The following is a 237,571-nucleotide window of genomic DNA, read 5'->3' as shown; positions in this document are numbered from 1 at the left end:
TGGGAATGGGAAGGAGCAGGGCAGGAGGGGGCAGGAATTGGAAGGATGCGGGGGGTGCAGCTAGTGCCTCACTGGGTGATCTCAGCCGAGTCACTGCCCTGCTCTGTGCCTCAGTTTCTCCTGCAGAGATGATACTTTGCTCCCTCCCCAGGGTGTGAGGCTTAGCGCATGTCTGGGAAGTGCTTTCAGATCCCCATCTGTCAAGTTACTCGTGTTGTCCTCCCTCCCCCCACTTCCTCTTGACTCCCCCGTATGCTGTAACCAGGGCCGCAGCACCCACGGTTACCCCTCATTACCTTGTCCCTGGAGGGGTGTGCGGGGGCGTCACACTCAGCCCCAGGGGGGCGGTACCCCGGCGCTAGTGTTGGGATGCCCATGGGAGTAGCCGGGGAGCTGGGAAACCTCCCGCCCTTGAAGGGAAGGGCGGGCGGGGGGATGCAGAGCGGAACCAGGGCCCCTCACCCACAGAGCCCCTCACCCTGGGTTCAGGGCCCAGGTCCCCTCCCATTCGACTTTCCCTGCCTGACCCCCCCTAGGTCCCCTTCACCCTCAGCCAGTGCCCACCAGCGCAGGCTGCTCCCCGCCGCCTGGGGCACCCGCCCTCCGAAATAGCGGCTGCTTGCTCCGCACTGCCCAGGGGGTGGCGAGTAGACGCCAGCCATTGCCTGGAGACGCCGTGTCCAACAAGCCCCCGGTCTCCTGCCACCAGTGCCCCCGTCAGCCAGTCGCTGGCACCTGGACGCGTCTCCTGGGAATGGGGCTGGCGGTGGGGAAGCTCAGGTACTGCAGCCCGAGCTGCTCCCCAGCAGGAGGGTCACCCCCCATCCCAGCCTCTCCTCTCCCAGCAGGGGGTGCTGTGGGGGACAGGGCAGGAGTGCTGGCTGTGGGAGACCCCCCCAGCTCCCTCAATCCCAGCACGGGTGCTGTGGGGGACAGGGCAGGTGTGCTGGCTGTGGGGACCCCCAGCTCCCCCAGTCCCAGCAGAGGTGCTGTGGAGTAAAACTTGTTGCCATTGTATTCACTGGACACTTAGTGGAGGGCCCAAGATTCGCGTCTGGCAGCGTCCGGGCAGCTGAGGGTTCCAGAGCCCCTGGCCAGCGGTGGATCCTTGCCCACGTTGTGGGGCGGTAAGATCCCTTCCTGACCTCCGGGCTGTCTTCCCCAGCTCGCTGTTTGCCAGACGCCCGGGCTGGCTGAGCTCACCCCTCTGGGACCGTGCCCTGCAGAGCTACAGAGTGTGTAAGGAGCACCCTGCCCCACGGTTTGCATTTCGCCAAAAGCAGTCTGTCCACCCCCTTCTCCCGTCGCTGGAGAAGGACTTCCTAATGCCTCCAGGGCAGGCTGGGAATGATTCACCAGGCCACAGCTCAGCAAATTACTCCAGCCCTGCCCCACTTCCTAACTGCTACCGGTACAAGCTCCCACCCAGTTCTGTCAGCCAGGCCTGCAGGCCCGGCATCACGACCGGGGTCCATGGCCTGTGCGTCCCCTCAGGCCCAGCCCTGGCAATCCAGCATGTCTGTGTGGCAAGGGCATGCACACGGCCCCCTGAGCGCCCGTCCCTCATGCACTGTGCCCCGCACCGCACCTGCACGGGGTGAGCTGCTGGAATAAACGGGACCAGAGAGTCAAGAGCTTCACAAGACCCTGCTGCTGCAAAACAATGGACGGTGAAATGTGGACCAAGAACAGAGCTCTCAGCCCGCTCAGTCCCATGGCAACAGCCCCATCATCCTTCAACCTGTTATTAAACATACAGGGAAAGCAATGAACACAGTCCACGCCTGGGAAGTGTACTTCTTCCCTTTTCCTGTAGCTGGAGAGTGTTTGCAGGGAGCCCCCGTTTGACAGTCTCTTAGATACTGTTAACAATGGCAATAGCTGTCCTTTCCAGGGAAGAGCCGGCGTCGTGGTTCCTGACCCTCTGATCCCGTTTCCTCGAAGACAGAGCAAGTCAAACACATGCAAAAGGGGAGCGGAAAGTCCAGCCATGTCTCCACCTCTCGCTGCAGACTTCCTGCTGGAGATCCCTGGCCCACCACACACTCCAAACCTGTCCCACTGACACTTTCCTCCCGCAGACACAGATTAGATGGACTCGAAGCGTTCCACAGGAATGGGCTGGTGCCTCAACGCTTTTGACAGAGACCAGGCCAGCCCGGGCCAGTTTCTGGCCAACCCGGGCTCCCTGCTTCCTGGGCAGCTGCCCCCGCAAAGGCTGTTATAAAGGCTGTCCCCATTCTGTGCCCCTTTAGCATCTGGCCTGGCTGGGCGTTCCCAGTGCATGAGGCCTGGGCTGTGGGAACGCCACACGGCTTCGCTGTAAAGAGAGGTCATGTTAGGATAAAGATATTCAGGCCAGTCTGCAAAGGCCTGTACTTTAAGAATTTAGGTGTCTTCTTATCACTTGGCTAGTTCTAGAGGTATAAAAGGAAGAATCAAAATCACTGTCTGCTGGTGTAAGGGCCTTCTCTTACTGTGACAGTCTGAGGCCCTGTTCTCAGGCTAAGGCCTTTGGCTAAGCAGCAGAGGCAGCCATAAGCTGGGAAGCGACCGGTCACATCCTCACATTCCAACCTAGTCACATTGAAATCAGGTGCTATTGGGCTGTTAGGCACTATCAGGACAGGATTGTATTCCTATCACCTCCAGAGAAAGGGAAGTGCCTAGAAAATGTAAAAGGAAACTTAGTTTGATAGCATCCTGTCTGGCAAGAACTCACTTATCAATAGCTGGGATGTGAAATCCTCACTTCTGTATTGTTTTGTCATTATAGTTCCCACTTTGCTGTTGTTTGTCAGTATAATCTCTGTCTGGTTCTGTGATTGTTCCTGTCTGCTGTATAATTAATTTTGCTGGGTGTAAACTAATTAAGGTGGTGGGATATAATTGGTTACATAATCATGTTACAATATGTTAGGATTGGTTAGTTAAATTTCAGGAAAATGATTGGTTAAGGTATAGCTAAGCAGAACTCAAGTTTTACTATATAGTCTGTAGTCAATGAGGAAGTGAGTGGGAGTGGGTGAGAGGGAGATGGGAATGGGGGTAAGAAAATTGGAATCATGCTTTGCTAAAGGGGGAAATGGGAACAGGGAATGGGAGTAAGGAAGTTGGAATCATGTTTGGCTAAGGGTAGGAATGGGAACAGGGACACAGGTGTAAGGCTCTGTGGTGTCAGAGCTGGGAAGGAGGATACTAAGGAAGGAAACTGGAATCATGCTTGCTGGAAGTTCACCCCAATAAACATCGAATTGTTTGCACCTTTGGACTTTGGGTATTGTTGCTCTCCGTTCATGCGAGAAGGACCAGGGAAGTAAGTGGATGAAGGAATAAGCCCCCTAACAGGTCACAGCCCAGGGAAGGAAGCCAGGCAGCTCTTTGATCAGCTGGGGAAGGCGTGGCTCCTCTCTGGTGCAGCTCAGTGCCCAAATTCACCGCCACACGCACACGTGTACACGCAGGGGAGACATTCACACCTAGATCCAGACCAGTGCAGACACAGCTCAGCGAGCACGAGCACAGACAGGGAGACATTCTCGCACACACATTGACACGCTGAAGTTACATGCACGTGCTCTGTTGTGTGTCCACAGCTGTATCCATGGTGATCACCTCGATGAGTTAGCAGCAGTGTTCGAACCCAGCACTGCGGCCTGAACCTCTGCCACCTGCCTGCTGGCTGTGTGGGATGGTGTCAGGGCGTGCTATAAGAATTGCTTGCCACCCACGCAGCGCTTCCAAGCCGTAGATGGTCAAGCCCATCACAGAGGTGGGTGAGTGTCATTCTCTATGTTATATAGATGGGGAAACCGAGGTAAACTCGCCCACGATCCCCCAGCAGAGCCTTGGACTCCTGCTGCCCATCCTGGGTCCTAGCACTGCTTTCCACAGCTGTTGGGCAGGGGCCTGAAGGGCCCTGAATGTGTCTGTGGTTGTTTTCATGATTTTCTTTCCAATGGGTTTTCCTAAGATTTCAGGGGGGCTGGAGAGGCACCCCTGAAATAACCCACCAGCCGGGTTCCTCCCAGCAGTTCCATCATCCAAGAAGTGAAATACGAGAGTCCTGTTAGCTCAGGCCTGTAAGTGGCTGGCTGAGGTGTTAAGCTGCAAAACATATAAATTCAAATAGACACCAGTGCATGACCCTGGGTCTGTCCCTGGTGTGTGCAGTGTGAGGGTGTGTTATATCCCACCCAGCTGGAGGATAACAGTCGGCTACTGCCGCCAGCTGAAGGAGTCACGCTGTCCACTTGGACCTGGGTCCAAACGCTCCTGACGATTTAAGATTATCACACAGCAGAGCAGTCACACGTCTCATCAGCACGTCAGTGCGTGTGCGAGCAATTCGTCACGCTGGTGTGCGCTCTGAGCTGCATGTTGTGGTGTGCATAGGTCAGTGGTTCTCAAACTTTTGTACTGGTGACCCCTTTCACATAGCAAGTCTCTGAGTGTGACCCCCCCTTATAAATTAAAACCACTTTTTATATATTTAACACCATTATAAATGCTGGAGGCAAAGCAGGGTTTGAGGTGCAGGCTGAAAACTCGCGACCCCCCATGTAATAACCTCAGGGGTCCCGACCCCCAGTTGGAGAACCCCTGGCATAGGTGTACACAGTGGTGAGCTGCCAAAAGTTGAAGAACCGGTTCCTTCAGTCGCTCCGGGTCTTCGACGGCACTGAAGGACCCGCTGCCGAAATGCCGCCGAAGACCTGGAGCGCCGCTGGGTGAGTAAAAATTAAAAAGGGATTCTCAGGGGAGCCTCCCCAGCCGAGAGCTCAGGCAGGCCGGACAGGATGGTCCCGGGGGCCGGATGTGGCCCGCGGGCCGGAGTTTGCCCCCCCTTTAACCACCGGTTCTAAACCGGCTTCAAAATTTAACAACCGGTTCCCGCGAACCGGTGCAAACCAGCTCCAGTTCACCACTGGGTGTATGCGAGTGTGCGAATGTTGCTGCACATACCCACAGGCGGTGAGTTAGATGGGCCCAGGGTGCCCATGCTCCACCAATATTCAGGAACATGGGCCCAGCTCCACAAAAGTTTGGGCTTATATTTAATTAGAGCCGTCCTATCCATAGGATGGACCGGGACAACTGCCCTGGGCCCCATGCTTTGCGGGGCCCTGCGCTTCAGGGGGATGCGGGATCCAGGGGGATCTGGGAGGCTAGTGGGGGGCCTGGTGCCAGCAGCAGCGAGCAACACGGCCCCAGCCCACCCTGCTCCTCCCCACCTCTTCCCGCCCCTTTCCCTAAGGCCCCACCCCGCTTCTTTCTGGCTTCCACTTCCCTCCCCCGAGAGACACCAGGTGCTGGTGGGGCAGGGTGGAGCAGGGCAGCCTGGGTTGCTCACTGCTGCCGGTACCAGGCCCCCCGCTAACCCTCCAGGTCACCCTGGACCCCACGTCCCCCTGAAGTGTGGGGCCCCCCAAAGCACGGGGCCTGGGGCAGTTGCCCCAGTCTGTCCTACGGACAGGACGTCTCTGCTTGGACCCGTTCTGGGCACCACCAAAAATTATACAAACCTGGCACCCATGACCTCCCCGTGTGCATGGCAGAGTGACTGCAGAGCAGGCAGGGCGCTCTGCGGGTCCCTGCCAGTCGTTAGCGGGGGGGGTGTGCGCGTGCCTGAAGGGGGTGGGGCAGGCCTGAGAACGGAAGCAGGTATTCACGTTATTGCCCTACAAAGCTCTTGCTGTGGCAGGCTCAGGGCTTCCCTAAGCAGAGCGGGTACAAGGACACTGGGCCACTTCCCTGTGTAACGCGGAACACAACCCGTGAGCCTGAGCCGGCCCGGGGCGGCCTGGAGGAGGCAGGCTAGCTCTCAGCCACCTGTGCAGTTTACAGCTGTCACCTGAGCCTTGATTAACGCTTTTATGAGCGGTAATTATGTAGCCCCGTTGGCTGGGATGAAGGCCACTCTGCAATCAACTGAGCTTCCCACACACCTGGAGAACTATTAACCCCTGGAGAACTATTAACCCCTTCCCAGCCTGTCGGCACTGTAAATGCAGCAGGGAGAGCGAGAGCTCTGGGTGAAATGGGGATTCATGTGGGATGTGGTCTGAGCACCAGGCTGGCAGCCAGTGACTCACTGTGCCTCAGTTTCCTCCATTCTATGGGGTTAATGATCCCGCCTGCTGACTGCACATAGAAGAGTATGTGGGAGGGGGGAATTGATCAGTTAGTGGTTGTAAAGCACATCATCTAATGCGGCTGCTCCTTCTAACTTGGCAGGCGGCTTGAGGACTGGAGTAGCAATGAAGGATGAGAACAGGGCCGTCACACAGAGCGAACTGGACTGCTTGGGAAACTGAGCCCAGTCAAACAAAATGTGTTTTAATACGACAAGGACATACAACTAGGAGCCAGAAAAGCTGGATACACCCGCAGGCTGGGGACGGCCCTGGAAAGCAGGGACTCTGGAAAGGAGTTAGGGGTCAGAATGGACAAGCACCTTACCCTGAGCGCTCAGTGCCATGCTTGTGGTGCGACCCTTGGCTGGATAAATGGGGCAGTGGTGAGCCAGAGCAGGGAGGTGATTTTACCTCTGCGTCCAGCCTAGGTGAGACCACTCCTGGACACTGCATCCAGTTCTGGGTCCACATTTTAAAGAGGACAGTGAAAAATGGGTGGGTGTGGGTAAGAGCCACAGAACTGACCCAAGGGCTGGAGAGAAAGCCCAACAGCGAGCGATGTAAAGAGCTCAGGCTGATTAGCTTGTCAAAAAGCTGATCAAGAGGTGAGCTGATTACAGTGTCTAAGCACCTCACCGGGAGAAAACACCAGGCCTAAAGGGCTCTTTAAAACAAGAACCAACAGCTGGAGCTGGAGTCAGACACAGTCAAATTAGAAATTAGGCACAAACTTTTCACAGTCATGAACCTCTGGAGCAAACTCCTGAGGGACGTGGTGGATTCCCCGTCTCTAGAGCCATGCTGGCTGCCCTTCTGGAAGCTGCTTCAGCCAAACGCTGGTGATGAGTCTCACTGCAGGGTACCTGGCCTGGGCGATGCAGGTGTGGAGAGTAGATGAGCGAATGGTCCCAGCTGGAGGCTGGGTGGAGCCAGGCAGGTTAGAGACACTGAGCTGCAGCATCCATTGCTAAAGGCACCAGACCTGGGCACCCCTCACCACTGCAAAGCTGCAAGGGAGCAACTCTCCTGGCAGCACGTGGCGCAGCCCCGCAGTCACTGAATGGTGAATGCACGACAGGTTTGAAAAGTGGAACTACGCCCCCCCCCCCAAACACACACACACACTAGTGTGGCCAGGTGGCCAGTTTTGGACCACAAAGTCCAGTCAAAAAGGGAACCTGACCGTGTCCGGTCAATACTACTGACCGGACACCCAAAGTCCGGGTGCTGTGGGCGAGGGGGGTGGCAGGGACACACACAGCTGGGCTCATCCTCCCCAGCAGGGGGTGGCAGGGACATGGACACACACACAGGCTCGTCCCTTTCAGCAGGGGATGGTAGGGACACGTGTGAGTGTACACACACACACACTCTTTACCGGGAAGCCGGAGTCCTGTATACAACAGTTCCCCGGCATTCTCCAGTCACTGTACCTTTCACTAACAACCTGACAGGATTTTGGCCTCAGCCCGTGGCTTCCCCTAGCCCTCTCCTCTCGGTGGGGTGCACCAACACTGGGGATGTTATAGGAACGGGGACCTGTGACCTGGCTGAGGCCAGCCATTGTTACTCCTGAAGAAATGTCTCCCTCAATTGCCAGTTCAAATCCAGCCCTGGTTGGTAACGCCTGGGACTGTGTGAATGACCCTGTTTGCCCCAAGATGTCAGGGAGGAAATAGACTCATGCTCTCGAGCTAGGACGCCTGGATTCTGTTCCCAACTCTGCCACAGATTTGTCTAGGCAATTCCCTTGCCGCCTCTGTCTTAGTTTACTGTGTGTTACCGCACCGCCCGGGCGCCTAGACCCGGTTGTATCAGGCGCTGTACAAACATCTCACAAGGCCACAGCCCCTGCCCGAAGAGTTCACAATCTGCATTTACAGATGGAGCGAACGATGCAGTTCCTGCCTGCTGTGTTCTGGGCAAGACCCGATCAGATCAGTGGCTCCGGGGAGTCCTGGGGAGGCTGCACGGCCCAGGGCTCGGGGGCCTGGAACACAGGGTCTCAGGTGGATCCTGCTGTTCCTCCTCCCTCCCCGCCCCCCCGTCCATTTCGGAGCCCCAGGGAGGGGCCCAGGCTGTAGACTCTGTCCAGGGCCCTCAGCAGCCCAGGGTCGGGGGGGGGGGGGTTACAGCCCCCCATGAGGTAGGGAGGCCTGGGGGAGATCAAGGCCTTGTCTGCACGTCGTGCTCGTGGAACATAAACACATTTGAGCACGGTGGTTAATTCGGCACAAACCCCTGTGGAAGCTCAGACTTGGCTTGGTTTAGCTTAAACTGCACCCCAATCGACTTTAACCAGCCTGCTTCAACCCCCCCAAGAGTCCAGAGAGCCTCCTTCCCCTCCCAGTTCTGGGCCTCAGAGGGCAGCAGGAACGGGCAGTGCGCCCCCGTGGACGAGGTGCCAGCAGAGAGCACCCATCTGTCCAGCTCAGCAAGCGGGGCTCAGACTCTTGTGGGGGCCACAGCCCCACTGTCCAGCATCATCCCTGTGCCGGCGTGGGGTCCTGGCCCAGTCCCAGCCCTGGCTGCTGGGTGATGCAGACGGAGGTGGCCTAGGACAGGGTCTTTCAGAACAGACTATGGGTGACTGGGAGCAGCCCTGCAAGGAGCCAGCTGGGCGAGGGCACATCCCCTTCCAGCTCACAGGAAGCAGAGCCTGGCCATGCAATTAGGGCTCCGGGCTGGGAGTTCAAGGCAGATGCTCGGCTGAGGTTTTTCTCCGCACTCCATTTACTCAGCCGTGTGCAGTTCCTCGTGCGATTTTAGGGCTGCTGGGAAACAAGCTGCTAGTTTATCCACTGAAAGAGGAGGGGGAGATGCTGCAAAATGAAGCTCAAAGCCCCTGGGGCAGCCTGGGGGCATGGATGGAAAGAGCAGGACACAGCCCCGCACGGGCAGGCTGGTGTGCACACCACAAATAGCACAGGCTTGAGCTAACTGACTGGCTCTAGGCAGCCGCAATGCCCTGTGAGCTCAGTGCGGATGGGCGCTAAGCTGCTTCCAGCTGGTCACCCCAGTGGGGACCATGCCCTGCCCCCGGCCTCTATTTCCCCCGTTATGGGCTTGCATTGGGGTAGTGCCTGGAGCAGGCCCCACTGCGCCAGGTGCTGTACACACAATGAGGAGAGCTGCTGCCTGGGTCTAGCAGTCATGGAATCTTGCCCAACCGGCCTGCTGGGCTGAGAAAGCAGCAAGTACCATCTCCCCCTCCCCCATGCCTCCAGGGTACCATCTCCCACCTGCCTCCCATGCCCCCAGGAGGGGCAGTGCAGGGCCAGGCCCTGCCAGCCACAGCCCTGTCCCTCCCCAGAGGCACTCCAGCCATCTGCCTTTGGAGTGAGGCTAGGAGCAGCACGTCTGGTTCTTCCCCCCTACTGGCAGCCAAAGCCCCTGGGAGGGGGGGTCTGGAGCAGTGGGCCTGTCCCACCACTTAATGCTCCTCTGCCCTCCTGCACCCTGCACTTTGGCCAGCCCGGCATTAACCCAGGAGAGGGGACATGCTACCACAAGCATGCCCAGCCTCGTGAGATCCTGGCCCAGGGCTGGGGAACCTGTCACCCAGCGGCACAGAGACCAAGTCAGACAGCAGCTGCACAGCTGGGAGGGGCAGCCGCCACTGAAGGAGGCGGCCGTTTGGGAGAAGGCACATGAGCAGCACCCTGGGAAGTGGGTGGGGGAGAGGAGGCCAGGGACAGGCTGGCGCTGTGGGCCCAAGTGTTAAAGACAAAAACCACAAGCAGCCACCCCCAAATCCTGAGATTAAAGAGTTGTGATTTTTAGCCTGAGTAGCACTGTATGGGTTCCCCTTCTGGGGTCAGAGCCTTAAGGGTTTCACACCTCTCTGCAGCCACAAGAGCTGGAAACTTGCTTCAAACAAAATCAAAGCCAAAATGCCCATTAGTCACCTGAGTCCAGGAGCTGGGACTTTAAATCTCACAAGTGCTGGCTTTGCTGTGATGCTGAAGCCAGATCCCCTGTGCAGAGGCCAATCAGCAGAATTTCTAAGGGGTGAAAGAGGGGCAGGTCCTCGCCCCCAGTTGGAAATGCAGTTTGCAGGAGAGTTGCCAGTAGTGAGGCAGATCGGAATCCCCCGCACACAGCGCTGCTGTCCTTCAAAATGTTGTCTCTTTACTCAGGATGGTCCTCGTTTAAAAAAAAGTGTTATTTCACAGACAGATTGCACAACACGTGTTAAAAACGTACAGGTTTTCTATAGTGCCCCCTTCCCGCAGTGCATGGGGTGGATCCAATTCGTGCCGCCGCCCGGCAAGTCCTAGGGTTAGACATGTGCAAAGACATGGGATTTGCCCCTGCTGCCAGCAGGGGGTGATGTTACACAGTGACAGGGGAAGGAGAGTCTGTGCAAAGTGGCAGGAGGGAGATGCAAAGGAACAGGCCGACGTGCTGCACGACCTCAGCACCGGCCCTGCCCCGGCTCCCTTCCTTCGGAGCGTCCCAGGCGGAAAGTGCAAGTGGCGCAGTCCTGGTTCCAAGTGCGAGCACCCAGCTCAGTTGACCGTGCTGCTTCGGCACCTTCCCTCTGCGCTGCCAGCCTCGTCCGGCACCGCCCCAGCCAGCGGCAGCACCGAGACGTCATCTGCAGCAGAGAGAGAAGCAGCCGCAGGTTGGCCTTTGGGTTAACAGGTCCCCAGGCCCTGAGGTGCCCCCTCCAGGTGTGGGACATGGGCCAGAAAGGCACTAAGCAGCTGACTGACAAGACCCCAGTCTGCATCCCGTGGCCCTGCCCGCTAGTGTCCATCTTAACCCGGGGGGCCCCTGGGCTTCCACCAGGGAGCGGGGGTATGATTAACAGGAGGCCGTGTTTTCTCCTCCCCAGACACCCTCCCTGCAGAGAAGTATGAAGCACTCTGGGCCTGTGGCGGTCTAAGCTGTTACAGGAACTGTACCCTCATTCCCTGCTCATCCTCAGAGCAGCTGGGTGCACAAATCCTTTGGGCAGCTTTGAAAGGTCTCAGCCCACATCTGCCAGCCCCGCTGGAGAGCACCTAGGCAAGGCCAGCTACACACCAACTGAACCATCCAGCACTGAACACAGCCACCCGACGCCCAGCCCTGTGCTCTGACCACTAGCCCCCGCTGCCTCCCACCAGGTCTTGGCCAAGAGGCACCAGCTTCCCAGGAGCGAGGGCACGTCTACACTGAAAGCGCCATGCTGCTGCAGCGTGTTGACAAAGGGGCGGTAGCAGCTCTCCCATGGACAGCGCTGTCGACATGGGGGTCAGGTCGGTATAACTACCCCACTCGGGGCTGGGGGGTCTGTAGTGTAGACCAGACCTCAGAGAGCAGCAGGAGCTGCACAGCACCCCCAGTGTTCAGCGAAGGAGCTGCGGTGCCCCCCAAAATCACCTTACCGGTGCCCCGTAGTCATATTAGAGCCCCCAGCCTTCCAGGACATTGCAGATGCTTCCCCTCAGCAGAGCTGCCACCGAGTCAGTGGGGTGGGGGAGGTGCATGGGGTGGGGGGAGCATCTGCTAACAGGCCTGGCCCCCCAGCTCAGCTTAAGCCTCTTCATTTTACCCCCCAGTGGTTCGGTGTAAGTCACCATGTCAGAGGATCTTGCACACACAGCCCCACCCCAGGGTCAGCTGGGTCTCCTGGGGACAGGATGGGGGGTGAGCTCTAGGGCTGCTTGGAGAACGGCCAGTCACCCAGCACGATGCCTGCGAGAGAGAACCCCAGGGAAAGGGCAGGTGCAATAGCTAGAGATGGGGAGAGCGGGTTTTCTAGCTCATTTAAATGCTGGCATCTGGCTCCCCTCCAGTGCCTCCTGGTGGAAGTGGCTGGAACTGGAGCAGCTGTGAGCTTCCCCACAGCCAGCTTTGCTTCACCACCTGCTGGGACCAGGCTAGCGGAAAATGCCCCCCACAGCCGGCAGGATCTGAAGACAGACGCCCTCCCTCACAAACCAGCCCCTCCTGTGCAGAGATTTCACTGCAGGCCCCCGCTAGCCCCCCTCCTGGATACGGGACTCACGGAATCGGACCCGGATCGGCCAGATCATAATGCAGCACAGACACACAGTGGCGACCACAGCGATGCCCCCGGTGACTATCACCATCACCCAGTGGTAGAACTCAACGCAGCCGGCGCAGCAGAGCTGGGTGCTGAAGGCAAAGGGACAAGTGAGGCTCCAGCTGCCCCAGCCCGGCCCCCCCCGCCCCACGCACGCCCCGGAGAGGGGACAGAGCCGCTGAAGTCTGGGACGGCACAGAGCAGTCACGGCAGGTGGAAGGCAGGACGGCAAGTGCCCCAGTGGAGCAGGGAAGGGGCACGTGCTGGCTCTGGGAATGGCACAGTGCAGTGGCAAGGCACCGCCAGAGTGTACCGCATCCCCCCGCTGGTTGGCCTACGACGGCTGGCAGCCAGGGCAGCTACTCTTCAGCTCAAGCAGCAGGGGACTGTGCTGGGAGTTGGAAGGTCTCGGGTTCTCCCATGGGGTGAGGGGAAGGGCTGGTAGATACTCCGGACTGGGTGACTGGCTTGTTGCCTAGAGGGGAACAGAGGTGCCTGCCGCAGGGGTCTTCTCCAGCAGCCCCAGGCCAGCCATGACACTTACGGGCACGGATGCAAGTTCTGGATGGCCATCACCACCACCCCGTTGGCCACTTTGTCCGTGAAGCTCATGGCCCCGTAGACGAAGGCTCCGCTGTGCTGCAGGGAAAGCAACAGCATCAGCCTCATTCCACACCCACGTCTGCCTCCTCTGGCATCTCCCGCAGCTGCCCCGGCTCGGGCCCCCTGCAGACGTACACTGGGACCCCCTAGTCCTCTCTCACCCAGCTCAGGGCGGGCGCAGCTTGGCTCAGCCATGTACAGAATCAGGGAGCCGCGTGCCCTCTTGTGGGCAAACTCGTTCCTGCAGCAGAAGTTAATCCCCGTCTGGTACCAACGCCAGCATCCCGTTCTGAAGAGACCCACAGGCGCTCTAAAGCCACTTCCAACACCCAGGAAGGGCGACTGCCCCACAAGCCCAGCGAGCGCCCTGCCGGACCACGCTGTGCAGAAGGAAGGCAGCCCTGTTCAGTGACCCGCCAGGGCGCCTTTCCAAGCCTGGATTAGCCGTTCCCTGCAGGGCATGGCAAAGGGGTGGTGGTACCCAGCACTCTACCCCCAGGGGCACTAGCTGGGCAGCAGCTGTGCCCGGCCCATCACTTGCCCCCATAGGAACCTACCGTGTTGCTCCCAATGAGGTCAGCCGTCATGGAGAGGGATGTGACCAAGATGGTGGCCGAGCCAGCCCCGAGCAGCACAGCCACTCCATAAACCTCTGCTCCCAGCTGGATGTCCAGGGCCACCCAGGAGGCGAAGGCCAGGATAATGAGTAACCCCATGAAGTAGGTCAGCTGCTCGGAGGCGAAGGGCAGGGAGAGGGGGGGTGGGGGGAAAAACATTCATTAAACCCAGGACTCCACATAGGATCATGAGTAGGAAGGATGTAGAGACACTGGAAAGGATCCAGAGGCGAGCGACAAGGATGATCAAAGGGGTGGAAGGCAGCCTTAGAAGCAAAGGCTGAAGGGAGGGGGTATGTTAGTTTGGAAAAGAGGAAATTGAGGGGGAACATGGTAGCAGTCTTCAAATACTTTAAAGGCTGCCATAAGAAAGATGGAGAAATGTTCTCTCTTGCCACAGATGGCAGGACAAGAGGCAGTGGGTTCAAACAACGGCAGATTTAGAGTCTCTCTCAGTAAGAACAGTAGGACAGTGGACCAGACCTGCCTCAGGACGTTGTGGAAGCTCCGTCACTGGAGATTTTCGAGAGGAGGCTGGATAACCACCTGGCTTGGACGGTGTAGAGACAGCAAATCCTGCCTCTTGGCAGGGGTTACACCAGTTCAGGCCGCTACCAGCCTTTCCTGTGGACTCTGTCTCCTGAATCTCAGCTGGAAACGTCCAAGGTGGGGCCTGAGTCTATCAAATGAGGGACAAGCCCCCCACAGCCTCCCTGCCCTTTGCGCTCTCTGCCCATGGATTTGCTACACCAGAAGGAACAAAGGAAGCAGCCAGAGAACAGAAGATAGGCTCCTGCCCCAAGGAGTCTGGCCAGGAAGGCTGTTGAGAGCACGTGGTGAGAAAGACTTTGCCTGGCGTTTAGCCTAGTTTGGTAAGTGTGGCACCAGCTGCACTTTGGCTTTGTTTTCCTTGTAACCATTTCTGACTTTTCTGCCCCATGGCTTGTACTCACTGAAAATCTCACTGTAGTTAATAAACTGGGTGTGTTGATTTGTCTAACCGAGCGTGTCTGAACTGACGTGGCTGGGAAACTCCATTGGGGGGGAAGTTACGGGATATTGTTTCTGTTCATAAAATGGCAGGCTTTAGATAAGCTTGTATTGTCCAGGAGAAGGCTGGGCGGCACCAGACACGCATTGCTGGTGGGAAAGCTAGTGCTGGGAGCATGTTATGGTCACCCTGTGATATAACCCAGGCTGGGGAGAGCCAGGGCATGGCCAGCTGCAGCACACAGACATGACTGGGAGGGACTTGCATGCTGGAGTCTACAGCAGCAAAGCCATGTAAACGGTCCCCCAGCGTGGAGGGCAGGGGTGTCACAGTGACTCCGTCTGGATTGTACCCTGGGCACATCGCACCATGGAGGGTGGGGGTGTTCACCTCCTAGGGTCACTCCTGCCAATGGGCATCTCCCCGCAGGCCCAGATGTGTGCAGTTACAGTGGGACACTGCCCCCCATCCCCCCAAGCTACTCACATTTCGGCCGATCCACCTGTTGATGGGCTTCATGAGGAAGGAGGAGAGGAAGCCGCTGATGTACATCACCAGGGGGATGGTGGCGATGAATTTCTGGGGAGGAGAGAGACAGAGCAGAGTGCTTGGCTCACAGATGTCCCAAGGGTCTGTGTCCCCCCACCACTGCTGGGATCCCCTGCTCCATTTTGCCTTCCACCAGCCACACAGGGTGTTCCCCACTCATAACCCACTCCCCTCCAGCGACACAGGGACCCCCCCATGGGCGTCACAGGATTGTCCTGGTCGAGTTGGTGCCCGGTGTGAAGTGACCCCCAGTGTGGCACGCCCAGAGCTGGGCAGGACCTGCCCACTGGCACCCCCTGCTGCTCACTCACCTTGGGCAGCATCAGCGAGTTGGTCAGGTACATGGCGATGTAGGTCTGGGACAGGTTGATAATCAGCCGCGTGGCCATGTACAGCATCGCCACCTAGCGGGAGACACGCCAGCCAGTTACGCCAGCCACCCCCCTGCCCTCCAGCCCAGCTCAGAGTGCTCTGTGCTGGAAGGAACGGAGACCTCGAGGCTCATGGCCCTGGTCCTCCACCCGCCTGGGGAAGATATGGGACATCGCAGCCACAGGACGCAGAGCCAAAGTGCCCAGGGGGCTAGCACAGGCCAGTTCCGCAGGCCCGTGTAGAAAGCTTTGGGGCAGAAGACAGAGGTTCCTGTACCAAAGGGGAGGGGTCTCTCGTACCCCCAAGTGTCCCTCCCCCAATAATGAGCCCCTTTGAATCTAGAGTCATCACCTGCCTCGCTGGGGTGCCCAGAGGCCTGGCTGGCTGGGCATAGGGCCAGCTGGGCGCAGTGACATGTGGGTAGGTCTGAGCGTCCCAAGTGGGACGTCTCTCTGCCCTCGGGTCACCTGTGCTGCTCATGGAACCCCCCAGCACCCCTCCCCCTCGGCACCCACTCGGCAGTGCTCCTCTTGCCTTGGCCTGAGGGGGTGCTGTTGAGCCACCCAAAGCTTTGCTTCTCCCCAGCCCCAGCGGGCGACAGTCCAGGCCCAGCAATACGCCCAGGGTGCCACACAGCTGTGCAAAGCCCCAGAGAGTCGCAGTGGCAGCCAGCTGCTGGCCACACTCCCGCGCTCCCCGGCAGGTCCTGGAGGGGCGGGCAGCCCGTCACACCCAGGACAGGACGCTCCTGACCCAGCACCAGGTGCTGAGCTGCGGGGACAACGCAGGGGCCAGGGCTCAGTAGCCATTCGGGGGCTCCTGTGTCCCGGGGGGTGGGGTGTGGACACGGCAAAAGCCACCAGCACCACTGTCATGACTGGGGAGGCCAAGTCTGGAGACTGGCCTCCCCCCCAGCAGGGCACTGCCAAGGCAGGGGTCAGAGAGGGTGTACGGCTGGGGGCATCAGGCGCCTGTCCGCGCCGTACCTGTCCTGTGGATACCGAGATCCAGCTGCCAGGCCTGCCACCCAGCAATGCCCACATCTTGGGAGGCCCCCCACTCCCCACATACCTGTCCCCCTCATGGGACTGCCCTGCCCCAGCTCCCCTCACCGGGCACACCCTGTACCTGGTAGAAGGCAGGCTCCCGCAGCCAGTGGTTCCACAGCAGCAGTGGACGTGGGGGGCTTTTGTGCCCCTTCTTCAGCAGTGGCGTGTGCTCCTCGGGCTCGAGCAGCCTGGCCTGAGGGTTGCGCTGCTCTTTGGTGCCCAGGTGGAACAGGAGCGAGAACACAGCGCCCACTGCCACTACGATCAGGGACAGGTTCTGATGGGACAGGAAGGAGACTCAGTAAATCCTCAGGAAGCCAGGGAGACAGGGCGCCAGCCAGCCGTGCATGGGTTAATCCTCTCCAGCCCCTTCCGAGCGGATCGGGGGCACTTGCAGAGGGGAAGGCCAGTCTGATCCCAGTCTCTGCCGAGAGACCCACAACTGCCCCATAAGCCCTGCGCTGCCTCACGCCGTCTCCCAGCCTTCCCACCCCACATTTAACATCCAGAACATGTGGGGTACATGCAATTCACAAGGCTCCCCACCTCTCCCCGTCCATGCAGTGGAGAAGCAGGAAACGTCAATCTCAACCAACCCCCGACCCCCTGCAGGAGCCCAGGCCCCCCATCCCAGCTCTGCTGCTTGGGGCCCGGCTCCACCGCACTCACCCGGAAGACACGGATGTCAGACTCGCCCAGGTGCTCCATTGGCCCCGAGAGTCCGAGCTGGAAGTGCAGGAGCAGCCAGGCCAAGCCATACACGGTGATGTTGGCCGCGACGGTGAAGGCGTACCTGGGGGAGAGGACGCAGCGTGTCATGGGGCGCTCCCAGCCGGGGCACCCGGGTGCACGAGAGGGAGGGGAAAACACGGCATGTTGGTGCAGGACAAGATCTGAGCCGGTCACATCCCCCCTACATTGCACAGCCAGAGTCAGGCACATTCACAGCACAAACCCGCCCGGGTGTGTGTGTGTGGGGGGTGTGTGTGAAGAAAGAGAACTGGTGAGTGTGAACACACCCATGGGGGTGAATTTGCACAGACAAGCAATGCTGCCCCCTGCTGGAGGGAGCCAGACTGGCCGGGGCAGTTGGGATTATGCTGCAGGGAGAACAGAGTCCCCGGACAGCTGGAGACTCTTCTTCAGACCAGGTGGAGGCGCTCCCGGGACGTAGACCACAGTGGTGACACTGGGCAGGGCCTGCCGGGAGCTAGACCCCCCCCCAGGGTCCGTGTCCAGCAGCCGCGGTCCCAACCCCCCTTTAGAGCCCAGTCTCTCCTCTTCCCCACAGGACCTCCCAGCCCCGCCCCGGTGCCTGTGGTTTAACAGGTGACCCTGGGGGCTGTACGGGGCAGACGGTTTGACAGACGGCAGCTTCTCACAGAGGCAGTGAGACCTCCCGCAGCCCTAGCATGGCTCCACATCCTTCCTGTGGTGAGTTATCTGCCGAGTGCAGACAGTGCGGAGGGGACTTCTGCCCGCTGACGACAGATAACTGGGCCGTTTGCCACTCGCCTGCTGATAAGAGACGCTTCCTCACCTGCTGACTCAGCACCGCGCAGGCTGGAGGGGGCCCGTAATGCTCCATCTGCCAAGCCATGGGGCCGTTTCCTCCGCTCCAGGGCTTGCTGGGGGGCAGCCCTGGGCCCTGTTTACCCGCAGAGCTGGTCGCCAGTGGGTGACATGAGCGACTGACTCTTCTTGCTGAGTACAGCCAGGGGCAGCCTCCCACCCCTCCAGCTAGAATCACAGCCAGGACCCCAGACCCAACCATCCCCACGTTCCTGGGCAGCTCCGGTCCTTCACCAGCCCCTCTAGCCAGGCCGGGGGGTGACAGGTGCTTTGGTGTTTGCATCCGTCCCCCAGTCCTGCACATCCCCTCCTGCAGCTGCCAGCCCGGGGTGTGTGCGTGTGTTTACAACGTGCCCGGCGCTGCGGACGCCCTCTGGATACGGGTTTGTGCAGGCACTCAGGGGCTTATCTACGCCAAGGGGCTTGCTGGGAGCGGGGGCCATGGAGACAGCTGCAAGTGGCACGTAGCCTCCCCAGGCCCGGCCCCTCGCCTGGCAATGTCGGGAGGCTGCAGTGCAGGGCAAGGCCTGCCCAGCTCTCCTGGAGGCAGGTAATGCCAGGTAGCAGCTGGGCCCTCATGTTCCTGAGCCAGACAAGGAGAGGGCACCACTGCCTGGACACTGAACCAGGGAGGGAGGGAAGAAGTCATCTGTCTGCAGCTCCCAAACCTGGGGTATCACTGGCCACCCCTCCTGCCATGGAGCGGCTGGTGCCCTGTCACACCCTGAGCCCCAGGAGCTGCTGTGGGGCGGGCAGGAAGGGGGCAGAGCCCGAGTGCTCCCAAGACACCGGTTCTCATGCCCACTGAGATCTGATGCACCCCGGCTTGGAGCCAGGCAGCTTTCAGGGTGCTGGGGGAGTTCAGAGCTCGGGCAGCTCCGAGCATGGGTCGCTCTCTACAGGCCTGACCCAAAGCCGGGGGGCTGAGGAGAAGAGCCACAGCGAGGTGGGGCTCACAGCTGTTGGGGGCAGGGAGGCCGGCAGGACATTCGCAAGGGGGGAGCAATTTAAAGAATGATTGACAGGCTTGGGCTCAGGACCAGCCAGACCTGGGGACTGCTGGGCTTTAACAGACAAGCCCTGCAGGAGAAATTAACCCTCTCAGCCCCAGAGGGGACTGGGCACGAGCAGCAGCCATAGGGCTGAGAGGAAGCTGGGCCAGCCCCATAGGGGAGTCCGAAGGGGGCAGGGAGCGGTGTGCATGAAACGGCTTTCAGCCCAGTGGGGTCCAGCAGCTTGGCGGGGCCCCCCTGCACCCATCTACATGGGCGTGACCCTGCCCAGGTACTGGGAGCTGGGCAAGGCACGGAGTGATGGGCAGGAAGCCACACAGCCCGGCACCTCAGCATCCCATGGGCAGAATTAGCCGGCGTCTCCTCGGACGCAGCTGCACCTCCTCCCGCCGTGCTTGGTCCCCAGTGCTCCCAAGCGCCCTTCAGAGCCGGACACAGCCCTGGGTCTTACTCAGAAGAGGAGCGCATGGGCGGCTCTCACAGTCCCAGTGAGCAGCGTGATCCGGCCTCAGGCGGGGAGGGGTGCGCGTGCCAGGGGTGGGGGGTGTTCAGAGAGGTAGCAGCTGCCCTGCTCCCCACGTGGCCAGGCAGGTGCACAGTTCACACTGCAGCATGCAGGCGAGTGACCCCCAGCTGGGCCAGCTGCCTGCGGAGATCTTGGGTCCCAGCAGGCAGCTCTGCGAGGGAGGCTCCAGGACCCAAACCTCCGCCCTGGAAGCATCGGGTCCCAGCCTTCGCTGCACGGCTACCTCGGGGCAGGGGCGTGTGTGTGCACCATCTGCTCTGGCTGCTGCCAGGCAGGGGTGACGCTCAGTCACAGAGTTCAGACACGCTCCCCACTACGCTATTTGAGCGGTGCTGGTAACAGAGGGGGCAGTCGGAAAATCACCCACGCTAAGTGAGGATAACAGCCCACTACTGGCTCACAGCTGATGGTGCTGCTCCTTTAGCTGCAGGAGAAGCAGCCTGTGCTGTCGTCACCAAGTGCCCAATTCGAGGCCCGCCAGCACCCGTGGCTGCCTACAGGGCGTGCCACCCTCTCACCTGAACGCTGTGAGCTCCACTTTCTCGTGGTCGGTGGTCACCAGCTCGGGGATGAGCGACAGGTGGGAGATCTGGGTGGCTGCCCAGCCAAACTGGAAGAGGACTACGAAGGGGATGTAGTAGATGAGCGTGGCCCACTGGGGCGTGGCCTCCGTGCAGCCCAGACAGGGGTTGAATATGAAGGGGAAGGACAGCAGGACGCAGACAGTCCCTGGGGAGACAAGAGACAGGAGTTAGCGCTGGGCCCGGCTGGACGTGAGGCCAGGAGCAGGGGAGGGACACACACCAGTCCCGAGGTTCTTGGGCACCGCATGGCAGCTCAGAGCCCAAGGGGCACAGCAGATGTGGCCGCCTCTCACAGCGGGATCTATGCCATGGGCAGCGCGTCTGTGCAAGGCACTGGCCTGTAAAGCCAACTCCTCTCGTCTTTCTGCTCCTACTCCGTGGGTACTCTGAGCTGGCAGCCCTCTGCCGGGGCAGTCAGCAAGTCCCTCTCCCTGGGTACTCCCAAGCTTACTCTGGTGGGGCTCCTGTCTCCAGCCAGGCTGCCTCGGGGGTGCCCGCCCGGCCTTCTGCTAGAGCCAAGCTCCTAGCCAGATTACTGACACTTAGCAGCCGGGAGCAGCAGTCAGCACTGCCGGCCAGATCTGCACCGGGATGCTGTCCGGCCCAGAGACACCAGCAAGGTTCATTGTCAGCCCATTGTTATGCCATTCGTCCCTGCGGGGGGTGTCTGTGTGTGTGAAAGACATGAAGGCAGAGCCATGCCCAGCCCCAGAGTCTGTGTAGGACCCAGGAGACGTGGGGCTGGGCCCTGAGCTAGACACTGGACTGTGTTCCTTAGGGCGCAGGCACGGTGAGCCGCCGGTGCCAGAACAAGGGCCCCCTTTGCACAGATCTCGGCCGGAGACAACTGCTGGCTCACTTGCCATGACGACTGAGGAGCCAGCCCCATGGCCGGAGAGAGCTGGACTCTGCCCTTGGTGAGCTGGGCAGCCCTAGAGCAGCGTCCTGCCCTCGCAACGCTGCCTGGGCCAGTGAGGGCTCAGGGGGATTCTCCAAACCTAGGGGAGTTGGCAGAGCCAGGGGCAGGGGAAAAGGGTCCAGGAGAGCCTGTCTACAACCCAACGCAGCCCCGCCAGCCACCTGGCTCCAATCCAAGCAAGTGCCGGTACCCCAGCGCCATGGGTCACACCAGGGGGAACCGACGCGGCACCACTTGGGTCTAGTGAGGCGAGAACGGCGCTTAGCCCTGGCAGCTGCTCTCTGTGCACCTGAGCCCACGGATTGCTCAGGGCTTCGCCATTTCTAGCACCAGGCGACAGCTGAATGTTCTCCGCTGAACAGACCCACTGGCTGATTATTGCCCCTGCCCCCATAGGGCGCTGGCTGCAGCCCCTCCATGAGCCCGTTCACAGGCACTGCACTAGAGGGGATTTTGGAGAACGCCCCCCACCCTCTCAGGCAGGCTTGTGGCCTTTACTGGCCAGAGAAGCCCACAGAGTTTGGGGTCTGACCCCTCAGCATCTGGTGGTAGTTGAGGGCTGGTCTCCCCACCCAGCCCCCCATGCCCTGCCAACCCCCCACCTCTCTGCATGTCCCGGCCCATCCCCCCAGAGCAGGCTTTGCTACTGTCAAGAAGCCAGCGCTGGGAGGGACAAAGGCACACACGCCATCCCCAGGAGATGGCAAAAGGCGAGCAAGGGCTGGCCAGGAGAGACAGCCCAGCGTGGCTAACGGGCCACTTCCGTCAGCTGCTGGAGCAGGCGGACGCCTCCATCCCTTGGCTGGAGGAAAACGACCATGTCAAGAACAGGGAAGCCAGCAGGCAGCACAAGCCATGCCCTCGCACATTTGCTGGGGCCCAAGATCAGCACATCAAAGGTGCCGGCGGCTCAGCAGGCCTAGGAACCTCGCAGAACGTCTGCAAGCCGGCTCCCCCGCGTCCCAGCCCAGCGCCGGGCACCAGAGTCACTGTTCTGCCCAGCGGCTTTCTCCACACCGGGCAGTGGTTTCAGTTTCCTAAAGAGCTCAGCGGGGCCAGAAACCAATTCCAGGCAGAGTCAGAGCGAAACCAGAGACGCTCCCCGCAGCTCCCGTTCCCCACGCCAGCCTCTCAGTCAGCGAACGCATCAGAGCCAAAAGTGCTCCCAGCTTCAAGTCACCAGCATCGCGTCTGCTGGGCCACAGCCCTTCACGCGTGGCCTGCTGCCTAACACGCGTCCTGGAGCACGCAGAGCCGCCCCTGCCCTGCCATGGAAACCAGCCCAGGTTCTCGCAGCCAGAGACGCCAAAAGGGCCCCCGTTGTATGTTGGGGCTCCTGGTTGCTCACGGGCACCGCAGCTGGCATAAACTGGTCAGCAAACCGGCCGAGGAAACCCCAGCTCTCCCCGGCTCCTTCAGCTGTCAAATGGCCTCCTAACAAGATAGTGTTTTCTAACCTGTCTCCAGAGCTGTGCGGAGAAGGCGGAGATCTTCCCCTCTGGGGTGCGCCTGCGGAAGGGGTTCTCCCCGGGCGGTGGTAGCTGGAATTCTTCCGTCCACCCAGCGGTGACCACTTGGGGCTGAAGTCGTGACATCGCAGAGGACGGGAAACGTTTCCCATCCCTGAGCGGTGTGGTTAAGCCGACTTACCCTCACCGTGCAGACCAAGCCTCAGTCCATCTGCCTGCCCTCTCTGTGCAGGGGCTTATTGTACTGCCTAGAGGCCTTCCCCCCCGATAAGGGCCCTGTCGCACCAGGTGCTGCAGACCCTTGGCGCGAGTCACTGCCCTGCAAGCCCAACAATCTCAGGCCTTGTCTAAACAGGAAAGTGGCACCAGTTCAGGCTACCAGTGTGAAGCTGAACCCATTCAGGGCTTGTCCACATGAAAACTAATCCAGATTAAGGCAGGATAGGAACGGAAAGCAGATTAGCCATTCCTGATTAATGTCACGTGTAGACAAACCCTTAGACCTTGGTCTATACCTGAAATTTAGGTCAATCCAACTAAGACGCTCAGGGGTGTGAAAATTCCACCCGAGAGATGTAGTTAAACTGAACGAAGACCTGGTGTCGGCCTAGCTGCTGCCTCGAGGGGGCGGATCGACTACAGCATCGAACTCCCCTTCCGCCACTGTAGCACGTCTACACTACAGAGGCCGAGCTGCAGCGCCCAGCTGTGCTGCTGAAACACCGTAGAGTTGGCACACGCCGCGTCAGCATGGCGCATGCCCACCCCCAGCCCCGGGTGAGTGCTCGTCAGCTCAAGGGGAGCTTGTTTCACTTTAACATAATCCTGTTCCCAATCAACTCAGAGATATTTTCTTTCAGCCTCTTACACCAGAGCCAGGGCATCCACACTGGGGCTGGGGGCTTAATTTCCCCTTAAATTAAACCAGCTCAACTCTCACATACATGAGCCCCAAGACAAAGGGAATGCCCCCCCCCCCGCCTCTCCCCTACCCTCTGTAAAATGGGGAACTGAGGCTCAGCAAGGACAAAATGACGCAGGAAGTGGAGGGTAGAGCCTGGGAATCCACCCAAATCTCACGGGTTCCAGTTCAACGCTTCAACAACGAGCTCCTCTCTCCTCCCTGGCACCACCTAGTCCCCCATCACAACAGGGGGCACAGCTTCCCTGCAGAACCGACTCATTAACTGGAAGAGGAACCCACTTGCGGGGGCGGGGAGCAGGTGGCAGGAGTCACTCGTATTTTCCAATATTACGGCCCCATATTTAGTGCTGTGCTAGACCTGTTCTTCCATCGCTCCTTGCAGGCCTGGTCGGCTTTGAACAAGTTACCTGTTGCCAACAACAGGTTCAGCAGCAGCTTGACCAACAATGCAGCGGGCGCTATCCACAACCTCCTAACATGGTTGGGACACATTTTTCCCTGCAACCATCACTGCCAATGGGCAGATTTCCTAGCCTAAGCCTCTGTCCCCAATACATTTACTCATCTGTGATCAGCTCCAAGCTACGTGCCTCAGTTGTCTGTCCCGGAGCACAAAGAGATCAGTCTTTGTGGAGTTGGTAGGAAGTTGGCCTCATGACAGGACCCACAAGCTTTGAGTGGATTTTGACATGCCTTTCACGACAGCCCACATCAGACGCACTGATCTTGGGACATGATCAGCTCTGCACTAGCTTGAAAATGTCCCCTTATTCCAGCCTGGGGATCAAAAGCCTGAACTCAAAGACCAAGACCGGGGCCATACTCTGCCTTCGAGTTTGGACATCAATGGGGGTTCTGTCTGAATGCAGGACGTGCCCCCAGAGCTGGGGTAGAGCTGCAATGGCAAGAAAGGATTCAGACCCGCTGTGCTTTTCATCTGGGCCCTCTGCAGCTCAAGCCAGAAGCCCCAGGAAGCTCTGGTCCCCAACGTGTCCCCATGACAGGTTCACGTGAATAATGGCTTTGCACAAGATGAAAGAGGTTCCTGTCATCTTGAGATAAAAGAGCTCTCAGAAGATTTCATCAGACAGTCTGGGGCTGAGGGCTGTTTGCAACCCACAAGAGTTTCATTTAGAGATGGGCCCAAACCTAATGCTTGGGGGCAATTGAGATGACAGGCTTCAAGCCCCCAGTTCTGCTCCATGCTAGTAGCCAGATGCTACATATGGAGGGGCCCATGGATTAGCTGCAAGTGCTTAGCAGTGGTCAAATTCTCCGTTAACAATAGCCAGGGAGGTTTGGTTGCACCGTCACCTCCCCCTACCTCTTCCAGGGGCTGATCCAAAACCCACCAAGTCCATGGGAGTCCTCACACTGGGCTTTGGATCAGGCTGCAGAGCCTCAGGTATTCTGAGGGAGGCCAGTTTCCACACTGACCGGTTCTAGAGCCAGATTATCAGCGGTTGGATCATTGGAGGTGTGACAGCAACACCAACGCAGATCACAGGCCCCTTGGGTGGGGCGCTGCACAAGCACAAAGAAAGACAGTCCTGGCCCCAAAGAGCTCGCACGCGAAACAGACCAGACTAACAATGTATGGGAGGGGAAACTGAGGCAGCTAGAAGGGAAAGGACTTGCCCAAGGTCACCCAGCAGGTCAGTGGCATAGCCAGGGGCAAAATCTGCTCTTCCAAGTCTCAGTCTGGGGCACTAACCCTGGCCCACACTGCCCATTATGAATCCCAACTGCAGGGGGAAGACTGTGTCTCGGTTAGCTGGCAGCAGCCCTTATAGACTCATAGACATTAAGGTCAGCAGGGACCATTCTAATCATCTAGTCTGATCTCCTGCACAACGCAGGCCACAGAATCTCACCCACCCACTCCGCGATAAACCTCTCACCTATGTCTGAGCTATTGAAGTCCTCAAATCATGGTTTAAAGACTTCAAGGTGCAGAGAATCCTCCAGCAAGTGACCTGTGCCCCACACTATAGAGGAAGGCAAAAAAAACCCCAGGGCCTCTTCCAATCTGCCCTGAAGGAAAATTCCTTCCCAACCCCAAATATGGCTTGGAAGGGCATGTCCTCTGACGCTCCTCTTGGGATGCCAGTCCCACATCCGAGTCTGGGGAGGTGAGCCTGACAGCCTCCCAGAGAGCTGCCAGTAAAGACAACAGCGCGTCCAGTCCAGAGCAGGGACAGGCTCCGTCTGCATGGGCATCATTTGTGCCCACCTGCTCTAGCTCTGGCCTTTCAGAACAAAGGAGCCACCAGCAGGGAACACTATGACCCCCCAGTCCCAGATGCTCCTTGAGGGACACTTCTAGATGCCTGGAAGCTGGAGCTGTGACAGCATCCCAGGAGAGGTGCAAATGCTGTGGGGGGGGAAGGGGGGGCAGGGGAAAGGGGGGCAGGACTCCCCTTCCAGCAGCCTAGGAAACAAGGGCCCCCCACTCAAAGGGACCAGCCCCTGGCTATGCACTGCCCTCAGGGCACTCAGATCAGCGGGAGACCTGTGCATGAATGGAGGGCAGGATGTGCCCTAGGCAGCCAGCCAGGGAACTGGCGTGCAATGGCTGGTCACCATTCAAGGCTCTAGGGCCAAAGGCAGAGAGTGGCTGCTCGCCAAGCAGGTTATGGAGAGAAAGTGGTCACTGTGGACTCCTGGGCTCAGCCTACACGCTGTCCCGTTTCCCAGCTCTCCTGCTAGCTGGTGCTGTGGTGTGAACGGGGGAAGGGTGGCCCACCAGTGAGTGCATCAGCCTTGGCCTCCAGTAATTTGGGTTTGATTCTTTTCTCCGCCACGGGCTCACTGGGTAACTGGGCAAGTCACTACGGGTGCGTTTATACTGCATTGTAAACCAGGGCGTGTGGGACCCAGGCTTGTGGACTTGCTGTTTCCAAGCCCGTGCGTAAGAGTCCACACTGCATTGTCAACCTGGGTTTACCATTGTAGGACCCGGGTCTCACGGCTGTGATAACAAATGCACACTGCACAGATCTGCTGGCTCAGGTCTGCGGCTTGAGCTGCGTCCACACTACAAAATGACAGGGCTTGGACCTGATTCTCAGCACGACTCTGACCCCACCCCAGCAGGGTCCTAGGACCCAGATCCTGTGCGTTTGCTGACCCGAGTCAGAATGATTTGTGTCGATGGAAGTGGGGGCTTGGGCTCAAACCGGAGTCAGAGCCCAGCCTCAGTGTACAGTGTAGACGTATCTGCTTGGTGCCTCCTCTGTACAACGGGGTACCGGGGGAAAGATAGCGGTGCCTGGTTTCACAGTGGTGCTGTGGGTGTGAGGAGCTCAGATATGATGGCGATGAAAGTACAAGAGATGACACAAGGAGAAAGCAGCTTCCACCTGACAGCCCAGCCTGGCAAAGGGCCACGTGTCCTCTACACCCACTGAGCAGGGGACCCAGATCACAATCCCTGGCCCTCATGGGATCGGGGCCAGCCAAGTGCCAGCCGAACGTACAGAACAGAGTAGGCAACTTACGAACTAGACGGTGCAACCATGGCGTCTTAATTCCTCCACATCACGTGGCTCTTTGTAACCTTCTTCTAACAGCACAGGAGGAGTCTGGCTCCTGGAATCTATTTCTGGCTTTGCCATGAGCTCTTGAGTGAATCTCTTCCCCCCTGTGTGTCTAAAAAGTTCACCCACTAAAACGGGGAGAGGCCTTCGCTTAACCTGGGTGGCTGCAAAGGTCCCATGAGATGCTCAGGCTGGAGTCTGACTAGCATCCCAAGAGCAGCGTCAGGGGACATGCCCTTCCAAGCCAAGTCTCTGGGGCCCGCCTGACTACATCTCTGTTCATAAGTATCTACCTGTCTGTACCCTGCCACCCTGCAGCGATGAAGCTGGGAATCGAGGAGGAAGATGTGACCCAAGGGTTAACTCAGCGCTTCTCCCCAGCAGCTCCGGGGTTCTGCCTTCACAGCAGGAGAGGGGCTGGTCCATAACCATTACTGCCTTGTCATCAGAGGGGAGGGCCTGGGGTGTTCTCTCTCAGACGTACTAGGTGCCCATTTCTTCATCTTAACAACCACCCCAGGAGCCTGAATCACTGGAGTCTACCCTGTGCCCATTTGAGAAGGCTCCAAGGCAGTGCCTCCAGGAGTAGCAACAGCAGGGGTCAGTGGTAGACTATGCATTTAATCACATCCCCTCCAAGGCCTGCTCCACACTAGGAACTTGCATCAGTATGGCCAGGGCTCCCAGGAGTGTGAAAAATTCCCCGAGAACCACAGCTACATAGACTTGACCCCTGGTATAGACAGAGGAGATGGATTACCTATGCCGATGGGAGAACCCACCCCCTCGGCTTAGGTGGTGTCTATACTGAAGAGCTGCAGCTGTGCGGCTGTACTGTTTGAAGTGTGGACATACCCCAAGAGGAGAAGACACCTGGGCCACATGTAGCAGAAGGTTCAACCTGGCCTACATGGCACAGTTTTGTCAACAAAACAGTGGAGGTGCACACACTGAAATTCTCCTCCCGCTGATGTAACTCCCCTTCTATGCGGGCATAATAAAACCAGCGCAACGAAAGGCGTAGGGCTTATGTCAGTGTAGTTTGGGCGAAGGCTGTTGGCGGTCATTCTTGTCAATGTCACCGGTCCATTGGAGCCATGAAATTGACAAGAAAGCTGGCTCCTAGATCTCTCAAGCTGGGTTACCGCCTGGTCTCCGCTCCAAACTGGGCTGCCACCCAGGCTCCCAGCTTGGATTGCCACCCTGGGCTACCCCCTCCCCGCTGGAAGCCCTGCTCCTCCCCTGGGTTCCCAGCTCCCCACTCCCTGCTGGGGACACAGCTGCCGACTGGACTCTGGGTGTGGATCTCCCTGCCACAGGTGAAAAGCCCTGGGCGGCTGCCCCCCACTCCCAGCTGGGAGCACAGAGGCGAGAAACCCTGGGTGGCAGCTGGCTTCCAGTGCCGAGCTGCGAGCCCTGGCTCTCAGTCCCCCACACTGCCCCTCTTCAGTCTGTGGAAGCGCTCCTGGCTAAGGAAGCGCACCACCGACAGGAGGGTAGCGTGGACATCAGCCACCGGCGGCTGCAAGTCAACCTAACGTGGATTGACTTATCTTCGTAGTGCAGATGTAGCCTCTGATAAGAGCAGACTGTCACCCTGGTTGTCACAGGGGATTGAACCCATAGCCTCAGAGTTAAATGTGAGCCTGAGGACTCAGTGCCCTAGGTGGAAGCTATGGTAGACTCATGCCAGGTTCAGAGCAGTACACATCACACCAGGCATGGCCCGTCTGCATAGAGCCATTCGAACCAGGGAAGCCGCCCCAGCGGTATTTCCCAGCCCAGCACACCTGCGAAAGCTTATGCTCAAATGCATTGGTTAGTCTCTAAGGTGCCACAAGTCCTCCTTTTCTTTTTGCAAATACAGACTAACACGGCCGCTACCCTGATACCTATGGTGCACCATCATCGGCATGGCTCATAACTGTGCCAGCCCCAGGATACAGAGTCTGTGACAATTCAAACCAAGCTTGTACTGTTACTTATTCATACACAAACTCCAGCAGCTTTGATTAGCCCAGACATCATTAACCCAGGAACCCCAGTGGTCTCCCAGCAGGAGTTATTATCCCCCAGCCCCTCACGCAGACAGGCTCCCAACCCCTTTACGTGGCCACCTGTGCAAATGAGCCCTACTCCCAGGAGCAAAGCTCTGCAGGATCAGGCCCTCCATTGCCCCGAGCCATTTCAATGGCTAATCATGCTCTGTCCCAAGCTGACAGGGAGCTTTTCTGCGCTCTGCTTAACAGCTGCCACATTCCACCCCAGAAGTAGCTGCATGTCCCTGGTGGGAGAGCGATCCCTGCTGACAGGTTGTACCTGTCAGTTTCCAGGGTGCTTTGGAGTCCCCGTGCAATGATTTGGGGTCCTTAGCTAGGAGCGCTTCCACAGACTGAAGAGGGGCAGTGTGGGGGACTCAGAGCCAGGGCTTGCAGCTGCCACCCAGGGTTTCTCGCCTCTGTGCTCCCCGCTGGGAGTGGGGGGCAGCCGCCCAGGGCTCTTCACCTGTGGCAGGGAGATCCACACCCAGAGTCCAGTCGGCTGCTGTGTCCCCAGCAGGGAGTGGGGAGCTGGGAACCCGGGGAGGGGGACTCCTGCCATCATCTGCTCTGGCCTCCTGTATAGCCCAGGCATCTGCGGGGATGAGAGGCATCCTACAATTCCCTTGGGTCGGTTCCCCCCGCTGGCGGCTGGGAAGGGGCTTTAGGGTCAGTTTGCACCTGGAGTCCTTTCTCCAGAGAGGAGAGAGCTTCAGCCTCCCCAGCACAGCAGGGAGGGCCCTGGCCTCTGGGAGCTCTCCTGTACCCAAAGCCCTGGCAGGATGCTCAGAGGGGACGCCGGGGGGCCCGTACTGTGCAGGGCAGGGCTGGGCAGCAGAGCAGCGGCCAGGGAAGGGAGACAGCCGGGGAGTTGCTGTGATACGGGGGCGGCCAGTCCGGCCGGTGGGAGCAGCGCAGGGACAGTGGCGTTCAAACGCCTCGCCGGCTTCGCCTTCCTTCTCGCCTCTGCTCAGCCGCAGGCTCGCCTGGGGGGTCCCCCCCATCACCTGCAAAGCGGGTGGGGGGGCTCCCAAAATCGCTTTGAGATGGGGGGGGCCGCACAGCTCTTCTCCACCCCCCCCCCGGTGCAAGGGCTGCCTCGGAAGGGGGCTCCCAGACCCGTCCCCAGGGCGCAGGACCCCCCAGCCCGGCCGGGGCAGAGCCTTACCCACGAGGTGCCAGGATTTCCGCCGGCCGTAGCGCCCGCAGCCGGCCGAGCGGTCGGACTCGTAGCCCACCAGCGGCGTGCAGACCCCGTCGGCCACCTGGCCCACGAGCACCAGGGCCCCCGCGTGGGCGCTGCTGTAGCCCAGCACGGCGTGGAAATAGACCAGCAGGTAGGTGAACCACATGGAGGCGCACAGGTCGTTCAGGAAGTGCCCCAGGGAGTAGCTGAGCCGGGCCGGGCCGGAGAGCGGCGGCGGGGGCTCGGCCATGGCGGGGCTCCCGAGGCGGGGCGCGCAGCGGCTCCCCGCAGCCGCATCCAAGGGCGGGAGCGGGGCGGGAGCGGGGGGCCAGGGAGCCGGCTGGCGGCGGAGCGCCCGGCGCGGGGGTTTTACGGCCCGGCGCCCGCCCCGCTCCGCCGAGCCCCCCCCGCCTGCCAGCCGTGGAAACCGGGGCCAAGCGCCCGGGGCAGGGCTCTGCCGGCGGCCGGGGCCAATCGGGAGGGCGGCGGGGAGGGGCCGGGGCAGGCTCGCCCCGCCCCGCCCTGGGGCCGAGCCGAGCCGAGCCGAGCCGCGTGGATCGCTGGGGCTGCGGCCGGGAGCGGCGGCGGCGGGCTGCGGTTGCTTGCAGAGCGAGCGCCGCCTCGGGTCTCTCGGCCGCTGGCCCGCTCCGTGCCTCAGTTTCCCCACCTGTTAAAGGGGGGCAGCGACACTGAGCCGCTTGGGGAAGCGCTTTGAGGCGGAAAGAGCTGGGTGTTGTTAGCAGCGCGGCCCTGGCACCCGGCTCAGGAGCTCCCAGTGCTTTCCTGAGCCCCCTCCCCCGGCGCTCGGCGAGGGCGAGGTTACCCCTCTCACCAGGAGCCTGGCCTAGCTCGCTGCGCCGATTTGACAGGGGAAAGTAAAACCTGCAACTTGCTGGGTTGTTGTTGTTTTGCTCAACACCCCAAATTGCTCCATCAAAACAGAGAACAGCTGCTCCCTGCGCACCCCGCAAAGCCAGGCCCCTGACAGACCCTGGGGTCACAGCGGGGCGTCTGACAGGCCCTAGAGGAAGCAGAGCGAGGTTGCGGTGGGGCCCAGATTTAGTTGTGGTGTTTCGCCAGTGGAATGGTTGGTACGTTGTCGTGTCAGGCGTTACTCATCCCCCGGAGTCTGGGGTTGGGCCCAAAAATTGGCTGGATCCGGTGAGGTTTGGTAAGAGAACAACTGATGGTACAAATGCGGAAAGGAACTTGTGCGAGGAAGTGCTCAAAGCCAGCCAGTCAGCTAAGCAGCTGCCTTGCAATTAATCCATCGGTGAAGGAGTCTCTTACCGAAGAAGGGAGACTCTGGAGAGCTGAGGCAGAAGGGGAAGGAAATCACGGGGGCCTTTGAAAGCAAGTGGTCCCAGTTCTCAGGGAATCCAATGGGCACGGTGGGTGCTCACTCCTCTTACCCTTGCGACCCAAACGGGGCCCTGGGAGTTGGTTCCATTAGGAGGAGAAATTGATGATAGAGCCAGATAGAGCCAAAATTGAAGGAATTTTGTTTACTTACAAAGATTAGACATGAAGGCCTATTTCATAGGGGGAGGGAGAGCTCAGTGGTTTGAGCACTGGCCTGCTAAACCCAGGGTTATGAGTTCAATCCTTGAGAGGAGCTGGGCCAGAAATTGGGGGTTGGTCCTGCTTTAAGCAGGGCGTTGGGGTCCCTTCCAACCCTGAGATTCTACGATTCCCTGAACACAGGGCTCACCCAGCAGCAGAAGATGGACCGCAATTGCTCTTCCAAGCCAGGTTTCAGAGTAGCAGCTGTGTTAGTCTGTATCTTGTTCCTAAGCCAGTTTTTCCAGCTAGCACTGTGCTCCAAAACCTTCCTCTCAGGACCATGTTACCAGCGCTTCTGTTAATGTCTGCCTGTCTTCCCAGACTGTCTGTGCCCCTCAGACAAAAACAGTCCCACCCCGCAGAGCCCCAGCCTCTGCATCTGAAACCCCTCAGCCCACGTGTTCATCTTAGACGCACAGATTCTGAGGCCAGAAGAGCCCACTGTGATCATCTGGTCTGACCTCCTCCGTTGAGCTGCTACTCAGGCATGTCTGTGTGGTGGCTATTTTAGTTGCTCCTGCTGTTCTTACAATCATACAATATCAGGGCTGGAAGGAACCTCAGGAAGTCATCTAGTCCAACCCCCTGCTCAAAGCAGGACCAGTCCCCAATTTTTGCCCCCATCCCCTAAATGGCCCCCTCAAGGATTGAACTCACAACCCTGGGTTTAGCAGGCCAGTGTTCAAACCACTGAGCTCTCCCCCTCCCCCTCCTCCTGTCCCCTTATACATTGATCCTGAATTAAAGATGGTGGCTACGTACCACCCACAATAGTGATTTGCAAACTGGGCTGTAAATGTCAAACTCTAACTGCTCCCGTCTCTCAAGCACTTATGGAAGCCGTTAACCTAATTGAAATCAATGTGACTAGTCCATGAGTCAAGTTACTCAAGTGACTGATGTCTGATCCTGCAAACACATGGATAATTTTAGGCCCTACCACAGTACCACATGTGAGTGGGGGACTCTCGATGGGAGTGTGTTTGTGCAATGAAAAAAATATGGCACAACGGTTCTAATTAAATGAGTTTTGTTTTGCACTATGACTCGCTTGTTATTCATCCAGAGCCAGAGGTATACAACAGAGAGAAAGGGCACAATCAAAGAGACAAGGGGTTTGATCCTGCCCTAATTCTTGTACATCCATGCGAAGCGAGTGCTAAACACCGAAGCAGGAATCCCTACGCTCACCAGCACTTGACACCCACTGACTCTGGTATAAATTACACAAGGTGCAAGGCAGGCAAGAATCAAGCCAGATGTGTCTTTTCCAAGAGAGTTACAATCTAAGGGCCCAGTCCTGGAAACACTACCAGGCATATGGGCCCAGATTCTCAAAGGTATTTAGGCTCCTAATTCCCTTATGCACCTAACTACTGCTGAGGGCCTGGGCCATGTTTACCACAGTGAGTAACTGTACTGCGTTCAATGAGCCAGCTGATGGGAGTGAGCTCTACACACCGATGTTTGCAGGATCAGGCCCGAAATAAATACATCCAAGATTTAATTTCATTTAAAAAATGTTAAGGACAGTTTTCAACCACGGGTGCCTACAGATGGAAAGGGCCACATAAGAGCAAGGTATTATTTGTATTATTAAAATCAGGTACTTAAATCCATTGTTGGGCATCCAATGGCTTCTCTGTACTCGGGGTTTTGCACCAGTGCACACCCCTCGGGTAGATGCACCGGTGTCAAAAGTGAGACATCTAGGTGTGCAAATGCAGGCTTCACTTTTTAACATTTCCCTGCAGCAGCCGGGAACGTGCATGTCCTGGGATTGTTTGACTTAATTAGCCTTGGTCCAGCTGAGCCAAGTTACCTGATTCCAGAGGCACTGAGAGATTTCTGTGGATTTCACCATTCATTCAGTGTCATTCAGTTTTTAAGGAATGCGGCCAGCTCGGGTTCTTGCTGCTGCTCTGACCTTTGGATCCCCCTAACCCTTTCGGGGCATGGGGCAAATCTCCCTAGGCTGGGAAGACTTTTCTGCGCTAGCCCAAGGTCATGTGAAGCCCTGCCCAGCAGGTGCAGAAGAAAGGAACACGGTGTTCTGTCGGTTCCTCACAGGGGCTTTGGAGGTCCCACGCTCCATAGGATGACAGCCCCAACCCGCTCTAATTGTCTAACTCCCCCTCCCGCCAGTGACGATGTGACGCAGCAGGGAGAGGGGAGTGTTGACTTGGGAATGTGCCCTGGGGATGGGAGGAAGGTCAATGGATACTGGGATACGGGCGCGGAGGTGTACCCTGGCCACGGGCATCTTAAATGGGGTCCTGCCCACCCCCGTCAGGGTCAGGTAGGTGTTGGGCACCACCCGATCTGGGGCCACCACCTCAGGCTGGGCCAGCGTCACCTCCGCGCCCGTATCCCAGTATCCATTGACCTTCCTAGCACTCCTGGTCCCCGTCAATCCCCCTTCGTTTTACTGTTCCCCAGTCACTTACTGCAGGAAGCACCGTTCACAGGGTGCAGTACATCCCACTGCTAACACCAGTTGTCACGGAGTGTGAGGGAGTCCAGGCCCTGCACCCCTCTTCCTGGGATTCACTGAGACTCTCAGCCAGCCAGTAAAACAGAAGGTTTATTGGACAACAGGAACACAGTCCATAACAGAGGTTGTGGGTACAACCAGGACCCCTCAGTCAAGTCCTTCTGGGGGAGCAGGGAGCTTAGACCCTAGCCCTGGGGTTCCCTGTGTTCCTCCACCCAGCACCAAACTGAAACTAACCCCCCCCAGCAGGGTCCCTCCTGCAGCCCCTGTTCACATTCCTGGGCAGAGGTGTCACCTCCCACTCCCCTTCCTGGCTCAGGTGACAGGCTCTCAGGTCTCCCATCCCCAGGGCATATTCCCAGGTCAACACTCCCCTCTCCCTGCTGCATCACATCGTCACATCTCTCCCCCCTTCGAGACTGAACTGAACGGGGTCACTGTAACCAGTGACCTGGGGAAGTTCGGGGCCCCCTCTCCGGGACAGCGCATCCGCTATTAGGTTGGCACTTCCCTTCACGTGGACCACGTCCATGTCGTAATCCTGCAGGAGCAGGCTCCATCTCAGGAGCTTGGCGTTGGCTCCTTTCATCTGGTGCAGCCAGGTCAGGGGAGAGGGGTCGGTGTACACGGTGAAGTGTCGCCCGAAGAGATAGGGCTCTAGTTTCTTGAGGGCCCACACCATGGCCAGGCACTCCTTCTCGATGGCCGTCAAGTGTTGCTCCCGAGGTAGCAACTTCTTGCTCAGGTACACGATGGGGTGTCTCTCTCCCTTTTCATCCTCCTGCATTAACACCACCCCCAGTCCCGTGTCTGAGGCATCGGTGAACACCACAAAGGGCTTGTCAAAGTCTGGGTTTGCCAGAACTGGGCCACTGACCAGAGCCTCCTTCAGCGCCCGGAAAGCCTCCTGGCACTGCTCGGTCCAGACCACCTTGTCTGGCTTCCCCTTCTTGCATAGCTCAGTGATGGGGGTGGCTATGGCATTAAAGTGGGGCACAAATCTTCGGTAGTATCCTGCCATCCCAATAAAGGCGTGGACCTGCTTTTTGGTGTGGGGAGCGGGCCAGTCTCTGATCACCTCCACCTTGGCTGGTTCCGGCTTTAGGCGGCCGCTCCCCACCCGATGGCCCAGGTAAGATACTTCAGCCATCCCCACCTTGCCCTTCTCCGCTTTTACAGTCAGCCCAGCCCCCTGGAGTCGGTCCAGCACTTGTCTAACCTGGGACACGTGGTCCTCCCAGGTCTGGCTAAAGACACAGATGTCATCAATATACGCCACGGCAAAACTCTCCATCCCCCTCAGTAGCTGGTCCACCAGGCGCTGGAAGGTGGCCAGCGCTCCCTTGAGGCCAAAAGGCAGGGTCAGGAACTCATAGAGCCCCAGAGGGGTGATAAAGGCCGATTTCAGTCGGGCATCTGCATCCAGCGGCACTTGCCAGTAGCCCTTTGTAAGGTCCATGGTGGTAAGGTACCGAGCTCCTCCCAGCTTGTCTAGGAGCTCGTCATGCCTGGGCATGGGGTAGGCATCAGATACAGTGATGGCATTGAGCTTCCGATAGTCCACTCAGAACCGGACCGACCCGTCCTTTTTGGGGACCAGCACCACCGGCGAGGCCCAAGGACTGGCCAATGGCTGGATCACCCCCAAAGCCAGCATGTGCCGGACCTCTCTTTCCAGGTCCTGAGCAGTTTTCCCTGTGACTCGGAAGGGGGAGCATCTTATCGGCGGGTGCGACCCTGTCTGCACCCGGTGGACAGTCAGATTAGTGCGTCCAGGCTGGTTGGAAAACAGCTGTCGGTACGGATGCAGCACCTCCCTGACCTCAGCTTGCTGAGCAGGGGTTAGCTGATCCGAGAGGAGAATTGTTTCCAGGGGGGAACCAGCTCTGGTCCCAGGGAATAGATCTACTAAAGGGTCATCTCCCTGCTACTCCCACTGTCCACATACGGCTAACACCACATTCCTCCTGGCATAATATGGCTTCATCATATTCACATGGTACACCCGGCGGTGGTGCGCCCGGTTCGACAGCTCCACCACATAGTTTACCTCATTGAGCTGCTTGACAACCTTGAAAGGGCCCTCCCAGGCGGCCTGTAGTTTGTTCTTTCTCACTGGGATGAGACCCATCACCTGATCCCCGGTGGCGTAGGCACGGGCCCACGCCGTGCGGTCATACCAGACCTTCTGCTTCTTCTGGGCTCTGGCCAGATTCTCCCTGGCCAGGCCCATGAGTTCAGCCAGTCTCTCTCGGAAGATCAGGACATACTCCACCACTGTCTCTCCATCGGGAGTGGCCTTCCCCTCCCACTCGTCTCTCATCAGGTCCAGGGGGCCCCTCACCCTCCTGCCATATAACAGTTCGAAAGGCGAAAATCCGGTAGACTCCTGGGGCACCTCCCTGTACGCGAACAGCAGGTGAGGTAAGTACTTGTCCCAATCCTGCGGGTGCTGGTCCATAAAGGTTTTCAGCATCATCTTTAGCGTCCCATTGAACCTCTCCACCAGCCCATTGGACTGGGGGTGATAAGCTGAGGCCCAGTCGTGCTGGACCCCACATTTCCCCACAAGCACCGGAGCAGGGCCGACATGAAGTTGGATCCTTGGTCTGTCAAGACTTCCTTGGGGAACCCCACTCGGCTGAAAATGGTCAGGAGCGCATCGGCCACGGTGTCGGCTTCAATGGAAGCTAAGGGCACTGCCTCGGGGTAGCGGGTGGCAAAATCTACCACCACCAGAATGTATTTCTTCCCCGACCGGGTCGTCCTGCTGAGAGGCCCCACAATGTCCATGGCCACCTTCTGGAAAGGCTCCTCTATGATGGGCAAAGGTCTCAAAGGCGCTTTCCCCTTGTCCCGGGCCGTCCCCACCCTCTGACAGGGGTCACAGGATCGGCAATACTGCCGGACCGTGGTAAAGACCCCGGGCCAGTAAAAGTTCTGTAGCAACCTCTGCCGGGTGCGCCGGATTCCCTGGTGCCCTGCGAGGGGGATGTCATGGGCCAGGTACAGGAGCTTGCGCCGATACTTCTGGGGGACCACCAGCTGCCTCCTGATCCCACAGGACTCCACTTCCCTTGTGGGAGCCCATTCTCGGTACAGGAACCCCTTCTCCCACAGGAACCTCTCCTGGCAGCCTCTCCTCATGGTCCGTCCCACACTGAGGTCGGCCAGGTCCCTGAGCTTCCGCAAGGAGGGATCTTTCCTCAACTCGGCCTGGAACTCAGCGGCTGGGGAAGGGATGGGGCCCGGTTCCCTCTCATTGGTCTGAGGCCTCCGCCTCTCTGAGCCATGCCCCTCGGCGCTCCCTCCCCACCAGGGTAGGGTCCTGCGCCTCTGGTGTGATACCCTCCCCAAGGTCAGGGCGCAGTGCCCCTCGCCGGCTCTGGCTACGGGTCACAACCAGGGTGGTCTGGGGCTTGCTTGGCCAGTCCTCTAGGTCTCCCCCCATCAAAACTTCAGTGGGCAAAGGGTGGTGTACCCCCACATCCTTGGGACCCTCCTTGGCCCCCCATTTCAGGTGTACCCTTGCCACGGGCACCTTAAATGGGGTCCTGCCCACCCCCGTCAGGGTCAGGTAGGTGTTGGGCACCACCCGATCTGGGGCCACCACCTCGGGCCGGGCCAGCGTCACCTCCGCGCCCGTATCCCAGGATCCATTGACCTTCCTCCCATCCATCTCCAGGGGAACAAGGCACTCTCTCCGGAGGGACAGCCCCGCGCCCACCCTGTAAACTGAGCACCCTGAGTCCAGAGCCTCCAGCCCTCTGGCGGAGTTGGCCTGGGGTACTCTTCCCTCCTGAGCAGGTGGTAAGCTGGCAGCCCTCCTTGCCTGGGCCATCTTCCCCTCATCCATCTGGGTCCCTACCCAGTTAACTCTGGGTAGGTTGGGTTTACTCAGTCTGTCCCTGAGCCTGGGGCACTGGGTCCGTACGTGGCTTCTCTGGCCACAGCGATAGCAGCTCAGGTCACGTTGGTCCCCTCGAGCGGGTCGGAGGGGCCCGACGCCAGGGGTTCCCCTTGGGAGGGGGTTCTCCTATTTCCCCGCTGGGAGGTCCCATGGTGACTCTCTCTCTGTATCCGGGGGGGCCTGTTCTTTTGGGACTCCTCCCGGCTACCCCCTGACCGACTGTTCACAAACTCGTCGGCCAGCTGCCCTGCGTGCTGGGGGTTCTCGAGCTTTTTGTCCACCAGCCACAGCCTCAGGTCGGATGGGCACTGTTCATACAGTTGCTCAAGTACAATTAGGTCCAGCAGGTCCTCTTTAGCTTGGGCCCCAGCTGTCCACTTGCGGGCATATCCCTGCATCCGGTTGACCAGTTGTAGGTAGGTGACCTCAGGCGTTTTACGCTGACTCCGGAACCTTCTCCAGTACATCTCGGGGGTCAGCCCAAACTCACGGAGCAGGGCCTGTTTGAACAGTTCATAGTCCCCTGCCTCCGGCCCTGTCATCCGGCTGTACACCTCCACGGTTTTGGGGTCCAGTAAGGGGGTGAGAAACTGGAGCCTGTCTGCAGGGTCAACCCTGTGCATCTCGCAGGCATTCTCAGAGGCCGTCAGGAAGCTATCTATGTCCTCCCCCTCCTTCCGCTGGGCCAGGAAGCACTTATCAAAGCTCCTTGCAGTCTTGGGTCCCCCCTCACTCACTGCAGCCGGGGCCCCACTGCTCCTCAGCCTGGCCAGCTCCAGTTCAAGCTGCCTTTGTTTCTCCTTCTCCTCCTGCTCATGCCTACATTGCCTCTCCTTCTTCTGACGTTCCCTCTCCTTCTCCTGACATTCCCGCTCCTTCTCCTCCTGCTCATGTTGATGTCGTTTTTCATGATCCTCCAGCTCCCTCATTTTCATCTCCCTCTCCCATTCCAGCCGCATCCACTCCAGGGATGGGGAGCTCCGCCGGGAGGATCCCTGCTGGCTGCTGGGGTCAGGGTGTCCTTGGTATTCGCCGGGCTTCCCCCAACCCCTCCCCCAGGCCTAGGTAGGAAGGGTCTCGGGATGTCCTCGGCAGCAGTCTGACCCCTCCCAGCCCGGTCAGGCCCCAGGGCCCATGCTGCGTCCACTGGGCGGCTTCCCTCCGGGACAGGGATCAGGTCATCCAAGAGATCCCTCTCCTCCAACTGGGCAATCAGCTGTTCCTTGGTGGACCTCCCAATGCGAGCCCCCTCTGCCTGCACAGCTCCACCAGGTCGCTCTTAAGGGGTTTAGCGTACATCTCCCTGCTGGCCACTTGGAGGCCGGGCAGCTTTCTACGGTTTCCAGGGAAAACCCCTCGTGTGCCAGTCCTTCTTGAGGTCACCACGTCTTTGTCAGGGTTGAGCTGCAGACTCCTCCGCCACTGGGACCGCTCGCTGCAATCCCCCGGGGGACCCTGTTACTGCAAAAGTCCTTCTCTCTGGTCACACACTCCCAGGGGTTAACCACCCCCTGAAACCGTCTCTCTCTGAATCTTCAGCACGCCTGGTCCCCGTCAATCCCCCTTCGTTTTTCTGTTCCCCAGTCACTTACTGCAGGAAGCGCCGTTCACAGGGTGCAGTACATCCCACCGCTAACACCAGTTGTCACGGAGTGTGAGGGAGTCCAGGCCCTGCACCCCTCTTCCTGGGATTCACTGAGACTCTCAGCTAGCCAGTAAAACAGAAGGTTTATTGGACAACAGGAACACAGTCCAAAACAGAGGTTGTGGGTACACCCAGGACCCCTCAGTCAAGTCCTTCTGGGGGAGCAGGGAACCTAGACCCCAGCCCTGGGGTTCCCTGCGTTCCACCAACCAGCACCAAACTGAAACTAAACCTCCACAGCAGGCTCCCTCCTGCAACCTCTGTTCACATTCCTGGGCAGAGGTGTCACCTCCCCCTCCCCCTCCTGGCTCAGGTGACAGGCTCTCAGGTCTCCCATCCCCAGGGCATATTCCCAGGTCAACACTCCCCTCTCCCTGCTGCCTCACATCATCACACCTCCCCCTCCCAGATCCTGTTTACTCTTCACAGACATCCTGATATTAACATGGATGCTCTCTGTGCAGGTTTGTTTTTCATATTATTTCCCGTCTGAAAGACCAAGCTATGACCTGCCTTGCACGTAGACTAAAAACCGAGGCTCTGGCCTTTGGATCCCTCGAACCCTTTCAGGGCATGGGGCAAATCTCCCTAGGCTGGGAAGACTTTTCTGCGCTAGCCCAAGGTCATGTGAAGCCCTGCCCAGCAGGTGAAGAAAGGAACACGGTGTTCTGTCGGTTCCTCACAGGGGCTTTGGAGGTCCCTCGCTTTATAGGGTGACAGCCCCAACCCGCTCTAATTGTCTAAGGGTATGTCTACACTACGAAATTAGGTCGAATTTATAGAAGTCAGTTTTGTATGTAACCCTTCTGCCCGTCAGAGTTGGCAGCAACAAGGGCCGGGTTCAATATCTAGGGGATCCAATCCAATAGCACAATGCAAACCGGCTCGAGCCCCCACCCAGTGACCTGGGACAAATATATACCACCCCCGCTGGGCGCCTCCAAGAGGCAATACTTCCCCTCTCGCAAGCAGAGTCTGAGTGTAGCAAAAAGCCTTTTAATAACAGAGAGAAACCATGTGGCATTATGTTGGGGAAACACCACCCACAGGATTTGTAACACAACCCATGAGCAAAAAACCCACCCCAAGCAAATTGGAGCATGCCCTTTCCCTTTGGTTCTTGAGTCCAGCAACCCCAAATCACCCAAAGTCCCAAAAGTCCAATGACCCAAAAGTCTCTGTCCCTGGTCAGGGCAGCCCCAGAGTTCGAAAGTTTATCTGCAGAGCTTTACCTCCCAACCTGGGTGGAGATGGGGCGGGGGGGGGGAAGAGAGAGGTAAGGGGCACCTTACATGATCTGAAGCTGACTGCCCCACAGCTCCATAGGCCTTCGCTCCGCTCCGCCAGCCGCCCCACGAACTGCTTCGCTCAGCTCCGCTCTGTGGCCCACACGCAGCTCCCGCCGTCCCACAAACTGCTCCGCATCCCACCAGCTGCTCCCGCTGTCCTATGAACTGCTCCACCAGCCTGTCCACAAGGCACTCCAGCCGTCCCACAAACCGCTCCACAATATCTCTTCAGGCTCCCCCGCTACTTAACACAACGCTCAGTGATTTCAGCTCTTAGTCAGTTCAGCTCTATGGTGAATTCAGCTTATAGTAGGGGAGCCTCAGTGCTGGTGCACCATTATTCCAAAGTGAGCTCAGCAGCCTGTAACTAGATGTCTAATGAAATCAAAATTAGCTCCAATATTCCACAGTGGAGAGAGGAGGAAGTGCAATTAGCATGTAAGGCCCTCACCCAGAGGCCCATACCTCCAAGTGTTAATACTTGTCCCCAGCCTCTTTCAATTCACAGAGTTTTGGAACCCATGACCCTTGCCTAGCGAGTGCTACTTAGTTGATGGTGAGTCCCTCCATCATAACAAAAGGCCACGTACAGTTCCAAGCACAGTTCCCATAATCAGGGTAATAACAATTTATTCTTCCTGCCTCAATAACAGAGACGCTGGGGATCCCACAGCAGCCAAAGTGACCATTTGGGCAGCTATGGCCTCATTCTAGGCGGGGTGGGTGTGCCTATGCAAATGAGATTGGCCCTGAAGTTCTTTTCCACAACTTGCCACACCTCACCACCAGATGTCAGGGTGGAGCTCATCCTGGCACTGCTTACATCCTCCCCCCAGCCGAGACTTTGTCGTCCCGACAAATCACACTCCCTTTATACCAACTCATTGGTTTCCTCCAAAGGGCCTCAGGAAGCCCACTTTAACTTCCACAAGCCTGTGTGCTAAAGGTATTGGCTCCTCACTAGTCACCCCAGGTGCATCATAAGTTAACCGTTTTACTGATCTTATCACCCTGTCTCATCTATTGAGAATCTCTGTTGCCGAGGTAGGGGGAACATCCTCTTGAGTGACGGATGGAGAGGCTTCCCTGGAGGGTCCCTCAGCTACTGGCGTAGGCCCCTGCACTCCTAGTTCTAACGCTGGAGGGTCCAAGGTGCCCAGGACATCCTCTACCTGTCTGTCCCCATTGTCCAATAACCTGTGTGTGTCATCACACGGGGGTCTCATCAGCGGCACAGGGGTGTCAGAAATGGGCCTAAATAATTCCACCATGGGGTTTAGGGTGGAAGAGGGAAAACTCTCATTTGGTTCAGCTGATCGAGACTGAAGTCTTGTCTCCATCCCAGGATACACCAGGGTTGTGTCTTCCTCCTCAGACTCACTCTCAGATGTGCAGAAAAGGGGTAAGTTAGCTGCACGGGGCCCGCTGTCTGTGTTGGATGGCAGCTTTGGTCTAGCACCTCTGTTCTGCCCGGCTGCCCTGTCGTGGCCCATCTCATAAGGGGTGCTTACCAATTCCCCCACAGGGAGCAAAAGGTTTCTATGCACCGTCTTTATTTGCCCTGGACCGTCTTCAGGTTTGATCTTGTAGACCGGCAGATCTCCCAGCTTTTCCATCACCAGGTAAGGTATTGCCTTCCATCTGTCAGCTATCTTGGGTTTGCCAGCAATACCCAAATTTCGCAGCAGGACTCTGTCCCCCGGCTGGAGCTCCTGCGATCGCACTCTAGCATCATATCGATGTTTGTTGCGATCTGCATTCTTCCGAGCCGCAGCGGTAGCTAAATGATAAGCATCCCGCAGCTTTTCTCTTAGTCAGGATACATATTGCTGATGAGTTTCAGGATGACTATCTCCATCCTCTGATACACCAAAGCACAAGTCTATGGGTAATCTTGGTTCTCGCCCAAACATCAAGAGATATGGGGTGACTCCCGTAGCATCGTTCTTTGTGGCATTGTAGGCATGCACCAGAAATGCGACATGCTGGCTCCAGGTTGCCTTCTGCTCTGGTCGCAAAGTTCCCAACATATCTAATAGGGTTCGGTTGAACCTCTCTGGCTGAGGATCACCTTGGGGGTGATAAGGCGTTGTCCTAGACTTTTTAATTCCTGCTATCTTCAGCACCTCCTTCACAAGGTGACTCAAAATCCCGCCCCTGATCAGAGTGTATCCGAGCCGGGAATCCATAGACTGAGAAATATTTGTCCCACAATACTCGAGTGATGGTGGTGGCCCTCTGATCACGTGTGGGATATGCCTGTGCATACCGTGTAAAATGGTCAGTCACTACCTGATGGGGCTAAAACATTGTCGCGGGTGGTTCTAGGTACATATCGTCAGGCCCCCGTTCCCTCCCTCCCTCCGTGAAAGCAACAGCAGACAATCGTTTCATGCCTTTTTTCCTGAGTTACCTGTGCAGACGCCATACCATGGCAAGCATGGAGCTCAGCTCACCGTCACCGTATGTCTCCTGAGTGCTGGCAGGCACGGTACTGCATTGCTACACAGCAGCAGCAACCCATTGCCTTGTGGCAGCAGATAGTGCAATAGGCCTGAAAAACATCCTCATCATGTCCCAGGTGCTCCTGGGCGCCTCAGTAAGGTAGGTCAGGAGTGCCTGGGCAGATATGGGTGCAGGGACTAGAGTGATTCGACCAGGTCATTCTTTTTCATAGAGCATGTCCTCAAGGAATCAATTCTGAAGCACTTAGACGAGAGGAAAGTGATCAGGAACAGTCAGCACAGATTCACCAAGGGAAAGTCATGCCTGACTAATCTAATTGCCTTCTATGATGAGATAACTGGTTCTGTGGATGAATGGAAAGCAGTGGAAATGTTATTCCTCGACTTTAGCAAAGCTTTTGACACGGTCTCCCACAGTATTCTTGTCAGCAAGTTAAAGAAGTATGGGCTGGATGAATGCATTACAAGGTGGGTAGAAAGTTGGCTAGACTGTCAGACTCAACGGGTAGTGATCAATGGCTCCATGTCTAGTTGGCAGCCGGTATCTAGCAGAGTGCCCCAAGGGTCGGTCCTGGGGCCGGTTTTGTTCAATATCTTCATTAATGATCTGGAGGATGGTGTGGATTGCACCCTCAGCAAGTTTGCGGATGACACTAAACTGGGAGGAGTGGTAGATACGCTGGAGGGTAGGGATAGGATACAGAGGGACCTAAACAAATTAGAGGATTGGGCCAAAAGAAATCTGACGAGGTTCAACAAGGACAAGTGCAGAGTCCTGCACTTAGGACGGAAGAATCCAATGCACCTCTACAGACTAGGGACCGAATGGCTAGGCAGCAGTTCTGCAGAGAAGGACCTAGGGGTGACAGTGGACGAGAAGCTGGATATGAGTCAATAGTGTGCCCTTGTTGCCAAGAAGGCCAATGGCATTTTGGGATGTATAAGTAGGGGCATTGCCAGCAGATTGAGGGACGTGATCGTTCCCCTCTATTCGATATTGGTGAGGCCTCATCTGGAGTACTGTGTCCACTTTTGGGCCCCACACTGCAAGAGGGATGTGGAGAAATTGGAGAGAGTCCAGCGAAGGGCAACAAAAATGATTAGGGGACTGGAACACATGAGTGATGAGGAGAGGCTGAGGGAACTGGGATTGTTTAGTCTACGGAAGAGAAGAATGAGGGGGGATTTGATAGCTGCTTTTAACTACCTGAAAGGTGGATCCAAAGAGGATGGATCTAGACTATTCTCAATGATAGCAGATGACAGGACAAGGAGTAATGGTCTCAAGTTGCAGTGGGGGAGGTTTAGGTTGGATATTAGGAAAAACTTTTTCACTAGGAGAGTGGTGAAACACTGGAATGCGTTACCTAGGGAGATGGTGGAATCCCCTTCCTTAGAAGTTTTTAAGGTCAGGCTTGACAAAGCCCTGGTTGGGATGATTTAGTTGGGATTGGTCCTGCTCTGGGCAGGGGGTTGGACTAGATAGCCTCCAGAGATCCCTTCCAACTCTGTTATTCTATGATTCTATGATCCTATGATTTTATGATTCTTTAGTCCTGCAGGCAGTCCTATTGCACCATCTTCTGCCAAGCAGCCATGAGATGTGGATTGCTTGCAGTCCTTCTGCACCGTCTGCTGCTAGCCAAAGATGAAAAAGATAGATGGAGTGGATCAAAACAAGAAATAGACCAGACTTGTTTTGTATTCATTTGCTCCCCCTCCCTCCCTCTGTGAAGTCCTGCCTGAAATACCAGGGGGAGGGATAGCTCAGTGGGTTGAGCATTGGCCTGCTAAACCCAGGGGTTTGAGCTCAATCCTTGAGGGGGCCATTCGGTGTGACAGTTGTTTTTGTTTCTCCTTGATGTAAAGCCACCCCCTTTGTTGATTTTAATTCCCTGTAAGCCAACCCTGTACGCCATGTCATCAGTCGCCCCTCCCTCCATCAGGGCAATGGCAGACAATCGTTCCACGCCTTTTTTCCATACAGGCGCCATACTACGGCAAGCATGGAGCCCGCTCAGATCACTTCGGCAATTAGGAGCACATTAAACACCACACACATTATCCAGCAGTATATGCAGCACCAGAACCTGGCAAAGCGAAACTGGGCGAGTAGGCTACATCAGTGCGGTGACGAGACTGATGAGGACATGGACACAGACTTCTCTCAAAGCACGGGCCCTGGCAATGTGGGCATCATGGTGCTAATGGGGCAGGTTCATGTGGTGGAACGCTGATTCTGGGCTTGGGAAACAAGCACAGACTGGTGGGACCGCATAGTTTGCAGGTCTGGGACGATTCCCAGTGGCTGCGAAACTTTCGCATGCATAAGGGCACTTTCATGGAACTTTGTGACTTGCTTTCCCCTGCCCTGAAGCGCAAGAATACCAAGATGAGAGCAGCCCTCATAGTTGAGAAGCGAGTGGCAATAGGCCTATGGAAGCTTGCAACGCCAGACATCTACCGGTCAGTTGGGAATCAATTTGGAGTGGGCAAATCTACTGTGGGGGCTGCTGTGATGCAAGTAGCCCACGCAATCAAAGATCTGCTGATATCAAGGATAGTGACCCTGGGAAATGTGCAGGTCATAGTGGATGGCTTTGCTGCAATGGGATTCCCAAACTGTGGTGGGGCGATAGACGGAACGCATATCCCTATCTTGGCACCGGAGCACCAAGCTGGCAAGTACATAAACCGCAAGGGGTACTTTTCTATAGTGCTGTAAGGTGGATCACAAGAGACATTTCACCAACATCAACTTGGGATGGCCGGGAAAGGTGCATGACGCTCGCATCTTCAGGAACTCTGGTCTGTTTCAAAAGCTGCAGCAAGGGACTTTATTCCTAGACCAGAAAATAACCGTTGGGGATATTGAAATGCTGTAGCTCATGAAAGCTCATGCTCAAATAAATTGGTTAGTCTCTAAGGTGCCACAAGTACTCCTTTTCGAAATGACTATAGTTATCCTTGGGGACCCAGACTACCCCTTAATGCCCTGGCTCATGAAGCCGTACACAGGCAGCCTGGACAGTAGTCAGGAGCTGTTCAACTACAGGCTGAGCAAGTGCAGAATGGTGGTAGAATGTGCATTTGGACGTTTAAAAGCGCGCTGGCGCAGTTTACTGACTCGGTTAGACCTCAGTGAAACCAATATTCCCACTGTTATTACTGCTTGCTGTGCGCTCCACAATATCTGTGAGAGTAAGGGGGAGACGTTTATGGCGGGGTGGGAGGTTGAGGCAAATCGCCTGGCTGCTGGTTACGCGCAGCCAGACACCAGGGCAGTTAGAAGAGCACAGGAGGGTGTGGTGCACATCAGAGAAGCTTTGAAAACCAGTTTCATGACTGGCCAGGCTACGGTGTGAAAGTTCTTTTTGTTTCTCCTTGATGAAACCCCCCGCCCTTTGGTTCACTGTACTTCTCTGTAAGATAACCACCCTCCCCTCCTCCTTCGATGACCACTTGCAGAGGCAATAAAGTCATTGTTGCTTCACATTCATGCATTCTTTATTAATTCATCACACAAATAGGGGGATAACTACCAAGGTAGCCTGGGAGGGGTGGTGGAGGAGAGAAGCACCAGGAGGGGTGGTGGAGGAGGAAGGGACAAGGCCACACAGCACTTTAAAAGTTTAAAACTTTAAAACTTATTGAATGCCAGCCTTCTGTTGCTTGGGCAATCCTCTGGGGTGGAGTGGCTGGGTGTCCGGAGGCCCCCCCTCTGCGTTCTTGGGCGTCTGGGTGTGGAGGCTATGGAACTTGGGGAGGAGGGCGGTTGGTTACACAGGGGCTGTAGCAGCGGTCTGTGCTCCTGCTGCCTTTCCTGCAGCTCAACCATATGCTGGAGCGTATCAGTTTGATCCTTCAGCAGCCTCAGCATTGAATCCTGCCTCCTCTCATCATGCTGCTGCCACCTTTCAGCTTCAGCCCTCTCTTCAGCCCACCACTTACTCTCCTCAGCCCGCCACCTCTCCTCCCGGTCATTTTGTGCTTTCCTGCACTCTGACGTTGTCTGCCTTCACACATTCGTCTGTGCTCTGTCAGTGTGGGAGGACAGCATGAGCTCAGAGAATGTTTCATCGCGAGTGTGGTTTTTTTGCCTTCTAATCTTCGCTAGCCTCTGGGAAGGAGAAGGTCCTGTGATCCTTGAAACACATGCAGCTGGTGGAGAAAAAAAAAGGGACAGTGGTATTTAAAAAGACACATTTTATAGAACAATGGGTACACGCTTTCACGGTAAACCTTGCTGTTAACATTACATACATCGCACATGTGCTTTCATTCCAAGGTCGCATTTTGCCTCCCCCCACCACGTGGCTAGCCCCTCACCCCTCCCCGTGGCTAACAGCGGGGAACATTTCTGTTCAACCACAGGCAAACAGCCCAGCAGGAATGGGCACCTCTGAATGTCCCCTTAAGAAAAGCACCCTATTTCAACCAGGTGACCATGAATGATATCACTCTCCTGAGGATAACACAGAGAGATAAAGAACGGATGTTGTTTGAACGCCAGCAAACATATACTGCAATGCTTTGTTCTGCAATGATTCCTGAGTACGTGCTACTGGCCTGGTCTGGTAAAGTGTCCTACCATGGTGGACGGAATAAGGCTGCCCTCCCCAGAAACCTTTTGCAAAGGCTTTGGGAGTACATCCAGGAGAGCCGCAAATTCCAGGGCAAATTAATCATTAAACATGCTTGCTTTTAAACCATGTATAATATTTTAAAATGTACACTCACCAGAGGTCCCTTCTCCACCTCGGGGGTCCGGAAGGCAATCTTGGGTGGGTTTGGGAGGTACTGGCTCTGGGTCCAGGGTGAGAAACAGTTCCTGGCTTTCGGGAAAACTGGTTTCTCTGCTTTCTTGCTGTGAGCTATCTACAACTTCATCATCATCATCTTCCTCATCCCCAAAACCTGCTTCTGTGTTGCTTCCATCTCCATTGAAGGAGTCAAACAACACGGATGGGGTAGTGGTGGCTGAACCCCCTAAAATGGCATGCAGCTCATCATAGAAGCAGCATGTTTGGGGCTCTGACCCGGAGCGGCCATTTGCCTCTCTGGTTTTCTGGTAGGCTTGCCTCAGCTCCTTAAGTTTCATGCAGCACTGCTTTGGGTCCCTGTTATGGCCTCTGTCCTTCATGCCCTGGGAGATTTTGATAAATGTTTTGGCATTTTGAAACTGGAACGGAGTTCTGATAGCACAGATTCCTCTCCCCATACAGCGATCAGATCCCGTACCTCCCGTTCAGTCCATGATGGAGCTCTTTTGCGATTCTGGGACTCCATCATGGTCACCTCTGCTGATGAGCTCTGCGTGGTCACTTCTGCTGATGAGCTCTGCATGGTCACTTCTGCTGATGAGCTCTGTACTCACCTGCAGCTCGCCACGCTGGCCAAACAGAAAATTGAAATTCAAAAGTTCGCGGGACTTTTCCTGTCTACCTGGCCAGTGCATCTGAGTTGAGAGTGCTGTCCAGAGCGGTCACAATGGAGCACTCTGGGATAGCTCCTGGAGGCCAATACCGTCTAATTGCATCCACAATACCCCAAATTCGACCCAGCAAGACCGATTTCAGTGCTAATCCCCTTGTCGGGGGTGGAGTAAGGAAATCGATTTTAAGAGCCCTTTAAATCGAAAAAAAGGGCTTCGTCGTGTGGACGGGTGCAGGGTTAAATTGATTTAACACTGCTAAATTTGACCTCAACTCCTAGTGTAGACCAGGGCTAACTCCCCGTTCTGCCTGCTCACCGGGACCCTCCTCCTCCCAGATCCTGTTTACTTTGCACAGACATCCTGATATTACCATGGATGCTTTCTGTACAGGTTTGTTTTTCATGTTATTTCCTGTCCGAAAGACCATGCTATGACCTGCCTTGCACGTAGACTAAAAACCGAGGCTCTAACTGAGGCTATAGCATGTCCACACAGGCAAGAATAAACCATGTGTAACATCCTTTGGCTGCAGCTGTGTTCAGACATGGTTATTTTTGCAGTGCACACAGGATATCTCTGTCTCTCACACACAGAAACACACGCCTTTTACTGAAAGCTGCCTCCTTCACCTCTAACTTCAGCCCTGTCTACACCCCCCAAATCAACCACATCTGGGCACTTGGCTCAAACACAGCCCCCAGCTCAGTGAGAGCCTGGGCATAGGTGGCAGTGTAGACGGGAGGGCTAAAGCTCGGTTGTGCAGTCTGAAGGCAGCTTGTGGAACTCATTGCCACAGGAGGTTGTGTTGGCAAACAGCAGGGCTGAACTTTGAAAAGGAGGCCACTTGGAACTGCAGCTCTGTAAGCGCTGATACCGATGGGGTGCTCACCCTTTGTGCTTTGGGCCATAACTCAATCACCTGTATGATCAGACAGGAATGTCTCTCCCCTCATGTACAAGTATGGTGGGATGTGTTTTCAGGCACTCGTGGGCATGGGGGGGGTGGGGGCAGTTATCCTCCTTTTAACCATCTGCAGGGCCAGATTAACACAGGGGCTTTCGGGGGTGCAGCCCAGGGCCTCGGGCTAAGGGGGGCCCCACAAAAATAAATCCATAATTATATATAATTCAGTGGTCACCAACTCATTGATCACGATCGACTGGTCGATCCTGGAGCCTTTGCCAGTCAATTGTGATCTCCGGGCCGCTAACAGTCCAGCAGCGCAGTGGGCCTCAGGCAGACTGCCTGCTTGTTGTGGCCCCACGCCACTCCCAGAAGTGGCCTGCTGCTGGCACATCTCTGCGGCCCCTGTGGGGGAGGTGGCTCTGCACACTGCCCCTGCCCCTGCCCCCAGCACCATCCCTGCAGCTCCCATTGGCTGGGAATGGGCGCTGCAGGGGTGGTGCTTGCAGGCGTGGGCAGTGCACAGAGACACGCTGTCCTGCTTCCCCCCGGGGCATGCAGAGAGGTGCCAGCAGCCAGCAGCTTCCGGAAGCGGCGTGGGGCTATGGCTGGCAGTCAGGCAGCCTGCCTGAGTCCTGCTGCACCACTGGCTGGGAGCCACCTGTGGTAAGCGCCTCCCGGATGGAGCCTGCACCCCTCACCCTCTTGGGGTGGGGGAGGGATCGCTCAGTGGTTTGAGCACTGGCCTGCTGAAACCCAGTGTTGTGAGTTCAGTCCTTGAGGGGGCCATTTAGGGATCTGGGGCAAAAATTGGGGATTGGTCCTGCTTTGAGCAGGGGGTTGGACTAGATGACCTCCTGAGGTCCCTTCCAACCCTGAGATTCAATGATTCTCTCCTCATCCCAACACTGCCCCAGCCTGGAGCCCTCTCCTGCACCCAAACTCCCTCCCAGAAAGAAACTAATGTAACAGTGGTTCTAAGGTAAGAAGTAGGCTATTTTGAATTAACTTAACTATATTCTACATGTTTTAAGACTGAAATGTAACCACAGAATGGCTTTATGTTAATTAAAAGGCAAGTTTAGGATAGCATTAATAGCCCCGATGCCATAATCGTGATCATTTTGTTTTAAATTAGGAACAAGACTAGTATACAGGGGCCCCACAAAATCTAATAGCCCCGGGCCCACAGGAGAGTTAATCCAGCCCTGACCATCTGGTATTGGCCCCTGCAGGACATCCGACTGGATAGCATGTGACAGGATAGTGGCGAGTCTGTTTGTAAAGCGGACTGTCCCAGGAAAACAATGTGGGCTGAGAATGCTTTGCTAGCCTATTGAGCTGCCCACCTATCCACAGGGTTGATCAGCTGACACAACTGAGATGGAGGGCGGTCTTGAGATTAGAGCACAGGACTGTGAGTCAGGGCTCCTGAGCTCTGGCCTTGGCTCTGTCACTGATTCGCTGTGTGACTGTAAATAAGGCCTTTAACCACTCTTTGCCTCAGTTTCCCCATCCGCAAAATGGAACATAAGAATGGCATGGCAGGTCAGTCCATCTTGTTCAGTATCCTGTCTTCTGTCAGTGGCATGAGCCACCTGCTTCAGAGGGAGCGAACAGAATAGGGCAATTATCAAGTGAGCCATCCCCTGCTATCCAGTCCCAGCATCTGGCAGTCAGAGGCTTAGGGACATGCAGGGCATGGGGTTGCATCCCTGATCATCTTGGCTAATAGTCATTGACAGACCTGTCCTCCATGAACTTATCTAATTCTGTTTTAAACCCAGTTATACTTTTGGCCTTCACAACATCCCCTGGCAATGAGTTTCACAGATTGACTATGTGCTGTGTGAAGTACTTTCTTATGTTTGTTTTAAACCATCTCGCTATTACTGTTGTTTGGGGAACCTGTGATTCGTGTGTTATGTGAAGGAGTAAATAACATGTCATTATGCGTTTTCTCCACACTAGTCAGGGTTTATAGACCTCCAGCCGTCCTTTCTTAGTCATCGCTTTTCTAAGATGAACAGTCCCAGTCTTTCTAAGCTCCCCTCATCTGGAAATTGTTCCAAACCCCTAATGTTTTATGTTGCCCTTCTCTGTGCTTTCTCCAATTCTAACAGGTGTTTCGAAATGCGGTGACCAGAACTGCACGCAGTATTCACAATATGTACGTACCGTGGATTTATATAGTGTTGTTATGATATTTTCTGCCTTATTATCTGTCCCTTTCCTAATGGTTCCTAGAATTGCCTTTGCTTTTTTGACTGCTGCACATTGAGCAGTTGTTTTCAGAGAACTCTCCACAATGCCATGGTGGATTATCCAATGGGCCCATGAGGGAAAAACAGGGGCAGGGGGAAGGGGCAGAACAGGGGCAGGACCACAGGCAGAAGGGGCGGGGTGACCATTCTGGCGCCAGTCCCCACTTGCTCTGGCCCAGGGCCCCAGGAGACCTTAATCCACCTCTGCCACAATAGCGCCAAGATTTCTTCTTGACTGGTAACAGCTAATTTAGTCTCCATCTTTTTGTATATATCTTTGGGATCAGTGTTCCCTCAAATTTTTTACATTCATGTGCAGAATGAATTTTGTTATGTGCACCAGTATGGAGGTGATGTGTGGTGGGGGTGGGGCCAAGGGATTCGGGGTGTGGGAAGGGCTCAGACTGGGGTAGAGGGTTGGGATGCAGGGGGGTGAAGGCTCTGGCTGGGGGGTGCGGGCTCTGGGGTGAGGCTGGGGATGCGGGGTTCAGGGCATGGAAGGGGGCTTAGGACTGGGGCAGAGGGTTGGGTGTTCTGGGGTGGGACTGGGGCTGAGGGGTTTGGGGTGCAGGCTGCCCCAGGGCTGCAGCAGGGAGATAGGACTCCCCCCAGCCCTCTCTCCCCACAGCAGCTCGGGGCTGGGGGAGAGACGCCTCTCCTGGGCCGCAGCAGTTCCGGCGAGGCTGGGCTGGGCTGGGCTCGGGGAGGGGCTAGCTATCCCCGGCCACTGCAGCTCTGGTGAGGCTTACAGGGAACTTTGCTTGGGATCGTGTTTTCCATTGTTGCCCCCTTACTAACATTCAGTGGGGTGTTTTGGTTAGCTAGCTCCCAGTACTAAAAGGGGGAAGGGTCTATGGGAAACCAGGACCCTGAGACTGATAGACCCCAGGAACAATGGGGAGAGGCCAATGCTCCAGGGCAGGCTAATCAGGGAGTCAGGAGGCCAGGGGGGTCCCGTCCTCCGTGTGAGCTGGATTTGCCTGGGTCAGACAGAGTGGGGCCGAGCTAAGGAGAAAGCAGGGGCCCGAGCTGAGCTGGGGAGCAGAGCTGGGCCAGATGCAGAAGGACTAGAAAAGGAGCCCAGAGAGAGCAGACCCTGTCCTGGGAGCAGAGCTGCAGCAACCAGAGCCAGAGGGGCCAGAGCAGCAGCCCAGGGAGCTGGAGGCAGAGCAGCAGCAGCGGTGCAGAGACCGAGTGGTGGGGCTGGGGCTGGAGCAGTCCGGAGCCGGGTGTGGTGAGCAGCTGGGGAGAACAAGGGGGACCCTGGGCAGCGGGCCCAGCACAGGGAGACGCCTCAGCCAGGAGGCTCTGCAGGCCAGGCTTGGATCGTAACCCCGACAGGGCGGGGGCGACACTGGGAAGAAGGGTCCTACCACTTAGAGCCTGAGAGCGTGTGGCCACCACCAGAGCAAGTGTCCAACTCACAGCATCCCTGCAGCACAGCCAGGGCCGGAGAAGGAGGCCTGGGACTTACACGGAACAAACTGTGAACTGCCCTGACGTTCCAGAGACCCTGTTTGTGATGTTCCCTGCCACAGAGCAGGGTGATGTGTTTCCTTTAACCTTTCCCATGTTTCCTTATTCTTTTTAAAATTAATTGTTTTTTAAATAACTTGCATTTGCTTTAACTTGTATGTAATGGTCAGTGGGTCAGAGAAGTGCCCAGGGCAGAGAGAGTACCCCGGAGTGGGGACACCCTAGCCCCTGTCCTAGGTGACCGCAGCAGGGTTGGGGGTCGAGCCCCCCAGGAATCCTGGGCCCAGCCTTGTTGGGGTTACGAGGACTCTGCCAGAGAGGAGAGGGGAAGGGGAGTCCTCAAGGGCAGGGAGGCCACTGGGTAAAGGAAGCGGGAGCGAGGACTCAGATCCTTTCGCTAGCCCACTTCACGGGGGTAGTGCAGAAGCCAGGAAAGTTCCCCACAATAGTGGGACTATTCCCCACTTACACTTGCATTTATCAACATTGATTTTCAGCTGCCATTTTGTTGCCCAGTCACCCAGTCTTGTGAGATCCCTTTGTAGCTCTTCACAGTCTGCTCTGGACTTAACTGTCCTGAGTAATTTTGTATCGTCTGTAAATTTTGCCACCTGATTGTTTACCCCTTTTCATAGATCATTTATGAATATGTTGAACAGCACAGGTCCCAGTACAGATCCTTGGGGGACCCCGCTATTTGCTTCTCTCCACTGTGAAAACTGACCATTTATTCCTACTCTGGGTATCCTGTCTTTCAACCTGCTACTGATCCCTGAGAGGACCTTCCCTCTTATCCCATGACTGCTTAGTTTGCTTAAGAGCCTTTGGTGAGGGACCTTGCCAAAGACTTCCTGAAAGTTCAAGTCCACTATATCCACTGGATCACCCTTGTCCACATGGTTGTTGATCCCCTCAAAGAATTCTAATAGACTGGTGAGGCAGGATTTCCCTTTACAAAAGCCACATTGACTCTTCCCCAACCTATCATGTTCATCTGATAATTCTGTACTTTGCTCCAGTTTGCCTCGTACTGAAGTCAGACTTACCAGCCTGTAATTGCTGGGATCGCCTCTGGAGCCTTTTTAAACAATCGGCTTTACATTACAGTCACCTGGCACAGAGGCTGATTTAAGCAACAGGTTACATACCACAGTTAATAGTTTCATCATTTTGAATTTCTTCAGAACTCTTGGGTGATTCACACCTGGTCCTGGTGACTTATCGCCATTTAGTTTATCAATTTGTTCCAAAACCTCCTCTATTGACTCCTCAATCTGGGACAGTTCCTCAGATTTGTCACCTAAAAAAGAATGGCTCAGGTGTGGGAATCTCCATCTTCCTCTGCCGTGAAGACCGATGCAAAGAATTCCTTTAGCTTCTCCGCAACGGCCTTGTCTTCCTTCAGTGCAACTTTAGCATCTCCATCGTCCAGTGGCCCCACTGGTGATTTGGCAGCTTCCTGCTTTGCATGTACTTAAAAACATTTTTGCTGTTAATTTTTGTGTCTTTTGCTAGTTGTGCTTTACTTTTTGTTTTGTTTTGTTTTTGGCCTGCCTAATTATACCTGTAAGCAGAACCAGGATGAGCTCTACCCGGACATCTGGTGGCGAGTCGTGGTGGGTTGTGGAAAAGAACTTCAGGGCTGACCTCATTGGCACCCACCCCCCGCCTCGACGGTCACTTTGGCTGCTGTAGGAGCCCCAGTTTCTCTGTTACTGGGACAGGAATAAACTGTTATGAATCCTGTCAGTGGTGGTTCCCCAACATAACGCCACGTGGTTTCTCTCTGTTATTAAAAGGCTTTTTGCTACACTCAGACTCTGTGCTTGCGAGAGGGGAAGTACTGCCTCTTGGAGGCGCCCAGCGGGGGTGGTATAGATTTGTCCCAGGTCACTGGGTGGGGGCTCGAGCCGGTTTGCATTGTGTTATTGGAATGGATCCCCTAGATCCTGAACCCGGCCCTTGTTGCTGCCAACTCTGACGGGCAGAAGGGTTACAGACTTTTACACTTGACTTGCAGTATTTATGCTTCTTTCCATTTTCCTCAGTAGCACTGGGCTTCCAATTTTGAAAGGATGCCTTTTTGCCTCGAATTGCTTCTTTTACTCTATTGTTCAGCCTTGGTGACATTTTTTGGTCCTCTTATTGTTTTTTTTTTAATTTGGGGTATACATTTAGTTTGAGCCACTATTATGCTGTTTTTAATTAGATTCCATGCAGCTTGCAGACATTTCACTCTTGTGACTGTTCCTTTTAATATCCGTTTAACTTGCTTCTTCATTTTGGTGCTGGTTACGTTTTTGAAGTTAAATGCTCCTGTGATGGGTTTTCTCAGTACTTTCCCCCTTACAAGGGTGTTAAATTTAATTACATTATGGTCACTGTCTTATGCACCACTTAGGACTAAATCAAGAATCTCCCCAGGTGGGTTCTGGGACTAGCTGCTCCAAGAAGCGGTCATTAACGGTGTCTAGAAATTTATCTCTGCACCCTGTCCTGTGGTGACATGTACCCAGTCAGTTTGGGGATTGATGAAATCCCCCATTATTACTGGGCTTTCTGTTTCTGTAGCCTCTCTAATCTCCCTGAGCCTGTCCCAGTCACGCTCACCCTCCTCGTCAGGGGGTCGGTAATACATTCCTACTGCTCTACTTTTATTATTCACACATGGAATTTCTATCCACAGAGATTCTCTGGTACCGCCTGATTCCGTTACGATTTTCACTATCTTTGACTCTGTGCTTTCTTTCACATGCAGTGCCGCTCGCCCGCCAACACCGCGACTCGGTCATTCCTGTATATTTCGTCCCCAGGTATTACCGTGTCCCGATTATCATCCTTCCACCAATTTTCTGTGATGCCTCCTAAATCAGTAGCCTCATTTAATACCAGGTGCTCAACTTCAGCCATTTTAATGTTTAGACTTCTAGCGTTTGTGTATAAGCACTTATAACATTTGTCGCTATTTAGTTGGCTTCCTTCATGTGATGTAATCGAATGGGACTCTTTTTCATTTGACTGTTTCTCTGCGGTTCCTACATGCACTTTACCAACCTCTATCCCCTCCTCTCTGCTAGGATATAGAGAATCCCCTTTAATAAATCCTCCCCTAAGGGATGTCTCTGAACCGTTGCTCCTCCGCACCTCTCAGCTTTCTCCCTCCTCAATGAACTTTTGAATTTTCCATGCCAGCAATCTGGTTCTGTTTTGGCTTCGGTGGAGCCCATCCTTCCTGTACAGGCTCCTCTTTCCCCACATGGTTCCCCAGGTCCTAACAAACCTAAACCCTCCTCCCAGCACCATCGTCTCATCCCCGCGTTGGAGCCCTGGAGTTCTGTCTGTCTTACTGGCCCTGTGCTATTTCAGAGAATGCTCCCAGGGAGGCTCTTGACTCGAATCTCTGACCTAGCAGCCTAAATTTGGCCTCCAGGACCTCCCTCCTGCCTTTCCCTATGTCACTGGTACCTACATGTACCACGACTGCTGGCTCCTCCCCAGCACTGCCCAGACATCTGTCTAGATGGTTCGAAAGATTCACAACATTCGCACCCAGCCGGCAATTCACCGTGTGGTTCTCCCGGTCACCACAACCCAACTCTTTATACTTCTAATAACCAACCCCCCATTACTGTCTCCTGTCTCTTCCTAACAACAGGGTCCCCTCCCCTGGAGGGGTGTCCTCTGTGCGAGAAGATACCACGACGTCTTCTGGAAAGAGGGTCCCAACTACAGGACTCAGTTTCCATCTGTTCTCCTTCCCCGAGACTTTCACCCTTCCCAGTAGCACAGAAGCTGCCAGACTGGGGCTGGGCCTGCTCTGCTGTGTCCCGGAAAGCCTGGTCTGTGTCCCTTAGCTCCTCCAGTTCAGTCATTCTGGTCTCCAGAGCCCAGGAGCTGTTTGTGCTGAATACACACATACTCCACCTGCCTGTAAGGCAGGCAATCGTACATGCTGCATTCAGGCTTAATTAGCTCATATTTGTAAAGCTCTTTGAGCCTGTCAGGTGGAAAGTCCTTCAGACGTGCAACATATGGTAAAGCGCCCAACAGTGCGTGTATGCACCACTGCCTTGTGTTGTGTGGAATCAGAACTGCTCAGATGCATGTCATAGGCCCTATATCACTAACAGAGATTCTCCTTTAGCTCAAATGGCTGTGACTCCTAATCTGGGTTCTCTTGCCAGCTGCTATAGTGAAGCTCAAAATAGCCACACATTACCAGGTTTTTTTATATTAGTTTACCTGTGTTCTGCCAGGTAGACTTCTTGGAGGCTCTGCAGGGCAGCTGACTGAGCCACTGAGTCATTGAGCAAACAATTCCCATTACCACCAGGTCTTATGACTTTTGCAGAAACTCCCCCATGGTTACCAAAGAAGTTCGTCAAGCTCTTGCATCAGCCAGCTCAAAGTTTCCGTCGGTCATGTGAGGAAGGCTCTTGAATCAGTGAACCTAGAAGGAAGTGAAAACAAAACAGTGCTCTGACAAATATAGCTTCTAGGGAACAAAACTAAAGAGAAATTAGAGAGAAACTTCCCTTGGCCTGCAGAATGCAAAGCTGTTAATTTAAAGAACTTTATAAACAATTAACTAAGGCCATGTCTACCCTATGGGGTGTACAGTGGCATAACCCCATTGTGTAGAGTCTAGATGCAGCCCACAGTGAAGGAAGGGGTTTTTCTGATTTTGTAGGAACTCCACCTCCCCAGGTGATGGTAGCTGGATTGATGGACGCATTCCTCCATTGACCTAGCTGTATGTCAGCATAGCTACAGCGTTCGGGGTGGATTTTTCACACTCCTGAGTGACATAGGTGTGTCAGTCGACCTCAATTTTAACTGTAGCCAGGGCTATAACCTCTTTATTGCCTTGGGAAGTAGGTATTATTAAAATGATTTTATAGCAGGGTAAACTGAGGCATCCTGCCTGCCCAAGCCCTACAGATAACCTGCCTGTTCCCTGGAGCATGATGTTTGCTCACTGCCATCACAGCTGAAATGAGACTAGAGGTAATAAAATTATCCAGGCCTTTAATAAGTAAAATCCAGCCACAGGATTTCCTGGAGTGACTTCTTGTAGCAATCTCTTTTACCAAAGTGGCAGCTCTGGGACTAGAACCCAGGAGTCCTAATGCGCTGCTTCCTGCACTGATCACTAGGCGAAGCTCGCGCTCTAGATCATTTGCTCAGCTAATCTGGTGCCCAAGGGTAACTGTGAAAACAGGGTGAATTTGGCAATGCAGGCTAGAGAAATCAGCTCCCCATCTAAAGACTCAGGGTGTTATAAAGTCCGGCAGGAGTTCTTTCCTTGCTTCTGGGAACAAACCCACAAGGGCCGGTCTTACAGGGATGCTGGCGGGAAGCCCCCAGTTCCTGACTCGGTGGCACCTCTGGAATGAACAGCCAGCCGTGGGGCTGAGGTATGGAAAACCTCCCCCTCTGTCTGCATTGTTCCCTTGGGGGGCTGTAACCGACGTCAGCCAAAGGGGGGCTGCTGTGCATGAGTCTGGTCTGGCCTCTGGCGTTTTCTTTCTCTCCGGGCCAGGCTTTGTGATTCCCCGGGTAGCTAGTGGGTGTTGCTCCTTATCCACCTGTGGGTGGCAGCTCTTCGTATTGCTGGCCAGCAGCCTCTGATTTCTTAGCTCTCCAGCTGAGCTGGTTGCCTGGAGGAACCTGCTAAGAAGCCACGAGCCAGTGGCTCATTTTTCTTCCTACAGATACTAGGAGGGCTCGCCAGGATAGCTACGGAGGCAAAGTTTTTCTAGTGTAGACGATGCCTCAGACAATGCCATCCTTGGATGAGCCCCAGGAAAACAGAAGAGTTTCCAGGGGAGGCTCCAACATCCCATTGACATTTGATGGATGCTCGACTGCCAGGGTGCCTTGGGAAATCTCCCCTGAGTCTGAGGTAGGAAATGCCCCCAGCCAGTTACCCAAGAGAAGCCTCGTAAATTGCAAAGCTCCGGAAACAACATTTTGTCTCCTTTCTAGGGGTGACAGTGGACGAGAAGCTGGATATGAGTCAGCAGTGTGCCCTTGTTGCCAAGAAGGCCAATGGCATTTTGGGATGTATAAGTAGGGGCATAGCGAGCAGATCGAGGGATGTGATGGTCCCCCTCTATTCGACATTGGTGAGGCCTACCCCCCCCCCAGATGTTCTGGTTTAACTTGGATTTAAACTTGAAGAGTGGTCAGTTTGGATGAGCTATTACCAGCAGGAGAGTGAGTTTGTGTGTGTATGGGGGTGGGGGGGATGTGAGAAAACCTGGATTTGTGCAGGAAATTGCCCAACTTGATTGTCATGCACATTGTGTAAAGAGTTGTCACTTTGGATGGGCTATCACCAGCAGGAGAGTGAATTTGTGTGGGGGGGTGGAGGGTGAGAAAACCTGGATTTGTGCTGGAAATGGCCCACCTGATGATCACTTTAGATAAGCTATTACCAGCAGGACAGTGGGGTGGGAGGAGGTATTGTTTCATATTCTCTGTGTATATATAAAGCCTGCTGCAGTTTCCACGATATGCATCTGAGGAAGTGAGCTGTAGCTCACAAAAGCTTATGCTCTAATAAATTGGTTAGTCTCTAAGGTGCCACAAGTACTCCTTTTCTTTTTTTAAAAATGATTAGGGGTCTGGAACACATGACTTATGAGGAGAGGCTGAGGGAGCTGGGATTGTTTAGTCTGCAGAAGAGAAGAATGAGGGGGGATTTGATAGCTGCTTTCAACTACCTGAGAGATGGTTCCAGAGAGGATGGTTCTAGACTATTCTCAGTGGTGGAAGAGGACAGGACAAGGAGTAATGGTCTCAAGTTGCAGTGGGGGAGGTTTAGGTTGGATATTAGGAAAAACATTTTCACTAGGAGGATGGTGAAACACTGGAATGCGTTACCTAGGGAGGTGGTGGAATCTCCTTCCTTAGAAGTTTTTAAGGTCAGGCTTGTCAAAGCCCTGGCTGGGATGATTTAATTGGGGATTGGTCCTGCTTTGAGCAGGGGGTTGGACTAGATGACCTCCTGAGGTCCCTTCCAACCCTGATATTCTATGATTCTATGATTCTAGGGCAGAATCTACCCGACAGCTCAGCCTGCTCCGCAGACCCCCAGGGAAGGGACCATCGGCAGTGTGAAGCCCAGGGCCTGTGTGCATTAGGGACTTTGTGCAGGTGTGGCTACACCTGATAGCCCACCCCAGGAGAAGGCCCGCTGCGGACTATGCACCAGAGGCGTACACCCAATAGCGGATTAGCCAGTGGGCTGATGGGGCCCATGCCCAGGGCCAACTAGGAGGCCCCCAGAAACCCTGAGTGGCCCCTGACCCATCTCTGGCAGCAACTGCGGGATGGGGGAAGCCCCCCCAGTAACTCCCGACCCCATCCCCAGCAGATATCCCCAGGCGGCGGAAGCCCCAGCACCTGCCATCCATCCTCAGCAGAAGCCGGGGGGGCAGCAAAGGAAGCCCCTGTGCCCGACCCTGGTCCCCCGAGAAGCGCAGAGGGGTGGTGGGGGAAGCCCCAGCATCTGGACCCCTGCTGGGGCCCTGGGACTGAAGGAGCCCTCACTCCCCGCTGTGCCCCAGGGTGGCACAGGGACAGAGCTTCTCCAGTCTTGGGGCCACAGTGGGGTGGGCAGAAAGGAGCCAAAAGGGTTATGAGTCTGCCCTGGGGGGCCGAATAGGGGGGACCCTGGGTGGAACAGGGGCGGCACGCCCAGGGAAGGGGCAGAAAGGTTTGGGGCTGTGGGTGGGGCTACTTGCTCTGGCCTAGGGCCCCAGGAAACCTTAATCCACCGCTGCGTGCACCAGCCTAGCTGCAGCGATGCGGCTGAACCTGGACAAACCGGCTGGAAGAGACGGGCCCCCAAGTCAGTCCCACGTGAGGAGTTTAAAGCAGTTTCTGCACCTGCTTGTGAGCTGTTTGGGGCTGCGGGTCCATGCAGCACCTGGCACAGTGAGGTTCTGCTCCAAGGCTCAGGCTCCTAGGTGCTACTGCCCTATGTAGACTGGTACCCACCTCCTCCGGCCAGCTTGTGTGGGTGTTGCAGGCCCCTGTTCTACGAAGGGTTTTTCTCTCCCCTGATGTTGTGTGAAAAACCCAATCAAATAACAGGGGAGCAGGGGCAGCTGCAACAGGGACTGCAGCACCAGAGGGACCCTCAGCTGGGGCCACCTCACACACCTGCTGGCCCCACAGCTGTGGAATGGTGACACCCCCCTACACCCTCCTGTTGGGGGGGGCACTAGGACCAGGCAGTTCCCTCTTCCCCCGAAACATGTGGCCAACTCTGGAGAAGAAAAATTCCAGCGAGGGACAGCCAGAGAAACAGAGATCCTGGCACCAGGCAGATTTGACTCTTGCTATTCTCACCCCTGTACTGACTGGCTGGCTCCAACCCTTCCCGCCCAGTTTCACTCCCCCTGCCCAGTGTGCTCCTCGCCTGCCCCCCTCACCCCAACTGCCTCCCACTGCCCCACTCCCTCCCTTTGTCTCCCTGTCTAGTGAATCCCCCCTGGGACAGACACAGCAATTTCCTGCAAGATCGTTGGGAGATCTTGAATTTAGTTTAAATAGTTTTGGAGGCCAAGTTTATGTATTCTTGAGGGATTGCCTGTGACTTCTCTGGGGGAGATGTGACCAGTGTTCTGAGCATGGAATGATTGTTTGAAGCAATGTGCCAGACAAGAAGGAACTTTTGGGACAAACAAAGTTAAGTGGTTTTCCTAGGAAATACCTGGGGGGAGAGGAAGGGGGAGATATGCAAATTCCACCTCAGGACCCACTCTTTTGAAGGAGAGACCCAATACCTTCCCAGAGACTCTGAAGATCAGAGTCCCCAACGGTGTAAAGGAAAGGCTGACCTAGGCATGTGTGTTCTTGTTCAGAGCACAAGCTGCTATGAACTCATGATCACAGAAAACTCCATTAGTGGGGTCTGAAGGGCTGACTCCTAGCAGAGCCCTTGTTGGAGCTGGGGTGAACTCTGGGGGTTCTTTTATTGTTTCACCTTAGGAATAAATGTGTTTTCTTAGAAAGCTAGGTGGTAGCTTATCACTGTGGGCAGTTCCTTTGTTCCTAGCCTTTGAAGGGAGTAAGCAAAGTGCAGACACTGGCCGGGTTAGGCCGTCTGGCTTGCTGGGGAACTAGTGTAGGCAGGGGACTGTGCAGCCTGGAACAACCCTGGTCTGGAGGGAAGGAGAGAGAGATGCGAGTCTGCACCCAAGAGAAGTGATGGCTGAGAAGCCGGGAGCCTTGGGTGGGTGCCCATGAAGAGGAAATTCAGGTGCAGTTGGCTCCTAGCACTAACATGACATTTGATATCATCACTCTGCTCGTCAGTTACACCCCTCCCGCCTCCAGGGAGGGGGGGTCAGTCTGGTCTATTTCAACAGGAAGTGCTCCAGGACAGAGATTGTCTATAACTCTGTGCAGTGCCCTGCACAGTGGGGGTGTCATAAATATAAAGGGAAGGGTAACCACCTTTCTGTATACAGTGCTATAAAATCCCTCCTGGCCAAAGGCAAAACCCTTTCACCTGTAAAGGGTTAAGAAGCTAAGATAACCTCGCTGGCACCTGACCAAATGACCAATGAGGGGACGAGATACTTTCAAATCTGGAGGGGGGGAACAAACAGTTTGTCTGTGGATGCTTTTGCCGGGAACAGATCAGGAATGCAGTCTTACAACTCCTGTTAAATTAGTAAGTAATATAGCTAGAAATGCATTAGATTTCCTTTTGTTTAATGGCTGGTAAAATAAGCTATGCTGGATGGAATGTATATTCCTGTTTTTGTGTCTTTTTGTAACTTAAGGTTTTTGCCTAGAGGGATTCTCTGTGTTCTGAATCTGATTACCCTGTAAGGTATTTCCCATCCTGATTTTATAGAGCTGATTCTTTTACCTTTTCTTTAATTAAAATTCTTCTTTTAAGAACCTAATTGATTTTTCATTGTTCCTAAAATCCAAGGGTTTGGGTCTGTGTTCACCTGTACAAATTGGTGAGGATTCTTATCAAGCCTTCCCCAGGAAAGCAGGTGTAGGGCTTGGGGGGATATTTTAGGGGAAGACATCTCCAAGTGGTCTCTTTCCCTGTTCTTTGTTTAAAACGCTTGGTGGTGGCAGCATACTGTTCAAGGACAAGGCAAAGTTTGTACCTCGGGGAAGTTTTTAACCTAAGCTGGTAAGAATAAGCTTAGGGGGTCTTTCATGCATGTCCCCACATCTGTACCCTAGAGTTCAGAGTGGGGAAGGAACCTTGACATGGTGGCAGAGTGGTGGGATCATTTTGCACCAGAAGCACAGTAGGATTTTAAAAGGTTTTGTAAAAGGTGATTGCAATCACAGAGTCTTTCTCTCTGCCTGGGGGACAGAGCAGCAGGCATTACAAAAGGACTTTTCTGTAGGCTGAGAACAGCTATCAGAGAAAAAGATATCAGGTTACAGCACAGCAAAATTTTACAAGCCAGTTTTTGTTTTGTTTTGTTTTCTTTTCTTTTCTTTCTAACTCTCAGGCGTAAAGTTAGTTAAAAACAGAGAGGTTAAGATGACAGACTGCACTGTTCAACAGAAGCTGGAATTAGCCAGATTTGAGGCTGAGGAAAAACAAAGGGAACATGAAAGACGGGTAAAGCAATTTCAAGTTACACCTGAAATTTAGAGCCCTTAAGAGAGGACCTGGATTAAGTAATGTGGCTTATGTAAACCAGATGACAGATCTGTTAGATAAATGGGTCAAAGGAAGGGGTGTAACTAGCTTTGAAGGAATGTGTGATTTAATGACTCAGGAGCAATTCCTGAATATATCCAAGGAGGATATAAAACAGTGTTTATGGGATAAGAAAATGGACTCAGCAGAAAGTCTTGCTTCTTATGCTGATCAATACAAGCAGTCCCAGACTGCCAGAGAGGCGGGGCAAGCCGGAACAAAACAAGGAGAGAGGAACAACGCTGGTCGCAGTTGGAGCGGACACCAGAAGGGACACCCTCAGACCACACCCTACTACCAGGGGCAGCCCAAGGCCCCAACTACACCCCAAGGAACACTCCAGACACCTTATCATCCTGCCACACCATTCTCCAGCAACCTACCTCGGCCCAGTGACTTGTCAGCTGGACCATGTTTTAAACGTAACGAGCCGGGGCCTCGTTATATAAAGGCCAACTGCCCCAAGAACCCCAACAGATTACAGTTCATTGCACCGAAATCACACCAGAGGTCCTCAGGCCCAGATACCTCCCAAATACCTTTAGAGCGGGGGGAAACGGTGAGTGTGGGTGAGAAGAAGGTCATCACGTGGAGGGACACTGGAGCACAAGTGTCAGCAATCCATGCTTCTTTAGTGGACCTCAATTTAATCGACCCAGAGGTCCAAGTGACAATTCAACCCTTCAAGTCAAACTCTTTTGACTTGCCTACAGCCAAGTTGCCTGCCCAGTACAAGGGCTGGTCAGGAACGTGGACTTTTGCAGTCTATGATGATTATCCCATTCCCATGCTGTTGGGGGAAGACTTGGCCGATCATGTGAAGCTAGCCAAGAGGGTGGAAATGGTCACCCGCAGCCAGGATAAGCAAGCTGTTACACCTAGCTCTGTTCAGGAAACTTCTACCAGGACCCGGTCAGAGGTGATGGAACCAGACCCCATGCCAACATCTGCAACAGCACTAGTGGATCCAGTCCCAGAGACCTAGACAGAGCCAGTCTCAGAACCGGAACTGGCAGAACAACCAGCACCAGAACCGTTGCCAGCACTGAATCCAGTACTTGCAACCCCAACACCAGAGGGCCCCACTGAACCTGCACCGGCAGCAGCAGATAACCCTATACAAGAGGCTCAGCCGGAGCCTGAACCCCAACATAGTGCACCAGCGGAGAGCAGTTCACAGTCAACGGAAACAGTCCCATCACCTGCATCGCTTCCAGAGGGACCAAGCCCAGGTCCACAATCCAATGAGGAATTGATGTCTACAGCATCAAAGGAACAGTTCCAGATCGAACAGGAAGCAGATGAAAGCCTCCAGAGAGCTTGGACGGCGGCACGAAGCAACCCACCGCCTCTCAGCTCTTCTAATCGATCCAGGTTTGTTGTAGAAAGAGGACTTTTATACAAGAAAACTCTTTCTGGTGGACACCAGGAAGACTGGCATCCTCAGAGACAGTTGGTAGTTCCACCTAAGTACCAGGTAAAGCTATTAAGCTTAGCCCACGATCATCCAAATGGCCATTCTGGGATGAACAAAACCAAAGACCATTTGGGAAAGTTGTTCCATTGGGAGGGAATGGGCAAGGATGTTTCTACCTATGTCCGGTCTTTTGAGGTGTGCCAAAGAGTGGAGAAACCCCAAGACCAGGACAAAGCCCCTCTCCAGCCACTCCCCATCATTGAGGTTCAATTTCAGCAAGTAGCTGTGGATATTCTGAGTCCTTTTCTGAAAAAGACACCCAGAGGGAAGCAGGACATACTGACTTTCATGGATTTGGCTGCCCAATGGCCGGAAGCAGTAGCTCTAAGCAACACCAGGGCTAAAAGCGTGTGCCAGGCACTAACGGACATTTTTGCCAGGGTAGGTTGGCCCTCCGACATCCTCACAGATGCAGGAACTAATTTTCTGGCAGGAACTATGGAAAGCCTTTGGGAAGCTCATGAGGTGAACCACTTGGTTGCCACCCCTTATCATCATCAAACAAATGGCCTGGTGGAGAAGTTTAATGGAACTTTGGGGGCCATGATATATAAATTCATAAATGAGCACTCCAATGATTGGGACCTAGTGTTGCAGCAGTTGCTCTTTGCCTACAGAGCTGTACCACATCCCAGTTTAGGGTTTTCCCCATTTGAACTTGTATATGGCCGTGAGGTTAAGGGGCCATTACAGTTGGTGAAGCAGCAATGGGAGGGATTTACATCTTCTCCAGGAACTAACATTCTGGACTTTGTAACCGACCTACAAAACACCCTCTGAACCTCTCTAGCTCTTGCTAAAGAAAACCTACAGGATGCTCAAAAAGAGCAAAACGCCTGATATGATAAACATGCCAGAGAGCGTTCCTTCAAAGTAGGGGACCACGTCATGGTCTTAAAGGCGCTCCAGGCCCATAAAATAGAAGCGTCGTTGGAAGGGCCATTCACGGTCCAGGAGCGCCTGGGAGCTGTTAATTATCTCATAGCATTCTCCACCTCCAACCGAAAGCCTAAGGTGTACCATATTAATTCTTTAAAGCCCTTTTATTCCAGAGAATTAAAGGTTTGTCAGTTTACAGCCCAGGGAGGAGATGGCACTGAGTGGCCTGAAGGTGTCCACTACGAAGGGAAAAGTGCAGGTGGTGTGGAAGAGGTGAACCTCTCCATGACCCTTGGGTGCATACAGCAACAGCAGACCAAGGAGCTGTGCTTTACCTACTCGCCGACGTTCTCAGCCACCCCAGGACTGACTGAACGGGAATACCACGCCATTGACACAGGTAATGCTCACCCAGTTAGAGCCCAACCTTACCGAGTGTCTCCTCAAGCTAAAACTGCTATAGAACAGGACATTCAGGATATGCTACAGATGGGTGTAATCTGCCCTTCCCACAGTGCATGGGCATCTCCAATGGTTCTAGTTCGGGGAGATACGTTTTTGCGTGGACTACCGTAAGCTAAATGCTGTAACTTGCCCAGACAACTATCCTATGCCACACATAGGTGAACTATTGGAGAAACTGGGATGGGCCCAGTTCATCTCTACCTTGGACTTAACCAGGGAGTACTGGCAGGTACCACTAGATGAATCCGCCAAGGAAAGGTCAGCCTTCATCACCCACGTAGGGCTGTATGAATTTAATGTGCTCTCTTTCGGGCTGCAGAATGCACCCACCACCTTCCAAAGACTTGTAAATGGTCTCCTAGTGGGATTAGGAGAATATGCAGTCACCTACCTTGATGATGTGGCCATATTTTTGGATTCCTGGGCAGAACACGTTGAACACCTACAAAAAGTCTCCAAGTGCATAAGGGAGGCAGGACTAACTGTTAAGACTAAGAAGTGTCAAATAGGCCTAAACAGTGACTTACCTTGGACACAAGGTGGGTCAAGGAACTATCAACCCCCTACAGGCCAAAGTGGATGCTATCCAAAAGTGGCCTGTCCCAAAGTCAAAGAAACAGGTCCAATCCTTCTTAGGCTTGGCCGGATATTACAGGCGATTTGTACCGCAATACAGCCAAATCACCGCCCCACTGACAGACCTGACCAAAGAGAAACAGCCAAATGCAGTTCAGTGGACTGAAGACTGTCAGAAGGCCTTTAACCAGCTTAAAGCAACACTCATGTCTGACCTATGCTAAGGGCCCCAGAGTTTGACAAACCGTTCCTGGTAATCACAGATGCGTCTGAGCATGGTGTGGGAGCAGTCTTAATGCAGAAAGGACTGGATCAAGAGTTCCATCCTGTCGTGTTTCTCAGCAAGAAGCTGTCTGAGAGGGAAAGCCACTGGTCAAGTGAGCTGTAGCTCACGAAAGCTTATGCTCAAATAAATTGGTTGGTCTCTAAGGTGCCACAAGTACTCCTTTTCTTTTTGCGAATACAGACTAACACGGCTGCTATTATGAAAACTGGTCAATCAGTGAAAAGGAATGTTACGCAATTGTCTACGCTCTGGAAAAGCTACGCCCATATGTTTGGGGTTGGCGTTTCCACCTGCAAACCGACTATGCTGCGCTACAGTGGCTTCATACCGCCACGGGAAATAACAAAAAACTTATTCGGTGGAGTTTAGCTCTCCAAGATTTTGATTTCGACATCCAACACATCTCAGGAGCTTCTAACAAAGTGGCTGATGCACTCTCCCATGAAAGTTTCCCAGAATCAACTGGTTAAAATCGTCCTTGAGATGTGGAAAATATTGTTAGTCTTTATACGGTTAGTAGTATATTTAGAGGTGCATGTGTCTTATTAACTCTCTTTTCTCCTAGAGCTCTAGGAAAAAATAATAGCCAGTGGTTCACCCTATCTGTGATTTGGGGGGCGTGTCATAAATATAAAGGAAAAGGTAACCACCTTTCTGTATACAGTGCTATAATATCCCTCCTGGCCAGAGGCAAAACTCTTTCACCTGTAAAGTGTTAAGAAGCTAAGGTAACCTCGCTGGCACCTGACTCAAAATAACCAATAAGGGAACAATATACTTTCTGGAGTGGGGGGGAACAAAAGGTTTGTCTGTCTGTGTGATGCTTTTGCTGGGAACAGATCAGGAATGCAGCCTTACAACTCCTGTTAAGTTAGTAAGAAATCTAGCTAGAAATGTGTTAGATTTACTTTTCTTTAATGGCTGGTAAAATAAGCTGTGCTGGATGGAATGTATATTCCTGTTTTTGTGTCTTTTTGTAACTTAAGGTTTTTGCCTAGAGGGATTCTCTATGTTTTGAATCTGATTACCTTGTAAGGTAATTTACCATCCTGATTTTACAGAGGTGATTCTTTTACCTTTTCTTTAATTAAAATTCTTCTTTTAAGAACCTAATTGATTTTTCATTGTTCCTAAAATCCAAGCATTTGGGTCTGTGTTCACCTGTACAAATCGGTGAGGATTCTTATCAAGCCTTCCCCAGGAAAGGGGGTGTAGGGCTTGGGGGAATATTTTGGGGGAAGACGTCTCCAAGTGGTCTCTTTCCCTGTTCTTTGTATAAAATGCTTGGTGGTGGCAGCATACGGTTCAAGGACAAGGCAAAAAAAGTTTGTACCTCAGGGAAGTTTTTAACCTAAGCTGGTAAGAATAAGCTTAGGGGGTCTTTCATGCATGTCCCCACATCTGTACCCTAGAGTTCAGAGTGGGGAAGGAACCTTGACAGGGGCCCTGTTCTCTGCTGGCCCTCCAGTGCTCCTATAATAAAAATAACAGTGACAAGGGAGAGTGGCTGATAAATAGTTATACAGGGCGAACAACGAGACTGATTGTGCACAACGCTGTCTCAGTGAGCAAACAGAAACCTGAGAAATGTTTGTATTCTCTCATCTCTATCAGTCAGAGCATTCAGAGGTGCCCAGTGCAGGGCACTGACATCAGGCCAGAGGTATGATTTATAAGCTGACAATGTCCTTTTAAACATGGTTCTTGCCTGCTAGCCCCCAATCCTGCAAACCCTTGCCATGTCGGTAACTCTACACGTCAGCACTGCCGCTGCAGTCATCGAAACTCCTCCTGTGTGAAGCAGGCAGGTGTCTGCAGGATTGGGGCCCTCACGGTAGTGTTGCCAACTCTCTTGACTTCCTAGAGAATCTCCTGATACTTGGTGTGTTTTTCCTTAAAGCCTCAGCTCATAGAGTCGGCTGATTACCGAAAATCTCAGCGTTTGTTTGACTCGTGGGCATTGCTAGCTTTGAGGGTTGCAGAGAAAAGCCTGAAAACAAGAGCCCCAAAGGGTCAAAAACCAGCAGGCGAATTAAAAGAACCTAAAATTGAATAATCTCGAGATTTTTAAGCCAGACTCATGATTTTTGGAGGTTTGATTTGTGATTTTTGAACTTTGTGGTTGGTGACACAAAATGCTGTGGGAATGGGCCTTAGAAGCACCTTTGGACCAACAAGCGTGAGATTAGCTGAACTTGTAAAGTTCTTTGTCCTCCAGTGACTAGAGTGGACCATGGTATGTTCTAGGAGGGACTTAATAAAACGCAGGATTTCCAGATCGGAGGCCATTTGTGAGAGCTCTGTGTAAGCACATGGCCCTGGCCTCTCTCAGGTCACACACGACAACTCACCGGATACCACCTCTGCCAGTAGTAATGCACGTATAATTAGACAATTATATTCCCGACCCAGAATTGACAACATCACCACTTCCTATGGTAACACTGCTCACAGCCCCTGTTGGTCCACTGAGTCCTGTTACTGCCCCAGAGGGAAGAGACAATGGATATTAACTGATCCGACACTGGGATCTAAGCCAAAGAAATGAGAAAAAGCTTGAGGCTCATTGAGATTAGAGATAAAAAAGATGCATCCGTTCACCTGCCTAGAGCCAGGGCAGGAGTCTGCCCTGTGGTGCATCTTCTTAATGTTAGTTCAGTTAAGTCTCAGCTGATGAGGTCTCCTCTGCCTCCCTTGGGACATGACTGTTCTACAGCTTCATACATCTCATTGGCATGACATTTTTGCTGATCTTCAGCCTAAATTCTCGCCTTCCTTGTTCCCTCCTAGCGCTTGTGTAGCCTCCTATCATAGCCTGTAAATGCTGACCACTAGCCTCGGGTTCCCACCTGAAAAGTAAAGTAGAAATGACGCTTACCTACCCAATGGGGTTATGAGGGGAGTTAATTAGCTGCTGTTCATTAAGCATGTTGAAGTGGAAGCACTACATGAGTGATAGGTAGTATTTGAACCAGGTGACACTCATTTATATATTATAGAACAGGTAACAATGTCCACAGTTAATGTGGCCTGATATTTCCCAACATAAGATCCCATTTTCAGGTGCCAAACATAAATCATTTGGTCTGAAATTTCCTATGCTGGGTGTTTGCCTCTGGCTGAATTTTTCTGGAAAGTTTCAGCTCAAACAGTTCAGCCATTTCTGACAATGAAATTCAGAAACAATAAATTGTTTTTGCCTATGTTAAAAAAATTATCAATTTCGTTGAGAAGCTCTAGCGCCCCCATGCTTTGGGGCAGGACCCTGACATTTATAAGGGGGTTGCCATGATAAATTCCTTGTGAAAACATGCTCAAATCTGGGCAAGTCTGAAACCTTTGAATAATCTCAGTTTGTACACGCTCAGTAGAGCTGTGTTAGAATTGGGCAGCCAAAGTCTCTGCAGATTCCATCTGAACTGGGCATGCTCCACCCCCCTTCTCCAGCTCCCGCTGGGACCAGCTGTAAATGGGCTGGAGGAGGAGGGACAATGGGGGATCATGTGGAGGACAGATCACAGAGCTACTGAGCAAGCTCCATCCCAGAGATGCAAGGGCTGAGCAGGGCTTTCCCAGCAATTGGTGCTCGGGGCCTGGGCACTGGAGCTGAGACTGGAGAGGCTGTTCTGTGCCCTCCATGGCAGGGAAGCAGGAATCTGCCAGATTCTAACACAGAGGGGTGGGGAAGAGCCGTGGGGCTGGAGCTCACGGAACAGGAGGGACTATGGCAAGCTGCCTGGGGCAAGAGGGGACTAGGAGCAGGAGGCAGAGAGAGCGGAAGGGGAAGAGGGAGATGCTCAGGAATGGAGGAGGATAGGAAGGGGGGGCGGCGTGGGTGGATCATGAGCAGGTACTGGGGACAGGGCCAAGAGCAGAGGGCAGGAGGATAGGAGTGTGTGTCTATGTGGGGGAGATGGGGCAGAAGTCGAGGGTTAAGAGCGGGGCCAAGAGGTACAGCAGTGGGCAGAGGACAAGGAGGGATCGTGTGGTGACAGGAGGTGTCAAGGGCTGGTCCCAGGTAGTCAGGCCTGGTGGTTGGACCAGAGGTCGGAGCCGGACATAGGGTCAGGACCGGGCTGAGGGTACAGCTGGAACCAGGGTCCAGGGACAGGCCGGGGTCAGAACCGAGAGCAGAGTCCATAGACAAGCTAGAGTCCGGATGCAAAGCTGCGTAGTCAGAGTCTGGGGCTCAGAGGCAGGGCTGGAGCAAGGTCAGAGCTGGGCCGGGACGAGGCTGGAGCAGAGACAGGAACTGGATCAAGGGTAGGCTGGCAGCCTAGGGAGCCTGGCACACCGTGAGGCAGCAGGCAGCTCCTGGCTGGGCTGGCCTGTGGCACAGACTGACCTGCAGCTCAGGTGGGGTGGTGAGCCTGGCAGTCCTCAGAACTGTCTGCCCAGGGACAGGCTGCAGCCAGGTGAGTGCCGAGTGAGCCTGTCGGAGGCTGAGTCATGGCTACGACTATGATTATGCCACAGAAGTTATGGACTCCCTGCAGCTGCCCAGTCGCGGGTGGCAGCCGGGGGCCCCTGCAGCTCCCCCAGGGGCATTGGAACCCTGCCGTGACAAAAAAGCCTTACTCATGGCACCTACTGAAGAACTGGGGATGGGCAGGCATAAGTCGGCCCACATCTAAAGCCTCCCCCCACAGCTTCAGGGTAGAGCTATCAAACCCAAGCAACAAAAAATTGTGGGGGTGGGAGGAGCAAGTGAGAAAGAGGGATGGGAATGAGAGTCACAGTGTAAAATCAGGGAGCCAGAGGGGGACACGGAGCAGAGAACCCCGGGCAGCACCCGCTGCTCCTCCAAGGCGTCCAGGGAGCCGGTGGAATTCCGCCCGGAGACATGACCGGAGGAGCGATCAGAAATAGGCCCCACAGTCTCAGAGGCCCCCACCCATCCAGCTTCCTCCTCCTCCTGGTGTGGTGGATACCAGGGCCAGGAGGAAGATGACGAGGGGGATCTCATGACTTCGTCGGGCCATGGAGGGGTGTGCACAGACCAGGAGCGCAGCCAGAGCCAGAGGAGATGGTTCTGGAGGAGCTGGACAAGAGGCTGCAGCCTGGCGCACTCACGATAGGTGTGCACCCAGGTCCCCCTCTCGCTGCGGAAGGGGCAAAAAAAAAGAGGGGGGGTGGTCAGAACGCCACCCCTGGAATTGTGCCGCCCCAAGCACGTTCTTGCTTTGCTGATGCCTGGAGCTGGTCCTGGTGTCAGGGGAGGGGCTGAACCGTGCCAGGTATATGCCCGTGTTCACAGCTCCGTGATGGAGCCATCAGGAGTGAGTCATGGCAGCTGAGTGAGCAGCCCTGGTTTGTCTGCAGGTTTGCCTCACAGGAGGGACCACGAGGGATGGCACAGTGACAGAGGAGGAGCCAGGACCATGAGGGACCGTGCGGCGGTGGAGGAGCCAGGACCATGAAGGACCGTGCGGCGGTGGAGGAGCCAGGACCGTGAGGGACCGTGCGGCGGTGGAGGAGCCAGGACCGTGAGGGACCGTGCGGCGGTGGAGGAGCCAGGACCATGAAGGACCGTGCGGCGGTGGAGGAGCCAGGACCGTGAGGGACCGTGCGGTGGTGGAGGCGGGAGGACCATGGGGGACCGTGCGGTGGAGGAGGAGGGAGGACCGTGAGGGACCGTGCGGCGGTGGAGGAGCCAGGACCATGAGGGACCGTGCGGCAGTGGAGGAGGGAGGACCATGAGGGACCGTGCGGTGGTGGAGGCGGGAGGACCATGGGGGACCGTGCGGTGGTGGAGGCGGGAGGACCATGGGGGACCGTGCGGTGGTGGAGGCGGGAGGACCATGGGGGACCGTGCGGTGGAGGAGGAGGGAGGACCGTGAGGGACCGTGCGGCGGTGGAGGAGCCAGGACCATGGGGGACCGTGCGGTGGTGGAGGCGGGAGGACCGTGAGGGACCGTGCGGCGGTGGAGGAGGGAGGACCATGGGGGACCGTGCGGTGGAGGAGCCAGGACCGTGAGGGACCGTGCGGCGGTGGAGGAGCCAGGACCGTGAGGGACCGTGCGGCGGTGGAGGAGCCAGGACCGTGAGGGACCGTGCGGCGGTGGAGGAGCCAGGACCGTGAGGGACCGTGCGGCGGTGGAGGAGGGAGGACCATGAGGGACCGTGCGGTGGTGGAGGCGGGAGGACCATGGGGGACCGTGCGGTGGTGGAGGCGGGAGGACCATGGGGGACCGTGCGGTGGAGGAGCCAGGACCGTGAGGGACCGTGCGGCGGTGGAGGAGCCAGGACCGTGAGGGACCGTGCGGCGGTGGAGGAGCCAGGACCGTGAGGGACCGTGCGGCGGTGGAGGAGGGAGGACCAGGAGGGACCGTGCGGCAGTGGAGGAGGGAGGACCGTGAGGGACCGTGCGGCGGTGGAGGAGCCAGGACCGTGAGGGACCGTGCGGCGGTGGAGGAGCCAGGACCGTGAGGGACCGTGCGGCGGTGGAGGAGCCAGGACCGTGAGGGACCGTGCGGCGGTGGAGGAGCCAGGACCGTGAGGGACCGTGCGGCGGTGGAGGAGCCAGGACCGTGAGGGACCGTGCGACTGTGGAGGAGGGAGGACCAGGAGGGACCATGCGGCGGTAGAGGAGGAAGGACCATGAGGGACCGTGCGGTGGTGGAGGCGGGAGGACCATGGGGGACCGTGCGGTGGAGGAGGGAGGACCAGGAGGGACCGTGCGGTGGTGGAGGCGAAGCTGATGAGACCATGAGGGACTGTGTGGTGGTGGAGGAGGAGGGGAGTTTCCAGGGTTGCCGGGAGGCGGCGGAGAAGATGAAGGTTGTCACGAGGGACCAGGCAGGGGTCGGGTGATGAGGACGAAGGGTCGTGGCCGAAAGGGATGAGTAGCAAGGGAGCCTCCCAAGAGATGTGGGAAACTTCAATCCCTTCTACCTCATACGCGCAGACGCCTCAGGCCTGATGGGCTGGGTAGGTCGGGATCATTCCCTTTCAGGCCATCTCGGGGAATGGGGATTAATTATTTCCCTAATTAATTATCTCTATGGGTCCTGTGATAAATGAAGTGGGGGGTGGGGGGTTTGGAGTTTGTAAACAACCTGCAAAACACCCTCAGACTCTCTAGCTCTTGCTTGAGAAAACCTACACGATGCTCAGCAAGAGCAAAAGGCCTGGTATGATAAACATACCAGAGAGCATTCCTTCAGAGCAGGTGACCAAGTCATGGTCCTGAAAGTGCTCCAGGCCAATAAGATGGAAGCGTTGTAGGAGAGGCCATTCATGGTTCGAGAGCACCTGGGAGCTGTTCATTCCCTCATCGTGTTCCCAGACCCTATCCTAAAACCTTAAGTATATCATGTTAATTCTCTAAAGCCCTTTTATTCCTGAGAAATCAAGGTTCTCCAGTTCGTCACTCCAAAGAGACGACGCGGAGTGGCCTGAGGGAGTCCACTATGAAGGAAAAAGCAAGGGTGGTGTGGAAGAGGTGAGCCTTTCCATGACCCTTGGGCGTAAGCAGCGACAGCAAATCCAGGAGCTGTGCACCAGCTTCGCGCCAATGTCTTCAGCCGCCCAGGACGGACAGAATGGGTGTACCACCCCCTGGACACAGGTGATGCTTGCCCAATTAGAGCCCAAGCTCCTGAAGCCAAAACCGCGATAGAAAGGGAGATCAAGGACATGCTACAGATGGGTGTCATCCGCCCCTCCGAGAGTGCGCGGGCCTCTCCGGTGGTTCTGGTTCCAAACCAGACACGTAAATCCGCTTTTGCGTGGACTACCGTAAGCTAAATGCTGTGACTTGCCCAGAGAACTATCCAATGCCACGCACAAATAAGCCATTGGAGAAACTGGGATGTGCACAATTCATCTCCACCTTAAATTTAACTAAAGGGTACTGGCAAGTGCAGCTAGATGAATCCGCCAAGGAAAGGTATGAATTTAATGTGCATCCTTTCGGACTGCAAAATGCACCCGCCACCTTCCAGAGACCTTCTGGCTGGATTTGGGGAATTTGCAGTCGCCTACCTTGATGATGTGGCCATATTCTCAGATTCATGGGCAGAACACCTGGAACACCTCCAAGCTGTCTTCCAGCGCATAAGGGAGGCAGGATTAATCGTTAAGGCCAAAAATGTCAAATAGACCTAAACAGGATAAATGTACCTTGGACACCAGGTGGGTCAAGGAACTATCAACCCCCTACAGGCTAAAGTAAATGCTATCCAAAATGTGCCTGTCCCTAAGTCAAAGAAGCAGGTCCAATCTGTCTTGGGCTTGGCTGGGTATTACAGACAATTTGTACCACACTACAGCCAAATTGCCACCCAACTGGTTGACCTAACCAGGAAAAAACAGCCAAATGCAGTTCAGTGGAGTGAGAAGTGTCAGAAAGCCTTTAACCAGCTTAAGGCAGCACTTACCTCTGACCCTGTACTAAGGGTCCTGGACTTTGACAAACCTTTTGTCATAACCACAGATGCGTCTGAGCATGGTGTAGGAGCAGTTTTAATGCAGGAAGGACCAGATCAACAATTCCATCCTGTCGTGTTCCTCAGCAAAAAACTTTCTGAGAGGGAAAGTGACTGGTCAGTCTCAGAAAAGGAATGTTACGCCATTGTGTACGCTCTGGGGAAGCTGCACCCATACATCTGGGGATGGCGTTTCCATGTGCAGACTGACCAGGCTGCACTGAAGTGGCTTCACACAGTCAAAGAGACTAACAAAAAACTTCTTTGGTGGAGTTTAGATCTTCAGGACTTTGATTTTGAAATACAACACATTTCAGGAGCTTCTAACAAACTGGCTGATGCATTCTCCCGTGAAAGTTTCCCAGAATCAGATGGGTAAAAATGTCTCTGTATTCTAAGTCATTGTAGTCCATAAAATGTGGAAAATAGTGTTTAGTTCTTCATATAATTAGTAGTAAAATTAGAGGTGCATGTATCTTATTAACTCTGTTTTCCTAAACCTCCACGAAGAAATCCCAGCTGGTGTGGACCCGACCTGAACCAGGCTGGCCAACACCATCTATGATTTGGGTGGGGTGTGATAGATGAGAGGTGGGGTAGCTCCCTTTTATGGACATGCAGCCAGGCAGCAGCTATAAAATCCCTCTTAGTAGCTATTCTCTAATTGCTCTACCTCTAAAGGGTTAAAAAGTCTCCCTGCTATGCATAGGTAAAAGGAAGGGAGCGGGCCCCTGGCCAAAAGAACCAATGGGAAGGCTAGAACTTTTTCAAATTGAAAAAAGACTCCCCTTTTGTCTGTCTGTTGATGCTCTCCCAGGGAGAGGCCAACAGGGCAGAGCCATGCTGTAAGAAGCTTGGGCCAGGTATGAAAAAATCATCGGTATCATACCTAGAAACTACTCATTTAAAACCCCAGCTATGTGAGCAGATGAGGAAATGTCTCGGAAGACGCGATTAGGTTTATCCCTTTTATTTCGTTATGGCTTGTGGAGACCTCTGCGCTAACCCCAGGTGCTTTTGTTTTGCTTGTTACCTTTCAGCTGGACCTCAAGGAAGCTATTCTTGATGCTTAATCCTTGTAGTTGCTCTTTTAAAATCTAGCAATAGCCTGGGTTCCCTGATGTATTTTCTTTCTTTCTTTTTTTATTAATAAAATTTACCTTTTTCAAGAAGGGAATTCGATTTGTGTGTCCTAAGAGGTTTGTGCACATGTTGGTTAATTAGCTGGTGGCAGCAGCTGGTTTCCTTTTTTGTGTCTTTCTCAGCTCTTCCCTGTGGGGGGTGGGGTGGGGTGGTGGTGGTGGTGAAAGGGCTTGAGGGTGCCCCACAGGAAGGAATTCCCAAGGGCACCTTCCTGGGCTCTCAAAGGGGTTCTGCACTTGGGTGGTGGCAGCATCTACTTATCCAAGGTGAGAGAAAAGCTGTAACCTTGGGAGTTTAATACAAGCCTGGAGCGGCCAGTATTAATTTTTAGAGTCCTTGCGGGCCCCACTTCTGCACTCGAAGTGCCAGAGTGGGGAATTAGCCTTGACAAGCCCTCTCCTGTTCTTTGTGCTGTTCCCTCGATGGCGGCTGGGCCCAGTGTTCGCTCTAATTTTTCCCACCCGTGTGCGGAATGAATTTTGTTATGTGACACATCATCTCCATAATGGTGCAAGTAACAAAATTCATGTTGTGGGCATGGGGCCGAGGGGTTTGGCAAGTGGGAGGGAGCCAAGGGCTGGGGCAGAAGGTTGGGGTGCAGGGGCTGAGGGCTCCGGCTGGGGGTGCAGGCTCTGGGGTGGGGCCGGGGATGAGGGGTTTGGGGTGCAGGCTGCCCCTGGATTACAGCTGGGAGAGAGGACTCCCCCCACCTCTCTCTCCCCGCAGCAGCACCTGGGATGGGGGGGAATGGCTCCTCTCCCCAGCGCGGCAGCTCTGGGGCTGGGGCCACGGGATAGATGCCTCTCCTTCAGCTGCGGCAGGTCTGGGGCTGGGATGGGCTGAGGAAGGGACTCCTCTGAGCACCTGCACAGTGCTTAATAGGCTGCAGTGTAGCCGCATGGCCGTGCAGCTTACTGGGAATTTAGGCTGTGACACTATGCCCCATATTCTTTATAGAAATATTGTTTATGTCATAATCGTGATGTATTTTATGCAAGATAAGTCATGTGAGGTGTCATTGGAAAAGTTATGATTTACTGAATATGATTATCCTATTTGTATATATGCATCATTTTTGTATCTAAAGTTAGGAATATTGACTATACACCTACACGACAAAATTGTTTGCACCTGGGGAATGCCCACCAGACAGAATGCAATCAGTCTGGCTGGCTAGCTGGGACAATTAGGGAGAATAGTAGGAGCATAAAGCCAGACTCAGCCCGAACAACCGCTGAAGTGCAGGCCTGAGAAAAGCTGAGAGGAGGTTTTCAGTCGAGTGCTGACTGCAAAGGGCTTGGAGGAAAGAAACGATCTTGTGTTGTTGATTCCTGTTGTGTTCAGGGAACCAGCTCTGTGTACGTTCTTTGTAAATAAACAGGACCTCACCAAAGGAACACCTGACTCCCTCATCAATTTCCTCTTCTAGCCAAAACAACTTAGAAGGTCCTGAACTTTGGCTATCTACTTGGATCAAAAGGGGAACAATATATATACAGAGAAAGCATGTTTAGTACCCTGGAAAGCAATAGATGGCTTGTAATTATAAAGAAAAAAATAGTACAAAGTGAATCTTTAAATAGAATGACATGTATCTCTTATGCCAGATATTTTTGCACTTAATATTTGTTTCTACACAAGCCTTGTCAGCTTTATTAATGAATTGACATTGTGCAGCCCTTGGAAATGTGAACTGCTATAAAGTGCCAAGTATCATGATCTGCAGAGCACACTGAGTTAAACCAAGCACTTGTGCTGACAAAGGTAAAATCCTTCCAGCAACTAGTAATGGGTTTAAATATCATTATGATCAAACTAGAGATGTCACAAACGCGTGAGCCTGGATCTATGTCTGGGCAGCCTCAATATTTAGGAATATTCTGAGCCAAATTTTGTGAAGGCTTATTATGAGTTATTCAGATCTATCTTAGGTTTGCATATAGTGTTTATCACAGTAAGATCTAAGCACCGAATTTAACCTGACTGGAAGTTTTAAAAATCCAGGAGTTGGTTTCCATTGCTTCTTTCAGATGCGACTGTATCCATTTATCCTTGGAAAGGCTTTGTGAATGCCAGAACATACACATCCAGACTTGTAAAGCATCCTGGAGGATTTCAGCAGAGCATTTCTCACCCAGGCAAGTTTTGGAGGAATCCAGGCTCAGTTCAATGGAGGGGACACAACCTAATTTTATTGTCTAATATGTCAATTTCAACAGCCAGGATGGGAGGGGCAGGAAAGGGGGTCTGAGGGAGCCTGAAGGTGGGCACAAGTGACCCAGGGACAGAGTGCATGGGGTTCTACAGGGGTCCCTGGGTCAGACATATGCATAATAGGTCACTAAAGGGTGGCATGTGAGATCTCTACTGAGATCCAGTAGCCCACCCATAATAATTATTGTGAAATGTATGCATGGCTGCTATAAAAAAAGTTACGTATTTATTAGGGCTGCCAAGCGATTAAAAAAATTAACCGTGATTAATCGCACTGTTAAACAATAATCAAATACCATTTATTTAAATATTTTGGATGTTTTCTACATTTTCAAATATACTGATTTCAATTACAACACAGAACACAAAGTGTATAGTGATCACTCTATTTTTGATTACAAGTATTTGCACTGTAAAAAAACAAAAGAAATAGTATTTTTCAATTCACCTCATACAAATACTGTAATGCAATCTCTTTATCATGAAATCTGAACTTACAAATGTAGAATTATGTACAAAAAAACTGCTTTCAAAAACAAAACAATGTAAAATTTTAGAGCCTATAAGTCCACTCAGTCCTACTTCTTGTTCAGCCAATCACTCAGACAAACAAATTTGTTTATGTTTGTAGGAGATAAGGCTGCTTGCTCCTTGTTTACAATGTCACCTGGAAGTGAGAACAGGCGCTCTTATGGCACTGTTGTAGCCGGTGTCACAAGATATTTACTTGCCAGATGCATTAAAGGTTCATATGTCCCGTCATCTTCAGCCACCATTCCAGGGGACATGTGTCCATGCTGATGACGGGTTTTGCTCGATAATAATTCAAAGCAGTGCAGACCGAAGCATGTTCATTTTCATTAACTGAGTCAGATTCCACCTGCAGAAGGTTGATTTTTCTTTTGGTGATTCAGATTCTGTAGTTTCTGCATTGGGGTGTTGCTCTTTTAAGATTGCTGAAAGCATGCTGCACAGCTTGTCCTGCTCAGATTTCGGAAGGCACTTCAGATTCTTAAACCTTTAGTCCAGTGCTGTAGCTATCTTTAGAAATCTCACATTGGTACCTTCTCTGTGTTTTGTCAAATCTGCAGTGAAAATATTCTTAAAATGAATAACATGTGCTGGGTCATCATCAGAGACTGCTATAACATGAAATATATGGCAGAACGTGGGTAAAACAGAGCAGGAGACACACTATTCTCCCCCGAGGAGTTCAGTCACAAATTTAATTAACACTTTTTTTTCTAAAACGCGTCATGAGCATGGAAGCATGTCCTCTGGAATGGTGGCCGAAGCGTGAAGGGGAATATGAATGTTTAGCATATCTGGTATGTAAATATGCCGGCTACAAAAGTGCCATGCAAATGCCTATTCTCGCTTTCTGGTGACATTGTAAAGAAGAAGAGGGCAGCATTATCTCCTGCAAATGTAAACAAACTTGTTTGTCGTAGCAATTGGCTGAACAAGAAGTAGGACTGAAGGGACGTGTAGACTCTGAAGTTTTACACTTTTTTTGTCTTTGAATGCAGTTTTGTAACAAAAAGAATCTACATTTGTAAGCTGCACTTTCACAACAAAAGGATCGCACTACAGTGCTTGTATGAGGTGAATTGAAAAATACTATTTCTTTTGTTTATCATTTTTACAGTGCAAATATTTGTAACCAAAAATAATATACACTTTGATTTCAATTACAACACAGAATACAATATATATGAATCTGCAGGAAAACATCCAAAATATTTAATACATTTCACTTGGTATTCTATTGTTTAACAGTGCGATTAAAACAACAATTAATCGTGATTAATTTTTTGAGTTAATCACGTGAGTTAATTGTGATTCATCGACAGCCCTAGTATCTATATTGAAAAGTTAAGGCAGGTCACCAGAAGGTGATGTGTCTCAGACATGTTCCTTTCAGGCAGGACGTAACAGAGGCACACGTCCGAATCTTCTCATGTGCGTATGGTCTGTTGTATGCCTCACAGTGCAGTTCTAAGCAGAAGAAAAGATTGTGAAATCACAAGAGAGGAACATCACAGGATAAACCAAACAGCAGAGGTATCCTCTTTATGACTAAAGACACAGGATTGTTAACGTATATCTGGAGGGCAAAAGGAAACACAGGCTCCTCCATCCAGGAGACAAATCAACAAGTGTTGGTGTTATGAAAGCAGGGCCACAGCCAGCCTGGCTGGAACATGCTGGTGAGCAATATTCCACGGGCTATGAAAGTATCTTGTTAAGGAGGTCAAGACTCTAGAATGCTTGTTAGCATTTTGGTTTATATGTAACCATTTGTTTCCAATATTTCTACTTGCTACTACCTGAGTCTCTGGGCGCTGTTAAGTAACCCGAGGCCTGATTTCACTGTAAACAGATCTGAGCGCTGTGTGTTAAGCGGAGCGGTGATCCGAGGCGATGCTGGTGATCTGAGGCGAAACCGTTTCTTTGGAAGCAGCGAATCTGTGAACACCGCGAGTGTCCAGTGAACCAGGTGCTGGAGGCTCCAGGGAGACGCTTGGAGAGCGCAGGGGGTTGGAGTGTGCAGTCGCTAACTTGGAGCGAGAGAGAGTTGGGGACCTGACTCCCAGCAGGCACTGACGAGGCTTCTTCATGCTAAGGGCAGGTGCTAGGAAGGAGCCTCCCAGACCTAGGTCCTCTCGGGAAGCATCACATCTGGGCTGGGGCATTGTCGTGTTACTTGCATGGCACGAGACGTTGACCAAGTGACTATTTTGTATCTGTACCTTGAAGATGGTTTTAAAAAGAGCCCTGGACGCAGATCCACAGTGGCCATGGGGTATCGACATTGTGTCTGTGCACAGCTCTGTGCTTCTGGTTCTCGGGGATGCCCAGGAGCTTCTGGTGCCTGTTTCCCACCCCGTAGGGTTTGCACTGCCTGACTTAACTTTTCTGGGGCTCCTTTGACTCTCAGCCGAGGCCAAAAATGGCAGACTGTCATGTGCGATTTGAGGCAGGCTCACAAAATGCTGGAGGCTTGTCCAGAACCAAGCAAATTTTGTGTCTCCGAGTTTAGGGGGTCCTGGCTGTATGGGGGAGGCATATTGGGGGGTGTCCTGGCTGGGAGTGGCTGGGAAGAGAGTACAAACCCTGGCTGGGGGGGTACAGATCTTGGCTGGTGGCGGTAGAGACCTTGCCGGGAAGGGGGGTACAGACCCTGTGTGTGGGAGGGATCATAGAATCAGAGAATATCAGGGCTGGAAGAGACCCCAGGAGGTCACCAAGTGCAACCCCCTGCTCAAAGCAGGACCTATCCCCAATTTTTGCCCCAGATCCCAAATGGCCCCCTCAAGGATTGAACTCACGACCCTGGCTTTAGCAGGCCAATGCTCAAAGCACTGAGCTAGCCCTGCCCCGCGACCTGTGAGATGTAGGTCACAGACCCAGTTGGGTGGGGGTGGGGGGGGAAGGGGCGGGTGTCACAGACTCTGGCTGGCGCTTGCGCAGGGGAAGGGGGAGGGGAGTCGATTACATTTGGTAACTGGCCCTTTAAGACCCTCCTCTGGCTGAGGCTCCGGAAACCGATTCTTGATTGGTTGGGGCCCCAGTCGCGCGCAACCGAACTTGACGCAGCCAGCGCGCGCTGCCGTAGCCCCTCCCTCTGTCTCTGACAGAGGCCGCTCCGGCCAATCAGCCTCTGCTTTATCTGCATATTGCCTCCAGAATGACCAATCCGAGTCCTAGGTGTGGGCAGTTTATTAGCATAACGATGGTGGGCGGGGCGGAGGCAGCAGGGAAGGGTGGTTGAGCCTGAGGAACAGGGTTGCTGAGTCAGGGAAGTTTGGGGGATTGGAGGCAGGAGGGGCTGTGGAGGAGGTGGGTGTGGGGGGATTGGAGGAGTGTGGGGGGCAGGAGAGGAGGTGGGGGATTGGGGATGGGGGGGATTGGAGGGGTGTGGGAAGGGCAGGGGATTGGGGGTGGGGGGATTGGAGGGGTGTGGGAAGGGCAGGGGATTGGGGGTGGGGGGATTGGAGGGGTGTGGGAAGGGCAGGGGATTGGGGGTGGGGGGATTGGAGGGGTGTGGGAAGGGCAGGGGGATTGGGGATGGGGGGGATTGGAGGGGTGTGGGAAGGGCAGGGGATTGGGGGTGGGGGGATTGGAGGGGTGTGGGAAGGGCAGGGGGATTGGGGGTGGGGGGATTGGAGGGGTGTGGGAAGGGCAGGGGATTGGGGATGGGGGGGATTGGAGGGGTGTGGGAAGGGCAGGGGGATTGGGGGTGGGGGGATTGGAGGGGTGTGGGAAGGGCAGGGGGATTGGGGGTGGGGGGATTGGAGGGGTGTGGGAAGGGCAGGGGGATTGGGGGTGGGGGGATTGGAGGGGTGTGGGAAGGGCAGGGGGATTGGGGGTGGGGGGATTGGAGGGGTGTGGGAAGGGCAGGGGATTGGGGGTGGGGGGATTGGAGGGGTGTGGGAAGGGCAGGGGGATTGGGGGTGGGGGGGATTGGAGGGGTGTGGGAAGGGCAGGGGATTGGGGATGGGGGGGATTGGAGGGGTGTGGGAAGGGCAGGGGATTGGGGATGGGGGGGATTGGAGGGGTGTGGGAAGGGCAGGGGGATTGGGGGTGGGGGGATTGGAGGGGTGTGGGAAGGGCAGGGGGATTGGGGATGGGGGGATTGGAGGGGTGTGGGAAGGGCAGGGGATTGGGGATGGGGGGGATTGGAGGGGTGTGGGAAGGGCAGGGGATTGGGGATGGGGGGGATTGGAGGGGTGTGGGAAGGGCAGGGGGATTGGGGGTGGGGGGATTGGAGGGGTGTGGGAAGGGCAGGGGGATTGGGGGTGGGGGGATTGGAGGGGTGTGGGAAGGGCAGGGGGATTGGGGGTGGGGGGATTGGAGGGGTGTGGGAAGGGCAGGGGATTGGGGGTGGGGGGATTGGAGGGGTGTGGGAAGGGCAGGGGGATTGGGGGTGGGGGGATTGGAGGAGTGTGGGGGGCGCCGGGGGAGGAGGTGGGGGGGATTGGAGGGAGAATGGGGATCCTGGATTGGGGGCTAAAAGGAGCCCCGGGGAAGGAGCTGCTGCAGATGGTGCAGGGGAGGGGGGGAGCAGTGCTGGGTGCTCTTCCCCTAGTCTGACCTTGTTAGTCAATAAAGGGCAATAAGATGGGGGGGCAGAGCTCCCCATCCCGCCCCTCTCTGCCCCTGTCTCCCCAGTTCCCCTCTCCTGGGTGTCTCTGTGACTCTCTTGTTGCAGTGACCACTTGTGTCGCGTGCTCAGTGCAGGGGCTGGGAGCCAGGATGCCTGGATTCTGTTTCTGCCTTCGCCACTGACTCGCTGGGTGACCTTGCACAAGTCATTCCATGCCTCCGGTCCTCAGTTTCCCCAGCGCTAAGAAGCCCGTGAAGCACTCTGAGAGTGCAACTTGTAATTCACATTAGAGTGTTATGCTTGTGAACTTTAGTAGGGTTGTGGATCAGGGCACCTAGAGCTTCAAATGAGCATCTTTTATTATATAAATTGAAATAAATCAACTGGGAAATTCCCGAAGCAACATCCACAGAAAAGCAGCTGCTAGTCAGACTGTTAAGTATGCAGTACTGTGCCAATGTTGCTTTACATTATTGTATCTCTGGAATATCTTTTCTGTGCAATGTTAAGGTTGCAATTTAAATAGCCTTGTTTTGTTTTGCGAATTTATCATTTTGCTTCTAGAGGTGATAAGGGAAGTTATTTGGCCAGGGTCACACAATGAGCTAGTATGTAAGGTGTGAATAGAACCCAGGAGTCCTGAGCCACCAGAGCAGGAGACAATACTTCCTCCTGAGTGGGATGTGTCAGGTGGGCACTGGGACCTTGTTTTGGTGGGATTGTAGCTGGCTCAGTTGCTGCTGGGTTTGGGATTTGCTCCCTGCTGCCCAGTTGCTGAAATGTCCATAATGAAACTTGATTGTACATTACAGGTGGCCTGGTCTGAGCTGCTTGAGCATTAGCTGGTGTTTGCAGAAATTGGTCATGTCGCATGCTGCAAAACAGCTGGCCGCTGGCATCTTGTAAGTGTTGCAGATTCTTTCCCCCTACCAGACTGCAACAGGCTGACTGTTGTGGTGGTCATGGTGATGCTGACAGGTCCCACAGTGCCTGACAGCAATCAAATCTAGGTAATAGATTCACAGAGCTTAAGTTTTCTGCGACCATTAGATCATCTAGTCTGACCTCCTGCATAGCAAGGGCCAGAGACCTTCACCCAGTTACCCCTGGACTGAGCCCAATAGCTTGTTTGGCTAATGCATCTCCTAGAAAGGCAGCCAGCCTTCATCTGAAGACATCAACAAGTGGAGGCTCCCTTGGTAGTTTGTTCCAATGATTAATCACCCTCACTGTTAAAATGTTGGGCTTAATTTCTAATGTGAATTTGTCTGGCTTCAGTTTCCAGCCACTGGTTCTTGGTCTGCCCCTCTTTGCTAGATTAAACGGCCCGTTAGTCCCTGGTATTTTCGCCCCAGTTACATGTAGGCTGTTATCAAGGCAGTTCTTGATTGTGATGAGCTAAACAGATTGAGCTCTTTAAGTCTCCCACTGCAAGGCATTTTTCCAGATCATTTTTGTGGCTCTTTTCTGCGCCTTCTTCAATTTTTCAAGAGCCTTTTTAAAATGTGGACCCCAGAACTGGACGCAGTGTTCCAGTGTTGGTCTCACCAATGCCACATACAGAGGTAAAATCAACTCCCTGCTCCTGCTCGCTACTCCCTGTTTGTACAGCCAAGGATCGCATCAAAGATTTTGTTGTCATAGTGTTGTACTGGGAGCTCATGTTGAGTTGCTTCTCCATTATGACCTCTAAACCCTTTTGCAGACACTGCTTTCTTTGTTCCTAGATGAATAACTTTGCATTTGATTGTATTAAAATGTGTTTTGTTTGAATGGGCCCCGTTTACCAGGTGCTCCAGATCACTCTGTATGACTGCCCTGTCCTCCGCTTTAGTTACCACTCAGCCAATCTTGGTGTCATCTGCAAACATTATCGACACTGGTTTTATATTTAATTCCAGATCATTGATAAACATGTTGAAGAGCATCAAGCCTAGTACCAGTCCCTGTGAAACCCCACTAGAAACACCCCTGTTTGATGGTCATTCCCCATTGGCAATTACTCTTTGAGAGATGTCACTTAGCCAGCTCTTAATCCATTTATTGCATTATACATAGTGGAGCTTTCTAGTTTTTCAGTCAGAATGTCAAGCAGTAGAAACGCAAATACCTCACCAAAGTCTGTTACATCTACATAGTTAACTTTATCGGCCAGGCTTGTAATCTCAAAGAATGAAATCAGGCTTGTTGACCAGACCTGTTTTCCATAAACCCATGCTGACTGGCATTAATTATGCTCCCAGCCATTAATTCTTTATCAATTAAATCATTTTGTATTTTCCGTTATTTTGCCCAGGATTGATGTCAGGTTAACAGGCCTATAGTTATCTGAGTCATCCCACTTGCACATTTGGAATACTGGTACAACATTAACTCTTTTCCAGTCTTCTGGAATTTCCCTGGTATTCCAAGACATACTAAAAATTAACATCTCCTCTGAGATCTCCTCAGCCAGCTCTTTTAGGACTCTTGGTGCAAGTTTGCCAGGCCTGCTTATTTAAAAATACTTATCCCTAGCAGATGTTGTTTAACATCGTCCTTAGTTACCAAGGGACTCAAAAGTACTTCATCATGCTCATATGGTGCACGATATGATACTGCCTCTTTCCAAATGCAGAACAGAACACTTCTGCCTTTTCCTGAATCATCATTAACAGTTTTATTTTCTCCATCTAGTAATGGGTCTGTACCTTTGCTAGGATTTCTTTTGTCCCTATATACTTAAAAAAAATTCCTTCTTATTGTCCTTAGCCTTGCCAGCCATGGTTTTTTCCCTGATGTCTTTAGCTTCCCTTATTAATTTTCTGTACTTCATAGCTGCTAAGTTATATCTGCTGCTATTTACTTCCCTGTTTTTGCGTTTGTTATGGATTGCTTTTTGATTTCTAATTCCTGTCTTCACTCCTCCTGATCCTGTAGCTGGACTTGTTGAGGTGGAGCACCACTGGGGTTCCCTGGGGGAATATCTGATTGCGGGAGCTGGGCCCTAGTTTGCTGTTCTGCCTTGGGCTGTGGCTTGTGTAAGATGCTCCAGATGAAGGCAAAACTCTCCTCTATGATACACCAGTACCAGCCCTTTCCTTCTCTCCATACTATACCAGAGAAAGTGGAATGTTGTCTCCAGCCACAGATTAGTGGATGTGCTGGCTACAAGGACTGATGGATGGCCCTTGGAATTGGTACCTAGAGGAGTATAACTTCAGATCCAGTTCTCAGTTGTGTGAGAACCCTTCTCGTTCTGACTCTTCTCTGCAGCTGCTTGACCTGCCAGCAGAGGGCATGACTTGGGCTGTAACCTGTGTGCAGGAGTGCCCCAAATTACCCTGGGCCATGCTGGTCTTGGTGGGGTTTGTGGAGCCCCTTAGTTATTACAGTGCTAGCTTCTCCCAGCAAGGGCTGCTGTGGGGAAGGGTGTGGGAGCTCTGGCACTGGGAGGGAGTCTCCATCTGCTACCTCAACCCCAGCTTCCCCCAGTAGGAGTCGCCCTTGTGAAGGGCTGTGGAGAGCGCTGGCTGCGTGGGAAGCTCAGTGCTCCTGCAGTCCCAGGCCCTCCCAGCAGGAGGTGCTGCCGGGCGTAGCGGCGTACACCAGCAGTGCCAGCCCAGTAGTGTCTCTGCAGTTGTGCTTCAGCCTTTTCCTTCACCGAATGTGACACAAGCTCCCTGGTTGCAGACATGCCACCGGCAAAGGCCAGCATGGAAACTTCCTGGTCGCCATCAAGCAGGAGAAGGGGGAAGTTCCCCGGACCAGCAGCGAGAAGCCCCATGGCGAGGAGGAGGTGAGCCCCTCTGTGATGTAATCTGGCTCTTCTGCTTTCCCAGCCTGCCCTGAGCACAGGACCCCTGCGGTGGCTCAAATGCAGCCGCACAGTGCTGGGACAGCTGGGTTTACAGCACTGCAGGGAGCTGCTTTGCTGGGGTTTTGTGCATAGCCCTTTCCATAGAAATGCGTTTGCTTACCCTGCAGTAGTCCTAGCGTAGCTGTGCAGCATGCCAGGCTGCCGCAGATGGTGCTGGTGCCTTGTGGCTGCAGCACAGGGTTGGGAAGAGAGGCCAGGAGCCCTGGGCTCGGGAGGGCTAATGACAGGGGTCTGCGTGGCGCTCTGTCCCTCTCTTCCTGCTGTGGACACAGTCACTTAGTGAGCTTCAGTCCAGCATGTTGGTTGATTTCTTTCCCTCCCCTGCCACGGGGTGACAGCCAGTGAAGAAGAGGGGCTGGCCCAAAGGGAAGAAGAGGAAGAAGATTCTGCCCAACGGCCCCAAGGCCCCAGTGACCGGCTACGTCCGCTTCCTGAATGAGCGCCGTGAGCAGATCCGCATGCAACATCCTGACCTGCCCTTCCCAGAGATCACCAAGATGCTAGGAGCCGAATGGAGCAAACTGCAGCCCACAGACAAACAGGTACTGGGGAGGTGGAGGGGTGTCCAGGGCGGAGACACCTTGCGTTAGCCCAGCCACATCCAGCTGGGACCTGGGTCACAGCGTGCTCCAGACTCGCTTAGGCTGTTGAGCTGGTTAAGGATTGCACCTTGAGTAGGATAGGCTGCATCCAAGGGAGGCTGGACCAGGGTCTGCAGGGCGTACCCTAATTGGCTGCTGTGCTGTGGGTCTGGGGTCCGGTCCCTTCCATAACTGCAGGACATATGCTGAGACCCCTGACTGGCCGCTCGACAAGGGGGGAGCAGGGCCCTGACTCCTGGAGTCACACCCTTGAATACTTGCTGGGCCGCTCGTTGGGATCCAGGCTCTGGGGTGATGTTTAGGGCTGCACCTCGCCCCCTCTTCCGTGCACTATGGGGCGTGCCCATCTGACCCCAAGTGATTTCAGAGGTACCTGGATGAGGCGGAGCGTGAGAAGCAGCAGTACATGAAGGAGCTGCGGGAGTACCAGCAGTCGGAGGCCTACAAGATGTGCACGGAGAAGATCCAGGAGAAGAAGATCAAGAAAGGTTGGTGCTGGGGATGTGTGGGGCTGGGCTTTGCACTCTGCTCTGTCCCCCACTGACACTGGGGTGGGGAAGGGGCTGGGAGCGTCCCCCTTGGTGCTGTGGGCTGGCAGGGTGGGCCTGGCACAGCAGGGTGAGGTAAGTAACCTCTGACCGCTTTGTGCCCCCAGAGGATGCTGTTTCTGTGTCTGTGAACACTCTGCTGAACGGGCACCCGCACAAGGTAGGGACCCTGGCGGCTCTCTGCGAGGGTGGCAGTGCCCAGGGGAGGGGCTGGGTTGTCAGGTGCCAGCTGAGGGAAGTGAAGCTGAGGAGCGCAGAGTCCCTCATAGAGCATGAGGTGGTAAATCCTGTCCAGCTGCATGGGCTCTGCCAGGAGCTGGGGGTGGCAGTGGTGAAGTGGGGCCTGACTCCATGCCGGGCAGTGTCGTGCTGGTGTGACGTGTGTCCGGCTGGTGTTGTGTGGCCCTTAGCTCAGTACATGTGTCATGCCCCCTCCTCCCCCCCGATGATGCTGCTTGCTCAGTCCATGTCTGTCCCACTGTGTGCCCACACACCCACTGACTGGGCCAGGGGCTGCCTGTCTGTACCCTGCCACCTTCCTAATGTCCTTCAGGCCATTGGCAGACTTGCTGCATGTGACTCTGCCCTGGCAGAGGGGCATGAGGGGGTCTTGACTGCAGATTGGGATTAGACAGAGCTACTCAGCCGTGGCATGTGGAGCTGAGCCTGTAACAGCCGGAATTATTGTGCATCCTTTAAAATTCCTCTTCCAGCTGCCAAGGCTGGAGACTGTGGCTTGGCCCGGCCAGTTGTGGGGAGCCCAGGACTATCGCCTGGCCCATGTGGGACCCACCAGCTCCCCTGGGGCCGTGTGTTGGGACTGGCAGGAGCCCTTATGCCCCGCTGCCTTCCCCCATCCTTGAGCTGAAGCAGAGCAGGGGCCAGGTGTTTGGACCCCAAGGTGGGCAGGAACCCCTCCCAGGCGAAGGGAAGTTCATCCCTTGGGGTAGAGTTGACCTGTCCTGGCCACTGGCCGTTAACCTGCATCGCTCCCGGCCAGGGCGGGGACTGCTGCGGGGATGGCTTCTCCACGTTTGATGTGCCCATCTTCACTGAGGAATTCTTGGACCAGAACAAAGGTACGGAGCCTGGAGGAGGGGGGGATTTAACTTGCTGGGGCAGTGACCATTCTGCATTCTGTTTGCACAGCGCCTAGCGCGGTGGGGTTCCCTAGAATACTATCAGCAACACAGCCCAGGCCAGGGGTGGGGGAGGCTAGAGACTGTGGTTCCCAGTGCTCTCACCTGCCAGCAGGGGGCAGGCCCAGGATCCCTGGTGTAAATAGACCTCTGGGGCTTGCCGTAGCTGATCCCACCCTGGCCCATGTGGCTGGTCAATGCTTGATCCTTCCCAGCAAGCCAAACTAGACCCCTAATGCCCCAAGGCGAGTTTGGGGTGGGCGGGGGTCGCAGCCTGTGGATTTGGCCTGCTGATCCTGTCAGCTTCACGGCAGGGTGCCAGACAGCCCTCGGAACAGAGTCGCTGATCCCAGCTTCCTGCCTGGAGTCAACTTCCACCTCAGTTGGCCCAGCAGGGGCCAGGTGCAGGGGCTGATGGGCCGAGAACATGGGCAGCACCTAGCGCCGTGGGGCCCTGATCCTGGCTGGGGCCTCAGGGCTCTGCCGTAACTGAAGTCATTGATGGCACCGCTGTGTGAGCCCTGCGTTGGCCCCAGGCCTGTCTCAAGTTGGGGGGAGCTGGGCTCTCCCCCTTCCTCTGCACTGACCCGCCCTCCTGTCTGCGGTGGGGCAGCGCGGGAGGCCGAGCTGCGGCGCCTGCGGAAGATGAACACGGAGTTCGAGGAGCAGAACGCTGTCCTGCAGAAGCACACGGAGAGCATGAGCTGCGCCAAAGAGAAGCTGGAGCAGGAGTTGGCAGTGGAGGAGAGGCAGACGCTGGCCCTGCAGCAGCAGCTCCAGTCCGTCCGGCAGGCCCTGACCGCCAGCTTCGCTTCTCTCCCCATCCCAGGTGAGCCCAGGAGGCAGAGAGAGGAGGATCATGGGAACACTGCCTACAGGGAGCCTCTCCCTGAGCAGTCCACTGGCTGTCGGCTGGGCTGTCACTAGAAAGGGGGAGCCCGGGGGTCTGATACTCTGCACATGGGGGGTGGCTGGAGGTGAGGCTTGGGGTCTCAGAAATCTCCCTCCCTTTCCCTCTAATCTCAAAAGATCCCAAAGCACCCCATGGTGGCCTGAAGAAAGGAGTCTCTGGCACTCTGGCCCCCACGCTCCCCCAGGCTGGGGTGTGGCTGGCTCAGCACGCGGCCAGCAGGTGGAGGCAGAGGGTGGAGAAAGTGTCTGTGTCAGAGCGTGGGGGTCTTCCCAACGCGCCCATGTGTGGTAAACTCACTCTGGGGTGAAGGGCCAACTGGGGTTTGACCCAGATGTTGCAGGGGACGAAAGGGGTGGACCTCAGAGCTGAGCTCTCCACCCAGTGTGGAAACGCCCTGGAAAGGGCCACGGGTGAGGCATCCTGCCCCTCTCTGTAGAGTGCCAGTCCTAACCCCTACAGGGCTGCCTGTGCATCGCAGCAGCTGGGGGCACTGGGCTCGGGACTCCGGCTGGGCTCCTGCGCTTTGCTAACCAGGCCCCTGTCCCCAGGCACCGGAGAGACGCCCACGCTGGGCACCCTGGACTTCTACATGGCCAAACTGCACAGCGCCATCGAGAGCAACCCGCTCCAGCATGAGAAGCTGGTCGTGCGCATCAAGGAGATCCTCTCCCGGATAGCCAGGTGAGCGGGAGACTCTTCCCTGCCAGGCCTGAGGACGGGGGGCTGGGGTTCTCCTGCAGGGTTCGGTGACTGGTGGGCCTGGGCATTGGCCATGGCAGCTGAGATCCTGGCAGGTGCTCAGTACCCAGAATTCTGTGTGTGAGGCCAGAATTGGTGTGGCGGGGGGGGAGCCAGGGCTCAGCAGGTGAGAGCAGGATGTGGTGGGATTGACCCAGGCTGCCCTGATGCTTGGCTTCTCCCTGGACCATTCTTGGGGGATGAGGGAGGCAGGTGGGTCCCCTACAGCATGCCACACCCTGGTGTGGTGGTGCTTGTTGGGAAACCCCTGGTGCCAGGGGCTGCAGGGAGATCTTCGCTGCATGGCTGCACTCTGCCTAGGCCCCAAGCCCGTTCTGACCGCCCCTTGCAGCCAACCACCCCTTCCTGGGACACAGAGCAGCCCAAATGCCCCCAGGGCACCCGCAGGCCAGCTCAGGGCTGAGCAGATCTGTGACTGGAAGGGTCCATGCTTGGTGCTTGTAACTCCATGTTTTGGGGCCCACGTGGCCAGGGGAGGCCCCCATTTTAAATGGCAGCTGTGTAGGGGAGGGATGTCCTGGGGTCCCTCTCCCTGCTGGGATTTCCTCCCCGCTCTTCCACAGGGGCCCAGGAAGTTGCATGCTGACTGCTAGAGCTGCCCTGAGCTCACTGGCTGGAGCCCAGCCTTGCCTGGCAGGGACTGGACTTGGCCGCTGTCCCACAGCTGCTCGGTGACTCATGTGAAGTGGGCTGCTGGCTTTGAATCAGTTTCCTGGGGGCAGGTGTCTGCATTGCAGCATCTGCCCCTGGAGTGAACAGGCTCGTGTGGCAGTGAATGGGCACTGCCTGTTCTGAGGAGGAGCACTCCCTCCGGCCCCACACCACTGCCCCCCCCCCCCGTCGCCCCCTGAGCTGCTGAATGAGCCGCGAGTGCCTAAGCAAGCTGTGTTTTTCCTTCCTGTTTTTAGTGAACACTTATGAAAGGCCTGCGGCCCAGCGCTGACTCAGACTGGGACCCTCAGCCACCTCCTCCCACCCGCCCTGACACCTGGAATCCGCTGGAGCCTTGCGGCTCAGCACCTCCGCTTTGCACAGATCTTTGCTGGAGAAGGTCCTTTGAAAGGGTTGAGTAACTCTTGGTCCTTCCGTGCAGCTGAGAACTGTGGGCCAGGCCTCTGTGGGGTCTTGGGGGGCAGGCTGCCAAGCAGGGACAGCAAGGCAGCTTGCAGGGTCACTTCTCGGCTCCTCCTGAGCCCCTGGCTCGCTGACTGCCAGGTCTAGGGCTTAGTGCAGCGCCCGGGCGGTATGACTGGATGTGCTGCAGGCTCCGCGTGCCCCATTGCAAACTGGCCCTCCGTTCTCCAGCGAGGCCCCAAGATTGTGCAGCGATGCTGGAAATCCTGCAGCAGCTGCATTAAATTAAACCACACAGCCTTAAAGCTGACCAGAAGCTGCTCCTGGCCGCTCACTGTGACAGTAAATCAGGTGTGTCTCGGGCAGGCCCCACCCTCCAGTTGTCAAGGTGATGGAGAAGTCTGTCTTGCCAAGGCAGGGCAGAAGTGCTCGTCGCTGGGAGGGTGCTGGTGTAGACCAGGCACTGCTGTCCTTACCCGTGTCACCTAGACCTGTGCCGAGCAGAAGAGGACACAGCAATGATAATGCCACTGTCCTACCCATGTTAGCGCAACCTCCCCTAGAGCTGCATCAATATTTGGGCAAAAATAGATGGGTTCCTCCTTCCCCCCCACACAAAAAATGTCTACTGTAGACCCAGCCCAAGCTATCAGCAGTGAAACGGTTCAGTGTTGGCATTGAAACTACCATTGTTAGGTTTCAGAATTAACCCATTGCAGTGAATGGGGCCGTTCACCCCCTTGGAGCAGTTGTTTCAGGCTGTCTGCAGACTCAGGCACTCACGCTTGAGTCACATGAGGGCTGTTGCTCTTTGAGCGCTGCGATCCTGGTACTGTGTAGTGGGGTGGGAGCTCTGCTCCCCTACCCCTACAATAGCATGGCTGAGTATTATGGGGCTGGCCCTGCTGAGCTCTGCCCTAGGGGGCCTGGGGAAGCCATGTCTGCATGCCGGGGTCAGGCCAGCTTGCTTGTTCTCAGCATGGGGTCCTCTGCCTTAGTTAGCTAAGGGGCATGTTTGTAGTGTGGATGGGACCAGCTCGGTCAGAACTGTGCTGGGACCAGCCTGATCAGTCTAGTTACAGTCCTGCTGCCTAGAACAGGTCCCTGTCTGCATTTGGGTCTGTGGTGTAGATGGGCCCTTATCTAATCTTAGGGTCTGTGTTCACTGCTGAGTTAACCCAGGCTCTTACCCCAGTGGAACCTCAGCCCACTCCTGTCCACACACAACCTTGTCCTCTGAGTTTGGTGGTGCTCTCAACCCCGGTTAGCTATCCCGGGTGCCGCTTTCACTTGGATGGGAACCTGCCCACTTTGCAGTGAGGGCGCAGGAAAAAATCACTCCGTGCTGACAATCCTCCAGCACCTTTCCACAGTTCCCCCCCGTGTGCCCAGGAGGACAGACAAGTTCTCCCACACTTCACTGGGAAAGATCCCTAGAGCAGCTCGGCTCACTGCAGCACAAAGCACCTGCAAAAAGCCCCTGATGTCCTTGTGACACCCAGGCAAGAGCCATGCCAGCGTGGGCACAGTAACAGGTGAGGCGCTGCTCGTCCTGGCTGGGCTGGCCTGGGCTCAGATCTGGGTGCAGATCAGATGCATTACTCTGCAGTGTAGTCATACCCCACGAAGTGTAGGCATGAGTCTCCAGGGTTATCATATTCAGTTCCCTGCCATCCTGTCCTGAGCCCACAGGGGCTGGGAGGGGCAGAGGCTGCTGAGGGTGGGCAGAAAGCACCCATTTAATTGCCCAGTAGGTGCTGGAGCTCTGGGGAGGTGGGACAGTGCAGTTTAGAGAGCTGTGCCCTGGCGGGAGGGCGCCATTCTCTGTGCGTGGGCAGGGTGGGAACCCCACTCCATCCTGGCCAATCCTGCAGACGCCGCACCAGAGATGGCCACTGAGGGCACGTCTACATTGCAGTTCAAACCCACGGCTGGACTGTGCTGGCTGATTCGGGCTCATGGGATCTGGGCTACAGGGCTGTGTAATTGTGGTGCAGATGTTTGAGGTGGGAGGGTCCCAGAGCACTGAGCCCGAAAGCCCCTTAGCCCGAGCCCTGCAAGCACAAGTCAGCTGGCCCAGGCCAGCCACGGGTTGTTAATTGCAGTGCAGATGTGGGCTCAACTCTTAACGCTTGCCAATCAGCCATAAAGGCTAGAGATGTGATCTGGCTCCAAACGCCCTCGTAGCTGGGGCAGGGGGCCTGGCCCAGCTCAGACATTTCATTTATTTTTACAAAGAAGTTATTTAATCCAGTCTGAAGTTGACTGTGACCGAACCTCTGGGTGAGCAGCGAAGAGTCGCTCAGTTCCCTCCCGGAGCCTCCTTCCGATGGGTGAACCCCACGTGGTGCCCTCTTGCTTCAGGACGCGCATTGCTAATCCCTCTCTGTGTTGGTCTGGCCCGTGAGAGGTGGGGCTGGAGTGTGACGTTTTGATTTGGTTTTGGTGAGCAGTGAGGACCTCATAGAAGAAATGATTGTAGGGGGACAACCTTGATTCCAGCGATCATAAGCTAATTCAGTTCAAACTAAATGGAAGGATAAAGAAAAATAGATCTGTGTCTAGGATTTTTTATTTCAAAAAGGCTAACTTTAAAAAATTAAGGAAATTAGTTAGGGAAGTGGATTGGATTGAAAAACTTGTGGATCTAAAGGCGGAGGAGGCCTGGAATTACTTCAAGTCAAAGTTGCAGAAACCATCAGAAGCCTGCATCCCAAGAAAGGGGAAAAAATTCATACGCAGGAGTTGTAGACCAAGCTGGATGAGCAAGCATCTCAGAGAGGTGATTAAGAAAAAGCAGAAAGCCTACAAGGAGCGGAATATGCAAGGAGCGCCAGGTACTTGGGAGGAGCATGGTATGCACTGTGGGGACATGGCAGGATCCGTCCTTCCCTGGGGACGTACCATCTGCATGTGCTACCACTTGGAAATGCCTGTCCTCAACCATAGCACCTGGCAGCATCCCAGCCCCAGCCCTGCTCCACCAGTAACACAGTGCTTTTCCACCTATGCTCCGCGGACCACTGGGCAGTCACTGACTATGTCTAAGCGGTCCACGAAAGGGCGCCGTTACCATAGCACAGTGGTTTTTAGGGGTCCACAGGCTGGGTAAGATTTCCAAAGGAGTTTGCACCTTTATTCGAGATTTGTAGGGGTCTGTAAATGAGAAAAGGTCACAAACCCCTGGAATAGCAGGTCTTGTGTGGCTGAGAACAGCTTCTCAGTTACAAGGGGATGGGCCATGGCGTGGGAGCTCTGGGAAAACTCCCCGCTCTGCCACCGACCTAGGGCCCATCTCTGCAGGGGAGAGTGGCTCCCTTTCCTGCCTCCTGAGGCTGTGAGGCCAGATTCCCCAGCCTCGGCAGGGTGCTGAGATACTCCAGTGATGGGGCTGTGCTGAGTGCGCTCTGGGAGCTGCATCCACTGTGTCCTGCTGAGCAGCATTTTCAGTGCCTCTCATTCTACATCACCTGAGTAAGGTCAGTGACTTAAAAGTTCCCCTTGTGCAGGAGCTGCCCTCGGGCCTGCAGTGCCCATCCCTGTTCTGCAGAGCTCGGGGGTCTCTGTGTCTTAACTCAGCGTACCTCGGTAAGTGGGGTTAGTCACTGATCTCGGATCCTGTAATTAGAGAGATTATTTTTTTACTAGCACTACGTAACAAGCGCAATTTCCAATTCGCAGTAGCCTCTCCCTTGGGGCTAACGCTGTCTGCTATGGAGCAACAGCCAGAACCGCTCTGGTCTGGGTAAGCCGCTCCCTGGGGCAGCCCTTCGGCCGCAGCCTGCAGTGCCTGGGAACAGCCAGGGAGACGTTTGATACAAATAAAAATGGGGTAGAGACCCAATCTGGTGCCCTGAGTGAAAGTGGTTCAGGGGTAGGGGTGGGATTGTGGGCAAAGTGTGTTGGGTGGGTGTAGGGTGACCAGACAGCAAGTGTGAAAAATTGGGACGGGGATTGGGGTAATAGGAGCCTATATAAGAAAAAGACCCCAAAATTCAGACTGTCCCTAAAAAATCGGGACATCTGGTCACCCTAGCTGGGCGGTTGTAGCGGCACAGCCGTGGTCCCTGCATTGTCACCAAGTGACAGCTAGGTACGGGAACAGCCTGGCTTCGGCAGGGACACCAGGAAGAAGCTCAGCCCCTGGCTATCTCCTCCTTTGGCACGGTGCAGATCTGGGGGCTAGGGGCCTGCCCTAGATTACAAACAGAGCCACCACAGGCCCCATTCCTGAGCTGCTCCTCTGTAGCTGCCGTTCTCTCTAGTCCCAGAGCCCTGCACCAAGGGTGTCTTTGGAAGGCTAGTGCACACCCAGAAATCAGCCAGTCGTTCTTAGCAGTGCTCGCTCTGAGCTAGCGTTCAGTGTCCTAGGCAATGAGGCTTCTAGCGTGTGTCTAGCTTGACTAACCCTCTTTCAGAGGTGAATGACAATATTTGCAAAGGGCTTTGAAGATGAGCATCTCAGAGGCTGGAGGGTTTTGTGGCGAAAGCCCAGGTCTGGGAATTGGCAGATCTGGGCCCCTCCTTGGCTGTGCCACAGACGCCTGTGTGACCTTGGGCAAGACACATGACTTGAGATTAGAGACCTGGATGCTGGACAAAGCTCAGGGTGAGGGAAGTGGAGTGTTTGTGAGCAGCATGTGATTCTAGAGCAGAGACAGTGCAGGGACAAGTGCCCCCTAGTACACAGATCCACAGTGCTTCAAAGTCTCTCAGAACCAGTAACCAACACCCACTTCTGCCACCACTGTTCACAGGAGTTTGGTCCCATGGTAGTTCCATGCTCCCCGATTAGGCCTCGCACTGCCCACTTTGCGTGTGGGGAAACTGGAGAGATAGTAAATGACTTTAAAACTTCCCTACTAGGCGGGGACCCCGTCTAAGTGACTGTCCTATTGATGCAACCCACACGTTCCCTTGGGTCAACGGATTGGTGTCTCCACGATTCCAGATCAATGCGACTCAACTCACATGGCAGAAGAGCCTTTTTATTTTCTCCCAAACTCTCCCTAGGATCTGAAAGTCAAGTTGGGTTCCCCTGCCTCCCGCAGCAGCCCCAGCTGGTTGTCCCTTTTTCTGGTGCACAACATGGAACAGAATCCTTCTAGCTGTTCTGCATCCAGGCAGTTCCTGCAGGGCCAAGGACTTGGTGGTGTCAGCCAAGGACTTGGTGGTGTCAGCCAAGGCTGCGAGTCTGGCATGAAGACACAGAAAGGGGCAGAGACAGAGTGCAGCCGTGTGAAATATTTGCCTTATCATTAAAATCCCACCCAGAACTCAAAGTTCTTGTTTAGATTTCCTTCGTCTGGGTTTTGCAAAGAGCTCAGCTGCTGCTCTCCTGTCCAAGAGGAAATCCCAGCGCTGGACCAGAGATGCCGCCTTCTGATGCAGATAACTTCAACCTTGAGACCAGAGTGCAGCTCTTCCATGCTTCTGAGGTGAAAAGCCAAACCCACTGCTCTTGCCAAGCAATTCAGGCAAAGTCCCCTTTGGGGCAGGGCACCATGTGGGCTGAAACCAGCTGGGAGGGGGGTTGTTTAGAAAACTCACTCCTCCAAAGCGATAACTTCCACACACTGCTCCTGCCAAGACTGGCCAGGGGTCGGGGACATCCGCCAGGGGCTGGTCCCTGTAAGAGGCTTAGGAGTCTGCTACTGCCTCGGGCCTGGCCAGACTGGGGGAGGTTTAGGTTGGATATTAGGAAAAACTTTTTCACTAGGAGGGTGGTGAAGCCCTGGAATGGGTTACCTAGGGAGGGGTGGACTCTCCTTCCTTAGAGGTTTTCAAGGTCAGGCTTGACAAAGCCCTGGCTGGGATGATTTAGTTGGGGTTGGTCCTGCTTTGAGCAGGGGGTTGGACTAGGTGACCTCCTGAGGTCCCTTCCGACCCTGAGAGTCTGTGGCTCTGGAGCACTGGGGTGGAGGCTGCTTCGCGGCCCAGTGCTGCCTGTGCATTTCCTGGCCGGGACCGGCAGTGGGGTTTGAACAGCTGTCCATCTCTGGTGCTTGGGCGGCCGTGCCCCCGGCCAGGGGAAGTGTGTAACCCTTGGGAACCCAGCATGGTCCTTTGTTCCCCCTCAGGTGTGCAAGATGCTGCTGCCTTGGAGTGACCAGAGCCCAGGTGCCAAAAGCTTATGCACATACATCCCCAAATTGCTGGTTCAGTCCCTGGCAGTGACCCATCATAAGTGCTTAAGAAGGTGTTTTTATAGGGTCGCTCTCCTGACGGTAAACATACACTGGCCGTTAGCTGGAAGCTGCAGTGCTGGAACAGCCAAACCCCTGTTGCCCCTGGTAACCTCTCAGCACAGCTGCTGTTCCCAGGGGTTTGCTTGCTGGCTCTTCCTGCTCCCCAGGTCCCTGCAGCTTGGAGCTCTGCCTGTGTGGAGGGGAGCTCATCTGACACTCCTCGAATTACCTGCGCTCCGGGGATCAGATTCCCTGGGCTGAGAGCTGGGGCGATCTATAATTCAGCAAGGGCAGCTGCCGTTGTGGCCCCGAAAGCAGGGCAACAGGATGCTGCGGAGATCAGGCCGGCGAAGCAAGAAGGCAGGCGAGGAAGAGGAGGAGAAGCCCATGGAGAACGGGGTGTCCCCGGAGCAGGGGGCCACGGAGGCCCCGCCTGAAGTGGGGAAAACTGGGGATGGTGCCCCCGCTGCCTTCTCGCAGCCATCCCCGTGGGTCCGGCCCAGGCTGGTCTTCCACACGCAGCTGGCCCACGGCAGCCCCACGGGCAAGATCGAGGGCTTCACCAATGTGAAGGAGTTGTATGCCAAAATCGCCGAGGTCTTCGACATCTCCCCCACTGAGGTGAGGCAGGAGCAGCATGGGGTGGGGGGCGGGGCAGCGGCTAACCCAGCCGAAGAGCCGGGATACCTGAGCCTGACACACCTGTGCCAAGGCTCCCCGCTGCCCTTGGTCTGGGGTGGGGTGGGGGGGGTCTGCTGTTAGCCTTTGGAGCCCTGCACATTCCAGCTAGCTGGCTCTGGTCACCAGAGGGTTAAGGCCAAGCTCTGGTTACAGCTGCAGGGCTTGCCTCCATGGCGCCATAGCATCTGCCAGGACCTGGGCTGCCTTCCAGGGTCCATCTGGTACATGCCGTTCCTGTGCCGTCATGACAAAGCCCGCTGTGGGCGGGAGCCCTGGGTTCTAGTCCCAGCTCCACCGTGACTCACTCTGTGACCCTGGGCAAGACACATCTCCCCTCGGTACCTCAGTTTCCCCATCTGACCCACCTTTCAAAAGATCTGCGCCTAGAAGTGGCCGTGCAATCAGTAGGGGTGATGAAGAAAACTCTGGCTGGTTTGTTCCTTAGCCAAGACACCTGGGACCATCAAGACCAGTTGGCACAGGTTTACCTATGCTGTGGTTGTCTGCCTCCCCTATGGGGCTGGGTGTTTTGAGATCCTCAGCTGAATGCTGCTAGGGAGAGGCACGTTATTCCACGGATTGTCCTGTCGCGGTGCTGGTGGCCTGGGGGATCAGTAATGGGCTGCTGGACCTGTCGCCTTTAACATGGTTCGATCCAGCCCAGGCAAGTTGTGACTCTCACTTGTTACCATCTGATGCTGCTCAGTAGCTTGCATGAAACGGGTTCAGTGAGTCTCTGTCGCTCTCGTGTGGGCAGAGCTGGGGCTGCCTGTTAGCTCCTGTGGGTTGTTCCTGTTCGTGCTCAGTTCACGACTCTGGATAGGGCCACAGTAACCCGTGCTGCTGCGGGTGCCCTCTGCAGCAGCGCTGGGCTGGAGAGAGCCTGCCCCTGCCCCTCCAGCTTGTCGGGGTCAAGCTTGCGATCTCCGCTGTCGCACTAGCGGCATAGTGTACAGGAGACACCAGATCCATGTCTCAGAAATTCACCCTAGTTATTCTTTAGCTACAGGCCCCAAACGAACCCAGGGCCCTGATTGTGCTGGGCGCTGCACAAACACTGTCAGCCAGGCCCTGTCTCCAAAGAGTGAAATCTAAACAAGCCAGACAGGGAAGGATGGTTATCCCCATTTTACAGATGGGGAAACTGAGGCACAGGGAAACTAAGAAATTTGCCTGAGGTCCCACAGGGTAAGGAAATGTACTGAGTCCAACCTGGTCAATTCACTGACAGCCAACTTGCTTCTTTAACAACAAAACAACAAAAGCCCATCATGTTTGTGGTTTGAAAATGCGCCTAATTTTGCCCACTCTGAGTTGCAGACCCTGGAGTTCCAAGGAAGGCCGGGTGGGGACAGCTCAGCTCTGTGGGTTATTCATTTATTTTTGCACAGTGATGATCACCCAAAAGGCCTTTGGCTCAGGGCGCTGCCAAGACGGAATCAATGATCAGTAATAATGCGGGGTTGTCATGTGTGGTTGTGGGCCTCCGTTTTCACAAGCGGCTGCAGTAGGGAACGGGAACGTCTCCAACAAATGCAAGGCTCGCTTTCCCGATTGGCCCATTTCCCTTTCCTTGAAGTGAACACCTTTCACGTGATCATCAATGAACAAAAATGGATAAATTAAGCCCCAAAACTGACTTGTCCCTCCAAGGCAAAAAGCAGAGTTCCAGGGTCTGCAACTCAAAATGGGCAAAAAGGGGTACATTTCCCACGTTTGGGGACGTTTGCGGTATCATGGTGCTGGGTGCTCTGTGTCTCTCTGGTGCATGCCAGCCGCTGCCCCGCTGAGCTGTTGGGTGGAGGGTGTTCCAAGCTCCCAACCCCGGTGGGCAGAACGGTGAGGCAGCTGCTCTCTGGCAGATCCTCTTCTGCACCCTCAACACCCACAAGGTGGACATGCAGAAGCTGCTGGGGGGCCAGATCGGCCTGGAGGATTTCATCTTCGCACATGTGCGGGGCGAGACCAAGGAGGTGGAAGTGACCAAGACGGAGGATGCACTGGGGCTGACCATCACTGACAACGGGGCGGGCTATGCTTTCATCAAGGTGGGTGAGGGCCATGGGCTGGAGGGGCCGCAGTGGAGGAGAGGGAATTGTGCCAGGAACAGCCAAGAATTATCCATCAGGAGAGTGGTTTTTTGTTTGGTTCGGTTTTTTTAATGGAAAATTGGGTTTTTGTTGAAAAGTGGCTGTCAGCTTCTTGTGGGAAACCTCCAGTGTTTGTTTAAAAACTGCACCCCCGACCCCCAAACTGTCTGGAGTTGGGAACCCTGCTGTGGTGCCTCCTGGGAGCCGCGGTTTGGGTGTTTTGTGTTCCCATTCTCCTTACTCCCCAGCTGGACTCCATCTCCCATGATGCACTGTGACTCTGACACCCATGATGCCTCACCAAGAGGGGAGAGCCTGGTGCATTGTGGAAGTAGTAGTCCAACCTGGCAGGACGGCCCATAAAGGAGGGTGGGAGCAACAATCACTGAACTACAACTCCCATGAGGCACCAGGTGGCGTTTCGCAATCAAAATATTTCTGTTTTCTATTTGTTGCTGAAAAATCAAAACTTTGGGGGGGTGAGAGCAAGGGGACTTTTCAGGTCAGACAGTCCAGGACGGGGCTTGTGGTCCAGGGGCCAGGGAAGGCTGGTTTCCAGGAGATGGCCCATCGGGCGGCTCATGCACTCTGGCCCTGGGACTCCTGAGCTGGGAGCAGAGAGTTTACAGATGTTTATTCTCATTAAAATCACCTCCCCACACAATGTAAATGTCCCATTCACTGCACACAGCAGGGAATCCCCCCGGGCAGGCTCTAAGCACATGGAGTCAGATGGAGATGAGTGGGGACATGGAAGAAATGGTACCGAAAGAAGAGCGCCTCGTTTGAGGAGGCAGCTGAGAGAGCATTGCTGAAAGGCTCTGAGAGCAGGGCTGCTCTAGAGAAGGCAGAGTGGGGGCCTCTGATCTCCCCCTTTCATGAGGTGAGAGCTGGGGTCAGGCAATGACATGGAAAAGCAGCAGATTTGAAACTGATCCAAGGTGATACCTGTGGATCCCACTGGCAGCCTGTGGAACTCACTGCCACAAGATACCAGGGAGTCCAAGAGCATGGCAGGACTCAGAAAAGGGAGTGGACATGGCTACAGAGCAGTGGTTCTCAACCTGCAGTCCCCCTGGTTCAGGGCACGAGCCAGCCTCTAGCCGGGGGGGTCAGCAGGGCCCCCGACCAAGGACTGGTTACTGTACAGCTGCCTACAGGGATTCTCGCACTTTCCTTGGAAGCAGCTGGTGCTGGTGCCAGGAGATTGGCTGGGTGGGGCCTCCAGGGTGATACCTGAGGAGCCAGGGGAACTCAGCTGAAGACAAAAATATTCAGGGAGCTGCTTTCTGAGAGAGAGCCCTGCAGCTGGGGGGAGGGGGTCAGAGCCCTGCAGATGGGGGGAGAGGGGCAAATACCCCCCATAAAAGGAAACCCCACAGGGAAAGTAGCCTGAAGCTTTGCTCAGCTGGACATGATTTCCCCCTGCAGAGAAGGGAGGGGAGCCCCCCCGCATTGCCCTACCCAAGGGCTGGGTTCTCTCCAGGCCAGCCCAGGGTCATGGAGGCAGAGCAGGGCTGATTTCAGGCAGGGCCTGGGGCCCCAGATGCCAGCTGGCCCCATTGCACTGGGTGCTGCCCAGCCCCAGAGCCAAGCCCAACATCCACGTTCCCAGTGTGACAGGGTTGGGCCAGATGGCTATAGGAGAGTAATAGAAGGCAGATATATTAGCCCCAGGCTAAGTAGGTCCCTTTTCCCTGGGTAAGGGAAGGTTCCAGAACAGGGAAGATTCCAGAACAATCAGGAACCTTCTGGAGACAATTAAGACAGGCTGATTAGCACACCTGCAGCCAATCAAGAAGCTGCTGGAATCAATTAAGGAAGGCTAATCAGGGCACCTGGGTTTTAAAAAGGAGCCCATTTCAGTTTGTGGTGTGCGTGTGAGGAGCTGGGAGCAAGAGGCACCAGGCGCTGAGAGTGAGAACGTGGACTGTTGGAGGACTGAGGTGTACAAGCATTATCAGACACCAGGAGGAAGGTCCTGTGGTGAGGACAAAGAAGGGGTTGGGAGGAGGCCATGGGGAAGTAGCCCAGGGAGTTGCAGCTGTCACACAGCTGTTCCAGGAGGCACTCCACAGCTGCAATCCACAGGGCCCTGGGCTGGAACCCAGAGTAGAGGGCGGGCCCGGGCTCCCCCCAAATCCTCCCAGCTCCTGGTCAGACACGGGAGGAGTCGACCTGGACTGTGGGTTCAGAAAAACGGCCAAGCTGAGGGCTGCCGTGAAGCTCCAAGGCGAGCAAATCCGCCAGTAAGCGCAAGGCCCACCAAGGTAGAGCAGGAACTTGGCCACACCCGCCAGGCGGTTCACAAGCAGCTCTTGCCCCTGCTCGGTGCCCCCTGCCCTGCGAAACTGGGGGTGGAGGCTGGAGAAACACCTGCTGTTGTTGTGCTAGGGGGGTCCTGGTGTTGTCACTCCCCAGCCCCACCCCAGGGTGCAGCTCTAAGGTCATCCCCGCTGCCCAGTAGCGCTTCTCCTGATGGCTGGGAGGCACCTGCATGGACACCCCCCACGTGTAAGGACCGGGAGCAGCTCAGCCCTGCTGTGTCCCCATGCCCCCTTCTACCCCCAGCCGGCCGTGTTCCCCCACCCCCACTGACTGGCATGTCCCACGCTCCAGAGGATCAAGGACGGGAGCGTCATGAACTGCGTCCAGACTGTGTGCGTGGGCGACAGCATCGAGGCCATCAACGACCACAGCATCGTGGGCTGCCGCCACTATGATGTTGCCAAGATGCTGCGGGAGCTGCCCAGGGCCCAGCCCTTCACCCTGCGGCTGGTGCAGCCCAAAAGGGCCTTTGGTGAGTTACACAAACACGCGCACACCGGACACTCTGCAGCTGCAGGGCCAAGTGTTTGCTGTCCCTGGCCTTTAACCCCAGGGGATGGGGGTTAAACCGGCTGCCTGAGCGTCACAATCTGCTGCAGATTTGCCCTTATCACAGAACCAGCATTCAGAGTAACTGGGAATCTCTCCTAAGTGGAGACCCCAGGCTATGGGTCGGGAGTGAGGGGCACCGGCTGAGCTGGGTGGGGGGAGCCCAGGGTGGGCTAGCAGGGGCTGCGGGTCGGGAGTGAGGGGCATTACTGAGGCAGGCTTTAGGACTCTGGCAGCAGCCTCTCCATTGTCAGATGGGTGCAGGGAGAGGATGTGGTCTGACGTCACAGCGAGTCTAAGGCAGAACTGGGCACTGAGTCCCGATCCTGGGTCCCAGCCCAGAGTCTCTGCCCCACAAGTCCATCCTACATCTGGCCTGGGTTTGTCGGACCAGTGATGTTAGAGGTGGGAAAGCCCTTAGCCCCTGCAGCCCATCTCCCAGCAAATGGTACAGAGAACATTAAACAGGTGCCACCTGGGCCAGCCAAAATGCTCCTAGGCAGCTCTGCCGGTGCCCCTCACTCATGACCCGCAGCCTCTCCTCCCCCCTCCAGCCTTGGGTCTCCAACCCAGCTCTACCAGTGTCTCTCGGCCCTGGCCTGCGTCACCCTCCACTCTTCAAGCCGAGGACCCTGGGCAGCGTGACATTCTCAGGACGTGCCCAAGCCTCCCCCTGCCCTGCTGGCCCTGCCACCCGAATGTGGCTGCTGGGTCTGAGCCGTGGGGGCTGCCCTGGTGGGAAGGGAGGGGCCCTCCAGCCTGGGTCCTGCTTTTCTCTTCTGAGCTCCCTGCCTTCAGGCCCGGCTGCACTCTGTATCAGGCCAGCCCGCGGCACACAGATCCCGCCAAGTACCTTCTCTTCCCCCCGCGGGCATGCGTGATGGCCTTGACGCAGTTGGGCCCAGTGTCGGGCACCGGGCAGTCGTCTGGGCTCTGAGATGGCATCGCCCAGCCACACGATGAATCCACCCGGGCGCTCGGAGACCCCAGCCGGGTTATAGCTCCTGGGGCCCCATGGGCAGCTGCTGACATGGGGTGGAGGTAACGGATCCACATCTGGGAGTGAGAGTAAGCCAAGGGGCAGCTGCTGCTCAGCCTGCTGCATCCCCACACCCTGGCGTTGGGCGTGTCCCTGCAATCCCCCTCTGCCCCCTCCAGTGAGGAGCTTTCAGAGGGACCCAACCCAACCCCTTGGGGGCACCATGGGGCCCCTGTGACTCCTCAGGCCGGGCCTGGCCTGGCACAGAAGCTGCTGGGTGAGCGAGTTCCTGTATCCCTTCAGGGGGAGCCTGTTGCCCTGGGTAGCCCCTCCTGCAAGGGGCGTGCCCCAGAGAGCCACGTGCTGACTGGACCTGCTCGGGCTGGTCGGAGATCTGTGCCGTTCCGTGTGCCCGGAGCTGCAATCCCAGCATTGGAAGCCGGGTTGCTGGGCTGGATCACCAGGAAGCCGTGGCGCAGCTCTGGTGTTCTTCCATTTGCCCCTTCTCCCCACCGACCTCCGCCCGCCCCCTCTCTCCTGCTCCCCGGGGGAACGTCGGGCGGCCCATGTCAGTGTCTCCCACCAGAGGTGCACGGACAGCTGGGCTGGGCCCTGGCCTGAAGCCTAGCTAGGCCTGTAACCAGCGCTGCTGGGGGCTGAGTGAGTCCCCGGGGCTGGGCCCGGCCCCTGGGTTGAGGTGGGGGTGCCAGGCATCCGGGTTTCGACCGGAACAGCCAGTCGAAAAGCGCCCCAGGCGGCTCCGGTCAGCACCACTGACCAGGCCGTGAGAAGTCCGGTTGGCGGCTCCCTGGCGGCTCCCTGGCAGGCTCCCTGCCCGCCGTGACGCCGTGTGGCTCCCGGACTCAACTGGCATGTCCGGCTCCTAGGCGCAGGGGCAGCCGCGGGGGCTCTGTGCGCGGCACCCACCCGGAGAGCTGGCTCTGCAGCTCCGTTGGGCTGGAACCTCGGCCAATGGGCGCTGCGGGGGTGGCGCCTGTAGGTGGAGACAGCGCGCAGCGATCCCTGGCCGTCCCTTCACCTGGGAGCCGGCCATGCCGGCCGTTTCCAGGAGCTGCCCGAGGTAAGCGGTGCCCAGAGCCTGCACCCCTACCCAGCCCTGAACCTCCCTCCCCTCCCCATGCCCCAACTTCCTGCCCCAGCCCTGAGCCCCTATCCGTACTCCAAACCCCTCGGTCCCACCCTGCACCCCAGAGGCCCCTCCTGCACCCCAAATCCTTCATCCCCCCCCCCAGCCTGCACCCCCAGCTAGAGCCCTCACCCACTTCTGCAACCCTGCCCCAGCCCGGTGAAAATGAGCGAGTGAGTGAGGGATGGAGAGAGGAGGGATGGAGTAAGCAGGGGGCTTTGGAGCAGGAGCGGGGCCTCAGGATGGGGGAGAACAAGGATGTTTGGCTTTCTGTGATTAGAAAGTGGGGAACCCTAGTTTAGGTTGAATTAATTGTATTAATTGGGGAAGGGAGCTCGAATCCGATTAATTCAGGCCTGGGACCGGCTCGGGGCCTTTCTGCTTCCACCCACTGTGCAGCCCAGGGATCAAGGCGACTGTGCACCCCTCAGGGCTGGGGGCTGCCTGCACTGGCTGAGCAATCGCTAGAATGAGTTAATGCCGTTCTCAGCCTCACTGCAGCTTTTAATCCTTCCCACTGCCCTCCAACACTCAATTGCCCTCCCACATGCCTCACCCCAGCCCATGTCCTCTGACACTGATTTACCCCCCACTACTGCCCTCCCCCATATGCCCTCCACACTGCCCCCCATCACCCACAGGCTGCAGGCATCCAAGGGATACTTGGTCCTCACACAACCCTTGGCAATGTGCTGCTGTGGATCAGCGGCTATGTTCCACCCCAGAGGTGGCTGCATTCCAGTGATGCAGAGAAAAGGGCTCTGTGCTCTAGTTTTGGGGCAATGTTCAATGGACCCCGGGCTGTTCTTCCCAGGCTCCCATCTGGGGTTAGACCTTGGATAGGCCAGTTGACAGAACCCCTTCCTGCCCCACAGAGTGTGATAGACTCCAGTGGGCCCAATCCACCCCCACGCCCTGCCAGAGGTCAGTCACTTCCTGGGACTTCCTTTGGGGAAGGATGGGGGTGTTGGGACAGGGCCCCTTTGCCCAGGGCTTGCCTGGGGCCCAGGGGGTGTCCTGGGTGGAGCTGGGTCTTTGCTCCCCGGCTGGGCATGGTGCTTTGGCACAAGGAAAAGACACCCGGACCCTGTGCCTGCCCTGGCACCCGCTCTGAACAGCCCCCTCGCCCCCCCGTCTGTGTCCCAGATATGATCGGGCAGAGGACCAAGAGCAGCAAGTGCCCAGGCGAGGTCAAGGTGGCCAGTGGCAAGGAGACCCTGCGGCTGCGTGCCCGGGGCACCGCCAGCCTGGAGGATGTGGTAAGTTGGGGGAGTGTATCCCCTCCCCATGACCAAATCGGGGGAGGAGGCAAAGGGGGAAAATAAGTGTAAGAAGTGAAATCCCTGGGGGGCTGTGAGGTGAGGGGGGGCACACATGACCATTCCCCAAAGCAGGCTGCTGCCACTCCCTCCCCCTGGCCCAGCCCCCCAGCTCTGGCTCCCTGCAGGGAGTGCCTGGAATCGCTGCTCACGGGAGCTCTGCCCACGGACCCAGGTGTCCTAGCAAGAGAAGGCAGCTCCAGGACCTGCAGGGTGAGGGAGCCAGGGACTGGGCACGGGTGCCAGTGACTACACATTGTCACGTGTGCACATGCACGTGCTCACGCAGGTGGGTGCAGTCAGTCCCATGCGCGCATGGTGCTGTACATGCAGTCACCACCCATGGCCCATGCCAATGGGGACAAAGTCGGGTGCAAACATGCATGGCCCCAGAGAGGCCCCTACTCATGTGTGCGCCTGGTGTGTGCACACAGACCCGCGTGTGTACTCGCTGGCTGGCTGCCGCAGAGCCAGGCAGGGATGGGGTGGCAGGTACCTGCTCCCTGCCCCACCCTGGTGCTGCAAAGGGGATGTTTCCTGTCCTGGCCTCCTGCTATCCGCCTGGGGGTCAGAGTTCAGAGCCTGACCAGTGGAACCGCTCTCCATGCCAGAGGGCCCCCGATTCTGGGCAGCACCCTCTCGCCGGGGGTGGGGGAGGTGACTCTTGGGGGGGGGTCCCAAAACTAACAAGGAGCAAAAAGTTGGTCTGGGTTGGGCCAGGGAACGGGCCAAGGCACCTCCTGCACCAGTGCCCCAGCTGGCTCCCCTGTGCCCGTGGGGGGTGCGCCCCAGTCCATGAAGGCCCCTCCCATGATGCCCAAGGCTGTCAACGGGCCGGCACGAGGGCCTGGCCCAAGGCCTCCGATCCAGCCCCCTGCAGCAATTAGGGGCCGAGAAGGTTGAACCAACAGTGACTCTGCTGCCCTGGCTCCTGCCCACAGCCCAGCGCCTGGGAGAAGGAGGCTGCCCGGAGGGTGGACGACCTGCTGGAGAGCTACATGGGCATCCGGGACGTGGAGCTGGGTGAGCAGGGCTGGCAGAGGGGGTGGGGAGGGGGCAGGTCCAGGGCCCGGGGGGGGGGGGAAGGGCTGGTGTGGGGGAGTGCCGGGGCTGGGCCCCGGTGACATGGGGGAGGGCAGGGTTGGGGCGGGCAGACTGGGCCAAGGCCTCGTTGCCCTTCTCAGCAGGTCCCTTGGCCCCTGGGCCTGTCCCGGGGGCACTGGGGTCCAGCCCATCGCCCTGACCCCCCGGCTGAGCTCTGTCCTCTCTCCATAGCCTCAACCATGGTGGAGGTGGCCCGGGAGTGCCTGAGCCCCGCAGAGTTTGCCAAGAGCCTGGACTCGGTGCTGGGCGAGTTCGCGTTCCCGGGCGAGTTCGTGGCCGAGGTCTGGGCCGCCATCCACGGAGCCCAAGGGGGCAGGAAATAGGGGAGGGGGCAGAGCACTTGGCCTGTGACGTCTGCCCCCTGGCCATGGGCTCCCTCCTGCCCCAGCGGCAGCCCCCTGTCTTCCTGCTCCGGGGGGGAGCCCTGCGGTGCCCGCACTGGCTGGCTGGGCCCAGCTCCTGCCCCAGAGAGGCCCCACGCCAAGCTGGGCAGGGACTGGCAAGGGCCCCTCCAGGAAACCCAGGGGATGTGCCTCAGGCCCTGGTCAGATGGGGTGGTGGGCCCGGGGCGGGAGCAGTCCCTGCAGGCTGGGGCTAGTCCAGGCCCTGGTGCCCATCCTGGCTATGAGCCCAAGTAATGGCAGCTCCTCGGGGCCTTCCCTGGAGCCACTGCCCATCGCTGCCTCCCTCCTCCGCTCTCCGCACAGCGGCCAGGGCTGGCGCTGAACCCAGGGGGCAGTTGGGGGAACCCTGGGGGGGACGGGGACAGGCCAGGACTCATGTGGGGACGTGGGGCTGGTGTGACTCTGACCGTTTCCTCGCCCTTTGCTCTGATGACCCCCCCCCCCGCCAGCCAGCGGGTGAGAGGGGCGGAGGCCCGCTCTGGGGGCAAGGGAGACGGGGGCAAAGGGGCCTGGCTCTGGGGGCAGGGGCCCATTGGGCTTGTTGGCCGCTGCATGACCAAGCATCTCTGTGCGGGTCCCTTGCCCACCCTGGGACCCACAGCAAGCCCAGGCTGGGCCGGGGGGCAGCAGGGGTACCCCGGTCATTCACAGGGCTGGGTCAGGGATTCTGGGTGGGGGTCAGGGCCAGGACCCCCAGGTCGTTTCCAGGGCTGGGCTGGAGGTGCTTGGCGGGGGGGTAGGGCCAGGAGCCCCCTGCGAATTCCAAGGACCAGGTGCCCTCGTGCGGCTGTGGCATTTCCTGGCTGTCTGGCACCCAAGGGGCCCAGGGACCTGGCTCAACAGCCCTGCGGAGGTGGGGAGCAGCGTGAAGGCATCAGCCAGCCCCTGCTGGCATGAGGGGCAATCAGGGGAAGGGAGGGGACTCAGCCCCCCCCAACCCCCCACCAGCAGATCGTGGTGGGGATGCCAGCTCCACAGGACTGCTGGGGGCTGCCTCTCTTGGGGAGACCTGCGGCTTCAGGGTCAGGCGGGCTCCAACGCCCTCCCTGCCTTGGGGCGCAGATCAGACCCCACCTCGACTGCTGGTGCTGGCCAGCCCCATGGAGCCGGCTTGCTGGGTCCAACCGGGCTCTTTGCTGGGCGGGGGCCATTCTGGGGTGGCAGCCTCAAGGGAGGCCATGAGGGTGAAGGGCTGCCCTGGCCGCAGGCTGCTCAGCACTGGCCACCTCGCCTACTCCCCATGGGGTGGGGGCAGGCCCAGGCCCTACCCTGGTGCATGGAGGAGCCGTGCCCACTGGCAGTGACCAGGGCAGAGAGCCAGAGTTCAAAGCCTCTGTATTTCTCCGCTCGTTTGCTCTGGAGGCCCCGGGCCCCTTGGGTCTCGCTGCCCATCTCTCGGGGCACAGGGAGGGTTGAGATGAGGAGCGGCCGCTGAGGGGAGAGAGCCGGTCCTGGGCTCCACAGAGCCTGGGGCGGGGAGGAGTCACCATGTGAGCTCACAACTTGTGATATGTGATAAGTTTCTCAGAGCCCCAGCTCCCGGAGTCCCGGGATTGTGGAACAATCTGGGGGTTCATTAAAAACAAACAAACAAGGTCAGTTTCTGGCTCCGGTGGTTGTGGGGGAAACAGTGGGAAATGTGGAAGGCAAGCGACCTAACGGGCCCCAAAGCACAAGGCCCCCGGTTTGTTAAATCCTGTCGGGCGGGGGAAGGGCCACAGAATGCCTGGGCTGGGGGGGCCGGGAGCTCTCCCCTCCCTCACATTAACGCTGGCAAGCCAACCTCAACAAGGTTTAAGGAGTGTGAATTCAAGTCTCTTCCCCATGTGGCGCACCAGGGCTGGGCCTGCCCGGCCGCGCTCTAGTCGGCCCCAGAGTCGCTCAGGGCCCGGAGCCTGGACAGCCCATGTTAAAAACCAGCTCCCAGGAGTTCGCCACGCACCCTCCCCGCAGAGCCCGGCACCGAGAGTGGAACCAACCAGACTTTTATTGCTGGAATGAGCGTGCGGATTGATGGCCTCCCAGCCAGCCTGTCCCCTTCCTGCCCCCCCCAACAGCCCCCTCCCCCTGCCAGCCTGTCCCCTTCCTGCCCCCCCCAACAGCCCTCTCCCCCTGGACAGCCCCATCCCTGTCCTGCCCCCCCCAGCCAGCCTGTCCCCTTCCTGCCCCCCCAACAGCCCCCTCCCCCTGGACAGCCACATCCCTGTCCTGTGCCCCCCCCCCCCAACAGCCCCCTCCCCCCCAGCCTGTGCCTTTTCTGCCATCCTGCCCCTGAACAGCCCCCATCCCTCAGCCAGCCTGTCCTATTCCTGCGTCTGGACAGCCCCCATCCCTATCCTGCTCCTCTAGATAGCCCCGTCTCCCTCCTGGACCCCCCAGCCCTCTCCTGCCCCCTCCCCAGGCTGCAGGGACAATGGCTCCCTACCAAGCAGCAGCGGGGGCTGTTGTCCATGGGGCCGAGTTCAACGCTCAGCCAAGGCCCAGGCAGGAAATTCCAGCCGTGACCCCCGGCCCATCTGGCGCCGGGTGCAGCTTGTCGGCAGACACCGGGAGGGAAGCCGGGATGAGCCTGTGAGTGACGCACGAGTGGGTGCACTTGCAGTCTGGGGGGGACACACTGGCGGTGGATGCAGCTGGGGTGCGTGGTGGGGAGGGGGGGCGGCTCCTACTCCAAGGACTGTGGGTTTTTAAAGTAGCTTTTCTGCCCAAGTTATAAAGCCAAGAGTCAGGGAGGTCGAATTCGGGGGGAGGGAATCTCCATCCCAGGGCTCTCAGCACCCACCCCAGGAGCACCATGGGCACCATCCAGGATGGGGCGTGGCATTTGGAGCTGGTGCTGAGATCCCCATTCTGCCAGCCCGCGGCTGAGGCAGCCAACCTCATGCTTCCTGGCAGGGGCCAGGCAGGGAGCTCAGCCCCACAGCTCCCTGCTGCCAGGCGAGCCGGGTCCAGAGATTGGAGGCAACATCGGTTCAGGTGCCAACCCAAACTTGCTGTCCCTGGGGCAGCCTGAGTCCAGGGCTGGGGCCTGTCTCCCCCCTCGTGCCCCCCGAGCAGGTGGCCCTGGCAGTGCCTACTCTGGGCCCGTTGCTCGCTGCCCGCCCAGGTGCCCTCCGCTACTGCAGCACAGACTCCTGAGTGAGCTTGCAGCGCAGGGAGGCGTTGAGTGTGGGGTAGAGGGAGACGATGGAGGGCCGTGTCTTGAGGCGGGGGTAGATGCGCTTCAGCACAGCCCTGCGGAAGAGGATGTAGACCCAGGGGTCCAGGATCTGGTTCCAGGTGACCATGCGCAGGTAGATCAGCAGCATCTCCTCGGTCTGCCGCGGGATGTGTCGGGGCAGCAAGCCGGGGGCGGGCTCCTGCAGGACCGTCTGGATGATAAATATCTGGGGGGGAGGGGAGAGGTTAGGGGTAGGAACAGGTGCGGGCTGGGGGGCTCAGTGGTTCTGGGACCAAAGCTGTGTCATGGCCCATGTCCTGGCCATCCTGCCACCTGCCTGGGGCCACACAGCGCCTGTCCATCTGTCCATCCCCCCACATGGGGTCACACAGCGTCTGTCTGTCTGTCCATGCCTTCTCACCTGAGGGGCTGAGGCACATGGGGGTGGGGGTGCCTAGCCAGGTGGGGTAGGCGATAGGGGTAGGCAGGGTATGGCGGGGGGAGATGGGGTAGGTAGAGCACACTGGGTAGGAGGGGCACCTAGCCAGACAGGGCAGGCAGGGCACACTGTGGGGGAGGGAGATGGGGTAAGCAGGGCACACTGGGGAAGGGGGGGGGATGATAGGCAGGGCATGGCAGGGGGTGGAGATGGGGTATACAGACCCTGGCGGGGAGGGTGCGGGTCAGATGGGGGTAGGCAGGGCACGCTGGGTGGGGCAGTGGGTCAGAGCACACCGGATGTGGGGGGCACCTCACTGGATGGGGCAGGCAGGGCACAGTGGCCAAGGAGGCTGGGTAGTTATAAATCAAGCACCAGCAAGTGGGCAGGGGCTGGGGGCTGATGGAGGGGGTGGAACTGTGCTGTGGGGATCTCGAGGCCGGCATGGCTGGGGACGGGGTGTCATAAATATAACGGGGAGGGTGACCACCTTTCTGTGCACAGGGCTATAAAATCCCTCCTGGCCAGAGGCAACATCCTGTTACCTGTAAAGGGTTAAGAAGCCCAGATAACCTGGCTGGCACCTGACCCAAAGGACCAATACGGGGACAAGATACTTTCAAATCTTGGGTTGGGGGAGGCTTTTGTTTGTGCTCTTTGTTTACGTGTTTGTTCTCTCTTGGGACTGAGAGAGGCCAGACAGGAATCCATCTTCTCCAACCCATCCTAATCCAAGTCTCCAATATTGCAACCAGTCTAGATAAGCCAGGCAAGGCGGGTTAGTTCATCTTTTGTTTTATGTGAATTTTCCCTGTGTTAAGAAGGAGGTTTATTCCTGTTTTCTGTAACTTTAAAATTTTGCCCAGAGGGGGATCCTCTGTGTTTTGAATCTGAATACCCCGTAAAGTATTTTCCTTCCTGATTTTACAGAGAGGATTTTTACCTTTTTTTTTTTTTTTTTAATAAAACCCCTCTTTTAAGAACCTGACTGGTTTTTCCATTGTTCCAAGATCCAGGGGTTTGGGTCTTTGATGATTTTGTAACCAATTGGTTAGGATATTATTCTCAAGGCTCCCTAGGAAAGGGGGTGTAGGGGTTCAGGGGGATATTTTGGGGGAAGACGTCTCCAAGTGGTCTCTTCCCCTGGTCTTTGTTTAAAAGGCTCGGTGGTGGCTGCATACGGTTCAAGGACAAGGCAAAGTTTGTGCCTTGGGAAAGCTTTAACCCAAGCTGGTAAGAATAAGCTTAGGGGGCCTTTCATGCAGGTCCCCACATCTGTACCCTAGAGTTCAGAGTGGGGAAGGAACCCTGACGGGGCTATGCAGGGACTAGCAGTGTTGGGGGGGCAGAAAGGGAGTCTAGCAGTTGTAGCTGCAGCGGGGCGGGGGGGCATTGCTGTAACCGAGGCAGGCACAGAGGAGTTGGGGGGATCCTGGAAATGGGGTGCAGGCTGCAGCCTGGCTGTGAAGCGTTGGGGAGGGGAGGTGAATCCTCACATTGTGGGCCAAGGGAGGGGTTGGGAACAGCCCAGGAGGGACCATCAGGTGCTCAGCTTTGTCCATATCACGTAGGATAGTCAAGGGGGGGTCAGTGAGGTATAAGGGAGCGGCTGTTGGACAGACAGGGATGGGGCAGCAGGCCAGGGGACGGGGTCGGGAAGGCCGGGGGGGGGGTCAGACAGGACAGGGGGGAGGTGTGGCAGAAGTTTGGGGGTTCCAGTGAGGAGAGGGGAGCTAAAGCCAAGGTAGTGGCTGTGCTGGGATGGGGGGACAGGCCAGAGCAGGAGCAGCCAGATCCTGATGCTGATTATTGCTTGTCCGTACTGCAGAGCCCAGCTCAGGGCTGATGGGGGGCCAAGCCGCAGGGGGGCTGGGCGAGGGGCATTGGGCGTCCTGGTGAGAGCGGGCCGGGCTAAGGGGTGCCGACGGCTCGGGGGGCACCCAGGGCACAGTGTATAGAGCCAAGCTCGAAGGGTTCGTCCAAACTGCAAAATCCCCCCCATACACTGCAACCCCCCCCACACACACACTGCATCCCCCCCCGTTCCCCCCGCCCCCCCGTGGCGCTGAGGCTCAGCACCAGCCGGGCACCTGTCACGGGACCAAGCCATTTGGACTCAGGCAGGCGCCCGGCTCTGAAACCTGGGGAGGGGGAGGGACTCACAACCTAGCTCCAGCCCCAGCGGGAACATGGAGGTGGCTGGTTTTAGCCTGCGGGCACCAGCCCCGCAAGCCCAAGGCGTGTGACCCAGGCTCTGAGAAGTGCTGCCCTCGGGTAGACTCGGGACTTGGCTAGCAGGGGGCTGCAGGTCAGGAGTGAGGGGCACCGGCAGAGCTGAGGGAGCCCAGGGCTGGGCTAATGGGGGGCTGCAGGTCGGGATTGACTGGAATGCTAAAATAAGGCCATAAAGGCCCCTGCTGATCCCTTTGTGTCCTGGCCCAGGGGCAGCGAATGCTGGCTGGAAAGCCAGCAGCTGGGGGATCCAGCGTGGCAGGGGCTGGGGACTCTGCCAGCTGGGCAGCGTTCAGCAGGTGAATGCATCTGTGACCCGGTTGCGAAGCCAACCCTGGGGGGGGCCTTACCAGCAGGGGTAACCAGCAGACGGTGGCAATGATCATAATGCCCACCAGCTGCACCATCATCTCCACCTCGCTGTCCCGCCGCCTCTGCACTGACTCGCGGTCATGGTAGACCCGGCAGAGCGTCACCACGCTGACCGTGTTGAAGAGGAAGGAGAGGCCTACGGCCAGGATGCCCAGCAGGGCGAAGATCAGGCAGAAGGTGACATTCTTGACATCATGCAGCAGAGTGATGAAGCACCAGGAGTTGGGATACTGCAGGGTGTAGTCCCCCAGGCCCAGGATGGGCAGGAGTCCCAGGGAGAAGGAGAAGGCCCAGACCATGCCTACCATGAACCAGGCTCGGCGCTTGGACATGCTGGTGGAGCGGGAGAAGGGGCGGTTGATGCCAAAGAAGCGCTCCCCGGCCATGGTGGCTCCCAGCAGCAGCGGGCACTGGCCGAAGAAGACCATGGAGAGGCCCAGGAAGTTGCAGAGGTAGCAAGCAGGGTCGACCACCATCCAGTTGAACTTGGTGAAGTGGTAGGAGATGATGATGGTCCCGGTCACCAGCAGGCCAAGGAAGTCCGTCACCACCAGGCCGCAGAGGAAGATGAGGAAGGAGGAGCGGGCGCGGCTGTGCATCTTCCGGGAGGAGCTGACCAGCACACAGAGGGCAAAGAGGTTGGAGGCAAGGCCGATGCTGCCGAAGGCGGTGGAGAACCAGCGCGAGACAATCAGCTTCCTGCCGTTCTCGCTGAGGTTGGTGCTGAGGTTGGTGCTGCGGAAGCACGAGCCCATCTCGCTGGCCAGGCTGCCATTGGCCTCCATCCCCGGCCACGGGCAGGGCGGCTCCCCCAACGCACACGGCACCTCCACAGCCCAGCCTCTGGCTTCACTCTAGCTGGGCTTCACTGTGCCGCAGCCGGGTGGGGCCTTCTCCTGGGGGCTGGGCACTGCCCTGCACCAGCCTCACTCCTGCCGGCTCACTCGTTCGCCAGAGAAGCAGCAGGAGGTGCCCAGGTTGCTCCGCCAGCCCTTCGGGGAGAAAGGGGACAAGTCAGTGTCACGCCTGGCTCACCCGGCCATCAGCTCCCAGCACCGCTCCCATGGTGCCCTCCCTACATGGCTCCTGCTGGCCTAATGCAGTGGCTCCCAGAGCACCAGCTTGTGCCATTGGGTGCCAAGGGCTGGGGCTCAGTCCCCGGGGCACCGTTCGGTCGATACCCCATGTCGGGTAAAAGTGTCGGGAACCCCCCAGGCAAGCGCTGGCAGCAGGATCTTTGGCACCAAAAGCACAAGCCTCTGCCACTCGAGCTCACGGAACAGATCCTTCACTGGCAGAAGTAGTAGGCTCTTATTCTCTAGCAGGACCAGCCACCAGCTGGGTCCCCACCTCACTCAGCCAGTGCATTACAGAGCTCCATGCTATGGGTCCCAGCGTCAACTCGGAGAGGTTGGGTAGAGGGGCCAGTCAGGACTCCTGGGTTATAGATTAATAGATTCATAGATACTAAGAATCATAGAATATCAGGGTTGGAAGGGACCCCAGAAGGTCATCTAGTCCAACCCCCATAAGGTCAGAAGGGACCATTATGATCGTCTAGTCTGACCCCCAGCACAACGCAGGCCATAGAATCTCACCCACCCACTCCTGCAATAAACCTCTCACCAATGTCTGAGCTATTGAAGTCCTCAAATCGTGGTTTAAAGACTTCAAGGAGCAGAGAATCCTCCAGCAAGTGACCTATGCCCCATGCTACAGAGGAAGGCGAAAAACCCCCAGGGCCTCTGCCAATCTGCCCTGGAGGAAAATTCCTTCCCGACCCCAAATATGGCAATCAGCTAAACCCTGAGCATATGGGCAAGATTCACCAGCCAGATACCCAGGAAAGAATTCTCTGTAGTAACTCAGATCCCACCCCATCTAACATCCCGTCACAGGCCATTGGGCCTATTTACCATGAATATTTAAAGATCAATTAATTACCAAAATCATGTTATCCCATCATACCCTCTCCTCCATAAACTCATCGAGTTTAATCTTAACCCAGATAGGGTTCTCTTCCATGTGTTGGCACTCACTCTCTGTGCAACCTTAGCTGCAGCCCCTGTCTCTGTTCCCGTTGGTACTTTGATGCCCTAGCGCCGGGGGCAAGTCGCTGCCCTGAGGGCGCGGGAGGGGCGAGGCTGTTGTGCTGGGGAAGGTGGGGAGTGGGCTGGAAGCGCAGGAGATGGCTCCTGTTTGGGTTCACTCCAGGGAGGACTGCGGACCAGTGCTCCGAGACGCACTCGCTGCCATGGCTGATTGCCAGCAGCCTTGGCCTGGAGCCTAACGGCACGAGTACCACCATCTCCAGCTGCAAGGAGGCATCGTCTTTCTCCCCACCCTCAGGGGCCCCCCAGGAGCCCCAAGCCAGGGGAGCTGGGGAAGAAAGCAAGCCCAGAGGGGTGTCCCCCAGAGCAGCCCTAGAAGTAATTCTACAGCAGGGACCTCGTACACAGGTGATGCCATCCACCCAGCGGCTTCAACAGGCTATTCTCTCCCTGTGCTCACTGGCTGCTGGCGCCGATTCCCCACCTTGCCTTCCCTCCCTCCCCCCAGCCCTGATCCCTCCTTTCTTCCCCATCTAGTGACCCCACCCCCAAAATCCTGGCACTAACAACATGACATTTGCAACCATCGCTCTGCTTGCCTGTTACGCCCCTTCCCCCTCCGCAGGTCGGTCGGGTCTGTTTCAATGCCAGGGCCAGCTCTAGCTATTCTCTGCCCGTGCCGTGCCTGGCACAACGGGGCTCCATCCTCGGCTGGCTCGTAGGTGCTACCGTACTAACAGCTGAACACAGCCTGGGACTGGGTTCACTTGTATGGCCTGGCTCCAGTCACTTCCTCGCTGTGCAGCGGAGATGGTATTGGGCTGCCATTGTAAAGGCCTCTTATGCTGGTAGCTGGGTGCAGACTCCTTGAAACTGGTGGGCATAACAGCTGCCTTCGTTCAGGAGAAAGGTAGGAAACAATTAAGCTCCTTTATGAAACAATCAGAGCAACAACCCAAAACACAGCACAGGGAATGCTAGAGTAGGAGATGCACCAGGGGCTTCCCAGGGGTCAGATAACAAAACACAAGAGTGGGGGACTGATTAAGTTGCAGCTGTGTGCAAGAGAGAAGCAGCAGAAACACACGGAGGAGCAAAAAGCCCCAGGCAAAAAGCCAAGAGGGATCTTTTGGGCAGAGTGCTGGCTAAGAGGGGCTTGGAACTGTGACCAAAGAAATGGTCTATTGCTGTTTGATTGAGATGGTCAAGTTCAGGATCCTGACACAGGGAAGAAAGGAGAGCAGCAGAATAGGACCCTGGACTTCAGAAAAGCAGACTTTGACTCCCTCAGGGAACTGATGGGTAGGATCCCCTGGGAGAATAACATGAGGGGGAAAGGAGTCCAGGAGAGCCGGCTGTATTTTAAAGAATCCTTATTGAGGTTACAGGGACAAACCATCCCGATATGTAGAAAGAATAGTAAATATGGCAGGCGACCAGCTTGGCTTCACAGTGAAATCCTTGCTGATCTTAAACACAAAAAAGAAGCTTACAAGAAGTGGAAGATTGGACAAATGACCAGGGAAGAGTATAAAAATATTGCTCGGGCATGCAGGAGTGAAATCAGGAAGGCCAAATCACACCTGGAGTTGCAGCTAGCAAGAGATGTTAAGAGTAACAAGAAGGGTTTCTTCAGGTATGTTAGCAACAAGAAGAAAGTCAAGGAAAGTGTGGGCCCCTTACTGAATGAAGGAGGCAACCTAGTGACAGAGGATATGAAAACAGCTAATGTACTCAATGCCTTTTTTGCCTCTGTCTTCACGAACAAGGTCAGCTCCCAGACTACTGCACTAGGCAGCACAGCATGGGGAGGAGGTGACCAGCCCTCTGTGGAGAAAGAAGTGGTTCGGGACTATTTAGAAAAGCTGGACGAGCACAAGTCCATGGGGCCGGATGCACTGCATCTGAGCGTGCTAAAGGAGTTGGCTGATGTGATTGCAGAGCCATTGGCCATTATCTTTGAAAACTCATGGTGATCAGGGGGAAGTCCCGGACGACTGGAAAAAGGCTAATGTAGTGCCCATCTTTAAAAAAGGGAAGAAGGAGGATCTGGGGAACTACAGGCCAGTCAGCCTCACCTCAGTCCCTGGAAAAATCATGGAGCAGGTCCTCAAGGAATCAATTCTGAAGCACTTAGAGGAGAGGAAAGTGATCAGGAACAGTCAGCATGGATTCACCAAGGGCAAGTCATGCCTGACTAATCTAATTGCCTTCTATAACGAGATAACTGGCTCTGTGGATGAGGGGAAAGCCATGGACGTGTTGTTCCTTGACTTTAGCAAAGCTTTTGACACGGTCTCCCACAGTATTCTTGCCAGCAAGTTAAAGAAGTATGGGCTGGATGAATGGACTATAAGGTGGATAGAAAGCTGGCTAGATTGTCGGGCTCAACGGGCAGTGATCAATGGCTCCATGTCTAGTTGGCAGCCGGTATCAAGTGGAGTGCCCCAGGAGTCGGTCCTGGGGCCGGTTTTGTTCAATATCTTCATAAATGATCTGGAGGATGGTGTGGATTGTACCCTCAGCAAGTTTGCAGATGACACTAAACTGGGAGGAGAGGTAGATACGCTGGAGGGCAGGGATAGGATACAGAGGGACCTAGACAAATTAGAGGATTGGGCCAAAAGAAATCTGATGCGGTTCAACAAGGACAAATGCAGAGTCCTGCACTTAGGATGGAGCAATCCAATGCACCTCTACAGACTAGGGACCGAATGGCTCGGCAGCAGTTCTGCAGAAAAGGACCTAGGGGTTACAGTGGACGAGAAGCTGAATAGGAGTCAGCAGTGTGCCCTTGTTGCCAAGAAGGCCAATGGCATTTTGGGCTGTATAAGTAGGGGCATTGCCAGCAGATCGAGGGACGTGATTGTTCCCCTCTATTCGACATTGGTGAGGCCTCATCTGGAGTACTGTGTCCAGTTTTGGGCCCCACACTGCAAGAAGGATGTGGAAAAATTGGAAAACGTCCAGCGGAGGGCAACAAAAATGATTAGGGGACTGGAAGACATGACTTATGAGGAAAGGCTGAGGGAACTGGGGATGTTTAGTCTACGGAAGAGAAGAATGAGGGGGGATTTGATAGCTGCTTTCAACTACCTGAAAGGGGGTTCCAAAGAGGATGGATCTAGACTGTCCTCAATGGTAGCAGATGACAGAACGAGGAGTAAGGTCTCAAGTTGCAGTGGGGGAGGTTTAGGTTGGATATTAGGAAAAACTTTTTCACTAGGAGGGTGGTGAAACACTGGAATGCGTTACCTAGGGAGGTGGTGGAATCTCCTTCCTTAGAAGTTTTTAAGGTCAGGCTTGACAAAGCCCTGGCTGGGATGATTTTGTTGGGGATTGGTCCTGCTTTGAGCAGGGGTTGGACTAGATGACCTCCTGAGGTCCCTTCCAACCCTGATATTCTATGATTCCTGCAGTGTGCAGGGAAACAGGACTTTACATCCTCTTGCAAATAAACAGGATTGCACAAAAGAAGCACCTGCCTTCATCATCTATTTCCCCTCCTAAAGGACCCTGACGATTGGCTAGCCAGTCGGATCAGAAAGCGGTAACAGACCCCTGGGAGCTACAGCTGGAATGAGCGAGTTCTGAGCATCTGTGCTTTTCAGGAAAAAACATTGTAAAGGGGGACCTGGCTTGCTCGGGGCATTGACCATAAATACAGGCACACGGCATCTTTTCCCTCTAGGTTGCTGGTTCCAATCCTGCACCAATAGGCCGCTCGGGGGCCCATGTGGGATGAATCTGGGGGAGGATGTCTCAGTCTAGTCCCTTTGTCTCATCGTCATGGAACCTGCTGCCAATTGGCCCTCTTGGGCAGGCTCCTGGAGAAGGGGATCCAGAGAGAGGCCCTGCGCTGACGGGCCGGGTGGGGCTGGGGAACCGACCCGGCACCATGTGCTCATTCCTGGGAAGATGGCGATTCTCTGGGAGAGGCTGAGCAGCTGGTTTGCATTAGCAGCCCGCTCTCTGCGCATGCAACACGTTCCCTGAAGGAAAGTCATTTGGGGATGTTTACACAATTGCACTAATCCCCATTGGTGCATTGTTTAAAGAAACTTGTTTTCAGCTCATCTGCTGTCAAATAGCCCGTAAATAATCCAGGCCGCTCGCTGTGACGGACGCCTAGATTCTGGCCAAGCTCTTGCGCCCGTCCCGGGATGCTCGCAAGCTGCTTCTTTCCATTTGTCCCTGAAAGGGGCGATAGGGAGTAGCCAGAAGGGCCAAAGCCGGGACAGATGCAAGCGGAGGGGTGTGGCTGAGGGGGCCTGGGGCGGAGGGTGTCAGTGTGGGACGTCCAATTCTCCAGGGGGATCTATTTGGGGGTGGGATTTTAGAGTCTGTTAGGAGCAGGTCAGCTCACCTGCCAGGAACCGGTCGATTAATCAAACGCCATGGCCACACCAAACTGCACCATGGGCCTCCCTGAGCCCCAGGAACATCGCGTCAGGCCCGAGTTCCCAGAGCGCTCTGACCAAGCCTCAGACGGATGGGCTTGGGCTAAGCAGGGGCCATGCCGAGCTCAGCCATTTGTGCCTGAAGCCTGGCAAAGCTAGGAGCCCGACTGGTGCTCAGATCAGAGACAGCTTTGTCAGGCTGTATCGTCTACTCAGGATTCAAATGCATGGGGGGCTGTCTAGCACCCAGACACCACAGTGAGGGGTGTCAGCCAGAGCAATTGGGGTTGCGAGTCTGCATCAGGCTGTAGCCCTTGGCACGGCTCCCAGCGCTGGGGGGTCTGGCCTGTGGGTACTGCCGGGGGCAGTGGGTGCAGCAGGGCCTCGCGCAGGGGCCATGGGCTAGAGAAGAGGGGTGTGGCCGCAGCCCCTCCCTGCCCAGCACTGGAGCGGTGGCTGTAAGCAGGAGACAACTGCAAAGACGGGATATTAGGGTTGGTTTTGAAAACTGGTGCCCGATCCGGAGGGTCCTTGCTCCTGTTTAACCCTCTCCTTCCCCAGGCAGTGATGACTCCCGGAGAGGCGTGGCTGGATCCTCAGCCAGTGACCTGCTGCTGCTGGGTTAGAGTCCATTCGAAATCCCACAAGCCGAGAAGGGGCCACAGTTTTGCCCCCCTAGGCAGTCCCCTCCCCGACCCCCAGCATGGGTCCAATCTAGCCCTTGGGGTTTGGCTCAAGGACATGGTAAGCATCACACTTGGCCGCCTGCCTGTCTGGGCAGAGCCCTTCCGTCTGCAGGGGCTGGACCCCTCCCACGCGCGCACAGGGCCTGCCGGGATGGAGCTGCTCCTCGAGCTCTGGCCTGTGCTGGGCAGCTGGGGCGCGACTTACACAACGTAGTGCTGGGCACTAGAGAGCAGCAGGGCTCTGGGGTGGGATCCGTCCATGGGGGCACTAGCTCCAGAGCCCCAGCCCAGAGCAGTCGTGCTGGGTGCTGCTCGGGCCAAGCCCAGCTTCCTGCGATTGCACTAGGTCAGGCCCAGCCAGGGAGGGGAAGCGAACCCAGGTCCCCGCCTGGAGTCCTACTCACGGCAGCCGTGCAGCTCGTTGCCCTGCTCTGGTTCCCGAGCCCCATGGCCTGTGACACGGCTTCCCTCAGGGGCTCTTGGCTGGAGGAGGCCAGATGCTTCACTCCTCTGCCCTGCTGGGATCACCTTTCAGAGGCTGACCACACTGGGAGGCTCAGGGAGCCCTGCTGCAGCACCGGAGCAGCCAGCAGCCTGGGCTCTCCATGGGCATCCAACACCGACTCGCCTGGCTTGGTCCAGGACTGGCCCCGGAGGGTCGGACCAGTTAACATGCTGGAGAGTGCGGCCTGCACTTGCACAAGGCCTTTAAAACTCTTTATGAACATCCACTGGCAAAGCCCCGTGACCGAGGAAGTCGAGTGTCAGGACTGATGGGGAAACTGAGGCAGAGAGCAGGGCACTGACTTGCCCAAGACCTTGCAGTCATCAGGAGAGCCAGGAGATGAATCCAGGCTAAAGGGCTGGACAAGAAGATGGAGAGAAACTCACTGGCCAGAAATCTTTGCTGGCTCCCGGAATTTCTCTCCATTTTAAAATCTGATTCAGGAACCCAGGGAAATTAATCTGCATTAAGGTAGGGTTAGAATTTAAACCGCTAGAGCAAATGCAGAATAGCTCCCCATGTGGACACACTCATTCTGCAGTCCAAGTCCCTTCTTCTGGTTTAGCCTAACCCACTTCTGGAATCAGCATCTCATTACAGGGAGCGATACTCGTCAATTTCCCCATGTAGACAAACCTCGGGTTACATCGGTAGGAACCTCCCCCCTCTTCAATTAGTTTCATTAAGTGGATTTTTAATCTGCAGTTGTGAGGCTTCAGTTTCGACCCCAGTCTTGTAAATCTGTCCTTGAACAGAGCCAGATTCGGGCTGGCAATAAGACCCCAGTGTCCCTTCACCATCCTCCGGCGCCCCGCGGTCCCGACACCCTGCCGTCTCCACGTCTCTCAAAGCCAGTTGTCAGGAGCGGCAGGCTGGGCTGGCATTGGAGGCAGCTGTCCTGGGGAGAGCGCTGTTCTGGAGCGTGCTCTGCCGGATATATGAATCTTTCTGACCGACCTCTGCGAATGAGGCTGAGCATCATATTCTGGCTCCCCGTGCCCTTTCATTTCATAACCAAAGAGCCAAGAATGCTTCTCAGCTGAACGACCTTATCATTGTGGATTGAGAGAGCAGGCGGAGGAGGGAGGAGAACAGGAAAGCGGCCAGGGGAGAGCGTAGTGTGGGCGTCTCCTCTGCAGCAGCCTGCACTGAGTGCAGGATGCAACGGCCGCGTGCAGAATGCCAGGACCTAACAGTGACATGGCTCCACGGGCCCCAGTGCACAAGGTCCGGGGAGTGGGCTGAGGGAGCCATTGCAGTGCCCTGGTTATGCACCAGCTTGGGGTGTGAGCCGTGTGGAGGAGCTGCCTCTGCACCCTGCCCAGCACCTTGGTGCCATTCTGCCGGCTCGAGGATGCAGCCACGAGCCAGCCCAGCCCAGCCCCCCTACTGCAGATGGAGCTTGCTCCAGGCGCGCTGCTCTCCCGTGGTTTGCAGTGGTGGGACTAGCCGACTCCTCCTGGAGGCCCGGGGTCTGCAGTAAATCAGGACTCACCCTGCTGCAACCAGAGGTGTTAGCCTGGGGCTGGGAGAGCAGAATGGCGCCTGGGGAGGCCGTCAGACCAGCTGTGCACATGAGTCACTCTTGGGTTCTGTATCTTTGGAAGCAGCTTCTCAGTGAAGGGGACTGGCCCAGGGACCCGTGTTCTGTGCCGTGCCGCTGGGTCAGATTTTCCAGATGCTTGGTGGTGTTTAGAGGCCACATTGACCCAGGTTTTCCTACCCAGCACTGGCATCACCCTGCTCAGTGCACACCTCTGACACCGGTCTGCACCTGCCGGATTCACTTTGTGCACCCCAGCCATGCAGCCACCTCTGGGCTGGAACAGAGCACAGCAACGCTGCATGGCAGCCTAGTGAAGATGGAAGGAGGCCGGTTCAGCCAAGTGCCCCGCAGGGGGCATTCCACCTGGGCCTAAAGCAGCTAACTCCCCACTTCCTGACAAGGGTCCTCACACTGCTCTGCTGACACATCACTCGCAGCCCAGCCGGAGATCAACAGCTGGGGGCAAAGGGGACGGAAACGCTGTCAAGGTGCAACTGTCCTGCCTGTTTAAAGGGGCCCCTGTGTCAGCCCTGAGCCTGAGCTCATCCTGCACTTGGTGACCCTCCGTGGCTCAGCGATTGCAACACACCAGGCCCCGTGGGGGTGGGAGAGGAGCCGGTTTTTGACCATATTCAGCTGCATCTGCCTTAAATTGAGCAGCATCCGCTTCCATTTACGCCGCCCCCCCTTCCCCATCAGGAAGGATAAATAAATCCTAGTGCTGTTGTAATAAATCCTTCCAGTAAAGGCAGTGGGCTGAATCCAGGCAGGTGTTGGGACGCCGACACGCTGCAAGCCCCCCAGAAGTCAGGGGGAGAAACCGCTGGAGCCATGGGCAGCAGGCTGGGCAGCGGCTGAGGGCTGGACAAATGGGATTTTTCATAAAAATTGGCAAAAGTTGTTTGAGTCAAAACAAAAACAACATTTTTTAACAAAGCAAAACATTTTAAACCCCTTTTGGCTCAACAGAACATTTTGTTGACAAGTTGAGCATTTACAAACGAGTAAAGGGAATTTTGACATGAAAAGCTTTTGAATAAAATAATGAAAACATTTCCATTTGTTCAGATGGGGGGGGGAACGTTTCCATCCTAAACAATCTGGCGGGTTCGACATGAAACCATGAAACATTTCAGAGCCACCGAAGCTGCAAATTCCCCACAGCTGCAGCTGCAAATGCAGCAGCGATTTGGCCCCAACACCGCGCATCAGCCCCGGGATGATCCTGTGAAGCAATGACCCTGCCCTGACGTCTCAAAGCCCAGCTTCCCGGGTTCTGAGCTGACACACCTGGGAGCAAGTCCACTGACGGCCGGATCAGAAACAGGCCTTGTGTCTCTCGCAGGGCGAACTGTCCTGAACAGAAAGAAAAGGAGGACTTGTGGCACCTTAGAGACTAACCAATTTATTTGAGCATGAGCTTTCGTGAGCTACAGCTCACTTCATCGGATGCATACCGTGGAAACTGCAGAAGACATTATATACACACAGAGACCATGAAACAATACCTCCTCCCACCCCACTCTCCTGCTGGTAATAGCTTATCTAAAGTGATCATCAGGTGGGCCATTTCCAGCACAAGGGGGGTGGAGGGTGAGAAAACCTGGATTTGTGCTGGAAATGGCCCACCTGATGATCACTTTAGATAAGCTATTACCAGCAGGACAGTGGGGTGGGAGGAGGTATTGTTTCATATTCTCTGTGTGTATATAAAGTCTGCTGCAGTTTCCACGGTATGCATCCGATGAAGTGAGCTGTAGCTCACGAAAGCTCATGCTCAAATAAATGGGTTAGTCTCTAAGGTGCCACAAGTCCTCCTTTTCTTTTTGCGAATACAGACTAACACGGCTGTTACTCTGAAACCTGTCCTGAACAGGAGGGTTTTGAAATCCAGTCCAGGCTGGGAACTTCCCCAGGCCGCTGAGACTCTACCTGTGACCCCAGCTCCAAATCCCGACCCGGGAGATGTCGGGAAATGGATATAAAGCAGGACTGAGGGGCAGTGGAGTTAATGGTTAGAGCAGAGCGGACGCGGGTCAGGATGCCTGGGTTCTATTCTTGACTCTGGCATGGATTCATCCTGTTCATTAAGCAAAACTCTTAATTCCCTGTGACCAGCTCTAAACAGCAGCCGATGAGCACGGTGATTTCTCTGGGCATGTGGGGGGTTGTGAGGAGGCACGGATGAGCATCATTTGAAAAGTGCTCACAGATCCTCCAGCCAAGCATCTGGTGCTGTTTGGCCAGTGAGCTCTTTGGGGCAGGGACTGCCAGGTGTGCACACCACACCCAACACAATCCTCTGTGTTTTGAATCTGATTACCCTGTAAAATTACCTTCCATCCTGATTTTACAGAGGTGCTTCTTTTACTTTTTCTTTATAATAAAGTTCTGCTTTTAAGAACCTGATTGGTTTTTAGTGTCCTAAAAACCCAAGGGTCTGGTCTGTGCTCACCTTGTTTACTCTCAAGCCTCCCCAGGAAAGGGGTGAAGGGCCTTGGGGGGATATTTTGGGGAAACAGGAACTCCAAGTGGTCCTTTTCCTAAATCTTTGTCTAATTCACTTGGTGTTGGCAGTGATACTGTTCCAAGGACAAGGAAGAATTTGTGCCTTGGGGAAGTTTTTAACCTAAGCTGGTGGAGATAAGCTTCGGGGGTCGTCTCCAGGGGGCAGTCCAGGCATTGGGTGCATTGCTCACAGGATATAAACCAGGCTCAGGGATCAGGTGCCTGAACGTCTCGTGGCCAGGATGCAGCATCCCATTAGCACAGCTCCGATTCCCCAGCAGCCCCGTCTGGAATTCGTCAGCCTGGCGCAGCGCCCGGAATGAATGGCCCAGGCCACTGGGTTGCCAATCGGTTCAGAGGGAGGTTGATGCTGAAAGTTGTCATCTGGCTCACAGCTGGGGAATGTGAAGAATCCAGGCTGAAGGCTGAGCTGAGCCCGGGCCCTTGGGCAATGATGCCTGCAGGAGAGGCTGAGTCCAGCAGCTGGGAGCCTCCCCCAGCCCACGCCTGCCTCCTGCTGCGGGAGGCTGGCGCTGCAGGAGCAAGGAGTGCAGCTACTGACTCCCTTTGGGCTACCCCTGATCAGCTCCCACTTGGGGCTACAGCCCTTGGAATATGGGCCACGCCATAACCCTTGCCTGCCAGCCCTCCCCCCTCCACCAGCATCCCCAGCTCTCTGGGTGCTGATGACGTCTGCCTGGGGCAGACAGGGGGCAAGCCGGCTGCCTGGCTGTCCCTGGACTAAGGAGGCTGCCGTTGTTTAGAGCAGGAAAACCTTGCGAATCTCCTCACTGCATTGACAATAGGCTGGGATTAGCTCAAATGCTGCCTCAGTGCTGAAGTATCCCCAGATCCGTTAGGCCAGGCACCCACATGGCCTTCTGTGAGCGACCACATCCTGGCTGGGACCACACGGGTCAAAACATGGACACACTCATGTGCTGGATTTCCCATCTTAATCTGCACACCCCAGCGTGCCAGCCCGGGCATGGGGCACTGACTCCAGCCCAGTGTTCACACCCTAACATGCCAGCTCACAGCATGGGACACTGATCCCAGCCCAGCGTCCACACCCCAACATGCCAGTCCAGGGGATGGGGCACCGACCCCAGCCCAGCGTCCACACCCCAACATGCCAGTCCAGGGGATGGGGCACCGACCCCAGCCCAGCGTCCACACCCCAACATGCCAGTCCAGGGGATGGGGCACCGACCCCAGCCCAGCGTCCACACCCCAACATGCCAGTCCAGGGGATGGGGCACCGACCCCAGCCCAGCGTCCACACCCCATTTTGCCAGCCCGGGCATGGGGTACTGAACCCAGCCCAGCGTCCACGCCCCAACATGCCAGTCCAGGGCATGGGGCACCAACCCCAGCCCAAACGTGCCAGTCCAGGGCAGGGATGCTCCCCTCTTGATTTTCAGAGGTCATGTGTAATGTCTAACTTCAGGAGTCTGTCTTGTTGCTGACGCTCTGCGTCCAGTCCCCTGTAACTGACTAAATCTCCATGACTTTTTGGAATAAGGTCCCAAGCATCCTTCATGTCACAGGACAGGTAGGGCCTGTTCACCTCTCCCGGGCAGATTGTGCCATGGGCATTTCCTTCCTGCACGTCCTGCTTCGGCTCAGAGCTGGGAGCCCACTGGCCGTATTCTCCACGGACGGACAGTTGCAGTTTGGTTTTGGCTCATTCTGGTGCCTTTTCGCTGGTTTCCATCCTGCCTTCGAGCTCTGAACTAACACCAGTCGCTTCATTTTCGCTCCAGGTGTCAGTCTGGCGCCCAGCCCAGGGTGTTTGCATCGGCATCGCGAGTACAGTCCTAGCTCAAGGCCCACCACGCAAGGTGCTGTACAAAGAGGCCGCACAAGGTGCTGTACAAAGATGCTGTGCAAAGGTGATCCCTACCCAGGGAACTCAGTCTTGGTCTAGGCCAAGATACAAGAGGGGGTGAAACAGACAGAGGGAGAGGCAGCAGTAGTGCGAGCAGGTTTTTGCACCCTAAGCAGCTGTACCCAGGGTCTGGCGTGTACACACCAAAGTGCTGGAATCCTTGTGGAGAATGGGAGTTCGTCTTCTAAAGCTGTTCGGCATGGCAGTGCCGAGCACAGCCACGCCTAACTAGCTGCACAGATCTGGGTCTGATCCAGGGTGGGGGCTGCTCTGGGTTTCTAGCTCTGCCTTGGAGGCGAAGAGGGGAGAGGACCCCAGACCTCCCGAGTGTACCAGACTTTGAGGGATGTTCTGCATGTTGACTGTTGCCCAGAGACAGACACAGGCCCCCCATGGAGCCTCAGGGAGGGCTGCTGGGTTGGAAGCCCAGAGAGCACGGGGTCACCTCTACTGAGCACTGCTTGTATTTCCTTCACTTCACAGCTCCTGTTTACGAGCACAAGCTCACACACACCCTGGAAGGCAGCCGAGGATCAGCAACCACCCCATTTTACAAGAACAAGGAGATTGCACAACATCACTCCCGGCAGAGCCGGGAGCCGAACGCAGCTCACTAACACGGCAGACCTAAGCTTTCCACTGCCTTTCAGACGGAGCATGCCAGAGACAGGTGCTGTGGTCAGGCCATATCTAACCACTACACCACATGCTGCTCTGAGACCCTGCAGCAGAACCCAGGATTTCCAAGCTCCAGTATTTTAGGAGCTCACCCCACTTGGCAATGCCTGTTGTAAGTCACCCCTAAGGGCTGGTCCCCGGCAAAGCTTGCAAATACTCTGTAATTCACCTGGTAACAGTCCAAGTTGGAAGGTTGAAGTTCTAGTCATCACAGCTGGCTGGTGATGCTGGGAGGTGGGTGTCATGGCTGTGGGTGATAGCCTTTGTTTTTTTAAATTTTCTTTAGAAAGAAACTGATTGAATTCACCTGGTGAGAAAACAGCCTTACCCACGGGGCCTCCAGTTAAAACCCTTTATCCTCTGTCAATTGCAGGGAGTCACGCAACAAAATTCAGGGGTTCCACATTTCAGCCGTTTGTCCCACTGTCTGAGTGCGGCTGCCACCCCCTGACAATGAACGGTGCGGCGGGCCCGCTCCTGCTCTGGTACTGGAACTGCAGGCTGAGCGGGTTGGCCAGCACATCGGTCACACTGAGTTGTGTCTATCCCCATCCAGCATCCTATCCCGCCCTTCACCTGACCCCCAGTGCACGAGCCGCTCTTGCTCCCCGCACACCCGTCCAGCCGGCAGTGGGTTTACCTGAAGGATCCAGCTACGAAAGTCGGGCCAGGACCTGAGGCTCTTAATCAGCATTTACTCAGGAAAGCTCATTTGGAGAGAATGCCTGGGCCCGATTCGCCCCTGCCTGGCATCTGGCACCTGGGCAAAGCAAGTGATTTTCTGGCTCACTAGTGCCATGTGCTGTCTTTGCCCTGCGTCTTGTGCAGTCTTTGGGACCAGGCAATGGAGAAGCAGGCCCCAGACATCCCAACTAGAGACTGGCACAAGCCACAAATCTCTGAGCCAGATTTTGACCATCCCAAGGTCCCTTCTAGCCCTGATATTCTATGATTCTTTGATTAGCCCGTTGCAGAGACAGGTGCCAGTTCAGAGCCTGGCAGAAAGTTAGAAGGGAAAAGGACCTCATGGTTCCTCCAAGCCATCTCCATGGCCGGACTGAACCCGAGAGAACTTTGCGAAATCCAGATCCAGCTGCATTCAGATCCTGGCCCCGATAAGCGAGATCCAGGCGATTAGCTCACCATCGGCTGGCTGACTTTCTCCTCACAACATCTCAAGTTCCCGTCCCACCCTGCTCTCATTCGGTTCAGTGCAGCCACAGATCACCACATTCAGCTTTTGCTTTCACACATGCAGATGGTACAAACCACCTTGCTAACCACAGGCCTGCTCCTGCCTGGGTCCACGTTCCAGGTGATGCTAACACAGAGCCCAAGATGGCAGGGGGAGGAGGGAGGGCGGGCAGGCTCAGTACATGCACAAGGGGGATTCTCTGCCAGCCCCTTGCAGCCCGTTGAGGGCCCTGGAACAGGAGGTGAAATCCCACCCCGTTCTCTCTCTGTTTCTACCCCCAGCCTCCACTCTGGCCCTTTACACCATCTCGGCACTGCCAGCGCAAGGGCCTCCTCCGGCCCTGCAGCTCCGTGACACCTGGAAACATCCTCCTCCAGACCAGCAGTTCTGCCCCTCGCATCGCTGTCTTTGCAATGCTGCCCTGTGGGGCCTGATCCTCCTCTGCCTTACCCCCTGAAACCCACCCACCTTCCATGGAGCTTCTTGCCCCAGCAAGGGCGAGCGGAAACTTCACCCCATGGCAGGCCTAACTGAACCCCATCAGCCCTCTCCCCCGCCCCGGAACTGCACAGAGGCTTTTCCCATACAGGCTGCAGGGCCCCAGACCTCCTGAACTGCTTCCACTTCTCCAGTAGTCCCCTGATTGCCAGGACCTGTGGCCACACGACACGCACACTGGGCCAGCAAATCTGAACTAAACCCAGATCCCCTAAAAAGAAATGAAGGAGGAACTGAGCTGATTATTTTCTGCTAAGCAATGGAAACAAATTTCAGCCATTGCTCTGACCTGCTTCTTGGGCCTCCGGCTAAGATTAATCTAGCAGAAAACCCTGTGGTACGGAGCAGCAGTTCTCAACCGGGGGCCCGCAGCCCTCTGGGGATCTGTGAGCTATTTCAGGGGGTTCACCAAGCAGGGTCGCTCGGCGCCCTGAACCCCAGCACCCCTGTGGGGCTCCTGAGCCCCCCTCCAGCCCCTTTCTCAGATCATAGAATCATAGAAGATTAGGGTTGGAAGAGACCTCAGGAGGTCATCTAGTCCAATCCCCTGCTCAAAGCAGGACCAACCCCAACTAAATCATCCCAGCCTGAGCTTTGTCAAGCCGGGCCTTAAAAACCTCAAAGGAAGGAGATTCCACCACCTCCCTAGGTAACCCATTCCAGCGCTTCACCACCCTCCAAGTGAAATAGTTTCCTAATATCCAACCTAGACCTCCCCCACTGCAACTTGAGAGCATTACTCCTTGTTCTGTCATCTGCTACCACTGAGAACAGTCTAGATCCATCCTCTTTGGAACCCCCTTTCAGGTAGTTGAAGGCTGCTATCAAATCCCCCCTCACTCTTCTCTTCTGCAGACTAAACAAGCTGAGTTCCCTCAGCCTCTCCTCATAAATCATGAGCCCCAGCCCTCTAGTCATTTTCATTGTCCTCCCCTGGACTCTCTCCAATTTCTCCACATCCCTTCTGTAGTGGGGGGCCCAAAACTGGACACAGTACTCCAGGCGTGGCCTCATCAGTGCCGAATAGAGGGGAATAATCAAGTCCCTCGATCTGCTGGCAATGCTTCTACTAATGCAGCCCAATATGCCGTTGGCCTTCTTGGCAACAAGGGCACACTGCTGACTCATTTCCAGCTTTTTGTCCACTGTAATCCCCGGGTCCTTTTTTTGCAGAACTGCCGCTTAGCCAGTCGGTCCCCAGCCCGTAGCAGTGCCTGGGATTCCTCTGTCACCCTTCTGTGGGCTCCCTCTAGGACACATTTCCCTGTGCTCCCTAGCGCGGGATCTGTCTCCAGGTCAGCCGCAGTCGGTGGGCAGCTAACAGCCAGGACAGGTCTCTGGTTGCAGGCGTCACACCCCTTCCCTTCCCTTCCCTAGCTGGTGTTGCCTTCAGCTGCAGTGCAGGAGCTGGTCTCAGCCCACCCACCCCCACACACCGGGAAGCATGTTGCTTCCCCCGTTGCAGAAGAATCAAGGAGACTCCCTCCCATTCCCTCAGCAGTTCCTGAGACCTTCCCCTTTCCCTCGGGGGTCCCAGCTTTAAACTCCCTCCTGCTGCAGGCAAACACTTTAACCTGAGCTACACGGAAAAAATCATTACCCAGGAGCCGGTCGACTAGGAGGTGTTCCATTCCCCTCCCCACCCCCAGTCAAAACACTTTCCAAACCTTCCCAAACCACATGGATTTCAGCTACTGGTATGAGGAATCTGCTTTCTCCCACCCCCACAATCTCTGCCATTTGGTAGCACACTGGCCTTTGGGACCACACTCTGCTTAACCAGAGAGATCTGGGCCCCTGTATCCCTCTGCCCCAAGTACTCCCTGCCACTAATTTCAACAAACTTAACATGTTCCATGTCTGGTTCTGCAAAAGCTAATCTTCCCCAAACCAATATGATGGATTGGTTTCAACTGCTTGCGGGGTGGGGAGGTTCTGTGGTGAGGGCAGCAGAGCTAACATGGGCTATTGGCTGCCTGCTTCCTCCCAGCCCAGGGCGTTTATTCCTCCGGGGATCAGTGGAATGACACTGATCGCACCTTTGGGGCTCTTCTGTTTTTACAGGAGGTTTGGGACGAGGGTTAGAGGCATGGTTCTGGGGAGGTGAGTATCCAGCCTCCCAGCCACCCTCCTTCTTGCTAGGGATAAAATGGGACCCTCCCTTCCCTCCACCTTTAAAATCCCGTTTTGACGGTTTAGATGCCTGGGTCTGTTCAAGGGCATCAGCTAGAGTCACCCAGCTCTTCCACAGACTTTACGGTTTTGTCCCACACAGACATTGCTTTACATCAGCCTTGCATATGCCTACGAAATGCTCTTGAGCCACAAGATCAAACATTCCCTCAAAGCCTGTAACATCTTTGCCCCCACCCACTTTCCCATCAAATCTTTCATTTTGTTCACATATTCCCCCTTACTCATACCTATATCCCTCTTAAGATTCCTAAATTTAACTCTATATGTTTCAGGGGTAATCTGAAACCTTTGCAAAACAGTGTTTTTGAATTTACAATAGTCTAAAGCACCCTCAATAGGCATTTCACTGAATACACTTAGAGCTTTACCAGTTAATTTTGCAATCAGGGTAGGAACTCTCTTGGCATCAGGGATTTCATGCACTGCACACAGCCTTTCAAAGGTAGTCAGATATTCAGCAATATCATCTGTCTCATTGTATGCAGGACATAAATGGTCCCAATTGCGGATTGTTGGAGTGATGGGAATCGCTGGGCTCTGGTTCTGCTTCTCTAGCAGGTCCAGTTGGTGTCTTCACTTTCTCTCTCTCTCTTCCCACTCTCTTTCTCTCTCCTCCCACTCTCTTTCTTCCTGTTTCTCCTTTATTTCCAGTTCTTTCAGTTCCAGTAGGCTCTGGTCTCTTTCTTTTTCTGCAACCTGCAGTCTAAAAAGCTCCAACGTCGCAATGGCTTCACTGCTTTCACTCATTTGCTTTTCTGTTCCTACTTCCCTCTCCCCACCGAAGCAAACAGAAAATAATAAACCGGGAGCCTCCTCCTGACTATCCTTAGCCACCACACTGAAAGCCCCACTTAAAATCTTCACACCAGTGTATGAAGTGCAAATCTTGCTCAGTACAACAAGCTGTGTATTTCACTCTGCTCACTGCGCCACTGTGATGGGATCTCTGGGGTGCAGCCTGAGACTGTGGGACTGCTGTGCCCCCTGAACTCTCTCCAGCCTGGGCTGTCTCTCATTATGCCTAGCTAGTGACCAGCAGCAACCCCGCCAGGCACTGTGATCACTCAGCACAACCACATGTGGACCCCTACACCCAGCTAGATTGCATGAATGCTCCCAGAGCCACTCGTGAATCACACAGAGAAAGGCACCAGCCAAGTCCCCCCAGCTCCCAGCCCTGTACCCCAGGAATATACCATCTCAAGACCAGTAGTGCAGATTTATTAATTGGTTCACTGGAATCAATGGAAAGTGGAGTGGATATACACCAACCTTTGCAACCTGAGCAGATTACAAACACTTCAGGCAAACTCACTGGTAAAGATAAACAGTTAAACAAATTTATTGACTACTAAAGATAGATTTTAAGTGATATTAAGTGATAGGCGAAAAGTCAGAGTTAATTACCAAAATAAAATAAAATATAAACACGCAGTCTAAACTCTCAACCCTATTAGACTGGGCAACATCTAGATTAAACAGTTTTTCTCTCCCCGCTGGATATTGCAGGTCATAATACATAGATTTCACCCTTGAAACCTGGGCCAGTCTCCTCTGTTGGAGTTTTAAGTCTTAGAATCATAGAATATCAGGGTTGGAAGGGACCTCAGGAGGTCATCTAGTCCAACCCCCTGCTCAAAGCAGGGCCAATCCCCAATTTTTGCCCCAGATCCCTAAATGGCCCCCTCAAGGATTGAACTCACAACCCTGGGTTTAGCAGGCCAATGCTCAGTGTCCTTGTTGCTTGCAGTATAGGTAGGGGCAGGAGAAAGGCCAAGCATGGGTCCCCTGTGTTGTTTTATATCCTCAGTCCCATGTGCTTGGAGAATACAAGTCCAGGCATGTCTGGGGGGCATTGCTGAGTCCCCAGGCAAGGTTGAGCAATTCCCTTGGTGTGGCCTCATGCAGGTGTCATTGAATTGTAACTTCCTTGCTGGAGAATGGCTGTTGATGATTGTTTTGACACATGCTCGGGCATTGGTTACTTTCCTTATTTCCCTATATCTTTAGCTTATATCTAACCTGATTCCCCAACTTCCTGCATGTTTTAGTGACAACCATACAACACAATCCTGTAACTTCATATGACCTAAAGATATACAAATTAGATAGACCAGTGGGTTTCAGGTGATATTAACATTTCCCCTGATACCTCACATGGCATGCTTTATATGCAATATTACAATTGTATATAAATGAGGAATGTGGGGGTTACAGGACGCTCCCCGAAGGTTTAGAATGTCACATCTTATTTTAATAATGTTTTTTTTACCTGGCTGGATTTTTATAAGCCAAATGTGTTTGTTTGTAAATTGTGTTATACAGATCATTAATTTATATTTTAATCATTCATATCGTGTATAACTCACTGTTTAAAATATAGCTAAGGTTAGGTGGCGCCTGGTTAATGCATTATGAGCCGCTGATGTGTATTTTATTCTGCTTGTTTTTTCTCTCTGCCTTTTTTTAAAAAGTAATAAAAAAGTTCATAGGAAAAAAGGCCAGTGTGCAGGGCAGAGGCGTTAGAACGGTTCTCAGAGGAAACTGTCTCACGCTGCGAAGTCTGGTGACGCTATGGCTCCATGCAGGGTTTCAGCCACAGAACTTACAGTTGATGTTGTTTGAAAGATAAGGCTAGGGACACATACGAGTTCAAGCTGCAGTCTGCCCCGCTGCCTCTCTGTGTGCATCCCGGAAACCCCAGCACCACCGCAGCTGGTTAGAGAGTTGACAGAGACATACAATGCACCTGCAGGGAGATGGGCTAACCATGCCTAGTCCTTTTCATCCATGGGCCTCCCTAGAAGAGGAAGGATGGTCCGGTGATTTGGGAGCTGGTTTGGGAATCAAAAAAGTGAGGTTCAATTCCCAGCTCTGCCACAGACTTCCTATGTGCCCTTGGGCAAGTCACTTAATCTCCCTGTGCCTCCATTGTAAAATGGGGCAAATAGCCCTGCCCTGCCTCACAGAGGGGTTGTTAAAGCCTCTGAGGTGCTCAGATACTGTGCTGATAGGCCAGATGTCTACCTGAGTGCTCACAGCATGTTACCAGGGAATGTCAGTTCCATTAGCCCCATTTTAGAGGTGGGAAAACTGAGGCACTGAGAAGGGCAGTGACTTGGCTGTCATCCCACAGCCCATCTGAAGCTGAACTGGAGATGGAACCCGGCTTCTGCAACTTGTCGGCCAGTGTCTGAGTGTCTGGCATGATGCCCCTCTGTACAGTAGATTATGGACACTGACATGGAAAGTGCTATACCAGTGCCACGGGGGATTATTACTGAGGAGGCCAGTATGGTATGATTGGTTGATACACAAACAAAAAGGGATCAAGAAAGCAGGACATCCTCCCCAGCCCCACCCCACAACCAATCCTCACCAATAAGGAAACACCTCATGCTGGGACCCCTCTTCACTGCACCCAAAGGCCCACCCGTCACATCTGCCCTGCCAGGGCCGGACCCACATCACCATGAGGGACCGCCTGCCCCACTCACTAGATAAGGAAACACAACACACGAGCCTCCCTCCAACCTAACGCAAACCCTTACTCACACAGGACCGGCTCTAGGCACCAGCAAACTAAGCATGTGCTTGGAGCAGCACAATTCCAGGGGCAGCATTCCAGGTGGGTTTTGTTTTTATTTTTGCTTCGGCAGTTCTGCTCTCGGAGGGTGTTTTTTTGTTCGCTTGGGGCGGCAAAAAACCTAGAGCCGGCCCTGTACTCACAGCCTCAGACTCCTGGGTCTCATTCCCGCCTCTACCACTGACCTTGGAGCAATTCACGGGCCTGCTCCGTGCCTCAGTTTCCCCAGCTGTGCAGCAGGGATAATGATGTAAAATGTGTTGAGCTCCTTGCATGATAGGAGCTGGAGAAGGGCAGATGTGCGGTGAACGCCATCCCCTGACAAGTAAACTGCCGTCTGCCCCCACCCCCAATCCAGGCCAGCCAGAAGCAATGGCATGCGTCTAGCTGGGCATGGTGACATGTTGCCCACTGGGGATGCTGGAATCTGATTACTCCCAGGGATGGCGCTTTCTGCATATACTGGCCTTATTGGTAAGTTACATGCTGAGATTCCTGTGGCATTTTAACCCTATCAATATTCACAGCAAAGGAATTCACTGGCCTGGAGCCTCACCAGAGTTCTGCTCCAGCAAGAGAGACCATTTCCCTGCTAAATCAGAGCGGAGCCAGAACCCAGGGCCCAAACTCCTCCCATCTCTGGGGTCTTGAAGAACTGGATCCAAATGATGTTGCTCGAGTACCTATTTTCTTTGCAGGGTTTGTCCCATCCCATCACTCTGCAGTCCACCCAGGAGCCCTGTTGGCTCCGGGGCTGAATGCTAGGAATTCACTGTTTTCATTCTGGATGCCAGGAGCTGCTCCAGCCTGGAAAAACACATGCCACAGAAAGGTCCCATCTTTCTCTGGGAAATCTGCCTCCCGTCCCCTGTCAGACTGTCGTGCTATGGAGCAAGTTGTCTATGTTTGAAAGTGAATTACATGCTGGGGAAAGGTGCCAGATTGACAGCTTGGGAGCATGGGGCAGAACAGGCTGCCCCCCACACCCTGCCCCACTGCAGGACCAGAGGGAGGACCAGACGAGCTCAGACCCCGGGTCCAGCTAGCTAAGGAACCTGTCTCTGCCAGTGTCCAACACCAGCTGCTTCAGAGGAAGATGTAAGAACCCCTCGGAGCAGATGTGGGTTAAGGTGCTGGGTGTGACGCTCTGTACCTCGGGGGAACATCCTACACCCCCATGTTCATCTTTATAACATGATTGTGTGGTATCCAAGGCAAAGTTTCTCATGTTGGGTTTCTTCGGAAGGCTCATAATGCTCTGAGCATGGTTGTTATAGTGATGTGATAGTTTCAGAGTAGCAGCCGTGTTAGTCTGTATTCACAAAAAGAAAAGGAGGACTTGTGGCACCTTAGAGACTAACCAGTTTATGGTCACTTTGGATGGGCTATTACCAGCAGGAGAGTGAGTTTGTGTGTGGGGGGGGGGGCGGAGGGTGAGAAAATCTGGATTTGTGCTGGAAATGGCCCAACTTGATTATCATACACATTGTAAGGAGAGTGATCACTTTAGATAAGCTATTACCAGCAGGAGAGTGGGGTGGGAGGGGGTATTGTTTCATGGTCTCTGTATATATAATGTCTTCTGCAGTTTCCACAGTATGCATCCGATGAAGTGAGCTGTAGCTCACGAAAGCTTATGCTCAAATAAATTGGTTAGTCTCTAAGGTGCCACAAGTCCTCCTTTTCTTTTTAGTGATGTTATAGTAATTGTTACAGTAATGTTGTAGTGAGGTTACAGGTTATAATTTCGTTTATACATTTATGAGGCTGAAAATGTGTCCTTATGGCTTAAAGCAAAACCATGCAAAAACTCGCCAAGAGCGGTGAAGCAGTAGGACCCCCTCACCAGTCACTGCCCATTCTGTAGCTGTGCGCCTAAGTTTTCCTTGCTAAGTGCACTTGGCACTTGTCGCCATGGAATTTCATTGTGTTGAATTCAGACCAATTATCTAATTTGTCACGGTCATTTTGAATTCTAATCCTGGCCTCCAAAGTACCTCCCAGCTGGGTGTCATCTGCACGGCATACTCTCCACTCCATTATCCAAGTCATTAATGAAAATATTGACTTGTCCCGGACCCAGGACTGACCGCTGCAGGACTCCACTATATACTCCCTCCTCGGCTGAGAGTGAACCATTGATAACTAATCGTTGATTACAGTCTTTCAACCAATTGTGCCCCCATGTTACGGATACTTCTTTTAGCCCATGTTTCCCTAGTTTGCTTATGCGAATATCATGTGGGACTGGGTCAAAAGCCCTATAAAATCCAGATCTAGCACATCTACTGCTTCCCCCCATCCGCTAGGACAGTAACCCTGTTGAAGAAGGAAATTAGGCTGCTCTGTCATGCTGACTATTCCTTATAACTCTGTTATCCTCTAGGTGCTTACAAACTGATGGTTCACTAATTTATTCCAGTATCTTTCCAGATATTGAAGTCAGGCTGACTGGCCTATAATTCCCCGGATTCTCTCTGGTCCCCTTTCTAAAAGTAAGTATTGTGTTTGCCCTTCTCCAGTCCTCTGGGACCTCATCTATCCTCCAGGAGTTCTCCAAGTTAATTGCCAATGGTTCTGAGATTGCTTCAGACTAGTTCCTTAAGTAAAGTGAGATGAATTTAATCAGACCATGCCAACTTGAATACATCAAATTTATCTAAATATTCTTTAACCTGTCCTCTCCTTATTTTGGCTTGCGTTCCTTCCCCGTTGTTGTTAATATTAATTGTGCTGAGTATCTGGTTACCACTAATCTTTTTAGTGATGACTGAAGCAAAATAGGCATTAAACACTTCAGTGATCTTGATGTCATCAGTTAATAGCTCCCATTCTCCACTAAGGAGAGGACCTGCACTTTCCTTCGTCTTTCTCTTCATTCTAATATAGTCAAATAACCTCTTCTTACTGCCTTTTATCTTCCTTGCTAGGTGTGACTCATGTCCCTTAGGCCTTCTCTACACTACAAAACTAGGTTGACTTAATTAAGGTCATTCAATCGGCTGTTGGTGTCCATCCTACTCTCCTCCTGCCGGTGGAGCGCATCCTCACAGGAACACTTGCATTGACTGAAGTGGGGCATTGTGGGGCACTGGCAGCCACTAGAGCCCCACATCTATCCTAGGATGACAGCCCCTGCTGCAGCCCTGCTCCAGCTCAATTTCACAGTACAGAGCCTACCAGCAGTGAAATTGACATCCTTGTCCATTTCACACTGCTATTGTCTCTGCTCAGAGCAGCTGCACCCAGACAGCTCTGGGAACTCCCTGCGACCGGCAGCCATGCTTGGAGTGGGGAGCCAGAGGGAAGCAGGCTCCCAGTGGTAAGAGGGGAGCCCAGGCAGCAGCCTGCTGGGAGAAAGTAGCCAGGAGCCTGGGGGGGGGGCAGCAGGGCTCCCAGAGGACAAAGACATTTTGCCTTTCTTTCTTTTGAATCATGAAATCTATCATGTCATGATCATTTTCACCCAGTGTCCAATCTCTTTTTGAATCTTGTTAAATTCTTGTGGCAATGAGTTCCCCAGTTTAATCACACATTGCATGAGACAGTATTTCCTTTGATTGGTTTGGAATTTCCCATCTTTTCATTTCATTGAATGTCCCTTTGTTCTTGTGCTATGATAAGGGAAGGAGAACAGAGGCTCCTGAGCTCCCTTCTTTAGGCCAGGCATTATTTACAGACTTTTATCACACCCCCTCTTATTCGTCTCCTTGCTGGGGTAACATCCCAGTCTTTTCAATTTCTCCTCCAAGGAGGTTTTTCCAAGCTGTTGCTTATTCTCCTCATCCTTGTCTGAACCCCCCTCTAGTTCTGCTATATCCTTGTGGAGCCACAGTGACCAGCATTGCACGCAGCGTCCAGGCGAGGCTGCACCATTGATTTACATAAAGGCGTTAGAAAATTCTCTGTATTATTCCCTTATGCAGCCTCACATTGTGCTCGCTATTTTGACTGCAGCTGCACATTGAGCAGGAGTCTCCACTGAGCTGTCGACAATGGCTCCCTTTTCTTGAGCTGACACAGTTAATTTGGACACTGTATGGTGCACGGGTAATTTATTTCCCCCCTGCAATGTGCATTGCTTTGCATTTGTTGACTTTGAATTTCATTTGTAATTAGAATTGTAGAATCATAGAAGATCAGGGTTGGAAGAGACCTCAGGAGGTATCTAGTCCAACGCCCTGCTCAAAGCAGGACCAATCTCCAACTAAATCATCCCAGCCAGGGCTTTGTCAAGCCGGGCCTTAAAAACCTCCCTAGGTAATTGTGTGGCCTGTTTCTGTACAGGGTTCCTCTCTGAAGTTCCCTCACCATGCTCTCTGGTCCTGACTCACCTAATTTACTGATAGTCCTGGGCAGATTCCAGCCCCCTCCCTGGCTCACCCCCCTTTCCACATCACGAACAAACATGTTGGAATCTCCAACCTAGTGCAGAACTCCTGTGACTCCTGCTGTTCACCTCTGGCCATGATAAAAATTCACCATTAAATCCTAGTCTTTTTTTTCTGACTCTGAGCCAATTTTTGACCCGTGACAATATTTTGCCTCTCGCCCGCTGGTGACTTCGCTTCTTTAGCGGTTAAAAAAGATTTCTTTGGAAGTATACATAAATTATGTCAGCTGGTTCTTCTTTACCCACTACTGTACTAACATGGGCAAAGAATTCTAAGATATCAGCGAGACAATTTTCCTTAGCTGAATCTCTCTTGGTCTGACCCTGTCGTGGAATGATCTCCACAGTGTTTTGTCATTCTGTTTTTAACTAGCTTTTCAGCTGAGAGATGAGGCTGACTGGTCTATATGGAGCACCCCAGAGCCTTTTCAAAATACAAGTCCAAGATTTGCTCCCTCCAAGTCTCTGGAACAGCTGATGTTTTTAATAAGTGTTTAGCCATTTTTTTAGCAGCTCAGCTACCTCGTAGCCTAGGTCTGGTCCCGTATTACATTTTAAATGATCAGTTTGCTCCAGCAGCTCTCTCATAGTACCCAGAGAAGATCAATCCCGGGGCAGGAATTCCCATGACATCTCAGCAGTGAAGACTGAGAAGCCAAATGATTTCCTTGCATCAATCTCCCTTAATTGCTCCTGTTAATTCCTGGTAATCAAGCGGGCTCACCCAGTCTTTCCCAGTCTTCCTGCTTCTGATAGACTTAAAGGCTTGCTCATGGCTGGTTTTTATACCTTTGCCTATTTGCTCTTCAGACTCCATTTTGGCTCCTCTGATTTCCCCCTCTCCTATCGCCTGTGGTACTTTGTGCTCCTGATTATTGGCTTCACGGGGACAGGTTACCAAATCTGGCAGGATTTCTGTTTGCCTGAAACACGCTCTTGATCCTGCCATGTAGCTCTGTTTGTTTGGTGGGACACGTGTCTGCTGAGACTCTAGTTGTATTCCTACGTAGCATCCAGGCCACCTCTAGGGATTCGACTCTGTTACTTCCAGCTTTGGGCCCTTCACCCTCTCTCGAGTTCACTGTTTGGCACTTACCTGCCCCAGGGATGTTGACTAATTATATTGCGGTCTCTGGTCCTGAGTGGTTCAGCTACTGTCACTTCTCGAATTAGCTCCTATCAGTTACCTCGGCATCATCAAGCACAGCCTCTCCTCTCACACTTTGGCACTCGCTGCTCCACGAAGGAATCACTGAAAGTGTCAAGATTTGTTTCTTTCGCCCCGTCCCCTTGGGCTGTGTGACCAGTTCATAGGCGGGTAGCTGAAGTCCCCCATTACTATTGTTTTGCTGGGTTTTGCTGCCTTGTCCCTAGTTTCCTTTCCTTGACTTGGAGCCCGGGCATGCGGCCCCACTGATGGAGTGACACATTCCTACAACTTGGGATTTGTATCCACACAGATGCAACTGGGCAGGCCTCTCCGCTCAGAATTCCACTCTCCCTCGATTCTGCCGACTCTTTATGGCCCAGAACTGCGCCCCCAGCTCTTTGGCTTCATCCGGCTTGTAACCGGGTATGACCCTAGCCCATTGGTTTTCATAGAAATGCCCGTCTGGAAGAGCTCGCGAGAGGTCATCTCATCCATCCCCCCCCCGGCGCTGAGGCAGGACCAAGTCAGCTTAAAGCATCCCTCCAGGAGCTTGTCCAACGTGCCCTTAAAAACCTCAGGCAACGGGGATTCTACAGCTTGCCTTGATCACCTGGGCAATGCTGAGCTAGCCTGAGCATTTCAATGTTTTTCCTAATATCCAACCTAAATCTCCCTGGCTGCAAACTGACTCAGTTACTTCCTGTATTTGTCATTCTGTCACATCACTGCAATGGTCCAAGTCCATTCCCAGGCATTCCAGGGCCCCAGGGTTTGGTTTTACATTTCTTGCATTTGCGCACAGACATGTCTAGGGTTTAGTTTTGACCAGGTGCCAGTTTATGTTTAACCCGTTGGTCTGACACCCGCTGAGCTTACAGACTTTTGACCTCTGCATTGGTATATGATCCTGCTCTAGTTCAGGTGTAATTTACACCACACCTTTAATTGGATGCCCAGACACCATTCTGAGGGGTGAGCTCCTCAGCTCCTGCCAGCCTTCCACCAGCTCCTGGGGCAAACATTCCTCCTGAGTGACGTCCTGTGTCAGCAGTCTGGTTCCACTTAGACCACTTAGACTGTGCAACCTTTGGCATGCAGCCCACCAGGGAAATCCTCTGGCGGGCCAGGACAGTTTGTTTACCTGCAGTGTCTGCAGGTTCAGCCAATTGCAGCTCCCACGGGCCGCGGTTCACCGTTCCAGGCTAATGGGGACTGCGGGAAGCAGTGGGCAGCACATCCCTCGACCCGCGCCGCTTCCTGCAGCCCCCATTGGCCTGGAACGGCGAACCACGGCCCGTGGGAGCTGCGATCGGCCGAACTGTCGGACGCTGCGGGTAAGCAAACCATCCCGGCCTGCCAGTGGCTTTCCCCGATGGGCCACATGCCAAAGGTTGCCAATCCCTGACTTAGACTTAGGTGGAGCCCAGCCCTTCCGCAGAGGCTCTCCCTTCCCAAAAATGTTCCCTGATGCCTGATAAATTTAAGCCCTGTTCGTCAGGAGACTGGCTTCCCCAGCGGGAGAATCAGGGAAGTTAGTCCTGAGGTGAGCCCACTCCACAATGCCCTCCTAGCCAGGTCAATAAAGAGCCCGGAGTCTCTGCTCCTTCACGCCAGCAGCTCTGACCTCCCGATGCTGCCTCTGGGCTCTGAGGTCCCTGAGCTGTTTGCACCAGGTATTTACATAAGCCAGGTGGCCACAAGACAAGCCATGTGCCATGACTAGTCTGCGGCTGGTCTCCATGCTGCGCAGTTAGACTGGGCTTTAACCCTGCACAGAGCAGGGCTGGATAACATTTGTGGGCGGTTAGTTATTCAGGTAAAAGGGTTTTATTATTGTTCAGATTTCAATCCCTTAGTCAACCCGACTGTTAATGGAGTCGCCCTCCCTGCCATGCCCGGCCCACACAGTGCAAACGTCCCCATGTTCGCTCCATGTGGGACCCCCCAGGCTGCTCGGAAAGGGCCAGAGCAGCACTGAACACCGGCCTTCTTCACTCCATGCACCCGCTTACATCCTGGACCTGCGCTTGGTCTCCTGAAGCCTGGCACCAAGGACCCTACTATGAAGACTCGCTTGGAGAGCCCAGCGACACCCATTTGACAGTCAGAGTGTGTCTGCGTGTTTGATTGTTGTTCTGTAACTGCCCCTGCCTCAGTTCCAGCCCTGACAGACAGTGACTGCCCCTGACCCAGCCCATGGTGTCTAGCCCCCAACACAACCCCACAAAGTACGAGGTGCAAGCAAAAGAAAGGACACTTACCAGGAGGCACAGATCCTACTCCGCCCAAACACCCCCGTGCTGGCTGGCTCTGCTGGGACCTCCTGCTGCCTCAGAAACAGCTACCAACGCCAAAGGCTTTAGCTCCTCTCACCTGCTAATGACTGAGCCTCCTGGCATCTGGTTTCCCAAAGCCTGGGACAAGATGCAGGATCCTAGAGACCTTCTAATATGAAACTAAACCAGGGTTACAGTCAGCGCTTTATTGCTGTTTTTAACTGCTCCCGCAGCAAGTCCAGGGTAAGGTTCAAAAACCGCCGTGGCGTTTACCAGAAGGAACTGCCACTCAGTCCGAACTCCTCTGCCTATTCTCACTAGATCTGGGGCCATTCAGACCAGGAGACGTGGTTGACTAGCAGACACGGATTTCCTGGAAGAGCAGTGACTTCAGACTATGTGACTTAACCCAAACAATATATATTAGTTATACATCTGTGTGGGCCTGCCCACAAACTCACAGCATAAGGGGTTTACCAGGTTTTGACAGGGCACTTTGATTTTCCAGTGGTCCCTAAGTTAATAGCACATGGTCAGGGCCAACTGGTTTGAAATCTGCATTTTGGAAAGAATGTAAGAGAGAACAAAGCTCAGACAGAAATGGTTGTTTTTTATGGCAATGGAAATGGTTATTATTCAACAAACAAACCTTCCCCTGTGGTATTTACAAGACAAATAGAGAGCCTAAAAGTGAAACTAACCAAACACTAAAGTGAAACTGACAGTTACCTCACCTGAAAATGCAAAACCAAACAGCTTAACCAGTGAGAAGGTAACTGAAATTTTTAAATTTCCGCCCATTTGAATTGCTAGGTGCTAGTACCCTGGGGGGGGATATGTTTCCAGCAGCATTATGGGCTTGATTCCGATCTCCCCCACTCCAGCGTAAGGCAACGCTGTGAAATCTGTGTGATTGTAGCTGCGTCTGGCTGCGAGGGAAATCAGGCCCATGCAGTTTAAACAGGTCGTGTCCTCTTAAGGCTCTGGGTTTTTGTTCGTTTGGTTTTCTCCACCACAAGTTCACTTCCTGCCCTCAGAGCTTACAAAAGAAAAAAGAGCAGGACCTGAATGTGGAGTGTGTGTCACCCCAGCAGAGAAACTCTGCAGCCCCATCCCTCTTCCCACCAGCCACAGCCCATAAACAGGTCCAGGTTATTGTCATTGCTGATTAGCACCATAGCAGGGACTTTTCTGGGTGCTCCCCACTGCTCAAATTTTCCGGGAAGAGCCTGCGGGAGGAGAGACAGATTGGACATTGCACACTCTTGTCCAGGATCTCCTACTGGGCAGTCGGGGATGGCCCGTGGTCACCCCAAGAACGGAAGCACAGAGACCATGCAATGAGCTGTGGCAGAGATCGGGAAGTTTAGTTCAGGCGTTTACAACGCCTTGTCTACACTAGACAGGGTCCGGTGCTATGGTGCTATCCTGGCAAGCCCTGCCTGTGGAGACGCGGCAAGAGGGCGTCTCTGGCATCACTTATACCAGTTCCTGAACGGAACAAGCCATCCCAGCAAATGTCCTTTTTGCTGGTGTAACTGGGTCCACACCGGGGCTTTGCCAGCAGGGCTGTCAGTCACAGGTGGGAATTTTTTTAGCTGGCAAAACGTTTAAGTGTTGACCTGGCCCAAGTCTCCCTCTGCCTACCAGGACCTGCCATTCCCAGCACAGGGAGCCGGGCACACGATAACTCTGCTCCTGCCAGCAGCTACAGAGAGCAGTGAGGTGGCGGCCCTGGGGGTTAGGCGCCCAGGTACAAACGCACCTGTCCCCCGGCTGCATACTCAGTAGCAGCGCAGCCATGGCTCAGGATACCCACCTCGGTACGTGCCCCAGCGGAGATTCAAATCCCATTGTGCTGGGCACTTGTAACTGGAGTCGGCCACCTCCCATGCGCCCAATCATTGCCAAGGGTCACGCTACAGGCAGCCGGCCTCAGTTTCCCTGCTTGGACTGTTTAAATAAAACTTCCCTTGGTCAAATATACCTCTCCTTGGGGACTAGATTTTTAATATAAAATTAACTGCAAATAAGAGTCACAAATCCCAACCCAAATCCATTCCTAAGGCTTCGCAAGACAAGGTTTCCCTTCCTTCCTCCTACCCCTACCTGGGACAATCCCTGGTCTGAAGCTTCCCCACAGGAGCTTTTCCTCACCTTGTGAAGACTCTGTACCAACTTCCTGGGCTTCCACCTGCTGCCCATTATGGGCACTCCCTGATCCAACCCAGGTGTGCCTATTTAGTGGTCAGGGCTGGCTAGCCTCAGGCCCTCCACCACCTGGTACAGCACCGCACAAGTACACAGCCCTGCCCCCAAACTGCTGACACTCTAAACAGCCCAGCCAGGTGGAGGCAGGATCCATAGCCCCATTTCACAGACCGGAAACTGAGGCCCCAGAGGCTAAGGGAGTTGCCCAAGGTGACACTGGGAGGCGGAAAACCTGGGCCTGATGCCGAGACCCATGGCAGAGAGGGCCTCGTGCTTCAGAGCAGCCTGCCCCTGGCTCTGGACCAGACAATGACAAGTGGGTCGTGTAACCCTGCGTGGGGTAGGCCAGCTCTGCCCCCATGGGAGCCGTCTCACTCCCTTGCTGTACCTCCACATGCCCAAAGAGTGTCATTCCCTGCGCCCTGCTGGCTGCACCATGGCAGATTTCCTCAGCCTGGCTCAGCTCCACATGGGCCTGAGTCTGGAATGAGAACCAGCTCCCTCCCCGCAGCAGGCTGGAATAGGAGGCAGCTGAGCAGGCCCCGTGGCCCCTTGCAGTGACCTGGGCTAGACCAGAACCGCCCAGACCTGCAGTGCCCCGATGGATCGCGGTGTCCCTCAGGCACTAGCGATTTACATTGGTTAGCCATCGCTGTATTGCCCTGGGGGCAGCCTCCAGACAGCCCATGCCAAGGGCCTGGCGACACATTCGGAACGACTCTTATTGTGACTTGTAATTGAAAGCTATCGCAAATGCATGGTTCTGCCTGTTTAGCTGGGGTTACTAGGACCCCCTGTCACAGAGTCCCTGGGCGATGCTCTGGAACTGCTCCCCATGAAGCCAGTCAGGACCCTGGGGAAGTCTCCTGTCTGGGAGCAGCCTGTCTGCAGGACACAAAGCTCACACAGCTTCCTCCTTCCTGGGTCTGACCTTGGAGCATTCAGCATCCTCTGTCCCTCCGTGTGCTTCCCACAGCGAGTCCGCCCAGGCGGGGTCTGGGGGGGGGGGGAGGGGCAGAGGGTCCTGCCCCCCAACTCCGCAGTCAGACGTGACTCTCAGCCAGCCAGTAAAACAGAGGTTTATTAGACGACAGGAACATGGTCTAAAACAGAGCTTGTAGGTGCAGAGAACAGGACCCCTCAGCTGGGTCCATTTTGGGGGGCAGTGAGCCAGACAACCCCATCTGCACTTCACTCCATGTCCCCAGCCAGCCCCAAACTGAAACTCTCTCCAGCCCCCCCTCCTCTGGGCTTTGTCCCTTTCCCGGGCCAGGAGGTCACCTGATCTCTTTGTCTTCAACCCTGTAGCTCTCACCTTGCAGGGGGGAAGGGCCCAGGTCATCAGTTGCCAGGAAATAGGGTGCCAGCCATTCTCTGTGTCCAGACCCCTGCACACACCTGTCCTCCAGGGCTCTGCAATGATCATACACCCTTACCCCACCCCCTAGACACTTAAGAACTGCATAGGGGAAACTGAGGCACCCCCACACTATTCAGAGAAAACATTAAGAACAGTCCCGCTTCGTCACACCCCCCTCTCTGGAACCTAATTAAGCCAGCTTGTTGTAATGCGGTCCATGCAAATGGCCAGCAGCGAGAACAAATTAGTTGCAGCTGGGACCTCACAGTCCGCCCTAAGCTGTGTTTCATTGCAGGCTGGCAGAGATGATACAAACTGTGCCTGGCTCTTGGTGTCAGATCCATGCCACGGACACGAGGCTTCACCTGCATGGAGCTGATTGCAGGAACAGGGTCCCTGGGAGCAGAGTGTGACCCTCTGGATCCTGGAGTTGCTCAGCAGCCCAGTGCAGCGGTGCGGGTGCTTTGCTGCCAGGGCTTCATGTTTGTCTAACACCAAGAAAACACACAGCCAGGGTGAATTTTCAAGGCACTGCATCTGGCATTAACTCCTTGCACAGGGTGCTGTTGGCATCGCTGGGGGAAAGCGAGCCAGGTTTAGTGCTCGCGCCCTTTGGCTTTTACAGACTCAGGTTTGTTTTATCATCCACCGTGAGGTTTTCTAAATCGCTTTTCTCCCGATAAAGGCGTTGGTCGGGTGCCTTGGGCACCTCATGCTGCAGTTATACTAGTTCCACTGGCAAGCAGCTGCCCTGGGCATGGGCACCGGCTGACAGAAAAAACTAGAGAGCGAGCGTGAGCATGGGCAGGCGCGCTGCCGGCATCTCTGGTTTCTCTTGTGCCTCATTGTCCCTTGCAATGTTGCTGAGCAGCATGGTGACTTCAGGAGGCTCCATGGGTCTCGTGGGACAAAGCATCTTGGGCCAGATTCTGCTCTCGTTTCCACAGGTACAAAACGGGAGCAGGGCCAGTGCACAGCTCCAGGCCAATGCCAGTGTGACCGACAGGAGAATCTGGCCCCTGGCCCTGCAACGGTCCTAGCTAAGGAGCAGCAAGCCAAACCGGGGAGAGGCTGGGCTGGCCCCTTCTCCCAGCTGCCCCAGCTGATGCAGGCCTCTCCCGCACAGTGTGTTCTCCAGGGCTTGGCCAAGCCAGCACCAAGTATATGCCCCGCTTCCTAGAGCTCTCTGTCCCCAGATTTCTGCAGGTGGTCCTGGGGGCATTTTCTCCACCACCCCTGGGGAAATGTCTCATGCACTCCCACCCTGCATGTGTGTTTGGGCCCTGGTGGCTGAGAGGGGTGTGGGACGTGGGCACTCACTATGGGGAGGGAAGGCGCTGGCAGGGGTCTCACCAGAGGGGCAGGGGACACCCCCCTTAGCAGTCCTGCTCTGACTTCAGTCACCCTGATATCTGCTGGGAGAGCAATACAGCGGTGCACAGACAATCCAGGAAGTTTTTGGAGAGGGTAGGGGACAATTTCCTGGTGCAAGTGCTGGAGGAACCAACTAGGGGCAGAGCTCTTCTTGACCTGCTGCTCACAAACTGGGAAGAATTAGTAGGGGAAGCTAAAGTGGATGGGAACCTGGGACGCAGTGACCATGAGATGGTCGAGTTCAGGATCCTGACACAGGGAAGAAAGGAGAGCAGCAGAATAGGACCCTGGACTTCAGAAAAGCAGACTTTGACTCCCTCAGGGAACTGGGGATGGGCAGGATCCCCTCGGAGAATAACATGAAGGGGAAAGGAATCCAGGAGAGCTGGCTGTATTTTAAAGAATCCTTATTGAGGTTACAGGGACAAACCATCCCGATGTGTAGAAAGAATAGTAAATATGGCAGGCGACCAGCTTGGCTTCACAGTGAAATCCTTGCTGATCTTAAACACAAAAAAGAAGCTTACAAGAAGTGGAAGATTAGACAAATGACCAGGGAAGAGTATAAAAATATTGCTCGAGCATGCAGGAGTGAAATCAGGAAGGCCAAATCACACCTGGAGTTGCAGCTAGCAAGAGATGTTAAGAGTAACAAGAAGGGTTTCTTCAGGTATGTTAGCAACAAGAAGAAAGTCAAGGAAAGTGTGGGTCCCTTACTGAATGAGGGAGGCAACCTAGTGACAGAGGATGTGGAAAAAGCAAATGTACTCAATGCTTTTTTTACCTCTGTCTTCACGAACAAGGTCAGCTCCCAGATTACTGCACTGGGCAGCACAGCCTGGGGAGGAGGTGACCAGCCCTCTGTGGAGAAAGAAGTGGTTCGGGACTATTTAGAAAAGCTGGATGAGCACAAGTCCATGGGGCCGGATGCGCTGCATCTGAGCGTGCTAAAGGAGTTGGCGGATGTGATTGCAGATCCATTGGCCATTATCTTTGAAAACTCACGGCGATCCAGGGTAGTCCCGGACAACTGGAAAAAGGCTAATGTAGTGCCCATCTTTAAAAAAGGGGAAGAAAGAGGATCCTGGGAACTACAGGCCAGTCAGCCTCACCTCAGTCCCTGGAAAAATCATGGAGCAGGTCCTCAAGGAATCAATTCTGAAGCACTTAGAGGAGAGGAAAGTGATCAGGAACAGTCAGCATGGATTCACCAAGGGCAAGTCATGCCTGACTAATCTAGTTGCCTTCTACGACGAGATAACTGGCTCTGTGGATGAGGGGAAAGCCATGGACATGTTGTTTCTTGACTTTAGCAAAGCTTTTGACACCATCTCCCACAGTATTCTTGCCAGCAAGTTAAAGAAGTACGGGCTGGATGAATGGACTATAAGGTGGATAGAAAGCTGGCTAGATTGTTGGGCTCAATGGGTAGTGATCAATGGCTCCATGTCTAGTTGGCAGCCGGTATCAAGTGGAGTGCCCCAAGGGTCGGTCCTGGGGCTGGTTTTGTTCAATATCTTCATAAATGATCTGGAGGATGGTGTGGATTGCACCCTCAGCAAGTTTGCAGATGACACTAAACTGGGAGGAGAGGTAGATATGCTGGAGCGTAGGGATAGGATACAGAGGGACCTAGACAAATTAGAGGATTGTGCCAAAAGAAATCTGATGAGGTTCAACAAGGACAAGTGCAGAGTCCTGCACTTAGGATGGAAGAATCCCATGCACCGCTACAGACTAGGGACCGAATGGCTCGGCAGCAGTTCTGCAGAAAAGGACCTAGGGGTGACAGTGGACGAGAAGCTGGATATGAGTCAACAGTGTGCCCTTGTTGCCAAGAAGGCCAATGGCATTTTGGGATGTATACGTAGGGGCATTGCCAGCAGATCAAGGGACATGATCGTTCCCCTCTATTCAACATTGGTGAGGCCTCATCTGGAGTACTGTGTCCAGTTTTGGGCTCCACACTACAAGAAGGATGTGGAAAAATTGGAAAACGTCCAGCGGAGGGCAACAAAAATGATTAGGGGACTGGAACACAGGACTTATGAGGAGAGGCTGAGGGAACTGGGATTGTTTAGTCTGCAGAAGAGAAGAATGAGGGAGGATTTGATAGCTGCTTTCAACTACCTGAAAGGGGGTTCCAAAGAGGATGGATCTAGACTGTCCTCAGTGGTAGCTGATGACAGAACAAGGAGTAATGGTCTCAAGTTGCAGTGGGGGAGGTTTAGGTTGGATATTAGGAAAAACTTTTTCACTAGGAGGGTGGTGAAGCACTGGAATGCGTTTCCTGGGGAGGTGGTGGAATCTCCTTCCTTTGAGGTTTTTAAGGTCAGGCTTGACAAAGCCCTGGCTGGGATGATTTAACTGGGAATTGGTCCTGCTTTGAGCAGGGGGTTGGACTAGATGACCTTCTGGGGTCCCTTCCAACCCTGATATTCTATGATTCTATTCTATGATTCCCCTTGCTATGGGCTGGAGTCCTGCTGCGTGGCACACCCTCAGCAGGAGCTGCCTGGCCAGGGCAGGAGATAAAACCAGTGTTTGGGGGTCGTGTGCTGAACAGTGAGGGACCAAGCCACAAACCCCAGGGGGTTTGGCCCCAGGTTCTTGTGCAGCCTGTCTCTGAACTGCCGAGTCCCACACCTACCGTACAAGCAGGAGGGGCCTGGCTCGGGGCTTTGATTTGGACTCATAGAATCATAGATCATAGAATCTCAGGGTTGGAAGGGACCCCAGGAGGTCATCTAGTCCAACCCCCTGCTCAAAGCAGGACCAATCCCCAATTTTTGCCCCAGATGCCTAAATGGCCCCCTCAAGGATTGAACTCACAACCCTGGGTTTAGCAGGCCAAAGCTCAAACCACTGAGCTCTCCCTCCCACCCTGGGCCCCTTTAGCCCTGGCCATTGCAGCATCTCACACATGCCGGAATCTGGCTTCCTGCCAGCCTGGGCTATCTCTCCCTCGGCAGCCCGTGGCTCCTTCCGTGAAGGCGCATCAGAGAGAAGCCACACGCACGAGAGACCACGCTGGGCTGCGTGGCTGAGCCAGCCCTGTGGGCTCAGAGCAGTGTAAGCCAGCCAGAGCAGCTGGTGTCCTGCCCGTGTGCATTGGTCTGAGCCAAACCGTGCTCATCCAGGGATACCCCAGAGGGCAGTGGCTGGCCCCATGAGCTTCATGGCCTTCAACCAGCCGCATCGAAGCACAGCACAGACAGCAGCCACTTCGACCTCCCCTGAGCGCCCGCCAGGCATCGCCCCCCGTGCCTGCCTGCAATAAGCCACCTCGCTCACTTCAAAGCCTGTAGTGGGTTGCTAGTACAAACCAGCCCCTTTCGTTCCACTCGGCTGGCGGCTGCTGACCTCAGAATCTGAGGGAAAGTCACAGCCCTCTTAACTAGACGTACTCGACCAAGGGCATCTTGCCGCCTAGATCCAGGGGCGAGCACAGAGGACAGCAACAAGACTGATTATGGGGCTGGAGGGCTGACGGACGAGGAGAGATTACAAAAGCGAAATATTTATGGTTTGGCTAAGAGACGACTCCAAGGAACATGATAACAGCCTGCAAGTATTTGAAGGGGTTGTAAGCACTGAAGCTAGAGAGGGATCAGGTCACGCTCAGGGTTGCAGGCTGAAATTAAGCAAATGAAAATTCAGGCTTGATACCAGGACGAATGTCCTGAGACTGTGATCACTGTGGTGGGACTTTTATAACAAAGGCTGGCAAAGCTCCAGGGAAGGTGTCATAGGGAATAACCGCGAATAGGCGTTTTCCTCTTCAATTGTTTGATTCCGTGGAGAGAGGGGCCAGAACCAAGCATATCAGAACGTGGTGGATGTCTGGAATTGGCTCCAGATCCAAACCGTGTGCTTAGGTCCATCTTTAATTCAGCTACAGAGCGAGAGATACCGCTAGCGTGCATGAGATGAGCTACACACACAGCCCAACCTGGCTGGTCACAAACCACTTCCCCCAGAGCCAGTCATTTCACATGATTTCATCCCGGCCTGTGACAGAGCGACCCTGCTGATATCCAGGCGGGCAGTGATCGAAAAAAAATTCCTATTTATTTTTTCTCTCTTCCATAAAAGGGAAAAGTGGAAGATCTTTACAGCTGGTGGGGAAGGGATGCCAGGCAGGGGATGCGTACACACAGACGGACACTTGGGTTCAGTCTCTGATCTCAAACAGACTTGGTTTCTATCTATATTTCCCCGCCACAAACATCTGTTGTTAACTTCTGAGCTGGGTGAAATTAACACGCCGTGGCTGTAACTCACTATTAAAGTTTCTTTTTAAACGAAGCCCTTTTTCTTTTGCAAAGCACTGTGCCAATCAACTATATTTTCCACATACCTTTGGCAATGCTAGGTCCGAGGGGGATCCCTGGAAAGAAGCGGTGCGGTGCCACAAAGGAGAGGCGCTCCTGCTTGGCGGGTGGCTGGCTGAAGAACCTCTTTCCCAGCTGATGGAAGCACAGATGTGGGGGGCGGGGGGGAGAGAGATGACTGTGCAGAGGGGAGGAGAGACAGACCAAGAGAGGCTGCAGCTTTTTAACTGCTGTCTTGGCTCCTTCCCCTGAGAGAGCGAGGCAGACGGGGGTCAGGGGTCAGCGATGGAGCTGAGGATGGGACGGTGAGAATTGGGAACTGAAGCCGTGGACCAAGTCGGGAGGTGCATGGGAAGGCTCAGTTGCACTCTTGGGACTGTCCCACAGTGGTGACATGCCACAGCCTACAGGAAAAAGGAACTTCGACCCCTGGGCAGACCCTAGTGGAGGGTCCTGGGGGGCGAGGAGTGAGGAAATGACTCAGAAAGGCACCGTCTTCAAGCATCACAAGGCCATAAATAGTTGCCCATCTGGAGCACAACAGGGGGTGGGATGGAAACAGAGTGTGCTGCATAGACTGGAAAACCTCATCCTGCAGAACGGAAGGGAGGCATTCATTTCCCCGCAACGCCCCCCAGCAAAAGCAGCTGGTGAAAGCAATTAATGAAGCAAGGAATCATAGCAAAGTACTGCCTTCCAAAGCCCCAGGGATCTCAAAGCACTTACCAATCACTGAGCCCCACCCCTCCTCCATGGGATGGGGAAGTATCGTTAAACCCATTGTGCAGAAGGGAAACTGAGGCACAGAGCAGCTGAGGGCCTGATTCTGCAACTCTTGAGTAAGAATCATTCAGATGATTAAAGGCTGCAGAAATGGGCCCCGGGTGACTTGTCTGAAGTCACAAAGTGAGTCTTTGGCAGAGCTGAGAACAGAACCCAGGAGTCCTGGTTCCTGACCCCCAGGCCCTGCCATGTTGAAAACAAATGATCACGTAGAAACCTGCTCCCGCTTGCACTGAAGTCAAGGGGAGTTTTGCCAATGATTTCAGCAGGTTAAGGATCATGAATTACGCAGCCACCCTTCTGCACGAGCAATCGGCTCAATGATTAATTGCCGGGGAGAAGAGAGGTCGCTCTGTAGAAGGCACTTCACAGCCTGGGACGTTCAGTGACGTCAGAATGGATTCCACGCCGATGAAGAGACAGGTTCCGGGTGGGATTGGAGTCTCTGTTCTCGGGACCATCTGGCTGGGTCAAGCACCCTGAATAACGCTGGCTTCATTGCTATCGCTGCACGGGAAGAAGGACGCAGAGTGTTTGCCTACAGCTAAATTTATCAGTCAGAAATTCCTCTAGTTGTCGACTGAGCACGTCCCCCAGCAGGTGAGCCCCGGCACCCTGATTTGCTAAGGTAGTGAAGGTGACAACCAAGGTCTCCCCAAGGAAGGCAGCAGGCTGGGCAGAGATGGCCCTGTTAGCGCAGTTGACATCGCTGGTAAATGAGCAAGATCACAGGTAGGCGCAGAGGCTGTCAATTGCAGGCTATGTGGTCGAATGATTAGGGCAGGGCTGCAGGGCTATATTCCAATCCCAGCACCTTGGTCTTGGGCAAGCCACCTCCCCAAAGTATTCCCCTGTGGGTGCGTGACGGAGCATTCGCTCTGTTTTGCGCCTGGTACCCAGCGCTCCCATCACATTTCAATCGGCATTAATTTAACAGGTGCCATTGGTTGGAGGCTCAGCTGGACCTGTTCGGAATGGCCATGTCTGGGGACAGAGCTGTCCGGCTTTTGATCAACCTGTGTGTCCGCACCCCAAACCTACATTGCATATGTGTGTGTCTGGACAGCCAGACCCCCCTCCCAACCACACACACACACACACACACACACGCCACCATGCATACCCCACTCACCCCCCCCCACACCCCACACTCACACACACACATCCCATGCCACGCACACATACCACCCCCCATCTTCACCCACACACCACTCACTCACACACACATACGCCATCCCCACCGCCACCCCACACCCCACACACACACACTGTCCCCCCCCACACCTACACACCCACACACCCACAGACACACACACTAGCTCTGGATGTGTCTCTGTTTCAGTTGTGATATAAATACATTGCCTGTCTGTTGCTACCCAAGGATCTCAAAGCACGTAGCAAACAGGAATTAACTGAATCTTACAAAAATTCTGTAATTGAAACGTGTCGCTCTTCCCGCTTTTCTAGATGGCGATGCTGCTTGTCTGCATGATGGGGTTATGGTGGCATAGCTCCAAGGTAACCGCATGCTGGCATGCCCAGGACGACCTAGTGGTCAGAGCAGGAGTCGGGCTGGGTCAGATTCCAGGAGATCCTGGTATCCAGAGACAGGCCAGAGGGCAGACCACGAGGCAGCCAGGGTCAGGCAGCAGGAGCACCGCAGGGGAAGCAGCCCTAAGCAGGGGGAACCCAGCTGCTTGGACAATTTCCTGCGCTCGGTTTAAATACAAGCAGAGACTTAGTCAGGACTCTGGAGCTCCTCCAGTCAGATCCCAGGCCTGGAGTCCTCTGACTGAGTTGAACTTCTAGTTCTGGCACCATTAGGGGGTGACTGGCTGGCAGGTTGGAGCCCACTAGCACCCGAGTGCCTCACGGAGCAGGGCTGGAGACCAACGGGCCCTGGCAGAGGGATCCGTCTGCGGCGGTAGTAAGACCATCTCCCTGAGCAAGGGAAGAAGTGCTGGCCGTGCTGACACGGGGTTAGGTCGGCGATGCTGAGGGGTGCGGGTGTTTCACACCCCTGAGCACCGTAGCTATGTCCAGCTAAGTTCTAAGTGCAGAGCAGGCTGGAGACACGAGGAGGTTCCCTGGTCTACCCCAGGTCACCCAGCAAGCTCGGGAGAGAGCCCAGCTCTTCAGGGTTGCACTGCTGGGCGTTAGCCACAACCCCAGACAAACCCAGCCTAAGCTCCCCTGTCGGGACAGCTGGGTGGACAAGGGAATAGGAGCAGACAGCTTCCTGGGCAGCGTGTCAGATGGGCAGCTGGCTGGACAGAAAGGCGGGTGACTAGGGTGAAGCAGAGAGATGCTGGCCGGATGGCTCAGTCGGCAGGTTAACACTGTAGCTTATCTCATACTCGTATTTATAATGCACAATCACTTTGATTTACCAGCAAAAGGGCTTGGCTGTAACCTTCCCTCCTCGCCTCCCCCCCACCCACCACCCCTCCCCACTGCCTCATTTCTCTTCTCCTGAAATCTACACTGAGCAGCACTGGGTATCTTAATCTGGGTTCCTCACGTGTTGACGATGTGGTGAATCCCACTGCCCCGGGGCGGGGCAGTCCATCCCTAGTCCTGCTCAACACCACGGGCCCTGTGAGCTGGTCCCAGGCCAGATGACAGACGATGACTCGACCAGCCGGAGCTGTCGGCAGGCAGGTCACTGTGGCTGGGAAGCCCCAAGCCAGGCCGAACAGGGAACAGACTGAGCATTGGTCAGCACGTCCTGGAGCTGCCCCACAGCCGGGAGAAACCTCCCCCTCCACCCCACACCCCATCAGGGTCCAAGCTGCACTGGAGGGCAGCAGCAATGCCCAGCGGCCAGGAGTACTTGGGACTGGGACTATACGCGAGGCCTGTCGCTGCTTCTTGCCTCTCCTAGCAGGGCAGTGACTCCCAGAGGAGAGAGGCAGTTATAAACACTGCTTTCCCAAAGGGAGCGGGGCTGCTCTCTCCCCCCTGAGGAGAGAACTGCGCTACCCCAGCAATTGCAAGTCGACATTCCCCACAGGCACTCAGATCAAACCTGGCCAAGTTCACCGCACATTGCACCCACCGAGGCATGGAGCAGGGAGCTTGCTGGATGCATCTGGGGACTTTCCTATCAGAGGCAGCCTGAGCTCAGAGTTACCCTGCTGTCACTGCCCTAGCAGAAAGCCACTGCAGCTGGGGCTTTCCAGCCTTGGGAATTTTACACACATCCTGTGGCTGTTTTGCGTCTTCCCAGCATCTCAAACACAGCTCAGATCCTCCTGCTCCAAAAGCACACGTCCCAGCTAGCTGGGCTCACGGAGAATCCCCCTTAGCTGTGCGGGGTCTGTGACACACAGCCCAGCAGTTGTAGTCCTGTCCATTAGTGAGCAGTGGTGTGCATACACACTAGCTTCCATTATCACACCTTGCATTGCACCACTTTCCCCTGTGTCCTAAGCCCAGGGACTGAATTCTCCCTCTTAGAGAAAGAGCAAAAGACTGGGGTGTTTGTCTACGCTGCAAGAAAAGAAACCCCCCAGCAGTGAGGCTCAGAGCCCGGGTCAGCTGCCTGGGGGTTGCAATACAGGGCTAGAACAGCAGTGTAGCCCTGCTTGCTTGGGCTGGAGCTTGGCCTTTGCAATCTGGCACGAGGGGAGGGTCTCAAAGTCCAGCTCCAGCCCGAGTGGGAACATTCACGACTATTTCTAGCCCCATTGCGCGAGGCCCAGTCAACTGACCTGGGCCCTGACACTCACGTTCCCCAGCACGATGAAGATCTGAACTCTAGGGGGCAGGAAGGCATGACCTGCTGCCGCTACCAGAGGCGAGGAAAATAGGTTTGCACAGATATTTATTTGGCCTCCATTCCTGTGGCGTCTGAGCACCCTACAGCCTTTAGCCCCGCAGCCCCCTCTGAAGCAGGGCAGGGCCGTTGTGTAGCTGGGGAACTGAGAGGGGAAGTGGTTTGGCCAACGTCACCCAGAGAGTCCGCAGTGAAACAGAGACGTGGACCCAGGTATCCCGCATCCCAAGCAAGTGCGCTAACCCCGGGGCCAGCTAAAGAAGGCAAGAAAGGCCCCACGGGCTCAGCTGGCCACTGCAGCTCGGAGGGGGCAGCCGGTATGGAATGAGCTCTCTCCCGGAGAACGCACACTGATGGTCTGGGCTCCCACCGGGCTGCGGACTGAGTGTTCCTCACCCCCTTAGGCCAGGGCTATTCTGAGCAGCCTGCAGAACCAAGCACATCTGTTCGTGTCTAGGGTGCTAGTAATGCAAATAACAATAGCTACGAGATTTAGAGTAATAGCATCCAATTTTGTAGCAAATGTCACCCTCCCCAGAGGGTTTTCTAAACCAGGGGAATCACGGTGCCTGCCACTGAAATGCAGCTGCCTCTGGGGTGGGACTTGTCAGCTGTTGAACAGCAGCATCTTTCATCAGCTTAAGCCAGGAACTGAAGAGTAGTGCATGCAAGGGAAACTGCAGGGGGATTGTGCATGGGAAGGCTGGAGGGAACTCGGCCAGGACCTCAGGCGTAACATCGCTGTTCTTGTGCCCTGGGATCTTTAATGACCAAATCTGGGCAATACCTCCACAGTGAATGACTCCACAGCACCCCCTAACGCCACATCAGAAGTTAGGAGGGCGCCTACTGCAGCTCCACCCCCCTGCAAGCTTTCCAGGCACTCTCCCAACCAAGCCCTGACCAGCCCTGACCCTTCGCAGCGTGTGACTCCCAACACAGTCACAGCGCCTGGGGGTCTGATGCTGGCGGAGATGCAGCCAACCCATCTCCTAGGTCACTCTGCTTTGGATGCTGCTCCTATTTATCTGGCCTAGCCTAGCAACCGGGGTGTTTCCCCTCATCCCGATCTGTCAGGTCTGACACTCTGCAGCCCCCCGCCAGAAGCCAGTGCTGTGAGCAGCCAAGGCATCTGGCGCAGATGGGTGGGCCCCTTTGATCTCTGTTGCTTTGAAGGCGCCCAGTCCCTCTGGAAATGTTATTTTTGAGCAGGGACCGTGTGAACAGTGCAGCCTACGATGCTATGGCAGCTGACAGGACACTAGCAACTCACAGCCCCTGGGTCCTGGCTCGAACCCCTGGCCAGCTCTGCCCCTGGTGTCAGGCCGAGCTCCCTCCCTCACCCCTTCTCTGCCCCGTTCCCCCAGGCTAGCCCAGTGCTTGCAGCTCCCTCGCCGCAGAGTTTGGCCTGCCTGGGATCTCTGCTTCCGTCAAGTCTTGTCTGTCCCAGGTGCCCCCCCGTGCTCCTGGCCTGCAACCCGCTGGGCTGGTGCATTCACTCCCAGCTGCTCTCTCTTGGCTGCTGCAGCCGGGCCCAGAGGAGAAGCAGCTAGCAGGGAGGTGCCCGCAGGGGTGGAATGAAAAGGGAAGTGCTCAGTGTGCCTGTTACTCACCACCACCACCTGCCCCTCGGGCTTGCTGGAGAACGGCCAAGCAGCCCTGTGGCTGAGATGCAGAAGCAGGGCTGCTAGATAATCCAAGCTCTAGCCCCAGATCTGTGGCTTCACCTCTCCATGCCTCCATTTCCCCACCTGCCCACGGGGGACAAAGCTGACTTTGAGCACCTCCTATGGGCCGTGCCAAGCATCATTCTGCGTGGGGCTGACCCTGCTGTCCTCGGGACAGGTGAGCAGGCCGAGAGGGTGGTCTCCTCTGTGGGGATTGTAGGATCAGGCTCATCAGGAAGAGCCCGTCACACAGAGTTGCCTCCAACGATTCCCCAGCGCTCATTCACACACACCCCCAGCCCACAGGTTTGGTTTGCACCAGACAAGGCCCCCGATGGGATCCGAGGCAGATCCATGTGGGCTCTGGGAGCTGCTGGGCTGTTTTGGCTAATGGCCAGGGGCCCTGGTGGAGCAGAGGGCACATTTATCCCTGAACCTGCCTCATACAGTGGAAAAGACTTGCTTAGCCACTCTGACCATGTCCAGCCTGGCTCCAGAAAAGGGCCAGCATTGTCCCCAGCCCTGCTGGCCCATCTGGCTCAACCTCTCCACATGATGAGACTGAAGGGCAGAGGGAGCCTTGCGGAGGGGCAGAGGAGGGGAGCGGATGAGCAGAGCCAGAGGAGAAGAACTGTGGACACACTGGGTGGCTCAGTCACTGGGCCGCGTAGAAGTCAGATGTCTAATTAAAAACCATTGAAATATGTCCTTTCTGAATTGGGAGGAGGAGGATGTGTGTAAGCAGAGTCAGGATGAGCTCCACCCTGACATCTGGTGGTGAGGTGTGGCAAGTTGTGAAAAAGAACTTCAGGGGCTGATCTCATTTGCATAGGCACACCCACCCCGCCTAGAATGAGGCCATAGCTGTCCAAATGGTCACTTTGGCTGCTGTGGGATCCCCAGTGTCTCTGTTATTGGGGCAGGAAGAATAAATTGTTATTACCCTGATTATGGGAACTGTGCTTGGAACTGTACTTGGCCTTTTGTTATGATGGAGGGACTCACCATCAACTAAGTAGCACTCGCTAGGCAAGGGTCATGGGTTCTAAAACTCTGTGAATTGAGAGAGGTTGGGGATAAGTATTAATACTTGGAAGTATGGGCCTCTGAGTGAGGGCCTTACATGCTAATTGCACTTCTTCCTCTCTCCACTGTAGAATATCAAAGCTAATTTTGATTCCATTAGTAGTCTAGTTACAGGTTGCTGAGCTTACTTTGGGCAAATAGTGCATCAGCACTGAGGCTCCTCTACTACAAACTGAGTTCACCTAAGAGCTGAAATCACTGAGCATTGTGTTAAGTAATGGGGGAGCCTGAAGATATATTTGCAATTTATTTGAGCATGAGCTTTCGTGAGCTACAGCTCACTTCATCGGATGCATGCTGTGGAAACTGCAGAAGACGTTATATACACGCCCACCTTGATTATCATACACATTGTGAAGAGAGTGGTCACTTTGGACGGGCTATTACCAGCAGGAGAGTGAGTTTGTGGGGGAGGGGGCGGAGGGTGAGAAAACCTGGATTTGTGCTGGAAATGGCCCAACTTGATGATCACTTTAGATAAGCTATTACCAGCAGGACAGTGGGGCGGGAGGTGGTGTTGTTTCATGGTCTCTGTGTGTATATAATGTCTGCTGCAGTTTCCACGGTATGCATCCGATGAAGTGAGCTGTAGCTCACGAAAGCTCATGCTCAAATAAATTGGTTAGTCTCTAAGGTGCCACAAGTCCTCCTTTTCTTTTTGCGAATACAGACTAACACGGCTGCTACTCTGAAACCTGAAGATATATTGTGGAGCGGTTTGTGGGACGGCTGGAGTGCCTTGTGGACAGGCTGGTGGAGCAGTTCATAGGATGGCGGGAGCTGCTTGTGGGATGCGGAGCGGAGCGAAGCAGTTTGTGGGGCGGCTGGCGGAGCGGAGTGAAGGCCTATGGAGCTGTGGGGCGGTCAGCTTCAGATCATGTAAGGTGCCCCTTACCTCTCTTCCCCCCCCCCATCTCCACCCAGGTTGGGAGGTGAAGCTCTGCAGATAAATTTTCGAACTCTGGGGCTGCCCGGACCAGGGACAGAGACTTTTGGGTCATTGGACTTTTGGGACTTTGGGGGATTTGGGGTTGCTGGACTCAAGAACCAAAGGGAAAGGGCATGCTCCAATTTGCTTGGGGTGGGTTTTTTGCTCATGGGTTGTGTTAGGAATCCTGTGGGTGGTGTTTCCCCAACATAATGCCACATGGTTTCTCTCTGTTATTAAAAGGCTTTTTGCTACACTCAGACTCTGTGCTTGCGAGAGGGGAAGTACTGCCTCTTGGAGGCGCCCAGCGGGGGTGGTATAGATTTGTCCCAGGTCACTGGGTGGGGGCTCGAGCCGGTTTGCATTGTGCTATTGGGATGGATCCCCTAGATCCTGAACCCGGCCCTGGTTGCTGCCGACTCTGCCGGGCAGGAGGGCCACGTGTGGAAAAATCAGGGATGGTTCAGAAGAGCTACAAAAACATTGTGCGGTCTAGAGAACCTGCCTCACGGTGGGAGGCTGAAGATGCTATTTCCTGGGCTGGAAGGAGGTTAAGCTCCTACCTGGGGGAAGATCTCTGAGAGCAGAGGGTCCCTAATGGAGCAGACAAAGGCTGAGTGAGATCCAGGGGCTGGAAACTGATGCTAGATCACTTGAGACTAGAAATCTGAGGCCTGTTTTACAGGGGAGGGTGATTAGCCATGGGAATGACTCACCTAGGCAGGTGGGGGATTTGCCATCATTTGGGATACTTACTTGAGGACTGACTGAAAAAAATACGCTCCAGCTCAACACGAGGCCTGGGCTGGGCACAGGAACGACTGGGCAACCTTCTCTGGCCTGGGGAATCCAGAAGGACAGGCTGGCCCCATCTGGCCTGGGCATTGATGAATCCGGGAGGGCACAGCTCCAGGAGGGGGTGGGTGAAGGTGATAAGTAAGGAGCTGATGGCCACAGCTGAGGAAACTGGCTTCAGGGTGGGGTGAATGGGAGTGAGATGGGTTTGGAGTCCAGGCAGAGTAGCCCAGGTTTTCCAAGGCAACTAGTGGTTTTGGGGGCCCAACTTGCGACCCCTTAAAGGAGCCTGATTCTCTCTAGGCGGGTGCTCAGGTCCCCTGAGGGCATCTCATGTTGGGTTCCCCCAAATCACTCATCACTTTGGAACGTGTACCCAGGGAATCCGAACCCTAACGCCCACCAGGACTTGAGACCCTCACAAGATGATCCTGGATGCTCAGAGCTGAAATCCTACCCAGGAGGCCCAGGGTCAGCTCCCGTCCATGCAAGGTCTCAGCACATTTGCTTCCCTTGGTGAACCCAGCAGAGGAGTTGTGATGAAGCGGGACTGTTCTTAATGTTTCCTCTGAATAGTGTGGGGGTGCCTCAGTTTCCCCATGCAGTTCTTAAGTATCTAGGTGGTGGGATAAGGGTGTATGATCGTTGCAGAGCCCTAAAGGGCAGGTGTGTGCAGGAGTCTGGACACAGAGAATGGCCGACACCCTGTTTCCTGGCAACTGATGGCCTGGGCCCTTCCCCCCTGAAAGGTGAGAGCTACAGGGTTGGAGAACAAAGGAACCAGGTGACCTCCTGGCCCCGGAAAGGGACAAAGCCCAGAGGAGGAGGGGCTGGAGGGGGAGGCAGTTTGGGGTGGCTGGGGACATGGAGTGAAGTGCAGACATGGTTGTCTGGCTCACTGCCCCCCAAAATGGACCCAGCTGAGGGGTCCTGTTCTCTGCACCTACAAGCTCTGGTTTAGACCATGTTCCTGTCATCTAATAAACCTCTGTTTCACTGGCTGGCTGAGAGTCACGTCTGATTGCGGAGTTGGGGTGCAGGACACTCTGGCTTCCCCAGGACCCCGCCTGGGCGGACTCGCTGTGGGAAGCGCATGGAGGGGCAGAGAGGATGCTGAATGCTCCGAGGTCATACCCAGGAAGGTGGAAGTTGTGTGAGCTGTGTGTCTTGAAGACAGTCTGCTCACAGAGAGGAGACTTCACCAGAGTCCAGACTGGCTTAGTAGGGAGCAGTTCCAGAGCATCACCCGGGGACTCCATGACAGGAGTCAAGCCTGGAATCCACTCAGATTCGCTCCAGAAACTCTAGTGAAGTTGAAGAGGTGTCTCTGTCCCACACAGGGTCTGTTCATTCATCACATCAGCCTGTCCCTTGCTTCATTCATCACATCTCACTCCCCTTCAGCCACTCTCATGTCTGCAGTGACAAGCCATAGGGAGCCCAGAGCCGAGAGAGAAAAATAATCCCTGGGTTCATGAAAGATTCATAAGATGCTGATTCCAACGAGCCTCCCCAGGAGCGGCTTTAACCCAGAGCCAACATAGAATCATGGAATCATACAAGATTAGGGTTGGAAGAGACCTCAGGAGGTCATCTAGTCCAACCCCCTGCTCAAAGCACGACCAACCCCAACTAAATCATCCCAGCCAGGGCTTTGTCAAGCCAGGCCTTAAAAACCTCTAAGAATGGAGATCCCACCACCACCCTAGGGAACCCATTCCAGTGCTCGCCCTTGGTGAATCCATGCTGACTGTTCCTGATCACCTTCCTCTCCTCCAAGTGCTTCAAAATGGATTCCTTGAGGACCTTCTCCAACGTCAGCCAACTCCCTCGGCACCCTAGAATGCGTTGAATCCGGCCCCATGGACTGGTGCATGTCCAGCTTTTCTAAATCGTCCTTAACCTGTTCTTTCACCACTGAGAGCTGCTCACCTCTTCCCCATACTGTGTTGCCCAGTCTGGGAGCTGACCTTGTCTGTGAAGACCGAGGCAAAAAAAACATTGAGTACTTCAGCTTTTTCCACATCATCTGTCACTAGGTTGCCGCCCCCATTCAGTAAGGGTCCCACACTTTCCCTGACCTTCTTGTTGCTAACATACCTGTAGAAACCCTTCTTGTTACTCTTAACACCCCTTGCTAGCTGCAATTTCAATTGTGCTTTGGCCTTCCTGATTACACGCCTGCATGCGCGAGCAATATTTTTATACTCCTCCCTAGTCATCTGTCCACGTTTCTGTTGGAGAGCTTATTCCTTCACTCTCCCACTTCTCTGGTCCTTCTCGCATGAACAGAGAGCAACAATACTCAAAGTCCGAAGGTGCGAACAATTCAATGTTTATTGGGGTGAACTTCCAGCAAGCTTAAATCCAAGTTCCTTTTTCCTTATTTTCGAATCCCAACTTACTTCCTGTTTGCCCCTAATTTATTTAGTAATATTCTTCGCTATACCTTAACCAATCATTCTACTGACATTTACCTAACCAATCCTAACATATTGTAACATGATCAGCTAACCAATTATATCCCACCACCTTAATTAGTTTACACCCAGCAAAATTAATTATACAGCAGACAGAAACAATCACAGAACCAGACAGAGACCATGCCAATAAACAATAGCAAAGTGGGAACTATAATGAGAAAACAATACAGAAGTGAGGATTTCACAACTACATGTATAAAGACGTAAGGGTTTCCCAGCTGTGTCTATTGATAAGTGAGTTTTTACCAGACAGAAAACTATCAACCTCAATTTCCTTTTACATCTTCTAGGCTCTTCCCTTAGCCCCAGATTGACTAGTTTGGAATGTGAGGATGTGACCGGTCGCTTCCCAGCTTATGGCAGCCTCTGCCTCTTAGCCAAAGGCCTGAGCCTAAGAACAGGGCCTCCGACTGTCACAGCAAGAGAAGGCCCTTACACAGATTCTTTCTTGTATACCCCTATAACTAGCTAAATGATAAACATAGACCTACATTCTTAGAGTCTAGGCCTTTACAGGCAGGCCTGAATATCTACATCCTAACAGTTTCCACTTCTTGTAAGCTTCCTTTTTGTGTTTAAGCTCACCGAAGATTTCACTGTGAAGCCAAGCTGGTCTCCTGACATATTCGCTATTCTTTCTGCATATCAACATGGTTTGTTCCTGCGCCCTCAATAAGGATTCCTTAAAATATAGCCAGCTCTCATGGACTCCTTTCCCCTTCGTAAAAAGAAAAGGAGGACTTGTGGCACCTTAGAGACTAACCAATTTATTTGAGCATGAGCTTTCGTGAGCTACAGCTCCCTTCATCGGATGCATACCGTGGAAACTGCAGAAGACATTATATACACACAGAGACCATGAAACAATACCCCCTCCCATCCCACTGTCCTGCTGGTAATAGCTTATCTAAAGTGATCATCAAGTTGGGCCATTTCCAGCACAAATCCAGGTTTTCTCACTCTCCGCCCCCCCCCCCCCCACACACACACACAAACTCACTCTCCTGCTGGTAATAGCCCATCCAAAGTGACCACTCTCTTCACAATGTGTATGATAATCAAGGTGGGCCATTTCCTGCACAAATCCAGGTTCTCTCACCCCCTCACCCCCCTCCAAAAACCACACACATAAACTCAGTCTCCTGCTTGTAATAGCTTATCCAAAGTGACCACTCTCCCTACAATGTGCATGATAATCAAGGTGGGCCATTTCCAGCACAAATCCAGGTTTTCTCACCCCCCCCCCCCATACACACACAAACTCACTCTCCTGCTGGTAATAGCTCATCCAAAGTGACCACTCTCCCTACAATGTGCATGGTAATCAAGGTGGGCCATTTCCAGCACAAATCCAGGCTTTCTCACTCCCGCCCCCTTTCCCGGGGACACACACACACAAACTCACTCTCCTGCTGGCAATAGCTCATCCAAACTGACCACTCTCCAAGTTTAAATCCAAGTTTAACCAGAACGTCGGGGGGGGGGGGGGGGGAGGGTAGGAAAAAACAAGGGGAAATAGGCTACCTTGCATAATGACTTAGTCACTCCCAGTCTCTATTTAAGCCTAAATTAATAGTATCCAATTTGCAAATGAATTCCAATTCAGCAGTTTCTCGCTGGAGTCTGGATTTGAAGTTTTTTTTTTTTAAGATAGCGACCTTCATGTCTGTGATTGCGTGACCAGAGAGATTGAAGTGTTCTCCGACTGGTTTATGAATGTTATAATTCTTGACATCTGATTTGTGTCCATTTATTCTTTTACGTAGAGACTGTCCAGTTTGACCAATGTAAATGGCAGAGGGGCATTGCTGGCACATTGCTGGCGGAGGGTGAGAAAACCTGGATTTGTGCTGGAAATGGCCCAACTTGATGATCACTTTAGATAAGCTATTACCAGCAGGACAGTGGGGCGGGAGGAGGTATTGTTTCATGGTCTCTGTGTGTATATAATGTCTTCTGCAGTTTCCACGGTATGCATCCGATGAAGTGAGCTGTAGCTCACGAAAGCTCATGCTCAAATAAATTGGTTAGTCTCTAAGGTGCCACAAGTCCTCCTTTTCTTTTTGTGAATACAGACTAACACGGCTGTTACTCTGAAACCTTTCCCCTTCATGTTATTCTCCCAGGGGATCCTGCCCATCAGTTCCCTGAGGGAGTCAAAGTCTGCTTTTCTGAAGTCCAGGGTCCGTATTCTGCTGCTCTCCTTTCTTCCCTGTGTCAGGATTCTGAACTCGACCATCTCATGGTCACCGCCTCCCAGGTTCCCATCCACTTTAGCTTCCCCTACTAATTCTTCCCGGTTTGTGAGCAGCAGGTCAAGAAGAGCTCTGCCCCTACTTGGTTCCTCCAGCACTTGCACCAGGAAGTTGTCCCCAGCACTCTCCAAAAACTTCCTGGATTGTCTGTGCGCTGCTGTATTGCTCTCCCAGCAGATATCAGGGTGATTGAAGTCTCCCATGAGAACCAGGGCCTGCGATCTGGAAACTTCTGTTAGTTGTCCGAAGAAAGCCTCGTCCACCTCCTCCTCCTGGTCTGGTGGTCGATTGCAGACGCCCACCACGACTTAAATACAAGGGGGGACCAACTGTTAAGCATGAGGGGGGTTCACCCATGTTATAGGACACCCTTCCAGTGAAGTGGGCAATGAAGGCAGCGGGCAGCAGGGTGTGTTCCCCATGGTTGTAATGTGCCGTAGGAGCAGGGTCTCTCTTGAGTCCTTGGTTTTAGCGGCTAGCAGAGGTAGGAACCGAAGCTCCCAGGCTGACCTTTGAGGGTATTGGGCAGGTTTCCTTTGAAGCACAGACTGAGAGGGTGGCTAGGTGCGATCACTTTGAAAGTGTGTCAGTTTGTAACCAGGATGACTCGTAATCTTGGGACGAGGCCCAGGCCTAGGAGCTGGGCACGCTGGGTTCTAGCCCCCACTCAGGGAGAGGGAGGTGAGTAGTGATAAGGACAGGGGACCACTAGCCAGGTTTCCTGCGTTCTGCTGTGCCTTGGTGAGGGGAACACAGGCGAGTGCCTAGAAGAGGCGCAAGAGAGTTGAGCGCCTGTGGTTGGCTGTGTGATCATGGGGGTGTTGCCTGCATGATACTATTTCCCCTACTCGCTGGGGGACTGGGACTTTGCTGGGGCTGGTGTGTGTATGGTGCTTTGAGATTCCCATGCTGCTGGTGTTATCAGTGTATGTGTGACACGTAATTCCTATTGTTCCAAACTCTCTGAATGCTCCAGGCTGCCTGTCTGAAGACAATATGGAAGCTGTCCCATCCCCGCCTCTGCTCCTCACGGTCACTCTGCAAAAGCTGAAACTGGAACCAGAAAAATGGTTTCCAAGCAAGAGTGTTTTAAAGCCAGAGCCTGTGTGTGTATAATGATTCCTGGCATTGTTCGCTAATGGTGGTGGAAGAGATCCTGGCACGAGGCCCCGGAGCCAGCTGCTCCCTAGTGAGCCTCCCACCCCCAGCCAAGTCTAGCGAGATGAAAGGGTTTTTGGGAAGAGACTGGAAGGGATCCAGCTCTTACTCCTGGGCATGGAACTGGCCCAGCCGAAGGGTGAGCGGAAGGTCCCTGGGCAGAAACACAAGACCCAAAGGAGGCATTAGGGGAGACGGGAGTGGCCCAGAGAAGCTGGTAGGGGAGAGCTGAGAGGCCCAGAGAGGAGGGTGGGGAGAGTGAATGGGGCCAGAGGAGCAAACAGGCAGGGCCCATGGCAGGCGGCAAAGCTCAGAGGGAAAACAAAATACTCCAGACGTGGCCTCACCAGTGTCGAATAAGGGGAATAATCACTTTCCTCAATTTGCTGGCAATGCTTCTACTAATGCAGCCCAATATGCTCTTGGCCTTCTTGGCAACAAGGGCACACTGCTGACTCATTTCCAGCTTTTTGTCCACTGTAATCCCCAGGTCCTTTTCTGAAGAACTGCCGCTTAGCCAGTCAGTCCCCAGCCTGTAGCGGTGCATAGGATTCTTCCATCCTAAGTGCAGGACTCTGCACTTGTCCTTGTTGAATCTCATCAGATTTCTTTTGGCCCAACCCTCCAATTTGTCTAGGTCACTCTGGACCCTATCCCTGCCCTCCAGCACATCTACCTCTTCCCCAGCTTAGTGTCATCCGTGAACTTGCTGAGGGTGCAATTCATCCCATCACCCAGATCATTAATGAAGATGTTGAACAAAAGCGGCCCCAGGACTGACCCCTGGGGCACTCCGCTTGATATTGGCTGCCAACTAGACATCGAACCGTTGATTGCTACCCATTGAGCCCGACAATCTAGCCAGTTTTCTATCCACCTTATAGTCCATTCATCTAATAAATACTTGCTGGCAAGAATACTGTGGGAGACCGTATCAAAACCTTTGCTAAAGTCAAGGCATATCACGTCCACCGCTTTCCCCATATCCACAGAATCAGTTATCTCATCATGGAAGGCGATCAGGTTAGTCAGGCATGACTTGCCTTTGGTGAATCCATGTTGACTAGTGCTTCAAAATGGATGCCTTGAGGACCTGCTCCATGATTTTTCTGGGGACATAGATGAGGCTGACTGGTCTGTAGTTCTCCGGATTCTCCTTCTTCCCTTTTTTAAAGATGGGCACTATTTTTGCCTTTTTCCAATCGTCCAGGACCTCCCCTGATTGGCACGAGTTTTCAAAGATAATGGCCAATGGCTCTGCAATCACTTCAGCCAAGGGTCCCAGCACCCTCGGCTGCAGTGCATCTGGCCCCATGGACTTGTGCACGTTAGGCTTTTCTAAATAGCCCTTAACCTGTTCTTTCACCACTAAGTGCTGCTCACCTCCTCCCCATACTGTGTTGCCCAGTGCAGCAGTCTGGGAGCTGACCTTGTCTGTGAAGACCGAGGCAAAAAGAACATTGAGTACTTCAGCTTTTTCCACATCATCTGTCACTAGGTTGCCTCCCCCGTTCAGTAAGGGTCCCACACTTTCTCTGACCTGTGTGTGTGTAGGTGGGTGTATACACGGGCCTCTGGGAATTTGCATGTCAGTGAACATCTGTGGGAGTGTAGAACGGCAAAGCAGGGTGTGCGTGTGTGGGGGGGGGCACATTAACTCTTTCCATTCTGGTGCCTTATTGGCTCCCATGTGGGTGAGAAAAGAGGGTGCCAAGAGCCAGTTTTCACCCAGCTAGGGAGCAGACAGACAGGCAGCCAGCAGGCCTGGAATCGGCATGGCAAGTCCAGAATTGAATGGCTGTGTAAACCAACCAGAACCAGAGCAAGGGACCAGGCAATGAGGCAGGCAAAGGGTGCTGAGCAGGTGCTGACCCCACGCGAGGAGCTGCGTGGTGCATGGATAGGTGCACATGAGAGCGCTGTCTTGAGGCCTCACGTTTCTCAGAACTTAGGAGACCATCTCTGTGTGTCCAGGGGCTGAAGGGTCGCCACCCATCTAATGGTCGGTAACTGGACCCCCGAGGCCCCGCCACGCCACGCCTCTTCCCCCCAAGGCCCTGCCCCCATTGCTCACAGGGTCTTCACCTGCACAACCACGGCCACCTTGCCCACCACCTGCGGCTGCGCAGGGCCACGTGCCACTGGGAGCCGCATGAACAGCCTGGCCTCCTTCCTTCCACTTCGGCGTTGCCCCCTTTTCCACAGAGCACATAAAATGGCCACTAGGGCTTGGGCACGCGGCCACACGAGCCGAAACCTGTCCTGTCCTGGTGAAAACCAGACGGGTGGCAACCCTATGCCGCTGCGGCCCCCGACCTAGCTCTAGAGTCTTCCTGCCTTCACAGGCCTACGAGGGGAAGGGGAAAAATTCTCACCTCAAATCGTGCCTGCCTCATAGGACGACCTGTCCCTGGGGCGACTCCATTGGCTTCTGGGGGGCTATTCCTGGTTTCCTTTGGGGTGAGCGAGAGGAGCTGCAGGCTGTGGGGCTCCAGGAGGATGAACAGAGGTAGAGCTGAGAACCGAGGGCTGAGTTCAACTCTCGCCTAACTGAGCTGAAGGCAATAGAGAGCCAGCACGGCTGGCTAGACTCGGTGGCCATGAGGCTGGGATCTTCCCCACACTGTATTTCCATGGTCCCCTCCCAGTTCAGAGCTGTGACAGGCAGACGGGACCATTACATCAGCCAGTCTGACCTCTTGTATAGCGCAGGCCCTTACACGGCACCCCGTACCGAGCCCAGCTTGTGTCTGGCTGCAGCGCCTCCCGAAGGGAAGCCAGGCTGGGCTGGAGACGTCAAGCCCTAAGGCGTTTGATCACCCTCCCTGTTAAACATTTGTGCCCTATTCCCAGTTGGAATCTATCCGGCAGCAGCTTCTTGTTCTGCCCCTCTGCTAGATGGATGAGCCCTTCAGTACCTGGGGTTTTCTCCCATCCCCCCGCAGGTCGCTGATTAGTAATTATTATTGGTATTGCAGTAGCACTAGGCGCCCCCGTCAGTGACCAGAACCCCGGAGGTGCTGTACAGACACAGCACAGAAAGAGGGTCCCCACCCCCCACGAGCTCACAGTCCAAGTGATGATTCAGAGGCTGTGGGTCAGCCAGCTGTTGGTCCGTCTAACATGCACCGTATTGATATGTCTGGTGCTAATGGATTAATCTGAGCAGAGCTCAGGCAAAGCCTTCACAAAGTACATTGCATCTCTGCAGCCACCTTCCCCAGCCCTCCCCTCTCCCCCCGCTAGGCTCTCAGGTACCCGGTGCAGGGCAGGGATCAGTAGAGGACACGGACCTTGCAGTGGTGCGAGTCAGGATGCTTCTGGGCACTGGCCCGAAGTGGGGGGATTCGGGAGCTGCTCGTGGACGCTTTGGAAACGGGAGGTGTGGGGAACTGTACCTTTAGGAGGTTCGTGGTATGTAACACACTGGCCGTTGGCATGGGGACGCTGAACAAAGTCTCTGCCCAGCCCCGTGTCTCTGCGCGGACGTCTGCACTGCAGCTGGGCGGCGTAAGGCCCAGCACAGTCAGACGTAGAGACAGGCAGTGGCTGGGCCTAGCAACCCACGTCCGTACTCAGGGGCTCGGCGGGGTTGCCCTCTCTCCATGGAGCTCCCAAAGTTGTGGAAAATGCAGCAGCAGGACCGTTAAACAGTTTCCACAGGCACTGTCCCATGCGCACCGAGCCTCAGCCTCCTGCACCACTTCTGCTGCCCCTGGAGAGCAGTGGGGCAGCAGCTGCAGGGAAGGAAGAGAGCTAAGAACTTCAGAGACTCTCTGATTAACTTACCAGCCTTTCAGCTCTTATTCAGCCTGTAATCAGAGCCCAGGGTCAGATTAATTTACTCAGCCTGTAATCAGAGCCCAGGGTCAGAGCCCAGACACACTTAGCCCATATCTGGTTACCACTGGTCCCAGCAGGGGAGTGTGGGACGGTTCTGGTGACAGGGGTTGGAGCTGAGGGGCTCTTCCAACCGCCATCGCTGCTACCTTCCCCTCAGCCCTCCCCCCATCGCTGCCCCCCCTTGGGGCTTCCCCACCCCCATCACTGCCCCTTAGTAGTTGGTGCAAAGGGGTCTGGAGTGTAGCTACCCTCCGTTATAACCCAGGCTCCTTTATTGCTTTGCCCCACGGCCCCTGGGTCTCGCCCTCTGGCTGCCCCGGCTCCGTGCTTGGCGGGCGTTTTGGCCCCAGCTTGGGTTAATGAGAAGCAGCTGGCAGTTGGATTCCAGTGGACTCAGCTGCTTCCCGAATGTATCTGCAGCGTGCAGGGGCCCAAACCTTCCCGGCCTTCTCCAGGGGCTCGGCCATGAGAGCAGCCCTAGGGCTGGGGTCTGAAGTTCCTGACTGGGGGGTGGGGGCGTCCAGCAGGTCTGGGGGGGCCCTGAACTGCCTTAGTCACACTCTCCACTTGGAGTCGTGAGCAACCATCAGGCCACATAACGGCAACTGGATGTGGAGGCCGACGGGGCTGCTGGGGGGTACCGGTTATAGGGGCCACCGGGAACTTTCTGGGTAACATAACTAGAGAGGGTCCCTTCTCCCCCTCCCCCATCCTCTGTCCTAGGCTCCGCCCCCTTCACTCCCCCAGCCCCAGCCTTTCTCAGCCCCTCTTTCTCCCCCACCCCCCTCCTTGTCTCAGTCCCTTCCCCCTTATCCTTTTCTTCCCCACGGCCCTCAGGCAGCCAGCAGGCGAAGGGCTGAGCTGGGTCTGCCCCGGGACCTGCGGCTGGCTGAAGGGGGCTGAGGTGGGCTCAGTGGATCAGGCTCCTGAGCTTCCCACCTAACAGCTGGGGCATTTCCCAGGGGTGCCCAGTGCTGGGGGGCACCTCCCTCCCACCCGCCCTGAGCGCGAGGCAGCCTCATCTGTGTCTGCTGGGGGTCAGCTCCCCGACTCTGCCAGCCACGGGCAGCACGAGCGCCTGGCTCCGGGCCCCGCAGGCTCTTTCCAGGTGAGCACTAGGCTCACTCCGATCCTGAAGCATCACTAGGCTCACTCTGATCCCCAAGCGTGCCCTGGAGCACCCCGCCCCCCAGGCCTCCCAAAGGGCCAGGCCCACAGCAGGGTCACCACGCCTCAGGCCGACGTTCATTTAACACAGGGCATAGATCCAAGAAGAAGCAAGTGGAATCAATGGAAACAAAGGGTTACACAGTCAAACAAACCCCCACTGTTCGAGAGCCCAACTGCAGCTAACACGACATTTCCCTGCCTCGTACAGACCGGCTCACCCAGCAGTTTGGGGCCAACGTTAAACAGCCAGATCGCCCGTGATGAGCCAGGCCAGCTGGCAGCTCGTCCCGCAGTGAACTGCCTGTCCCTCTGTGCCAACCATCATTGTCTTCACTTGTAAATGGGGGAACAGCCCCATCCCCCACAGCTGGTTTTGTTGAGAATCGCCCCTGGAGCGACCACAGTCACTTGATCGGCATTTTGCTCAGACTGTAAATAGGCGTCCAATGTGCAGTCTGACACTCAGCCTGCAAGCAGCCATCCAGGGAGCTGAGCAGCTCCTGCCTGCCCAGGGGCATGCCCAGGAATAAACATTTGATGGCTTTTGGAGGGGCCCGTTCTGTACCCCTGCTGCAGCCCCTCGGCCAGAGGAACTCGCTCTTCCCGCCGCAACCCCTCGGTCAGAGGAGTTCCATGCCCCCCATTGATTATTCGGGGGGCAAGGGGGGCTGTGCCCCTACTCCCCAACCTCGCCCCATACACGCTCCTGCCTGCAAGGAACCTGTTTATCACCCTCTGGTGACCAGCCCCAGCCCACAGGCCTTAAGAACCCAGTTTTCAGTATGGAACTGTAATACCACACATACTCACCGCACAGACATGTCCCGATGCTCGTGAGGCCTGGTGTAACACAGGCATTCAGCACGACACTCTTTGGTGAACTAGACCCCAGACCCAGGGGACCCCTGTAACCTGGATGCATCCATGCTCTTTGCCAGTGGGCACCAGCAGTCCCTGGCTCACAGCCCTCACCCCACCCCCCCTCCCTTATCTGATAATGAGTTTGGGGCCCTGCAGATTGGATCCATTCTGCCCCAGGCTTGGGAGGGGGAATTATGAGAGGCCTGGATCCACCAGAACTTTGGGGTCCCTTCTGCCCCCTGCAAAAAAACTCTAAGTCCCTCTTGACTCCTGGAACTTCTGCCTCCCTGTTCCCGCCTGAGCCCCTTGACAGTCAGATCAGAGCCTCCTCTGGCGGGAGGCTGTTGGGGCCAGAGGAGTTAGTGTGATCACTGGCATTTCACAGCAGGTAACTTGGTAACTTACTCAGTAACTTTCTCCTGTGTCAGGGGCCCCCTCAGCTCCCTGGATCCTGCCAGGGCCAGGAGCCCGAGTCCCTGATTTGGTCAGGTTGATATGATTTGGTGCCCTGCCCAGTCTCTGTGCTGAGCCCACTGTCTAGACACCAGCAGGGCATTGGGCAGCAGTTTCGCACACGGAAGAGCTGGGGGAATCTCCTGGCCTGTGCTAGGAGCTCAGACCCAAGGAACGAATGGTCCCATCTGGCCTTGCTCTCTAAGTATCTGCGAGCACTGAGTTTTCCAGTAGCCGCCGGCTGAGCCCTGGCACGGGGGGACGAGCTGCTGTCTGCTGCCTGGCACCCAGCATGTTCACATAGCCTGGATGACCTCGGACCAGAAACGGGTTTTCATCAGAGTAATTCCCAGGCCCCTACAGAACAGCAGGGCAGTACATACGGCCTCCATCGCCCCAAGTAGGGGTGAGCTACCGGATATGGGGGAGGCAGCTCCTATGTCCATTGCAGCACCGGCAGGGGGCTCGCAGCTTTAGGGACTGAAGGAATCTCTCAGCCCTGCTCCGGCTATTTGTCCTCCGTTTTTGCCAAGCCTGGTTCTGTTCTCCCCCTGGTATAACTCCCCACCCCACCCCCAACATCAGTGCAGTTTGTTCTCCTGGTTACACTGCAAACTCAGAGAGTCTCTGCTAGAGACTGGTTCCTCCGGGCTGTCACTTCCTCCAGGGCAAAGGGGCTGGAAATGCTCCCTGTCTGACCAGGGAGCGCTCTTCACCCATTTGGCCCTCCCTTTGCACTGCTGCCAAAGAGTGCCCAGCGGGCAGAGCAACCCAGACGTAAGACACTGGTTCTAGCCCTGCCGCTGACACTGACCTACTGGCTGACCTTGGTCAAGTCAGGGCTCTGCTCCGTGCCTCAGTTTCCCCATCTGTAACGTGGGACGAGGGCTCTGACCTGGCTCATGGGTCTAGGGGGAGGCTCAATCAATGGATAATTATAAAACACCTAGAAATCCTCAGTGGGAAAGAGCTTGAGCCATGCCACTGATAACGCCAGGCCCCACCTTTCCACAAGTGCTAACCGGTCATGGCCACCAAGCCTGCGTCTCCGCAGCGCTGGGACTGTGCTCATCCCCCACCCCAGTGATAAGTCCTGTGAGTGCTGTGGCTAACGGAGACCTGCCTCAAGCTCACGCAGGCCGGGATCTGGGCTCTAGCTACCATGCTGCATATGTGTTCAGCTGGGCAGCGGCGTCCACTGCCTGGAGACCCTGATTTGGTCCTTTGTCACAGCACCCACATGAGGGGCACACACACATGCCGCTACTCCAGCCGCAACAGCACTCACCCCCTCCCTCTGCCAGCAGCTGTCCAGGGGCCAGGACACAGGAGTGGGAGCCAGGTGACCTGGGACCTATTCCACTCCTCCACCACTGACTTGCTGGGTGGCCTTGGGTGGGTCCCTTTCCGCTGCTCTCTCTGTGCCTCTGTTTCCATCATACCCAAAATGGGGACCAGGCTTTTACCCCCTTTGTGAAGCCCTTTAGATCCGGGCTGAAGACGAGGTGCTGACATGCTGGGCCCCTGAACCTGGACACATCTCCGGAATCCAGCCAGGTAGCCCCCAGCCTTTGGGATCCCCTGGGGGAGCCAGTGCAGCTGTCCGAGCACTCGCTTCCCACCCCACAGACCTGCAGCAGCCCTGTCAGGATGCACACCGGGCTATGCCCTCTGCACAGCTGCACGGTGTTCCGTACAGCAAGTGGGAGTTTGGATTTTGATGTGCAGTTTCATTTTGCTCTTTTGCTTCCTCTGACCTACAAACCACAGGTCCAGCCTACCCCACCCCAGCCTTCCAGGACAGAAATGCAGGCAATCATCCTCTCTGCAGGCCAGAAATAAACCTGCTCCCTTGATCTGTGCGATTTCAGTGGCCTCTTGATGGTTTTAATGAACAAGCAGCCAGAGAGGCATTAGGGCAGAGCCTTAGGAAGTGCAGCGATTGGCTGGCTGAGCCTTTAGGGACAGGAATAATCATCAATCGCACTCACAAACTGCCTTTATTAGTAGTTATTTATCCTGCAGTGGAACCTCCGAGCCCAGGGCATGGAGAAGGACCCCGTGATACCAGGCGCTGTACACACGCAGAACAAGAGGGTAATTAACCACTGGAACAATTTATCAAGGGTCGGGGCACATTCTCCTTCACTGACCATTGTTTAAATCAAGACTGGATGTCTTTTAAAAGCCTAGTTCTAGGAATGATCTGGGGGCAGGTCTCTGACCTGTGCTAGACAGGTCAGACCAAATGATCTCAATGATCCCTGTGACATTATATGACTAAAATATGACCCTGTAGATTATTGTTGCTACCATTGTTATATGATTACTTGTGGCACCTTAGAGACTAACCAATTTATTTGAGCATAAGCTTTCGTGAGCTACAGCTCACTTCATCGGATGCATACTGTGGAAAGTGTAGAAGATCGTTTTATACACATAAAGCATGAAAAAATACCTCCTCCCACCCCACTCTCCTGCTGGTAATAGCTTATCTAAAGTGATCACTCTCCTTACAATGTGTATGATAATCAAGTTGGATTTGTGCTGGAAATGGCCCAACTTGATTATCATACACATTGTAAGGAGAGTGATCACTTTAGATAAGCTATTACCAGCAGGAGAGTGGGGTGGGAGGAGGTATTTTTTCATGCTTTATGTGTATAAAACGATCTTCTATACTTTCCACAGTATGCATCCGATGAAGTGAGCTGTAGCTCACGAAAGCTTATGCTCAAATAAATTGGTTAGTCTCTAAGGTGCCACAAGTCCTCCTTTTCTTTTTGCGAATACAGACTAACACGGCTGTTACTCTGAAACCTGTTATCTGATTGCAGCACATCTCATACATCAGCAGGTCGCAAACTTTAGCAACCCCCATTTTAATTTAAAATTTTTCTCGGAGCCCCAACCCCCCTGCTCAGCTCTAGACCCCGCCCCTACTCCACCCCTTCCCCCAAGGCCCCACCCAACCTCTTCCTGCCCCCGCTCCATCCCTGCCCCTACTCTTCCCCACCTCTTTCCACCCCCTTCCCTAAATGCACCCTGTCCCCATCCTCCCCCTCCCTCCCAGTGCCCCCTGCACACCACTGAACAGCTGTTCCCCAGCGTGCAAGAGGCACTGGGAGGGAAGGGGAGGAGTTGATCAGTGGGGCTGGTGGCCCCAGACATGATTCTGCCCCCTCCCCCGAGCGTACCCTGTCCCAACTCCTCCCCCTCCCTCCCAGTGCCTCCTGCACGCCGGGGAACAGCTCGTGCAGGAGTTGAGGGAGGGAGGGGGACGAGTTGATCAGCGGGGCCCATGGACCCCCTGCAGTGCCCTCACAGACTCCCAGGGATCTGCGGACGTCTTATGTCATGGAAGGTGTCAGTGGAAAAGTGATGGTTTGCTGAATATGAGTATCCTATTTGTGTGCATGGATCATTTTTGTATCTGAAGTTATGAATATTGACCGGGTACCTGTATTTCAAATGTGTTTGCTCCTGCGGTAACACCCAGGAGGTAGTTTACATGGAGTCTAACCAGCACACTGTGAATGGAGTAGTCGAGCGATGGGCCATCAGCAAACACAGTGGGCCATGAAAGAAGCTTATCCCCACCTGATGGACTTCCACGTGGCTGTTCTAACTAGAATATGGGTAATGGCCCCTGTTATGACTCAGTGAAGCATGCAAGGGCATGTGACTAGATCATGTGACATTAAACTCCATCCTGTGTCTGTATTTTTCCACAGACTGTGCTCCAGGATTTGTTTGAAACAATGAGTTTCCCTCTACATGGCAGAAGCTATAAAAGGCCCTTGAGACATCTCCATTTTGCTTCTTCCCTGCTCTAACCTCTGCACTTATACCAATGGGAGCATTCTAACCAGGGACTGAGGACCTTCCTGTGACGGGATGGGTCACAGAAACACTCTTCGGACTGCAATCTGATGTGCTGAGACTACCTGTAAGCCCATTTTCCCTGGCAACTTGGGACTCCAGTACCTTGCCGGGTTGTGCCAGACACGCCAGCCTGCTGCAAACACAGACCCAGGTCTGAACCATATCCCCCGAAAGCTGCAGGCTAAACTGAAAACAGCTTAATAAGTGCTCCTGTCTCCAACACCCAGACACGCAGTTCGCAATGGGATCCAAACCCCAAATAAATCCATTTTACTCTGTATAAAGCTTATACAGGGTAAACTCATAAATTGTTCACCCGCTATAACACTGATAGCGAGATATGCACAACTCTTTGCTCCCCCAGGAATTAATTACTTGCTCTGGGTTAAGTAAAAAGTGATTTTAGTAAATATAAAATGGAGGATCAAAGTGGTTCCAAGCAATAACACACAAAACAAAGTAAATTACCAAGCAAAATAAAATAAAACATGAAAGTCTAAGCCTAATACAGTAAGAAACTAAATGCAGGTAAATCTCACCCTCAGAGATGGTCCAATAAACTTCTTTTCCAGACTATACTTCCTCCTAGTCTGGGTCCAGCAATCGCTCACACCCCTGTAGTTACTGTCCTTTGTTCCAGTTTCTTTCAGGCATCCTTTGGGGTGGAGAGGCTATCTCTTGAGCCAGCTGAAGACAAAATGGAGGGATTTCCAGGGGCTTATATAATCTCTCTCTTGTGGGTAGAAACCCCTCTCTCCCCCTGTCATAAAAATAAAGGGAAGAGTGACCACCTTTCTGTATACAGTGCTATAAAATCCCTCCTGGCCAGAGGCAAAACCCTTTCACCTGTAAAGGGTTAAGAATCTAAGATAACCTCACTGGCACCTGACCAAAATGACCAATGGGGAGACAAGATACTTTCAAATCTGGAGACGGGGGGGAAACAAAGGGTTTGTCTGTCTGTGGGATGCTTTTGCTGGGAACAGATCTCAGAGCTTCTGTTAGTTAGTAAGTAATCTAGCTAGAAATGCATTAGATCCTTTTGTTTAATGCCTGGTAAAATAAGTTGTGCTGAATGGAATGTATATTCCTGTTTTTGTGTCTTTTTGTAACTTAAGGGTTTGCCTAGAGGGATTCTCTACGTTTTGAATCTGATTACCCTGTAAGGTATATACAATCCTGATTTTACAGAGGTGATTCTTTTACCTTTTCTTTAATTAAAATTCTTCTTTTAAGAACCTGATTGATTTTTCATTGTTCCTAAGATCCAAGGGTTTGGGTCTGTGTTCACCTGTACAAAATGGTGAAGATTTTTATCAAGCCTTCCCCAGGAAAGAGGGTGTAGGGCTTGGGGGAATATTTTGGGGGAAGACGTCTCCAAGTGGTCTCTTTCCCTGTTCTTTGTTTAACACGCTTGGTGGTGGCAGCATATGGTTCAAGGACAAGGCAAAGTCTGTACCTTGGGGAAGTTTTTATCCTAAGCTGATAAGAGTAAGCTTAGGGGGTCTTTCATACAGGTCCCCACATCTGTACCCTAGAGTTCAGAGTGGGGAAGGAACCTTGACACCCCCTGTGTAGAATCACAGCTACAAGATGGAGTTTTGGAGTCACATGGGTAAGTCACTTGTCCATGCATGACTCAATTCTCTACAGGCTGAGCCATTGCCCACATGTTAGTTTGAATGTTCCCAGGAAAGCTCAGATGTGGATTGGTGTCTCTGAAGGTCCATTGTTAGCTTAGTGCTCCCAGTTACTTGAATAACCCCTTCACAGTATGTTGACCAAATCTGCCTTATGTACTTCCTACAGCAAACACTTTAAATACAAGCATAGAGCCAATGCTCATAACTTCAGATATAAAAATGATACATGCATGCAAATAGGATAAATACATTCAGTAGAACATAACCTTTGCAAAGATATGTTACATGTATAAACATACAGCTAAGGGTAGCATAAAATCCCTTCTTTACTTGTAAGGGGTTAAGAAGCTCAAATAACCTGGTTGGCACCTGACCAAAAGAACCAATAAGGAAAGAAGATACTTTCAAATTTGCATGGGGGAGTTTTTGTTTGTGCTCTCTTTGTTGTGTTCTCTCGGGACAGAGAGAGGGACCAGGCAGGAAAAAAATGTCTCCTAAAACCCTACCTGAAATAAGCATCTAAGGGTATGTCCACACTATGAAATTAGGTCGAATTTATAGAAGTCAGTCTTTTAGAAATCGTTTTTATATAGTCAATTGTGTGTGTCCCCATACAAAATGCTCTAAGTGCATTAAGTGCATTAACTCAGCAGAGTGCTTCCACAGTTCCGAGGCTAGCGTTGACTTCTGGAGCATTGCACTGTGGGTAGCTATCCCACAGTTCCTGCAGTCTCCGCCACCCATTGGAATTCTGGGTTGAGATCCCAATGCCTAATGGGGCAAAAACATTGTTGTGGGTGGTTCTGGGTACATGTCATCAGGCTCTCCCTCTCTCCCTCCCTCCCTCCCTATGTGAAAGCAATGGCAGACAGTCGTTTTGCGCCTTTTTTCCTGAGTTATCTGTGCAGACGCCATACCACGGCAAGCATGGAGCCCGCTCAGCTCACCGTCACCGTATGTCTCCTGAGTGCTGGCAGGCGCGGTACTGCATTGCTAAACAGCAGCAGCAACCCATTGCCTTGTGACAGCAGATGGTGCAATAGGCCTGAAAACCATCCTCATAATGTCCCAGGTGCTCCTGGCTGCCTCGGTAAGGTTGGTCAGGAGCACCTGGGCAGACATGGGCGCAGGGACTAAAATAGGTCATTCTCTTTAGTCCTGCCAGCAATCCTATTGTACCTTCTTCTGCCAAGCAGGCAGGAGATGAGGATGGCTAGCAGTCCTATTGTACCATCTTCTGCTGAGCAGGAAGGAGATGAGGATGGCTAGCAGTCCTACTGCACCGTCTGCTGCCAGCCAAAGATGTAAAAGATAGATGGAGTGGATCAAAACAAGAAATAGACCAGATTTGTTTTGTATTCATTTGCTCCCCCCTCCCTCCCTCCGTGAAATCAACGGCCAGCAATCGTTTCGGTGAGGTCTGTCAGGGGCACCTTGAAAAGTTTAATGGAGATTCAGTCCTGCCTGAAATACTAGGGGGAGGGATAGCTCAGTGGGTTGAGCATTGGCCTGCTAAACCCAGGGGTTTGAGTTCACTCCTTGAGGGGGCCATTCTGTGTGACAGTTGTTTTTGTTTCTCCTTCATGTAAAGCCACCCCCTTTGTTGATTTTAATTCCCTGTAAGCCAACCCTGTAAGCCATGTCGTCAGTCGCCCCTCCCTCCATCAGAGCAACGGCAGACAATCGTTCCGCACCTTTTCTGTGCAGACGCCATACCACGGCAAGCATGGAGCTGGCTCAGATCACATTGGCAATTAGGAGCACATTAAACACCACACGCATTGTCCAGCAGTATATGCAGCACCAGAACCTGGCAAAGCAAAACCGGGCGAGTAGGCTACATCAGCGTGGTGACGAGAGTGATGAGGACATGGACACAGACTTCTCTCAAAGCATGGGCCCTGGCAATGTGGGCGTCATGGTGCTAATGGGGCAGGTTCATGCCGTGGAACGCCGATTCTGGGCTCGGGAAACAAGTACAGACTGGTGGGACTGCATAGTTTGCAGGTCTGGGATGATTCCCAGTGGCTGCGAAACTTTCATATGCGTAAGGACACTTTCATGGAACTTTGTGACTTGCTTTCCCCTGCCCTGAGGCGCAAGAATACCAAGATGAGAGCAGCCCCCACAGTTGAGAAGCAAGTGGCAATAGCCCTGTGGAAGCTTGCAATGCCAGACATCTACCAGTCAGTCGGGAATCAATTTGGAGTGGGCAAATCTACTGTGGGGGATGCTGTGATGCGAGTAGCCAATGCAATCAAAGATCTGCTGATATCAAGAGTAGTGACCCTGGGAAATGTGCAGATCATAGTGGATGGCTTTGCTGCAATGGGATTCCCTAACTGTGGTGGGGCGGTAGATGGAACCCATATCCCTATCTTGGCACCGGAGCAGCAAGTCGGCGAGTACATAAACCACAAGGGGTACTTTTCAATAGTGCTGCAAGCACTTGTGGATCACAAGGGACGTTTCACCAACATCAACGTGGGATGGCCGGGAAAGGTACATGACGCTCGCATCTTCAGGAACTCTGGTCTGTTTCAAAAGCTACAGGAAGGGACTTTAATCCCAGACCAGAAAATAACTGTTGGGGATGTTGAAATGCCTATATGTATCCTTGGGGACCCAGCCTACCCCTTAATGCCATGGCTCATGAAGCCGTACACAGGCAGCCTGGACAGTAGTCAGGAGCTGTTCAACTACAGGCTGAGCAAGTGCAGAATGGTGGTAGAATGTGCATTTGGACGTTTAAAGGTGCGCTGGCGCAGTTTACTGACTCAGTTAGACCTCAGCAAAACCAATATTCCCACTGTTATTACTGCTTGCTGTGAACTCCACAATACCTGTGAGAGTAAGGGGGAGACGTTTATGGCGGGGTGGGCGGTTGAGGCAAATCGCCTGGCCACTGGTTACGTGCAGCCAGACACCAGGGCGGTTAGAAGAGCACAGGAGGGTGCACAGTGCACATCTGGGAAGCTTTGAAAACCAGTTTCATGACTGGCCAGACTACGGTGTGAAAGTTCTTTTTGTTTCTCCTTGATGAAACCCCCCTCCCCTTGGTTCACTCTACTTCCCTGTAAGCTAACCACCCTCCCCTCCTCCCTTCAATCACCGCATGCAGAGGCAATAAAGACATTGTTGCTTCACATTCATGCATTCTTTATTAATTCATCACACAAATAGGGGGATAACTGCCAAGGTAGCCTGGGAGGGGTGGTGGAGGAGAGAAGCACCAGGAGGGGTGGTAGAGGAGGGAAGGACAAGGCCTCACAGCACTTTAAAAGTTTAAAACTTATTGAATGCCAGCCTTCTGTTGCTTGGGCAATCCTCTGGGGTGGAGTGGCTGGGTGGCCGGAGGCCCCCCACGCGTTCTTGGGCGTCTGGGTGAGTCAGCTATGGAACTTGGGGAGGAGGGCAGTTGGTTACACAGGGGCTGTAGCTGCGGTCTGTGCTCCTGCTGCCTTTCCTGCAGCTCAGCCATACGCTGGAGCGCATTAATTTGATCCTCCATCAGCCTCAGCATTGAATCCTGCCTCCTCTCATCACACTGCCACCACCTTTCAGCTTCAGCCCTCTCTTCAGCCCGCCACTTACTCTCTTCAGCCCGCCACCTCTCCTCCCAGTCATTTTGTGCTTTCCTGCACTCTGACATTGTCTGCCTCCACGCTTTCGTCTGTGCTCTGTCAGTGTGGGAGGACAGCATGAGCTCAGAGAACATTTCATTGCGAGTGCGTTTTTTTCGCCTTCTAATCTTCGCTAGCCTCTGGGAAGGAGAAGATCCTGTGATCCTTGAAACACATGCAGCTAGTGGAGAAAAAAAAAGGGACAGTGGTATTTAAAAAGACACATTTTATAGAACAATGGGTACATTCTTTCACGGTAAACCTTGCTGTTAACATGTGCACATGTGCTTTCATTCCAAGGTCACATTTTGCCTCCCCTCAGCGCGTGGCTAGCCCCTCCACCCTCCCCGTGGCTAACAGCGGGGAACATTTCTGTTCAACCACAGGCAAACAGCCCAACAGGAACAGGCACCTCTGAATGTCCCTTTAAAAAAATCACCCTATTTCAACCAGGTGACCTTGAATGATAACACAGAGAGATAAAGAACGGATGTTGTTTGAATGGCAGCAAACATACACTGCAATACTTTGTTCTGCAATGATTCCTGACTACGTGCTACTGGCCTGGTGTGGTAAAGTGTCCTACCATGGTGGACAGAATAAGGCTGCCCTCCCCAGAAACCTTTTCCAAAGGCTTTGGGAGTACATCCAGGAGAGTTTTATGGAGATGTCCCTGGAGGATTTCAGCTCCATCCCCAGACACGTTAACAGACTTTTCCAGTAGCTGTACTGGCCGCAAATGCCAGGACAAATTAATCATTAAACACGCTTGCTTTTAAACCATGTATACTATTTTAAAAGGTACACTCACCAGAGGTCACTTCTCCACCTGGCGGGCCCGGAAGGCAGCCTTGGGTGGGTTCGGGGGGGAACTGGTTCCAGGTCCAGGGTGAGAAACAGTTCCTGGCAGTTGGGAAAACCGGTTTCTCCACTTAATTGCTGTGAGCTATCTACAACTTCATCATCATCATCTTCCTCGTCCCCAAAACCTGCTTCTGTGTTGCCTCCATCTCCATTGAAGGAGTCAAACAATGCGGTTGGGGTAGTGGTGGCTGAACCCCCTAAAATGGCATGCAGCTCATCATAGAAGCAGCATGTTTTGGGCTCTGACCCGGAGCGGCCATTTGCCTCTCTGGTTTTCCGGTAGGCTTGCCTCAGCTCCTTAAGTTTCACGCAGCATTGCTTCGGGTTCCTGTTATGGCCTCTGTCCTTCATGCCCTGAGAGATTTTGACAAATGTTTTGGCATTTCGAAAACTGGAATGGAGTTCTGATAGCACGGACTCCTGTCCCCGTACAGCGATCAGATCCCGTACCTCCCGTTCGGCCCATGCTGGAGCTCTTTTGCGATTCTGGGACTCCATCATGGTCACCTCTGCTGATGAGCTCTGCATGGTCACCTGCAGCTTGCCACGCTGGCCAAACAGGAAATGAAATTCAAAAGTTCGCGGGCCTTTTCCTGTCTACCTGGCCAGTGCATCTGAGTTGAGAGTGCTGTCCAGAGCGGTCACAATGGAGCACTCTGGGATAGCTCCTGGAGGCCAATACCATCTAATTGCATCCACAGTACCCCAGATTCAACCCAGCAAGGCCGATTTCCGCGCTAATCCCCTTGTCGGGGGTGGAGTAAGGAAATCAATTTTAAGAGCCCTTTAAGTCGAAAAAAAGGGCTTCATTGTGTGGATGGGTGCAGAGTTAAATCGATTTAATGCTGCTAAATTCGACCTCAACTCCTAGTGTAGACCAGGGCTAAGATTACAAAAATTGTAAGTAAAGCAAGGAAATGCGTTGAATTATCTTTTGTTTTAGCTTGTGAATTTTCCCTATGCTAAGAGGGAGGTTTATTCCTGTTTTTCGAACTTTGAAGTTGAGCCTAGAGGGGAATCCTCTGTGTTTTAAATCTTTTTATTACCCTGTAAAATTACCTTCCATCCTGATTTTACAGAGGTGCTTCTTTTACCTTTTTTCTTTATACTAAAGTTCTTCTTCTAAGAACCTGACTGATTTTAGTGTCCTAAAAATAAAGGGTCAGGTCAGAGAGCCAGGTACAGATCCCAGCTGCTGAGCAGGCCTCCCTACAGCCTCACCCCACCCCATGCTGGAGCCGACCCGGCCCCTCCAGCAGGGTGGGAGAAGGAGCGAGGGCTCTGGCTCCTGCGGGGATCGTGGCCCAGTACAGTGCAAGAAGGCAGGAACTCTCTCAGTGCCTAGGGACCCTGGGACTGGGGCTCTCAATGCCACAGCCTAGAAGAGCTAGGGGGCCTGGGGAGAGTCCCCCTGCACTGGCCGCACCAGTCAGCAAGGCCCAGAGGGACGTAGCAAGGGAGGTCTGCTGCGCCAGGGCAGTGGCTATCTAGGGAGGTGCTGGAGGGCGAACACAGGGGCCAGATGGGCTAGAGGGAAGGGCTCTGGTTGAGGGTCTGGCTTGAGTCTACAGGGGAGGGGCTTTCTCTAGCCACAGATGGGGGATTAAGCTGCTCACAGCCCCCCCGGCAATGTGGCTTTCAGGGTTATGCTCAGCAGCTCTCTCAGCAACACAGGATGGGCTAGTGGTTAGCACTGCACTGGCCCCAGAGCTCCTGGGCTACATTCCTGGGTCTCCTTTTGCCTCACTCTGTGACTGGCTAATCCATTAGCCTGCTGGTAACAGCCCGGGAGCCTGGGGCAGCCCTGCCAAGGGCACGTTCCCCTGGTGGCTCTGGGTTCCATACCGAAGGCCCTTTGCCCCTCAGCTGGCCGTTAAAGGTCGGGCACTGCTGCTGCTGGGTCTCTGTGAGGACTGAACAGAAGCTGCCCGGCTTTAGGAGCTTGTGATTAATTACAAAGAATTAGGGCTGATTTTTTTCCCCAAGGCATTTTGACATTTACAAGCCAGAACAGGCGTGGCCAATTGCCCTGAGGTGGCCCCCAGCACCCCCTCTTGTCACCCCGTTATGTGTTGTTTTATGGCACCAGCATTTTCCTTTAAAACATTTTTTTAAACCCACAAAAGTTTCCAAGGAGCAACAGATCCCAATGCCAAACTAACCAGAGATGTTCTCAGCACAGCTCCACCTCCATGCAAAAGCAAACTGGGAAATAGGTGCAAGTTAGATCACCAGTTGCAACAAGGAATCAGTGTCCCACTGGGTGAGATTCATTATGTTAATAAAGGAAGTGTTATAATCAGCAGTAAGGGGAAGGGATGGGAGAGGTAAATTGATCAAAATGTCTGTAAAAATTAGAACTGGCTGGACAATTTTTGATGGCGCAGTTTTTCCATTAGAAAACACCAATTCAATGTGAGAAAGTTTCACAGCAACATATCAGTTTGGTCAACATTTTCAAAAGGAAATGTTCAAAACAAAGCATTTTGACAAGATCAAAATGTTTCATTTTTGACTTTTATGTTATATAATATAATTAATTACAATCAATTAACTGTCAAAATGTTTTGCCTTTAATATTATGTTATAAAATATGAATAACATAAAAGTCAAAAGAAAATGTTTTGACCTTATTGAAATGAAATGTTTCAATCAGGTCATTTCCATGTTTCCAAGACGAAATATTTTGGAATTTTCATTTCATGCTAAATTTCAACTTTTTGTTCTGATTTGGAACAAAAGGAAATTCAGAAATGGTGGAAGGGGAGCTCCGTTTTCCGACCTGCTGTATGAACGAGGCGTAGGAATGAGCTCCTAAGGGTACTGGGAGACGCCCCATTTAAAACTAGACGAGGTGCTGGTAACTGCAGTGGGGAACCCTCCTGAGCTGGCGGATGGACTAGATGGGACCTAATGGGCATTTTCCATCTGTACCTTGAAAGATCTTCTATCTATTCCACGGTGCTTCCAGCGAGTGCAAATCCAACCTCATCTAGGCGCTGCTACAGAACAAACACTATATACGAATGGTCTCCACTACAAACTCATGGCAGCGTAACTCCGGTGTGATCTAACCTCCGGTGTAGACAGCGCTATGTTAATGGGAGGGCTTCGCCCGTCGCCATAGCTACTGCCTGTCTTCCGCGTAGGTAGCGTCTTCACTAAGCCCTACAGCCACACCATTGCACTGGTGCAGCGCTTCAGGGGCAGACACATCGCGCCAGCCCTTGTGGACACAGGTAAGAGAATCAGCCCCGGAGCTGCTAGACTGAAATACAACCCGAGCAACCCCCCGTCTCCAGGGTGTGCCCGCTGAGAGGGCGGTTCAGGGAGAAGCGGGTTAGGATGATCTCCCGGTGGGCCGAGTAGGTGCTGCATGGCTGACCGTCAGCACAAGAAGAGCCGTGAGGGAATGTACCCAGCACCATGGCGAAAAGCCAGTGCCCCAAGGCAATCTTCAAAGCCCCAGTTTTCATCTCTCTGCAGAATCCCGACCCCCCCCCCCCCCCACACACACTCCTGCTCAACAGTCTCTCTGTGTCTGCTCCAGGTAGCAGCATGGATGGGTGTGGTCACCGGCTCCTGCCCTGAGTGCACTGGGAGACGGGCAGGGACACAGGCTGGTAGCTGGAGGGACAGAGAGAACCCAGGGTCTGCCTCTGCCCCGCACCCTCAATACAGAATCCCCCCTATTCATTACAGCTGATCGCCCAGGTCTTCTATAGGCCAGCTGCTGCCTGCCTCGGGCTGCTACAGAGAAAGAGATGAAACCGTGGTGGAATTTTCTGGAGAATTTTCACACACACACAGAGAGACACGGAGCGATCACGGCTGCAAATAAAGCAGGTGAGTTTCCGGATTAAATGTTTTTTCATCAGAAAATGCTGATTTGTCAAAAACAAAACTGCTCGCTGGGAAGGGTTGGTTTGAACGAATTTCCCGACTCAAAATACTTTCGGCAACAAGTTTCAAAATTGTTGCAATATCCCATGTTGCCATTTGCAATATCAAAAGTCTCACTCTAGGGTTCGCAATGACTTTTTGGGTCAAAATTTCAGTTTGTTTAAAGAAAAAAGTATTTTTTAAAAAAGGCTGAAATCAAAACAAGGTGTTCTGAAACTATTGAAAGCAACATTGCACTTGCCCCAGTTTGACTTTTTTGGGGGGATGGCGGGGGGGGGGGGTTGGTTTATGAAAAAAATTGAGATTTTGATTTTTTAGTTCAATTTGGGACAGGGAAATTTTTTGAACTATAAAAGTTCTTGCAGGCTGGGAAAGCCAGCAAACATAACCTCAAACCGTGAACTAGGCGTAAAGGTGCTGCCGGCTGCCTGAGTCCGCAGTGGGCAGAAGGGCTATCTATCTGCTGGTCAGATAAGTGACAGCCTCCCAAGGCTTCTGCAGCTAAGAGGGTCCCTACGCCTTGTCCCTTATTCGTCTTTCCGCGGAATTGAGTGATCGATCCTGGCTTGGCACCGCTGGAATCAAGAGATGCAAGGAGGGTAAGAAGCACCCACACCTGATCTCCTATCTTTAGTGTACACATATTTTGAAATAGAGCTCTATACTTTGCTTTCTTTCTTTGGGATTGTGGCTTCAGTTCTGTAACTTGTTTGTGTGTGTAACATCTCTACATTTAAATAAGTAGGCACTAGCAATTTTGTAACCACATGATTAGAATCTAGCTTAATAAATTATGGTAACCATTTATGCATAAGCCTGACTTGTTTTCTCTGGTTTACTGTAAAGCAGCCAACACAATTAAAGAACCTCAGCCATTTTGGCTCTAAAGCCTGGCCATTAGGTGAGAGTACTAAGAGCCTAGCGTTGAGTTGTGCCGCCTCCACGGGGCAAACTCTTGGGGCACCTGTCAGTCAATCCTGGCTGCCCGCTGCGAAGGAGCTCTGAGCTCTAGCAGTTAAAGTCACGGGTGGTTAGGACCTTGGGGCATCCGTCAGCCTAGTCCGGGCTGCCCGCCGCGAAGGGACAGTGTGTCCTAGTGGTTAAAGTCACGGATGGTATAAACGGGCATAGCTGGCACCTCACCAAACATCCTTGGCCGTCGGCTAACACACCCTGACAAATGATACTGTGGGGCAGCACCAAGGAAAGTGAATGTAACATCAAGTCAAGAGCCCTGGGGTGCAGCGCTTTCCCCACTTAATTCACTAAAATGCTCCTGCTCCTCACTCAGCTGTATCCGCTACAGACTTTCCCACCCGCCACAGGAATGTGGGACTGGCCAGACGGGGTCCGGGGCACATCCTGGCTCTGAGTGACCAGCACCAGCTGCTTTCAGAGGAACCCTGCATTGACGGGGTATCCTGCCTCCCGAGGACATTCCTTCCTGACCCCCATGGCAACCATCAGCTCATGCCCTGAAGCAGGAGGGTTTCTAACCCTTCAGAAGCTCTTGTTTATTTGTTAACATTCACTGCTATAATGCTGGATGGTCGCAGGAGCCAGAGACATGTCCAGAGCTTTTCTGAAGCCTGAGCCCTTGGGCTTAGTGATATCCAGTGGCAGTGAGTCCCACAGGCCGGCAGCAAGTTGGGTGCTGGTTTGAATTTGCCACACTGGGGCTGCCTGGGCGTAGAATTCAGGCCCCGTTTGCCATTGCATATTGAGCCGCCTCCGGCGCACGTGGAGTTTGCTGGTGAGCAAAGCCGGGAGTGGAACTGAGCCTCCAGCAGAGATGGCCCCTGCTAACAGTCCTGAACAGGAGAACGGCACATAAATCCACTCGTGCCAAGGGAATCAGCTCTCTGGTGCCATCCAGGCAGAGGGGCTGCCCTTGCCTAATAAGGAAGTGAGCTGTCTCAGGCTTTACGGATGGGACCCGAGCCCTCGTGTCTGCCCCAGCTCCTGGCTCGCAGGTAGAGCACTTCTCTCCACTGCCAGCCAGGGTTAGCAGGGGAGGATGGGAAGCAGGCCTGGCTCTTGCCCAGACTGACACTAATTCAGCTGCTGCAGCCAGGGGCTCAGTCCAGGGGCTCCTTCTGCCCTCTGAACCAGGCCCAGCCCCACAGGCCGGCTGCAGCCAAAGCCCCTGAGGAGGGAAGGGCCGCCCCATGCCCTTTGCTGGGCACACAGCTCCTGGTCAGTCCTGCCAGGAAAGGCTCTGCCCTCACATGTCAGCCATCCAGAAGGTGGATCAGATGGCCCAGGGTGGTTGCCGCAGGGCTCCCAGTGGGGAAGTGACCATTAACCCAGTGCAGTAAATCCTGGGCTGCGTGCATGGCTTTACTGCAGGCTGCACTTACAGCCATTGTGCACCCCCCCTTCCCTGCCAGCCCCCAGGTCCTGCTACAGCCGGGGGCTGGTGATGGCCCTGCTTCTGCTGAGTACCCACAAAGCCCACAGTCTGACCTAGGGGCCTCCCTGGAGACCTCAGCCCTTTGCCGGTCACAGCCCCCAGGACCAGCAGGGGGCACTGTGTAGGGGCACGAGGGCCCATCGGATCACGGGCCCGTTTCCAGCGCAGTTTGTGGAGGCGAAGGGGCAGGTGCTGCAGAGGGCCTGGCCCTCGCGGGGGGGTGGGGGGGTGGGAGCTTGGAAACCAAGCTGCCTCCACTGCTCCAGGCCCTGACCCATCGCCAGCAGCGGGAAGGGCCGGGGTGCTGAGGGATTGGCTCCCACTGGTGGGTCGGCCCAGAGGCTGTGTCAGCCCCAGCAGGTGGGAGGTGCTGGGCTGGGGAGACGAGGGGGAGCACGTCATAGAATCATAGAATAATAGAATATCAGGGTTGGAAGGGACCTCAGGAGATATCTAGTCCAACCCCCTACTCAAAGCAGGACCAATCCCCAACTAAATCATCCCAGCCTGGGCTTTGTCAAGCCTGACCTTAAAAACTTCTAAGGAAGGAGATTCCATCACCTCCCTAGGGAACCCATTCCAGTGTTTCACCACCCTCCTAGTGAAATAGTGTTTACTAATATCCAACCAAAACCTCCCCCACTGCAACTTGAGACCATTACTCCTTGTTCTGTCATCTGCCACCACTAAGAACAGTCTAGATCCATCCTCTTTGGAACCCCCCTTCAGGTAATTGAAAGCAGCTATCAAATCCCCCCTCATTCTTCTCTTCCGCAGATTAAATCAGCCCAGTTCCCTCAGCCTCTCCTCATAAGTCATGTGCCCCAGCCCCCTAATCATTTTCATTGCCCTCCGCTGGACTCTCTCCAATTTGTCCACATCCTTTCTGTAGTGGGGGGCCCAAAACTGGATGCAGTACTCCAGATGTGGCCTCACCAGGTCTGAATAAAGGGGAATAATCACTTCCCTTGATCTGCTGGCAATGCATATTGGGCTACAATGACTAATACAGCCCAATATGCTATTAGCTTTCTCGGCAACAAGGGCACACGGTTGACTATCATCCAGCTTCTCGTCCACTGTCACCCCTAGGTCCTTTTCTGCAGAACTGCTGCCGAGCCACTCGGTCCCTAGTCTGTTGCGGTGCATGGGATTCTTTCCTCCTAAGTGCAGGACTCTGAACTTGTCCTTGTTGAAACTCATCAGATTTCTTTTGGCCCAATCCTCCAATTTGTCTAGGTCACTCTGGACCCTAGCCCTACCCTCCAGTGTATCTACCTCTCCCCACAGCTTAGTGTCATCCACGAACTTGCTGAGGGTGCAATCCATCCCATCATCCAGATCATTAATGAAGAGGTTAAATAAAACCAGCCCCAAGACCAACCCCTGGGGTACTCCTCTTGATACTGGCTGCCAACTAGACATCGAGCCATTGATCACTACCCGTTGAGCACGATGATCTAGCCAGCTTTCTCTTCACCTTATAGTCCATTAATTCTTGCTGGCAAGAGTACTGGGAGACCGTATCAAAAGCTTTGCTGAAGTCAAAATATATCACATCTACCGCTTTCCCCATATCCACAGAGCCAGTTAGCTCATCATAGAAGGCAATCAGGTTGGTCAGGCATGACTTGTCCTTGGTATATCCATGCTGACTGTTCCTGATCACCTTCCTCTCCTCCAAGTGCTTCAAAATGGATTCCTTGAGGACCTGCTCCATGATTTTTCCAGGGACTGAGGTGAGGCTTGAAACCATTTAAATCCTACTTTTTATACTTAATAAAATCACTTTTGTTTATTAATTAACCTAGAGTAAGTGATTAATACCTGGGGGAACAAACAGCTGAGCATATCTTGCTATCAGTGTTATAGGGGCAGACAATTTGTGAGTTTACCCTGTATAAGCTTTATACAGATTAAAACGGATTTATTTGGGGTTTGGATCCCATTGGGAGCTGGGTGTCTGGGTGCTGGAGACAGGAGCACTTGCTGAGCTGTTTTCAGTTAAGTCTGCAGCTTTGGGGACGTGGTTCAGACCCTGGGTCTGTGTTGCAGCAGGCTGGTGTGTCTGGCTTAGCAAGGCCGGGTTCTGGAGTCCCCAGCCGTCCGAGAAAAGGGCTCAGAGGTAGTTTCAGCACATCAGGTGACAGTCCCAAGGGGTCTCTGTGACTGAACCTGTCACACTGTGCACTGCTGTATTGCTCTCTCAGCAGATGTCAGCCGGTGATTGAAGTCCCCCATGAAAACCAGGGCCTGTGATCTGGAAACTTCTGTTAGTTGTCCAAAGAAAGGCTCGTCTACCTCCTCCTCCTGGCCTGGTGGTCGATTGCAGACGCCCACCACGATATCACCCTTGTTGTTCTTGCCTCTAAAATTAACCCAAAGACTCTCACAGGCTTTTCCCCAGTTTCATACCAGAGCTCTGAGCAGTCATACTGCTCCCTTACATACAATACAACTTCTCCACCGTTCCTCCCGTGCCTGTCCTTCCTGAACAGTTTATACCCATCTATGACAGCGCTCCAGTCATATGAGTTACTCCACCAAGTCTCTGTTACTCCAATCACATCGTAGTTCCTAGACTGTGCCAGGACTTCCAATTCTTCCTGCCTCTTTCCCAGGCTTCTTGCGTTCATGTACAGACACCTAAGATAACTAGCCGATTGCCCTACATTCTCAGTATGAATCAGGAGCCCTCCCCTGTTGCATCCTCCTCCTTGTGTTTCCTCCTGGTATCCCACTTCCCCACTTACCTCCGGACTTAGGTCTCCTTCCCCCAGTGAACCTAGTTTAAAGCCCTCCTCACTAGGTTAGCAAGCCTGTCTGTGAAGATGCTCTTCCCCCGCTTCGTTAGGTGGATTCCATCTCTTCCTAGCAATCCTTCTTCCTGGAACAACATCCCATGGTCAAAGAATCCAAAGGCCCCTCTCCAACACGACCTGCGTAACCACGCATTTACCTCCACAATTTGATAGTTCCTACCTGGGCCTTTTCCTTCAACAGAGAGTACCTGGTGGGAGCCACATCGCTTGAGACAGAGCCCCTGGGACAACACTGCCCTGGGGGACTGGAGGAGCCAGGCCTGCTCCGGGTCTGAATGCCCAGGGTCCCTGCGGAGCTCTCCAGTGCTCCCCCAGCCCTGCTCCCTGCTTTTCAGCTCTCCATTGAGGTAGCAGCGTGGCCCAGTGGACTAAGCATGGGATTTGGAGCTGGGAACTCTGCAGCTCCACCTCCACACGCCGCATGGCCTTGGCCAAGCCCCTTTCCCATCCATGCCTCCTTTCTCCCCAGGGATAAGACCCACCTCCCCAGGTGGGGGCGGTCAGAAGGCTAATGGGTTTGTGTCTGGGTACTGCGGGCAGTGCTCAGTAAATGGCAGGAGAGGGCATGAACCTGACCTCACAGGCTGCCGGATAGATTCCCCTGGGACCTGCACAGCCTTCCTCTCCACAGTCTGAGGAGTCTCTCCCTGGTGCCTGCTTGCCCTCTGTCACGAGAGCCCAAGGTCTGGTGGGGGAACCCAAAGGCCTGGCTCTATTTCCCCCCATTTCCTTCGGCAGGATCTGGACGACTGAGTCATCAGAAAAACCAACACACAGTTCCCCTACAGCTACGAATACCTTGGTCATCACGCTGCTCACTGACAGATACAGGCACGGTGTGCCCAGCCCCTGCCACTCTGGGTACGGTCGGCAGCCCCCCGGGACACACTGGGAGTTCAGGGGGATCACGAGAGGCACCTAGAGCTTGTTGGCTAAGTTAAGGTGATCGCTTGATCCCTGGCAATGAAACTGATGAGGCCGCGTGCTGAGAAAAGGGCTACAGGAAAGCTAGGGACTAACTGCTGGCAGCGCACGTAAATAGCTCCAGCATAGGTCTGTTTCCAGAGGCAGAGGGGCTGGACGGGCAGGAGAAGAGCAGGGTGGACATAAGAGGGATGGAGAGAGGAGATCCCAGCGGCGGATGGCCCAGGGGCATGGTGGAGAAAGCAGGGAGATTGATGTGTGGTCTCCCCTCTTTTTCCAGGTGCTACGTAACTCTGACCACAGCCCTCCACCTCCACCGGGGAGGATCTCCCAAAGGCCCTGCGAGCACAGGGAAAACGGAGACTGTGAAAGACCTGGGCAAGGCCCTGGGCATGTATGTGATTGTAGTGAACTGCTCCAATGGCCTGGACTATAAATCCAGGGGGCACGTGTTCTTGGGCCTGGCTCAGGTAAGGGGTCAGAGATGCAGGACAGGCCGCTGCACTGGTTCCAGAGCACATGGGCGCTTCCCATGGCTGGGACCTGCGCTAGACCCCACTCCCCTCCCAGAGCTGGGGACAGAACCCAGGAGCCCTGGCTGCTGGCCCCCCTGCCCTAACCACTAGACCCCACTCCTCTCCCAGAGCTGGGAACAGAACCCAGGAGCCCTGGCTGCTGGCCCCCCTGCCCTAACCACTAGACCCCACTCCTCTCCCAGAGCTGGGAACAGAACCCAGGAGTCCTGGCTTTATTCATGGTGCAGGTAGTTTGAATCCAACAGACACAGACATAAAGAATACTTGAGTCGGGTCGGACAATTGCAAAGAATGGATGGCCTTGGCTGCACGCCTGCGAATGGTCCATGTAGAGCATGTGTGAATGCGAGGAACCTGTCTGTTGCAGTCCCCACCCTCACCTTTCTCCTCTCCTCCCACAGATAGGAGCCTGTGGCTGCTTTGACGAGTTCAACCGCTTCAACATTGAGATGCTGTCTATGGTGGCCCAGCAGATCCTGTCCGTTCTCTCTGCCTTGGCTGCCAACGTGACCTCCTTCACCTTTGAGGGCCATAAGATCAAGCTGGTGTGGTCCTGTGGCATCTTCATCACCATGAACCCAGGAGGGAGACACGGCTGTGCTCACGGAAAGGTCCCTCTCGCTGGCAGAGTCGCTGGCTCGGGTGTGGCAGGCCCCTCCCCATTCAGAGTTCAGATGGGCACCATATGGCCACTAGGGAAGAACCCAAGACCAGCCCATCCCTATGCAGGGGCCTCGGCTCAGCATCCCGGGCCTGGAGTTGGGGTAAAGGGAGCGGGGCAGAGATGGCAGGTGGCCAGGGCTAATGTGCTGCTGGGTGTCACGGGGCAGGTTACACTGGACGCACAGAGCTGCCCGACAACCTCAACCCATGTTCCGCCCCATCTCCATGGTGGTGCCAGACTCCACGCTCATCGCAGAGATCATCCTCTTCAGAAAAGGGTTCAGCAACTGTAAGGTACTCGCAGGCCTGGGGCCACTGGGGCTCAGAGAGTCGCCCTTGCTGGGAACACTCATGGCCTGGTCAGTGGGTCCAGTCCCAGCCAGGGCAGGGACTGGCTGGCTCAGAGAATGGGACATGGGGCCTTTCCCATCCAGGGGCATGGGCTCCCATCTGGCCCCAGGGCAGGGACTGGCTGGCTCAGAGAATGGGACATGGGGCCTTTCCCATCTAGGTGGCATGGGCTCCCATCTGGCCCCAGGGCGGGGACTGGCTAGCTCAGAGAATGGGACATGGGGCCTTTCTCATCTGGGTTGCATGGGCTCCCATCTAGCCCTAGGCTGGGGGACTGGCTGGGTCAGCGGGTGGGGAATGGGACATGGGGCCTTTCCTGTCCAGGGGCATGGGCTCCCATCCGGCCCCAAGATTGGGGGACTGGCTCTCCAGGGTGAGGGGGTTTCTGTTCTTGGGGGTGCTGGCTCTGGTATGGCCCCAGGTTGGAGCAATGGTTGTTAGATGGGGGTCAGAGGACGGTAGGCGGGGCCTTTCCTGGCTGGCGCACCTCAGCCTGGGGTGAGCTGGGGGTTCCCAGGGCTCTTAGCAAGATGCCACCTCCGAAGCCTGGTTCTCTGGCCCCCTGAAATGGAGCCAGTTTGCCCCTGACTGCCTCACCCCTGCTGATGGGCTCTGCTCTGTTCCAGCTTCTGGCTAACGTCTACACCCTCTATTCGCTGGCAGTGCAGCAGCTGTCCAAGCAGGACCGCTTTGACTTTGGCCTGCGGGCGCTGACGTCGCTGCTCCGTTACGCTGGGAAGAAGCTCAGGGTGCACCCCGACATCACCAACAAGGAGGTGAGGTGCCCCCGGGATCCTGCACTTGGGGAGGCCCTGGGTCCGTGCCAGGTGGTGTCGGGATGGCACGGGCAGCGCTGGAGTGGAGCTTTGCCATGTAACATTTTTCAGCTGCCTTTCTGCTGGGGGCCTTAGGCCATGATGCTAGCGCCATCCCATTGGTTTAGAAGGGCCTCTAGTGCTACTTTTAATTTCTGAAGAAATAATTTGGAAAGTTTCAGGAAAAACAAACCAAGTCTAAGTTCTACAATTTGGTTTTGTTGTATCATCTAGATGAAGGACTCGGATTAGCTTCATTTTTTCCACCTCTGAAATAGATAGAGACCTGTAGGGCACAGCAGACCTCTGCAAATTCTGATTCTACGATCCTTTTCATTTGTTTAATACAATGAAGTAAAAACTGAAGTGCTCTAAATAAGATCCTCTCCCCCTGCTGAGACTTCTTTGATGTCTCTGAAATTGTGTATTGTGAATACTAACCTCTCGCTGCTTGCATCTTACCCGGAGTTCAGTGTTATGCTAACATGTGCTGCTGTCAACAACTCGCTCATCTAAGGTGCTTGCTGTTTAGTGGCATAAATGTTAGTTTAATCTTTTGTTCAGGCGTTTGACGTGGTACATATGGGATCAGGCTATTGGAGCCCAGCTAGAGTTACCTTGGCAACAAGCTAGTTTAGTCTGGACTTGGCGGTCCGACTCTTGGATACGGCCTTTGCAAGGGCAGTTATGACCCAGCTAAGGGCTGCACGCAATGAAAGGTTATGGAGAGCGATTGATTTAAATTGCATGAGGGCAGGCACAATGGGTATTCTTCCTCTTCCCGCTCTTTCATTTACAAATTTCGGCTTGTTAACTTGCACAACCATTGCTTACTTACGTTGCTACAAAAATTGACAATTCTGTGGCTGCGCTTGAAAGTAAAAGAAGAGACCCACCTCCCAGGGCAGGAAGGACACTGCTTGTACACCTACTTCCAAACCACAGCTGGCCCCATCACTTTTGTCCCTGTTCCTGAGGGAACATTTTCCACTCCCTCTTTTAAAATTTTGTTGCATAGAATAGTGCACCTGGGATGCTGTGGGTAAGACAGTTCCTCCCCCACCCACCCTGGTTCTGCAGGAATTTGTGTCCGTCAGGTAACACCTATGGACTCTGGAGCTTTTTCTACCTGGCTCAGAAATCTATTTAATTTGAACTGAGAAGTGTTTTCTCTTAGATGCCTATCAACTCTACAGATCATTTGGGATATGAATGAGTTTCCAAGAGAAAAATATTTAATTCCACCAAGACACTCTCTGTGTGGGAAATTAGCCAGCTCTGCTGACGCGGGCTCTTGCGTGCTTGGCCAGAGGAATAAGTTGATTGTGTGTGTAATACGATTTCTATTTTTAGGGCAATCAGTTCACACTGTTGTGGGTTAAGATTTATTGTCCATTCTCCCAGAGCTAAGTGATTTCTCTCACGACTCCCTGAGAATTCAACCTGCCACAGCACCTGTTATCTCACGATTTTCCATCTCATAAAGGTTTGAATATTTGTGACTCTCTGCACCCCACAGCTTGCAGAATCAGCAGCACAAATGTTACCCCACTGACCGAGCTCTGCTGTGAAGCTGATCCAATAGTAATAAGCTTGACAGGATTAGATCTTTATCAGTAAACATTGATTTCACTGTACATGCACAGACAGACAACAACCAGAATTTACAGACAGGCAAAGCAAGAAAAATACTGCTGGAGAACTTGTTCGTTTGATTTAATGATATTTACTTTGTATCTTTTGATATGTGAGATGGACACTTTGTGTTTTAGTGGTTATAAACCTTTAAGTTTTTGAATGTGTCTACTGTAATTAAATAATTAGTCTGACCCCCCTCCTCAATTTCCTGCAACTGTGAAAATTTAAATAGATAAACACTGGGAAAATGCTTAAAACCCATAACTTTGCACAACTGTGAAAATTTAAAAATAGAAAAAATGCTTTAAAATAATCGCTATGAGTGGCAATTACAAGCAAATGAAAATCGAATTCTGCCAAGGCCAAATAATGAGCAATGGACTCCGAGCCTCTCATTTCCCCTAATCCTGCCAAGTTAGGAAGTAGAATTTAGATGGAGTTATTCTTCTGGGTTGGAATTCACTAATGCAGAAGGCCAGCTGAAGGCCAGTTCATCACTTAAGTCTCATTTAAACCCTCAGTGGTGCTGAACCGTTCCTAATTCACTTGGGACTGGGAATGTCAGGGAGGCAATACCTCAGGCCCTGGTGGCATATTGGCACAGTGGCCTCTAAGCCACTCCTGCTTGTTTATCAGTATTGAAAAGAGTCCCGATTCAGTGCAGTCCTGCAGGTGAGATGGCTTGTAGCTTCAGGGGGTAACGTTTCAGAAAGTCAACTGCTGTTGCTCTATATTAACCCCAGGTTGTCGGGAGCATCAGTGTATTTATGCAGAGAAGTCAAGAATGTTTTCATTTTTCCCATCCACAATGGCAAAACCTTGATCCTTTGGCACGTTTAGCTGTGCAGTGTCTTAGAGGAGGAATATGAGCTACTGGTTAGAGAAGAACCTTGAGCTCTTTGACTATCAGGCACTAAATAAATGTCAGCTACCATTTTTCAGTAGGAAAGAGATATATTATGCCCCTCAGTGAAGAGAAAATGGATGCAGCGTCCAATGAGAAATATCTCTGCTTTGTTCCGTGTAAAGCTGGTCATGCTTCACAGAGGGCTACCCAAAGATTTAAGAAAAGGCAAAATTTGGTTGGTTTGATGACACCCCCCTCCCCCCCATGTCGAGGGGTAATGAATAAAGATAGGTCTGAACCGGAATTCTGCATCTGAATGCACCCAATGGGAACTCTGCACTTGACCCCTAGGCTGAGCGACAACCACAGCTCTGACCCTCTCTGTGGAAAAAACCCAGATCCGAACTCTGTGGCTCCAGTTCCTTTTTGGGAATTAGGGATGTTGGTTTTGCTCCCTGCTGCTGCTGTGCTAAACCTACTCTAGGGACTGAGGCACCCAGTCTGGTGACCTGCGCATTGTTACATGACACCTTCTTCCCTAAAGATCTGCCTACCCAGTAACTGTAGCACCCAGAGTTCTTTGGAGAGGCCCTTGGGCCAGGCCACTTTCCGCAACAGTAAAACACATCAGAGGGAGATCTGGGGAGGAAGAGGTCTGTATCTCTGTAAAGATCTCCTTCCTATGAGAGTCTCCCCAAATCCTCATGTTGCCTTGTGTGGTGGTGCCCTCCCTTGTTGCAGAAGTCACAGGATTCAACCCCAAACCCTCCCTGCTCTGCTGGCTGATTGTGGGGCTGGTTATGAGAGTATTCTATAAAAAGGAGATGTCTATATCTGTTTGATTAGTTGGTTAATAGCTAAGGTGCCGATGGACAAAAGTATATCTGGGTTTTGTAAGACCAATAAAATATCTTGTTGTGCACTGCAAGTGGCTTTTTGGGTGCAGCTCTTAACAGGGCTCCCCCCAGTAGCCTGGCCCTGTTAGCTCTCTCTGCCTCTCTTTGTCCCAGGGAAGGGGTGAGGAATATGTGGAGAAGATCACATGGCCCCAGGCTGTATTATGTTTCCTGGGGAATAGCTGTGGGGCTGGATGGGGGATAGGTACAAGCTCTGCTGGCTCTAGCCTGCCTCTACGCCTCTCTCCTGCCATGGAGCCAGGATAGAATTAACACTCTTTTTAGGGATTTTTTTATTTAAATACATTTTTCTTTTTAAAATTTTATTAAAATTTAAAATTTGAAATTGACAACCCATGTTAAGGCCTAGACTTCATATAATCTGCTAAGATAATGTAAGCGAAATTAAAAAATACTAAACATGGTTCCTGCCAAAGTTTTTAAGAAAGTCAAAGCACTGGATAGGTGGAAGTCACTGGTCAGCACCTGGAACCTGAATTTGCTGATGGGGTAAATCAGACATTGCCGGCAGATGCAGAGAGACGATTTACTTCATTTCAGTTTATTCAACTCGTGCAATTCAACGACTAGGCCATTCAAAGTTGAGAAGCTGCTTGGGAGCTGAAAACCCAGGGAAGCTTATTTCCCTCCTCCAACCAATGAATAAAACTAGGGTTAAGAGAATGAGATCTACTAGTTCTAAAATCTTGAAGGACATGGTGACCAGAAACAACCAGTTCAAGTCACTAAACGCAGATAATACTTCCTTTTGTTTAATAAATCAGTATTAAATGCAGAACATGGTGCTTTCCCCCTACATATTCAGCACCTTAAGTTGGTTGTATTTAATTAATGAAAACAATTTTAAGATGCTGTTTGTGCATTTGTAATTGAATTCTTTCAATTTCCATCCAAATGCAGTTTGACACAAATTACAAGTGAAAAATTAATCATATCTAGTAAATAAGAAACGAGTCATTCACCATTTTCTAATGTAATAACTGTAAAAATTAAGAATCTCAATAAATGTGTGCTAAGCTATATAATTGCTTAAATAAAGATATACGTGTACAGATATAGTCTATCCTCTGTGACAAAGTTCTACCTTGGTGGGTCTTGTGCTTATTGGCGGATTTGCTCACCTTGGAGCTTCACGGCAGCCCCCAGCTTGGCCGTTTTTCTGAATTCACAGTCCAGGTCGACCCTTCCTGTGTCTGACCAGGAGTTGGGAGGATTTGGGGGGAACCCGGGCCCGCCCTCTACTCCGGGTTCCAGCCCAGGGCCCTGTGGAATGCAGCTGTCTAGACTGCCTCCTAGAACAGCTGTGCGACAGCTACAACTCCCTGGGCTACTTCCCCATGGCCTCCTCCCAACCCCTTCTTTGTCCTCACCACAGGACCTTCCTCCTGGTGTCTGATAATGCGTGTACACCTCAGTCCTCCAACAGTCCGCGTTCTCACTCTCAGCTCCTAGTGCCTCTTGCTCCCAGCTCCTCACACGCACACCACGAACTGAAGCAAGCTCCTTTTTAAAACCCAGGTGCCCTGATTAGCCTTCCTTACTTGATTCTAGGAGCTTCTTGATTGGCTGCAGGTGTTCTAATCAGCCTGTCTTAATTGTCTCCAGAAGGTTCCTGATTGTTCTGGAATCTTCCCTGTTACCTTACCCAGGGAAAAGGGACCTACTTAGCCTGGGGCTAATCTATCTGCCTTCTATTACTCTCCTATAGCCATCTGGCCTGACTCTGTCACACCTCGTTAACTAAAAAGTACGAACTACTGTGAATTGACCTTTCTTTAGCAAAATAACTGAGAGTACAAACGCAAACCAAAATTTAAACTGATTTATTTTTATCAAGGTTTCCAGCTTGGTGATTTAAATCAATCCATACGGAGCACCTGCTGGGAGCTTTGGGGTGGGAGATGGCTCAAGCCCCAATCTACGGTTTCTCCAATGTGGCCACTATGGCCGCATGTGGCCACCAGGGGTTTTCCCTGCGGCCATGGCAGTTTCCTGGGCAGCATCAGCCCCTCCCCTTCCTACCTGTTGCTCCTGCGTGCGCCGCCTCGCTGGAGACATAGGTGGGACACACGAGCCTTAAGCGCAAGGTGAGGCGGCGAGGAGGGGGGGAGAAGGCAGGCAGCGGGCGGCGGGGGGGAAGGTGAATGGCGGGGGGGCCTGGCAGACGAGTAAGGAGGAGAGCGGTGAGCAGAGGGGGGATGAGGAGACAAAACGGGGGGTGAAGTGAGGAGGTGGGAGGCAGAGGGGTGAGGAGATGAGCAGGGGGGTGAGGAGGCGGGGGTGGGGGGAGATGAGCAGGGGGGTGAGGAGGCGAGCTGTGGGGCGGTGAGGAGGTGGGAGGATGGGGGTGAGGAGACAGGAAGCGAGCTGTGGGGGGGTGAGGAGGTGGGGCTGGGGGTGAGGAGATGAGCGGAGGGTGAGGAGGCGGGGGTGGGGGGAGATAAGCAGGGGGGTGAGGAGGCAGGAGGCAAGCTGCGGGGGGGTGAGGGTGGGCAGGGGGGTGAGGAGGCGGGAGGCGAGCTGTGGGGGGGTGAGGAGGCGGGGTTGGGGGTGAGCAGGGGGGGTGAGGAGGCAGGGGTGGCGGTGAGGAGGGGGGTGAGCAGGGGGGGTGGGGGTGAGGTAAGCAGGAGGGTAAGGAGGTGGGAGGCGAGCTGTGGGGGGGGTGATGAGGCAGGGGTGAGGGTGAGCAGGATGGTGAGGAGGTGAGGATTGGGGGTGAGCAGGGGGGGTGAGGAGGCGGGGGTGGGGGTGAGGTAAGCAGGGGGGTGAGGAGGTGGGAGGTGAGCTGTGGGGGGGTGAGGAGGCGGGGGTTGGGGGTGGGGGTGAGCAGGGGGGTGAGCAGGTGGGAGGCGAGCTGTGGGGGGGTGAGGAGGCGGGGAGTGGGGGTGAGCAGGGGGGTGAGGAGGCGGGGGTGGGGGTGAGGTAAGCAGGGGGGTAAGGAGGTGGGAGGCGAGCTGTGGGGGGGGTGAGGAGGAGGGGGTGGGGGTGAGCTGTGGGGGAGGGTGAGGAGGCGGGGAGTGGGGGTGGGGGTGAGCAGGGGGGTGAGCAGACGGAAGGCGAGCTGTGGGGGGGTGAGGAGGCGGGGAGTGGGGGTGAGCAGGGGGGTGAGCAGGCGGGAGGTGAGCTGTGGGGGGGTGAGGAGGCGGGGGTTGGGGGTGGGGGTGAGCAGGGGGGTGAGGAGGCGGGGGTGGGGGTGAGGTAAGCAGGGGGGTAAGGAGGTGGGAGGCGAGCTGTGGGGGAGGGGGAGGAGGGGGGGAGTGGGGGTGGGGGTGAGCAGGGGGGTGAGCAGGCGGGAGGCGAGCTGTGGGGGGGTGAGGAGGCGGGGAGTGGGGGTGAGCAGGGGGGTGAGGAGGCGGGGGTGGGGGTGAGCAGGGGGGTGAGCAGGCGGGAGGCGAGCTGTGGGGGGTGAGGAGGCAGGGAGTGGGGGTGAGCAGGCGGGAGGCGAGCTGGGGGGGTGAGGAGGCAGGGAGTGGGGGTGAGCAGGCGGGAGGCGAGCTGGGGGGGTGAGGAGGCAGGCAGTGGGGGTGAGCAGGCGGGAGGCGAGCTGGGGGGGTGAGGAGGCAGGGAGTGGGGGTGAGCAGGCGGGAGGCGAGCTGGGGGGGTGAGGAGGCAGGGAGTGGGGGTGAGCAGGCGGGAGGCGAGCTGGGGGGGTGAGGAGGCAGGGAGTGGGGGTGAGCAGGCGGGAGGCGAGCTGGCGGGGGGATGAGGGACGAGGCAGCAATGGATATTGGGCTGCTCTGCAAATCATAACATCTTTATAGGCACAAGTTGGTGTCAGCTCTGCCCAGCCTGCCGGACGGCCCATTAAGACCACCAGCTGTACGAGTGACCCACTGCGAGACGGCAGACACGCCTGGGGACTCAGCCAGGCGTGCGGGGAGCTGCCCATGGACAGAACTCGGAGGTGTTTCCAGGCCAGGTGCTGGGCAGCTTTTCCTTGGGACAAAGAAAGCAGAGGCCACACGGCAAGAGACTATCAAAAGCTGCTGCAGCTCCTCCATTTTGTCTTCAGTCTGCTTCCGACCTCTGGAGGGACTTGGCTACAGACTGAAGCTCTGAACAAACGACTGAATGACCCATCCCAGCTGGGGATGTTCTCCAGAGACTGGATTTGAACCTGCCGTTTATTCCGTCACTGCTGCAAGCCTGAACCATGAACTTTGCCATTCCTGTGTGTCATTGATTCCATTTAACCAGTTCTAGCTCTCATCTCTATTTCTTTCCTTTTTATGAATAAACTGTTAGATTTTAGATTCTAAAGGACTGGCAACAGCGTGCTTTGTGGGTAAGCTCTAATTTGTTTATTGACCTGGGTCTGGGGCTTGGTCCTTTGGGATCGAGAGAACCGTTTTTCTTTTACTGGGGTATTGGTTTTCATAACCATCTGTCCGCATAACGAGAGGCACTGGTGGGGATACTGGAAAACTGGAGTGTCTATGGTTAGCCAGTGGGGTGAGACCGAAGTCCTCTCTGTTTGGCTGGTTTGGTTTGCCTTGGTGTACAAAGGAACCCCAACCTTGGGCTGTAACTGCCCTGCTCTGAGCAATTTGTCCTCAATTGATACTCTCAATTGTGTCCCACCGAAGGCTGCATCCTTATACCAGGACTCCTGGATTTTCTCCCCAGCTCTGGGAGGGGAATGGGGCCTAATGGTTAGAGCAGGGGGCTGGGAGCCAGGACTCCTAGGTTCTATCTCTGGCGGTGGGAGGGGAGTAGGGGCTAGTGGTTAGAGCGGGGTGGGGCTGGGAGTCAGGACTCCTGGGTTCTATTCCCAGCTCTGGGAGGAGAGTGGGGCGTAGTTGGTTAGAGTAGGAATGTGATATAGCCCACCTAGGGACTATTCTTAGTCTCTTCTGGCTTTGAACTTTACCAAGTGTGACAAAGTTGGGGATTTTTGTAGTGTTTTACATGAATAGTGTGTGCGCGCCTCAGTTTCCCTGTGTGCTGCATGTTTAACAACATGGTGGGAGAGGATTTATTGTTGCAGAGGACCAGGTGTGACCTCACCTACTGGCCGGGACCCCTGGACATCAGCCTGGAGATGGGGAACCTTAACAACTGGTGACCTGGTGACTAAGAGGCCCACCCCAGCTTGGCAGTCAGTGGGTTCTGGCCAGTGGGAGGACGAAGGGCTGAGGAGAGAGGACCCCAGTGACCTGACCAGGCAGTTCCATCCAGAGGGAACAAAAGACAGAAGAGAGAGGGCTCCAGCGACAGTTTACCTGGGATGGAAGACAAAGGACAGGGGAGGAGCTGTTGGGGGTGGTGATATCGGATGCCCAGCTGGAAAGCGCAGGGTCTCGGGACTGGACAGAGAGAGCAGGCAGAGCCTATGGGACGCAGGAGAGACTTAGATGTACTTGTGCTGAGGGAGGCCAGGCCTGAGGCCCGGAGAGTTTCCTGCACTGGGGTCAGACGCTCACTAAACCCTCCTGCGTTACGCTGGCTGAGAGTCGCTCCGGTCTAGAGAACAGGGGGGGCATTATTCCCTAGGGGAGGCCTGGCTCCCACCGCCATGCTCTAATCACTTCATCATTCAACCTCCCTTGTCCTCTCCAAGCGCAGGAAAAGGGTCCCTGGCCGATGGCCCAGCCATCCAGAAGAGGCGCAGCATGGGCAGAAGCAGCTGAGCTCTTCGTTGTGCAGGTCCATTCACCAGTGCTGTGAGATGCCCCTGGAGCAGATCACGGCGCTGCGGCAGCTGCTGGCCACCATGAAGGATGAGGAGATTACCCTGCGCTCCAGCCTGGGCATCTTCAAAATGGGACAGCCTACTTCCAAAGACCTGCAGAAGCTCGAGAAGGTGGGAACCCCTCCGTGGCACGGCAGCCTCCAAGGCCCAAGCTCCCCTCTCCTCCTTAGGGGGCAGCGATGAGGCTCAGTCAGGGTAGGTTGGAGGGATCATGCTTGCTCTGCTGCTGTCTGAGAGCAGATCCACATCGAGCCCCCAGGGTCAGCGCACTACCCTTGGAAGTGGGGGTCGTAGCCAGCTGAGGGGGGTCCACTGCTGGACTGGCCGGAAAGTGGGCCCAGGTGTCTCTCCAGCTGTTGCTAAGCTCTCTCTGTGCAGCGCCTTGCAGGCGCCGGACTACCTGCAGCACGTGTGGGAGATCACCGAAGAGCGGGAAGACAGTGGAACGAGTGGAAGACAGGAAGCTTCAAAACCCCATGTAACGAGGCTGGTTCTGGTGGGACCCAACTGAGAGTGCCAATTCAGGACAAATTGCTTCAAGCAGGGCAGTTACAGCCCAAGGTTGGGGTTCCTTTGCACACCAAGGCAAATCAAACCAGCCAAACAGAGAGGGCTTCGGTCTCACCCCGCTGGCAATTCCCTTAGACACTCCAGGTTCCCAGTATCCCCACCAGTGCCTCTCGTTATGCGGACAGATGGTTATGAAAACCAATACCCCAGTAAAAGAAAAACGGTTCTCTTGATCCCAAAGGACCAAGCCCCAGACCCAGGTCAACAGACAAATCAGATCTTACCCACAAATCATGCTGTTGCCAATCCTTTAGAATCTAAAATCTAACGGTTTATTCATAAAAGGAAAAAGATAGAGATGAGAGCTAGAATGGGTTAAATGGAATCAATAACATACAGGAATGGCAAAGTTCTTACTTCAGGCTTGTAGCAGTGATGGAATAAATGGCAGGTTCAAATCAAGTCTCTGGAGAACGTCCCCAGCTGGGATGGGTCATTCAGTCCTTTGTGCAGAGCTTCCGTCTGTAGCAAAGCCCCTCCAGACGTACGAAGTAGGATTGAAGACCAGATGGAGGAGCCGCAGCAGTCTTTTATAGTCTTTTCCAGGTGTAAGAGCCCCTCTCTGTTCTTACTGTGGAAAATTACAGCAAAATGGAGTCTGGAGTCACATGGGCAAGTCCCAGCATACTTTGCTGGGTCGCAAGGCGTATCTGCCTTCTCTCAATGGGTCATTGTATAGCTGATAGTCCTTAATGGGCCATCCAGCAGGCTAGGCAGAGCTGACCCCAGCTTGTCTGGGGTGTCACCCAGAAGCACAGCATAAGTTTGAAATACAGACAGTATAGAGCCAATATTCATAACTTCAACTACAAAAATGATACACACATATAGACAGCACAATCATAACCAGCAAACCATAATCTCTCCATAGATCCCTTACACAACAACCTCTATACAGTATTTGCTGCAAATATATAACAGTGGTGGCAACAGTGATCTATACAGTTACAGGTTATGTTAATAATGTCACACCCTGCAACAGAGGTGATGGATGGAGACCATGACTTATGGGCTCTTCCAGAAGCTCAACAAACTGAGTTGGGAGCTCAAGGTAAGAGAGGCTCCCCTGGCCCGGCACTGCTGGCTGGTCCCCTTGTGGTGTACAGGAAGGGCTCTTTGGAGGGCAACAGCTGGGGAACCAGGGCACTTGGAGGACAGAAGAGAGGGGGGCTCTGCACCCGGTTCCTGCAGACCGTAGCTGGAGGTCATTGGAGGGGCACTGTGGGATTGTGCTGGGAAGACCAATAGGACTGGTGCAGCTGCAGGGCCCTCACTTCCTGTCCTCATTAGACGTGGTGCAGAGGCTCACCCCGAGCAGCCCACTGGGGACGTGATCTCTTGTTCACCACTGCATGAAGTTCTAGGGGTGGGTGTGATGCACATGAAAGGTGTGCCAAGGGGCCACCCAAATGAGTATTCCCCCCTTCCTGCTAACACCCCCCCCCCCAACCTGACATTGCTTCCTTTCCAACCAAAGCATCAGAACTGGGAAAGTACTGAGATTTCCAAGGTGAAGGTCAGGCAGTTTAAGAGGACGTTGCCCCTGATCTCAGGAATCTGGCCTTGCAGGAGAGGTAGGTATGGCTCATCCAAGGGCACTGTCTGCACACGCGCTGCTGGCCCAAGCTTCTGGGACATTGGAGAAGCTCTGCTGCCCTCTGGAGAGTGGCTGAAAGCTGCTCCTCCGTGGAGTAATATACGGGATACTGCGCCCCTAGCTCTGTCTGTGATGCCGCAGGATCCCACTGAGGGAATGAATCGTCCTCTGCCTTTCCTTAGCTCCTGTCATCTGAGAAGCTCCCACACCTTAGCATGCATTTAAGAAAGAAGTTTCCCCACCCCTCTGTGACATGGGTAAATTCGCTGATCCCGTGAGGCCCAGAGAGGAGAAGGGATGTATCCAAGGTCACAGAAAGTGAGTGGTACGAATTAAACCCCGGAGTCCTGAGAGCATCCTCCCCCCCCACCCCGACTACGCTCCTCTTCCCCAATAGGAAAGAGAACCCAGGAGTCCTAACCTCCTGCTTTAACCACCAGACCCCACTCCTCTCCCACAGCTGGGGAGAGAACCCCAGAGTCCTGGCTCGCAGCCCCCTGCTCTAACCACCAGACCTAGATTGCCCCCAGCCCAGTCAGGCCTGTTGACACACACATTGTCTCACTCTAACCACGGCCCACCCAGAGCGTGGATGCATCAACCCTGGTGTAAAGAGGACTTATGCCTACAGAGCTGGCTCTGAACAGGAAGGGGAACGAGCTATACTGGGATATGGCGTCTGTAGATCAGTATAACCCTGGCCCCAGGAGAGGCTGTGCTGGTCTGATGCATGGTTCGAAATCACCTCTGAGCTCCCAGGACAAATGCTGTGTTCAAACCAGGAAAGTCCTGCCTTTGCCTGTCTCCAAGCCCATACACCGTCCCAGTATATATGCTGTCCCCTCCCACATGCTATCCCCACTCATACACTAGCTGGCGGCCCATATACCAGCTTCCAGCCCATATGTTGCCCTGGCCCAATACTAACGTCCAACACATACAATATCTAGCCCATATGCTATCCTGGCCCCCAACTGGCACCTCCCAGCCCACAGGCTCTCCTGCTTAAAAGCGCAGGCTCCTCTGCGGGCCAGACTTTGCTCCCAACTGGAATCCCTCAAGCCCATGTTTATTGTCTCCTAAATCCTCGTGCTCATTAGCAGCTCCAAGAGATCATCTGTTCCCCGCCCCCATTAAACAACCCCAGGGATGCGCTTCACACTCTTAGGGGAGCTGGGGAGGATTGGCAGCCAGATTGCAGGCTGGTCTGGTCCACGAGGAATCTGAAAGCGGCGGCAGACAGCACTGTCTGTTTCAGCGAGAAACTGCTGAATTGGAATTCATTTGCAAATTGGATACTATTAATTTAGGCTTAAATAGAGACTGGGAGTGGCTAAGTCATTATGCAAGGTAGCCTGTTTCCTCTTGTTTTTTCCTACCCCCCCCCCCCAGATGTTCTGGTTTAACTTGGATTTTAACTTGAAGAGTGGTCAGTTTGGATGAGCTATTACCAGCAGGAGAGTGAGTTTGTGTGTGTATGGGGGTGGGGGGATGTGAGAACCTGGATTTATGCAGGAAATAGCCCAGCTTGATTGTCATGCACATTGTGTAAAGAGTTGTCACTTTGGATGGGCTATCACCAGCAGGAGAGTGAATTTGTGTGGGGGGGTGGAGGGTGAGAAAACCTGGATTTGTGCTGGAAATCACTTTAGATAAGCTATTACCAGCAGGACAGTGGGGTGGGAATAGGTATTGTTTCATATTCTCTGTGTATATATAAAGCCTGCTGCAGTTTCCACGATATGCATCTGAGGAAGTGAGCTGTAGCTCACGAAAGCTCATGCTCTAATAAATTGGTTAGTCTCTAAGGTGCCACAAGTCCTCCTTTTCTTTTTGCGAATACAGACTAACACGGCTGCTACTCTGAAACCTGAGCACTGGCCTTGTTATTTCTGTATCCACAACAGCCTTGGGGCTTGCACAAAAGCTTCTGCTTCTCACATCCCGTGCTCCAGCACCCTGGTGACCTAGAGGGTTCAATACGCTGAGCTGCGTTTCCAGCTCCCCGGCCTTTGCTGCCTCCTGCTCACGGCCAGGAAACTGCAATTCGAAGAGCTGAGGGGCCTGGGGGCAGGCACTGGGAGCGTGTGCCCTTCTTGGATGGGGGCAGGCTCTGGGCCCTCCTTGCCGCCCTCTCCCTGGGCCCTCAGCCAAGGCGAGATGGGTCTGGAGAAGGAGCTGTCAGGACCAGCCCGTGAGACTTCCACTTGGCTTAAAAAGGGGGGTGGCAGGGGGAGATGCAGCTGGAGAGGGGCAGCTTGGGAGGTGCCAGCTGCTGACAGGCCAGGACTGTCCTAGGCACGTGGCCCAGGTGACCGTCTGTAGAACCGGACAGCGCGCTCGATCCAAGTTCAGCAACAGAGCAACAGTTGGTGGGTAAAAACCTCCCTGCATGGCCCCCTGACCCCGTGCTCGGCCCCCTGACCCCGTGCTCACCCTCCCAGCTAGACACCAGCCCTCAGCTACTTTCATCTTAGCCCCGGAAGGCAGTGTGGGTCCTGGAAAGGGGCAGAGGTGGTATCAGCAGGAGCAGAGGGTGCTGGGTTCCCAGCAGAGAATTGAATCTAGGCTAGCTGAGAAGGGAGGGAAGCATCCCAGGGCAAGCTCCCAAAGCAGGATCTCTCATTGAAGGCCCCACAAGAAAGGGCGTTGAGGCCACTTCTGGGGAACATCTCCATTGAGAGGAGTCTGGCATGGGCTGCTCAGGCCTGGAAACCATCAGCAGGGGAAGGCCCAGTCAGCTGAGGACACAGAGTCAGCTCCTCGGTGCTAGGCCTGTCAGGACACAGGCCGCTGGCTGCTAGTGCGTGACCCTTGCTCCCTACAACAGGGGAGTTAGGAGCTTGCAGAGTGGCCTGGCAGGGCACGCTGGGGTAGCAGGGGATAGCCCCACATTGAAGGCAGCCCACTAGTGAGCATATGGGGCAATTTGGGTAAAGAAGGCTGGGAGGCAGGACGCCTGGGTTCTATTCTGCACCTCTGTACCCCTCTGGACAATCAGGTGACAGTGGGGGGGGTACAGAGCATGGCAAGGGGCAATCAGGTGACAGTGGGGGGGGGGGGCACAGAGCATGGCAAGGGGCTGGACTGATGCAGTCAGACTGGGGCAGCAGGTGCTCAGATGACTGATAGGGAGCCAGGGAGGCTCAAACGGACCCTGGAGAAGCAAGGCCCCAGCTGAGGGCTGAGCCGGGAACGGAGCGCGGGGGCCTGTTTGCCGAGCAGCAGTCGCTGGAAGCTTGCAGCACCGTGCTGGCTGCTCACCATCCCCTCCCCCGAGACACCAACTGACACCTTCAGCCCCGCTACGCTCTCACTGGCCCCCAAGGTTGGGAATCGTCCCAGCAGCGAGGGGAAGGGGGCAGGTCTGGCACAGTGGTTTTACCTCATGCCACATCCCTCTGCTTGTGCACGCACACTTCCACTTCCACACTAGTGCACCGGGGGGGCGCGGGGGTTCCCAGGAGCGGCTGGTGGCAGCTCAGCGTCTGTGGTTATCTGGGATGGGCTGATGGCTATGGGCGGCGCCCTGGGATTCTAGCTTCCCAGAGCAAGGATGGACAGGGGAGAGGAGGGGAGCTCCCATGGGAGCAGACGGCTTTTCCAGGGAGCGACTGGTCGAACTGAAGACACAGTTAAGCATGAGTGCTGGCCACCCTCTAGCAGCTGCTTTGCAGATGGCAGGAGGAGGATAGCACTGCCTCGGGGCTCTCCTGGCCCCTTGCGGGCCAGAGGCCATGCGGGGCTCTTGCTCACGGAGCGCCAGGTTTAGAGAATCGAGGTTTATTTTGCTGGGTGAGTCGCACCACACCCATCCCAGGATCCCCTACCAGAGCCCATTAAAAACACGAGGAGAGGAGAGCCCCCTCTCTGCCCTCCTCCCCGCCCGACACGAAGCAATATACAGAGTGCGCCAGAGGGCCCACTGGCAGGGAATGCCCCTACAGTACAGAGCAGGGGCTGCGTATGCAGAAGGTGAAAGAGCTCGCCCACGGGTCCGGCAATGACGCAAAGGGACCCTCCAAAACGGAGGCAGCCCAGAGTCAACGGGTGGAAGGCCGACGCCCTCACCTGCGGTAACGGTACCGCTTGAAGTGGAACCAGAGCTGGAAGATGCCATTGGCGAACTGGCAGCGGAAGCCATGGCGGTGCGAGTACTCCCACTCGCGGTTGACAATCTTGAAGGCGATGTCCTCATAGGGCGGGCCAGCGTGGAAGCGCAGGATGGCGAAGTCCTTGTTGTCCTGGCAAGCCTCCAGGAAGTACTCAGGCGTGGAGCGCTTGTCAATCAGGTCGGGGTAGAAGATGTTGAACTTGTAGCCCTGCACGATCTTGGGTGGCGGGTTGTCGAAGTCGTAGTGCGTCTGGTTGTACTTGTTCCACTCAAAGCCTGTGTGGACCCGGTTGAAGAAGCGGGGCTTCCGGGGTCGGTACTTGTCAGCCCATAGGTAGGCCTTGCCCGTCAGGGGCATCTCCACACTGAACTGGGCCTCGTCGGCTCCCATGCCCTCCTTGGCCCTGCGGAAGAAAATGTCCTCGGCGCTCTCGCTAGCATCTCCTGTGGAGAAGGGGCAGGGGGTTGGTTAGAGGGAAGCCTGGGGGGCAGGGCCTGTAGCACGGCTACTCCGGGGGCGCAGGCCTGGCACCCTCCCAGGGCAGCCCAGGATGAGGCAACACCACTGGATCTACCCCAACAGGACCCAATCTGGGAAGGGGGACTTGAGGCCTGACGGCTCCACCCCCAGCAGCCCGAGGCTTGCGCTGGGGGCTGGTCTGTGGCATACTAAGGAGGGAAGGGAGGAGCCCCTTCAATTGGTTACAATGCAAGTGGCCACGCTGGAGGCTGCTGAGAACAGGGGAGAGCAGAGGGCTCCGGCTTGGGCTCCAAGGGAATGGGCTGGCTGCTTGATACCCAAACCCCAGGTTAGTGGGTCCCAGGTCTGCTCAAGCTCCTCCAGCCCCTCATCCCACACACCCTGAGGCAGGCACAGACTCCCCAGGGCTTTGCCGAGTCGGTCCCCAGCAAGGAAGCTGCTAGGCCTTCCCCAGGGAGCTGCTCTGCAGCCCCCATGCGAACTGCTGTTATCTTAGAGACCCAGGCCTTGCGCCCAGTGGGGAAGGCCCTGAAATCTGGACATAGGCAGTGCCTTAATGAACTTGCCAGCCAGCACCTCTCAGTGACACAGAGACCCTGAGAAGACGAGCACACCCAGGCCATGGGGCACCCAAGCCATCCAGCAGCTGTACCTGTGGCCTGGAGCTGTTGTCTCAAGAGCAGCAGCCGCTGGAGATCCTCCTCAGCCTCTAGCACATGGGCGTCGCAGGGCAGCTCGTGGGAGTTCAGCAGCCTGGGGCTGTACCTCCCGGCGTCGTAGTCATCCAGGCTCTGCTGAATCAGGTCCTCCTCCATCAGCACTGCTTCCCCTTCCCCCTCGCCCTTGGCCTCTGCCTCTCCACCCCCCTCCGAGGAGGCTCCCGCTGTGGAGGGGCCAGGGTGCGCTGGAGCGCTCTCCTCTGGGTCCGGCCTGCAAGGCAGAGGGGAGAGAGGTTACGGCGCTGGGGGCCGGGTGAGAACCTGGACGGACAGGTCACACAGGGCAGGCTCAGGCAGCGTGGAAGGACAGTGAGGACAGCTCTAACGCCTGCGGGTGTCTGTGCTCCCACAGGGCATTGCCTTCTGCAGGGTGAATCCACCATGCCTCTTCTGCAGACACTCGTCCTACCTGTGCCGTCCTGGCACCGTCCAGCTTTTGCAGCCTACAGAGGCCAAACACAGTGAAGCTGCCTCACAAACATGAACCTTCCGCGGGCTACTCCTGCTCCAGGGCAACCCCACCCTGCCCTTCCTCCCAGGAGAGAGGACTTCTGGCAGGCGGGGGCATGGGGATGGGCTGTTGATGTGAACACCCCCAAAACACTACACTCAGAACGGGGCATTCTGTTGTCCAGGGCTGGTGCAAGGCTGCTGAGGGAGGGTGGATGATACATGCCCCAGAAGGGAAGAATCCACCCTGCAGTGCTCGTGACAAGGCACTGATGCTGGCCTCTGGAAGGATGGTGGCACCTTGATGGATCCATCGTCTGGGGGTCAATGGGGGGGAATATTTGCCTAAAACGGCAGGAACTCGACTGGAGGGAACCCCCTCAGGTGCCGTTACTCCTCTTCAATCACAGAGGCTAGGTGGAAACGAGGAGAGGTAAGCCCAGAGATGGAGGGGGTCACATGAAACCTGCCCATACCTACGCTTCCTATCTGTGTGCACAACAATGCTCGAAGCCAGCCGACCTTCCCATTGCTTGGGAGCTGGCTCTTGGGAACTTCTCAGTCCAATCAACTCCCCCAAGCCCGACACGGCAGCTCAATAGTCAACCCAACTTCACAGGTGGATTTTAGAGAGGTTTGGGAATCCAACTGTTACTAAAAACCTCATTGCAAACCTTGTCCATGGGACACGCCAGCAACCCTTTGCCCTTCATCCACAGATCTCAAGGCACTTTAGGAAGGAGGCTTCACTTGGTTAGCCCTGCTGTGCAGATGGGGAAGCCGAGGGCAGCAAGGGGAAGTGACTTCAGCCAAGTCACAGCGAGGCAGCAGCAAAACCTGGAACTGAACCCCAGATTCCTGTGCACTACCTGCTGGGCTGTGCTGTTCAGCCACCACTAGGCCTTGGGGGATGCTCAGCAGAGGGAGTACTCTCGGGGGTCGGAGCTAAATAACCCTGCTTAGCTTCTGGCAGCAGAAGGAAATTGCCCACCCTGTCGGATGCATACCGTGGAAACTGCAGAAGACATTATATACACACAGAGACCATGAAACAATACCCCCTCCCACCCCACTGTCCTGTGCATGTCTGCTGCAGTTTCCACGGTATGCATCCGATGAAGTGAGCTGTAGCTCACGAAAGCTCATGCTCAAATAAATTGGTTAGTCTCTAAGGTGCCACAAGTCCTCCTTTTCTTTTTGCGGCTACAGACTAACACGGCTGTTACTCTGAAACCTGCCCACCCTGTGTACCTGTTGCTGGGAGAAGACGGCTCCTTCTTCAGGATGGGGAAAAGAGGCTCACTCTCCACTCCCTGCTCCTGCTTCAGCTTGTACAGCTTCTGGCGCAGCACGTCCTGGTGCCGCTCCCGAAGCCTGCAAAGAAGTGACGAGAGCAAAAGGGTGAGGCCCCCAGCACAGCCTTCCCCTGAGCCCTCCGGGCTGGGATCCCCTGGGCATCCAGCAGAAACTCACTATGTTTCACTCACACAACACCAGAACAAGGTGCGAAACATGGGCTCAGCGCCCAGAGTCCTGCCCCGAAGGTTTCAGCAATGCTCCCAGCGAGACCTACACAGACAGGGTCCATGGTGGGCACGCAGCTGACTCCTGCAATCTGATGGTTCGTGATCAGACAGCTTGAGCCCCAGTCATTGTGGGGGGCGACGAAAGAAGAGCGGACTCCATATTAGCCTTTGTCCTGTGCAGCATCTGAACCAGTCACCGAGGCTAAAGGAGACATTAGGCACTCTCCTTCCCCTCAACCCCAGAAGGGAAGCAACCCATAACCAGCTGGGAGGGGACTAAAATGCCCACGTCCAGCTTGGCATCTTGGCACACCTCCCACTCCCGTGATCTGTGCCACAATTCCCCAATACCACCCACTGCAGGCAGGTGTTGATACCCCACCTTGAGGGTGCAGCCCTGACGGGATATGTTCCCCCTCCTGCTCACCTGGCCCGGGCCATATACGCTTTAAGCTGCTGCAGCAAACTCTCCCAGTAACCGATGTCCAGGTTGGGCCCCCCGGCTCGGATCTTGCCCTCGATCCCTTGGAAGATCACTTGCAGCTGGTTGTATGTCTTCCCCTTGAACACTGACTGCACGTCCAAGCTAACGGAGGCATTGACTCCTTCTCGGCGCTCTCCTGTCGCAAGACAAATGAGGGTTAACACGAGTTAGTCTCAATGGGCGCTAAGGGGGAGAATGACCCACCAGTTACTGAGCCACAATGCAGAGTCTAGGCCTGCACTGGGCCACCCTCCAAAATCGGACACTCCATCAGTGCACCTCACTGCCTGGTGCACGAACCCCACTGAACCCCTGCTGGATTCTCCCTGCCCAGATGTTAGGTATTGCTTGGCTAATCCCAGCACTTTCCGTCCAGCCAGAGCCCACCAGTTACAGACTGAAGGCCATTTGAACAGGGTCATTTGGCAGGGCCCAAACCCGCCAAGCACAGAGTGCCCTCGATTCAGAGAATATTAGAGTTGGAAGGGACCTCACGAGGTCATCTAGTCCAACCCCCTGCTCAAAGCAGGACCTACCCCAACTAAATCATCCCAGCCAGAGCTTTGTCAAGCCTGACCATAAAAACTTCAAAGGAAGGAGATTCCACCACCTCCCTGGGTAACCCATCCCAGTGCTTCACCACCCTCCTAGCTAAAGTTTCTCCTAATATCCAACCTAAACCTCCCTCCCTTTGATGTGCATTGAGTACCAAGCACCATTCAGGATGGGGGGCCTGGGCTACGATGCACATGCCACACCCAGTCTTTTACCAGGCTCTTGGCAGAGAGTTCCTAACCCAGGAGCTTTGGCACAAGCTTGGGTTCAGGTGACAGGATCGTGCTCTGAGCGTGGGAAGCTGTCGCTCACTGTGCCAGTGGTTCTGCAGCGACCTCCGGGCCCCATCTCTTCGCAGGCAGGACGGAGCCATGGGGCCTCAATTCCACTTAGCTCAAACAGGAAGAGCAATAACTGCACATGGGCACTCCCTGGCAGCAGCAACAGAAATTGCAACTGCCAGCGAGCAAAGCTCTTTGATACAGACCACAGAAGCAAGGCTGGGGAGCCGCAATCATGAGACTCAGGATTTTACCTGCCAGAGCTGACATCACCACTGGGCAGACAAGCAACTGTACACGTTACTGAGTTCTCTATACAAAGGCAAGGGAATTCACTTGGCTTGGTTAGAGCCTCCAGGCTCAGCCTGCACCTGCAATCCGGGACAGCTGAGGGCTCTTTACTAGAGCCAGGCAACCGAGAGTTCCAGGCCCGGGAATCGCCCACACGCCAGAACCACGGTTTCATGTAGCTCTGTGATTATTTTACAGCACCCTCGAGCCTGCTTGGCACTATACAGACAGTGCAGACCTCACAGCAGGGACGTCACCGCGTCAGTGACAACAGCTCAGAGGGGAGAAGCAATTTGACGAAGGTCAGAGAGTGAGATGGGGCAGAGCAAAAGCACAGGCCTCTACTCTAACTACTAGGCCATGTTCCCCTCTATCACCCTCTCTCACCTGCACTGCTGTGCATAAGCAATGCAGGTGCCAACAGCCAGCATTCTTCTCCCCCTTACCTGGGCCTTTCCCAGAAGCCTCTAGTTTACGGAGTTTGGCTATCTCGTCCTCAGTGATAATGGTCATGTCCCTCCAGAAATCCACATTCTTGCCCTGCTCCAGTTCCATATAAACCTGAAACAAAGAGCCATATGAAGTCAGATGCGAAGCCTGGCCTGGTGCTGCTATTTGAATCAGGCCATTTGCAGCTGCAGATGTTGCTATTCCAGTGAGCACTGGAGGCAGGGCTGATGAGCACCAGAGGTGGGGCACAGGGACAGCGTGCAAAGGACAGGAAGGAAGGTCGGACAGCACCTAATCTCCCCAGCTAGAGAATGGAGGCCTGGAAGCAGCAGTACTGGGGAGAGGTACCTGGATATCCTCCAGCAGATCCTCCATGTCGGAGACCGTCAGGCCATTCAGGAATGTGTATGGCTCATGCATTTCCACCGCCAGGTCATCATCCTCTGCACTGATGTACTTGGCCAGCAAGTCGATGGGTTTGGCACGGCCATCCCGGATCCGGATTTTTGATCTGCAGGTAACAAGAGAACACGCTGAGCTCTGGCTACCAGGTCTCAGACCGTGCCTGCCCCCAGCACACAGGCCTGAGACAAGTCGCTGGTGCCCACCTACCGCAGCTTAGCCTGGTGGAGGTGGAAGTTGTCCTCTTGCTCCTCCCAGGTTTTGAAGTGCTCCGCCTCCTTCTCCCGCTGCAGCATCTCCAGCTCCTGCTCGCGCATTGCCTTTTCTCGCTCCCGTTCCAAGCGCAGCTGCTTCACCTGTCTCAGAGAGAGGGAAAACTGTTGCAGTGCAGAGCCTGGGGCACCATCCATTCCCCAAAGGGTCAGCCGGTCCCAGCATGTGAACTAATGGATGCTATCTTCAAATCCAACCCAGTGCAAAACTGCCCCATTCCCCACGACTGGCCCTGCTGGCTGGGGGGCACTGAGATCTCTATTGGTTTAATAGCGTGTCATTAAAGAGACCACGGACCAGCTCATTCTGAGGATTCAGTATTGAGAATAGGACACCATCTCTGTGCAGAGACAAGAACCTGTTTGGACCACCACATCCCTGTCACCACACATGCCAAAGATGGGAGTGTTAGACTTGGTGGAGGCAGGGGGGAATAAGACAGCCACCAGTAACCAAGTGACTTATATTGGGGTCAGTGCCCTCGCCCGCATTAAGCTCCGCTGCAGATCACAGGCAGAGAAGGTCTATTGGCGTTCACCTTCTGCAGCTCCAGGCGGTTGTCTTCCTGGATTCGTTTGTTTCTTTCCTTCAGTTCTTTCTCCTCCAGGTGACCGATCCCTTTCTTCTCCAGGGCCTATAATCAATCACACACCAAGAGGAATTAGGCCCCCAACAGGCCTCTCAGTTGTCATTTGTGAAGTGGCAGGAAGTCCCCAACACAAACCCTCTGCAGGGTGCTAAGTACATACCATCCACACACTCCACCTCACCGCAGATGATGCTGTGGAACTAAAACTCAGCCAGTGGTCCCCAGGAATTTAGCTGGGGCAGCCTCAATGTGGATACACAAGAACCCACCATCCCATTTAAATTAAGTTCTATGTAATGCATAGGTTTTCAGTGGCAGGCTGAATAAAACTGCACTGGATCTTTAAGAGAATTGCTCAAAACAAGTGGGTGCCTCTCCAGCATGTCCTCAGTGCAGGTTTCACCCTCACTTTTGCTTTGCTGTTCCTAGCATTTTCCAATTCCTCCCCAACTCACTCCAGGCAAACGCGTACCTCCCTGCACCTCATCATCCCTGACCCTGCACCATCACCCCTTGGCCCTCTCCGCAGCAGCTCAGCCAGTACGTGCAATGCTGAACAGACTGAGGGTCCACGGGGGAAGCTCTACCATGGGGAGCAGCACGGCCCTGATTATCTCAAGAATTGGGATGCTTGGGGGAGGGAAGACCTCATTTATCCCCCCACCTCACTGCCAGCTGAGGTGGAGAGAGGCCTCACCTTGCTCCAGATGAAGGTGCCTAGCAGATTGTTGTCCCCAAAGGGGTTATCAGTGTTGGTGTAGCCCATGTATTCCTCCCCCCAGCCCATCTTCTCACGCTTTTTCCTCTCCTTGGCTTCCTTCTTCGCCAGCCGCCTAGCCCTCTTCTCCTCTGGTGTTTCCAACGCCTTCATCATCTCAGCCTGCTTCTTCTTCTCCTCTTTTAGCCTGAGTCGCTCCTGAAGGCTCAGCTGTTGCCCCAGCTCCTCCCTGGAGCTGTGGGAACGTGAAGGAGAGGGAGATGTGACGGAGGACACAGAAGACCTGGAATGGGATCGCTTTCTTCTCCTCTCTCTGCTGCGGCCTCTTTTTTTCTCTCTCTCTGCCTCAGAGTCTGAGCTAGAGAAGTGATCCCGTGACCGAGAGCGGCGTTTCTTCTGGCTTTTGCGGTGCCGGTCCCTGCTTTTGCTTTTCTTCTTTCCCCATCTCTGCCTCTCATCAGAGTCAGAGCTAGAAAAAAAACAAAAAAACAACGACACTCTAGTGATAGCTACCACCTCAGAGAAAGGCTGCATAGCAGCACAGGGCTGACACAGCACCCTGCCCATCTAGCCGTGCAAACGTTCGTTCATTCTCTCATCCTCACAACAGCCCTGAGATGGGTAAGCGCGCGCCACGTTTCCCCGGCAGAGGTAAAGCGGGCTCCCTAGAGCCACGCAGCGAGTCAATGGCAGAGCCAGGGAAAGAACCCGGCTCTCGTGACTTTCGGCCCTGGGCTGGTGCCTCGCAGTCAGGCCGCCTCTCCTGCTGCCAGCTCGCAGCTTGCATTGGGGATGAAGCCACAGCCAGCCAGCCAGCGCACGTACGAGACTCAGGCCTCCAGGGGTGACCCAGGAGAAGGCGGCGGGCTGGGGCTGTGATTTCTCAGAGCCCTCACACGCGAGGCTGGGCACAAAGGGGCTCGGACTGCCCCGGGACGGGGGAGGCGCTGGCGCTTTGGAGCGGGGCCCGGACCCGGGAGCTGGGCGCGAAGCGACGCGCCCCAGGCCAGAGACCCCCGGGCTGGGGCTGTCCCGACCCCCCTCCCCCGCGTCCGGGGCGGCGCCTCACCCCGAGCCCGGCTTCCTGCGCCGCCGCGTCTCGCGACCCCGAGCCCGGCCGCCTCCACCGCTGCTGGCGCCGCTGGCGCCGGAGCGGGACCGGCGGCGCCTCCTCTCCCGGGACCCGCCCGCCTCCCTGCGGCTCCGGTGCCGCGAGCGCCCCGCGGGGCTCCGCGACCCGGACCCCATCAGCGCGCCGCTGCTCTCCGCCGCGCGGCCGCTTCCGGGCCAACGGGGGCCTCTCTCCCCAGCGGCGCATTCCCAGGCGCCTCCCAGCGCCTGACTGGAGCGGGCCTTTCCCCAGCGGTCCCGGCCGCCGGCTCCCACGCCCAGCCGCCCCCCGTCCCCGAGCCTCAGCGATACAGAGCGGCGAGGCCGAGGCGGCAGCAGCAGCAGCTCCGACCCCTACTGCTGGGCTCTCCCGACAGGCACCTACTAGGGCAACCATAAGCGCCGGCGGCCTCGCAGGGATGAAAGCCCTGAGCGGGAGCATCCAGTGCGTCACGGCGATGAGGGGCGGGACCAGCCCTTAAAGGGGCAGGCGCCAGGAACACTTGCGGGGGTTGGGCCCCCGCCAGGGCCACAGGCTGCAGCAGCGAGTGCTGGGCTCGACGCCGACCCGCCCCACCCCGCGCACAAGGGGCCTCCGGCTCCCTGGGGCAGGAGCCAAGGGGAGGGATCGCTCAGTGGTTTGAGCATTGGCCTCCTAAACCCAGGGTTGTGAGTTCAATCCTTGAGGGGGCCATTTAGGGATCTGGGCCAAGAATTGGGGACTGGCCCTGCTTTGAGCAGGGGGTTGGACTAGATGACCTCCTGAGGTCCCTTCCAACCCTGAGATTCTATGAAGCGGGAGGTGATGGGCCAGGGCCTTGGTGTAGACAGCGCTCTGCCCTTGGGGGGGCTTCCCCCACCGGGCACAGCTGCCCCCGCCCGTGGACGAAGCTCTCCCATCAGCAGAGGTGAAATCTTCGCTAAGCACTACAGGGGTGCAGCCGCACCAGTAAACAAGCCCTGTGAGCATGGAGGAGCCCTGAGAAGGGGCTGGGGGAGGGGAGGAAGAGGAGGGTATTTTTACCTAGTTGCCATGGTCGATCCTTGTTTTTAAACACCCCTGCCATGCAGAAGTCTTGAGGTTAAACTATCCACAGCTTCTTTGCCACTCCTAAAGTCGGTTTCCCCTTCTCAGGCCGGACAGCATGGAAGCTTCTTGCTGCAACAAGTCCTGTAAACAGGTCACCACACCCTGTCCCCCCCTCTTCCAACACAAACTTCTTGTTATTACTTACAAAGCTTCCACAATTTAGCCTCACCCCCTCTGACCTGTCATAAGATCATCAGAACGGCCAGACTGGGTCAGACCAAAGATCCATCTAGCCCAGTCTCCTGTCTTCCGACAGTGGCCAGTGCCAGGTGCCCCAGAGGGAATGAACAGAACAGGCAATCATCAACTGATCCATCCCCTGTCGCCCATTCCCAGCTTCCGGTGAACAGAGGCTAGGGACACCTTCTCTGCCCATCCTGGGCAATAGCCATTGATGGACTTAGGGTATGTCTACACTATGGAATAAGGTCGAATTTATAGAAGTTGTTTTTTTAGAAATCGGTTTTATATATTCGAGTGTGTCCCCCCCCCCAGAAAATGCTTTAAGTGCATTAACTCGGCGGAGCGCTTCCACAGTACGGAGGCTAGAGTCGACTTCCGGAGCGTTGCACTGTGGGTCGCTATCCCACAGTTCCCGCAGTCTCCTCTGCCCATTGGAATTCTGGTTGAGATCCCAATGCCTGATGGGGCTAAAACATTGTCGCGGGTGGTTCTGGGTACATATCGTCAGGCCCCCGTTCCCTCCCTCCCTCCGTGAAAGCAAGGGCAGACAATCATTTTGCACCTTTTTTCCTGAGTTACCTGTGCAGACGCCATACCACGGCAAGCATGGAGCCCGCTCAGGTAACCGTCACCGTATGTCTCCTGGGTGCTGGCAGACGTGGTACTGCATTGCTACACAGTAGCAGCAACCCCTTGCCTTGTGGCAGCAGACGGTACAGTACGACTGGTAGCCGTCATCGTCATGTCCGAGGTGCTCCTGGCCACGTCGGCCACGAGCGCCTGGGCAGACATGGGCACAGGGACTAAATTTGGAGTGACTTGACCAGGTCATTCTCTTTAGTCCTGCAGTCAGTCCTATTGAACCGTCGTATGGTGAGCAGGCAGGCGATACGGACGGCTAGCAGTCCTATTGCACCATTTTCTGCCGAGCAACCATGAGATGTGGATGGCATGCAGTCCTTCTGCACCGTCTGCTGCCAGCCAAAGATGTAAAAGATAGATGGAGTGGATCAAAACAAGAAATAGACCAGATTTGTTTGGTACTCATTTGCCTCCTCCCCTGTCTAGGGGACTCATTCCTCTAGGTCACACTGCAGTCACTCACAGAGAAGGTGCAGCGAGGTAAATCTAGCCATGTATCAATCAGAGGCCAGACTAACCTCCTTGTTCCAATAAGAGCAATAACTTAGGTGCACCATTTCTTATTGGAACCCTCCGTGAAGTCCTGCCTGAAATACTCCTTGATGTAAAGCCACCCCCTTTGTTGATTTTAGCTCCCTGAAGCCAACCCTGTAAGCCATGTCGTCAGTCGCCCCTCCCTCTGTCAGAGCAACGGCAGACAATCATTCCGCGCCTTTTTTCTGTTCGGACGCCATACCAAGGCAAGCATGGAGGCCGCTCAGCTCACTTTGGCAATTAGGAGCACATTAAACACCTCACGCATTATCCAGCAGTATATGCAGCACCAGAACCTGGCAAAGCGATACTGGGCGAGGAGGTGACGTCAGCGCGGTCACGTGAGTGATCAGGACATGGACACAGATTTCTCTGAAAGCATGGGCCCTGCCAATGCATGCATCATGGTGCTAATGGGGCAGGTTCATGTCGTGGAACGCCGATTCTGGACTCGGGAAACAAGCACAGACTGGTGGGACCGCATAGTGTTGCAGGTCTGGGACGATTCCCAGTGGCTGCGAAACTTTCGCATGCATAAGGGCACTTTCATGGAACTTTGTGACTTGCTTTCCCCTGCCCTGAAGCGCATGAATACCAAGATGAGAGCAGCCCTCACGGTTGAGAAGCGAGTGGCGATAGCCCTGTGGAAGCTTGCAACGCCAGACAGCTACCAGTCAGTTGGGAATCAATTTGGAGTGGGCAAATCTACTGTTGGGGCTGCTGTGATGCAAGTAGCCCACGCAATCAAAGATCTGCTGATATCAAGGGTAGTGACCCTGGGAAATGTGCAGGTCATAGTGGATGGCTTTGCTGCAATGGGATTCCCTAACTGTGGTGGGGCCATAGACGGAACTCATATCCCTATCTTGGCACCGGAGCACCAAGCCGCCGAGTACATAAACTGCAAGGGGTACTTTTCGATAGTGCTGCAAGCTCTGGTGGATCACAAGGGACGTTTCACCAACATCAATGTGGGATGGCCGGGAAAGGTACATGACGCTCGCATCTTCAGGAACTCTGGTCTGTTTCAAAAGCTGCAGGAAGGGACTTTATTCCCAGACCAGAAAATAACTGTTGGGAATGTTGAAATGCCCATAGTTATCCTTGGGGACCCAGCCTACCCCTTAATGCCATGGCTCATGAAGCCGTACACAGGCAGCCTGGACAGTGGTCAGGAGCTGTTCAACTACAGGCTGAGCAAGTGCAGAATGGTGGTAGAATGTGCATTTGGACGTTTAAAGGCGCGCTGGCGCAGTTTACTGACTCGCTTAGACCTCAGCGAAACTAATATTCCCACTGTTATTACTGCTTGCTGTGTGCTCCACAATATCTGTGAGAATAAGGGGGAGACGTTTATGGCAGGGTGGGAGGTTGAGGCAAATCGCCTGGCTGCTGGTTACGCGCAGCCAGACACCAGGGCGGTTAGAAGAGCACAGGAAGGAGCAGTACGCATCAGAGAAGCTTTGAAAACCAGTTTCATGACTGGCCAGGCTACGGTGTGAAAGTTCTGTTTGTTTCTCCTTGATGAAACCTCCCGCCCCTTGGTTCACTCTACTTCCCTGTAAGCTAACCACCCTCCCCTCCTCCCTTCGATCACCGCTTGCAGAGGCAATAAAGTCATTGTTGCTTCACATTCATGCATTCTTTATTCATTCATCACACAAATAGGGGGATGACTACCAAGGTAGCCCAGGAGGGGTGGTGGAGGAGGGAAGGAAAATCCCACACAGCACTTTAAAAGTTTACAACTTTAAAATTTATTGAATGCCAGCCTTCATTTTTTTCGGCAATCCTCTGTGGCGGAGTGGCTGGTTGGCCGGTGGCCCCCCCACCACGTTCTTGGGCGTCTGGGTGTGGAGGCTATGGAACTTGGGGAGGAGGGCGGTTGGTTACAGAGGGGCAGCAGTGGCAGTCTGTGCTCCAGCTGCCTTTGCTGCAGCTCAACCATACACTGGAGCATACTGGTTTGGTCCTCCAGCAGCCTCAACATTGAATCCTGCCTCCTCTCATCATGCTGCCACCACATTTGAGCTTCAGCCCTGTCTTCAGCCCGCCACTTACTCTCTTCATCCCGCCACTTACTCTCTTCAGCCCACCACCTCTCCTCTCAGTCATTTTGTGCTTTCCTGCACTCTGACATTCTTTGCCTCCACGCATTCATCTGTGCTCTGTCAGTGTGGGAGGACAGCATGAGCTCGGAGAACATTTCTTCTCGAGTGCGTTTTTTTTTCTTTCTAATCTTCACTAGCCTCTGGGAAGGAGAAGATCCTGTGATCATTGAAACACATGCAGCTGGTGGAGAAAAAAAAAGGGACAGCGGTATTTAAAAAGACACATTTTATAAAACAGTGGCTACACTCTTTCAGGGTAAACCTTGCTGTTAACATTACATACATAGCACATGTGCTTTCGGTACAAGGTCGCATTTTGCCTCCCCCCACCGCGTGACTACCCCCTCAACCCTCCCCCCTTCCTGTGGCTAACAGTGGGGAACACTTCTGTTTAGCCACAGGCAAACAGCCCAGCAGGAACCTCTGAGTGTCCCCTGAAGAAAAGCACTCTATTTCAAGCAGGTGACCATGAATTATATCTCACTCTCCTGAGGATAACACAGAGAGATAAAGAACGGATGTTGTTTGAATGCCAGCAAACATACACTGCAATGCTTTGTTGTACAATGATTCCCGAGTATGTGTTACTGGCCTGGAGTGGTAAAGTGTCCTACCATGAAGGACGCAATAAGGCTGCCCTCCCCAGAAACCTTTTGCAAAGGCTTTGGGAGTCCATCCAGGAGAGCCGTGAATGCCAGGGCAAAGTAATCCTTTCACATGCTTGCTTTTAAACCATGTATAGTATTTTAAAAGGTACACTCACCGGAGGTCCCATCTCCGCCTGCCGGGTCCAGGAAGCAGCCTTGGGTGGGTTCAGGGGGTACTGGCTCCAGGTCCAGGGTGAGAAACAGTTCCTGGCTGTCGGGAAAACCGGTTTCTCCGCTTGCTTGCTGTGAGCTATGTACAACCTCATCATCATCATCCTCATCTTCTTCGTCCCCAAAACCTGCTTCCGTGTTGCCTCCATCTCCATTGAAGGAGTCAAACAACATGGCAGGGGTAGTGGTGGCTGAACCCCCTAAAATGGCATGCAGCTCATCATAGAAGTGGCATGTTTGGGGCTTTGACCTGGAGCGGCTGTTCGCCTCTCTGGTTTTCTGGTAGGCTTGCCTCAGCTCCTTAAGTTTCACGTGGCACTGCTTCAGGTCCCTGTTATGGCCTCTGTCCTTCATGCCCTGGGAGATTTTGACAAAGGTTTTGGCATTTCGAAAACTGGAATGGAGTTCTGATAGCACGGATTCCTCTCCCCAAACAGCGACCAGATCCCGTACCTCCCGTTCGGTCCATGCTGGAGTTCTTTTGCGATTCTGGGACTCCATCATGGTCACCTCTGCTGATGAGCTCTGCATGGTCACCTGCAGCTTGCCACGCTGGCCAAACAGGAAATGAGATTCAAAAGTTTGCGGTTCTTTTCCTGTCTACCTGGCCAGTGCATCTGAGTTGAGAGTGCTGTCCAGAGCGGTCACAATGGAGCACTCTGGGATAGCTCCCGGAGGCCAGTACCGTCGAATTGTGTCCACAGTACCCCAAATTCGAGCCGGCAAGGCCGATTTAAGCGCTAATACACTTGTCAGGGGTGGAGTAAGGAAATCGATTTTAAGAGCCCTTTAAGTCGAAATAAAGGGCTTCATCATGTGGACGGGTGCAGGTTTACATCGATTTAACGCTGCTAAATTCGACCTAAAGTCCTAGTGTAGACCAATTCTCCATGAATTTATTTAGTTCTTTTTTTAACCCTGTTATAGTCTTGGCCTTCACAGCATCCTCTGGCAAAGAGTTCCACAGGTTGCCTGTGTGTTGGGTGAAAAAAATACTTCCTTTTGTTTGTTTTAAGTCTGCTGCCTATTAATTTCATTTGGTGGCCCCTAGTTCTTGTGTTATGAGAAGGAGTAAATAACACTTGCTTATTTACTTTCTCCACACCAGTCATGATTTTATAGACCTCTATCATATCCCCCCTTAGTCATCTCTTTTCAAAGCTGAAAAGTCCCGGTCTTATTAATCTCTCCCCACACAGAAGCCGTTCCATAGAATCATAGAATATCAGGGTTGGAAGACACCTCAGGAGGTCATCTAGTCCAACCCCCTACTCAAAGCAGGACCAATCCCCAACTAAATCGTCCCAGCCAGGGCTTTGTCAAGCCTGACCTTAAAAACTTCTAAGGAAGGAGATTCCACCACCTCCCTAGGGAACACATTCCAGGGCTTCACCACCCTCCTAGTGAAAAAGTTTTTCCTAATATCCAGCCTAAATAGAGGGGAATGATCACGTCCCTCGATCTGCTGGCAATGCCCCTACTTATACATCCCAAAATGCCATTGGCCTTCTTGGTGACAAGGGCACACTGTTGACTCATATCCAGCTTCTCGTCCACTATAAAAGACGATTACTCACCTTTGTAACTGTAACCCTTCTGCCCATCAGAGTTGGCAGCAAAAAGGGCCAGGTTCAGTATCTAGGGGTTCCATTCCAATAACACAATGCAAAACCAGCTCAAGCCCCCACCCAGTGACCTGGGACAAATATATACCACCCCCGCTGGGCGCCTCTAAGAGAGGAAGCCCTCTCACAAGCACAGAGTCTGAGTGTAGCAAAAGCCTTTTAATAACAGAGAGAAACAATGTGGCATTATGTTGGGGAAACACCACCCACAGGATTCATAACACAAGCCATGAGCAAAAAACCCACCCCAAGCAAATTGGGGCGTGTCCTTTCCCTTTGGTTCTTGAGTCCAGCAACCCAAGTCCCAAAAGTCCAACAACGCAAAAGTCTCTGTCCCTGGTCAGTGCAGCGCCAGAGTTCAAAAGTTTATTTGCAGAGTTTTACCTCCCAACCTGGGTGGAGATGGGGGATTAAGGGGCACCTTACGTGGTCCAAAGCCGATTGCCCCACCTCTCCATGGGGCTCCGCTCTACCAGCCATCGCTCCGCTCTGCTAGCCACACCCCATGAGCTGCTCCAGTTGCCCCACAAACCGCTCTGCTCCACCAGCCGCTCTGCTCTGCCAGCCATCCCATGAGCCGCTCCAGCCATCTCACGAACTGCTCCGCCATATATCTTCCGGCCCCCCAATACTGAACACAACACTCAGTGATTTCAGCTCTTAGTAACTGACTGCTGTGCTGGGCATCACAACATGGGGAATAGATGGCCAGCCCTCTGTGGAGATAGAGGTGGTTAGGGACTATTTAGAAAAACTGGACGTGCACAAGTCCATGGGGCCGGACGAGTTGCATCCGAGAGTGCTGAAGGAATTGGCGGCTGTGATTGCAGAGCCATTGGCCATTATCTTTGAAAACTTGTGGTGGACGGGGGAAGTCCCGGATGACTGGAAAAAGGCTAATGTAGTGCCAATCTTTAAAAAAGGGAAGAAGGAGGATCCTGGGAACTACAGGCCAGTAAGCCTCACTTCAGTCCCTAGAAAAATCATGGAGCAGGTCCTCAAAGAATCAATCCTGAAGCACTTACATGAGAGGAAAGTGATCAGGAACAGTCAGCATGGATTCACCAAGGGAAGGTCATGCCTGACTAATCTAATCGCCTTCTATGATGAGATTACTGGTTCTGTGGATGAAGGGAAAGCAGTGGATGTATTGTTTCTTGACTTTAGCAAAGCTTTTGACACGGTCTCCCACAGTATTCTTGTCAGCAAGTTAAGGAAATATGGGCTGGATGAATGCACTATAAGGTGGGTAGAAAGTTGGCTAGATTGTCGGGCTCAACGGGTAGTGATCAATGGCTCCATGTCTAGTTGGCAGCCGGTGTCAAGTGGAGTGCCCCAGGGGTCGGTCCTGGGGCCGGTTTTGTTCAATATCTTCATAAATGATCTGGAAGATGGTGTGGATTGCACTCTCAGCAAATTTGCGGATGATACTAAACTGGGAGGAGTGGTAGATACGCTGGAGGGCAGGGATAGGATACAGAGGGACCTAGACAAATTGGAGGATTGGGCCAAAAGAAATCTGATGAGGTTCAATAAGGATAAGTGCAGGGTCCTGCACTTAGGACGGAAGAACCCACTGCACAGCTACAGACTAGGGACCGAATGGCTAGGCAGCAGTTCTGCGGAAAAGGACCTAGGGGTGACAGTGGACGAGAAGCTGGATATGAGCCAGCAGTGTGCCCTTGTTGCCAAGAAGGCCAATGGCATTTTGGGATGTATAAGTAGGGGCATAGCGAGCAAATCGAGGGACGTGATCGTCCCCCTCTATTCAACATTGGTGAGGCCTCATCTGGAGTACTGTGTCCAGTTTTGGGCCCCACACTACAAGAAGGATGTGGATAAATTGGAGAGAGTCCAGCGAAGGGCAACAAAAATGATTAGGGGTCTGGAACACATGACTTATGAGGAGAGGCTGAGGGAACTGGGATTGTTTAGTCTGCAGAAGAGAAGAATGAGGGGGGATTTGATAGCTGCTTTCAACTACCTGAGAGGTAGTTCCAGAGAGGATGGTTCTAGACTATTCTCAGTGGTGGAAGAGGACAGGACAAGGAGTAATGGTCTCAAGTTGCAGTGGGGGAGGTTTAGGTTGGATATTAGGAAAAACGTTTTCACTAGGATGGTGGTGAAACACTGGAATGCGTTGCCTAAGGAGGTGGTGGAATCTCCTTCCTTAGAAGTTTTTAAGGTCAGGCTTGACAAAGCCCTGGCTGGGATGATTTAATTGGGGATGGGTCCTGCTTTTGAGCAGGGGGTTGGAGTAGATGACCTCCTGAGGTCCCTTCCAACCCTGATATTCTATGATTCTATGATTCAGTAGCCTGTAACTATATTCCTAATGGAATCAAAATTAGCGCTAAGAAAAGAAGTACTTGTGGCACCTTAGAGACTAACAAATTTATTTGAGTATAAGCTTTCGTGAGCTACAGCTCACTTCATCAGATACATTCAGTAGAAAATACAGTGGGGAGATTTATATACACAGAGAACATGAAACAATGGGTGTTACCATACACACTGTAAGGAGAGTGATCACTTAAGATGAGCTAATACCAGCGGGGGGGGGGGGGTGAGAACGGGACGAGACAACGACATTCTACAGTGGAGAGAGGAGAAAGTGCAATTAGCATGTAAGGCCTTCACCAAAGGGCCCATACCACCAAGTATTAATACCTACCCTCAGCCTCTCTCAATTTGCTGAGTTTTGGAACCCATGTCCCTTGCCTAGTGATTGCTACTCAGTTGATGGCGAGTCCCTCCATCATAACAAAAGGCCAAGTACAGTTCCAGTGTCCTTGATTCACATAATCAGGATAATAATAATTTATCCTTCCTGCCCCAATAACAGAGAAACTGGGGATCAGACAGCAGCCAAAGTGACTATTTGGGCTCATGCTAGGGGGGGTGGGTGCGCCTATGCAAATGAGATCAGCCCCTGAAGTTCTTTTCCATAACTTGCCACAACTCACCACCAGATGTCAGGGTGGAGCTTATCCTGGCTCTGCTTACATAACTGTTGTTCTTTGAGATGTGTTGCTCATATCCATTCCAATTAGGTGTGTGTGTGCTGCGTGCACAATTGTCGGAAGATTTTTACCCCAGCAACACTCAGTGGGTTGGCTGAGGCACCCCCTGGAGTGGCGCTTCCATGGCGCCGGATATATGCCCCAGCCGATCCAGCGCCCCCTCAGTTCCTTCTTGCGGGCTACGTCGACAGAAGGGAAGGAGGGTGGGTTTGGAATGGATATGAGCAACACATCTCGAAGAACAACAGTTACAAAGGTGAGTAACCATCTTTTCTTCTTCGAGTGCTTGCTCATATCAATTCCAATTAGGTGACTTCCAAGCCTTACCTAGGTGGTGGGGTCAGAGTGAGATGTCGCTGAGTGAAGGACTGCTGAACCAAATGCAGCATCACTCCTGGAATGCTGAATTATCGCATAGTGGGCAGCGAAGGTATGCACCGATTACCAAGTCGCTGCCCTACATATCTCCTGTAGGGGTACGTGTGCCAGGAAAGTAGAAGATGAAGCCTGAGCCCGCGTGGAGTGGGCGGTAAGGTGCGTAGTTGGGACACCAGCCAAGTCATAGCACACATGAATGCATGATGTGATCTAGGACGAGATGCGCTGGGAGGAGACCAGAAGGCCCTTCATCCGGTCTGCCACAGCAACAAACAGCTGCAACGTTTTCCTGAAAGGTTTCGTTCGCTTGATGTAGAAGGCGAGGGCCCTGTGAACGTCCAGGGAGTGCAGCTGTTGTTCCCGTCGAGAGGTGTGTGGCTTCAAGTAGAAGACGGGGAGGAAGATGTCCTGGTTGAGATAGAAGACAGACACCATCTTAGGGAGGAAGGCCGGGTGGGGTCACAGCTGTACCTTGTCCTTATGGAACACTGTATATGGTGGTTCCGATGTGAGTGCCCTGAGCTCAGACACACGCCTCGCCAAAGTGATAGCTATGAGGAAAGCTGTCTTCCACGAAAAAGTACAGGAGTGAGCAGGTGGCCGTCAGCTCGAACGGGGCAGCCATGAGTTTGGAGAGAACCAGGTTAAGATCCCACGTAGGGACCGGTTGTCAAATTCATGGGAACAGGCGCTCCAACCCCTTGAGAAATCTGCTGACCATGGGATTGGAGAAGACCGAAAGCCCATTTTCGCCCGGGTGGAAAGCCGAAATAGCTGCCAGGTGCACTCTGATGGATGATATTGCCAAGCCCTGCTGTTTTAAGGACAGGAGGTAGTCCAAGATGATAGGTACTGACGCCTGTAGCGGGGCCGTATGACTCTGAGCGTACCAGCAGGAAAAACGCTTCCACTTGGCTAAGTATGTGGACCTGGTAGAGGGCTTCCTGTTACCCAAAAGGAGCTGCTGTACCAAGTGAGAGCCGCACAGCTCAGATTGAGTTAGCCATGCAGAATCCACGCTGTGAGGTGGAGAGATTGCAGGTCAGGATGACAGAGTCGTCCATGGTCCTGAGTGATCAGGTCTGGCCACAGCGGGAGTGGAATCGGAGTGTCCACCGACAGCTCTAGGTGCAGGAGCTGTTACTTGTCCTGTGCGCTCCAGCAATGGACGCGGCTCCGACTGCAGTGCGGGAAGTGTCGGTGGCTGTCGAACCGACAAAGATGAAGATCAGTCAGCACCTGCTTGGGCTGCTTCTTCTTCTGGCCCAGAGACAGGGACCGGCACCGCGGTGGTGGAGGTGCCGGGGCGGCCTGACGCCACGAGTCTTTAGCAGAGTCTGAATGCGGTGCTGGACCAGTCGGTACCACAGGGGCACTCCGCACCAAAGACGACGCCGAGTCCCGGTGCACGGAGGAAGGGACCAGGCTACGTGCCACCTCCATAAGGAGATGCTTGAGTCTAAAGTCCCGCTCCTTTTCGGTCCATGGCTTGAAGGCTTTGCAAATGCAGCACTTGTCCGCTTCGTGGGATTCCCCCGGACACCCTAGACAAGAGTCGTGGGGGTTTCCGCTTGGCATCGGTTTCAGGCAAGCCAAGCAGGGTTTGAAGCCCAGGAGACCCAGGCATGGGCCCCGGTACCGGGATGGGGGAGAGGGGAGAAGACCCCGCTCCACCCTACTAAGTACAGTGATCTAACTACACTAACTAACTACTAACAACTATAAACAACTATTAACAACTAATTACAACTATTAACAGGTACTAAGAGAGAAAGCTAGGGAGAGTGGAGATCAGCTATGCTGTGCTCCACAGTTCCAACGGTTAGAAGGAACTGAGGGGGCACTGGGTTGGCTGGGGCATATATCCGGTGCCATGAAGGTGCCACTCCAGGGGGCGCCTCAGCCGACCCACCGAGTGTTTTTGGGGTAAAAATCTTCTGACGATTGTGCACGCGGTGCGCGCACACCTAATTGGAATCGATATGAGCAAGCACTCGAAGAAGAACCCCTAGGTCCTTTTCTGCAGAACTGCTGCCTAGCCATTCGGTCCCTAGTCCGTAGCAGTGCATTGGATTCTTCCGTCCTAAGTGCAGGACTCTGCACTTGTCCTTGTTGAACCTCATCAGATTTCTTTTGGCCCAATCCTCTAATTTGTCTAGGGCCCTCTGTATCCTATCCCTGCCCTCCAGCGTATCTACCTCTCCTCCCAGTTTAGTGTCATCTGCAAACTTGCTGAGGGTACAATCCACACCATCCTCCAGATCATTTATGAAGATACTGAACAAAACCGGTCCCAGGACTGACCCTTGGGGCACTCCACTTGATACCGGCTGCCAACTAGACATGGAGCCATTGATCACTACCTGTTGAGCCCAACAATCTAGCCAGCTTTCTATCCACCTTATCGTCCATTCATCCAGCCCATACTTCTTTAACCTGCTGGCAATAATATTGTGGGAGACCATATCAAAAGCTTTGCTAAAGTCAAGGAATAACAAGTCCACTGCTTTCCCCTCATCCACAGAGCCAGTTATCTTGTTACAGAAGGCAATTAGATTAGTCAGGCATGACTTGACCTTGGTGAATCCATGCTGACTGTTCCTGATCACTTTCCTCTCCTCTAAGTGCTTCAGAATTGATTCCTTGAGGACCTGCTCCATGATTTTTCCAGGGACTGAGGTGAAGCTGACTGGCCTAGTTCCCTGGATCCTCCTTCTTCCCTTTTTTAAAGATGGGCACTACATTAGCCTTTTTCCAGTTGGGAACCTCCCCCGATCGTCATGAGTTTTCAAAGATAATGGCCAATGGCCATACCCCTAATCATTTTTGTTGCCCTTTTCTGAACCTTTTCCAATTCCAATGTATCTTTTTTGAGACAGGGCGACCACATCCGCACACAGTATTCAAGATGTGGGTGTACCATGGGTTTCTATAGAGGCAATATGATATTTTCTGTCTTATCGATCCCTTTCTTAATGATTCCCAACGTTCTGTTTGCTTTTTTGACTGCCGCTGCACATTGAGTGGATGTTTTCAGAGAACTCTCCACAATGACTCCAAGATCTTTTTCTTGAGTTGTAACAACTAATTTAGACCCCATCATTTTATATGTATACTTGGGATTATGTTTTCCAATGTGCATTACTTTGCATTTATCAACATTGAATTTCATCTGCCATTTTCTTGCCCAGTCACACAGTTCTGAGAGATCCTTTTTTAGCTCTTCGCAGTCTGCCTGGGACTTATCTACCTTGAATAGTTTTGTATCATCTGCAAATTTTGCCACCGCACTGTTTATCCCTTTTTCCAGATCATTTATGAATATGTTAAATAGGACTGGGCCCAGTACAGACCCCTGGGAGACACCCCTATTTACCTCTCTCCATTCTGAAAACTGACCATTTATTCCTCCCCTTTGTTTCCTATCTTTTAGCCAGTTACTGATCCATGAAAGAACCTTCCCTCTTATCCCATGACTGCTTTCTTTGCTTAAGAGCCTTTGGTGAGGGACCTTGCCAAAGGCTTTCTGAAAATCTAAATATACGATATCCAGTGGATCCCCCTTGTCCACATGCTTGTTGAGCCCCTCAAAGAACTGTGTAGATTGGTGAGGCATGATTTCCCTTTACAAAAACCATGTTGACTATTACACAATAAATTATGTTCATCTATGTGTCACAATTTTGTTCTTTACTATAGTTTCAACCAGTTTGCTGGGTACTGAAGTCAGGCTTAGCTGCCTGTAATTGCCATGGTCTCCTCTGGAGCACTTTTTAAAAAATTGCATCATATTCGCTATCCTCCAGTCATTTGGTACAGAAGCTGATTTAAATGATAAATTACAGTCAACAGTTAGCAGTCCTGCAATTTCACATTTGAGTTCCTTCAGAACTCTTGGGTGAATGCCCTCTGGTCCTGGTGACGTATTACTGTTTAGTTTATCAATTTGTTCCAAAACCTCCTCTAATGACATCTCAATCTGGGACAGTTCCTCAGATTTGTCACCTAAAAAGAATGGCTCAGGTTTGGGAATCTCCCTCACATCAATCATGAAGACCAATGCAAAGAATTCATTTAGTTTCTCTGCAATGGCCTCATCGTCCTTGAGTGCTCCTTTAGCATCTCCATTGTCCAGTGGACCCACTGGTTATTTAGCAGCTTCCTGCTTCTGATGTACTTAAAATATTT

At 54.3% G+C, this 237,571-nt stretch overlaps 6 protein-coding genes and 1 long non-coding RNA gene across 15 annotated transcripts; 3 read left to right on the top strand and 4 right to left on the bottom strand.

Annotated features, from left to right (window-relative positions):
• Positions 1-9,891: 9,891 nt before the first annotated feature.
• On the bottom strand, positions 9,892-30,568 carry MFSD12 (major facilitator superfamily domain containing 12). 2 transcript variants are annotated; one of them, XM_073324335.1, is made up of 10 exons: positions 30,110-30,568; positions 19,985-20,195; positions 17,025-17,148; positions 16,435-16,632; positions 15,246-15,338; positions 14,872-14,964; positions 13,335-13,505; positions 12,719-12,813; positions 12,136-12,266; positions 9,892-10,737 (listed from the first exon to the last, which is right to left on the bottom strand). In XM_073324335.1, exons 1-10 carry the CDS (start codon positions 30,375-30,377, stop codon positions 10,649-10,651), a joined length of 1,473 nt encoding a protein of 490 aa, XP_073180436.1. In that variant the 5' UTR covers positions 30,378-30,568; the 3' UTR covers positions 9,892-10,648. The 2 variants fall into 2 exon arrangements, with proteins under 2 accessions (XP_073180436.1, XP_073180437.1); XM_073324336.1 differs by lacking the exon at positions 12,136-12,266 and having other exon boundaries at positions 10,648-10,737.
• A 43,966-nt stretch (positions 30,569-74,534) lies between these two features.
• On the top strand, positions 74,535-99,025 carry HMG20B (high mobility group 20B). 6 transcript variants are annotated; one of them, XM_073324342.1, is made up of 13 exons: positions 74,535-76,757; positions 79,556-79,663; positions 81,731-81,949; positions 82,123-82,239; positions 85,662-85,751; positions 88,522-88,627; positions 89,047-89,250; positions 89,678-89,798; positions 89,966-90,018; positions 90,859-90,937; positions 91,611-91,826; positions 92,459-92,591; positions 93,578-99,025. In XM_073324342.1, the coding sequence occupies exons 5-13, from the start codon at positions 85,714-85,716 to the stop codon at positions 93,588-93,590; spliced, it is 963 nt and encodes a 320-aa protein (XP_073180443.1). In that variant the 5' UTR covers positions 74,535-76,757; positions 79,556-79,663; positions 81,731-81,949; positions 82,123-82,239; positions 85,662-85,713; the 3' UTR covers positions 93,591-99,025. The 6 variants fall into 6 exon arrangements, with proteins under 6 accessions (XP_073180443.1, XP_073180444.1, XP_073180446.1 ...); XM_073324343.1 differs by lacking the exons at positions 74,535-76,757; positions 79,556-79,663; positions 81,731-81,949; positions 82,123-82,239 and adding an exon at positions 83,470-83,542 and having other exon boundaries at positions 85,663-85,751; XM_073324345.1 differs by lacking the exons at positions 74,535-76,757; positions 79,556-79,663; positions 81,731-81,949; positions 82,123-82,239 and adding an exon at positions 83,536-83,582.
• Positions 99,026-99,112: 87 nt separating this feature from the next.
• Positions 99,113-111,026, top strand: GIPC3 (GIPC PDZ domain containing family member 3). Its single transcript, XM_073324341.1, has 7 exons — positions 99,113-99,181; positions 99,824-100,552; positions 102,475-102,660; positions 105,322-105,502; positions 108,852-108,964; positions 109,966-110,047; positions 110,300-111,026. Exons 2-7 carry the CDS (start codon positions 100,259-100,261, stop codon positions 110,449-110,451), a joined length of 1,008 nt encoding a protein of 335 aa, XP_073180442.1. The 5' UTR covers positions 99,113-99,181; positions 99,824-100,258; the 3' UTR covers positions 110,452-111,026.
• Positions 111,027-112,895: 1,869 nt separating this feature from the next.
• On the bottom strand, positions 112,896-155,969 carry TBXA2R (thromboxane A2 receptor). Of its 3 annotated transcripts, XM_073324339.1 has the most exons (4): positions 146,280-146,628; positions 143,965-144,120; positions 116,714-117,727; positions 112,896-113,918 (listed from the first exon to the last, which is right to left on the bottom strand). In XM_073324339.1, exons 3-4 carry the CDS (start codon positions 117,518-117,520, stop codon positions 113,649-113,651), a joined length of 1,077 nt encoding a protein of 358 aa, XP_073180440.1. In that variant the 5' UTR covers positions 117,521-117,727; positions 143,965-144,120; positions 146,280-146,628; the 3' UTR covers positions 112,896-113,648. The 3 variants fall into 3 exon arrangements, with proteins under 3 accessions (XP_073180440.1, XP_073180441.1, XP_073180439.1); XM_073324340.1 differs by lacking the exons at positions 143,965-144,120; positions 146,280-146,628 and adding an exon at positions 155,600-155,969; XM_073324338.1 differs by lacking the exon at positions 143,965-144,120.
• A 702-nt stretch (positions 155,970-156,671) lies between these two features.
• LOC140903243 (uncharacterized) lies at positions 156,672-181,841 on the top strand. Its single transcript, XR_012156195.1, has 3 exons — positions 156,672-156,956; positions 163,558-163,766; positions 180,568-181,841. It is a non-coding gene; the product is annotated as an uncharacterized lncRNA (long non-coding RNA).
• A 32,462-nt stretch (positions 181,842-214,303) lies between these two features.
• On the bottom strand, positions 214,304-223,376 carry CACTIN (cactin, spliceosome C complex subunit). The gene is given in 11 exon segments (XM_073323779.1): positions 214,304-215,094; positions 215,784-216,061; positions 217,552-217,674; positions 218,254-218,446; positions 219,884-219,998; positions 220,236-220,398; positions 220,500-220,645; positions 221,101-221,196; positions 221,849-222,338; positions 222,939-223,270; positions 223,272-223,376. Coding segments are annotated over 11 exon segments (2,532 nt in total). The 3' UTR covers positions 214,304-214,603.
• A 3,695-nt stretch (positions 223,377-227,071) lies between these two features.
• On the bottom strand, positions 227,072-229,018 carry LOC140903246 (zinc finger and SCAN domain-containing protein 29-like). The gene is made up of 2 exons (XM_073324219.1): positions 228,303-229,018; positions 227,072-227,720 (listed from the first exon to the last, which is right to left on the bottom strand). Exons 1-2 carry the CDS (start codon positions 228,886-228,888, stop codon positions 227,536-227,538), a joined length of 771 nt encoding a protein of 256 aa, XP_073180320.1. The 5' UTR covers positions 228,889-229,018; the 3' UTR covers positions 227,072-227,535.
• Positions 229,019-237,571: the final 8,553 nt, after the last annotated feature.

Source organism: Lepidochelys kempii, chromosome 25 (assembly GCF_965140265.1).
Source record: "Lepidochelys kempii isolate rLepKem1 chromosome 25, rLepKem1.hap2, whole genome shotgun sequence".
NCBI classification, from domain to species: Eukaryota; Metazoa; Chordata; order Testudines; family Cheloniidae; genus Lepidochelys; species Lepidochelys kempii.
The sequence above is the reverse complement of the archived record's forward strand: the minus strand, read 5'-3'. Positions and strand labels throughout refer to the sequence as shown.

Bases quoted from the DNA above. Each gene is read 5' to 3' on its own strand.
- LOC140903246 (XM_073324219.1), bottom strand. From the start codon at position 228,888: ATGCAGAGCTCATCAGCAGAGGTGACCATGATGGAGTCCCAGAATCGC. The intron at 227,721-228,302 runs GTGAGTGTACCT...TTTCTCCACCAG, and splicing joins AGGCGGAGATGGGACCTCCG to CTGCATGTGTTTCAATGATC.
- HMG20B (XM_073324342.1), top strand. From the start codon at position 85,714: ATGTCGCATGCTGCAAAACAGCTGGCCGCTGGCATCTT. The intron at 88,628-89,046 runs GTGAGCCCCTCT...ACGGGGTGACAG, and splicing joins AGCCCCATGGCGAGGAGGAG to CCAGTGAAGAAGAGGGGCTG. The intron at 89,799-89,965 runs GTTGGTGCTGGG...TTGTGCCCCCAG, and splicing joins GGAGAAGAAGATCAAGAAAG to AGGATGCTGTTTCTGTGTCT.
- TBXA2R (XM_073324340.1), bottom strand. From the start codon at position 117,520: ATGGAGGCCAATGGCAGCCTGGCCAGCGAGATGGGCTCGTGCTTCCGC. The intron at 113,919-116,713 runs GTAAGGCCCCCC...CCTCCCCCCCAG, and splicing joins TCTGCTGGTTACCCCTGCTG to ATATTTATCATCCAGACGGT.
- MFSD12 (XM_073324335.1), bottom strand. From the start codon at position 30,377: ATGGCCGAGCCCCCGCCGCCGCTCTCCGGCCCGGCCCGGCTCAGCTAC. The intron at 20,196-30,109 runs GTAAGGCTCTGC...TTGTCTCCCCAG, and splicing joins GAAATCCTGGCACCTCGTGG to GGACTGTCTGCGTCCTGCTG. The intron at 15,339-16,434 runs GTACAGGGTGTG...GTCTCCCGCTAG, and splicing joins GGGAGCCTGCCTTCTACCAG to GTGGCGATGCTGTACATGGC.
- GIPC3 (XM_073324341.1), top strand. From the start codon at position 100,259: ATGCTGCGGAGATCAGGCCGGCGAAGCAAGAAGGCAGGCGAGGAAGAG. The intron at 100,553-102,474 runs GTGAGGCAGGAG...GCTCTCTGGCAG, and splicing joins TCGACATCTCCCCCACTGAG to ATCCTCTTCTGCACCCTCAA. The intron at 105,503-108,851 runs GTGAGTTACACA...TCTGTGTCCCAG, and splicing joins GCAGCCCAAAAGGGCCTTTG to ATATGATCGGGCAGAGGACC.